The sequence below is a fragment of the Xenopus laevis genome, chromosome 2L, assembly GCF_017654675.1.
Source record: "Xenopus laevis strain J_2021 chromosome 2L, Xenopus_laevis_v10.1, whole genome shotgun sequence".
Classification (NCBI taxonomy): Eukaryota; Metazoa; Chordata; class Amphibia; order Anura; family Pipidae; genus Xenopus; species Xenopus laevis.
The window spans coordinates 107,400,918-107,644,186 of record NC_054373.1 but is presented as its reverse complement, the minus strand read 5'-3'; the positions used below and the strand labels follow the sequence as shown (position 1 = coordinate 107,644,186).

The window sequence follows — 243,269 nt, the reverse complement described above, 5'->3', positions numbered from 1 at the left end:
GGAAGGGAATGGGCCGGTGCCGTAGCTGCCTCTCTGTGAGTTGTTAAAATCGCAGAATAAGAAATCCCATTGATGGTAGCGCCGTGGAACTGGTAGGATCAGAGTTGCCCATAAAGAGAGCCTGGCTGGCAGTGCTGCTGCTGTTGGTTTGTGTAGTAGCTGCTGTCCGTGGCAGTCGACACCGGCAATGTCGGGGATTCCTGCCACTTATGTAGACTGTGGTAACTGCTGGAGGGCATGTGGTTGGAATGCACATCTGCTGCCAAGCTGTCAAAGTCGCACGAGTGCCACGAGTGGTGGGAGCGCCGGCTCTGCAGGGACTCTGATTCCAGGGTCTGCACAAGGATGTTCCGGGCACACAGGATAGGCACAGGCTGTAGGAGCAGGGGAGGATAATGGGCTCCCTGTAGAAGGAGCCGCACACCAGGCACTTCAGCTCTTCATCAAGGCGGCCCGCTTTTCCAGCACCGTCCAACATTTTCCTGCTGTCAGTAGACTATGGGAGATAGCCAGGGAGGAGAAATCCTCATCCACATTATGGATGGTCACCATGTCGCCTTTTCTGAAGAGGAGCGGAAGTAGAGTTTCGGTAAGTTATTTCTTAATAAAGGCTTTGCTATTTTGAATTTTAATTTGTCTTGGTGGGTTTTTTTTCCGTTGTATTCTAATGAATTTTTAAAAAAAATTTTTTGAAGTTACTCTTCCTTTAAAAAATAAATCCCATGCTAACTCACTGCATTAAGAAAGATCAAGATCAGTGCAATTTTAGTCATGATGCAAATGTGGAACTTTGCCATGTGCACCAAAAAGCTTCCCCAGTAACTGTAAAGGCCCCCATACGCAGGCCGATAAAAGCTGCCGACATACCGAGTCAGGAGCTTATTGGCCTGTGTGTGGGGCCATCCGATGGGCTTCCCCATTCGATCTCGATCGGGCAAGTTAAAAAATCCCGGCGGAATGCGGCCGCATGTATGTGGTCCCGAGATCTGACCGCCCATATCGGATACATTACTTCAATGTGGGCACATCGGGGAGAGATCCGCTTGTTTGGCGACATTGCCAAACAAGTGGATCTCTACGTCTATGGCCAACTTAAAGGACCTTTTACACAGTTAGGGACTGGAGCGCTCTAACCACCCGCCGTATCGTTAAGGTTAAATATTGGGACGTTCTTCTACTTCGCGGTCTGCTAATACATTTAATCCAGTTTTGCTCACCGCTGTTTGAAATTGGCTCGGGTGCATATGCCCCGAGCCCTCCGCTTTAAATGTCCCAATAAAGTAAATTAGTGGGTCACTCACCGCTCCTGTTCGGTGGTCCGGGTGCTGCGCCCCGAACCCTCAGCATGGGGGAGACATCAAGGTACAAATCAACACTTTGGCACGCACTCCACAGGACTCCAGGTAACGGTAAAAAGGATTTTTCTTTATTACACAAACAAATATCCACCTAACGCGTTTCGTATGTTACCACACGTAATCATAGGCATTAATGACAATTACAATCACATGGTTTAAAAAGCATTGGAAGCTTACGTCACTTGGGACGTACTTCCTCCTTAAAAACTTCTTTAACTCTTTCAAAGCTATTAGTTGTGTTCTAAAGTTTTAATTTTCATTTATAAAAAAGGTTCTTACAAGTTATTTCCTATTCAGTCTATAATATTTATATTTTTCTCAACTTCACCAACATTCTGTCATGTCTTTTAATATATCTCTTACAAATATTCTCTTTAAAAAATTTTTTTTCTTTAAAAATAAGTTTGTTTCAATCAATTTATTTACTTTGTTTCAATTGCTGATCTTTCACTTCGCTACCTTGTGTAGCTTTAGAATTATAACTTACAGACCTGTTTGGTGATTTCGAAACTCTTATTAGGGCGGAGGGTTATTAATTTCACTTCATTTTGTTTCTTTTTTATTATTTTTTAGAAATTATATATATTTACGTATGGCAGCTTACATCCCATCTCACGTTTAACCCCTTGGGTTCTCGTGTATCCAATAGAAAGATCCATTTCACTTCTAATTCTAGGAGTTTTTTCTGTTTATTCCCCCCTCTACTTCGATTTCTTACTCTGTCTATTCCCTGAATCCGTAAGTAGGCAACATTTCCTTGGTTACATTGGGAAAAATGTCTAGATACTGTGGTGGCACTGCTTTCTGCCACTATCTGACTTATATGTTCTCGCATTCTATTTTTTAGGGGGCGGGTGGTGCATCCTACATACTGAATGCCACACTTTGTACATGTTAATAGATACACCACATGGCTTGTATTACAGTTAATAAAACAATTGATGTTATATTGTTTTTGCGATATTGTGCTTACAAATATTTTTGACTTATACATTTGTACACATGTGATACATCTTGATGCTCCACAGCAGTACGTACCCTTCACTTCTAGCCAATTTCTACTATTTTCTTTTCTTTTAAATTCACTTGGGGATAGCATTTGTCCCAATGTTGGTGCTTTTCTACTTACAAATTTATACCCTTGTATTAGTACCTCTCTCAGTTTGCTATCATTAAAAAGCATTGGTATATGTTTATTGATAATCTGTTTTATTTGGGTGAACTGCCTACTATATGAGGTAATAAATAGTGGTTTTTCCATTTTATGATGTTTGTTAAAATTTCTCGTTTTTAGCAGGTCCTCTCTAGTTTTTAAAATAGCTGTTTTAAATGCTTTTTCTAGTTCTTGCATTCGATAGCCCCTTTGTAGAAATTGATCTCTTAAGTTACAGGCTTTTCTTAAAAATTCTGCTTCTGTGTTACAGTTTCTCTTAAGCCTACAAAATTGTCCTATTGGTACCCCTCGAAATACATGTCTCGGGTGACATGAGTCTGCATGCAATAACGAATTTCCTGCACATTTTTTGCGATATACTGTAGTTTGTATCTCATGATTTTCATGGGACAATTCTAAGTCCAAAAACTGTATATTTGTGCTATTAAATGTGCCTGTTAATTTTAGGTTTAAATCGTTATCATTTAGTGTTTCCAAATATTTTGAATACGTTTCCCCATCCCCTTTCCATACAAAAATCAAATCATCTATATAGCGTTTATAGATCATAATTGCACCCGTGTCCTTTATGTTACCTTCATATATGTGTTTCTCTTCCCACCAACCCATATAAAGGTTGGCGTATGTGGGTGCGAATTTCGCACCCATTGAGGTCCCACATATTTGGAGGTAATGTGTTTGGTCAAATTTAAAAAAATTGTGTTTTAATAGAAATTCAATTGCTTCTAGGATAAACTCTTTAGTATCCGTGTCATAATTACTGTATCTTTCTAAGTGATATCGAATTGCATGCAGACCTTTTTCGTGGGGTATGCAGGAGTAAAGACTTGTTACATCTGCAGTTGCCCAAATATAATCTGATTTCCATTGAAAGTTTTCAAAGATCTGTAAAACCTGCTTTGTATCCCTCAAGTACGAAGTAAGTCTTTTTACCAAAGGTTGTAAATACAAATCGATTAACTCCGAAAGTTTTTCGTTTAATGAGTTAATCCCTGACACTATAGGTCTCCCTTTGGGCGGAAATATTCCTTTATGGACTTTGGGGAGATGATAGAAGATTGGTAGTATTGGGTTATCTGGTACTAGCAGGGATTTAATATCTTGCCCAAATATTGCTAAATTGTGGCCCTTTTCTACAATCCTTACCAATTCTTTTTTAAAAAGCATTGTAGGATCTCCCTTTAGTACCTGGTAGGATGTGTCATCGCTTAGTTGCCGTTCAGCCTCTTTTACATAGTCCACTGTATTTAATACTACTACTAATCCCCCTTTGTCCGCTTTTTTAATTGTTAAAGTTTCATCTTTTTTTAGAGATTGTAATGCCTTGAGTTCTATATTATTTAAATTTGATGTCTTTATATTTTTAGTGTTATTAACTTCATTTGACAATTTCGTGAGTTCTAGTTCAACTACTTCCTGAAATGTTTCAACTGCACTCCCTCTGAAGTGTACTGGGTAAAATTCAGATTTCTTTTTTAATTTTTCCAAATCTTGTTTGTTTAAACCCTTTCTAATGATTGAATTTCCTTCTGTTTCGTTCGCTAGGGACTCTAGGTGTGATATGGTTACCTCTTCCCTAAAGCTCCACATAACATTTTGTACATTATCATCTATCTCCACTACCAAAGTCTCGGGAGATGCAACTTCTGCTGCTATGTCTTTTTCTTTTTCTTTTCTAAAAAGAATTTTTTCAAAACTAATTTTCTTACGAAACGATTTACGTCAAATAATGTTTCCAATAGATTAAAGTTTGTTGTTGGACTAAAATTTAGACCTTTAGCTAGAAGTTGCATTTCCCCATTTGACAAATTTTTATCAGACAAGTTTAATACATAATCCTCCCAGTTCCCCGTTTTTTGCGCAACTGATAGTTGCGTTGATCTACTTCTCTTGCGTCTCCTCGGTCTCCTCTTTCTTCTGCTCGTTCCCTCTGGGGTTGTCCTTTCTGTAAAAAATTGTCCCTCTCATTCTGTGGTGTCTTTTCTTTCTGTATCCATTTCTTTTGTTGTTGTTGTTGTTGATAATGTTTTTCTTCTTCTTTTCTCCTTTTCTCTTCTTTGTGTCCTTTATCTCGTTTGTCACTGGTAAATATTTCCATCATATGTGTCTCACGTTCTTGCTGTAAGGAAGCAGAAAAAGAAGCAGAACCTCCGGAAGCATTATCATTCTCATTAAGAGAGTTATTTTCAAAGCTTGAAAAGCTGACTTTCTTTGGACTTAGGGGTGGTTTTAGAATGGATTTTGGTGTACTCCTTCTGAATGAGCGTTGGTTAAACTTCGATCTAACTGGTGTTTTTACGTAAACTTTTCCTACTTCATAATCCATTTTGTCTCTACTAAATTTCCTTGATTTTCTATTCACTGTTTCATCCTCCTCTTTTTTCAATTTTAATTTTAATAATTCCTCTAATTTCGCAAACCCTTCCGCTCCTCTAGATTGTTCAATTTTATCTTGTTGTTCGCTTACTTCCTTTTTCACTTCAAATAGCTGTGCTTTCTTATAATCAATGAGCATATCAATTAATTTAAATGAACAATTACTTAAAGTTTCATTCCACTGCAATGTGAAGTTTTCATCTTCTACTGGAAATGTTGGAAACTTTTTTATTCTTAAACCTCTTGGTAGGATTTTTAATTCCATATATTTTTCCAAGGTTGCTATATCCCACCAGAGTCGAGTTTCCTTAATTAACAACTTTTCCAGTGTCTGAAAAGTTCTTTGCAATGGTTGTTGAGAAATAGACATATCGTGGCCCACAAACACATCATGTAGTCTTTTTAGGCGTTCTGTATTACTTGCATATTTGATTGGGGATATATTAATTAAATCCCTGTTCATTTCCTCCATTAACTCTTCGCCTTCTGACTGCATGTTATGTTTGGCTCCCGGTGAGCGCTCCTATATGCTGAATTTACAATATACTTTTACACAGTTAGGGACTGGAGCGCTCTAACCACCCGCCGTATCGTTAAGGTTAAATATTGGGACGTTCTTCTACTTCGCGGTCTGCTAATACATTTAATCCAGTTTTGCTCACCGCTGTTTGAAATTGGCTCGGGTGCATATGCCCCGAGCCCTCCGCTTTAAATGTCCCAATAAAGTAAATTAGTGGGTCACTCACCGCTCCTGTTCGGTGGTCCGGGTGCTGCGCCCCGAACCCTCAGCATGGGGGAGACATCAAGGTACAAATCAACACTTTGGCACGCACTCCACAGGACTCCAGGTAACGGTAAAAAGGATTTTTCTTTATTACACAAACAAATATCCACCTAACGCGTTTCGTATGTTACCACACGTAATCATAGGCATTAATGACAATTACAATCACATGGTTTAAAAAGCATTGGAAGCTTACGTCACTTGGGACGTACTTCCTCCTTAAAAACTTCTTTAACTCTTTCAAAGCTATTAGTTGTGTTCTAAAGTTTTAATTTTCATTTATAAAAAAGGTTCTTACAAGTTATTTCCTATTCAGTCTATAATATTTATATTTTTCTCAACTTCACCAACATTCTGTCATGTCTTTTAATATATCTCTTACAAATATTCTCTTTAAAAATTTTTTTTCTTTAAAAATAAGTTTGTTTCAATCAATTTATTTACTTTGTTTCAATTGCTGATCTTTCACTTCGCTACCTTGTGTAGCTTTAGAATTATAACTTACAGACCTGTTTGGTGATTTCGAAACTCTTATTAGGGCGGAGGGTTATTAATTTCACTTCATTTTGTTTCTTTTTTTATTATTTTTTTAGAAATTATATATATTTACGTATGGCAGCTTACATCCCATCTCACGTTTAACCCCTTGGGTTCTCGTGTATCCAATAGAAAGATCCATTTCACTTCTAATTCTAGGAGTTTTTTCTGTTTATTCCCCCCTCTACTTCGATTTCTTACTCTGTCTATTCCCTGAATCCGTAAGTAGGCAACATTTCCTTGGTTACATTGGGAAAAATGTCTAGATACTGTGGTGGCACTGCTTTCTGCCACTTAAAGGACCAGTAACATCAAAAAAAAATGTAAAAAAATTCGTTAGTATACAACGAAAAATAAACACCAAGACAAATTAAACTTTTAAATTGCAAAGCCTTAAGAAATAACTTATCGAACCTCCACTTTCTGTCCTCTTCAGAAACGGCGAAAGGGCGACCATCCTTCCTGCAGTGATTGATTTCTCCTTTCTGGCTATTCTAGTGACAGCGCTTCACTTTTTCCAAGCAGCAGGTACTGGGAGAGCCGAATCAATGGGGTGTGCATGCCACTTGCTCCCCATAACTGTGCCCATCTGACTGTGCTTGCAGTGCCCGATGCTGAATCCTCCCAGTTGGTTACGATTCAGGATAGAAAGATAGAAAACAGCATCTCGTCTCCTACTCAGTCCATGTCTCCCAGCACTCAGCGCTGTGCTCAAGGTAGAGAGTCGGGACAGCAGCAGCAGCATTTCCAGCAGCAGCCCCCACAGCATCCCATCCAACAGGTCCATGAGTCTGGAGGCTGCACACTGCTGCAGGAGAAGGCAAGGATTCAGGAAAGGTATCCTCCGCTGCGATTGCGGCGGCAGCGGCTACACGGGCAAGTGACTTGAGAAGGGGAAGAGGAGCCGCCGGCACATTCACTCGCTGTATCCTTGATTGCGTCGGCTGGAGGAGGCGGCTACACGGCAAGTGACCTGAGAAGCTGAAGGGGGAGAGGAGCCGCCGGCACATTCACTTGCTTTATCCTTGATTGCGGCGGCTGGAGGATGCGGCTACACGGAACCTACTCTGTGGCTAAATAAACGAGACAACTGCCGATCGCCATTTGCCAAACGACAAAGGGAGGGAAGCGGCTGTAGTAAGCCGCCCTGAAGTAACTCTGCTCTCTGCGGCGGGAGGCAGCAGCTGGCACTGTTGGATGGGACTCTGTGGGGGCTGCCACTGGACATGCTGCTGCTGCTGTCCTGACTCTCTACCTTGGGCACAGCGCTGAGTGCTGGGAGACATGGACTGATTAGGAGACGAGATGCCGTTTTCTATCTTTCTATCCTGAATCGTAACCAACTGGGAGGATTCAGCAGCGGGCACTGCTAGCACAGTCAGATGGGCACAGTTATGGGGAGCAAGTGGCATGTACACCCCATTGATCCGACTTTCCCAATACCTGCTGCTTGGAAAAAGGGAAGCGCTGCAGACTCGCTGTCACTAGAATAGCCAGGGAGGAGAAATCAATCAATGCAGGATGGATGGTCGCCCTTTCGCCGTTTCTGAAGAGGACAGGAAGTGGAGTTTCTGTAAGTTATTTCTTAATAAAGGCTTTGCAATTTAAAAGTTTAATTTGTCATGGTGTTTATTTTTTGTTGTATACTAACGAATTTTTTTATAAAATTTTTTGATGTTACTGGTCCTTTAAGAGACAAATTTCAATCATGGTAAGTCGGGGAAGGGGAGGGGGGCAGGCTCTGACTGGCAATATGTGAATTCTGTCAAAAGCTAGAGGGGCTGCTGTATCATACCATAGATAGTTACTGTTTAGTGGGGGGCTATTTGGGTCTGTACCTGAAATGCCAGAGCCTATTTTGAATCCTAGTATGACCATGGGGGGAGCAGCAACAGGTCTGTGGCCAGGAACCACCAGAAACCCAAAATGCCCCTATTAAAGGGCTTTGTTAAGTTGATCAAAGTAACCCTGGGCACTACTACTAACCCAGCAACAAACGCTTCCTAGAATTGATTCTCAGATACTGACAACAATTTTGTTGACTAGAAATTGTTAGGCACTCCAGCACTTCAAAACTACAAAAGCTGCACCTTTAGCTGCTGTCAGGTCAGGTGGAAAGAGCAGAAACACAACTCTGGTGCAGCACCTTTGTCCTTCACATAGTTAGAAACTATAGCACCCTGTAATGTAACTTCATACTACACATATACTATGGGTGTGGAAGTAGAAGGTAAATCACGAGTGCTGTGAGTTCAGCGTGTTGCTTCCTATTTGCACACAATGGATTCCTCCCACGCTACCAGCCCCGTCCCACACACTCTCCCACGTGTGATTGTCATATCACTAGGCACTACCCATTGTAGGGCCCCTCCTTCTCTTGTAGCAACCGAGCGCCTCCCTTCTACTGAACTCCCGCACCGTTATAAATCCAGCAGCCGAGTTGTCTCCTCTCTCAGCCACTCGTGTCCAAGGAACAACATGTCTTTCGGTGCCATTAACAACCCTGTGAGTATGACGTTCAGCCCTGCATGCAACAGGTGTGTCAGAGAGAGAGAGAGTGGGCCCCTATGAGTTGCAATGAAGTCGCACTAGTACAGTGGCCCATGACAATCAGTCCTATATTGGTTGTCATCATTGTTCTGCCTTCCAGTTGGCTGACCAAAGCTAATTCCTGATAGGTTGCTATGGGTTACTGCCCAGGTACAAATCTCAGGGAGATTGAGTTTCCCAGTGACAAATCGCCTCTTCTTCGGGTGACTAATCTCCCTGAAAATTCTTCCAACCGGCTACAGTGTAAATCGCCGGTGGGATTGCACACGGAGCGCCTCATTTTACGAATTTGCCCTAAGTTTCCTCGCGAGGCAACGAAGTTTACTCATGAGGTGATTTCAAGAAAACAAAGCGCTCCATGTGCCATCCCACCGACGATTTAGACTAAATCTCCCAAACCATAGCATGTATCACTGCCCTAAAGGGCATTATTATCTGACTGTAGCTAAGAGGCTGGGAGAGTAAAGGGGAAGTTGATCTTAAAATTAATTGTCACTGTCGTGGTAACAATTAGTATTTTCAGACCATTAGCAACTGGTACTAATTCTTTTTTTTTTTATTGGCTACTGAATTAGCTACGTTTATGAACTTAAAAATGCTCAGGGGTCTACTACTATGAGGCAGAGATGTCAATCCTGGTGGGATTTTTGGGGGAGGGGCATTTGGGAAATACCACTATTACGCCCCAAACATGCCTGGTTATGCCGATAATCTTGTCCCAGCTCTGATGAAAGTTTCCCGAGTATGAAGTCGTTTGAAGAGGGTGTTAGACTTAAAAATAAATCTAGGATTATGGGGAGAGGAGGGTTGGCTTGTTACTGTATGTGTCCTGGAGATGGGGGGACAAAACAAGTTAACTCCCAAAAAATGAGGAAAAAAGCCGTAAGAGAGTGTTCTGTACATTAGGGTTCCCGTCCTTGCTTTTTTTGAACACAGGAGAAGTAGGTGTGGGGGCATAAGGTCTATTGTCTCAGGAGGAAATTTTCCCTAAATGTTCCCTGTTTCTCTAAATGCTACCTTGTGCCAGGGTTAGCGTAACCAACAAACAAAGTTCTGAGGCTAGTTTCCTTAACGTTATTTTTTTATTGCCCTTATACTGTTTTCATCATCATCATTTATTAATTACATGGCTTACCATGGTTACCACTTGCTTGCTTTCCTTGATATAAAATAAAGACAATATAACATAAAATCACTATACTGAAATGGAGCAAGGTAAGCAAACCCCTAGCACACAAAATTAGAGGGCATTTACAGTTTTATAACTGCTGTGTTCACCTTTTTTTTAGGGATATTGATTCCAGAAGTAACTCAGCAAATTCCAAATGTTTGTGTTTATAAACCTGTTTATTTCCCCAGTCTAACATTAATTAAAATACTGAGAGCATATTTCCTAAAGTAGGAATTCCCTCCTCGTCTAACATTACTAGAGTGATATTGTAATTTGTGGTTTTTGAGTTATTTAGCTTTTTATACAGCAGCCCTCCAGTTTGCAGTTTCATCAATCTGGTTAACAGGGTCTATATTACCCTGCATTACCATCCATTAATTTGAATAAGAGCCTGGAATATGAATGGGAGAGGGCCTGAATAGAAAAATGAGTAATAAAATGTAGCAATGTGTAGCCTTACAAAACATTTGTTTTTTTAGAGGTTGTCGGTGACCCCTGTTTGAAAGCTTGGAAGAGTCTAAAGAAAAGGGCAAATAATTAAAAAAAAAACTATAAATAATAAAGGCCAATTGAAAGGTTGCTTAGAACTGGTCATTCTACAACATATTAAAAGTTACCTTTAATTCCCTGTACAATTGTAGTAGAGAACATTTGCTAGTGAATTTATGCTTAAAAGAAACACAGTATGTGGAATATTAGTATGGAGATGGGGAGCGGAAGAAATAAATTTGCGAATATTCACTTTCACTCTTTAGTGCATATTCCTCATAGAGTGTAGACCTTGCATGTAAGATTGGACAGCTGTTAAAGGACCAGTAACATCAACATTTTTTATTAACAAAATCTTTAGTACATACATCGAAAAAAACCCACCAAGACAAATGAAACTTTAAAATCGCAAAGTCTTATTAAGAGATAACTTACTGAAACTCAGCTTGCGCTCCTCTTCAGAAAGCGATCGGGCGATCCATCGTGCACCGCTCTATTTCTCCTCCCTGCCTTCCTTATAGGAGAGAGCCAGGGAGGAGAAATCAAGCGCCACATGATGGATCGTCGCCTTTTCTGAAGAGGAGCGGAAGCAGAGTTTTGGTAAGTTATTTCTTAATAAAGGCTTTGCAGTTTTAAATTTTAATTTGTCTTGGTGTTTTTTTTCTATGTATACTAACGAATTTTTTAAAAAAAATTTTTTTTTGATGTACTGGTCCTTTAAGCATTCTATATAGGTCTGTGCCTCCAAGTGCAGACCATGAATGATACAGATGTAGCAAATCGTGTTAGCAGTATAAATCCTAAGAAAGCCTTATTTAGCCTTGAATCCATTTGTAATGTTTATCAATATCTTTAAAAGTGCTACTCTGTGCTTCCATGTCTTGTTTACTGATACCATATTTTTTTTCAGCCTGTTCCCTTTACATTGCCGCTATCCCACGGTCTCCATGATGGGTTTTTAGTGGTCATCAGTGGAGCTGTCACTCATTCAGGAGACAGGTGATTTTATTTTTCAGTTTGTTTAGAAAACAAGTTTGCCTTTCTTTTGCTGAGTGATAAGGTAGCTTATGGGGGATTTTGGGGACATTGCTCTGTGTTTCCATATATGTATGGCATTCCACACTTGGGACCAAGGAATTCCAGGTAATGGAGTGATTAATCATATGCCATCATCACCTACATACAAAACACCTATCAAACCCCCTGTTGCTCTGCTAGACTTGGCAATGCCAATTAAACATACACATTTCATATAGGCTTTATTTTTTGTGCTGCCTTGTATGTACCAATTAAAGAGATCATTTTTATTTATATGCACTTTTGAATTTATCTTCATAAGTTAAGTTTGTCATTGCCTTGGCTAAATTGTTCATTTTTGGAACATTTCTGCAATTCTTAAAGCAATAGTGAGTTTTGTAACATGGAGCCAGCATACTCTGGGCTATAGATATAGCTTTAATAATCTTACTTGCTTAATTAATCCCTTTAAAGTAAACCCTAAAAATGAATATGGATAAAAATGCCATATTCTATATACTGAACTTATTGCACCAGCCTAAAGTTTCAGCTTCTCAATAGCAGCAATGATCCAGAACTTGTCACAGGGGGTCACCATCTTTTAAAGTGTCTACGATATTCACATGCTCAGTGAGCTCTGAGCAGCTGTTGAGAAGCTAAGCTTAGGGGTTGTTGCAAATTATCAAGCAGAAAACGAGGTTGGCCTGTAATATAAGCTGATGCTACAGGGCTGAATATTAAATTCTGATGCTAGTTGCACTGGTTTCTGTGCTGCCATGTAGTAATTATCTGTATTAATTACTAATCAGCCTTATATGTGACATTTCTATTCTTTGTATACTGTATATTGTGAGTGGGTTCCTAAGCTCAGTAAGTGACAGCAGCACAGAGCATGTGCAGTGAATTAGTAGAAAATAAGATGGGGAGCTACTGGGGCATCTCTGGAGACACAGATCTTTACTGCTGAAGGACCCTGTACTACATTTATAGCCTACTTCCTTAGTTAAGCTTTAGTTCTCCTTTAATAGAGGTGAGTGGGAGTAATGTTTCAACAGTTAAAGGTAGGTATAAAATGTCACAGTTAAATGATTACATAGATAGAATAAAATTTAGCAATAAAATGACTCAGAGTAATAAAATCAAATGTTTTAGTTGGTGAATAATTTATTAGGATAAATAAAACTACTGCCATGCAATGACACATACTAAAGGGGGTCACGTGAAACTGTCAGGCCTGGAACTAAGGTAGGCAGCAAAGGCAGGAGCCTAGAACACAACTGGGAAAGGTGGGGCACAAGACTGTGAAAAACATATTTTTTCATGAGAGCCACCAGGGTGAGTGGTAGTGGGTAGGTCAATATAGTTTATTTGCTGAGTTGTGGGAAAAAATCATTTTTACTTAGAACCTCCCTGACAGTTGAGCTGCACCATCCACAAGCTTTGCTTGCACTCATAATCTTCTTGCTGCTGGAAGTTTACCCCAGGTTTTCTCCCTAACAAAAGGGCAGAGCTGACACCAGTTTGGGGGTATGAGGTCTAACGGAATATATATTACAGGCGTGCTATTCATATCCACATATTTCCTATCACTTAAATTGTAACAAATTTATTCTGACACAGCTTCCATTCATGTGTCTTGTACTAGCATTCCTGTAAGTATGAAGAGGGAATGGAGGCATAATCCTCATTCCTTTAGTATTTGTACACATGTAATGTTCACCTAAGCCTTCAGTGAGTGGCACTGGTAGTTTCAAGTGTGTACTTTACTTGCTCCTACAGTGCTTTGTGTAGTGATTCCCAGCTGCTTATCTGTCTTTCTATGCTATTCAACCCAGCATTGAGACTCAAGGAGTAGGATCTTTAGTCATTCCTGACCTTTCCTTTAGATTTTCATGCTGTTCAGTGTTCCTCAAGGGGCGTAGGACATTTAACAATGTTTGCTCCTGACTAATGCCTTCAATAATTGCATTTCTTTCACTGCAATCTATTCCTTTATCCATTGTATTCAAAATACTTTGCAGCTGGGCTTACCCAGAATTCTTACATGATGGGATGTTCATTGCTCAGCCACATACATTCCCAACATCGAAAACCTTTAGAAGTCAAGACCATTAAAGCTGATTTAGGCCCATGATATATATATATATATATATATATATATATATATATATATATATATATACACACACACACACACACTGGATTTTACATTATTCTGACTTGATTTATTAGATTGCATTATATTATATGCATGGCTGTGCTGTCTGTTACAGGTTTAATATAAACTTTCAATGTGGTCATTCTTCGAATGATGACATTGCCTTTCATTTCAACCCCCGTTTTATTGATGGCGGAATTGTTGTGTGCAACACCAAAGAGCGTCAGAGCTGGGGGAAAGAGGAAAACAAGCGGGAAATGCCTTTTCACAGACATCAGCCTTTTGAGATCCGGATCCTAGTTACTAACCACAGTTATAATGTACGTATTTATTGGATTAATGATTGTAATTGTCCTGTTATTGGGATGCACTCAATCAGCCATTCACTGGTGGTTAAGCTCTGCAAATCCAAACACCCCTGATAATTTTTGCCTTTGATACAGAGATCTATAACACAACAATGGCGGAAAGGCCACAAATGACCAAATTCTTTCATCATTTTGCCTAGGGTCAAATTTATATTTGGTGTGCCACTAGGCCTCTTGCACCCTCCCTTGCTGCCCTAGGCCCAGGCCTTTGTTGCCTGGCCACAAATCTGGACATGAACTTGCCTGTTATACTTATCTATAGTCCACCCAGGGCCAGATTTACATAGCGGCACCCATAGGCCCACTGCCATTCTTTGCCCCTCCCCTTTATTCAGGCAAATTTTTATCATTGGGACTGGAGCAATAGGTATTGGACCACGGGAAATTAAAAAAAACTATCATATCTCCTGATGTTACAAATTGTAACAACTTCTCCACCGCTTACAGACAGCATTCAGGAACTACATAATCCACAATGCATTGCACTGTGATGTTTCATTCCTTATTGAAATCACATGTGCACGGAATTGTGGGGTTTGGAGGATGCAGGCTGAGGACAGATGGCTGCTGATACAAAGTAACAGTAGTCAGCCAGCTCAGCAAAGTAGTCAGACAGATCAGCAGGGGGCAAGACTTAGGGAACTGTTCCAAACCATTAAAAATCATGAAAAGTCTGCATATTTTTTAATTGATGTATATTGCAAAGTTGCTTAAAATTATGTTTACTTTTCAAAAAGCTTAAGTTATGTTTTAGTGGAGTTTCCCTTTAATATCTATTTATATAGCAGTGACATATTCCACAGTACATGTTTATACATTACAACCAAACCTAAAGTGTTGGATGGGTTAATAGTTGCTATGCATTTTCCTTTAACACTAGTAAAATGACAACATACTGGCTTCTTACTTGCCCTTTGCAATAAGCTTCTTCATTAGCTCTAAAATCAGCATTTTACTTGGATATTTTTTTGGGCATTTTTATAGCATTGTAAATGTAATTTCCCCCCCAGGTTTCTGTGAACAGGAATCATTACTTGGAATACCATCACCGAATCCCAATACAAAGAGTCAATACAATGACCATAGGTGGATGTGTTGCCTTAACATGTGTCAATGCACAAGGGGTATGTAAATATGTGTTTATGTAACTGCTAAATTGTAATTGGGACCTGTTGTCCATTGTAGCACTTGAGAACTTCCGTTATTCTGGTTATCTTAGGAAAAACACAAGCCTTCAGGATTCCCCAGTTGAATCTGTTTTGTAAATTTGCCACATATTCTCCCAGGAAATATAACTTGTATCCTGGATCAAATACAACAGGCATGTCTGTTTATGTTGTTCATGTCCAGCTGTTTAATTTTAAGCTGTGTAGTTTTTTCTTCTAGGGTGACTTCCCCTCTCAACATTTTGCTAGTGCACCAATGTTCAGTGTAATTTGTGGTTGTGGACAGTTTGTTTTATTTTATTTTTTTTAGAAACAGAATATATCAGGTCTGCTTTATGAACAGAGGGCTCAGCGCTGCTGCTAACCTCTCTTTATTCTAGTGCTGCACAAGTGTAGCAAGGCACACTTCATTCAGCACCTGTGTAGCCAATTTGTAGCACCAATTTACTGTGAAGATCCCCATGCACTGACCTATGCAATATACATAGCTGGATGGCACATCTAGTGTGCACAGGAATCCTACCCATAAAGCAGCTGGTACCCTTTCAGCTATTTGATAATGTTATAAATGTTGAAATGTTTGCACCAGGTCTAGTAACCCACAACAACCAGTGGGTAATCTCTTTGAAAACAAATATCTGAATGGTTTCTATGGGTTTCTACCACCTTAATGTGCTCTTAACTAAAACTGGAACTTTTTTTTTTTTAACAGTCCTTTGTTTAACGAAGAAAATAAGATATGAACAAAATAAGCATTTACGGTCATTTAGGTCCAAAAACATACACTTTGCTACTGCTTAACTGTGACCCTGTTATTTAAACACTGTACATTGGTTATATCAGCTTGAGACAGCAGCCAAAGCCTGCCTCTGCCGGGAAGTTCCAGTTCTTTGATAGCATTGTATGTACATGAGACTGTAGTCAGCTGATTCAGAATTCTTCATCTGTTCTTCATTACATGCCAAACAAATGTAAAGCCAGAACTTGTATATTCTTTTGCTGTCCACAGCTGCCTCCTAGCTTATACGTTTTCAGATTTCTATTCATGTCGCAGTCAGTTAAGTGAAACTACAATTCCTTCTGAAACATGCAGTGGCACAACAATTCTGAAGCAGCTACCTACAAATATCAGTGTAGGACTTTAGACGATAGTGTCATAAAGTATGAGTTGAAATATGTTAATTTTATTTAGTAGTTCTGTGAAGTATCCTTACATATTATAACTTGTCCCTCCTGGAACATTAAATATACAAAAGTTATGTTCAATCACTCACTTGTGCATTCCTAATAAATAATTGTACTTTATTTCAGCCCCAGCACCCTGGATATGCTCCTCAACCATTCCCACCTGGAGGTGCATTCAATGTAAGTTTGCCATCTCAACATATCTTAAAGGACAAGGCAACCCATTTTTTCAACTTAGCTCCATATATTACAGGAACTTTTCCCTTTTTCCTGATCACTTGTTCATTTCAGGTATATAGTACTTATTTTGGCTCTGTTGCATCCAGCATAATTGCATTCATACCACCATATTATCTTCCCTTATATTTTCAATATGGCAGCCAAGAGATGTCTGCTCTGAAAATTACTTGGACCGCTCCGCTCGTGCTCCTCTCCCTGGTAGTGCACAGAACAGATGGTCTTAGTGAAAAACTGAAGGCATATGGGAAATTGCTATTGAACTACTCTGCTATATTAAACAAGTAATGTTCGAGCATTTCCTCTTGTGAAGCTGCAGTAAGCTTCTAGAATAATATACATAATTTTATTTGTAAGCCACAATCATTTTAGGAGAGTCCAGCTTATATCCATATGTGTGGGCAACCCTATGAAATATTACTTATATAGCTTTTGTACTTTTCCTTATCAATTGAGCTAAGCACAAGGGAATACAACTGCCATAGGTATTGAGTTTTTCATTTTAAGAGCCGTCTCCTTTATGGGCTTCCCTCATAGTTGATCATGAAAAAGTTGAGCCTGGCACAAGCCTTTCATTTCAGACTGACTGCAGCCTTACAGTTCTTATTATTTACTGACCCGATTTGCTTTATTTGCAGCCACAGTTTCCCTCTGCTCCACATCAGCAACAATCTTATGTAAGTTTTCACTTTATCTTATTTTTTATTCTACATCAAAGGAGATCTCCACCATAAACTGTTTTTGCATAATAAATGAAAATGCAATTCATGTAACATGTATTAAACGTTTTAAGTGGTTATGTTATTTGTGAAAGTAACTGCAACTGAAATAGCGTCTCTATCCATTCCTGTTCTCTATGCCTGACTGAAATAAAGCAGCAGAAATCTGTTATTCTCCAGGTGTGTTAATCAGCTGGCTTCTGCTACATTGTTCTGGAATCAGAGCCAGGAGTTCAGAGAATGAATACAACTTTCTGTTGCAATTACTCTTAACAAAACATTGAACATTTGTAATTGATATATACTGGAAAGTTAACTACAGTTACATTTTGTTAAAAAGAATTATAAACCCTGTTTATTTAAAACAAAATACTGGGATATGATAGGCCAGAGACCCATCCAACCTAGTTATGCCCCTTCATAGTGGAAAAATCTGCAGTCTTTTTTTTAATCAAATCCCCTCCTATTTTGCCTAGCAAATATGGTAAATTTGTATGTACTTATAGAGCTAAACAAATTATACATAGCACTGTACACAGATCACTGAATTAACAATTGCTTAATTCCCTTTCCTATATGGAGAACAAAGTCATTCCTTCACTCATATATAAACAACTTTCATTCACCAGTATGAACAGCTAGGCCTTACTTCTCTATATGCACCACTCAACTACTTCTTCTCCCATATACAGTATAGAACTCTATCAGTTCTTCTCCTGTATGTATACATGAGCCATTCCTTCTCCCACAGAAACAAGTGACCCACGTTTTCTCTCATATGAACAAGTGAGCCATTCCTTCCCCCAAATGAACCAAGTGTAACACACATGCCATTTCAAATTCCATAGAAAAAATAGCTATTCAGTCTCCAGGTAGAGCAGATAAGCCATTTCTTCTCCCATAGGAACAACGAAGATAATCCTTCTCCCATAGAAACAACTGAGCCAATTCTTCTCCCATAGGAATATGAAGATATTCCTTTTCCCATAGAAACACCTAAGCCATTACTTCTCCCATAGGAACAAATGTTCCATTTCTTTTCCTTATAATATTTCTGCAGTTAAACATGCACATTAGCTTTATTTAATTTCTAACTGAATAGAAAAAAAATGTTGGCCCTTTGGGGCCCAAAGGGTTTGATGTTTTTGTAAGTAAAGTGAGAATGCCATATAATTGGCTTTGTCTGAGATTAAATAATGTTTTTTTTTTTATTGTTGTTGTTTAGGCAATGCCATACCAAACTAATATCTATGGAGGTTTGTTTCCATCCAAGACGATTGTCATAAGAGGAACAGTTACTGCAAACCCAAAAAGGTGAACACATTCTTCCATGATTTAGCAAATGGTTCTGCCTTTTCCCTGGAGTGGTAGTTCAAAAAGAAACCAACCTCAATGCATGAAGTCTGTCTGGAGGAAGTGAATTACATAAATCAGGGACGTCAAACTGTAGCCCTCAATTTTAGCAGTGGCATAAGGGAAGTTACATAGTTACATAGTTACATAGTTAAATTGGGTTGAAAAAAGACAAAGTCCATCAAGTTCAACCCCTCCAAATGAAAACCCATCATCCATACACACACCCCTCCCTACTTTTAATTAAAATTCTATATACCCATACCTATACTAACTATAGAGTTTAGTATCACAATAGCCTTGGATATTATGTCTGTCCAAAAAATCATCCAATCCATTCTTAAAGGCATTAACTGAATCAGCCATCACAACATCACCCGGCAGTGCATTCCACAACCTCACTGTCCTGACTGTGAAGAACCCTCTACGTTGCTTCAAATGAAAGTTCTTTTCTTCTAGTCTAAAGGGGTGGCCTCTGGTACGGTGATCCACTTGAGAGTTGCTTGGAGATCCATAATATCTATACCGAAAATACTGTATCTCTGTTTCACAGAATCTCCTATGTTCTCATATCAGTGCCCTATTTCTTGTGGGACACCACATTAAGGGGGTTATTTACTAACCCATGATTTTTCTGGTCTGGGTTTTTGGACAAAAACTCAAATTTTTGGTGAAAAAAACAAAACAAATTTTTCCCCCGAAGCAGCAAAAAGTCAGAATCCGAAAATCCGCCATCTCAAACCTGCCGAGGTCATGTAGAAGTCGATGGCAGATGTCCCTTATACAGTTTGGAGATATTGTTATCTGCACTGGGTTTCATTTTCAATGTGGATTTTTTTCAGGCAATAACCTGAAAAGATTTAGCAATTTGGGCATCAAATCTGAAAAATTCGTACGATTTGGGTTTTAGCTTGATTTTGTTGAGTTTTTTTCGGACCCGACTTTTTCAAGTTAATTTATTGATAAATAAGATTAAAATTGTGGATGGGAGTTAGGTCAAGCTTGGTTTAATAAAAATATGAGATAAATTCCAGTTTTAGTAACTAACCCCCCTAAATGTGCATTATGCCCTACCTTAAAACTGGTCCCATGCTTGACTTTCTGACAAGTACATTACCGCTGTTATTTTGAATGCTTGAGTTCAATTGAATGCTAATTTGTTATGTGATTATAAATATTTTTATTTACCAATACCCACATACTGTATCAGTTCCTTTGTGCGAATATGCAGGCAGCCGTGTACTACATGGAGCTGTAACTCTTATTGTGGTTTTATTGATTTAGCCAGTGTGCTCTAACAGTAATTATTTTAATTGATGTGAGTAGTGATAGCTGTATCTGTGCCTATTACTACTCGTTAGTGAATGTGGGCAGGCAAGGCCAGTGCACTGAACACTACCTAGACCCAGGCCTTTGGAACACGGCAGTTCAGAAGAATAGAAATGACGAAGAGGGGAGGAGTCGTGGTATCTAACAACCTAATGTCATTCCATCTTTCCAGGTTTCATATCAACCTCAAATTCCATGGTGGTACAGCATTACACTTCAACCCGAGGTTTGATGAGCGCACAATTGTACGAAACAGTCACCTGAATGGCAGCTGGGGCAATGAAGAGCGCAATCTACCAAGAGGGATGTGCTTTGCGCCAGGACAGGGCTTTGTGGTAAATTATTATATTAAGAAATCATGTTTTTAAAATGCTTTGTAATTGCAAAAATCAGGGGAAATTTTTTTAATTAAAAGAAAAAACAAAATACATTATCAACAGAAGTCCTATTTATTAGGATTATTTTATAATTTTAGCAAAGATGTTTATAGGTGTATACTGTCCCTTTAAAACTGGAATTGGATCTAATGTTTGTTCTGAAGCTTTTTAGAAGTCTTTGTTGGCTAAAAGCAGATGCAGCACTGATATATATCCTATATCCTCCTTTAATTCTGCCTGGACCGTCAAATACATGACATAATATGATGTGTATATATTACATATCATTACATAACATCACCCTGCTTCTGTTCCTTTTTTACAGATTGAAATTAGATGTGAGCAACACGCATTCAAGGTGAATGTGAATGGAGCCCAAACATGTGAATTTCATCACCGCGTGCATCAGTTTCAGCAGATAGACACCTTGCAGATTGACGGAGATGTTGTCCTACAACATGTGCAGGTCTAGGAGTGGATGAACCATAGAAAAATTTAAATATATGACTTTCTTTTCATATGATCTTGCTTTGAAACAATTTAGTTAATTTTTATATAGGGTCTGGTATTGGAGCAAAACCTACTTGACCTGTAGATTTTTATGGGGAATGTAGTAACGAACACAAAGTTTTCACCAGGTCTACTAACCCATAGCATCTAATTAGGGTATTGCTTTCAAACAGTAAATACTACCTTCTGATTGGTTGCTATGGCTTACCAGAACACTTAAAATGTGCTACTTTTATTGCATCATTTAATTTCAGGAGGTATTGATTATTGCGTGAACTGAATATCACTTTATTTCATAAACAGTATGAATGCGAGCCACCATATTGCTTCCAGTAAAGTGGTCGTTCACCTTGATATTAACTTCTAGTATGAAGTGGACAGCAATATTCTGAGACACTTTTTTTTTTATTAAGCTTTTTTTTAGTTTAGAATTTCAGCAGCTATCTAAGAGCCACTTTATCTCATCTACCAAGCAGTGGTTTCAATGAGATACTTAAATAAGGATTGAGAAGGCTCTGAATAGAAAGAGTAAGTAATAAAAAGTAACATGGCAATAGTCTTTTTTGATGCCTGGGATCAGATCAGTGACTTCTATTTAAAAACAGCAAAAAGAAGGTAGAAAAAGGTAAATGAAGACCAATTGAAAAGTTGCCCAGAATAGGTCATTCTTTGAAAAGGTAAATAACCGTATTAACTGCAGTCATCCTGTCACCGCTCAGTTGTTACTACTAACAGAACGGGAATATTGAACACCTTATTCTATTCGCAAACATTTCAAGAGATGTCAGTTTTATACAATATCCTATATCTAAATATATACTATGTTGTGGAAGCCAGTCAGCTTTGGTTTTCAAAATGGGCATGAAGCACACTTTAATAAATCATTTGCATATATGTAACTTGGCTCACAATAAATCTGCATTTTCAAAAGAATGGTTTCCTCTTAAATGTTAACACTTTTAACTTATTTTATTTTAAGTCCTTTTATATTGTGTGCTGTATTAGAATCTTAAAAACCTAATGTGATTTCCTTACTGTGCCTGTACTGTTCCTTACTGTAAAGATAAGTGTTCTTTTTATTTCTCCTACACACCAGATGTGAGATAACTGCACATACATTTACAAATGAATAGTCGGCTATTGCAGTATTTCCTGTGCTGCAAATTGTTATGCTTTTACTACAGGATACGTTATCCAGAAAGCTCTGAATTACGGAAAGCTATCTCCTATAGACTCCATTTTATCCAAATAATCCAAATATTTTTTATTCTAATAATAAAACAGTACCTTGTACTTGACCCCAACTAAGATATAATTAATCCTTATTGGAAACAAAACCAGCCTATTGTTTTAATTTAATATTTACATGATTTTCTAGTAGTCTTAAGGTATGAAGATCTAAATTATGGAAAGATCCCTTATCCGGAAAACCCGAGGTCACGTGCATTCTGGGTAACAGGTCCCATACCATTCTTGTATGAGAAACATTGGCCTATGCCAGGTTTATTCCTTGCTCAGAACCTAGTAATTTATATACCGATATTTTATCATATGGTCTCAAGCACACGGGCAGATTTGGGGAGATTGTTGCCCGCAGAAGAGGCGATTAGTTGCCAGGCGACTAAATCTCCCCGAATCTGCCCGTGTGCTAGCTCCCTTAATAGAGAGCCTCTTGAGCAATATGCAACCTATCTAAAGGTACTTATTCGTTTTAAGCTCTGTGGGTACATGATGTCCAGCTGTCATATTTGTATGAGGTCTACCTGAGGTGCTTATGTATGTTGGCAACCTGCAAATAATGGGCCATGGCAATGATTTAGCAGTCACCTTTAGCAGGTCACACAGAGAAATCAATGTGGCAGGGTTAGTGTGATCTTCCCATAGGCTGAAGAATGGTTACATTTGTACTACAGCCTATAGACGGATTACCATGCCCCCAGTCCAGTATGACTAACAGATTGAGCTCTCTGTTGAACGAATATCTACTGGTGTATCACAGTCTAAAGGTGGCCATACGCAGACGAGGTGACTGATGTAGGCAAAATACTTGGATACGGTCGTTTTTAGCGGCCAAAAATGTGCAAGGGCATACTGCTGAATCATCAGATGAAGGTTAAATTCTATCGTTTCTACCTCTTGATCTAACAAATCAGTTTTTAATATTGTAGTAAAAAAAGTAACATGAATTTGACCACCTTAACGTTTGGACACCCATGGCCTTCACTCATTTTAAACACTAGAGGGAGCTTGTTGTCTGTCTTGATCATAATTTACTTTTAATACTACAGTAACTTACATAGCTTTAATTTAAATGAATGAAGCAACATCATATTTTCATGTTCTGCATTACACCTTTCTCCTCGGATAATGGATAATACAGCTTTTTTAAGGTAGCACCCAGGTAAATGATCTATTTCCGAACTAACTGATGGATGGTGTGCATAAGGCCTTTGGACTATGTGTATATATATATATATATATATATATATATATATATATATATATATATATATATATATATATGAAACATATTGTATGCACATTGCTACAAATGATGTCCAATACTAAATATATATAGTTTTATAGAGATTTAGGATTTGTATATATCAAATCTCCAGATTGCAAGACCAAAAATCCCACCAACATAATGTTACCTCTTAAGAAACCATACAATTTTGGAAAGAAAATATTCTGCCAAATCCAAAATGGCCAATCATCTTTCTATTCCAAACTACCAAGTCACAAATCCTTCCAAAAATTAACAGTTTCGATTATTTGAAAATCACATCAAAGCTTGCATCTTATCTCTCACATACCATAATAGATTTACCAGAGGTCCACCCAACAACTTGATGCCCAGTATGCATAGGATGTATGCATACACAGGGACAGTGGAGACAGTTGGCGCCTTGCAAAAAAAAACATTTTTTTTCAGGCCCTTCAGACAAAAATTGCTAAGGTGAGCAGTAATCAACTGCAAGTACAATGGTCATGTGAGTATTTCTATGCTGCAGTTTGTCTGATCAGACAGGGCCCCTTCAAGAACTGGGGCCCCATGGGCTTTTATTTTTGCCACTGTATTTAGACCTCGAAATATACTCTGTGCATACATATTTCCCACTTCATTTATGTGCAGTGTTCCAGAGGAGCAAATGAAATTATATTTGTAGCTCCACCTGATTCCTTCACAATTTTGTGTGTGCCTGAACCACCTTCTAAACTATTACGTTAGGTGGAGAGCAGTCTGGAAACCCCCGACTGTACTACCTGTACATTATGTATTTGTTTTACTGTCATATTTATATTTTAATTTGAATTCAAATAGTTGCTTCTCATCTAATAAACAAATGTAATTGCAAGAAGGTATCAATCTAAAAAAAAAAAAGAAAGAAAATATACAACACAAAACTAAAAAACAAAGTACTGAAAAGAACATACACATATTTAATACAAATTATATTAATTTTATTAGTATCAGGAAATGTTAATTAACATTAATTATTCTTTTAAATAAACACAAAAAGACCCTTATCCCAGATGTAGGTCAGCAGGGCAGGTAACTAAACTCCCACCTTCTATGGCAAAACATAATCAGTTTTTCCTAATCTCTTTGTACCTTTCTTCCATATTAATATCATTAACATCAAGTAGGGTCACATGAAATCCTGTAGCGTTTAGCAATTTTGCAGAATTCAGATTAACTGAATTTGAACCCTTTCAGTGATCTAGTTAACTTTTTATTTATGATCCATAAACGGTTCCACAGTAGTATAGAACTCTTGGAAACACATTTCATCTGCATTTGCAGTCCCTTACTTCTCATTTTTAGTATATACAATAAAGTTTAGCAGGCACACAAATAAATCATGTTTATCATAGAAAACACAATAAACAATGTAGGTTTTCATGTTTTTTTCAAACTGAGTTCTCTATGAAACAGAACACAAAATTAATCTCATCCTGCTAATAAGTAAGGGACTTGTCTATATTTCTTGCCAAATGTAATTAGCTCAAAGGTTCCATTTGACACTAAAACTGAACGTCATCGTACGATTCGTCAATTTCATCGTCTTCTGGAAGGACATCAATATATTCACCATTTGGCATACCTTCCCATTCTGTCAGAAAGACAAAAATAGGGGTTATTATAGGGTTTTACAGTGTGAGACGTGGCTCTAATTTGATAATCTCTGGCATCTTGATCATAGTGTAGTTAGAATTATTATTCATTTATATGGCACTGATATATTCTGCTGGGCTCCACACAGATTATACACCATTCACATGTAGAGCTGTTTCTCTTGTTGCTTAAAATACAGTTACAGCAGCAGCAGGCAATGTTACCTCTTAGCTGTGCCCTTGTGTACTCACACAACAAATTATGGTGCGTACAAAGAATTCTGTATTTATTTTGACCTGAGCACACAGTTTTTAAAAATGCAGTCACAAGTTTAAAATGTGTGCGCTAAAGACATTTTTAAAAAAGAAACGTAGAGGGAACATTAGCACCTTAAGGCCTTTAAAAGGTTTTTAAAATTGGGAGACTGTAAGTACACAGTGTAAATATGAGTGCAAGTGGGTTTGCTGGTATCACTCAGTGTGTGTCTTGTCACATGTATGTGGTGTTGGAGCAGCAGTTTCATGCAGTATTTACATTTGAAAGATGTCGATGGGTTTTCATCTTGGAATCTGAACTGCATACTCTAAGGTGGGAACTTGCAGCACTGAGAGCAGCGGCAAATGAGGGGGAGGAAAGGAGGCTCACAGAGCAACCACTGGGGGCCAGTATAGAGGGGGAGGAGAAGGGGCAGTGGAGGCTAATGAGGGAGGCAGGTTTGTTAGAGTTACAAGGGGAAGTAGGGGACAGAAGGGTAGGGGGGCTGGTCCACAGCTTGTCCAAAACAACAGATTTGCCATTTTGACTGAAGATGCTGGGGAGGAAAGCTCTGAATGGAGCAGGCTGACACTCAGAGCACCCTGGGAGGCAGTGGATCTAATACGTGTGGTGGGGGGATTGCAAGGAAGGAAAGGCAGGTTTTAGTTATAGGGGATTCAATTATAAGAAAGGTGGATAGGGTAATCTGACCCTTCATGCCAAACAGTCTGCTGCTTGCCTGGCAGGGCCGCCATCAGGGGGGGACAGGGGGGACAAGCGTACCGGGCCCGGGCATGAAGGGGGGCCCGGCAGCGCTGCATTTTTTTGAAGATCCGGGCCCCCCTTACGAGCGCCCGAGCCGTACGTCTTGCCTCTTCAGTGCCGAATGCGGAAGTGCCGAAAAGCCGAAGCCGATGCGACGAAAAGACCCGAAGTCACGGAAAAAGCCGAAGTCACGAAGCGCCGAAAAGACCCGAAGTCACGAAAACAGCCGAAGTCCTGAAGCAGCGCAAAGACCCGAAGTCACGAAAACAGCCGAAGCCGAAGTCCTGAAGCGGTGAAAAGACCCGAAGTCACGAAAGGAGGCGAAGTTGAAGTACTGAAGCCATGAGTTCAATTCTACTGAACACCAGTTTGTGTTTTTTTTTTTTTTAATCCCCTGGCCACCAATGTATTATTTTAATATTCTATAGGCCCCTGCCACCAATCTTTTTTTTAAAACTTTTGTTTTTGGGGCCCCAATTTTTTTTTTAACTCGTAAGGGGCCCCTTGCCACCATTGTTTTTTTTTGGGTTTTTTTTTTTAAAAAAAAATTAATTTTCTTTTTGGTGGCCCCAAATTTTTTTAACTTGTAAGTGGGCCCCTGCCACCAGTTTTTTTTTTTTTTCAAAAAAAAATTATTTTTTTTTTAAATTTTTTTTGGGGCCCCAATTTGTTTTTAACTTGTAAGGGGGCCCCTGCCACCATTTTTTTTTTTTTCAAAAAAAAATTTTTTTCTCCAAATTTTTTTTTTGGGGCCCCAATTTGTTTTTAACTTATAAGGGGGCCCCTGCCGCCAATGTTTTTTTTTTTTTTCAAAAAAAAATTTTTTTTTCAAATTTTTTTTTGGGGCCCCAATTTGTTTTTAACTTATAAGGGGGCCCCTGCCGCCAATGTTTTTTTTTTTTTTTCAAAAAAAAATTAATTTTTTTTCAAATTTTTTTTTGGGGCCCCAATTTGTTTTTAACTTAGAAGGGGGCCCCTGCCACCAATGTTTGTTTATTTTTTAGTTTTTTTTACATTTTTTTTTGTTGGGGCCCCAAGTTTTTTTTAACAGGGGGCCCCTGCCACCAATGTTTTTTAAAAAAAAAAAAAAATTTTTTTTTTTTTGGGGCCCCAATTTTTTTTATAAGGGGGCCCTGACCATCAATAGCTTTTTACAACTTGTGTGGGGGGGGGGGTTACTTTTTTAGCGCTGATGTCTGTGTGGACTTTTAACTGCGATGTGGGCGGGATATGGGGCGGAGCTTGGTCGTCAGTGTGGGCGGGGCCCAGGGGGCCCCAAAAATTTTGTTGTACGGGGCCCCGTGATTTCTAATGGCGGCCCTGTTGCCTGGTGCTAGGGTTCGGCATGTGGTGGAACAAGTGGACAGATTATTGGGAGGGGGGAGATATTACCTGTGCCATCAGCAACACTAAGAAGACAGCGGGAGTGTAGGGAGATTAATGCGTGGCTGAAAGATTGGTGTAGGGAGGAGGGTTTTGGATTTTTGGAGAACTGGGCTGATTTCTCAGTCAGCTACAGACTCTTTGCTAGGGATGGGCTGCACCTCAATGATGATGGTGCAGCTGTTTTGGGAGATAAGTTGACTAAAGTGTTGGAGGAAATTTTAAACTAGGTGTGGGGAGGGTAAAAAGATTCATTGGAAGCCACATTAGATGAGATAGTGGGCAAAGGAAGGGAAAATGGGGGAGGAGATTTGGCTGGGGATACTGTTAAGGATAGGGAGGACCACATGTCATATGTTCAATATGGTACCAGTATTAAATGCATGTTTGCAAATGCAAGGAGTCTGACTGGTAAAATGTGAGAGCTGGAGGTGCTGGTGCTGGAGGGAAAATATGATATGACTGGTGTGGCCGAAACATGGCTGAATGAGTAGCATGACTGGGCAGTTAATATGATCGGTTATACTTTGTTTCGGAGGGACAGAGGCAATAGAAAAGGAGGAGGGGTATGTCTGTTTGTTAGGTAGGATTTAAAAGCTTATATAAAGGAGGAGGTTATGTTACAAAATGAGGGGGCACAAGTCTTATGGGTGGAGTTCTTCACCAATTGTAAAGAGTCCAGCAAATTAATTGTAGGTGCATGCTATAGACCCCCTAATGTAAGTGACGAGGAGGAGGCTAAGCTCTTGATGCAAATAAAAAGGATGCTAGTTTGGGTAAAGTAATGATAATGGGGGATTTTAATTACCCAGATATTGACTGGAGCAACAGTACTGCCAGATCAGTTAATAGGAACAAGTTTATAAACTTGTTGCATGACAATTTTTTGGCACAGGTTGTTGAGGAGCCAAACAGAAAAAATGCTATTCTGGATCTAGTGATCTCAAATGACCCAGAACCCAAAAGTCATTGAACCCCTGGACAATAATGACCAACTGGTGCAAAAAACAAATATACACTGGGGCAATAAAAACCATGAATTAAAGCTAATTTTAGTGCCTTGAGGGCTGCCCTTCAGAGCATTGATTGGGGCATTATGTTTTCATCTAAAAACACAGAACAGAAATGGTTGTCTTTTAAAATGATATTAAATCATTACTGTTCTCAATTTATTTCCTTAAGGGGTAAATGTAGAAGCTCTAAGAATCACCCTATGTGGCTTAATATAGAAGTAAAAAGTTCATAGAAAAGAAGAGAAAGGCATTTAAAAAAAGTCATTAAAAGTCTGTTGGGGCAGAAGCTGCATTTAATGAATATAAACACTATAATAAATGTTGTAAATCAGCAATCCGGAAGGCAAAGAAAGGAAATGAAGAGTGCATTGTGGCTAAGGCAAAGACTAACCCCAAAAAGTTTATATTAGTATCTTAATAGTAAAAAGATACAGTTTGAGAGTGTTGCTCCTTTAAATAATGGTGCCAGTATGGTTCTAACAGATACAGAAAGGGCAAATGTGCTAAATCAGTTCTTTTTTTATTCAGTGTATACAATAGAGGAGTCTGAGTTCCCAGACTCACTTCATAGCTGCACTGATGGCTCAGCTCAATCTAGTCAGTGGCTGACTCAGGATATGATCCATAAAGCTTTAATAAAAATTAATGTAAACAAGGCTCCAGGGCCTGATGGCATACACCCCTGGGTTCTAAGAGAGCTTAGATCAGTTTTAGACCTGCCCCTATTTCTGATTTTCTCAGATTCACTTTCATCTGGTATGGTGCCTATGGATTGGAGAAAAACTGATGTCATTCCAATATTTAAAAAGGGAATATGAACTCAGCCTGGCAATTATAGGCCAGTAAGTTTGACATCTGTGGTGGGCAAATTATTTGAAGGCTTGTTAAGGGATCACATTCAATATTTTGTCCTAGTGAATGGCATTATGAACAGCAATCAGCATGGCTTTATGATGTCATGTCAATCAAATCTGATTGCTTTTTATGATGAGGTTAGTAAGATGCTGGACAGTGGGGGGGCAGACCCATTTGGATTTTGCCAAAGCATTTGATACTGTGCCCCACAAACGGCTGCTTTCTAAACTAAGGTCTTTTGGGCTTAATAAAGTTGTTTGCACGTGGATAGGAAACTGGCTACAGGATTGGGTACAGAGGATGGTGGTTAATGGTACATTCTCTACTTGGAGTAAGGTTCTTAGTGGGGTCCCTCGGCTTGGTATCGGGTCCACTTTTTTTTAACTTGTTCATTAATGACTTAGGGGAGGGTATTGTAAGTAATGTATCAGTGTTTGAGATTCAATGTTGATAAATGTAAAGTCATGCACCTGGGATGTAAAAATATCCAAGCCACTTATACCCTTAATGGGACTGCACTAGTCAAATCCATTATGGAAAAAGACTTTGGAGTCCTTGTAGATGATAAACTTGGCTGTAGCAAGCAATGCCAGTCAGCAGCATCAAGGGCAAATAAGGTCTTGAGCTGTATTAAAAGGGGAATTGATTCACGGCAGGAAGGGGCCATTCTTCTGTTGTACAGAGCACTGGTAAGGCCCCATCTAGGACATGCAGTACAGTTTTGGTCTCCATCACTCAAACAGGATATTATTGTATTAGAGAAGGTCCAGAGAAGGGCAACTAAGCTGGTGAAAGGTATGGAAAATCTTAGCTATGAGGAAAGACTGGCCAAATTGGGAATGTTCACGCTGGAGAAGAGACGCTTAAAGAGTTGCTATGATAAATATGTATAAATATATAAGGGAATCAATTAATAATTTTTACAGTGAGAGCTGTGAAGATGTGGAATTCTCTCCCCGAATCAGTCGTACAGACTGATGCATTAGATAGCCTAAAGAAGGGGCTGGGTGGCTTTTTAGCAAGTGTTATGCAATAATATTTCATCCTATACGCTTTCTTCCAGTGAGAGGTCCGTTCTAAATAAGGGACTAGGTTATGTGCCATTTTATGAGAACGATGTTGTAAACTGGGAAATTGAATTTTTAAAATTTATTAGGAAACTGAAATTAAAAATGCATTTTATGTACTTACCTGAATTTGAAGGCACACATAAATTAAACGAGCTTAAAAAAACCTAGCAAATTTATACCTACTGTTGATAATAACATTGTATTAACTAGTATATGGGATAAACCACATAAGAAACAATGTACATATAACAGACATAATTTGACATCAAAAGAAAAACAAGCCCTTATAACCCTACAGAATAATAAAGAAATTATTATTAAATCTGCGGACAAAGGTGGTGCAATCGTTGTCATGGACAAACATAAAAATGTAGAAGAGGCCTACAGACAACTTAATGTTAGTGATCATTATGAGAGGATAACAAAGGATCCAGTGTTTAGGATAAAAAAAGAAGCAGATGCATTAACACAGGAAGCATATGAGAATAAGATAATTACCAAACAGGAATGGGAGTTTTTACGTATTGAACACCCTCGTACCCCTGTCCTGTATCTACTACATAAAACATTACAGACACCAGCTGGGCGCCCTATAATATCTGCTATTGGGTCTGTACTCGAACCTCTCTACAAATTCGTAAATAATTACCTCCAGCCTATTGTTTCTAAAATCCCAACTTGTCTTATATATGTATATATCCCTGATAACGGCCCTAACAATGGCCGAAACCTTGGACACTAACATGTGTATCTAAATAAAATTTGATTTTCACAAAGGGAAGTGCTGGTCCTGGGATGATTCATTCCTAAACTGAACTATATATATATATATATATATATATATATATATATATATATATATATATATATATATATATATATATATATATATATATATATACCAATAGTTTCCAAACCAGCACTCCCTTTTGTGTAAAAAGTATAATCTTTTATTGTTGCATCAATACCCAACGTTTCGGTCCCTATTGGGACCTTTCTCAAGGATGAGAAATACTGTTTATTGTGAGTCTGGTCGGGAGACCTTTATTTCAGATAATGCTCTTATGCCGGGAGGCTTTAGCATTTGATATTATGACCAGAGGTAAATAGTTTATCAATCTTATGATCATAATTTTGTAACTAAAAAACCCGTCTTTATAAATACATGCATTTGCATAGATTACTTATATAACAGGGGACCAGGGAATGTGCATTGATCAATTTATCTTCTTTTTCTCTATGTCTGTAGTTAATTTGGTCAGACCAGTAGCACTTCCATTGTATTTTAGTACATTTTTATTAAGCCATGGAGTGCTCCCACAACCTTTACTTTTTGCTTATTGTGAGTCTGGCCTTAACACATGCTGTTGGTATTGTCAGTTACTTGCGCTTGCGAATCAGTAGAAAAGAACTCGATTCCTGTGGGAGCATATTTGGAGATACAAATCTTCACTTCTAAAGGGCTATTTTAGATTTGGGCTGGTGCAAAAGCCCAAAATATATGGTGCAATATCATTAGATTTATTTTTTGTTATGTCATAATAACATTGCAGACATATAAAAACATTTTTTATAAGTCATTCCAATGGTGTCCCAAGAATATATAGGAGAATGAATAGGTGTACCTGACAAATCTCAACAGCAGTCTTTGTTAAGACCCATTATAGAGGATAGTTTACAGGTTGTGTTTTCTGTGTGTGTATATATATATATATATATATATATATATATATATATATATATATATATATATATATATATATATATATATATATATATATATATATATAGATATATATATTATTCATAGATTTATTATTATTTTTTTTATAAAGGGGTGTATTCTGGGAACTATGACTCCCACTTGTACACATTATACATTCAATCATTTCCCTTTATATCGAGAACTTACAGTGTGCTGGGTTACAGGAATTGTATTCTTAGAAAAATCTATACAAAACCTCAACTTCTCCTTCTTACGCTGTTGGTGCACTACACAGTACTCTGGTACTGTGCACTGTGAACCTGTGTGAATGTGTAAGACCCCCACGTCTGCCTAGTCAGTATGAATAAAGAGCGTGTGTTGCAAACTTGCAATTTGTAGAATGTGGTTTTACTCTGAAGAGTGGGATGGTGGTGATTGCACCATCTCCAACTTCTGCTATCCATTTTACACATACATTTTTTGTGGCTTAATCAATATAGTATTCCACTGGTTTGTTCCAGGTCTTCTACTCTGATTCTGCAATCACACGCAACCTATACTGAATTTTTTACAGCGGACTTTACCACCCTGCATCCCAGTATAACTCTGCTGTGTAAGATCCTATCCCCAATGTAGATATTGTTTATATCAGTAATGCAGAATGTTTTTTTGCATTACAGGGCAATCAATTTTGCAGGTACAGGTATGGGATCCCTTATCTGGAAACACGTTATCCAGAAAGTTCCGAATTATGGAAAGGCTGTCTCCCATAGACTCCATTTTTAATCAAACAATCCAAAGCTTTAAAAATAATTTCCTTAATAAAACAGTAGCTTGTATTTGATGCCAACTAAGATATAAGTAATCCTTATTGGAAGCAAAACCAGACTATTGGGTTTGTTTAACGTTTACATGATTGTCTAGTAGACTTAAGGTATGAAGATCCAAATAACGGAAAGATCCTTTATCCAGAAAACCACATGTCCCGAGCATTCTGGATAACAGATCCCATACCTGTACTATTACTCACATGAGAGTGTTCACGTTACTTACCAAAAAGTATGTGAAACGAATGATAATATTATTTAGTACCCTCATTACTAACAATATAAATGTTTGACACCACCTCATCAAAGAGATAAAAGCAATAATTAAAAAGAGTATACAACTAAATAACCAAATCAAAAGAAACCCAATCTCAAAGGTGTGGGGGGTGGCCTACGCAGAACAGTTTTCTGTGTTACCAGTACCAGTGTTCAACATATAGTGAGCTGTACAACTTATTGGGTAGAGCTGGGCATGAGCCAATGTCTTTGTACATAGGGGTACTAATTATAAAATTCATGGTAGAGGGAGGTCCATAGAGCATAACGTCTAGATCTAGGATCTTAACACTGCCACATCAATCAGAATCTACTGTCTAGTTTTCCATTTCCCTTTACATTTGGTTTCACCCCCCCCCCTTTTCCCTCCCTCTCTGTCCCACTCTTACCTATTTCCCTAGATATGCTTTGCCTTCTTCCTGTGCATGGTAAAAAAATTATTAAAACAAGTAAAACAATAAGTTAATAATGCATTGCCCTCAAAAAATAAACTGCTTGAGTGCATTGACACATACCATTTATTAACATTAATAATACTTAGGGGCAGATTTTTCAAGGGTCAAAGTATAATCTAGGGAATTTTCGAAGTAAAAAAATGTGAAATTCAAAGTAATTTTTTGGATACTTCGACCATCAAATAGGATACTACGACTTCGAATTCGATTTGAAGTAAAATAGCTTGAAACTTTGAATATTCGAATATTCAATAATTGAAGTACTGTCTCTTTAAGAAAAAATTTACTTTAATAGTTCGCCAAATTAAAACTGCCGAATTGCTATGTTAGCCTATGGGGACCTTCTAATGCATTTTTAGTAAAGTAAAATCATTCGATCGCTGAAAAAATCGTTTGATCGCTGAAATCGTTTGAATCATTTGATTTGAACAATTTAATCGTTCGATGGAATGATTTTACTTCGACCGCAAAACGGTCAAATTCGGTAAAAAACACTTAGACTTCGATATTCGAAGTCGAAGTATAGTCATTCGATGGTCGAATTTAAAAGTATATTTCACTTTGAAATTCGACCTTTGATAAATCTGCCCCTTAATCTAGCGTTATGATAAATTAACTTGTGTGTTAATAAATATAAACAATATGTGTTTATAATTAGTGATGGGCGAATTTATTCGCCAGGCGCGAATTCGCGGCGAATTTGCGCGATTCACGTCCAGCGAATAAATTCGCAAAACGCCCGTGAAAATTCGCCGAAAAAATTCGCCAAAAACGGGCACCAGCGTCGAAAAAACGGGCGCCGGCGTCAAAAACGAGACGCCGGCGCCGTTTCGCGAATTTTTCGCCGTTTCGCGCATTTTTCGCCGTTTTGCGAATTTCGCGAATTTTTCGGCGAAGCGAAACGGCGCAAATTCGCCCATCACTATTTATAATCATTTATGCCATTATCATGTTGTAATCCTATGCTGACCTCATGACACTATAATGTCAAAAGCCATTATGAAAGTAAGCGGATGCAGCCTTAATTCTACATTCTAATGCTGTATTGACATTTTATGAAAGGGAACAGGTAAAGACAAAACAATGCTAGTTTAGTGTACTCATTGGTGCATGCCTCTCTTGCCAATTCTGGCATTGTTCCCTATGAACAGGTCATTACAAGGTAATACATATGACCCCCCCCCATATTTGCAAAGGAAAGACATTTAAAGTTACCTGGAACAAAATTAACGTATTCTTTTCCAGTCTGTTCCTGTTCATATTCTATAGATATTTGGAAAATATTCTCAGGCTCAAATTCAAATTCTGTAATCAACAAAAAGCCAGTAAATAGGAAGAATTATACTGAAAGAAGCTATGCCAATAGTACATGCAAACCTGATTCACAGTCTGTTATGTGACTACAACATACGGAACAGCTTTGAGTAAAATGAGGACTAAAAACCCTACCCATACTCCCCACCCACCCCAGGTAGAAGCATCCTTGATAGGGATTGAAACGCTGAAATGCACAGTGATTGAGAATAAACATACATTTTTTTTCATGATACGGAGTGCCAATCCTTCTACCTTCTACCTTCTACCAATGTACACTTAATTTTTGATCCTGCACCCAATTTATCCAAGTTGGAGTGCCGACACACAGCTGATTCTACATATTTATACCATAGCACAGAGGTCCTCCAGTCAGAATTAATCATAAAGAGATATGACAGAAAATGCGGTATTCTCCATTCAGCTGCTTTGTCTTATTTATGAACTAATTACATATATGAACTGTTTTACACTATTCAGCAGCCTGTTATTTAAATGACACAAGCAGTTTTATGGTTAGGTTCTGTCACATTTCTAGGGGCACATGTCAGAAAACATGTCTGAAATAATGTTAAATGCTCAGGGTTAATGTGCCATTAAATGCGGTGGGACTCTGAGGGTCACTGTGCCATTTTTCCATACCTACACAGTCAAGTTCATGCTGATGTATTTATACAAAAGGATTCTGCCTCACTTATTGTCTCAGAAGCATTTTGTGCAGGCCTAAAAAGAGTAGTGTTTTAAAGAGCCTAGATGATTCTATTCTGATGAAGTTTATTGAAAATGCTTAAGTAGGAGACCAATGCAAAACGTATGCACGGCTGTGTAATTGACCCAAAGATGGTAAAGATAGTAGACCACATATATTAGTGATCTTAAGAGTGGCGTAACAGAATAGTACCGGACCACATATCCCTCAGGGCCCCCTACAGCTCTGGAGTCTAATCCATTTATTTTATGCCACTACTTTCACTCATATATACTTTAGCTCTTCATTTCACTTAGCGCTGCCATAAGTAATCATGGGACCTTCCCTGGGAAGTGGGACTTGCCAACAAGTAAAACAGGGCCCCAATATAGGGGTAAAAAAGCCCTTTACATGTAGGGTCATACTCCTGGGCACTGTCCAATTATGCCAAAACACCATCTACGTTCGACCCAAAGCTACTCCCCATAAGTCCTGCCACCATGAATTTATCTTCACCCCCTCCCATGGGGCCCCTAAATGCTGTACCTCCTGTACCATCATGATGGCAGCCCCGAAAAGACTGACATAGGACATTTCTTCTCTTGTTTAGAATACAGAACAAAAAAACACAGCTTTGCAGAAAATCTGCAGGTCTTGCTTCCCTGAAGCAGTAATATGTGACTAAAATGTATAGATCATGATTGACTTGCTGCATTTATTTTTCAGTTAATATCACCTGCATTTTCATACTGTAACTGTTTATTCTTTTTCTGTGCTACTGCATATACTGGAAACGTGTTCTGCTGCAGGTCTTGTCCATGTGAATGCAGCCCTAAGAACAGAATGAAGGTTACAAATACCCAACCAAATCTTTTAATCTATAAAGGAAAACCATTTTTACCTGATGCCAGTGCTGTTTATAGGAAGTAAAGATAGCAGACATAGAAAGGCTGGTATTTTTTCCAGCAAAAGTAAATAAAATGTGTGTGTGTGTAACCTATAAGCAATTCTTTGTGTGTACATTTTAGTTGTTGTTAATCTTCTATAGTATAACTAATTGTCAGGATCAGCCCGGGACTTGAACTCTGATAGTGCTGTTCTGCTTATTTGCAGCACTTACCTGATGAGCCACTGGGGGCTCTCAGGGCTGATTCTGAACTATTGAGTGTATTGTTTTCTGTTATCTGCCATTCACAGTCCGTTTTCCACCCACCTCGTTTACCCTCATGTGTTTCCCATTTCCTAATCACCTTCCCTTTATAAACCCCGCCCTGAGCTTTGCTCAGTGCTGAGTCATTGATTGTATCCTGTTTGTTCCTGACCTGCTATTTTGAATCTGAATCTGAATCTGAATCTGAATCTGAATCTGAATCTGAATCTGAATCTGAATCTGAATCTGAATCTGAATCTGAATCTGAATCTGAATCTGAATCTGAACCTGAATCTGAACCTGAACCTGAATCTGAACCTGAACCTTGAAAACCTTGTTTGTCTTGTTCCTGAAAACCTTGTTACCTTGTTTCCTGAGTGAGTACTTTTGTTCCTGTGTTCCCCTTTTTTCCCTCACCATGTGGATTCCTCGATCAGCCATTCTGCTTGTTCCTGCCTTTTGTGTTTCTGTGTTCCGTCTGCAATAAACCTGCTATAACTTCATCACCATCATGTTTTTGCCTACTATTACCTATGGCTACACCCCTGGGCGTCCACCATATCCACTCCCCTTGGAGTGGCTATCCTCGGTCACAACAGTTCCTAGTTGTGAACGTTACAGAATGACTCAGCCCAACTACAGGAAGCCTTTGGGAAAGCCCTCCATGCCTTCTGACTCTGTTGTTAAACTGCAACTCCCTTGGGATGGAGAGGGTAAGGCAGAAGACGCCATCCATTTCACTGATGATGTCTGGCAGGATTTTGTCTCCGATGATGAGTGGGAGGATTCAGCCTTCGATGAGGACTGGGAGGATCTAGACTCGGATGAAGATGAACTACAAACCGCTATCTGGCCTGTGTCAGATCGGCCACTTCCAGTTTTTGGGCCCTTGTCTCCTCCACAACCTTCTGCTCCTGTGGCAGCTGCCAAACCCAGGTCACCCTCTTTTTCTCTCAGACCTGAACCCCAGTTTATTAGTTTTTCTACAGTTTCCCAGCACCCTCTCCAGTCTCCAGCTCGTGTGCCGGCTCTTCAGTCACCTGCTCCTGTGCCGGCTCGCCAGCCTCCAGCTTTGGTGCCGGCTCTCCAGTCTCCAGCTTTGGTGCCGGCTCTCCAGTCTCCAGCTTTGGTGCCGGCTCTCCAGTCTCCAGCTTTGGTGCCGGCTCTCCAGTCTCCAGCTTTGGTGCCGGCTCTCCAGTCTCCAGCTTTGGTGCCGGCTCTCCAGTCTCCAGCTTTGGTGCCGGCTCTCCAGTCTCCAGCTTTGGTGCCGGCTCTCCAGTCTCCAGCTTTGGTGCCGGCTCTCCAGTCTCCAGCTTTGGTGCCGGCTCTCCAGTCAGTCCTCTCTCCTGTGCCGGCTTCCCAGCCAGTCCTCGCTCCTGTGCCGGCTTCCCAGCCAGTTCCTCGCTCCTGTGCCGGCTTCCCAGCCAGTCCTTGCTCCTGTGCCGGCTTCCCAGCCAGTCCTTGCTCCTGTGCCGGCTTCCCAGCCAGTCCTTGCTCCTGTGCCGGCTTCCAGCCAGTCCTTGCTCCTGTGCCGGCTTCCCAGCCAGTCCTTGCTCCTGTGCCGGCTTCCCAGCCAGTCCTTGCTCCTGTGCCGGCTTCCCAGCCAGTCCTTGCTCCTGTGCCGGCTTCCCAGCAGTCCTTGCTCCTGTGCGGCTTCCCAGCCAGTCCTTGCTCCTGTGCCGGCTTCCCAGCCAGTCCTTGCTCCTGTGCCGGCTTCCCAGCCAGTCCTTGCTCCTGTGCCGGCTTCCCAGCCAGTCCTTGCTCCTGTGCCGGCTTCCCAGCCAGTCCTTGCTCCTGTGCCGGCTTCCCAGCCAGTCCTGCTTGCGCTCCTGTGCCCTGTGCGGCTTCCCAGCCAGTCCTTGCTCCTGTGCCGGCTTCCCAGCCAGTCCTTGCTCCTGTGCCGGCTTCCCAGCCAGTCCTTGCTCCTGTGCCGGCTTCCCAGCCAGTCCTTGCTCCTGTGCCGGCTCCCCGAAAGCTGCCTGTGCCGGCTCCCCGAAAGCTGCCTGTGCCGGCTCCCCGAAAGCTGCCTGTGCCGGCTCCCCGAAAGCTGCCTGGGCCGGCTCCCCGAAAGCTGCCTGCAGCCCAGCCGGTTCCAGCCTCCGTGCCTGCAGCCCAGCCGGTTCCAGCCTCCGTGCCTGCAGCCCAGCCGGTTCCAGCCTCCGTGCCTGCAGCCCAGACGGTTCCAGCCTCCGTGCCTGCAGCCCAGACGGTTCCAGCCTCCGTGCCTGCAGCCCAGACGGTTCCAGCCTCCGTGCCTGCAGCCCAGACGGTTCCAGTCTCCGTGCCTGCAGCCCAGACGGTTCCAGTCTCCGTGCCTGCAGCCCAGACGGTTCCAGTCTCCGTGCCTGCAGCCCAGACGGTTCCAGTCTCCGTGCCAGCAGCCCAGCCAGACTCCGTTCCCGTGTCAGCTCGCAGAAGACTGCTTCTTCCCGAGCCAGTTTCTGTACGGTTTGCCCTGGCCTCCGGGCCTGAGGACCTGTTTGCCCTGGCCTCCGGGCCTGAGGACCTGTTTGCCCTGGCCTCCGGGCCTGAGGACCTGTTTGCCCTGGCCTCCGGGCCTGAGGACCTGTTTGCCCTGGCCTCCGGGCCTGAGGACCTGTTTGCCCTGGCCTCCGGGCCTGAGGACCTGTTTGCCCTGGCCTCCGGGCCTGAGGACCTGTTTGCCCTGGCCTCCGGGCCTGAGGACCTGTTTGCCCTGGCCTCCGGGCCTGAGGACCTGTTTGCCCTGGCCTCCGGGCCTGAGGACCTGTTTGCCCTGGCCTCCGGGCCTGAGGACCTGTTTGCCCTGGCCTCCGGGCCTGAGGACCTGTTTGCCCTGGCCTCCGGGCCTGAGGACCTGTTTGCCCTGGCCTCCGGGCCTGAGGACCTGTTTGCCCTGGCCTCCGGGCCTGAGGACCTGTTTGCCCTGGCCTCCGGGCCTGAGGACCTGCCTGCCCTGGCCTCCGGGCCTGAGGACCTGCCTGCCCTGGATAGTGCCACTTTCCCTGCTACTGGACCTGGTAGGGCGGTTAATCCTGTCTCTATCAGGTCTATTGCTGTAGGTGTTGGTATTGCTGTCCTGGCTTGCCTCTTCCTATTTCTAACGGGTGCCTGTGCTCCTGGTCCGCCACCTGTGATGGGTGCCTGTGCTCCTGGTCCGCCACCTGTGATGGGTGCCTGTGCTCCTGGTCCGCCACCTGTGATGGGTGCCTGTGCTCCTGGTCCGCCACCTGTGATGGGTGCCTGTGCTCCTGGTCCGCCACCTGTGATGGGTGCCTGTGCTCCTGGTCCGCCACCTGTGATGGGTGCCTGTGCTCCTGGTCCGCCACCTGTGATGGGTGCCTGTGCTCTTGGTCCGCCACCCGTGATGGGTGCCCGTGCTCCTGGTCCGCCACCTGTGATGGGTGCCCGTGCTCTTGGTCCGCCACCTGTGATGGGTGCCCGTGCTCCTGATCCGCCACCCGTGATGGGTGTCCGAACTCCTGATCCGCCACCCGTGATGGGTGCCTGTATTCCTGATCCGCCACCCGTGATGGGTGTCCAAACTCCTGGTCTGCCACCCGTGATGGGTGTCCAAGCTCCTGGTCCGCCACCTGTAATGGGTGCCTGTATTGATTTTGTCTGTCTTCATGTCCTGGTTTCCGACTCTGGCTGTGATATCTTGGCTCCTAATTCTGCCAATGTTCCTGTTCTGGCTCCTGACCCCAGCAATTTCTTTGTTTTGTTTTCCAATCCTCAAGAAGCTCCTGTTCTCGTTTCTGGCGAGGCTTCGGCCCATTTCCCCAGGGTTTGGACTAAAATGGATGGGGGACCATTTGATCCTGGGATCGCCCGGAGGTCGATCCTCAAGGGGGGGGTAATGTCAGGATCAGCCCGGGACTTGAACTCTGATAGTGCTGTTCTGCTTATTTGCAGCACTTACCTGATGAGCCACTGGGGGCTCTCAGGGCTGATTCTGAACTATTGAGTGTATTGTTTTCTGTTATCTGCCATTCACAGTCCGTTTTCCACCCACCTCGTTTACCCTCATGTGTTTCCCATTTCCTAATCACCTTCCCTTTATAAACCCCGCCCTGAGCTTTGCTCAGTGCTGAGTCATTGATTGTATCCTGTTTGTTCCTGACCTGCTATTTTGAATCTGAATCTGAATCTGAATCTGAATCTGAATCTGAATCTGAATCTGAATCTGAATCTGAATCTGAATCTGAATCTGAACCTGAATCTGAACCTGAACCTGAATCTGAACCTGAACCTTGAAAACCTTGTTTGTCTTGTTCCTGAAAACCTTGTTACCTTGTTTCCTGAGTGAGTACTTTTGTTCCTGTGTTCCCCTTTTTTCCCTCACCATGTGGATTCCTCGATCAGCCATTCTGCTTGTTCCTGCCTTTTGTGTTTCTGTGTTCCGTCTGCAATAAACCTGCTATAACTTCATCACCATCATGTTTTTGCCTACTATTACCTATGGCTACACCCCTGGGCGTCCACCATATCCACTCCCCTTGGAGTGGCTATCCTCGGTCACAACAGTTCCTAGTTGTGAACGTTACACTAATGATATGGCACCCAAAACAAAAGGTTCTTCAGGCAGGTCCACAGAGTTTACATAGAGAAAAGTAAAAGATGATGCTGTCCTAAGCACTTGTTTTTTTAATGGGTGTTTTGTAGAACAAGAGATTCCTAACCAGACAGCATCTGCAGCCATCAAGTATTGGTGCAACACCACAGAACAGAGGTTTTCCAGATAGAAGCTTCCTTGCACTAACTGCCCAACCGTTTGTCAGAGGTCTTCACTCTGTTTGCATACTGCCAGAAATAATAAAGTTGAATGGACGTATATGTTGCAGTAAATATATTACATTGCACAAGTACAGGGAACCTTAATAAAGAAAATAGAGTTGTTAAAATGCCCTACACTTGAGCTCACTGTATAGTTTATGTTTCATATGTTAGAAAATGTATTGGGTAACCCGGTTACCCAAAAAAAAAAATTAAGGACTTTTGCAGGCTATCACTCTGAAAAAAGGAAAAGACACCAGTGTTTTTTGGGACTTAGAAACTTTTTCTACTAAAAATATGATGTAAGTAACAGAAGATTGAAGATCTATGCACGCCAGTGCACTTTGCTTGGTCTGAGCTTGCGAAGTCTGGCTAAAGCGGTAACGTTCAGTAAAATTCGCATCTTAGTGAATTTGCGGAGTAATGTTCATTCGCAGAGTGAAAATTCGCCTGGTGATAGAGTGTGAATGACCTCTAGCTTCTGTCATTTTTACTAGTGCCTGAAAGCGGTAACCCTGGCGAATCGGCACCAGCGTTAGTCACTTTGCCCTTTAATAAATCTGCCCCCTAAGTTGGAGTAATGTCACCCCCCTTCATTTCTCCCCAGCAGCCCATAAGCAGAACAATGGGAAGGTAACCAGATAACAGCTCCCTGACACCTGTATTGCTAAAAATGCTCCCATGTCCCTACCACTAGAAGTAGATATGAGAACAGCACTCAATAGTAAAAATCCAAGGCTAACCCAAGTTGCGACTTTCCAGGAGGAGAAACTATAGCTTAAATAAAAGCAGTTCCATCATGGAGTGCTGGCTCTTTCTGAAAGCACATGACCAGGCAAAATGGCTGCCTACACACCACTATTACAACTAAAACAAATGTATAGATTTAAGAATAACATTTGAAATGGTAGAGTGAATTATTTGCAGTGTACACAGTGTAATTTAGTAATAAAAACGACACCATAAAAATCATGATAGAATCCCTGTAAATAAATAACTAAAATCTGGTAAATTCATACAGAAGTCAATACAAGTTTTCAAGATCAATTTAAAATTTGACAAACTAATTGAAAACTAAAAGATATGTGATTTTTACTGATTTTTAAAGTTGTTCTAACAAGATGTAGATTTTGGCGTTCAAGTTTTTTTTAGTAAAAACATGCATATTTAAGATTTTTGAGTTCACATTTGAAAAATCATTCAAAATAAATAAAATCTGAATTTCTTAGTAACTGGGTCTTGTTGATAACACAGGCATGGAATCTGTTATCCAGAATGCTCGAGACCTTGGGTTTTCCGCATAAAGGATCTTCCTATAATTTGGATCTTCATACCTTAAGTTCACTAGAAAATCATTTAAACATTAAATAAACCCAATAGGCTTGTTTTGCCTCCTAGAAGTTTTCTATAGATCTGAGAGCCATTTAGGACAATGTGCTTTATTTAGGATTACATGTATCTTTTGTAATAAAAGTGATTTCACACTGTTCACCAAGAGAACATAAAACCCACAATGAGTCAGACTCCAGTGACTTAACCACTGAGTTCCTTCCTTAGCACTGAGACTCTTCCATGAAATTTAAACGTGATGTAAATTTTCTCACGGACAGCTTAAAATTTTGTAATTAGTTAATGTTAATTAATTAATTAGTTAGTTAATTAGTTAATGTTATCTAAGGTGTCTCAAACTACAATGAAAACCATCTAAAATATACCTTCATAGGAGGTTTTGTATAAAATGCAGATTAAACTCTTTATTATTTATCATCTTTGGAAAGGTTTTACTCACCTTCTAAGTTTGAATTTGTCTTAAAGGAACAGAAACATCAAAAAATGAAAGTGTAAATATAATGCAGTGTTGCCCTGCACTGGTAAAACTGCTGTGTTTGCTTCAGAAACACGACTATTGTTTATATAAATAAGCTGCTGTGTAGCAATGGGGGGCAGCCATTCAAATGAGAAAAGGCTTAAATTACACAGCAGATAAGCTCTGAAGAACACAATGTTATCTGTTATCTACTATTTAACCTGTGCCTTATAGCCTTTTTTCAATTTCCGCCATTGCTACACAGCAGCTTGTTTGTATGAACTATAGTAATGTTTCTGAAGCAAACACACCAGTTTTACCAGTGCAGGGCAACACTATGTGATCTTTTCATTACTTTAAAACACTTTCCTTTAATGACCTATTAAATACACATTATATATATCAGATTATCTATTCTGTTTAAGTAAACCCACAGGTCCCCCCATGTTTCAGGGCATATAAATATGTCAGAACATGTCAGAGCAGAAGGACAGCAGCTGGCACCCATGGCCAAGAGCAACCAAAGGAGGAAAGGGTGCAAAAGAAGTGCATGCCATGTTGCAAAACTAGAGTGCATGTTGTACACTGCAATCATGTAAAAAATTGCTTAGCCCATTCATCCATCAGGTTTTTAAACAGGTTTGTGCAACTTAGCAGCATTAATACTTTTAGTTGTACTAAAGTTAGCAACAGTGGGAAACATAACCATAGACCACTACCATTGGACTCTGGAGAGAGGAAACCATCTTGAAATCAAATGAATAAGTTTGTATTTGGTAGATGCTACAGAACACTTCTTTAGGAATGTGTAACAAACATAAAGTCCAGTGGAGAAGGAATATTGTTCTGGGTCTGTTTGTTGGGTTGTGGCCCTTGTTCTGGAAAAGCAAAACGTTACATTACAGTGAACTATGATTTTATTGACAATAAAGTGTACTGCTTTGTAGCAGAGGTCTGGGGAAGAACCTTTTGTTTCAGCACAATAATGCCCCCATTCACAAAGCAAGGTGTGTACAGAATGGGGTTGCTATTATGTATGGTAAAGAATATGCACAAAGCCCTGATGTCAGCCCAGGTGAACATGTGTGGATGAAGTGAGACACCAACTGTAAGCCAGGCCCAACATGTGTGCCCAACCTCACTAATTCCCTTGTATGTTGTAGCTGAATGGAAACAAATCCCACCAGCAATGTTCCAAAATATAGCAGAAAACACACTTTAAACATAATAGAAAATAGTTTAACTTTTTGGTGTTACTGGCCTTTTAATACCCTTAGTTTTAGAATGGGATGCTGGATAGGAAGGTGCCTGGGTACTATGTGCAACATAATGTAATTTCTAGGGACCCCACAGCAATGATTAGCTGCAAAGCAACCGAGCACAAAAAAACACTTGGAGAAAAGCAGTTTTTGTAGAGTTTGAGGGGAAAAAAGAAACAACATTTACCAAGGAAGGAAATCTAACCTGGCTGGCTGTTTTAATCATGTATTTTTGTTCTAGGTGGGTGGCAGAAGGGTACACCACAGAGCTTTCTACATACATGAAGCACTAGGAAAGGCATTCTAAGGTTGATGGGGTACCAGAGTCAAATTGTGTCAGAATATCAGACCAGTCTGTCAGTAGATAAATACCCTTTTCTAACTCACTAATTAAAGTTTATCTTGGCTATAGAAATATTTTGGAATGTTGAACCACATTATTAATATGAACTGGTTTTATTACGTCCACAGTTTGTTTATTAGGATAGATAAGGACTGTTTGTTGAATGCTTTTTATATTTTGTTTATTAAACAATTTTGTTTTATTTAGTAAAAGAGGTAGGTTATGTTTAATGGAAGCTTGTTTTTTTACCAAGTCTTTCAAAAGTTACCGTCCTGTTAGAGACTACCAGATTACTAGAGGGTTGTATATTTTTGGATGCATTGAAATGCTGGCCAATGCAGTTCTGAACTGGATGGACATGTCGCTGTCATAAAATACTTACTCAAGTCAAGATTAGCTTCTCTTATCATTGATGATGGAATATAAATGCTGTTTCTGAAAAGAAATGAGATTATTAAAGTGATACTAGTAACAAATCATTATTATACCCTCATTCAGTCTGATGCAGCCTAATATACAGGTTATTTTTTTCTATGAATAGTGAAAAACTGTACTTTTTTTGCACCTCCCAGGAACATTTGTGATGCGTTGTGTTGCACCTCAACTCTTTTTACATCTGAATATGAGAATATAGCTCACAGTTAAAAAAAGTGTTAGGGTTGGGGATCCCTGCTATTGACCTCCCCCTCTTGTCTAATATTACAACTACATTCCAGCTAGTAGATCGCAGACAGAGTAGTTGAGATCTATCTGCTAAAATGTACTTTTGTATACCAGTGACTACAATTAGAATCATCAAATGTTGGAAGTTAGCTTAAACTTATTTGTGCTTTTTGAGCCTACATTTTTATTTGCACCCAGGCCTGGATTTGTGGAGAGGCCAGCAAGGCCCACAACGGGGGCGATGAACAACAGCGGGCCTAGAGGTGCCTGCTATGTAAGTCCGGCTCTGTTTGCATCTTCAGACTTCTCTTCAAGCATGCAGAGCAGAGCTAGAACTTGAGGAACACATTTTCAGGTAATTTCTTTTGCATTGCCATCTACACAACCAGGTAACATTTTAGCCACACAGCCATGCTCACATAATCCAGATCATTTATCTATTTTTAGGATTTTGCATGATTGTGAACCCATGAAAAATCTAATCTTTTGCAGGCAACTAATATCCTGTAAATGTTTTCCCACCAACGATAAAGTGGTAAAAAATATGCAGCACTTTGTTTTTTTGAAGTTGCCCAAGGTGATTTATCACGGGCAGCTGATCTCCTGGTGTGTCATCTCGCTTATTTTTTATGTTTCATTCTGTCTTACTCTGTTATGTTTCTCTTAGGCATATTACAAACCAGGCTTATTTTAAGGATAAATATATCCTGTCTACAAATAGAGTTTACCCTCATTAATTTTTCAAAAAGGACAACATGCAAACAGCAGGACAGAAGAGAGAATAGTCTTTCTCTGTTGAATAATATTTGCTTTGAGAAAAAAGGGTACATTTATAGAGTAAACTGCCATATTGCTTGCCGAGCCATTCACTAACAACAATAAAGACAGCATCATCTGTAGAATAAGCAGATAAGCAAAAACAGTTGGATTTCAGAAGAAAGGGGAAAAAAGTATATTGTGGCCTCTCTATAAAGCACCAAAAAGGGTTTGAGTCCACTGTGATATTGTGAACTGAAGTTCCCAAAAGAACATTAAAGAACAAAAGACAACATTCAGAGAAAGGCAACTAAAATAATTAGGAGAGTTGAACAATGGCACTTCAATTTAAATATGCTTATGCAGGGAACTCAAGGGGTTAACTCTCCTTCGGTAGCTGTAACTTAGGGTTGTGTTCCCATACCCCATGGGGTGGTGTTGTTCTTGTTCTTGTTGGAAGAAAGGGAGTACATGACTCTTTCACTTTGGACTGCATCAGGTCCCTCTTAGGAGTGGTGAGATAGACTGTATACCTCCCAACATTTTGAAAAAAGAAAGAGAGACAACAAGATTTGCTGTGCATAGAGTGGAAAAAAATGGGACCACGCCCATTTTATGGACACATCCCCTAATTACCATGTCACTTTTACAAAATTTGGCAGGTTATGGAAAGTTTGAACACATTTCTGTGGGTTTTAGGGCAATGTTTTATGTGTTATTACAGTTTTGCAAATGAAGGTGAATTGCCCTTTAAGCTGCAAGTCACAGTTTCCCCAAGAAACCTGCTTATCTAAAATAGTTACAATTATTTCTTTGCTTATCTTAAATTGTTACAAATGTATCTAAGTGCACCTGCCATGTGGGCTCTCTGCCAAAAGCCAATTACGTTTTAGAAACTTTGTATCATTTTCTGGCTGTTCAGTGCTGCTCCTTATATACAGCTCATCGTTCAGCCATTGGTTCAAAGCATCATGCTAGTCTGAGAAGAAACTTTCATCTGGCTAAAAACTGTTAGTACAAAATACTATTCAATGTGGAATACTTCTCAGCTGGGGGAATCAGCAACCGTCTCAGTAATAATAAATATAAAAGCCGGTACAAAAAGTTAACCCTGCCTTGAAACTCCAGCTTAATAGGTAAGGCTTTTAGGACCAAAAATTGTACTGTCTTTAGTGCTTCCTATGTCACCATCATATAGATTCAAGTGTGAAATATTAACGTTTATTTCAAGATAACATATGGCTTCATGTGTGTTGTTCTACCACAACATTCAGTTATTTCCTTTAATGCAAATTGTGGAAGAGGGTTAACAATTCGTCTTGGGGAGCCATGCAGTGGTATTTATAGTGGTGACAGGATGTTGCACAAAGTAAATGATTACGTGTCACGTGTCAACTAAATGGTTGGTGCTCAGTGCAGGGATATCACTCATCGCTCATATGTTAAAAAAGTTAAATCATATTAAGACAAACCCTTAAATCCATATGCCTCCTCGCCTGTGGATAACACAGCATCCCCAGCACATGATTAAACACCTTAGGGGCACCTAACAATAGTTTTTAAATGCTAACAAACCCCCTGAACAAATACCAGGCTTATGTTTCACAGGTAGAGCAGGACACACACAGGGAGCATAGAGAAGGAAGAGTATGGCACACACAAGCAGAGTATGGCACACCCAAGGATCATAGAGCAGGCAGTGTATGACACACCTAGGGTAGCATAGGGAGGGCAGAGTATGGCACACACAGGGAGCATGGCACAACCAAGAAGCATAGGGCAGGCAGAGTATGACACACACAAATGGAGCATGGGGCAGGCAGAGTATGACACGCAGAGTATGGCACACCCATGGAGCATAGGGCAGGCAGAGTATGGCACAACCATGGAGCATAGGGCAGGCAGAGTATGGCACACACAGGGATCATAGGGCAGGCAGAGTATGGCACACAGAGGCAGCATATGGCAGGCAGAGTTTGGGACACATGGGAGCATAGGGCAGGCAGAGTATCACACACACAGGAAGCATAGGCCAGGCAGAGTTTGGCACATATGGGGAGCATGGGGCAGGCAGAGTATGGCACACACAGGGAGCATAGGGCAGGCAGAATAGAGCAGGAGACAGGGAAACCACTGGACCACTGTAACATGTACTACATACAGTGAAACAATGCTGGTGCCCCTTCAGTAGTTTGTATGACTGTGATCAGGTGAACAATGTGAGCACTTTCAGTCTGAGTCACACAATACCCCTATTAAATAGAAGCATCACATTTATTAGAAAACAAGAAAGTTATGTTTGTACTGTGAACTAGTGAACGTGAGTAATCTGCACCACTTCCATCAAACCCTAGATATAAAAGACATAAAAGCACAGCTGAGATTGTTGATTACAACTCACATTTGTAAACTTTATAGCCTTAAATTTGCATTATAGGTATGAGAGTTATAATCCTGCATAAGGCCATTCTGGAATTTCAGGTTCATTGAATATTACACAGGTCACAAAAAGAGCAAAGTAAAGTTCAAATTAAAAGGAAGCTCTTCTGCAATATGTTGCAGAAATATGTATTTGTGTGTGTGTGTGGGGGGGGGGTTTGGCATCTGCAGTCTAGAGAAAAGAAGGATGCTTTCCCACACGTTATTCCATTGATGCTTCCAGTATCTGAAATAAAATGAATCAACTTACTCCTTAGGCACTTCACTTGATTCTTCTTGTCTTTGATTTCTAGAGTTCTGTCTAAAGGACTTCTGAATGCGCAAGCTTAGACCTTAAAAAACAATAAAAACCTTTATGAGCTTTTAAATAATAACTGACCTCTTAAAGAAAGACATTACACGACTAGGAACCTAATCTTGTATTAATCGATTAGTAATCCCATTTCCCCCCCCCCCTAATTTTTGAATTATTTGTCATCTTCGTTTGCTTCTTTTAAGCTTGTAAATGGTCAGACAGCCAAAAAACAATTGCTCTGTGAGGCTACAATTTATTGTTACTGTTACTATTTTATTGCCTATCTTTCTATTCAGGTGCACTATTCATACTCATTCATGATACTATTCATAATTTAGTCTCTTATTTACATCACTGCTTGGCTGCTAGTGTAGATTGGACCCTACAAACCTGATGGATGAAGGAATTGCAAACTGGAGGATAGCTGAGCAAAAGACTAAATTATTTGAAAACCACAAAAACGTAAAATGCAATGCAAACCAGTTACAAATTGTCTTAGAATATCACTGACAACATCATACTAAAATTGAATTTGAAGTTGAAGATACCCTTCAGTAGAAAAGCATCAACAGATTAGCCGGAGTGCTCATTGGCCACGTCTGCAGCAATTTTTTTGGGCCATGCCCATTATTTCGACCTTTCTGGGGGTTTTCTTTTTTTCATTAAATCCTTTTATTGGTTTTCTGATGCTTATTCAGTATAATTCAATACAAATATTATGTACAATTTTTTGTATAGTATACAACATTCGAGTAAAAATGTATGCAATAAGTTTGAACAGTAATAATATGATTTGTATTACTGAATATTTGTACATCTCTGTAAATAAAAAGAAAAACAATAAACTTTTAGATTTTAACTTAACCAATTGACAGACTCTCTTTTGTTTCTGTTTCTTATTCGATAAAATGCTACATTATTTAGAGGGGGTTTTCTTTTTACATATTGGGAAGTATAATTCGGTCCTCCAGACTGTATGTGATTAGTCCTCTGAGGTGCAGAGGGGCCTTTAATTACTAATCTCCATGTGTGCCATCAGCCTTAGAAATGCCAGTAATTAGCAGTCATTTAAAACCATGTAAATATATGAAATAAACCTATAATAAAGAGGGAAATTACATGGTATCACTGTAAAATAGGGTTACCAGATCACTTGAAATATCAGGGACACATCTAGATGGGCTACAATTGCAATTTAATTCAAATGCAATCAATGCTGCCCTGCAACATGCATTTATTAGATGTGTCCCTGGAATTTCAAATGATCTGCTTATCTTACTTTAAAAGGCAAACCCAGTACTGGGTTAACTATTGAGGCGAATGGTAGTTGATGTGAAAGTAAGTGATAAAAATACTGAGAGAAAGGAGTGGCAGACAACTTCTTCTGCTGATTTTTCTCTGTTGTTATTAATAGTGACAGAAAGCAAATTTTCTAAAGAGATACATGGCATAGAGCAAGACTTCTGTTTGCTATAAATATCTTGCCCAAAAAAGAACAACAGAAATGCTTAAAAACTGTTAAAACAGTAATATAGTATAGTATGGAGGGGTGTATGCATGGATGCTGGGTTTTCATTTGGAAGGGTTGAACTTGATGGATTTTCTTTTTTCAACCTGATTTAACTATGTAACTATATAGTTCTTTACACTGTTTCACAGTAAAGTATACTGTATGTTAATGTGAAATAGGAAAAATCGAAATACTGTACCAATTACAATGGTAAAGATTGTGCTAAGAAACGTTTATATGATGTTGGTGCATTACACAAACCCAAATATCTGCATAAATAAATAAATGTAGTTGCACAGCAGTTAAGCCTTGGCATATTCATTGTGTCTTTTACATCTTTTAGTGTGTGAAGTATAAATTTCACTTCAATCAAAGGTGTTGATTTTTTTTCCACAAAGGAACAAATGTGTGTGTGTTATGTAAGTGTAAAACTAATATCTATACAGAACGTGGTATAAGCAGTGGCAGATGCTATAATTCAAATGACATACATAACTCATCAGTTGATATGGGTTACATGTGAGGAAACGTTGCACCTTTTATTATATGCCCTCTTTAAGGAATGTTTTTTAAATGAAGCATCTTGTTGATTATTATTTACTCTGAAATCCTTTAATATATGGTATAATAGCCCTGCCTTTGTATTTCATAACAAAATGCAGATATCACCTACAATATACAAGTGCTAGAGAATCCTCATGTGTGCACAGAATATTCTATACCATATATATATATATATATATATATATATATATATATATATATATATATATATATATATATATACACAGTATATACATTTATATATATATATATATATATCTATCTATATCTATATCTATATATATATATATATATATATATATATATATATATACACACACACATATACATATATATATATACACAGTATATACATTTTATATATATATATATATATATCTATCTATATCTATATCTATATCTATATCTATATATATATATATATACACACACACATATACAGCATATCTGAAAACTATATTTTATAGCCCTTCTGTGTATGTGTCCTCAGAAGCAAGTTAATACAGTACTTTAAAACAGGTAGGCAAAAACAAGGCAGGGAAAATCAGGAAAAAGAACATGAAAATATAAAGATATATGTAACTTACGTTTTGAGAACTGTGTCCTGCACAGACAAATCATGATTAGGCTGATGATCGCAGTAAAAAATATAATTCCTGCAAATATCAGAAGCCAGAAGTACTGTCTGTACCATGGTGTGTCCATGGATGAATACTCCTATCAATGGTTAAAAAACAATTATACCTGGAACAACTGACTGACATTATTTTGCCATATTTTTATCCATATAGTTAAGGCCCTTATCTGTACTAGCAACACCCCTTTCATTACAGGCCACTCTTTTTTTGCCCAAGGGAACAGAAACTTTTTGTAAAATCTGGATTTAGTGGCCTTCGTGTGGGTATCTCAGTTAAAAATCAGAATTTATTAGATTAAATATAATCAATCTGATGAGCCTGAACTTAATAAAACTGCCAACATTACCTGGAAGTGAATTTTACTTCAAGACAGTATGCCACTAATCTTCTGTGGGTGGCCACTAGCAACCAGCATGTGCACTCAGGGCCACCATTAGGAGGACCCAGGGGGTACTGTTGTACTGGGCCCAGGCCTTAATGGCAGTGGCGTAACTACCGGGGGAGCAGGGGGTGCAATTGGGCCAGGGCTCGCACCCCCGCAGGGCCCCCCGGCAGTCATGCACCCACTGCAGCGGCTGCAGCGCCTCACGGAAGAGGGTGGGGGCGGGGCCCGGTTGCACGGCCCACACCAGGGCCCGCCCCCACTTAGTTCCGTCTCTGCTTAATGGGGCCTGGTGGTGTTGTACTTTTCAAAATAGCCGGGCCCCCCTTGACAGCGCAAACATTGTGCCACCTCTCCTGATGAGCCAAAGTCCAGATTAACCATGAGCCATGAGTTCAGAACTACTGAACACCAATTTGTGTTTTTTCTTCTTCTTTTTTTAACCCCCTAGACACCAATGTATTATTTTAATACTCTATGGCACCCTGCCACTGCCACCAATGTTTTTTTAAAAAAATATTCTCTGGGGCCTCAATGTTTTTTTTTAACTTCTAAGGGGGGACCTGGCACCAATGTTTTTTTTAAACTTATAGGGGGGCCTTGGTCACCAATTGTTTTTTTTAACTTGTACCGGGTGCCCTGACCACCAGTTTTTTTTAAAAAAAACTTTTATGGGGGGCCCTGGCACCACAGTTTTTTTTAACTTATAAGGGGGCCCTGACCATCAGTGGCTTTTTATAACTTGTGTGTGTGGGGGGGGTTACCGTTTTTAGCACTGATGTCTGTGTGGTCTTTTAACTGTGGTGTGGAGAGGGCAGAATCTGTGGTGGGGCCCCCGAAAATGTTGTTCTACGGGCCCCGTGATTTCTAATTGCAGCCCTGTGTGCACTCATGCTCTTGTTTTAGCACATTATAAAAGTTGGAGCAAAAACAAAATGCTCATATTATGTGTCAACCCTTTCACTGGACCAGAAGTTTGTGTTTTACCAATATGTGGGTTTAATCAGAGTATTCCCACACTCCAAAAACATACAGGCAGGTTATTTGGCAGGAAATTTACCCTAGTGTGTGTGTGTGTGTGTGTGTGTGTGTGTAGTATGAATGCGATATGAAAATTATATTGTAAATTCCACTGGTATAGGGAATGATGTGATATGAACAGTGTCTGCAAACTGCTTTTTAACATGTCAACTGTATACAGCGAATGATAATAATCCCTGGGAGGTGATGAAGATCCTTGCCATTGCATTGTTATCTTACCTCCTTCAATTTTTCATCAGCAAACGAAGCTTTGGCAAAACACACAGCAATTACAAGGTATTAACAATAACTACAAAGGTAGTGATATGCCACCCAGTGTTTTACAGATATAGTTAAAGATCAGTACCTTTAACACCCATGGAATAGTTATCATTATTAAGCTTTATTACTAGAGCGTTGACATATTATGTTAAACCTTGCTGAGAATATATAGTTATGTCAGTATTTCTGCCGTAATGGAATTCTCTATCCAACTCACAAAATGCACACACTAGAGGCAACTGAATTAAAAGCCAATTTAGATTAAAAGTGGCAGGATTGTAGGAGTGTTGTAGAAAACTTGAACACCATGCAGAAACACACACAAAGACAAAAAGACTAAAGCTCCCCATAGACGCGACGATTCTTCTTGCCGAACGACCGATTTTATGGAAGTCCGACCAATCCTTTGAAATTATCATGCGGTTAGTGGGATGCGAACGATCGTACATCTTACGATTTTTCGGCCGACATCTGTCAGGAAATTGATCGGCCAGGTCAAAAAATCTTTATTGGTTTATGTTTGCAGGGACAAGCAGGCAGCTCCCCTTTGTTTTCCTGGCAAATTGTTTTTTTAGTTGATGGTCAATTCGTACGATAGTACGATAGTTCCGAGAAGATTGTGGTCTCACGATGAGGATCGGATCTTTTAAAAATCTCAACATCGATGGGCAGCTTTAGAAAAAGAATCTGGATAATGCCCTTATCAGAACTGGACCCAGCCCCCCAGCTGTAAGGGTGTTTATACTTAACTGATAAATTCTCTAAAGAGGCAAAAATATGCTATTCAGCTATACATCTTTGGTGCATCCATGCGTACTTTATATAAACATTTTAATTTTACCAGAAGGTTTGCACCTCTGTGATCGCCCAGACACCAGCAGAAGAAACACAACTTACCTTGTCTTTCCAGTAACTAACCCTTCAACTCGTTCCCAATAAACACGCATCTGTTCTCGTGTGAAAGATAAAATGTCAGTGGGAGCGATTAATGCTAGCCCTCTTTTGAAACTTCCTGTCGCGGTCAGAATTCTGTATTGTGTCTTGGATAACAAAAAAAAAAAAAGAACAAAACAATCGCTCTCCAACCAACCAAGCAAAAATATACACACTGTTTTAGTCAGCAAGTGATAATAATGGATATTTGCTGTTTGCTTTTTTAAAAAACAGTTTTTTAAAATTATTCTTAACCTGTGTAAACTATGTTTGCATTGCCTTGTTTATAATGCAGTTTTATAACGCCTTAAACAGGAAGTATCACTATCTGTAATTTTTCCTCTTTATAGTGATGTCAAATGTGGTTTTCATATTAATTACTTTGTAGGGGGTACCTCCAACTGTTAACCCCTTACAGGAACAATGGCGAGTCAGGATGTCATGAATAAAAATGTTGTCATTTATTTTAAACACACTGGCCTATCCCAGAGATTGGGGAGGGTTAACTCTTACCCAGGGCCGGAACTAGGGGTAGGCAGAAGAGGCAGCTGCCTAGGGCGCAACGATTAGGGGGCGCTGGGCAGCTACCTCTTCTGCCTACCCCCAGACTGGACTCACCTGGAACTTCGCGTATGCAATGCGCCCCAAACGTTACTGCGCATCAGCGCCGTCACTGTGCATGCGCATCAGTGCCGTCACTGCGCATGCGCACCAGCGTTGGTGACGGGGAAGGGAGGGGGCGAGCTGGCAGCTGGGCTGCCTTGGACGCCTGGCTTGCCTGGCCCGCCTCTGCTCTTACCATTCCGGACTTCTCCTCTGCTTGATAATCCGGTGCACCTTAGCACCCCTTTACCATTCCGCCAAGCCTTCCTGTCTCAGTAATCTGGTGCTTGACCAGCACCCCTTTCCGACCAGGATACACCAATAGTCCTTCTTCTTGCCTTAAGCCTCCTTAACCCTATCCTGTGTCTTCCCTACACTCTGGGTCCCTAACGCATGGGATGTCCACGGAAAACTAATTCCACTACACTTCTAGGTGGGGCAAGAAACTACCCATTCTAACTTCCCTACCTCAGACACCTAGTGCCTGCTAACTACAAACTTATATCCTATCTTTTACCTTTCTTTCCTTCTTGCTGTAGATCTTCTTCAAAGCAGAGCTTCCGTCTCCGACAGCATCCTCCCATTAAAGACATTAATCCTAGGGTGTGGCTCCTTTTTATACCTTCTAGCTCCCTCTACTGGTGGGGGAATGAATTACACATTTTTACCATGGAGCACCACCTAGTGACCAGTTAACCACATAACACTCTCAACAATTGTAACACATACATTCACACAGTATTCAAACACTTTTAAACACAAATCAGCTACACCAACTGGTTCACCCTCTTACAACTTCATAATATTCAACTAAACAGACTAGCCGTGTGCCTTTCAAACACACCATAAAAATGCCCAGCAAGGTTGACTTTTTATTTACCCTTAGAATCTCCCTTGTGAAATTCTTCTTTTGACTTCCTTTGCTACATGGGCGGTTCATGCTCTGAACTACTCACTGGGCCCATGCTCCATCACGACCTATTGTACTTCTCCAGTATACAAAACAAGTATTATATGCTACAAGGAAGCGCAAAAGTAAAAATATAGTGCAGTATCCAAGTTGTTGATGGTGATAGAGTTGAAAGTAAACTATTTCATAAGCCAACTGATAAGAATGGCTTCCTTCACGCCTCTAGTGGATATGATTTGAATTGCATTAGGAATATCCCTAAGGGACAGTTCCTTAGAGCAAAAAGGATCTGCTCCAAGCATATACATTATATTAATGAATGTAAGGTTTTAGAACAGAGATTTAAAGAAAAGTGTTACAATCCACGATGGGTGGAAAAAGAAAAGATATCAATAGGGAAAGAGATGAGCTTTTAACAATTAAGCCATGTTTGAAAAGCCCATCTGGTCAGTTCAGGTTCTACACTAGATATAATGATGCCTCTAATAAAGTTAAAAACAGTGAAAAACATTGGCATATATTACAAGCGGACCCCTTATTGGGTCTGATGGTGGCAAGTTACATTCAAAAAGGCTAAAACCTTAAGGACTCTGCATGCACCTTCCAAAGTATGGAATAGGGCTAGTAAGTTGGATAGACACCTTGGCCTTAAGGGTACATATAAATGTTCAAATAAAAAATGTGTCACATGTAAACATGTATTACCTCAACAGTATAATATCAATGGTTTACCTCAGGCAAAACCTTTTATTAATTGCCAGCCCACAAATGTACAAATGTAGTATACTTCTCATTTGTCCATTAGATCAGTTGGCACAAGAGTCGCTGAACATGTAGGTAATTAAAGGAACAGTTCAGTTTAAAAATAAAAACTGGGTAAATAGATAGGCTGTGCAAAATAAAAAAAATTCCAATAAGTTAGTAAGCCAAAAATGAAATGTATAAAGACTGGAGTGACTGGATGTATAACATAATAGCCAGAATACTACTTCCTGCTTTTCAGCTCTCTAACTCTGAGTCAGTCAACGACTTGAAGGGGGGCCACATGGGACATATCTGTTCAGTGAGTTTGCAATTGATCCTCAGCTTTCAGCTCAGATTCAAAAACAAACAGTTAGGACCCACATGCCCCTCCCCTCAAGTCACTGATTGGTTATTGCCTGGTAACCAATCAGTGGAAACCAAGAGAGCTGCAAAGCAGGAAGAAGTGTTCTGGCTATTATGTTACACATCCAGTCACTCCAGTCTTTATACATTACATTTTTGGCTAACTATATTGGAAACATTTTTTATTTTGCACAGCCTATATATTTATCTAGTTTTTATTTTTATACTGAACAATTCCTTTACGAGGAGAGGATTAACAATAGTGCCACTAGGTACTTTAGGGAACATCACAGTAGTGATCGCTCTGGATTGTCTGGAGCAAATTTCCAATAGTTTGAAAAGGGGGAGGGGAATATTTTCTTAAAATCAGACAAGAAACCTATTAGATTTTTAGATTAAACAGTCTGGCACCCAATGGGTTAAATACTGATTTGGAGGCTTTTAACTGTAACTTATCTTTTTATTGCAATATATATATATATATATATATATATATATATATATATATATATATATATATATAATATCAAAACAGGGGGGTTGTGGAGCACTCTAAAGGCTTTAAAGTATATATATAAGTATAATAAATGCTATTGCATATGTACCCAAAACAGGGGTTATTTTGTTACAAAGTTATGATCATAAAATTGATAAGCCACCATACCACGTCAAGGTAAACCCCGAATGGCGGTCCCTAACTTGTTTTATATTTATGTGCATTTTAGCATTACCTGTAATCAATGTCCATTGAACGCTGTTTTTTTCACTGAAGGCTAAATCCTCCCCAGCCAGCAATCAGGCTTTTAAAGGAGAGATATTCCCAAAACAAACACCCAATTTTAAAAGCATAGGATCACCACTAGTTTAAAGGGGGGTATGGGGTGCTACAACCACTGAAGCTATGCCACAGCTCCTGGCTAAATATACAATATCAAAACAGGGGGGTTATGGGAGCACTCTAAAGGCTTTAAAGTATATATATAAGTATAATAAATGCTATTGCATATGTACCCAAAACAGGGGTTATTTTGTTACAAAGTTATGATCATAAAATTGATAAGCCACCATACCACGTCAAGGTAAACCCCGAATGGCGGTCCCTAACTTGTTTTATATTTTATGTGCATTTTAGCATTACCTGTAATCAATGTCCGTTGAACGCTGTTTTTTCACTGAAGGCTAAATCCTCCCCAGCCAGCAATCATATATATATACACAAAAGCCACAAATATCTTGTAATTATATCCTTATAAATGGTGACTAGTGATGTCATCAGTTAGAAACTGAGAGTAGTGATGTCATTTCTGTCACATGACTCACTGAAACTTGTGTATTATGATAAAAGTACCCCCTGTTGCAAAATATGAGGATATTAGAAGTTAATGGACCTCGGAGTTCCATGACCTGTATAATACCCTTATAATTTACAAGAGGGGGTACTTTATTCACTATATATTTGTTCCTGAGGAAGTGTAGTGTGAACTACACGAAACACATTGAACTACAACTTACTGTCATGTCTCAATGTGCTGATTTATTGGACACTTGTAAGTAGATTGTACTACTTTATTTTACATTTTTAATAAACATACTACACTATACCAGTTCTTATCCTGTTTTTATGGCAATTGGGGTGATCAAGATATGAAGGGGAGATCCTGACTTTGGATGTTTATAAGCCTGATCTGATTTTGGCGAGTAGGCTGACTCACTGCGTGATCAGTGTATGGAGATTTACTATTATTTTTTCCTACTGAGTTTTAAGCACATTTTTCACTTTATACTTCATATATTGGTTCAACACTCACTGTGTGTGGTGATTCAATTTATACACTTGGAAACTGCACTATATTTTCAATTTTGTGCTTCCTTGTAGCATATACTGCTTATTTCGTATATTGGAGCCCAAACAGAGGGGCGTGAGAAACAGAAGCTGCAGTCTTTTTCCATTTCACATTTACTAATTGGATATTGAAGACCACGTTAAGCACTAGACTTACATTGACTTTTGGTATATCCTACTTCTCCCGTGACAACGCCACTGAAAATCATTTATTGTGTCATTCTAAAGCACTTTTTCAACCTCAACCATGATGATGAATGAAATCTGTTCCTTGCAACTAGAAAGGCTCCTCAAGGCCTATTTATTAAAGAGGTGGTTCACCTTTAAGTTATCTTTTAGTATGTTACAAAATGGCCAGTTCTGAGCTACTTTTCAATTGGTCAGCATTATTTATTTTTAATTGTTTTTAAATTATTTGCCTTCTTCTTCTGACACTATTTCTAGCTTTCAAATGTGGGCCACTGACCCCATCTAAAAAACAAATGCTCTGTAAGGCTACAAATGTATAGTTATTGCTACTTTTTATTACTCATCTTTCTATCCAGGCCTCTCCTATTCATATTCCAGTCTCTTATTCAAATCAATGCATTGTTGCTAGCGTGATTTAGACCCTAGCAACCAGATTGCTGAAATTGCAAACTGGAATGCTGCTGAATAAAAAGCTAAATAACTCAAAAACCACAAGGTGAACAACCACTTGAATTTTAGTGGTATTAGAGCTCTTTGAAACTAAAATTAAACTCTTTTTATCTAAAATCACCAATGCCTTGTTATTTCTTAAAAGATCCTAATACAAAAAGCACAAACATAAATAGCAGGCAAAAAAACTCGGAAAACCCAAATTTTTTGTGAATGAACAAAAAATGTATATGACAATGAACATTTTGATCTCTGAAAACCTTTAAAAACACAAACCAATGACTGATCTAGAAAAGAAAGGGAACTTGCATTGACTTTTACATGAATTGACTTCTACATGACCTCAACAGTTTTAACTTGCCGTACTTTTGTTCTCATAGATTTTATGGTTGTTACACTTGATAGATTATGAAAAAATCGTGGATTAAGTAACAAAATGAAAAATCTGTCCATCTGCGCTAAAAAGTGTGATTCAGAGGAAACAAATGTTCTATGAATGTTCCTAAATCAGCCCCTTAGATATTAAATATGAATCATAATAATTATATTATTCATAATAAGATAATACACAAGAGCCACAAATAAACTGTAAATGATTTCCTTATCGCTTAGTGATGTCAACATTTATAATCAGTGCTTAGTGACTCACTTGGGTAGTATAATAAATAAAGCACCCCCTGAGGATACTAGAAGTCATTGAGGAGTTCCATAACCATATAAAAGCATGAGGCCAAACTGCAAATCAAATAAAATGGACTAAACAATAGACATTTTGTTTAATGGTATTTTATTTTTGACCTATTTCTGGAGTGAAAACTGCTAAATGTTTCTGTAACATTACATTTTAGAGATGGTTTTGACAAAGGTATATTCTCTGATATTACACCTAGTAGTACAAGTATGGGATCCATTATCTGGAAACCCATTATTAGTGAAAAAACTAAAATTTTTAAAGAAAACAAAACTCGACCTTTAATAAATAGACCCCTTAATGTTTCAATGATTTTTTTAGCAGACATAAAGTAACAGTAACACCATCCAACAGTGTATCAAAGAAATTAACATTTAGGGGCAGATTTATCAAGGTCAAATTTTGAAGTTATGTGAATTTTTTTTTCTCTAATAAAATCATAAATGGAATGGGAGGTTGTTTATGAAAAAACTTGAACGTCTAATATTTTATCGAATATGAACAACCAGAAAATTCGAATTTAATTCGAATCAAGTTTTCCTCTGAAAAAAACTTGAATAGGAACTTGAATAAGAAGGCAATTAACACCTTCAAATGATTCAACAGACCTCTAGCATTCACTTGTACATGAACTCGGCAGCTTTACCTGCCGAACTGTTTCCAGGGTTGAGGTGTGATAAATCTCACTTTCAAATTTGAGTTGGTGGTTTAAAATTCAAATTTGTGAGTTTTGAACAAAAAAAATTCAAAAATGTAAATTCTAATTTACCTTTTGAACCTTAATAAATCTGCCCCATGCTGTAGTGCTACCCTGCACTTGTAAAAGTTGTGTGGTTCAGAAAAACTACTACAATTTATATAATGAAAGCTGCTGTGTATTCTTGGGGGCAGCCATTCAAGATGGAAAAATTAGAAAATGCAAATAACAGATAAAACACCATTGTATTCTACATGGCTTTTCTGTTATCTGCTGTGTAACCTGTGCCTTTTCTACTTTTTTCCTGCTTGAATGGCTGCCCCAAAGGATAGCAGCTTGTTTATATAAACTATTGTAGTCTTCCTGAAACAAACACACAGATTTTACCAGTGCAAGGTAACAGTATATTTTATATTAATCACTTTAAAACACCTTCATTTTTAGTGTTACTGTTACTGTATAGAGATCAATATTATGGAAAGATCCCGTATTCGGAAAACCCCAGGTCCCGAGCATTCTAGATAACAGGAACCCATACCTGTATTTCTTTACATATTGCTCCTATGGCTACAATCCCTGATGCACTTAATATTTTACAGGAAGTACTTTAGTGACTCCTGGTGGTTCATAGATTACAAAAAAATTATTTCTTACAAAACAGTAGAGTAACTATACAGTCTATTTAACATATAAATGATTCAATAGGATATACATCCACAAGTGCAATGAGCAAAATGCAATTTAGAACACAATCACCATGTTTTTTCCCCACAATGCAGCAGTTTTTTCCAAAAGGACAACATCCTTGATATACAACGCAAAGCAAACGCACTTGCACGGAAATCAGGCTGCCATCATTTCTGGTGTTTGTTACATATGTGCTTTGTCAGAGTTGCTGGTAGCGACACAATTCCCCTGCATCAATAGGCACAGAAGCACTCGATTTGGAACGGAAGGCAGGAATGACTACACATTAACTAAACATTAAGGGGCCGATTCACTAACTTCGAGTGAAGGATTCGAAGGTATAAAACTTCGAATTTCGAAGGTTTTTTTGGGCTACTTCGACTACGACTTCGAATCGAAGGATTCGAACTAAAAATCGTTCGACTATTCGACCATTCGATATTCGAAGTACTGTCTCTTTAAAAAAAACTTCGACCCCCTAGTTAGCCTATGGGGAAGGTCCCCATAGGCTTGGCTAACTTTTTTTGATCGAAGGATATTCCTTCGATCGTTGGACTAAAATCCTTCGAATCGTTCGATTCGAAGGATTTTGACGTTCGATCGAAGGAATTATCCTTCGATCGTTCGATCGAACTATCTGCACTAAATCTGCACTAAGTCCTTCGACTTCGATATTCGAAGTCGAAGGATTTTAATTCCTAGTCGAATATCGAGGGTTAATTAACCCTCGATATTCGACCCTTAGTGCATCGGCCCCTAACTTACAGGAGAAGGAAAGGCTTCGTGCACTTGGGGGTGCCAAATGTTAGGCACCCCAAGTGATTGTTTTGACTTACCTGAAACCCCGGACCGGTGCTCCTTTCAACAGAAAACTGCACTGGCCCGGGGTTATACCAGTGAGCACCACGGATTGATCCTCTTCCGTCTTCCTCTTTCCTTTGTGCGGCTGCGCATGCGCAGAAGAACGAACAGCTGAACTTAAACTAAAAATTCGGAAAAATTTGAAGAAAAAAGAAGCCGGAAGAAGATCGCTCCGTGGTGCTCGCTGGAATAACCCCGGGCTGGTGCAGTTTTCTGCTGATAAGCTGGGGGGAAACACTGCATTGTGGATAAAAAACACAGTGATTGTGTCCAAAAACACACTTTGCACTCTGTACATGCTGGGGTGTAGATGATCTTTTGTTTTATAGCAGTCTGCTGCAGTATTTCACTGCATTTTGCACCATCCATTCTTCCATCTATTTTAACATGGTTACATACCTCCCAACTGTCCAGTTTGTTTGCACTGAACATCTAGAAAAAGATACAAAGTTGCAAAAACTTAAATGACTTTTGACAGAGAGCCCAGAATAGCGGTAGGTGCACTTAGATTATTTTGTAACAATTTAGGATAAGCAAAGAAACAACTGTAATATGTAAGATAAGCAGGTCTCTTGGGGAAACTGTGACTTGCAGCATAAAGGGCAATTTAACTTCATTACCAAAACTGTTATAACACATAAAAACCACAGACGTGTTCAAACTTTCATAACCTGCCAAATTTTGTAAAATGACCATGGTAATTAGGGGGGTGTTGCCACAAAAATGGGCATGGTCAAAAAAATGTTGCCGTGCTCCGTGCGGCAAATCTTTATGTCCCTCTTTCTATTTCCAAAATGTTGGGAGGTATGTGGTTATTTAATAGGAAAATAACTGGACGGCAGAGGAAAAATGTTGCCAGCCAAACCGGCCTAGGGAGATCACTACCTTTATACATTTTTTAGCTTTGTTAACATTGTTGTGGATTTCTACCCATTTGAAATCTAAATTAACACTCCTGATTCCAACTTGCACAGTTAGGGGCCGATTCACAAAGGGTCGAATATCGAGGGTTAATTAACCCTCGATATTCGACTGGGAATTAAAATCCTTTGACTTCGAATATCGAAGTCGAAGGATTTTAGCGCAAATAGTGAGATCGAACGATCGAAGGATTATTCCTCCGATCGAATGATAAAATCCTTCAAATCGAACGATTCGAAGAATTTTAATCCAACGATCGAAGGAATATCCTTCGATCAAAAAAAGTTAGCCAAGCCTATGGCGACCTTCCTCATAGGCTAACATTGAGTTCGGTAGCTTTTAGATAGATGGCAAACTAGGGGGTCGAAGTTTTTTCTTAAAGAGACAGTACTTAGACTATCGAATGGTCGAATGGTCGAACGATTTTTAGTTCGAATAGTTCGATTCAAAGTCGTAGTTTTGTATCTGTGGTGCTGTAGATATAACATTAGAATTCCCAAGTACAGTCATCCAGTAAATAAAAAACATGGTACAGCTAAGGCTGCAACCTAGCTGGTATTTGACCGACCAATACGGAAAGAATTTTAGGACATCATTTGTAATGAGGGCTGAGGACCGAGGAGGGAGGGCTGAGGAATGAGCCACGAGGGGGGCGATTGTAACAGCAAATGTGGGCAGCACGGAGGTGTGACTGCAGTCTCTTCTGATAAGTAAGTATAATATGAGACGAGTCTGCATACTTCTTCGTTAGGAGAGTGCATGCAGGAGCGTGTTTTCTTCCGATGATGTCCTAAAATGCTTTCCGTAGACCTAGCTGAAAAATATTATGTATTAAAAATATAGGTGAATATGTTTATATAATTTAAAATGGTGTATTGTGCAAGTTACTAGTATTATTTCATTTAAGGCTGAATAGTGCTTTGAAGTTTGAACAGTGACCTATGTCCACAACTCACTCTTCTCTCCTACCCTCTACTTTGTCTCTAACTGTAACTCTCTTGCTTTCTTTTCTTTTATGCTGTAAATTTATGTCTATATGTTGGTGCTCTAAAAATACATGTTAATAATAAAAATACATGTTAATAATAATGTTGCTTTTGTGATAATTAATTATTAAAATGAAACATGCTTGTTGAGTCAGGTATATAACAGGCACCTGCATATACGTACTATGTGTGCCTCTCATTATACTATTCCTCCTGATCTCTGTTTTGCCTTTATTGGTTCCATCACATATAAAAGCTGTCTACATCATTATGTCAAGTAACACCCTCTCTTCTAACTCAAAATTCTACTTCCAAGTACTGTATCTGTACCCCATCATTCAGACATAGCATTTTTTTTCAGATGAAAAGTTCTCTGGATTAAAATTCACGTTTGTGCTCTTTTAGCCAGGTTAAATTGAGCAAAATTGATGACTGCTTGATCTGGCCATGCAAGTGCTGCATCTGTTCGACCCTTGAAACAGATCACGTGGGGGCCACAGCAGACTCATTGGGCTTGATATCTAAATGATTGCAATCAGAAATCAATTGGGAGGGGGGGGGGGGTGAATATACAATTAGAACTCAAGTTAAAATTGCAAAGTAATATTTCACTGGTTTTCTTTCTAGACAACCAACTGGTAGATTAATCACTTATCTGGTACACAAAAGCACACAGTAACTACAGGATTTAAGTGGCTATGTACCAAAATGTCAAAACTAGAGGGGTAGGTGCATCTACAGTAACTGTTTTATGTTAATAGGAAAAATTGAGCAAAGTAGAACCACTTAAAAATTTGCAATTTGCAATAGTTATAGTTCTTATAGAATATATTTTTTAGATTTCATGATATGCACACTAGTAATGCACTGTATGACCAAGCTATTTTTCCAGGGCGTCCCCAGCTGAAACAAATCTGAATCTGTATCCTAGTTATCACATATGTTCTTTACTTACCAAGTAACTTTAGATCTGAAGTTGATAGGGTTTTTTTTTGGTTGATTGCTTAATTGTCTTGCAAATTTGCATAAGCAAATTAGGGTTGTAAGATTCAGCTAAATTTGTGCTGGGCTGCATAACGTGCTGCTGTACTTCTCATCTAAATGGATTTTCAAACCTACCTGATTGATATCTGGCCACTTTTCGGCAGCCCATACACTGGCCAATTAGTTGCCTGTTTTTATTAGCCAGCGTATGAACACCTTGACACTGACAGAAGGGACAGCATTCGATAAATAGGGTCATAGGCAGCAGAACATAGTTTAGATGGGTGAGAAAGAATGATGAGGCAATGTCAAGCAAAGCACCGCAGATGGTTGACCACATCCACGTAAGATGCCACTTCTATCTTTCAAAACCACCTTAAAGTCTTACTTTATGAATTTGTATTAGTTAATTTATGCGTACATACACTCTTCCTTCAGCTACAAAATCCTATCAATTAATATTTCTTAGTTTGCACAGAAAGTGGCAGCCAGCAATCTGATGCATTACATTGCAAGTGTAATTACAGTACATTATACAGTGAGGACAGGGTACTGATTTCCCAAAGTTTTGTCACAGTTTAGTGAGGCGAGACTGTGAGGTCCTAACTACAGAGCATATAGACTCACGGCACCACATTATACACTGAGGTGAACAGATTATTAACACCAGAAGAGCATTACACAATAAGGAGTAGTGGTAGCTGCCACACCAACAACAATACAGTGGGTCCTGCTACCTGAAACATATAAAACAAAGAATACAGTATCCTAACATTCCAAGGTACTGTAACCCCTTCTTGGCGACCCCCCTGGTGCCAAGGTTGTACATTCTTACCATATACCAATGCAGGCCCTGAGTCCCCTTTGCTAAGTGAAAGGGTACTGGAAATTTCCTCTCATGGCAGTGCATCCACCTAATGGGATCCGGGAATACACCTGTGGGTTTACCCATTAGGAAATATTTATAGTTACATATACATATATGCAATCACATAAAATAAATTACCCACTACCCTGGGGAACCTGTTGCAGTCTCATCCTGGCACCTCCCTGCCAGGCAAAGTCCCACACTACTCCTTTAGCAGATAAAGAGTCTCAGTTCCTTTTCCCCAAAGAGCAGTATTGTCCCCGGATAGTGCTACCTGCCCAAATACCTCTCTGGCTGGACAGAGGTAATTTGCTCCCACCTGGCAGGCACAGCAACAAAGCCTGTTCACAAACAGGTGTCACTCTGGATCCTCTCTCTCTACCCTCCCACAGGCAAACTCACCCGGGGGCTCAAACAAAGCTGGAAGAGGCATCCACGTGATGAAATCCTCAGAGGCTCCAAGCTCTTCTAGCCGAGCACATAACTTGCTTGATCGTTAGGACATTGCTCCCAACACTGGAATTAACCCTACCTCAAACATTTCTATTTCACTCCTATTTCACCGCTGACATGTTTCGCCATCTGGCTTCTTCCAGTCAGACGCGAAACATGTCAGCGGTGAAATATGAGTGTGGAAGCAGCAGCCGGAGACCCGAGACATGCCAGACGGATGCGCTACATTGTTCTTAAAGCGATTTTAAAGAAGAAATGTTTGTGAGTGTAATTTTTACTATTTATTAAAACTGTTTAAATGCTTCCACACATGTTGCTTCATTTTACAAGAAGATTATAAGCGAACCAGGACACCTACCTTCTTGTAAGTATGATCACCTGCTAAACTCACTAGGAAATCGGATTGTGGGCTCTTGTGGACCTACAACTAGACACCACGGGTGCAATTTCTACTTTTCAATACCCTTTGTATATAGGGGATTGTATTCCACAGAATGCATATGTATAAAGCTAGCATGCATCACAAAAAAATGTGGGTGTGAACTTAGCACTTAGAACTACTTTTAGAGTATATGTGGACATTTTACTCATAAGTACTACACTATATTATTTGTCTGTTTTTTTCCCCCTCAATGGTTTTTACCTTTGAGGTATACAGCAATCTGATCTTGAAAAGTGTCTTTTAAGGGTGGAGGAGAGCCTTCTTTGACTGCTGAACTGGGAAACACCATTCGTTTTAGAGGATTAATTATCTGTATAAAAAGTACCACCAAGCCAGTGTTTGTTTTTTTAAAGAGGAATTCTGGCCCAGGCAGGATAGTAAATTGATGATTCTGCCGCCCCCCAGCATTGTGCCCTAGGCACGTGCCTACTCTGCCTACTAGCGTTGTGTGGGTATGGATTTGCCTGACCTGCACCTGCCCGCCATCTGCCCTCCATCCAGGTCCGGACTGAGAATTAAAACAGGCCCTGGCATTTCAAGTACACAGAGGCCCAATCAGCCCACATAGAGGCCCAAACAGCCCCCACCAGCCCACTAAATACTGACTTTCTATGGAACCTTATAGCAGCCCCTCTGGCATTTGCCAGAACCCACAGATTGCCAGTCCGGGCCTGCCTCCATCCATCCGCACCCGCCTGAGCCCGACTACCTTTTATAGACCTGCGCCAACCTGCCTATGATGTCACAAAAGGGGCTGGGTGAGCAGGTGCAGCATCTATAAAAGAAGAACCCAGAAGTCGGAAACTGGCATTTGACGGTGGAGGGCGGGGAGAGCAGGAGAAGAGCTCAACCCGCACCTGCCCAACACCCTCGAAGAAGAGTTTGAGGTTGGCCCGAACCCACGGGTCACGCACATCACTACTGCCTACCCCTAGTTCTGGCCCTGGCAGTGCCCAACAAACTGGCATCTCACTCCCTATTAGTTTGTTTCCTTCACCTTCAATATAAACAGTACTGTGTAGTAGGAACCAAAGAACATTATATAAAGTATGAGAGGTTAAATGTAGCTGTTCCTAGCGCCTAAAAGTACATTACACTATAGTACTACAGAAAGAAAAAGAAAGTTCTGACACCCAAGAAAAAACACCCTCACCTATGATATTACAGTACCAAAACTGCAGGTCGTGGCACATAAAATATTTACCGTACCTCAAAACTGTCCCTTTTTCGGAGGGACAGTCCCTCTTTTGACAGCTCAACCCACAGTCCCTCATTTGTACTGGAAAGTCCCTATTTTCTCTGCACTGAACAGCCAGAAAAAGAAACAAAGTTTCTAACTTAATTGGCTTTTAGCAGAGAGCACAGAACAGCTAACAGGTACAAACAAGATACTTTGTAACATGTTTGAGACACAATAAACAGTTTAGATAAGGAGAATTATTTACTTCCAAAATGTTGGGAGGTATGTAATTTACTATGGACACTAACACGACACGTTATGGTTGCTGCTGGCAGTGGTAGTACATGAGGACGTTTATGGACTAGTTAAAACATTATTTGACTAAATCTAGCACGTATGACTCTATGTATAATTAGAATTGCACAGCATATAAAAATACTTCCACCCAAAGTACTATTGGTGTATGCCTTAAACCAACATGGCCACCAGCTAGCATTGCCCTCTCAGCGTTTGACGTCCTGTACCGTCACCACGTGACTTGTCGCGCTGTCAGGATGACGCTGTGCTGGATGATGCTGAGGCCGCGTTCCGTATATTCCTGTCTCGGACACTGAGTGAGACCGGCCCTGGGTTGGGATGGCGGAGTCAGGGAATGTCGTTCGACCGGACGGTGAGTTTAACTTCAATAAGTACATTGGGTTGAAAGGAGACAAGGGCAGCGGCCCCCCCTGACAGTCATAACGGGATGATGAACAGAGTTATAAGCGCAGAGCCCCAGGAGCTGCTCACAGAATGGAATGTCAATTGGAAGGCTGTTGATCGAATGTACCGGGAGATTTGGCTGCATGTGACCCATCAGCTTTCCGGTGCAGACGTATTTAAAGGCTCGGGTTGAATATCCAGGCACAATAAGGATTTGCCAAGGCTGCGTCAATACTGGGACACAACACAAACCGTGGGGCTTTTTGCACAGATAGTTGTCTGTGTGTGTCTCTCTCTCTGTCTGTGTTTTGGGTGACAAACTGCGATCTCTTGCGACTCACATTGAGCGACAGAATAGCCATTAAAGGGAAACTTGCGAAAATGAAAATTTCAACTAAAAAAGTGTGTACCTTTTCTGAAATAATCAAGTTTATCTCCACTATCCCTCTCTCAGCATCTGTCTCTCTTCATTTTGTCTCCATGCAGCAGTTGGGTGTCAGATATTCATTGACAGATCCAATATATCTTTTTGGGGGGGGGCCCTTTCATAGCCGATGTATTAGAGCTAATTCAAATAACCAACTAAAGCACAAACCAGTTCTAACTAAATAACTGACTTTGGCCCTAGATGTAGGGAAACATGATTTCTGGTGATTTTAAAAGAGTGCACTCTTAAGAAATCTTCTAGGCAAAATAAGCCTGTATTAGACTTAACTGTCAATCAAAATCAGACTCCCAACTCCTACATGAAGACAGAATGAAGAGAGGGATATTGAAGAGTATCTTGATTATTTCATAAATGGGTCGGAATTTTTAATTGATTATATTTAGAAAATGTCTGGGCTAAAGTGTCACTAAACTTGTGACACAGTGGTTAGCATTGATGCCTTGCACTACCGAGGGTCCTCTATTCAATTCCTACCTGGGTATAATATCAGCAAGAAGTTTGTGCCTGTGTGGGTTTCCTCCTGCTATTCCAGTTTTCTTCCACACTCCAAAAACATACCCACTGGTTCATTGGCTCTTCATTATCTAGTGTGCGTGAGTGTGGTAGGCTGTCTCTTTTTAAAAATGTGAAATAAAGTTCTGGTTTTCATTTTCAGCTGAGGTGTTCCATCGGTGTTCTTATGCCGTAGTGAATGCTTACTGTGGCCTTGGTCTGAGTGTATTCATTCAGTGATTGTCATGGAGTTGTGTATATGTGTGCTGTTGTATGTATGTTGTGACCAGAAGTCTTTCATCTGGTAGTGATTGTGGCTTGCACTCACAGAGAGTATGCTCTTATCTTTGTGTATCCATGTAGTCTGGCTGTTTGTTTTAAAGAGGTGGTTAACTTTTTTTTTTTTTGCTCAGAAATGGTTTTTATTCAGAAAAAAAAAAACCCAGTAACAGAATAACAGACAGGGGTTAAAAACATTATACAGTGTAACATGCAAGTTACATCCCAAGATATATTAGCCTAGGGCCAATGTTTACCTTGTCCACCCTGCACATGATAGACTTAAGTTAACTTTTAGTATGTTATAGAATGGCCTATTCTAAGCAACTTTTAAATTGGTTTTCATTATTTATTTTATATTGTTTTTTAATTATTTTTCTTCTGACTCTTTCCAGCTTTCAAATGGGGGTCACTGACCCCTTCTAAAAACAAATGCTCTGTAAGGCTACACATGCATTGTTAATGCTACTTTTATTACTCTTCTTTCTATTCATTTCCTCTCCTATTCATATTTCAGTCTGTTATTCAAATCGGTGAATAGTTGCTAGGGTAATTTGGACCCTAGCAACAGTTTGCTGAAACAGCAAACTGGACAGCTGCTGAATAAAAAGCTAAATAACTCAAAAAACCACAAATAATAAAAAATGAAAACCAATTGCAAATTGTCTCAGAATATCACTCTCTGATACATACTATAAGTTATATCAAAGGTGAACAACCCCTTTAAGGCTTACACTCTTCTAATTTCTGTGTGTGCATGAGTAACTGGATGCTCTGGTACGGCTCTCCATTCACAATTATTTTTATGTATGTTCCAGTGTGTTTATCCTGTTGACAAGACTTAGATTTTCTGTGATATTTGCATGGGTGCCAATTAGGAAACACTGGATCCTAGATTTGATTTGGGATTCCGTCAAATTGGAGCCTTTTTTTAGCATTATTCAGATTCCTTTACAACTATGTGAGTTTAGGTCACATTATTAAGGGGATCAATTTTTTTTTCTTTGCCCCTTCTGTTTCCTAACTTGCGTATGTGTGTATGTATTTTAGTGTTCTAGTGTATGCATTCTGCATCATGTGGTGTAATTGCTAAGTAAACTTGCATAGTGCATACAGTTCCTTTAATTTGTATAATTATCACTACCTTGTCACTGTAGTGAAAGGCTTATTCCTTTGAAGTCACATGACATTATTTCCTTCCTGTCATAAGACAGCAGTGCATTCACACTTTGGCCTAAGTGCCAAATATATTAATAAAAAAGCAAAACAGGGAAAAACATTGTGCTTTTTTGACTTGGTTATTGTAAACTACAACAACACAAAGAAAATGTCAATTGCCATTCCGTATTACACCATAGTTACAGGGCCAGTCAACCCCAAAATAAAAAAAAGCATAATTCTAAGCAACTTTCCAATATACATTTAAAAAGTTTCAGCGCTTTTAAAGTTATTCTTCAAAACAGCATTTGCTTAACTCCTGTTGTTACTTTTTAATAATGTTGCAAAATTCTTAGTTCCCCAGCAAAGACAAGTCTGTTAATCAACTGGCTTGTCTTACATTGTATCAGCAGTCTGTGCCATCAGGGCAGACAGTACTTTTACAAATAGCTTAAAAACCGTAGAAAAATTGTAATGAATGTATTACAGGCAGTCCCCATGTTACGAGATAGGGTCTATAGGTTTGTTCTTAAGTTGAATTTGTATGTAAGTTGGAACGGGTATATTTACTTATTAAATGCAACTTAGAAAGATGTTTGACTTAACATAGTATTTTTACCTTTCTCTGCATATTTATCTTTACATTTCTGTTCTCTGCAGTAGACAACACATGCCAGAGGGGGTTGGGTGGTTGTTTTATTAAAGGGGTTATTCACCGTTGAGATCACTGAGATATTCTGAGACAATTTGCAATTGGTTCTATAACATACTAAAAGTTACCTTAAAGGTGAACCACCCCTTTAAAGCTAAATGGTAATAAAGGCCAAGCAAACCACAGTACTATACTGTTTATAAGTGTGAGTAGTATGTAAGTCGGATGTTTGTAATCTGGGGACTCCCTGTACTGCAGAGTTGCTTAGAATTATGATTTCTTTTATTAGGCAAAACATTATTTTTTGGACTGACATTCTCTTTAATCAACCTCAGTCTACTGAGATTAAGATACCTAAGCTACCATAGAGAAACGTTTCAAAACTGTAATTGCTCTTTATTTCTTGAGCAAAGTTCAGTTCTGGATTGAAGAAGATGCAGTGCTTTATTCTCAGCTGCATCTCAAGTACCTGCCATTTGACATCATCTGTGGTAAAATAAGTCCCTTATTAGAGAGGACAAGTGACGAGAAACACTTTTGAAGTGTTCTCTGTTTGTTTAGGATAGCAACTGCCATATTGGCTTGGTGTGACATCACTTCCTGCCTGAGTCTCTCCCTGCTCTCTCATAGCTCTGGGCTCAGATTACTGGAGGAAGGAGGGAGAGCGGAGCAAACTGAGCATCCTCAAGGCCGTGCCCTGGATGTTTAAGCTGAAAACAGGAAGTCTAATACAGAAGTCCATGTGTACACAGTGTAAGGAAAGAAATGTGATGTTTCTTTTGACAGAGGATTCATTTGAGGGTTTACTTGTATATTTATATAGATCTTAATAATAAAGCTTACTTAATTTTAGCCTTCCTTCTCCTTTAAGTACAGTATGTATGTGTGTGTGTGTGTGTGTGTGTATATGTATATATATGTATATGTATATATATATATATATATATATATATATATATATATATATATATATATATATATATATATATATATATATATATATATATATATATAGGCGGTTGCTTCAATTATACACCAGTTAAGAGAAAATGTCAGATTTCATCTTGTAGTTGCTTATCCAAAAGACAACTGAGTAAGAGTACACACATCATTGCCTGAATTCTCCAGTGGGAGAAGAAATATAAATTTTTTGACTATTTCTGACCAGGGACTTCAAGTGGCTCAGGACACCCCTCTCTGGAAATATGTTTAACTCCCTCTTTTACTTGCAATATATAATTTGAATGGCCACTAGCAGAAATTGATCTACCAATATCTAATATTCTAATCTCATATTCATTTATAACAAACAAGGGTTACAGAACAAACATAGGATCTGGGGTCTTTGTTCATAATTAGTGTTTATGGATTTTATTGTGTAGTCAGATTTCATTCATCAAAAACGACAGCTATCATGCTAGATGGAAAAGCAGTTAGGAAAAATATAGAAGGTGGAAAATCTCGGTAGGACCAGGTTCTTACTACTTATAAAGTACTTAGCAAAACACAAACTTGGCTGCACATATCTCTTTGAATTTGATTTAGTAATCCTCATTTGATAAGTGGTTCTTTTTGTTTTGTAGATTTCACCCTCAGTACCAGTTATTCCTACCCTATTTGGGAAGGAGATCATTCTGAAAATCATACATTAAAGGAGACCTGTCAACCAAAAAAATATTTTAAATCCTATTTTATCACATTAGTCAAGAAAAATGAACTTTAATTACACTATATATAAATTATTTGAATCTTGTTTCCTTTAGTCTGGAAATTGATAATTATAGCCAACAGGCAGGAGCCATTTTGTGGGCACAATTATTAAGGCCAGCCTAGTATCATCTCAGAATCTTGTTTGTGCACCAGAATGGGGGACCTGTTGTCCATCCCCATGCACTGGCTACACAATTAAGAGAACGGGGGAATGTGGGGCGAGCAGTGACATCTAATAAGTGATGAATGGAAAGTGAAAGCAATTGTCTGCCCCACCTCTATGTTTAAGGCATAGAGGAGGGGCAGGACTAGGGGAGATTGTGGATGCACACCTAAGGCCAATTTCAAAAAGTTTAAAGCCCTGTCTAAATGATTCAAGTAAATATGCAAGTGCATGTAATTTTGAAACAGGGTTTTTTTGTTACAAAGTTATGATCATAATATTGATAAGCCACCATACCACGTCAAGGTAAAACCCCACATGGTGGTCCCTAACTTATTTATCTTTAGTCATAGTAAAAAAGGAGGGGCAGACAATATTTGATTGACAGCTGAGATTTAAATTATCTTAATTAGATTTCATGTTTAATTTGAAAATGACTTTTATTATAGAGATTTTTGTGTCTGGGTGACAGGTCCATTTTAAGGTGAAAGATTGGTGCATATTTTCTATTTTTTTCCTTTCTATTCTTTCTAAATGATAAGAGACTGCTTTGTACAGATAGGAGATATTGGTCATTGATATCTGTACGCCTATGAAGGAGTGGTAAAGCAATTAAGAGACTATGTGCTGCATGTGTATACCCTCAGTGGTCAGGTCTACAGTGCGCTTTCAGGAACAGTAACATCGAAAATTAAATTGTTTTAAAGAAATAAAAATATAATGTAGTGTTGCCCTGCACTGGTAAAACTGCTGCATTTGCTTAAGAAACACTACTATTGTTTATATAAATAAGCTGCTCTGTAGCAATGGGGGCAGCCATTCAAAGGAGAAAAGGCTCACGTTACACAGCAGATAGCAGATAAGCTCTGTAGAACATATTCGTGTTCTCTGTTATCCAATATTTAACCTGTGCCATATCGCCTTTTTTTTTCAAAAAGCTTGTTTATATGAACTATAGTAGTGTTTCTGAAGCAAACCAACCAGTTTTACCAGTGCAAGGCAACAGTACATGATATTTTCATTACTTAAAAACACTTTCATTTTTTTGTGCTACAGTTCCTTTAAATGCTCCCTAGGCCAGTTCTACAATAAAATTAGCTGTGGAACAGTCTATGGACTTTTAAAGTTCAGAAATCTTGGACACTATAGCGGTTGGGGATGCATGGATTGTTGTCACTCACCTCCTGTATCTTTGTTGTACCTATTTGCATTAGATCATTTGTATTAGACCACTTATCTGTACTTCATTTGTTTCATTTGTATTCTGTACTCGATTGTATTTCTAAAGTTAGATCTAGTTTTAAAATTAGCTACAAAAATATTCCAAATTATAACATAGTCCAAAGTCAAATACCCATACCCATCTCAGAACAGTGAGATGATGGCTGAAACAAGGCATCCCCCTCTGCAGGAGAACAAAGCTGAACTCGTAACAAGTTTATTGGACCTATGTTTTAACACCACTTCAAGCATAAAGATGTTTTTTAATAGACAAGATTGTGGCCATGGGTTCACCAGTGTCTCATATTGTACCTAACCTTTATATGGAAAAGTGGAAAAAAGAGCCATGAATTCTTTTAAGGAAACTGCATCAAGTCGTTGGCTTAGATATTTAGAGGAGACCTGGGTCAAAAGTAAAGTCCATGAGATTCCATCCTTCACTGAACGCGCAAACTCTGTGGACAAAAACAACACATTCACAAGGGAAGATGTGAAAGACCACAAACTGGCATTTTTTTCTGTATGGCGTGTGCACTAACCATACATGGAAATCCATTTGTTTAGGTCACTAAACAAAAAGATCTTTGTGCAATTTGGCCAATTGCGTTGATCTGATATGACCCCCAGCCAACTATTGGATCACAATAGTGTGGCCTATACAAGCCCCAATGGAATTAAATCTACTTGATAAATATCTTCTTTCCTATACTCTTCTGAGTTGGCAGCCTAATATCAGGCTGTGTTGTCTTGCATTACTTAGAGGGGTGGTTCCCCTTTAAGTTAATTTTTAGTATGTGAATTATAAGCAACTTTTCAGTTGGTCATTATTTATATTTTGATAGTGTTTTAATTACTTGTCTTTTCTTTTGAATCTTTCCAGCTTTCAATGGGGGTCAGTGATCCCATCTAAAAACATGCTCTGTAAATCTACAAATGTATTGTTATTGCTACTTGTTATTACTCATCTTTCTATTCAGGCCCCCTCCTATTCACATTCTAGTCTCTTATTTAAATCAGTGTATGATTGCTAGGGTAATTTAGACCAAAATTGGAGAGCTGCTGAATAAAAAGCTAAATAACCACAAATAATTAAAAAATGAAAAGCAAATTGCAAATTGTCTCAGAAATTCTTCTCTGTTATTGAGTCTTGTGGTTTTTTTTCACGCAGCTGCCCTCCAGCAACGTGTTCTAGAGCTAGAAAGGGACAAAGCTGAATTTCTTCGGACAAAGCAATTACTTGAGCAGGAATTTAACCAGAAGAGGGCAAAATTCAAAGAGTTGTATATGGCAAAGGAAGGTAAGATTTTAATTTTTAATGTTTTCTGCACTGGTAATGTGACTTATTAATACTGGTTGCTTGATCATTTGTATTATGGGCTTACTTGTAGTTTATTGCACACACTCTTTTTAAACATATACTAATATCACACAATGTACATTTTTTATGTTTTTATTGTATACTTCTATTAGTTTACATACAGTTTCATAAGAGTCTTTTTGAAGAGAAGTATAATTGTTTGGTTTGCTAAGCCAATTTCTTTTTTTTTTCAATAAGGGCTCAGAATCCCGCAGTTATATGAACAGTAGGTTTCGAAAAGTGTCTAAGGCTATTCTGATATGAATTTTAGTTATAAATATATATAGAATTTCACCCAAGTGTGGCAGAACTTAGCTTTGTGAGATAAACACAAGATTGACTAATTTGGAATAAAAATCGTCACTATTTTAGAAATGTAAATCTCGATTACAGCTTAATAGCCAAATAAAGAAACCCACCTAAGGCAAAATGTTATTAATGTTGGATAAAAAATATCTGTTTCGCTTCATCATAACCTCAATAACTCTCTTTAAAGGAGAATGAAAGGTACAGAGGCTTTTTATTGCCAATAAATTAGCTACAATAGTGCAAGATAGAATGCTACATTTATTCTGTATAATGTTTTACCATACCTGAGTAAATAGCTCTAGAAGCTCTCTGTTTGTTTAGGATAGCAGCTTCAGTATTAGCTTGGTGTGACATCACTTCCTGCCTGAGTCTCTATCTGCTCACTTATAGTTCTGGGCTCAGATTACAGCAGAGAAGGAGCAAACTGAGCATGCTCCTGCCTGGGGCAAGGAAGTTTAAAGGGGTTGTTCACCTTCCAAACACTTTTTTCAGTTCAGTTGTTTTCAGATTGTTCCTCAAAAATAAAGACTTTTTTCAATTACTTCCCATTATTTATTTTTTACTGTTTTTCCAAAATCCAAGTTTAAAGTTGAATGTTCGTGTCTCTGGTGTTTGAGCCTCAGTAATTCAGGCGCAGACTCTAAACTGTTACAATTTTGCAACATTTAGTTAATACATTTCTCAGCAGCATCTCTGGAATATTAGTTACTATTGTATCAATTTTAACAGTTGCCTGTAATGAAACCCAGAGATTCTGCTCAGCAGGGAAAAAGATAAGAAATGTATCAACTAAATGTATCCATTTAGAACAATTTACAGGGTAGGTGAAAATGACACTTTACACTTCAATATTAGAAAAACTGTAACACATAGATAATGGAAAGTCATTGGAAAAAGTCGTTATTTCTGATGATCTATCTGAAAACAACTAGTTGTGTGAAGGTGAACCACCTCTTTAACCCTTTCCCTGCCAGCCGTTTTGTCCTAGATGCGAACATCTACTGCCAAGCAGTTTTTAGATATTTTGCACTCTTTCACTTTAAGGGCCTTTCCTGGGGTGGTCTTTTAGTTAACCCAGGAAAACAATATATTGTTTTTTTCAGGACAACCTGAACTTTCACAATATGCAAGAATTTTGGTGTAATTCTACTTCTCTAAAAAAATATTGGATTCTAAGTGTCAAATAAAATGAAAAAAATCATGTTGCACGAAGAACAATCACATATATCAGAAACATCATTCATTTTACGTACGAGAACACAGCTGATTTAGAAAGGTCTATGTCTCCTGAACGCGACAATACCAAATATATATAGTTTTATGGAGATTTCTCACTTGTATAGCTCAAAATCTACAAGCAGTACACAACCAAATTTCCAAAGCAACACTCCCCAAACGGCATACTTTTGATTTCAAGGCCAAACATTCCACTAACAGTAGGTTTACCCAAGAAAACTACCCATTACTAGAAAGAACAGATTCTGGTGAATCAAAAATGGGTAGAAATATCTTTGTACTCCAAACCACCAAGTTGCAATTGTTTCCTAAAGTTATAGTGTTTTATAGAAATTGGTGAATTTTTTGAAAAATGACCTCAAAGCTTCCACTCTACAGCAACATATCTCCCACACATCATTAGGTATCAATGTAAAACACCCCAAATATAAAATCCTGGGTCCACTGAACAGTTTGATGCCCAATATGAATAGATGTACCCAAGCACGTGGCATAGGAGGCCCCAAAAGGAACACCCCCCGTTTGTTCTGTAATTTCAGATACTGCAAAATCAACACATTTTGGGGGGGGCAAAAGTAGAAAACAGTAAGTTCACCCCAGAAAACCATATATTTTCGGAAAGTACACATTCCAATGAATCCAAATTGGGTATGCATGTCTTTCTACGCCAAAGTACCAAGCCGCAAATCATTCCTAAATTTGGTGATTTAGGTGACATTTCCAAAAATCACCTCAAAATATCTACCCTGCAGCATCGTATTACACACATACTTTTAGGTATCAAGACAAATCACCCCAAATATGAAAGCCTAGGGTCCTCTGAACAGTTTGATGCCCAATATGTATAGGTGTACCCAAGCATGTGGCATATAGGGGCCCTAAAATGAAGACCCCCATATAGTCTGTCATTTCAGGTACTGCAAAATCAACACATTTACATCGATTTGGGGGGGGCAAAAGTAGAAAACAGTAAGTTCACCCCAGAAAACCATATATTTTCGGAAAGTACACATTCCAACGAATCCAAATTGGGTATGCATGTCTTTCTACGCCAAAGTACCAAGCCGCAAACCATTCCTAAATTTGGTGCTTTAGGTGACATTTCCAAAAATCACCTCAAAATATCTACCCTGCAGCATCGTATTACCCACATACTTTTAGGTATCAAGACAAATCACCCCAAATATGAAAGCCTAGGGTCCTCTGAACAGTTTGATGCCCAATATGTATAGGTGTACCCAAGCAGGTGGCATACAGGGGCCCCAAAAGGAAGACCCCCATATAGTCTGTCATTTCAGGTACTGCAAAATCAACACATTTACATCGATTTGGGGGGGGCAAAAGTAGAAAACAGTAAGTTCACCCCAGAAAACCATATATTTTCGGAAAGTACACATTCCAACGAATCCAAATTGGGTATGCATGTCTTTCTACGCCAAAGTACCAAGCCGCAAATCATTCCTAAATTTGGTGATTTAGGTGACATTTCCAAAAATCACCTCAAAATATCTACCCTGCAGCATCGTATTACACACATACTTTTAGGTATCAAGACAAATCACCCCAAATATGAAAGCCTAGGGTCCTCTGAACAGTTTGATGCCCAATATGTATAGGTGTACCCAAGCATGTGGCATATAGGGGCCCTAAAATGAAGACCCCCATATAGTCTGTCATTTCAGGTACTGCAAAATCAACACATTTACATCGATTTGGGGGGGGCAAAAGTAGAAAACAGTAAGTTCACCCCAGAAAACCATATATTTTCGGAAAGTACACATTCCAACGAATCCAAATTGGGTATGCATGTCTTTCTACGCCAAAGTACCAAGCCGCAAATCATTCCTAAATTTGGTGATTTAGGTGACATCTCCAAAAATCACCTCAAAATATCTACTCTGCAGCATCGTATTACCCACATACTTTTAGGTATCAAGAGAAATCATCCCAAATATGAAAGCCTAGGGTCCTCTGAACAGTTTGATGCCCAATATGTATAGGTGTACCCAAGCACGTGGCATATAGGGGCCCTAAAATGAAGACCCCCCCTTGTATGTTCTGTCATTTCAGGTACTGCAAAATCAACACATTTACATCGTTTTGGGGGGGGCAAAGGTAGAAATAAGTAAGTTCACCCCAGAAAACCATATATTTTCGGAAAGTACACATTCCCACGAATCTAAATTGGGTATGCATGTCTTTCTACTACAAAGTACCAAGCCGCAAACCATTCCTAAATTTGGTGATTTTGGGGACATTTCCAAAAATGACTTCAAAATTTCGACCCTGCAGCATCGTATTACCCACATTCTTTTAGGTATCAAGACAAATCACCCCAAATATGAAAGCCTGGGGTCCTCTGAACAGTTTGATGCCCAATATGTATAGGTGTACCCAAGCACGTGGCGTATAGGGGCCCCAAAACGAAGACCCCCATATGGTCTGTCATTTCAGGTACTGCAAAATCAACACATTTACATTGTTTTGAGGGGGGCAAATGTAGAAAAAAGTAAGTTCACCCCAGAAAACCATATATTTTCGGAAAGTACACATTCCCACGGATCTAAATTGGGTATGCATGTCTTTGTACTCCAAAGTACCAAGCCGCAAACCATTCCTAAATTTGGTGATTTTGGGGACATTTCCAAAAATGACTTCAAAATTTCGACCCTGCAGCATCGTATTACCCACATACTTTTAGGTATCAAGACAAATCACCCCAAATATGAAAGCCTGGGGTCCTCTGAACAGTTTGATGCCCAATATGTATAGGTGTACCCAAGCACGTGGCGTATAGGGGCCCCAAAACGAAGAACCCCATATGGTCTGTCATTTCAGGTACTGCAAAATCAACACATTTACATTGTTTTGAGGGGGGCAAATGTAGAAAAAAGTAAGTTCACCCCAGAAAACCATATATTTTCGGAAAGTACACATTCCCACGGATCTAAATTGGGTATGCATGTCTTTGTACTCCAAAGTACCAAGCCGCAAACCATTCCTAAATTTGGTGATTTTGGGGACATTTCCAAAAATGACTTCAAAATTTCGACCCTGCAGCATTGTATTACCCACATACTTTTAGGTATCAAGACAAATCACCCCAAATATGAAAGCCTGGGGTCCTCTGAACAGTTTGATGCCCAATATGTATAGGTGTACCCAAGCACGTGGCGTATAGGGGCCCCAAAACAAAGACCCCCATATGGTCTGTCATTTCAGGTACTGCAAAATCAACACATTTACATTGTTTTGGGGGGGGCAAAGGTAGAAAAAAGTGCGTTCACCCCATAAAACCATATATTTTTGGAAAGTACACATTCCTGCGAATCCAAATTGGGTATGCATGTCTTTGTACTCCAAAGTACCAAGTCGCAAGCCTTTCCTAAATTTGGCGATAAAAGCAACTGTTTTTACATTTCTGAAAATCGCCTAAAAATATTGCAATTGGCCGCATTTATCTCACCCAATTTCTTACATACAATTGTAAAACACCATAAATATTGATGCCAAGGGTCTACTGAACAGTTTGATGCCCAATATGCATATATATACCAAGGCAGCTGGCATGTGCGGACCCCAAATAAAAATAGTGAATATGAGTTTTCTCCGCTGCCGATTCGCCTTCTGTGAACATAGACCCTTGACTTCATATTATTTGCCTCAAGACCCTCCTAACAGCAATGACCCCCCAAAACCATACATTTTTGGAAAGTACACATTCTGCCGATTCCAACAAAGATAACGACGTCTTTCTACACGAAACTACCAAACTGCAAAGCTTTTCTAAACATATAGGTTTTTACAACATTTCTGAAAATCGCCTAAAAATGTTGCAGTTTGCCGCATTTATCGGACACAATGTTTTACGTACAAAGAAAAATCTCTCTAAATATGGACGTCAGAGGTCTAATAAATAGTTTGATGCCCAATATGTATAGATTTACCAAAGTATGTGTTGTGTATGGACCCCAAATGAAAAACGTGCCTATGAATTTTCACGCTAGCCAACTAAGCTGCAGAAAAGAGAACCCTAACTGTACGTTATGTGCCGTAAGACCCCCAAACTGTAAAAAGACCCCCAGAAACCCATATATTTTTGGAAAGCACATATTTTGGCGGATCAAACTAAGTAAAATCTATCTTTCTATACCAAAGCACCAAACAATAACAATAACAATAATGCAGGGCTAAAATTGCAATAAAACCACAAAAATAGCGTAAATCAATGAAATAACAAAATAATTGTTCTGACAGCGTAATTAGTGGCCGAAATCGATTATCCAATAGTCACGCTGCCAAAATAACACGTTTTTAGGCAAAAAAACAAAAGATAACAGTATAATGAATTCGTAAAAAAAAAAAAAACACCTGTTTGTGTATACATATTTGTGCACTAATAAGTTATCTGAGTGTGCAAATACATGTAAATAAGTGTAAATAAGTGTAAATAACTGTACAAAAGGGACCAAGTGTGCTAAAATTAAAAAAAAAAAATTTAAAAAAATTCCAATCTTTACTAAAATGCATAAATGTACTGTAAGTATGTGTAGGTGCAGGTAAGTGTGAAAAAAAAACGTGCACTTACCGTTTTTGGAGCAGGAGAATCGCTGTCTTCTTTGGAGGAGTCCTGGCAGCGTGTCTGCAGAGTTGCTGCGCAGCAGGAAGTGCGTGGGCGGCTCTGCAGGCAGGAAGAAGGTGAGTGTAGTAGCAGACGCTCCATGCGATGCGTCTGCTACTTTGAAGTCGGATCTGCGACAATCGAGTCGCAGATCCGACTTGACAGCCCCCCAGCCTCGTTGCCTAGGGGGCTGTCTTCTCTCCCCACTCTCTGCGGAGGCGGCAAAAGCCGCCGAAGCAGAGAGAGCGCTCAGCTGCCAAAGAACGTACAATGTACGTTCTTGGCAGCCTGAGCATTTGCCTGCCAGCACGTACGCCGTACGTGCTTGGCAGGCAAAGGGTTAAGCTGAAAACAGGAAGTCTGATACAGAAGCCCATGTGTACACATTAGAAGGAAAGAAATGCTGTGTTTCTTTTGACAGAGTACTCAGAGCAGCATTACTTTAAAGGGGAACTAACTACTGACAAATTATTGTACCCCATAGCAATGAAGATTCAAATCCCCAAAAGATGTTTTAGAGACGGAAAAAATAACCTTGAAAACTCAAATTTTTCTGTGGAAAACATAACTCGAACCTTAATAAATCTAGCCCCCAGTATCTTATGCAATTTATGTAGGTAATCTACAGCTGAATACACATTAGCTCAATGAAATGATGAAGGTCACTTAGAATTGGGCCTTGTGAGATCTATGCTATACTTTTAAATGTTTTATCTCCTTTATCTAAAATGGTTTTTTTCCCTGGAAAGTGACCTGACAGGTTTTTGCAGATGATTATGTACGGCTGCAAGGGTTGTAATGTTCTTGCATATTTAATAGCTTTGTGTGACTATTTTTTAATGCATTCTGTGGTTTACTAATTAAAATGGTGTGTGTTTTTTAATTGCGTATGAAGTATTGGTTTGATTACTATACTGTTTGCTGTTGCAGGTCTTCTGACAACACAATATTGTATATCTAGTTATTTCACTTGTTAGTATTAGTAATAATTTAGGGCTTTCCTATTCGGTAGTCATGTTCACTACTTATCATTAGTGTGTGTCAATTAGGCCCAGTTAGGTAAAAGGTTTAATCCCTGATATAATTAAAACAAAGAAGTATAAGGTTTAATATATGAATGCATGTCTTGCATAAATTCATTGAATAACAACCTATAAATAGCAATGCAATAAATAATGCTCTTTATTTAATTACTTCTCATTATAGTATAGTATACCCAGGTGCAGAATCAGCAAGGTATAGTCCTGCAGTGGGTCGGGTACCCGCAAAAACCTGCGGTATCCTGTGGGTTGCGGGTAAAAGTTCCGGGTATGGGTAAAGACGCGGTTCTGCAGGTCACGGGTCGGACCGCGGGTCTTCTCAATAGCGATATTTACTCCTTTTTTCTGGCCGTGTCTACTTCCGATGATGTCACTTCCGGTTTACAATGACAGCACTTCCTGTTTCACTCCCCCTTTTCTGATCATGTCTACTTCCGATGACGTCACTTCCAGTTTACAATGACAGCACTTCCTGATTCTTGATGGTCAGCATGTCCGGGTTGCACATAAGGTACTTGTGGGTAGGGTCGGGTAGCGGTTCCAAGCAGGTAAGAATCGGTTCCAAGCAGGTTGCCGATTGCAGGTACGGGTCGGGTACAGGTCCCAAAAAATGGACCAGCGCAGGACTCTACAGCAAGGTATAGCAACAATAGTGCAGTTTCTTGTCCATGAAAGCCTGAGCCGGGATTACAAGGTGCTTGTACTTGCACTTGAGTTTACTTTAATAAGTTGCCTTTAAATTCACAGACCTTTTTGCACAGGTAGGTTCATTTGTGACTGATCAAAGCAATGTTCTGTGCTTGGTTGGCCAATCAGGTTGATGGCAAAAAAACAGACTGACCAATTACCTGATTCGTGTATGTGGTTATCATCTGACCAAAATTGTAGTTGCACCTGTTTCACCACACTTTTTTTAATTTGTGATCTGAAATCTTGGATAAGTCCATATTGGCCATACATGTGTAGTGCTAGTTCCAACCATTCCATGTATCCGTGCAACGAATAGATACATTGAAACTGACACATTAAATGGCCAGCTCAAAATGTAAAAATGTGTTTAATAGTCCTGTGCCTTGCTATGAACCCTCAGCATAGCCCCTGGAAACTTCTGACACACCCAGTGCCTAAGAACTACAGCCCCCTTAATTCATTTATACTCACATAATCTCTTAAATTGGGGATCATGCTGTTTTGTTCTCTCCCAACCCCTTAATTTCTATGAGCAATCAAGGGGCATTACAAGAGATGCCATGTGCCGTGCATGAATTTAAAGGGATAAGCTCATGCAGACATCTGGACTGAAATCCATTTTTCAAAAGAGCAAACTGATTTTTTTTTTTATATTTAATTTTGAAATCTTACATGGGGCTAGACATATTGTCAGTTTCCCAGGTTCCCCTCAGTCATGTGACTTGTTCTAATAAACTTTAATCACTCTTTACTGCTGCGCTGCAAGTTGGAGTGATATCACCCCCTCCCTTCCCCTCCAGCAGTCCATCAGCAGAACAATGGGAAGGTAACCCGATAATAGCTCCCTGATAGATCTGAGAACAGCAATCAGTAGTAAAAATCCATGTTTCACCGGGATTCCTTCAGTTACAGTGAGTAGGAGAAACAATGGCCTGTCTGAAAGCAGTTCCATCCTAAAGTGCTGATTCTTTCTGAAAGCACATGGCCAGGCAAAATGACTTGAGATGGCTGCCTACACACCTATATTACAATTAAAAAAACTACACTTGTTGGGTTAGGAATGAAATTTTACATGGTAGATTGAATTGTTTGCAGTGTAAACAGTGTAATTTAGAAATAAAAACTGCAAATTATTCCTCAGTGATCCACCAATTGATTTAGTTAGTCAGACTCTTCCACAGACAAATGGAGTAGCCATCTCCACCTCGGTAACATAAAATAACAAGAAAATCTGGAGAGTCTTGGCAAGTATGTAGTTTTATAATCGCACTACATGTTTCGGACCCAACTGGTCCTTCCTCTGGTATATAACATGCACCAGAGGAAGGACCAGTTGGGTCCGAAACATGTAGTGCGATAATAAAACTACATACTTGCAAAGACTCTCCAGATTTTCTTATTTTAATTTAGAAATAAAAACTATATCCTAAAAATCATGCAACTGGGAAATATAATTATAAGTAAATCCAACATGTCATGTTTCTTCTGGAGTTAGCTGCAGGAAATGTTCAAATAACACACATAAAAATGCTTCTTGTGCATGCATCTAGTGCCATTCCATAGTTACAGGAGCAGAAACACTGCCTGTCTATCACGTCTTCAGTAGCAAGTCATATTCCTTATATCTAACATCAAAATTCCACATACCACATAGCAAGGTAAAATCATGTTGGTATTCCTAATATGACACAGCCCTATTAAATACTTCTGTTTTGTAGGGAAATGCATTATTCATCATATAGCATTATTTCACATGGTTGTCCCACCTAAGTTTCTTTTAAAAGTGTTAAGCTTTTATTTTTATTTCCCAATACTTTCCTCCAGAGGATCTGAAACGTCAGCAAGCTGTCATACAAGTAGCACAAGAAGAGATTGTCCAATTGAACGTACAGCTAACACAATCACAAGCAGAAATGGAGAACATTAAGGCCGTAGCTACTGTATCTGAGAACACCAAGCAGGAAGCCATAGATGAAGTGAAAAAACAGTGGCAGGAAGAAGTCGCTTCACTTCAAGCTATCATGAAAGGTACCGCATGAGTTAGTTTATGGCAAAAATGGCTATAAGTAAAATGATCTGTTTGGTTAGCTGTCAGTATTGCATACTTAATATTTCTGTGCGCTGTCTCCATAAAGATCTGGCTCTATGTATAATAGATCTTTTTTTTTATTTAAAGGTTTTCTTTATTAACATTTTCAATTTTACAAAAAAGATTAGCAGAATAAAAGGGTAGGCAGATAGTTTAGGGAGAATGTTGTGATAGGCTCGCCCATTTTACAAGTGTTAACTATTGCTCTTGCCTACTGCAGTCAAACTGTTAAATGATCATTAGGCAGATTAGTCAGCTTTAAAGTGCTGCATTGTTTGTCCGTGGGTCTGCATGCCAACTGTTCCAGATTTTCCCAAACTTGGCAGGGCATCCTCGTTCACCGATGGGGGGTCCAGGGCTTTCAGTGTCTAATAGATCATGTTTGGGCAACTCTCCAGCTGGAAAGTTTCCTTATTAACCAGTAGCTTTAACATACTAAAAACATTCTAACTTGTAATTTTACTACACATTTCCATCTAATTGTGTACTCTAGCTTAATGACTAAATAATTTAAGGCTAGTAAATGTGCTTATTCCCTAAGGCAGTACATTAAATGTTATATTCGAAGTAGTTTTTACATTTAAAATTAGCTAAGGACGTTTTTGTAACACAGATGGGCACTTTGTGCTATCTGTCATATTTATCCCACCTAAAACATCATGTAAGTGGGGCATAAAGCTGTCAGATAAGTTTATGGGAAGCTTTTGTGAAGTGCTAAAACTTTGATAGACATGCAATAGAAATAGCCTATACATATATTGAGGTGTGAACAATATATAATGTAAAAAAGCAAATAAAAATCAGTTATACTGTTTTTTTCTGGTTACTTAGCCTTTTTAGCATTTTATCATATATGTCACTCACTGGGGAGAGCACTTGAGAAAGGAGGCTGTGCCTCCGAAACGTTGTGGAGATCTCAAATAAATTCCCACCTTTTAGCACGAATGCTATTGTGTGTGCCATCCGTTTTTTCTTATAATCTTATGTCACTCACTGAACTGCTATCCATGCCCATTAGTCAAGAGAAAGGACATTTAACATAACATAATGAAATTATTGTACAGCATTATACAGTTTTTGAATAATTAACTTCCATTATTCATTGTCATTTGCCATGTGCCATTTGTGGTGGATCTGGAGAGCCAAGGACCTCTAAATAAATGTAATGACCCCATCCTATTTAAAGGATACAAAGACTTACTTGCATTCGAGGGTTCGCTGCTATAAATATTTTAAACTGCTTTCCAGGCATAATCTAAGAGGAAGATTTAACAATTTTAGACGTCATTAGAAAAAAATGAACGTTATAAATAAACCCATGAAAAAATTGTGGCTTTTTTTTTTACGCAACTGCAGTTTTTAATTCATTAGCTTTTAGTTGTCGAGTTTTTATATTTGAATTAACTTTTAGTTTGTAGAGAGTGATATTCTGAGACAATCTGCAATTCGTTTTCATTCTTTATGATTCGTGGTTTTCGAGTTATTTAGCTTTTTACTCCGCTGCTCTCCAGTTTGCAATTTCAGCAATCTAGTTGCTAGGGTAATTTGAATTGATTTGAATAAGAAAGAATACGAATCAGCAGAAGATGGTGCCCTGGAGCTCTGCTGTGCTGCATTTTAGGGTCAGATTGTTTTTAAGGCTTTTTGATTTGTTTACTAATGCACAGTGAGGGGAGGGAGAGGAGGGGCAATGCCAGGCAGTTAAGGGGTTTTTTTTTGGTACGGGGGTTTAGTTCTCCTTAGGTTTTTAGTAGTTAGTATGATAGCAAATGTGCATTCACTGCAAAAGTCGCAGTAACTGTGTTTCAGTCTGATCTCTTCCCCCACTGCTATGGTCTCCATAATTTGGGAACCACTGCTCTAAACGAAAACACTGGTAAACAAACATAATGTATTTTCACAATGCACATCACTACATAAACAGAATGATCACACCTTGCTAATGTTACCTTTCTTCACAATGTATTTCCACTCAGACACTGTGCATGAATATGAACTTCAGTTCCATCACAGGCTAGAACAGGAGCGAGCTCAGTGGGGTCAGTACCGAGAGTCTGTGGAGAGAGAGATTGCTGAGCTAAGGAGGAGGCTTTCAGAAGGTCAGCAAGAAGAAAATCTGGAGAATGATATGAAAAAGGTATGCAGAGGATTTCTCATAAAAGCTTGGGCACCTCTAATGGAAACACTGTCGCTCTGTTGGAGGTGCAGACTAATAGGGCCCACACTCCGGTTGAAACAAACAATAGTATCTTGTGAAGGAAACCTCCAGCTGAGTGTTTGGACACTTACTCATTATGCACAGGCATGTGCCCTATCCTGGTTGCCTGCACTGGGTGCTCCCTCCTATGCAGGCAACAATGAGCTTGTGAAGACAGTTTTCCTTACAAAATACAATTCTTTCACCTCAGCTGAAGTGTGGTCTCTGTTAGCTCACACCTTAAGTGGAGGAAACAATTTTTGAATTTTGAGTGCCCTTTCACTGAAAACTGCACATAAAGGATTATTCAGATACAGCCATAATTATATGTTTATTCCTGAAAATAATTTTCAGGAATAAACATTGTTTTTAACAAATTTATGTAAAGCTGGGCAGGTTAATTCAACCAGTTTGACTCATGTTGTAATGATTTGAAATAGAGCATTTTTCTTTAAAATGAATAGGGCTTGTGTTGATCATACTTTTTGTCTATTGGTTTAACCAAGAAAAATCTATGGATTTTGTTATTTCTTGAGCTAAACAGGGCAAACGGGGACATTGAAGATGCTCCATACGTGGTCCTTGCGAGGTAGATAATTAGATTACGAGTACACATATTCTTCCCTTCACCTTTTGTTGTTTTTCATTAGCAGGAGTCCATTATGTAAAGATGAGGTTATCTGTGTACTGGTCGTGTAATTATGTACCTTGCAAGGACCAAACACGAAGTAGCTTCAGTTTCCAAGGTTTCCCAGTTCAAGAAATGGCTAAAACCATAGATTTTTTTTTTGTGATTAAAACAATCGACAAAAAAGTATGCTCAGTACAAGTACTAGGAATTCAACTGATGCTAAACAAGGAGGTATACTGTCCCTTTAATTATTAATATGGCTGATGATTACATTAGAGCAGGCATGTTAAGTTTTCTATGTGCTACTTTGTAGATGTAGATGATGAAAGGTTAATTAAGTTTAGAAAAAAACATATAAACAAGGAGACATATTGTGCAAAAAAAAAAAAGACCGTGCAAGGACATTATACTCTTTTAAATATAGAAGGAAATTGTCCCCTACTCAGGCCTGCAACCCTAACTCACCCTCAATGGGTTTGCTTACCAGCCAACCCTGGGGCCTCCAAAACATTAAGTGGTGTCTCTCCAGAGGCGGATAAACCAGGTTAAGGGCAAAAGTTGCTTGATTGATGGGGGTGGGTGTGAAGGATAAGAGCCGCAGTTTACCTGGATAGCCAGGCAGGCACCGAAGGACCAACTACATTGGTTGGTTAATCAGGGACTTCCTACCCGAAACCCAACTGTGTGTGTGTGTGTTAGATATGTCCTTTGGTGTGGCTTTTAGGCCTCCCGTTGAGCTATGCAAATGCATTCAAAGTGACTACTTGCATAAAAATTTAATCTGACAGCTTGCAGTCCCAAAGACGAATAGTATTCAAACCTGAATATAACATGCCATTATTATGTTGTTTTTAAATGTATTAGCACTATAATTTCATAGACAGATGGCAAAAGAAAAACTGAGAAGAACTTTAGAGGCTCTATCCAAATTTTGAAGAACAACATTAGCAGGCTGCTATTTTATGGGTGTATACTTCTTGTCACCCTGCTATTAAAGCTTTCTGTTATTTATAGCATCCAGGCTGGGATAGAACCTGCTTAATCACAGTAATATTATATAAGTGGGCTAGCCAGACTGAAACACTTTGTGTAAATTGTTTGACATTAATAAAGGCTTAGCACTCATTTAAATGTCAGTCATTAACTTCTGAAATGGTGTATAATGGGCGGTGTGGAAAATGCTTGTAGCCTCAGCATTAGCTAAAAAGTGAAACAAAACCTTCTAAAAATGATCGTAATTATTCTATAATGGTTTCAGCCATATGCTAATACAATTACAAAGATGCAAAAGGATTGTTAACATCAATAAAAATTCACCTTTAAAAAAAATGCATTTGCAATAAACTACAAAGTAAAAATTAGCCTTAATATATATGTATACAATAATCTGAATATGTTTCATTTTATATTTTAGCATTATGTGGATGATTTCAAGTGGTAATAGATGAATTGTTATTTCTTCCTTTTACAGATATGTAGGAAGCATTTTTATCATTTGAGATGCAATTTTAGTTAGCAGAAATGGCAATGCCAAACAATTCCTATCTGGGGATTTGCTGCCTACAGAAATAAATTTGTGGTGGTGCATGACCTCTGCCTAATGTGATTATGAGACAGAAGTATACAGGTTCTTAATCTTGACGCTGGGACCATATAGAGCCCTCCAATTCATTTAATCACCCTAATCGGCTTAATCCCTCCTCTTTTTAGGACGTTGCATTTCTTCATAATCTTGCCCTCGAACATGTGTTTTGTCAAATAACTGGCCAAGCAATTCCTTTGACAGCAGTAAGCCACAACATGCAGAGACATTTCCATCCTCTTGCTTGTATTACCTGTTACAAACAATGAAAAACCAAGTTTGGACCAAAGCAGCAGGCTGCTATTTTGGTTTCCCCTGCTTCTTGGGTAGGAAAATCTGCAAATGATGCCCTTAATTACTGTGCTGCCAGATACATTTTCAGAAGGATCAGCTAAAAATGACTGCTTGTCTGCTGAGCAATACCAGCCTCAAAATTCTTCAGTATTTGAAATAATACTTGATTTTGCACAATTATGGACTCAAAATATGTTTAATACAAAGCTCCAGTTTGTTTAAAGGAGTATGTGCCCAAAAATTTACTTTTGGTATGTTGTAGACGGTGATATTCTGAGACAATTTGCAGTTGTGCTTCATTTTTAATTTGGGGTTTTTGAATTATTTCACTTTTTGATCAGTAGCTTTCAAGTTTGCAATTTCAGCAGCTATTTTGTTGCTTGGGTCCAAATGACTTGACTAAAATATCAATAGGAGAGGCATGAATAAAAAGTTAAAGGACAACTTTACCCCCAAAATGAATATTTAAGCAACAGATAGTTAATATCAAATTAAGTGGCATATTAAAGAATCTTACCAAACTGGTATACATACTTATGTAAATATTGGCCTTTTAGATCTCTTGCCTTGAACCACCATTTTGTGATGGTCTGTGTGCTGACTCAGAGATCACCTGACCAGAAATACTATAACTGTAACAGGAAGAAGTGTGGAAGCAAAAGACACAACTCTGTCTGTTAATTGGCTCATGTGACCTAACAAGTATACAGTGGTGTGAAAAACTATTTGCCCCCTTCCTGATTTCTTATTCTTTTGCATGTTTGTCACACTTAATGTTTCTGCTTATCAAAAACCATTAACTATTAGTCAAAGATAACATAATTGAACACAAAATGCAGTTTTTAAATGAAGGTTTACGTTATTAAGGGAGAAAAAAAACTCCAAATCTACATGGGCCTGTGTGAAAAAGTGATTGCCCCCCTTGTTAAAAAATAACTTAACTGTGGTTTATCACACCTGAGTTCAATTTCAAAGGTTATAAAGCCATTTCTAAAGCTTTGGGACTCCAGCGAACCACAGTGAGAGCCATTATCCACAAATGGCAAAAACATGGAACAGTGGTGAACCTTCCCAGGAGTGGCCGGCCGATCAAAATTACCCCAAGAGCGCAGAGACAACTCATCCGAGAGGCCACAAAAGACCCCAGGACAACATCTAAAGAACTGCAGGCCTCACTTGCCTCAATTAAGGTCAGTGTTCACGACTCCACCATAAGAAAGAGACTGGGCAAAAACAGATTTCCAAGGTGCAAACCACTTTTAAGCAAAAAGAACATTAAGGCTCGTCTCAATTTTGCTAAAAAACATCTCAATGATTGCCAAGACTTTTGGGAAAATACCTTGTGGACCGACGAGACAAAAGTTGAACTTTTTGGAAGGTGCGCATCCCGTTACATCTGGCATAAAAGTAACACAGCATTTCAGAAAAAGAACATCATACCAACAGTAAAATATGGTGGTGGTAGTGTGATGGTCTGGGGTTGTTTTGCTGCTTCAGGACCTGGAAGACTTGCTGTGATAGATGGAACCATGAATTCTACTGTCTACCAAAAAATCCTGAAGGAGAATGTCCGGCCATCTGTTCGTCAACTCAAGCTGAAGCGATCTTGGGTGCTGCAGCAGGACAATGACCCAAAACACACCAGCAAATCCACCTCTGAATGGCTGAAGAAAAACAAAATGAAGACTTTGGAGTGGCCTAGTCAAAGTCCTGACCTGAATCCTATTGAGATGTTGTGGCATGACCTTAAAAAGGGAGTTCCTGCTAGAAAACCCTCAAATAAAGCTGAATTACAACAATTCTGCAAAGATGAGTGGGCCAAAATTCCTCCAGAGTGCTGTAAAAGACTCGTTGCAAGTTATCGCAAACGCTTGATTGCAGTTATTGCTGCTAAGGGTGGCCCAACCAGTTATTAGGTTCAGGGGGCAATTACTTTTTCACACAGGTTTGGATTTCTTTTCTCCCTAAATAATAAAAACCCTAATTTAAAAACTGCATTTTGTGTTTACTTGTGTTATCTTTGACTATCTTTGACTAATAGTTAAATGTGTTTGATGATCAGAAACATTTTGTGTGACAAAGATGCAAAAGAATAAGAAATCCGGAAGGGGGCAAATAGTTTTTCATACCACTGTAGATTGTTTGGATTGTTTGCGTGCACCATGAATCCTACAATCACTGGGGGCGGCCTTTATTTTTTTTAAATGGCAAATTTTTTTTATTTATGATTACCCAATGGCACATACTATTAGAAAAGTATATTATTATAAAAATGGTTTATTTACATGAAACAGGGTTTTACATATGAGCTGTTTTATGCAATATCTTTTTATAGAGACCTACATTGTTCGGGAGGTATAGTTATCCTTTAAGTAATAAAAATGATTAATTATAATACAATTGTAGAACAGAACAATAGTTTTTTGGCTGCTGGGTTAGTGACCCCCATTTGAAAGCTGGAAACAATCAGAATAAAAACTCAAATAATACAAATGCCAAAGATAGAATACCAATTGAAAAGTTGCCAAGAATTGGTTATTCTATAACATACTAATTGGTTATTCTATAACATACTAACTTAATGTGAATGACATTAATGGGATAATTAGGATTGGGGAAGTGGGCTATAGATGAAGGAAGAGAAAAGGGGTCAAGAGTGTACATGGGCTGTGGGTTAAGGTCCCCATAGACGCAACGATTCTTCTCGAACGACCAATTTTAGAGAAGTCCGACAAATCCTTCGAAATTATCGTGCGGTTAGCGGGATTCGAATGATCGTACATCTTGCGATTTTTCGGCCGACATCTGTCAGGAAATTGATCGGCCAGGTCAAAAAATCTATGTCGGTCCCAGTGCAATCTATCTATGTCTGCAGGGTCAAGCAGGCAGCTCCCTTGGTCTTTTTAGTTGATGGTAAATTCGTACGATCGTTCCGAGAAAATCGTGGTCTCACGATAAGGATCTGATCTCAACATCTATGGCCAGCTTTAATGTGCATGAAGGAACAAAAGCATGTAGCAATGAAGCAGTGGTGAAGTCAAAGGGCAGAGCGGTGACTCAGAGAATGTGTTGCATGCTAATTATGTGTGAAACATTGCAAAATCATTTGTGATAAAAAGACAGATTAGATAAGTGGAGTACACGAGACACTAGTACATGCTACATTTGTTTCCACTACAGGCCCAAGAAGATGCAGAAAAGCTTCGCTCTGTAGTGATGCCCATGGAAAAAGAGATTGGCACTTTAAAAGAAAAGTTGATAGAAGCTGAAGAAAAGATAAAGGACCTAGAGGCATCAAAGGTTGCATAACCTATGTAAAAAATCTACTTCTATTCCTGTTCATTTTTATGTTTCACTAAATCTTTGACATACTTTTTTTCACACTGACTTTACATCTTTGGTTGCTTATATTAGTTTTTATTTTTTTCTGTTACAAGGTTTCAGCTAAAATAAATCTATTACTTGTGTTTTGCCTAAATTTCTAGATCTGCATGCTCTCCTTTGCAGCTAGAGAATCATACATTAGACATGTTTGGGGCATGATAAATTCTACATTGGCAGCCAGCATACATCTCTATGCAACCTGAATGGTACAAAGTACTGAGTGGTAGTCTTCCCCAAGAATATTCTCAAAGTTCCCCCTTGCTTTTCACAGCTGTAGGTCCCTTGTTCTCAAATTTATATCTGAAAAGAACATGCTAGCAGTCCTATTCTGATATTGCCTAGCTGCTTCGTTTTTACTTTGTCAATTCATGATTTCTCAATTATGAAACCTGCTTGTGCAGAGGTTGTATGTCTAATGAATTTGCTACATTTTATATTAGTACTTGTAAATGATGCCCATATAAAATTACTTTACAATAAAATAGGCCCTTCTGCATAACTTCCATTATGTACCATATGTGTTGCAGGCTGTTTTTATGTTTTTTTTTTTTTACACTTGTTATATTTTTATTTGTCAGATGAAAGAGGTGAACCATTATCTTGAGGCAGAAAAGTCCTGCAGAACTGACTTGGAAATGTATGTAGCCGTCCTAAATACACAAAAATCTGTGCTCCAAGAGGATGCAGAAAAGCTGAGGAAAGAATTACATGAAGGTATTTGTACCTTGAATTTACTGCTGATTTTGTACAGAGATTTTCTAGGTTTAATCGTAACCACACACAGAAAAAAAAAAGCTTTTGTAAACCAGCCAACCGAGCAGTGCTGGTGTTGCTTCACACAGGTGCTGTATACAGAATTAAGTGCTTTTAGGGCTCTTACTCACTGGCGTTCTGACCTGCGCTCCCCTGCGTTTCGTTTTTTGGCGTTCAGCCGCAGGGTAGTGCAGGAATAGACGCATGTCATTATTTCAAATGGGGCTGTACTCACTCAGGCGCGTGTAGGCGCCGAACGCAGGTTGAGACACAACATGCTGCATTTTTCCTGCGTTCGGCGCCTACACGCGCCTGAGTGAGTACAGCCCCATTTGAAATAATGACATGCGTCTATTCCTGCGCTCCCCTGCGGCTGAATGCCAAAAAACGGAACGCAGGGGAGCGCAGGTCAGAACGCCAGTGAGTAAGAGCCCTTACATCTTGCAACAAGTCCTTTTTGTTTAAAACAAAATATATGTGGATACCATTAAATACATCTTCAGGGAATTCATTAAGAATGAATAGAAAAACATTAAGGGCAAATCCAAAAGAGGTGGCTAAAATCTGCATCAGGTGCTGCATACCTTGTGCAATTTGAGCAGCAGGGAAAAGCTTTTAGCACTTCTGTATGAAACTTTAGCAGGACTCTGGTTAGCCTTCTTTTTTAATGAGAGTGCAACTTAAGTTGGTTTCCTTTCTTTATGAATAAGCTTACGCTAAAGTCGTGAGGCTGTTTTCATTTTTAGGTTAGTTAGTTAGGTTAGTTACTGCCAAAGCAATAGCACTCTACTATCTAGAGATGCAGTAACAAAGACAGGGCTGATCGGCCACTGCACTCTGCCTGCAGGTTAAATAACATTGAATCAGATAGTACTTGTTATGCTTCAGATAGTCCAAATTGTTTAATCTGGTTTCACATTTTCTTTCCTGCTTTTTAACATGCATTTAATATTTTTAATAGTTTCACACACGCAGCACCCCTTTATTTGACTGCATAGGGCATCTACACATTGGGCTGTACAGAGTAGATTTTGTTTCTACTAAGCAGTTTAACATTTTGTAGGGAAATTTATTTCAACTATGCAGGGGATAACAATACCCAAATTTGTGAGAACGTTGGCTTACATTTGCTTGCCATAAAAGTTATTTGGAATTGAATGTATTCCCTCCTAATAGACGCCTGTATCTGCATATGTTAACATATCTTTATGTTGCTGTTTTTTTGGGTTTCTTTGATTAGTTTGTCATCTTCTGGAACAGGAGAGACAGCAGCACAACCAGCTAAAACACACCTGGCAAAAGGCAAATGACCAGTTTTTAGAATCCCAGCGTTTAATGATGCAGGACATGAAGCGCATGGAGGCTGTTCTCACTACAGAGCAGCTTCGGCAAGTAGAAGAAAGCAAAAAGAAAAACCAGGTGTGAATTGCCCACGTTTTGTGTAATCGCTATAAAAAAGTATTATTTTGAACAGGTATTAGACCAGCAAAAAAGCATGTATATGTTTGTGTAACCTGCCAGAGTGTGTTCATTACACTAGCTTTCACTGTTTTAAAATCTTTCTACGTCATATGAAAAAGTTTGGGATCCCCTCTCAGCCTGCATAATAATTTACTCCACTTTCAACAAAACAAGATGTTAATTTCCCAGGAACATCTGCGTACTGGGGTGTTTTCTGAACAAAGATTTTTAGCAAAGCAGTATTCAGTTGTATGAAATCAAATGTGAAAAACTGGCTGAGCAAAAATTTGGGTAGCCTTGTAATTTTGCTAATTTGAATGCATGTAACTGCTCAATACTGATTACTGGCAACACCAGATTGGTTGGATTAGCTCTCGAACTTCATAGGCAGGTGTGTCCAAACATGAGAAAAGGTAATTAAGGTGGCCAATTGCAAGTTGTGCTTCTGTTTCACTCTCCTCTGAAGAGCGACGGCATGGGATTCTCAAAGCAACTCTTATAAATTAAAAGGAAGTTGCTACTTTGAAATCTCAGCCAATGAGACGCAAAACTCAAAGAATTAAGAGAGGTTCCCAAACTTTTTCATATGACTGTAAGAGCTAAACTAGAGCATATTCGGTCTAAAAATGCACCTGCTTCTTTCCTGCATCCTCCCATCTAATCACCTTTGTTATATTCCTCATCATTTAATATAACCTTTCTACCTTTCCTGCTCTCCTTTTATTCCTCCCCTCCCCTTGTACTTTTTATTATTTCTAATCACGATGGAAAGTCACGGCTTTCTACATTTGGTGACCAGTAGTTTTCATATTTTGCATAGAAGAATGTATTTTACAGTAGACTGAATCCAAGTAGAATCCAAGAATTTCCATGAATTTAAAGCCACCCAGTACTTTTGAATAAGCAGCAGATCTTCAGTAGAAGTAATGTGGCCCTGTCAGATCATACAAGTAATGTGGCCTTACACATTTTAAACTGGAGTTTCTGGGCTTAAAGGACCAGTAACATCAAATTTTTTTTTTCAAAAATTCGTTAGTACATAACGAAAAAATAACACCAACACAAATTAAAATTTAAAATAGCAAAGCCTTTATTAAGAAATAACTTACAGAAACTCCACTTCCTGTCCTCTTCAGAAACGGCGAAAAGGCAACCATCCTTCCTGCAGCGCTCGATTTGTCCTCCCTGGCTAGCTCCAATATTCTACTGACAGCGTGTGAAGTGAGGTGAAGAGAGTTGAAGCTGCGGATCAAGACCCTGCGGGACCGACACATGAAGACCTTTCTGCTGTACGAGTGCAAGAAAACCAACTGGTGCAGGCAGCCAAAGATGCAGACAGTTTCCTGGGAGCAAGCGGTTTTCCCTCCACAGGCAGCGGAGCGCTGAGGTGTCACCCGGCTGACTGAGAAGAGAACCTGGCAGAGCGACTTCAGGAAAAACTCGGGTTCCGGTTGAGAGAAGCAGTCCTGATTCTGGATCTCTGTCCCCATGCCCTCCCGGTTGCACACAGTTGATCCCAGTATGAGACGACAGTAGCTCCACTGCGGCCGAGGAACCAGCTGGTCCGACGTGTGGCAGTTACTCGGGCGGTTACCATGACTACGAAGGCTCCGGCAGCAGCAGATTCCACTTATCCACCCGCTCCGACCTGCCGCCCGGCCCTTACTCCGCCTCCATCGCCTCCTCACAAGGCCCGGGCAAAGGCTCCGCCACGGTCAGCCGCAACCTCAACCGCTTCTCGGCCTTCGTGAAGAGCGGCGGGGAGGCTTTCGTACTGGGGGAGGCGGCGGGGTTCGTGTGTAACGGGGACAAGCTGTGTCCGGTGCAGGGGCCGGGCGGGCCTGAGTGGCAGGAGAATCCCTACCCGTTCCACTGTAACATAGACGAGCCCACGAAGCAGACCAAGTTCAAGGGCATAAAGTTACATCTCGCACCGACTCCTCCCCAGTCACACGGGGCTGCAGGTTCACCGCCGCTACAAACAGTTCGACTGGCTCTACGCGCGTCTCCTCTACAAGTTTCCCATCGTTTCGGTGCCGTGCATCCCGGAGAAACAGGCCACGGGGAGGTTCGAGGAGGATTTTATCTCCAAGCGCAGGAAGGGGCTGGTGTGGTGGATGGAACACATGTGCAGTCACCCGGTGCTGGCGCGATGCGAAGCCTTCCAGACTGGCCGTAAGTCTCCCCCTGTCCTTTCCCTCGCACTGAGCTGTGGAGATACTGGGATCAACTGTGTGCAACCGGGAGGGCATGGGGACAGAGATCCGGAATCAGGACTGCTTCTCTCAACCGGAACCGGAGTTTTTCCTGAAGTCGCTCTGCCAGGTTCTCTTCTCAGTCAGCCGGGTGACACCTCAGCGCTCCGCTGCCTGTGGAGGGAGAACCGCTTGCTCCCAGGAAACTGTCTGCATCTTTGGCTGCCTGCACCAGTTGGTTTTCTTGCACTCGTACAGCAGAAAGGTCTTCATGTGTCGGTCCCGCAGGGTCTTGATCCGCAGCTTCAACTCTCTTCACCTCACTTCACACGCTGTCAGTAGAATATTGGAGCTAGCCAGGGAGGACAAATCGAGCGCTGCAGGAAGGATGGTCGCCTTTTCGCCGTTTCTGAAGAGGACAGGAAGTGGAGTTTCTGTAAGTTATTTCTTAATAAAGGCTTTGCTATTTTAAATTTTAATTTGTGTTGGTGTTATTTTTTCGTTATGTACTAACGAATCTTTGAAAAACAAAATTTGATGTTACTGGTCCTTTAAAGGATAAAGTGAATATCAGGATATACTGTAGTAATTGGGGTCATCCCACAGGATACAGCATAGATAAGGAATCAGGAGAAGGCAAGATCAGTTAGCTCTATGGTCAGGAATTGGATCATACTTTGTTACATCAGGTTCTAAGGCCAGATTAGACAGGTTTCACCATTGTATGATCCTATTTTTGCGCTACACTAAAGAGACTTTTAGATTACTGTAATTAACAGTTTACAGATGTTCTAACCAGACCATTCTGGTTTTAATCCCTTCCCTTTGAACTTATTAACTCAGTTTTGTTCCTAGGTAGAGGAGCAAAGAACTAGAAAAAGAAAAGAGAAAGAGACCGTGCAAAAAGAAGAAGAATGCAGAAAAGTTATCCTGGAGGAATCACTTCCAAATCTAAAGCAAGAGGTTATTTATTTAAAATTAAACCTAAGTGAAAACCTTTGAACCTTTTGAAGTAGTTTTTCTATTATATGCTATAGTGAAAGTCTGGGGCCAGTTGTCCTGCTATTTTGAATGTTCTAAGATTTAAGTGTTCTCTAAGTTCCATTTTTTTCCTAATTATTCATTTTATATAGGATACACTTTGATTTTAAACTACTTTGTTCCCATATCTGTTTTTTTATATATTTTTTTTAACTCTATAATGTTTAACTGTGTAGATGAATTGACATAGCAAATTCAGACTGCTTAAATTGTTTATTTTCAGGAACTACTAAACAGTTTACATAGCTCAATACATTCATTAGATACAGACATTATGTTACATGAAGGGGATTCTTTTAATAAACAAGATGACTTGTTTAAAGATGGACTTCGAAGAGCTCAGTCCAGTGACAGCTTGGGAGCTTCTGGACCAATGCAAACAAAAACACTGGGCTACAACAACAAAGCAAAATCTGCTGGAAACCTTGACGAGTCCGATTTTGGACCATTAGTTGGGGCGGATTCTGTTTCTGAAAATTTTGACACCTCTTCCCTTGGTTCTTTGCACATGCCAAGTGGATTTATGTTAACCAAAGATCAGGAAAAAGCTATCAAAGCAATGACACCTGAACAAGAAGAAACAGCTTCTCTGCTCTCAAGTGTCACACAGACCCTGGAATGCACGCATGTTCCTCCATCTGGTTATCGACTTGTTAGTGAAACAGAATGGAACCTACTTCAGAAAGAGGTAAGCTTCTAGATAAAATATGATGGTTTAAGTACTGGACAGCAATGAACCAAGTAAATAATTGATAAGAGCAACAAAGTAAAATCATCAACTGTTTTGTTCAGAATATTGAACAGATTGTAACAGATTTTTAGTCTTCTTTTGTTGTCACCTTATAGTTCAGATAACTTGATGAGACAACCTGATGATTACTATAGGTGCTCACATGTTTGTTATAAGTATATTGGTAGCATATATTGATTCACATTATTATATTGCTTTTCTAAACTGCCTCTGTTGCAGCACTTATGATTTCTCCAAAATCCTTTTGGAAAACACTTTCACTTGCAACCCTTACACAACTTTGAATGGTAACCCAAAAATCCTTTCAGGGAACCCTAACCTCTAACCCTTTCACGGAAACACTTTTCTGTTAACTGGATTGCTCTGCTGATAATAAATTGCATATTGTAAGCTAAAAACACATTTGTGTAAAAAAAAATAGCTCTTTTTTTATTTACTAATATATATATATATATATATATATATATATATATATATATATATATATATATATATATATATATATATATATATATATATATATATATATATATATATATATATATATATATATAAAATAAATATATAAAATAAATATTATTTCTGTCCTTCAGCAAACAGATGGTCCAAGGAAGTGTTGTGTTCTTATCTCAGAATCCTCTGTTGTTACTTTTAGGTCCAAACAGCTGGGAATAAGCTGGGAAGGCGCTGTGATATGTGCTCAAACTATGAGAAGCAACTGCAGGGGATCCAGACACAGGAGGCAGAGATAAGAGACCAAGTAAGGACAGAAATATACACATAGGCTTCTTAGTTAAATATTTTATGTGTTTTGCATAGCATTTTGATCTAATATTTCTTTCTGGTGGCAGACGTAATGTAGAAAAATATGTTGTTTGCAATCTTCTTAATAGGAGCTTCGGGATAAACTTCAAGAGAAGCAGGATTTACTTGGGGGTGCCAATATGTTTGGCATCATCCTCCTTCCTGGCAGTGCTCCTTTTGGAAAAAATATGCCCCCCTGGGAAAAAATAGTGTGCTGCACCACTATTTTAGAAACGTTTTTCTTTTGATAAATGCATATTAAATCTATTGCAATTGCCTCTTTTGACTAGAGGTGCTGTGTTTGTTTTCCTATTGTTAAGGTTAAAAAACTACAATCTATGCTCCGTCAAATAAATGATCAGCTGGAAAAAACCCTAAAAGAGAAGAAGGATCTAGAGGATTATATGAAGCAAAATACAGAGGAGACAAGTACTCAGGTGTGTTCAGCTTTTTACTGTCCTGACACCAGGGAAAGGTAGGCATGTGCATGACATTGTATATCACCCAAAAATCTCCGGACTCTTTTTCTTTCTACATCTCTTTATAGAGGTATATTGATGTTCAGCATTCAAGAAGCCTAATACTTATATTTACCTCCATCTTAAGTATTGGAAGGGGAGAAGAAGAGCCTGAACTTATAATTATAAGGGATCTGGATTAAATTAAGAAGTGGCCACAAAGGCTGCAAGAAAACATCAGCTTTAGTAAACAATAATTTTTTTATGACTAAAAGCTGGCTTTTCTTCACACATCCTTTAATTTTCTCAATTATGGTTTTATCCCTTTAAGGCAGTGGTTCCAAACAATGGGTCTGTCTACCCCAAGGGGCATAAAGGGCAGTTGGAGTAAGATTTGGTGTGAACACTTCTTTAATGTTCTCGTTTTATTTTTTGAACTGTGGCTGAGCTGCAGATATAGAAATATTTATATGTTTGTAACATTTTTATCTGAGGGAGGCATGGCCAAATGTACGGCCTCAAATGGGGTTTAAACAAGGTAAATCTGAAAACCACTGCTTAATGTCACCCAGTTACACAAATCACAGCTACTCCCTCTGTACTTAAGATATTCAGTTTGTTGCCATTTATCATTTTTGAGCATTATTTTATTTAGGCACATTCATGCACAGAGCTTTGTCGTTGTTACAATTATGTCTTCTGAAATGTGTATAATTTTCTTCTCCTGTTTGGAACTAGATATCAACACTTACTCTCCGAACTAACCAGTCTGAGACTCTGTTAGCTGACTTACAACAGGCCTTCATGCAAGCAAAGAGAAATATTCAAGACCAAATGGTAATCTATCAGAATATAAGTGATTGTTTTCAGATAAGGCTTCATTGGATGTTGGATCCATTCAAGTGAAGAAAACAAAACACAGAGTGTGTGTTTTCTGCAATTCACCTGGAGATACTTTGTAAAATCACATGCTCATGAGCTATGACCATTTACACTGCTCTGCTATATATGTTTTTGTGTCCTTTTGTGACAATGTATTTTGAAGGGCTCAGGCTTCTAAAGTTCCAACCTTACGGTAATTTCATTCTAAGTTAGTTGTTTATATGTGCTTATGCATTAAGAGCAGGTCTGCCAGATCATCTTTCTACTGAGCACTTATAAAATGCACTCAGTTCATGGCCGTAATTGTATTTGCTGCTTTATTACGGTGCATATAAACAAACTGTTATCTGGAAAAATATTTTCTTGAAAGCAAGTTACAAGGAAAGATCTGATTTATTGAACATTTAAAGTTTCTTATTTCAGTATGATGAAGCTTATATTAAATATTCATTTTCGCCATAGTTCCCATTTAAGTTAGATAACATGCATTTGTTCTTTAAGGCTGTGCTAATGCATTCTCGTGAGCAAGTCTCTGAGGAGCTGTTGAGACTACAGAGAGACAATGAGAGCCTACAAGGAAAGCACAGCTTGCACGTTTCCCTGCAACAATCAGAGCATTTCAGCCTACCTGATACCAATGAGGTAATATACACTGAGGTGTATAGCCTTCTTATTTATTTAAATAAGAATCAGTATCAGTGCCCATTTCTTTGCCTTACCCCCAGTGTTCTACCTTGCACGATTTAATTAATTCCATGGGTTGTAGGAGCTCCAGAATCTTGTGTTGAAATATCGTGAGGATATTATTAGTGTCCGGACTGCAGCAGACCACCTTGAAGAGAAACTGAAGGCAGAAATCCTTTTCCTGAAAGAACAAATTCAGGCCGAGCAGTGTCAGAAGGAAAACATTGAAGATACTCTACAAATTGAAATAGAGAATTGCAAAGAAGAGATAGGTAAGCCTTGAATTGATTTTATATTCTCTTTTTTTTTTCCTCTTAAATACACCGTAATGTATTTGGGTGTAACTTGGTTACAAAGGGCATTTCTTATCTACAGGTATGTATTTCCATTCATAAATATGTATAACCATTCTCACTAAAATACAATATTCACCTTCTTTGTTATCTGAGTTTTTACTCTTATCCTTTTCTTTCTTTTTCTCCTGTCACTGATCAATATACAGACATCTTAGAAGGTAGGAGAAGTTGTGTGTTAGTCCAGATACCTAGCTGTATTGTGTGTTTTACATTCCTCCCTTTTCTTAGTACAATTTCTCCTATCTTTGAACCATGATGTTAGTTTTTCATCCTTCTCTGTCTGCGTTTATATGAAAAAGCTGATCCTATCTCGGCGAAACAATGAATTATTTCAGAGGATAAGCAGGGTCCTATTTTGTATGCTTTATGCATGGTTCTATTTACAAAGCATTTCCTGCCCTTACATTGTAGCTTCTATATGAAATGTTTCTAAACCTTGGTGCATGTATGATGCTGGACTCCAACATACTGCAACATACAATGAAGGTTGACGTATGCTGGGAATTGAGAAACACTGGGCTAACACAAGGAGAATGTCTAATCACCTGTCTCTGAGCTGAAGCATAACTAATTGGCCATAGACGCACATACAATATTGTACGAAACTTTGTTTAGTGCGATCTTCAGTGCGTGTATATGGGAGATTAGCTGACTGATATTTGCAGTAGACTTGGATATTGTTCGGCTCATCGATTGTGCAGGTCTAAAAAGGCGCCCCATCATCTTCCACTGTTACTGCTGAATCGTCTGATCACTGACCCCATCTAAAAACAAATTTTTTTAAATGTACTGTTATTGCTGAGTTTTATTAGTCATCTTTCTATTCAGGCCTCTCCTATATATATTCCAATCTCTTATTCAAATCATGTATGGTTGCTAAGGTAATTTGGATTTGCTGTAACTGCAAACTGGAGAGCTGCTGAATAAAAAGCTAAATAACTCAAAAACCACTAATAATAAAAAAAGAAAACCAACTGCAAATTGTTTCAGAATATCACTCTCTACATCATATTAAAAGCTAATTTAAAGATGAACAACCTTTAAGACAATTATCGGAAACATAAAATCAAGTCTGTATTATTGAGAAGAATCATAATACAATGTTTGAGATGTTGTGGCAGGACCTGAATGAAACACGAAAACCTTCCAAATGACAGCAGTTCTGCTGCTAAATCGGCCTAAAATTACTCAACAGTCACCTAAAACACTGATTCTAAATTACAGGTGTTTGGTTGCAATTGCTGCAACCAGTGCATTTTTACATGGGTGATATGGCTGTTGGCTACATTTGTTAAATGTAGTTATAATTTAAAAACAGTTTTTTGTGTTTAAGCGGGTTCCGTTTGTCTCATATTATATGTTCTTTAAAGACCGGAAAATATTCAGTGTGGCAATTATTGGGGAAATCAAAAAGGGGGCAAATTCTATTTCTCATCACTGTAAATGTGTGATTCTTTTAGTGTGTAGTACTGTGTCTTGTGCTTCTTCATCTTTTACCAAACCATTCAGTAATTATTTTGACGGAGTGGCTCACATTCTAACACTGAGCAAATTTGCAGCAGTGCAGTAACCCACATTTATCCGTTAGCAATTGGCTTTGATCAGTCTGTTGCAGATAGCTTGCTGAAACGAAATTCTCTGGGTGCTTTGGATTACTGCGCTAAAGCAAATGTGCCTAGGATTTATAAATGAGTATTAGGTTTTTCAGTCTGTCAAATTCTACCCCATTTATCTCTTTCAGAAGCAAATTTGAATCCGAGAACTTCAATCTTAGAATTTAAACTGCAGAAAAGTGCACCTAAAACAACAATCACAACCTATTTATTTGTGTGGAGTTATATATAACAAAGATATCATGGAGCTGTAGTCCAATCTGCTTTTTTTGCTGGTTGAATTCACAGTGGTCCATAAATCTGCAGTGTAAATGTAAGTTTAAAATGATTCCACCAATAGCCTAATTTTAACTTTTGTCTTTATTTACAGCTTCTACATCAAGCTTAAAACTTGAATTGGACAGAGTAAAAGCAGAGAGGGAGCAGGTAAGACTCATTCATGTCTCAATATTAGGGTTGATTGAGGCAGGAGCAGGATTGAGATAAGATAATTGTTATATAATATGGCTGTCTGTAATGTGTGTTGCTAATATGAATGCGAATTATGCCATATTTATAAACTCATTGTACCTATTTTCCTGATTCAGAAAGTAAACAGTGAGAACAGAATACATAGAATATTCCTTCTGAGTACTTTTCCTGATTCTAAATATTAGTGGGAGAAACCAGGTAAACACACAAATGTTGCCCCGACAGCAATAGTAACTCTTTTATTCTATGAGTCTTAGACTTTTGTGTGTGTGTCTCTTCCTCTGTTATGGAAAGTAGATTGTAAATGAAAACATTTCCCATATACAACATAATGAAGCAGACTACAATGGGGTTTTATAAATATGCAGACTCGTTCACATCTTTTAGCCATTAGATATTTTGTTACAGCTAAATATGTATCTGGGAGGTATAAACACAGGGTTTATATTAAAGCATAAGGCATATATTTCACCCATCAAAACATACACTAAACAAGGGCAGTAGCTGAATGAGGCAGTTATGCTCTAGTTTATGGCCACATGGTTAGATGTAATGCACTTTTCCCAAAAACAAATGATCTGTTTTACTTATGCAGTTAGAGACCAGCCTACAGGAAAAGACTCAGGAGCTGCAGAACCTACAGACTTTAAAAGACTCTTTGGGAGATCAGTTGAAAAAGGAGACTGGAAGCAAGGTAATGATCATAGTGGTGTGACCCAAACAAAAATGGTATCTTCAGTTAAAGGGAAAGTACCACAAAATATATGTACACGTCAATTCAAATATAAAATTTAGAAAGTTGTGTTAAAAAAACACAACACTTTTATTCAGACGGTTTGGTCTATCTGTTACATGAAGTTCTAAAACTGTTCATACAGATGTGTATATACGTATAATAATAATTCTCGTTGGAGGAGATGTGAGTTTGAAAAAGGCTTTGTAAAAAGTGGTCGGTGCTTTTTTCCCACAGAATTTTACAGACATCCTTTGCCGCATGAGATTCTTTCATTGACTTGAATGGGTTATGTTTTTATGCTCTATGTTTTGGCCAATGCCTGGTGTACACTAAATAACCTCAATAAATAAATATGGCTCCTTTTTTTGGCTAGTGTATATATAAAATATATATCTGCAGTTGCAAGGATGGTGATATTTACAATTTTGAAAAAATATTTTACACCAACTTTTACAGTACGTCTATATAAATGTGGCTTTAAGTACAATAGTGAAATAAGTTTTTGATTGTGAATTGTGCATGTGTTTGTTAGTTAGTGGTCAGGCTGGAGTTTAGAGGCACAGACACAAAAATAAATCAAAATTAATAATGGGGGACTGAATCCATCCCCTTTATATTGCTGCATACTTATTCAGGAGCCATTATTTCCATATACACATACAACAAGAGGAATATCTAACACATGTCAATTCCAAATGCTATTTTCCCTTAGGCAAGCCTTGAGCAGTTGGTGTTTGAAGAGAAAAACAAGGCCCAGCGACTACAGACGGAGCTAGATGTTAGTGAGCAAGTGCAGAGGGACTTTGTAAAGTTGTCACAAACGCTACAGGTATGGGATTTCATTGCTGAACAGAGTGTATGTTAGTGTCAGAATGTCCAAATTCTACATGAAGAGATGCATAGTATGCGAAACAGTCTATTTCCACAAGCCATCAGGTATCTCAAATCCCAAGGACTGAACTGAATATATTCATAAGGAACTGAAATGTCCACTTTGCCCAGCATGACCGTGTACTAGAGTTGTTGTATCGCACCGGGGGGTTCTGGAGGAACGTCATTTCGTTTCTACTATGTACTTTATTTACTGTATATGGCTGAAATGACAATAAAATCCACTTGACTTGACATAGGAACCCAAGCTCTCATAGTTATCTCATGGTTACATAGCAATAGGGACATAGAGGATCTATTTGCATACCTTATGCCTAAAGAAGGTTTTTTATTATTATTTTATGACTGGCTATCCCACTTCACCTTCTGTGTTTGGTTTCTCTGTGATGCAGCAGTGATGGTAACTGGATTGGTATTGGCTTGCTTTTAAAGAGGTGTGACAGTAAATGCTTGCTGTTAATTGGCATATGTGGGTTATTCAATCTAGTATGAACTATTATTATTACATTACTCCCTTAGAGATTTTGCCACTTACATAGTGCCTCAGGGAAACCTACTGCTTTGAACAGTATGAGAAATATTTATATACCAGTATGAGGATCATGTTTCCTTCCTGGCATTTACAACAGCAAGTACAGTTATTACTAGCGATGCACAGAATCCATCACTTATTGATTTGGCTTGCTATAACACAGACATTTTGCTTTTTAAAGTGCCAGCATTTGGTTTTCTTTCACAGTTACTGGGTGTCGTGAAAAGTCACAAGACCAATATTTATGCACAAATGAACTAATATGCTTACTTAAACAGTGGGTACATGATAACCTTTCCTTTACATGTATTTTGTGATATTCTAGTATGCCTTTTTTCCAATTATCTGATCAATTAATAACTTTCTTATAACCAGATTTTAATTGCAGTATACAGTCAAGCTAATTTCTAAACTAGAATGTTACACAGAGTGTTGCATCATCCTCTGTATGTGGCACTGCCTACATTTAACAGCATTGAATACAGGAGGGAGGGCTGGACTGGCAATCGGAAGATTCCCGCAAAAGCCAGAGGTGCTGCTGTAGGATTTCATAGCCACTATTAGTGATGTTCGGGTTGAGAAAACCCTGACCCAGGCCTGCCTTCCCCCCTCCATTTATAGACCTGCGCCTTCCTACTGATGATGTCGCAAAAGGGGCAGAGTGGGGCAGGTGCAAGTCTATAAAACGGGAAGTCGGAAGTCTAAGGTCGACCTGCAAGAGGAGCAGAGAGGTCAGCCCGAACCTGTCCGACCTGTGGGTAAACCCACGGGTATCAGGCACATCACTAGGCACTATTTATTGGGCTGATGGGGGGATGCTGTTAAGGCCTCTGTGTAATTGAAATGCCAGCAACAAAGTGATAGTGGGAGCACTTACCGGTACACAGCCAAGCTTCTGCGTGCTGCAAAGTCCAGACCGCTATCCCAAACTGCAATCCAGGGCAAAATCAATGAAGAGCAACGGAGCACCGCAGAGCCAGAATAATATGTTAAAAAATTCAAAATTTATTCTAAATCCATTAAAAATGAAAGCAGCATCTCTCCTGTGGGGCTTCCCGCTTAACGCGTTTCGTGACTCACCGTCACTTCGTCAGAAGTTTCTGATGAAGTGGCAGCGAATCACGAAACGCGTTAAGTGGGCAGCCCCACAGGAGAGATGCTGCTTTCATTTTTAATGGATTTATAATTGAAATGCCAGGGCCTATTATAAATCCCAGTCTGGGCCTGCAGATGGGGCAGGACATGTGAGACATATGGCATGCTTATAGCTTGAAAATTGCAGGGATTTTAAACTGCTAGAGCCCTCTCTGCCTACTTATGGCAGATGTTAAGTACAAAGCTCCCTTGTGGTTTTTGGAAATGCGGTCCGTGCCTGCTCAAGGACTTAGATGCACTTCTTTGTTTTAACAGGCTGCAATTTTGCAAATAGAGCCAAGTTCTTGATCCATCAGCTGTAGTTATCCACAATAGGAACAGAGTTCTGTTAGTAACACAGTGCAGCACAGTAACTACGGTTGATCTTCTGTTTTCAGCTGGTATGACGCAATTCTAAATGGGAAGAGAAGTGCAGTTGCATGATTCTCATTGGGGCTTTCCCTGCACACCGATAAAGGTTATGGTGTGTATGCTAGCTAGTGTGGGGCAATTGTTGGCAGCCAGGCAATTATAGATTTAAGGGAACAGTTCAGTATAAATATAAAAACTAAGTAAGTAGATCAGCTCTGATTCAAAAGCAAACAGTTATGACCCATGCGCCCCCCCCCCCTCAAGTCACTGATTGGTTACTGCCTGGTAACCAATCAATGGAAACCATTGAAGCTGCAAAGCAGAATTTAGTGTTCTTAGACATCCAATCACTCCAGCCTTTATACATTATATTAGAATTCTTTTTATTTTGCCCAGCCTATTTACTTAATTTTTATTTTTACACTGAACAATTCCTTTAAGCATTACAGGCAGCATGAACCATACACACACTGCCTGTCTCCATGGGATTAATGAGCTCCCACTTTTTATTGCTGGCTGCAGGTAGGAATTGCTAAGCTATCATTATTATTATCCTTTATTATATAGCACCAATTTATTTATCCAGCTTGCTGCCAACATGCCACTGCATGTCTCAGGCTTGCTAGACACATATTTTCCCTGCTATGTACTTTCTGCTAGACGTTCCAATTGAATTCAGCCTTTGTGCTCACACTGCTAAAACAAAAGTACAATTCACCTTCCGTTAATGAAACCGTTAAGGGACAGAGGCTTTGTTTCAGATTCTTTGCTGTTCATTGAAGGTAAAATATAATCCTTTCATATTTTGTGGTTTCCTCTCAGGTACAGCTGGAGCGAATTAGACAGACTGAATCCCTGGAGGCAATTCGTGCTATCCTGAATGACACAAAACTGACTGACATAAATCAGCTGCCGGAGACATGACCCCTCTTCTTCACCCGAGGACCCGAGGCTCTAACAGAGTTTTTTTTTTTTTTTTTTAAATAAAAAAATAACTCGTCTTTCTAGTAACATTAATTATTATTTAACTCTTTTCTCAAGGCAGAGGATAATGCAAATGTGAATGAAATGGTGACTGGCAACAGCCTGAAAAGCAAATCAGGAGAGATACAGAGAGAGCAAAGGATGAACTTCTGTTGTTCGGAACACTAATGAAACTCATCACTGTGTCTGGATAAATGGAGATGTTTCTGTCATACTAAACCTGTGTATCTGGTCTTTATTTCTGTTTTCAGATTGAAACTTACTAAATATAATCATCCCTACAAATGACAGCAGATCTAGGGCCTTTCTGTGACTGATAAGATTTTTAGATAATCGTCAGCCTTCCTTATTTTTTCAATCATTTCATTGGGTATCACTTGGTTATTTCCCTTGGGGGAACGGAGCCCATATTGTCCATAGTTGAGGTGAATCTGCTGGGCAGTTACGCTCAAGAATTTGTTGACAAAATCTGCTCTGTTTGGCTTAACCATCTCTTAATCATGGCGTAGTCAAATACTCCTTTAATTGCACTGTAAAATAACCTTTTCTTTTTACTAACACATCCTAACCTGCTTGCTTTAATATACTGCTGGTCAACTGTCAACTTGTGTGTATGGATAACAGCTACGTCGGTCTCCATCAGAAATGGGGTTTATTATCTTGTAAAGCAAAGGGACTTCTCTGTGTTGAAAAACTTATATTTATAACCAGATATTACTCTGTAAAGCAATATTGTTGTGTTTAAAATCAGCTGGCCACCGATGGGCATTGTATAAGTGTATTCACTTGTTTATGAACAATTTGGACTCCTGCAATCATATATCAACCCTCCTGCGAATATTCCATTCTGTTTAGCTTAATTTCACAGGGCAAGTAGCAACTGACCACGTGTTTATCGGTGCCGGATATGAAACTGCAGCAGTGTTTCTGCACAATTCCATTTACTTGTAGTAGTCTATTTGCAGAGAGTGCACCGACCCCTATTTCTGTAGTTCCCAGACTCCCATTTCACCCTCCTGTAAAACAGATCCCCTTGATTTTACATGTTTAAGCCTCATAGAATTTTTGTAAGCATGATACTTTAGAAAGGGATGAATCATATGGAAAATTGGAGAATACTTGGTATTAATGTGCTTGTTAGTGTCTGCTTCAAGAAATACAGATTGGATTTGTTATCCAGAATGCTTGGGACCTGGAGTTTTCCATATAACGGATCTCCCTGTTATAAGGATCTTTATACCTTAAGTCTACTAGAAAATAATGTAAACATTAAATAACCCCAATAGGTTGGTTTGGCTTCCATTAAGGATTAATTATATCTTAGTTTGGATCAAGTACAAGGTACTGTTTTGTTATTACTGAGAAAAAGGAAATCATTTTTAAAGGGGAACAATCACAAAAATAAAAATGTAAGCTTCATTAGACTGAAATAAGAAGCTTTATAAATATAATCAATTTAAAAAGTATGTATGGTTTCTGAAATAATCACGTTTATCTTCACTATCCCCCTATTGGCATCTGTTTCTCTTCATTCTGTCTTCTTGAATGAGCTCTAATACATCTGCTAGGAAAGGAAGCCCCCTATAAGATATATTGGATCTAACTGTCAATGACTATCTGACACCCAACTGCTGCATGAAGAAAAAATGGAGAGAAACAGATGCTGAGAGAGGGATAGTGAAGATAAACTTGATTATTTCAAAAACAATGCAAAATCTTTAATTGATTGTATTTACAAAGTTTCTTATTTCCATATGCTGAAGCATATATTACATTTTAATTTTTGCTATAGTTCCCCTTAACAAAATTTGATTATTTCGATAAAATGGGGTCTAAAGGAGGTGGCCTTTCCGTAATTGTAATTTGAAGCTTACTGGATAACTGGTTTCTGGATACCGCAATGAACAGGTCCTTGTCCAAAAGGACTTCTGAAACTGCCTCCTAGATTTTCACATGCTGCTTGTTGCTATAAATGGTCCTGTGAGCTACCAACTTGGTCTGGAGAGGCCAACTTGACATTTAGGGGTATATTTATTAAAGAGTGAAGTTAGAGATCGCCACAATCCTCTAGAGTGAAATTCCACAACTCTCCATTCATTTCTATGGGATTCTTAAAAGAGTATTTGTCAATGGTAAAAGTGAAAGTTCATCCTTTTTGATAAATACGCCTTTCAAAATCCCATAGAAATGAATGGAGTGGCGGAATTTCACTCTAGAGGACTGTGGTGATCTCTGCCTTCACTCATTGATAAATATACCCCCTTAGAATGGGATTACATATGTATAGCTTCACAGATTGAGACTTTTTTTTTATTTTTTTATATATATATATATATATATATATATATATATATATATATATATATATATATATATATATATATATATATATATATATATATATACCTACTATTAAACGTCGATTATAAACTGTCTGTAACACAAAATATACAAGAAATAGATTTAATATAGATTGTGAAAGGTACATTTGCATGTACAGCTAAAACAATATCTAGTGCAAGGACCCAGACCAATGAAAGTGCACGTTTGCCTCCTTGCTACATGCTAAATGTTGCCCCTATTTCTTTCTAGGACTTCAATACTGTATTATCCTTTATGTAGCACATTACCTATGTATAAAACATTCATCAGATTAATATACAGAATAAAAAAAAATCAAGTTTCATTAAGTGTTCCTTTTAAGTGCTGGAGGGAAATGGAATAAACAGTAGCTTTATGCGTGTCCAACCCCTCTCACACAGAGTGAAATGGTATTATTTTATACTGTGTTTAAAAAGTGTTTTTCAGCATGTTTGCTAACCTATTTCATTGACTTCTACCAATAAATGACAACTACTATATTAAGACCTTCAATTTTTCAATAACATTATGTGGTATGCTCTTTCCTGTTAGTCAGTAGTCTTTCCTGGATACCAGAACATTTTCACTCAAACATTTTAACAACCAGAACTTAAACAAACTGAAAGGGTAAACCATATTCCAGCCACCGAAGCCATTGATGTTCTGTGTGAATGTGAGTATTGGGTTCGGTTAGTCAGAATTCTAATATAATCCTTTTGTAAACTGTACTGAAGATGTGTCTGTAAAGAAAGTGTTGATTAAAAAGCTGCTGCTGAGTCTATTTTCATTTGTTCTGTCTTCCGTGAAATGAGTTTGTGAGTGACTCGGTCCAGTTATGGTTCCTCATAACACTGAGGATTAATAAAGGGGAATGTTTGTATTCACAGAACACTGTGGTGCATTTTGAGTTTCATAAGAAGAGACCTTTAGATCTTGTCATTCATATACTGATTCCCCAGAAACCAAGCAAACACTGTCATCACACCACATTACACATTTGATTGGCCCAATTAGGTGTTTATCATTTGTACAGTTTTACTACATATATTTAGTAAGATTAACAACCCCAATTCCAACTGTTCAGTAGATGAAATGTAGAATGTTATTTCCCTGGAGAAAGTAAGGGCAAGTACACATGCTTATCTTGCCTACAAAGGGTGTAGGCATCTTAAAGGAACAGTTCAGTGTAAAAATAGAAACTGGGTAGATAGATACACTGTGCAAAATAAAACATGTTTCTAATATAGTTGGTAACCAAAAAATGTAATGTATAAATGCTGGAGTGACTGGATGTGTAACATAATAGCCAGAACACTACTTACTGCTTTTTAGCTCTCTAATTCCGAGTTAGTCATCAACCTTAAGGGGGGCCACATGGGACATAACTGTTCAATAAGTTTGCCATTGAGCCTTAGAATTCAGCTCAGTTTCAAAAGCAACAGTTATGGCCCATGTGGCCCCCCCCTTAAAGGGGTTGTTCACCTTCATATAACATTCAAAATTGTAACAGTTCATGTAAAAATAAGCTTTGCCATATAAATGTTTAACAAAAAATGTGCAGTTGATGAGATATTCACCTCAGTTGTATCCCTTTGCAGATGGGGCCCTTTAATCATGGGCCCCCTATTGTGGGGTCGCCGACCCCCAAAAACGCTACAGTGACTGTTGTACTGTTGTGACTTATTTAACATCATACACAGTCCTGGTAGAAGCAGGAAGTGCATACGTGCAGTAGTTTCTGAAGCTTAACTCTGATTGGCTGATTCTCCTGTCAGTCTGCTTCTCATCCCTAGTCAGTGTGGTTAATTTGCATACACACTGCTCTGTAGGACAGGGCTGGGCCAGCGTGTGAGGAGAGGAGAATTATTCTGGTGGGACTTGGTGTGGCAGTATGTATGCACAGAGAAGTTTCTTATGTGAAGGGGCTGACTTGAAGGAGGTGAATGTTTAGCTCTGTGTGTGTGTTGGGAGGACAATGTGTTATATTCACAGGGGGGAAGAGGAGGGTGCGGGGGGCACAGGCTTGTGTGGGGTTGACGGAGGGAGGAGGGAGCTGCTTTGTGAAGGGACAAGTGATCTGTGACTGATCCACACAGAGGGAGGAGGGGTAAATGGAGTGTCTGTGTGAGGGAAAGTAAAGTCAGTGCTGGGTGGAAGGTCTGTCACTTGTGGCGACATGTGAGGAGGGAGAACTCTGACTTTTGTGTGTGTGGAGGGTGGCTGTGTTATAATGGGGTTTGTGAGGAGGAGAAAATGTAATTTTTGTACTTGGGGAGTTCTGGTGAATAGTCTCATGTGGAGGGAGAGCTCAGTCACTTTCAGGCAGGGCTCAGCTGTCATTTTTCAGTGTTTGGGGGTAAGTTATAAGTGGACAGGCTCCATTTTCTAGAGGGGAATAAGTCTTGAGAGTCTTGAGTAAATGTTCTGCACAATAAGCTGTACCAATAAATGAGAAATACAAGCACATCACCTTAGCAGAGTGTTCTTATTTTGTCTGTATTCTATACTCAAATGATTCTGCACTTTAACTTTCCAGACACAACTCTGCCTGTGTCACATACATTACATTTTAGCAGTATTTGCTGAAGTAAGAGGATTTATTTTATTAATTACTCTATAATCATTATACCAGACAGCCCTGGGATTTATTATTAACCTTCAACTCCTGTGTACCTGTATCAATAAAGGAAAAAAAAAAAAAAAAATATATATATATATATATATATATATATATATTTGTTTGATTAGAGATTTGGAAAGGACTTTGCAGTGGTATTTTTCACTTTTCACATACAGTAAGGGATTTCTGATAATTGTACAAATATGAGGATATAAAGTAATAATATTAAAAGGCAATAGCAGAAGAACTGCCTGTTAGACAATCGTGAATTTTGCGTGTTTGTCAGATTATTTTAATAGACAGATAATGATCTGTGTGCATCAATGATTGTCCAAGGGGAACTACCTTTGCTTGTACCAGAGAATACCACTTATATGCACACAATGCTGCTAGTACTTAAACTGACATGTTTTCTGTAAGAAATCAGTCACCATAGCCTGTGATATTTTTTTCTCCTTTTAATAAAATTGCTATTTAATCTGATTTATACACAAACGACACATGATACCAGCTACAGGGATTTTTTATGGTTTTGAAAAGTAGGGTAATATTACATATTGGGCAAAAGCAGAATTCCCAGAGTACTGGCACACATGGAGATTTGTTGTGGTACAAGCTACTGTTTTATTACTACAGGTATGGGACCTGTTAGCCAGAATGTTCGGGACATGTGGCTTTCTGGATAACGGATCTTTCCGTAATTAGGATCATCATACCTTAAGTCTACTAGAGAATCATTTCAACATTAAATAAACCCAATAGGCTGGTTCTGCTTCTAATAAGGATTAATTATATCTTAGTAGGGATAAAGTACAAGCTACTGTTTTATTATTACAGAGAAAAAGGGAACCATTTTTAAAAATTGCTGTGATTCATTTGGATTGCTGCAGAATGTATTTTAGGCACGTGGAAGCATTTTTGGCAGGATAGATTTACCACAGGCAACAAATCTCTGTGTTTGGGCTATACTATAATATATACCAAACCAAAAGTATGACTAATTAGAGAACATTCACTCCTAGGGCTCATACACAGGGGTATTATTTTATGCATTTGATGTGCAGGTTTGAGTGTTTCATCAAGATGCCACATGCTGCATTTTCTTTCCCATACTGTCACAGACGCATGTAAGCTCTGAATGCAGGTGGAATGCAACATTCTGTGTTTGGCACTTACATGGGCCTGTGTCAGTACGGGGGCCACGTAAAAGAGTTGTGTGTGTTTCTATCTGTGCTGCACTGGAGTGCAGGTTTACTGCGCTTAAAGAAGAGCCACAAGTTGCTTTTAAAAATGCATATAAATGGCCAAAATGCATTTTTGCAGTTGAAATCACAAAAAATGCCCATAAGTAAGAGCCCTAAGGGACGTTTTTGGGGAGTGTAAGTTAAATCACCCCAAATATATCAAATTACCTTCCAGAGATTGTGATATATGGGCAAATGTTAGCAGCATCATTTGAGTGAGTGGGATTACATATATGATTGGGATTATGCATATGAGTGAGTGGGATTACATGTATGAGTGGGATTATGCATATGAGTAAATGGGAGTACATGTATGATTGGGATTATGCATATGAGTGAGTGGGATTACAGGTATGAGTGGGATTATGCATATGAGTGAGTGGGGTTACATGTAAGCGTTATAAACAAAACTTCTGAGCAAGGTCATCAGATGTGGCTGGATATACATACATAAATAAATGATGATGTAGCTGATAGAAAATGTCCGCCTGGTTGAAGCAGATCTTGCATTCAGGAAAATACTACAGTGCAGACTAACGGAGGGGAAAATACAGAGACAATGATGCATTTTGTGTGGGGAATATGTGCCCAATTTAATGACATGGTAAAGGTTTATAGGGTTTACATGTCCATTAATGTACATGATTATTTGCATAGTAAAAATTTGTTAGATTTGGGATATGCTGGGTCTTTTTACCTAAGTGAGACATTCAAGTAATGCACACAAGATAGCAGCCAATGCAAGGGAGAAATTAACCAATGGCCTTTGAATTTATGTGACTGCTTACAAGTGCACAAGCAACCAATGAATTACAAGGGGAGGGCAGTATCAATGGCCAATAGGAACCAAGTAAGGGCAAAGCCTGAGAGTGGTGATGTAATCATATAGGAAGTGCAGGTTTAAAACAGGCCACTCCCATCCTTCAGAAAACTGATCAGAGAGACAGGAGGACAGATTTAAATGGTATATAAACTAGCTTTTACAATGACCTTTTTACTTTTTTTTTTATGGAAATTGGGGTTTCTAACACAATGAGAGCATTTTTAGTGGTTTCATAAGATTTGGACATTGAAGGTGAACATCCTCTTTAAGTCACTGATTGTCTGGTAACCAATCAGTGGAAACCATGACCAAGTTCTGTTCTGTTAGACATTCAGTCACTCCAGCCTTTTTAACTTACAGTTTTGGCTAACTATTGAAAACATTTTTTATTTTGCACAGCCTATTTACCCAGTTTTTATTTTTACCCTGAACAATTCCTTTAAAAGGCCAGAAACACCATAATGTATAAATGCCCTTCAAGGACCATGAAAGGTAGAATAATGGGGAATGTCATATCGTTAGGCTCCCCTCCAAAAGTGGGGCAGGTATCCATGCCTGGTGCCTTGAGAGAAGGCAAATTCAGTAGATAGGTGGAAATTGATTTGGACCTGTGCTAAAGGTGCTCAATATAGAGATGTTGCCCATTTGATAAATTGTTTTAACCCTTTAACCGCCAAGCACGTACGGCGTACGTGCTGGCGATTCAGGGCTCAGGCTGCTACCTTGTACGTTCTCCTACAGCTGAGTCCTTCTCTCTGCATCGGCGGCTTTTGCCACCTCTGCAGGGTTGACAGCCCTCTGGGCAACCAGGCTGGGGGGCTGTTAAGTCGGATCTGCAAAATGATTGTTGCAGATCCGACTTCAAAGTGGCAAATGCACTGCAAATGGCGCTGCAGCTTCTCACTCACCTCTTCCTTCCTGCACAGCCACCCACACACTTCCTGCTGCGCAGTGACTCTGCAGACACGCTGTCCAGGGACCCTCCATCGATTCCAGCGATTCCCCTGCTACAAAAACGGTAAGCGCACATTTTTTTTACTCACTTACCTGCACTTACACATACTTACAGTACATTTATACACTTACACACACATTTTAGTAAAGATTGGTATTTTTTATTTTAGCACTCTTGGTCCCTTTTATACACGTATTTACACTTATTTACATGAATTTACACGCAACTTTTAGAAGTGCACAAATATGTATACACAAAAACTCACAAACAGGTGTTTGTTTGTTTTTTACTTATTCATTGTACCGTTTGTTTTGCCTAAAAACATGTTATTTTAACAGCGTGACTATTGGATAATCGATTTCGGCCACTAATTACGCTGTCGGATCAATTATTTTGTTATTTCATTGATTTATGCTATTTTTGTGGTTTTATTGCAATTTTATCCCTGCATTATTGTTCCTTATGTATCTTTAGTAGAGTTTTGCTGTTTGGTGCTGTGGTATAGAAAATATATTTTACTTGGTTTGATTCACCATTGATATTCCAAAAAAATATAGTTTTCTGGGGGTCTTTTTACAGTTGGGGCTCTCTTTTCTGCAGCTTAGTTGGCTAGCGTGAAAATTCATATGCATGTTTTTCATTTGGGGTCTGTACACACCACATACTTTGGTAAATCTATGCATATTGGGCATCAAGCTATTCATTAGACCTCTGGCGTCCATATTTAGGGTGATTTTTCTTTGTACGTACAACATTGTGTGCGATAAATCCGGCAAACTGCAACGATTTTAGGCGATTTTCAGAAATGTTGTAAAAACCTCTAGGTTTAGAAAAGCTTCGCAGCTTGGTAGTTTGGTGCAGAAAGACGGCTTTATCTTTGTTGGATTCGTCAGAATGTGTACTTTCCAAAAATATATGGTTTTGGGGGTTTTTTTGCTGTAAAGAGGGTCTTGAGGCACATAATATGAAGTCAAGGGTCTATGTTCACAGAAGGCGAATCGGCAGCGGAGAAAAATCATATGCACTATTTTCATTTGGGGTCCGCACATGCCAGCTGCCTTGGTATATCAATGCATATTGGGCATCAAACTGTTCAGTAGACCCTTGGCATCAGTATTTATGGTGTTTTACAATTGTATGTAAGAAATTGGGAGAGATAAATGCGGCCAATTGCAATATTTTTAGGCAATTATATTATATTATATTTACCCATTTTTGATTCACCAGAATCTGTTCTTTCTAATAATGGGTAGTTTTCTAGGGTAAACCTACTGTTAGCGGAATGTTTCCACTTGCATATTTTGAAAGTTCAGGTTGTCCTGATAAAAACAATATATTGTTTTCCAGGGTAAACTAAAAGACCACCCCAGGAAAGGCCCTTAAAGTGAAAGAGTGCAAAATATCTACAAACTGCTTGGCAGGAGATGTTCGCATCTAGGACAAAACGGCTGGCAAGGAAAGGGTTAAAGGACAAGGAAAGGCAAAAAAATAAAATCCCACTTTTACTTTCTTTAATGAAAAAGAGACTGATCTCCAATATACTTTAATTAAAAAATGTGTACCATTTTTATAAGAAACCTGACTGTATGCAGTGAAATTCTCCCTTCATTTACTACTGTGGATAGGAATTGTCAGACGGTCCCTAACTGCTGAGCAGGGAAACAATCATACTTATGAACAGCAGGGGGAGCCCCCGCCTTACTTAACAGCCATGCAGAATTCAAGCAGCTTTGTTTATGATGATCCCTAAGCTGCCCAGACCATACTGAGCATGTGCAGGGTCAGGCAAAGATGTTTAACAAAGTTACAAGATGACAGCCCCCCGTGGCCAACTTTGAAAGAATAAATCATTTGTTTGATTAGGCTTTGTGGTGCAGTAAGTTCATGCTTATGTTTAGTATACAAAATACAGCATTTCTAGCCTTATTCTATTTTAGACTTTCCTTGTCCTTTAATAGGCCTTACATGTTGAATTTTCCAAAGGTAACGCCATTCTAGTCTTAAGGTGGCCATACACGGAGATATTCGCTCGTTTGGCAATGTCTCTCTCCGATATGCCCACCTAAGGCCCAACGGTCGGATCCTAACGATGGCTAACGGGCGGTCGGATTGCGGGACCGCATCAATGAAAAAATGCGGCCGCGATCCGACAGTATTTATAGTATCGTTCGATCGATATCTGATATCGATCGGGGAAGCCCGTCGGATGGCCCCATACACGGGCCAATAAGCTTCCGACTTGGTCTGTCGGCAGCTTTTATCGGCCCGTGTATGGCCACCTTTAGACATTCACTGCATCTAGAGAGGCTATGACCTGGCTTTAAGTGTTTTTTTTGGCTGTACAAATGTTTCTATTGGTAGACCTATCCACCACTGTGGAGAGCTCAATACCTGAGGGAAACCCACCTTTATTATGGTGTCTGGTGTTGTACTGGAGGACTCACGCCTGCCACGGGGTCATATCCATATGCAAAAGAGAATTACCATCAGCAGAGTGTGTAAAGTGTAGTGGTTCAAATCAGTGATATATAAATGCCCATATGTCGTTGTTTCACCACTGTAAATGAACTGCAGATCTATCAAAATATGAGTTTAGTTCTTAATAAATAAAAACTCACCCATGTTCTATTCATCCCTATGGGATTTTTAAAACCATATTTATCAAATGGTGAGTTCTAACTTTCATCCAATGATAAATGCAATTGTAAAACTCCCATAGCAATGAATTGAATGTGGGTGAGGTTTTAGTTATCAAGATCTAAACTCAAATCTGCCCCTTATTTGTTCAACATCAATAATATACAATAGGACCCACTCTATATAGCATACTCGGCACATTTTTATATGCAGTATCTTGTCAGCACTAGGTGATCTATGCAGATCTCAGAAACCTAGAAAATAAACATGTTTATTGTCTAGTGTACCAAGATCTGCATTAAAGGATAAGTAAACATTTAAAATAAGTGAATGTAAAATTGATGAGGGGGCTATACTAAGCACTTTACATTCTAAGCATTGTACATTCATTAATTATTTTGTTTTTCTTCCAACATATTAAAGGGATCCTGTCATCGGAAAACATGTTTTTTTCAAAATGCGTCAGTTAATAGTGCTACTCCAGCAGAATTCTGCACTGAAATTTATTTCTCAAAAGAGCAAACAGATTTTTTTATATTCAATTTTGAAATCTGACATGGGGCTAGCCATTTTGTCAATTTCCCAGCTGCCCCTGGTCATGTGACTTGTGCCTGCACTTTAGGAAAGAAATGCTTTCTGGCAGGCTGCTGTTTTTCCTTCTCAATGTAACTGAATGTGTCTCAGTGAGACATGGGTTTTTACTATTGAGTGCTGTTCTTAGATCTACCAGGCAGCTGTTATCTAGCTGTTATCTGGTTACCTTCCCATTGTTCTGCTGTTAGGCTGCTGGGGGGGGGAGGGATGGGCGTGATATCACTCCAACTTGCAGTACAGCAGTAAAGAGTGACTGAAGTTTATCAGAGCACAAGTCACATGACTTGGGGCAGCTGGGAAATTGACAATATGTCTAGCCCCATGTCAGATTTCAAAATTGAATATAAAAAAATCTGTTTGCTCTTTTGAGAAATGGATTTCAGTGCAGAATTCTGCAAAAGTATCAAAAGTATAAGCGCAGTCGACTCATACGAGGTGAGATGAGAGCTCTATCTCTCAGTCTAGTAGTTCCACTCTGGTCACGTGGTACAAACAATTCAACGAGGTTAAAGGCGCAATCACTGGCTCAATGGTAGGTATAGAGATTACCAATACAGGTAAAATAAAATCCAGATTTATTAGTTCATTTAAATACCGTACATTAGAAATTACCTGGTGTTTTTAAAGTGTGTATAAATATGTTGTCAGCAGGGGGCGCTTTTGGCTTCTGATGAAGTGACCGTTATAGTCACGAAACGCGTATAGCCATGCACTCCCCTGCTCTATTTCATCCATTTTTGAGTTTTCTAATTTTATTTTAAATTAACTAATTAGGGATGCACCGAATCCACTATTTATTTCCACCCGAATCCTTCTCTAAAGATTCGGCCGAATACCGAACCCGAATTTGCATATGTAAATTAGGGGTGAGAAAAGGAAAACATTTTTTACTTCCTTATTTTGTGATAAAAAGTAACACGATTTCCCTTCCCGTCCCTAATTTGCATATGCAGATTGGGATTCGGTTCGGCCGGGCAGAAGGATTCGGCCGAATCCAAATCCTGCGGAAAAAGGCCAAATCCTGGCCGTATCCCGGATTCGGTGCATCCCTAGAACTAATAAATCTGGATTTTATTTTACCTGTATTGGTAATCTCTATCCCTACCATTGAGCCAGTGATTGCGCCTTTAACCTCATTGAATTGTTTGCACCAAGTAGTCAAAGGCTGCTCTGATGTTCTTCTGTTGCCTTATTTTGTATCTTTTTGGGAATACATTTATTTTGCACCACTACAATTTTACACAGTATGTTCTTTTGTATATTGGTAGACCTGTTTAGCATGAAGCCTGTTTAACCCTTTAAGTGCCAGCAGAATATCACATATCATTTGCACGAAATGCTCCCTTTAGTTTACCTAGGAAAACTATACATTGGTTTTTTTTTTCAGGAGAACCTGAGCTTTCTAAATCTGCCTGCGTTTTCATGTATTTCCACCTCTGCAAAAAGATTTATAGTGCTAAATGCGAAAAAAATTTAAAAAATTCCTATTTTTCACAATATATGAATTTATACAAAAAAAAAAAATACTTCATTTTACGCATGAAAATCCAACTGATTTAAAAAGCCTCATGTCTCTCGAACATGCAAAAACTCCCTGCAGTATATTACTGAATTTTGAAAGCATGAAGGCAGAAAACAGCATACTTTATATTCAAAAATCCTTAAACAGTAGGTTTACCCCAGAAAACCATATATTTTTGTAAAGCACACATTCTACCAAATCTAAAATGGGTATTCATGCCATTCTGCTCCAAACTACTGAGTCACAAGCCGTACCCATATTTGTCGGTTTTAGTAAAATATCTGAAAATTGCCTGAAAGCTTCAACTTTCCAGCATCATTTCGCCTATGTATCATTACATACCAAGAAAAGCACCCTAAATATGATCGCCAGATATGTGTATTATGTGCCACAAGACCCCCTAACAGTATGGAGACCCTAGAAAACCATATACTTTCTGAAAGTACACATTTTGACATATCCAATTTGAAGTTTCTACTGCAAGCTGCCAAACTGTAAAAGCTATGCTGAACATAGTGGGTTTTTTTTTTTTGTTTGTTTGTTTTCAAATTTCTGAAATTCGTCCCAAAGCTTGCATTTTAGCCCATTATATGCCGCACATTTGTAACGTATCAGCATAAAACTTCCCAAATATGAATGCCGGGGATCTACTGAACACTTTGATGTTTTTACATGGGCAAAACGAAATAACACAGAACAGTGTGAAATGCAAATAAATTACTAAAACCACAAAAATCAATGCTTTTTTTTTTCCCCCAGACTAGTGTAATCGGCCGGCACAGTTTGAATATTTTAGCTTGGCCAGATAGGTTTTACAGACAGAAACAAGTGAACAACACATGTGCAGAGCTGAAAATGCAATAAAATGGCTAATCATTCAATGAACGTGGCACCAAAAAGGGTCCCAAGCAGAAGATCACCGACTTCCATCATCATCTGGCGAAGGGGGGAGGCAGCGATGGGCAGTCCTACAGCAGGACACGTAGGAAACACGTGTCTACTGCTGCCTTGGGGCTCCTGGGTGATTGCACCCCAGGGGCCACAAGATCCACCGCTTTGCTCATTGTCTAGGAGCGGGGGATCGAGAGGCTCTAGAAGCCGATCCTCCGCACGCAAACTCGGAAGTGCAGAAGATCGTAGAATCTATGTTCTGTGGCACTTCGGTACTTTTATCCACACTTAAAGGGGTTAATAAAACATATAAGTACTACAATGTATAATTGTAAAGTCATATGTATGTCAAGTCATATTATGCTTCCACTGATTAGCTGTGGCTATATTGCTTTGATGTATAATAGGTGGCACATGTGCAATATAATAGAAGAGGCAGGGAAGCCATGTTTCGTTTGCGAATAGTACTGTCCATCATAACTGCTGCCAGAGTGTCTGCAAAAATGACATCACTTCTTGTTATGCTCTGTCTCCCTGTTAACCTGTTCTTTGTGGCTAATTAAGGTACTGCTATAAAGGGTGCTTGGGGCTTAAGGGCAGGACTCCGCGGACGATTCCGCCGTGACCTAACAATCTAAGGGCTCTTACAGACAAGCGTTTTTACCTGCGCTCCCCTGCGTTCCGTTTTTCTGCGTTCAGCCGCAGGGGAGCGCAGGAATAGACGCATTACATTTTTTCCAATGGGTCTGTACTCACACAGGCGCGTGTAGGTGCTGAACGCAGGAAAAATGCAGCATGTTGCGTCTCAACCTGCGTTTGGCGCCTACACACGCCTGTGTGATTACAGCCCCATTGGAAAAAATGTAATGCTTCTATTCCTGCGCTCCCCTGCGGCTGAACGCAGAAAAAAGGAATGCAGGGGAGCGCAGAAAAAAGGAATGCAGGGGAGCGCAGGTAAAAACGCTCGTCAGTAAGAGCCCTAATAGCATCTGCATCAGACAGTCGTGTCGCATCAATGCTGCGACACGATCCGACAATAGCATTACTTACCTTATTTCCATCGCATATAAAGTGAAGCCTGCGTTTTTGCGCATGTCGGAATAGTCCAAGGAGCCCTTAGACACTTGACAAAGGACTTGGGCTATTCTCCCAACTTGTCTACCTTACAAGCCTGAGTGCTTTTTTTTTTGGGACACGTTTGGTATGTACTAAATTTTACATTTTAATGACTTTGCAGTTATAGATTGTTGTGATTATATGCTTTATTAAACCATTTATTTGTCTGTACTAATGATGTGGTGTGTAACTTTTGTAGCTTGGAGTATTTTTTGGCTGTATTTGGGTAAGATCCTTGACTGCTGCACCCTTTGCTACATTTGTGTAAAAGGAGTACCCTCCATTAATTGACATTCGCTGCTACTTTTGGAAATTTATCTGCGAAACTTGCAGTTTTCTGGGGTTAACTTACTCTGGGACTTTGCTTAAAAAACAACCAAAAAAAACCCTCACCCTTAGACTTTTATAAAACTGTGCCACCCATCATCAAATGTTATAATGGAAGAGAAAGAATGCTTCCATGACTTTAATAAGTGAAAATGTTTTAAATAAAGCATCTCACAGACACGGCAGTGCCATGGATATACTGCACAAGAAAAGCTGCACAAATCAAACTTGAAATTCAAAATCATTCGGTATAAAACTGCTAAAATGCATACAACTTGCAAAATGTAGAATACCTTTAAATATATTACAAAATCACCCACATCAGCAGTGTACTCTAGAGCACTTCAAAGTAAAAATGGATATTGATACTATAAAAAATGCTTTTAGGCTCCTCAAGTTTACAAAAGTTCTTCTCTTCTTTATCAGTTCTTACTTTCCCCCAAAAACCAAAATACTCTTGACAAGAATAGAATGGTTCTGTTCCACCGGTGTGTAGTCCTTCTTCAGAACAATCGCACATTAAAAGTTCACGTGGTTTCGGATATTATTTATCTGCTTCACCATCTCTTGGATATGTTCTCCACTAGAGAAAAAGAAAATATATAAAGAGACAAGTACTGGATACGAGTACTTCCAAAATTGTTTAAGACAAAGAATTAAGTTTGCTCCATTTGATGCACTATGGCCTCCTCTCTACCTTTTACAGCTCCCTTGGAAACAAGCCTAAGGGGCTGTAGAATGGACCATGTGACCCAACTGTTCCAGGATCAATCAGCAGACATGTGACACCCTGCTGTTTGGATATTGGATTCAGCCAGATACCGAACTGCAGATTTTGGATATGCAAATTAAGGGTGGAAAGGGGAAAGCATTTTTTACTTCCTTGTTTTGGGACAAAAAGTCACTCTATTTCCCTCCCGCCAATAATTTGCATATGCAAATTAGGATTTTCTTTGGCCGGGCAGAAGGATTCGGCTGAATCGAATCCTGCTGAAAAAGGCTGAATCCCGAACCATATCCTGGATTCTGTGCATCCCTACAAATAATTCACCTTTTAAAATTTTATTCCTGAACAAGTGTATTTTTTTTTAGTTGTTATATTGGTGTGTAGGCAGCCATCTCAGGTCATTTTGCCTGGTCATGTGCTTTCGGAAAGTGGTCATGTGCTTTAGGATGGAACTGCTTTCTGGCAGGCTGTTTCTCCTACTCAGTGTAACTGATTTGTTGCAGTGTGACCTGGATTCTTAGATCTACCAGGCAGCTGTTATCTTGTGTTAGGCAACTGCTATCTGGTTACCTTCCCATTGTTCTCTTGTTAGGCTGCTGGGGGGAAAGGGAGGGGGGTGATATCACTCCAACTTGCAGTACAGCAGTAAATAGTGACTGAAGCTTATCAGAGCACAAGTCACATGACTGGGGCAGCTGGGAAACGGACAATATGTCTAGCCCCATGTCAGATTTCAAAATTAAATATAAAAAAAAATCTGTTTGCTCTTTCGAGAAACGGATTTCAGTGCAGAAATCTGCTGGAGAAGCACTATTAACTGATGCATTTTGAAGAAAAAAAATATATATATATTTCCCCATGACAGTATCCCTATAAAGGCAGCAGTTAGAATTGTTACAATAGTTGGTAATACTCCAGTTTCCCACTTTGCACATGCACTACTTCTGCTACTTTGCTCACAAAAAGTTATTTTATTGTTTAAACATTTTGAAAGTGCTAATCCTTTGGTCAAATGACATGAAGACTTTGATTGTACAACCCAAATAGCAGAAAGATAAAGTTAAAATACAGCCCTGGACAGTGGCCGTCAGTAACAAGATTTTACTGTGCAACAACTGGCTTTATAATCCCTTATTACCCCTTTAAGTAATGCAGCAACACAAGGGATACTAAAAAGAATGAGAATGTCAGTCAGATACTTACTGTTCCTTTAACACAGCCTTGATGTTTTTCTTTTGGTAATCACTGAGAGTAAGACTGGATTTCCGAGGGCTCTTTCCCTTTTCCATCTGTTTCTCCTGATAAGACATCTTTCTATTCACCTGATGTATGCAATAACAAAATAGGAGTAGTTATTTCTGGGAATACTACAGCTTTAGACTATGGGAACATGTGGAAGAATTCTTTGCATCTCTCATTCATTACACACAACGTCGAATTCAGCCTAGAAATGCTCAGGTCAAAAGACAACCCTTTAAGTGCCAGCAGAATTTGCATTATGGTTGCACGAAATGGCAGGCGTTTTTTAAACATTTTGTGCTCTCTCACTTTAGGGGCATTTTCTGAGGGGAAACCTTTACTTTATCTAGGAAAACTATACAGTACACTGTTTTTTGGGAGAACCTGAGCTTTTTAAATCTGAGTTTTCCTGTATTTCCTCCTCTACAAAGATTTATAGTGCTAAATATCAAGAAAAAATCATATTTTTCATAATATATTAATATTTACTACAAAAATATTTCATTTTACACATCCAAATGGTTTGGAAAGCCTCATGTCTCTCGAACGTGCCAATACCATATATGTATAGTTTTAGGGAGATTTAGGACTTCACAGCAAAAACTCCCGGCAGTATATTACTGAATTTTGAAAGCTCTGAGGCAGAAAACGGCATACTTTAGATTCCAAGGCCAAAAAATCCTAAAACAGTAGGTTTACCCCAGAAAACCATATATTTTTTGAGAAGTACACATTCTGCCGATTCCAAAATGGGTAACTATGTCTCTATACTTCCAAACATCAAAGCTTGTCTGAACGTAGCGGTTTTTATAAAAATGTATCAAAACTTTGAAAAATCACTTCAAAGGTTTTATTTTGCTGCTCCGCATATCCCACACTGTATTAGGTACCAAGAAAATGCACCCTAAATATGATTGCCAGGAGTCCACTGAACAGTTTGATCCTCATTGTTCATAGGTTTACCAAAGTATCTGGCATTTAGAGGCCCCAAAATGAAGTTAGCGCATACAAATAGTTCCGTGGGTAACTTCAGCTAATGAAAAATCAATACACTGTCTGCATTTTTTGTGGGGTAAAACAGAGAAATATATGTTTACCCCCCAAAACCATATATTTTTGGAGAGTACACATTCTACTGAATCTAAAATGGGTACCCCATGCCTTTCTGCTCCAAACTACTAAGTCGCAAGGCTTTCCCAAAATTGTCGGTTTTGGTGAAATATCTGAAAATTGCCTCAAAGCTTCAACTTCCCAGCACCATATCACCCATGTATCATTACGCACCAAGAAAAAGCACCCTAAATACGATTGCCAGGGTTCCTCCAAAGTATCTGGCATTTAGAGGCACCAAAATGAAGTTAGCGCATACAAATAGTCCTGTGGGTAACTTCAGCAACTGAAAAATCAACACATTGACTGCATTTTTTGTGGGGTAAAAACACAGAAATACATGTTTACACCCCAAACCCATACATTTTTGGAAAGTACACATTCTACCGAATCTAAAATGGGTACCCATGGCTTTCTGCTCCATACAACTGAGTGAAAATACCTGAAAATTGCCTCAAAGCTTCAACTTAACAGCATTGTATCGTCCATTTATCATTACCAGCATAAAGTATCCTAAATATGAATTCCAAGGGTCTACTAAACAGTTTGATGCCCAATATGCATAGATTTACCAAACTATGTGGCAGAGACCCCCAAATCCAAATAGTGCATATGAATTCTCACGTATGACACTCTGGCTACTACAATATAAACACACGGTATGTGTATTATGCGCCAAAAAACCCCATAACAGTATGAAAAACCTAGAAAACCATATATTTCCCAAAATACACATGCTGACGAATCTAAAGCAGGTAATTGCATCTTTCTACTGCAAACTATGAAACTGCAAAACTATGCTAAACATAAAGCTTTTTTATATTTTTTTAAATTTCACAATAGTCACAATACTTGCATTTTACCGTATTACATACCCTACATCATAACCAGCAAAAAGCATCCTAAATATGAACGCCAGGGGTCTACTAAACAGGTTGATGACCAATATGCATAGATTTACCAAACTATATTAAGACCCCAAAATGGATATATAGCAGAAACCATGCAATAACAACAAAACCTATAGATGTGTTCAGCGCACATGCTGGCTGTGCATCTCAATCACAAGTGTGTGAGCAATAAAACAAAAGTAAACAGACTGCAAAGATATATGTGCTTATATTGTTTCCATCATTTCTACCTGGTTAATGGAATTCCCCAGTTGCTGAAGCTGTTGGTTTGTTGCTTGCAGTTCTTTTTTCATGTCCCTTTCACTTTCCGATAAAACAGGGAGCTGAGTGTGGAAGCTACGCAGTATTCTTTTCAACCTGTTTCAGACAGAAAGCAACCCCCTTTGTTTAGGAATGCTTCTCTTTATCCATAACTTTTTCAAATATTACAATAAATCAATTTTGCAGTTTAGGAATCAAAACAGAGAATCTCCATGATGCAACTAAAAAGTAGCTAAAAGTAGCTGCTCTATTCCCACTTGCATTTCCAGTTTGCAGCAGAACACAAAAAAGCTGGAAAAATACTTTAATCTTATTCCACACAAAAATCCTAACAACATTAGTGCTTGGTACTTTTAAGAAGTTGTAAAAAAGAAGTTCACCAGTGATGCCTGCTGCACACATTCAACCAGCATTACTATACCACTGAACATGAACAAAAGAAAATCCGATAACTGCCAGAGGCGGAGAGACAGAGAATTGTAAGAAACTATGGACAATCTCAAGTCTAGAAGGACCAGTAACATCAAAAAATTAAATAGTTTTAAAGTAATAAAAATATAATGCAGTGTTGCCCTGCACTAGTGAAACTGGTGTATTTGCTTCAGAAAACACGACTATTGTTTATATAAATAATCTGCTGTGTAGCAATGGGGGCAGCCATTCAAAGGAGAAAAGGCTCAGGTTACACAGCAGATAGCAGATAAGCTCTGTAGAACATAATGTTATCTCTTATCCACTATTTAATCTATGCCATATAGCCTTTTTTCAATTTCCGCCATTGCTACTCAGCAGCTTGTTTATATGAACTATAGTAGTATTTATGAAGCAAACAGATCAGTTTTACCAGTGCAGAGCAACGGTACATGATATTTTTATTACTTTAAAACACTTATCTTTTGGTGTTAGGGCAGAGACGCATGCAAAGATTCGGGGAGATTTAGTCGCCCGGCAACAAATCGCCTCTTCTTTGGGCGACTAATCTCCCTGAAAAGCTTTCTTGCTGGCTAGAATCTAAATCGCCGGTGGGATAGCACTCGGATCGCTTAATTTTCCGAAGTCGCCTGAAGTTTCCTCTTGATTCAGTGGGCAGCAAGCTTTACAAAGCAGAAACTTCCCTTGCAAGGAATGCTCCAGGAGAACCCTCAACTCACTAATAATGAGACACCTTCAGCTTTGATTAATTTTGTACTGGTTTGAGTGAACAACAACCACAGCAGTCATGGAAAGTTAAGCTCAGCAAGTTTACAAGCATTTAAAAAGTATGTTTAGTGAAAGATATACTCAGTCATTCTATTGATGCGAGACTTAACATACAAACTGAGAACTTCACATACAGTATTTTCTTACATACCTGTTTATGAGATCTTCTTGTTTCTCTTTTGCCTCTTCAAACTTTTCTGCCAGGCGTTCAGCTGTCTCTGTCAGGCTTTTTCTTGAGTTATGCAAGAAAATAAACCATTAATACAGATGAAATTAAAGCTTACCTTGAAAAATGCTTTTGTACAAACTGTAAAAAAAAAAAAAAAAAATACAGGCATGGGACCTGTTATCCAGAATGTTCGGGACTTGGGGTTTTCCAGATAACTGATCTTTCCGTAATTCGGCTCTTTATACCTTAAATCTACTAAGAAATCCTGTAAACATTAATATAACCCAATAGGATGGTTATGCTTCCAGTAAGGATTAATTACATCTTAGTTGGGATCAAATACAAGGTACGGTTTTATAATTACAAAGAAAAAGGAAATCATTTATAAAAATGTGGGTTATCTGGATAAAATGGAGTCAATGGGAAATGGCCCTTCCGTAAGGAGCTTTCTGGATAATTGGTTTCCCCTACATACTTGAACTTCACTGGATTGAAATTTATCATGCAGAAGGCAAGCTGTAGATGCAAACCAGGCAAAAAAACAAACCCCTGAATAGGTAATTAGCAATTCATTTAGATGTGTGCTGATGTCAGGCAGTATGTATCCACATAAATGCTGACAGCAAACCCTTTTAAGTTTAGATTATATTATTCATAATAAACTGGTGCATAGATGTTTGCTCAATGAGGTGCTGACAACAAACTCCTTTTTATGTCTAAAATATATTATTATTTTTAACAACGTTTAATAGAGAGGTGCATAAATGTCTACACAACCTCACAAACTTCAGACTACACATAAAGGAATGGGATGACAACCCTCATTTTTGCATTGCTCAATGAGGTATACTTCAAACAATTTGACAACTTTAAGATCATTGTCATACACTTGTACGTGTTTCAGCATAGGGTGCATGAATTATTATAAGCATTACTATTTAATGGGATTATTGATGGGTTATTTAAAAAAAAAAAAAAAAAAAAAAAAAAAAGCTACATACCTTTCTTCTCTGCAATATCGTAGATCTTCTAGCTGCTTCTCTTTCTGAGCAATCAAGAGCTTCACTCTTATTAGAAAAAAAAAAATTAGAAAATAAATTAGTTTTTTCTCTCTCTAAGTTTGGTATAAAAAAAGTTAATGAGAAAAAAGAAAAGAAATTGTCATTATTAGTATAGAAGGAAAAAACAAGAAACCCAATACAAGATATATTACCGTCTCTGAATTTCCTCGTTGGCAAGGTCCTGTTTGAGAAGGTATTCTTCACGGAAAACCTGAGTAGCTCTACTTAGAAGCTGGAGACACTCCTCAGGTGGAGGAGAGGAATCTTTGCTTGAGGAGCTGCAAGATGGCAACATTTTGAGTGGTGTAAGTAAATGGTGTAGATGAAATTGCTGGGGATAGTAGCTGGAAAAAGAGCTTAATTAACTGAACAAACTAAGGATCCAAGAAGCCCAAAAGTTCATGTATGCCATGAAGCTCAAATATAGTAGAAATACTGGAAAGATGTATGTAGTCCATTTGTATGAATATGAACGTGAGGCATGAGCCAGCACCATGTGGCCCAGGCAAAGCCTTAACAGTCTGAAGTATCCTTATTTAAAAAAAAAATAATAAAATGCTGGTCTAGGTGCAGCTTCCTATACCACAACTGCTGCACATATCATGCAGCAGCGAGGTAACCGTGAAGGAGGATCATCTCAGTCTGCTCCAATCTGGCCTTCAAAACTGGGAGGTGGAATTGTTAAGATGCAGAACTTGAACATTGGGAAGTTCAGCCTTCTTGCTTAGGTGTTTGAGAAGTTCAAAAATGGAGGCTGCCTGGAAATACAACTGTTGGGGTCACATCTAATTTTTTCCTACTACTCACCAGCCAGGAATCTCAGTTCAGTGTAGTATACACAATTGTATTGTATACACAGTTTTGATATAGCAGCAATTTTCACCCCTTACCATGTATGATACACAAATTTTATGCGGAACAGACAGGCTGAAATTGTCAATAATGCACCCAAGCAACCCAAACTAGGCTCTTCAGGAACCCATTATTCATTTAAATCCTGAAGCGCTGCATTTGATATCATGGTTATGAACGGTCTGTTTTGGGGCAAACGTCAAAATATGGAAACCTACTGGTCTTGATGTAGTGTTAAAATGGACTCTCTCAAATCTTTAACAGAAGTACTAATCAAGTAGGCGATTAGGCTACATCACAGCTCATTCTACATGTCTGTCTGTCTGTCTGTCTGTCTGTCTGTCTGTCTGTCTGTCTGTCTGTCTGTCTGTCTGTCTGTCTGTCTGTCTGTCTGTCTGTCTGTCTGTCTGTCTGTCTGTCTGTCTGTCTGTCTGTCTGTCTGTCTGTCTGTCTGTCTGTCTGTCTGTCTGTCTGTCTGTCTGTCTGTCTGTCTGTCTGTCTGTCTGTCTGTCTGTCTGTCTGTCTGTCTGTCTATCTATCTATCTATCTATCTATCTATCTATATCTATATCTATATATATCTATATATATATATATCTATATATATCTAAAACTATATCTATATACACACACACAAATATATTTAAAATGATACCACTTGCTTTGCAAAAAAGGTACCTTGCTAACTCATAAATGAGCAATGTTTCACTTACTTCAACAACAATGGGTTTGCAGAGTTGCGTCTTAAAATGCCTCTGATGTGCTCTTCAAATGGCCCTTTCACATCTGCTAGGACATGTGGAAGGATCTCTGTGGAACTTTTGTCACTTTGAGAGCAGAGAAGAGGTGGAGAGGGAGGTCGAATGGTAGTTCTAAATAGGATAAAATATGAAAAGATTAATACAATATGAAATAAATAAATCTTGAACTATCCTTATATATGGAAATAAACTTTGGTATTAGCTGTTATAACGAAAACAAAGAAACACAAATGTAAATTGCAAGATTCTCACGTCTTCAAATGATTTTTGTGGACTCTATAGACAAAAAGAATTTGTGCATATTTTAGAACAAGTCTGCAATGTGCCCACAGCATGATGGATGGGTCCAAGTTAGTATAGAATTATGCAAAGTATTAGGTGTATTTTGTTATTTTATTAGGTGTATTTTATGTAATTTTAATCTGGTGTGATGGTGTGAACAGCTTTCATGCGCATACATACAAAGTGTGTTGAACAATATGCTCTGGTATCACAACTATAGTGCATACAAATTAAAGATGAAATATTTTCATTTAACGTCAAAAACAGGAAATTTTTCTTACTTACCGTAATTTCTGTTTCCTGGTCACCTTCCATGGCAGCATTCACAGAAAGGGTTAATCATCCCGAGGGGCCAACAGCCAGGATCCTCCCCTAAGCAGACTAGAACAATCAGCCCACCCTCTACTCACTGTCTTAGTTTATACAGTTTGTAATCTGGGTGGGAATTCCCTGGTGAATGCTGCCATGGAAGGTGACCAGGAAACAGAAATTACGGTACCTAAGTAAGAAATAATTTCCTGTTTTCCTTGTCATCCATGGCCAGCATTCACCGAACGGGAACCACCAAAGCTAAAAGGGAGGGACTCTCGCTTCCTGGGAACCAAGGACATCAAGTCTATAGAGTTTTATAAATGTATTGACGGACGACCATCTTGCAGCCCTGCAGATAGCTTCTGGCGATGCTTTGGCTTCCATCACCCAGGAACTCGCCAACGCCCTGGTAGAATGGGCATTAAGCCCCTGGGGAACCTTCCTGCCTCCTAGGTTACATGTTTTTGCAATTGCAGCCACAATCCAGGAACTCACTGTCTTCTTAGACAAAGGGTGGCTTTGTCAACATGTTCAAAGACAAAGGAGAGCATTTACAAATGTTAGGCCTTAGTCTCATAAGGGCACAAAAAAAAACATTGGACCAATGGATCTAGAGCCCATGAAAATATTAGCAATGAAATAGCTGAAACCTTCACCCTAAGAGTACTCATCTGAAGACCCTTCTCATAGCCTGAGAAAAGAAAGTTTATCAACATGGAGGCTGAGTACAGGGGTCCTGACCTCCTGTTATTTTAGATTGTACACATTTTTTCCCAGATTCTTTAGTATTGGGACGATGTAGAAATCTTCCTCGATTTAAGCAGGAAATCTACTATTTCTTCCTTAAAATTCAAACTTTTCAGCCTCCTCCTTTCAACCTCCAGGCCATCAAGGAAAGGTTGTCCTCCGTCTGGAATTGAAACATCCCTTGAGACAGCCAACCTGGGAACTTTGAAATGCTTTTGAGTTCCCCCAATGTTAACCTGTAAAGAAGTGGAAACCATGGTCTTCTTGGCCAAAATGGAACCACCACTATTGCGTCTGCCGTTCTTTCTTTTTTAGAACTTTCCATATGAGGGGAATTGGTGGAAACACAGATTAAATATCTCGACCAATCTTGTCTTAGACCGTCTGTTGCTACAGCTTCTTTGCATGGGTGTCTGGAGAAAAATTCTCAAACTTCCTGTTTTCCACAGATGCCATGGCATCTATCTCTGGAACTCCCCATGTATCTACTATATTTTGAAATAAATCTTTATGTAGACTCCATTCTCCTGGGTCTACTACGCTCAGACTCAAGAAATCTGCATTTTTGTTTTCTACACCTGGTAGATGAACTGCCGAAAGGTTTTTTATAGCCAACGCTATGCACACTGAAAGATGGGTTCGGTTTCCTCTTGCAATCTCAAACTTCTTGTGCCTACTTGCTTTTGCAGGTAAGCCACTGCTGTGGTGTTGTCGGAAAATATTTTTACATTCTTTCCTTTCAATGATCTATGAGAGTTAAAAGGGTTTTCCTTATTGCTCTCAATTCTAGGATATTTGCAGGCACATGTTTCTTTTCCCAGGAACCTTGAACCTTGAACTTCTCCTAGATGGGCGCCCCAGCCTATACCTGATGCGTTTGTCGTCACGACTGTCCATTCTGGTACCTCTACTTGAGTACCTCTTCCTAAACTGTCCTGAACGCACCACCACCAGCTTAACTTGTTCTTTTGATCTTGAGGCAGAACCAATTTTTTTTTCTTCCTTAACAGAAAATTTTGCAATGGCTTTGAATGCCACCTCTCCCATCTGACCACTTGAATCGTTGAGGACATCAGACCTAGGATCCTTAAACAGTGACGGACCGTCAGCACTTCCAGACTTCTGAACTCCTCTACCGCCTGAACAATCTTTCATTGCTTCTCGATAGGGAGACTCACTAAATTCATTTGTTTGAAATTTTGCACCCAGAAAAGTAAGGAACCTTGTTGGACGCAGATTGCTTTTCTCTTAGTTTATTATCCAACCATGGGATTGTAAGAATTCTAGAACCCTTATTGTGTGAGAGTTTGCCTCTTATGTTTTTGCCGTTACTAACATGTCGTCTAGATAGTGGAACACCGATATCCCCCTCTTTTCTTAATTCAGCTAAAAATGTGACCAGAATCTTTGTGAACACCCTCAAGGATTGTGACAGACCAAAGGGAAGATTATTGAAGCTAAAGATTCCATCTTGAACTTCCTCTTCTCCAGGAAGTTGTTTAGACTCTGCATATCTAATACTGGCCTCAACGTCCCTTGAAGCCTTTTTAACTAGGAATAGTATTGAGTAGAACCCCCTCCCCTCTTTCGTGAAGAGGAACCGTTTCAATTGCTTCTGATATGACCAACTGATCCATATACTCCTGGACCAGGCTTTCGATCTCTTCTGATCTTCTGAAAACAAACTAAAAAATGGTCCGCTCTTGGAACTTTTGCAAACTCTAAACAAAAACCTCTTTTCACTGTGTCACAGACCCAGAGATCAACATTTCTGGCCCAGATTTGAGTAAATATGGACAGCCTGCCCCCTACCCTCAAATGAGCCTAGACATCCTCATTTCTGCTGCGCTGCTGAGGTGGAAGAAGAGAAACCACTAGACCTCTTTTAATTGCCTCTTGGGTTTTGACGTCTCGCTTTCCACAATGATTGCCTATTGTATTCTCTTCAGGGTCCATATTGTCTGTAAGTCCTGAAGGATATCCTTTTCCTTTGTAAATGGTGTATCATATCTTCCTCTCTTTATTCTTCTCTTCTGAGGAAGGAAGACACTTTTTCCTCCAGAGACCTTTTTAATGATCGTATCCAATCTTTCTCCGAAAAGCATCCCTCCTTCAAACAGAAGCTGACACAAATTTGTCTTAGAAGTTGCACCTGCTGCCCACAGTTTAAGCCAAAGGGCTTGTCTTGCTGCCCACAGTGCCATTGACTTAGCTGTGAAATGCACCAGATCGATCGATGCCTCGGACATGATATCAGACAACATCTCTAATAACTTTGGTCTCTTCACATTAGAGGAAATTGCCTCCTCAACTTCAGACAGCCACACTTTCAAAGCCCTGGACACTGACGTGAGCGCTACTGCCGGGTCTGCAGGCTGCGCCAAAAGATTTAAGATTGAATTCAGTCTTCTTTTTCATGGGCTCTCTGAATACTGCTGCATCGTCAACCAGCAATGTGGTCTTTTTTGCTAGTCTAATGACTGCTGCATACACTTTAGGTAGCGAATCCCAACACTGAGTCATCTTCCTCAAAAGGATATTTCTTTAAGAATATTCCTGCAGTTTGGGGTCTTTTTTGTGTTTTCTTCCATTCTGCTGCAATTATTTCCTTTATTGAAGCATGTACTGGAAAACACATTGATCTCTTTCTCAAAGATGGAAACAGCTTATCAGCTAATGACATTTTAGAAGGTTCCACAGGGAAAGTGTCTGCCTTACTGCTTTTATCAGTGGCTCTATCACTTCTAGGTCGGAATTGGAATCTTCTTTAATTTCCCCTTTATCAGATACTAACAGAGACTGACCATCCGAAGTTTCTGACAACCCTCCTTGAGACTTCCGCCAAAGAATCTGTTTGTCTAGAATAGGCATGTTTTGGCCTCTTTTTTTGAAGTCGATGCTTCCTGGAAACACTGCACAACTGCCTGCTTAATGACTGCTGCCAAAGACTCAGCAAAGGCTTGATTCCCCCGAGAAGATGACGCTCCCAAGTCTTCTAGTACTGGTACAACTGTATTGGTTTTTTCAGGCTTCTTATCCTTAAGCCATGACCATCCATCAGCTTGACAGGATAAAAAAAAAAAAAAAAAAAAAAAAAAGAGTGAGTCGAGGGTGGGCTGATGGTTTTATTCTGCTTGGGGGAGGATCCTGTCTGTCGGCCAGTTGGGAGGATTAACCCATTCGGTGAATGCTGGCCATGGGTGACGAGGAAAAACACACACTAACACAAGATTATGTTTTGCCATTAAGCCATTTTTTTTTTAACACTGCACCTGTTTGGAGAAATGTACACAAAGCTCTCAATTCTGCCTTATATCTGTTCTTCAGACAAAAACAGTGTTTCTTTGTACTTTTCTATGAAGGTAAACCACAATATAAAATACACACAAACAAGTTCTTTTGTTTTATTTGCAAAAAAATTTAATTAATACCATATCTACATCAAAATGAATTTAAACAGTTTCATTCTCATTATGTTTCATATACTTACAGCAATGGCCTCACAATGCACTCAAAGTCACATGTAATGCAGATCATAGAAGTGCCAAGGAAAAGATCAGAGATTATCCAAAAACCTTGAATAGGAGAGGGAAGCCTACAGTAACAAACAGAATATAGAGAAAATAAGAACCTGGATATTAAACACAAATTATTTTTAACCACACTACAAGCCGAGTGTGCTTAACAAGAATTGTTTACATTTTTTAGATCATTGAAAATGTTCTTGCCTTGTGTAAGGCTTTCAAAGGGCAACTTAAGTCCTAAATCATTATATGCCTATAGGTTAAATCTGTATCATAGGACTGCTGCTTGAAACCATATTATCTAAAAACACTGCAATACATCCATTTACTGCCTCCTACTATATCCATATGCTCTCTTGTTTTTCAAATACAAAAAGTTAAAATCAAAAGTGTGCACTAGGCAGTTGCACACAATTACAGTTTGACACTAACAAAGAGCCTCCAAGACATAAGAACTACACAAGTGGGGGTGTCAGAACTTTCCTTTGTTGTTTCACAGTGTTTTTACTGGTAAAGCAGCCCTATGATACCTATTCAGTCTACATAAAATGTACGAACAACCCAATAATAAATGCCTGTGATCAGCTAAACCGAAGTACTATTTCAAAGCAATTCACAAAGCAGTGTTTTATAAGCAGAATCAATGCCAAGTGGCTCATCTACTAGACTGCCACCAATAGAAATAAAGGCAATGAGCAAAGCATAAATACAAAAGTACTACATCATCTCAACTGTAATGATTAGATAAGTATCTCCCAGAAATAGAAGGCACCTTATTTTATTAAGTTTAAATATAATTAAAAGTTACACAACATGCTCTATTAGCACAAGAACAATATTTCCTGAATATGTTTCCTTATAAAGAAAGACAAACAACAATCACCTGCACCGTAGAGGCTTGGTACATAGGATGTGTTCCACAAGGCACTTTTGCTCAGCTGCAAGTTCTTGTAAACTATCTTTATCTTCTTCACCTTTAACACACATACATCACAAAAAACTTCAGCAAAAGAAAGCTTGAGCTGTAGAATGCTATATTCCAGGCATTTGAATCATGAGAAAAGCATACCTGAGCTGAGAAACTTTTCTAACTTGTTAAACCATGTCAGTCCCACACTGTGAACACCAGCCACATGAGTGCAGTGGTATCGGGATGGGCAGATAGGATCTAAAATAAAAAAAAAATACAAAATAAGATATTGGTATGTTGAGAAAGCTATCTGCATTATCTGCACCAATCAGTTGCAACAACCTTTGACAGTCCACTAAGAAAACGTATTTCAAAATCTAAAGGAACATTCTAGTAAAGTATTTTTGGCTGAAATAACAGACGAAAGTTCCATTTTGCTTTGCAGCTTATTTGTGTGTGGTTTGAAATCAAATCATTCATGAAGTCTGCAGTTCAACTCCATGAGTTGTTTCATTTAAAATTCACTGTAGTAATTTACAGAAATATTTATGGACCGAACTGCAGTCACCCACTGGAAACATTTGGCACATTAGGAAAGCAAAATATGACAAATGAAAAAAAACGTAGGATTATTTGCTTTAATTTACCTTATCCTGAGTAAGCTGGAAGAGTCACGAAGAGTAAAAAAATAGTAGAATTTACAAAGTCTAATCTTTAGCAGGTCATTTCTATTTACCTCTGTGAAGTTTAATAGGACATGCAAAATCAAGCTCCAGAGATTCTTCTTCTTCTGTCGCAAATTTCAAAGCAAGCTCCAGTTCAACACATTCAAAAACATACAGTGAGGGAATCAAGTCACAGCTGGAATTCCAAGACTTGTTTGACTGGATAAAATACAAATCATAATGCTCCGTTGTACACAATATTATTACACTGACAATTCAAAAAGAAAAGCATTGCAAAGGCATAGATGACCGAAGGTCAATAATGGCTGTTGCTTTACTTACTGTCTGCTCATCATCTTCCTCGCCTTCCAGCACCACACAGTGATATAGTAATCCTGATTCAGTGGCAATAACTATTATGTTTGGAACACATGGTAAGCAGAGCAGAGCGCAGGCATCATAGCCATAATTATCTTCTGCAGCAGGGTACATTGGAAGTGGCCCTAGAAGTTTACCCACAGTGATGTTGCTAAAACAAAACAAAAAAAAAAAAACAAGCCATTTAAAATTCAATGAATAATTTTTAATGTGCTTTGTGGTGGATTTTTTGCTTAATTTTTTCCCAAATAAATTAATTTCCTTAAGATACAGTGTTATTGTATTGTATTATCCATTTTAGCATTTTAATTTGTAACATCTTACCTTTTCTGCAGATCAATGTACATTAGGTAGGTTTCTCCGGTTTCATACAAGATATAAAGAGGATAAGCCACTGTATCTTCCTTGCTATGTTGTCCAAAACCTTTAGGAAGGACTGCCAGTGGGCCAAAATCACAAGCGACTGCAGTCTCACCAAGGGAGGCTTTATAGGATCGTCTGGAATCACACGATAAAACAAAACATTTTACACTTCCATAGATCACAAGCTGCCGTTGAGCTTCAAGTCCTAGAACACCCCCCCCCCAACAATATATCTGCATCTCTACAGGCAGCTGCAAGGGTCAAAACAAGGTGGTCAGTGGACCAAGCATGAGAATACCTGCTGACCCCTTCTATTTTCAGATTCTTCAGGATATCTAGAATAACTTCCAGAAATAGAAAAAAAATTACAGCAGTGCCAATGGACTAAAAGGTGCTTAAAGGAAAACTATACCCCCCCCCCCAAACAATGTAGGTCTCTATAAAAAGATATTGTATAAAACAGCTCATATGTAAAACCCTGCTTCATGTAAACAAACCATTTTCATAATAATATACTTTTCTAGTAGTATTTGCCATTGGGTAATCATAAATAGAAAACACCCCCTGTGATCATACGATTCACTGTGCACAAACATACCAAACAAACTAATACTTCTTAGATCACATGAGCCAATAGAGTTCTGTCTTTTGCTTCAACACTTCTTCATGTTACAGTTAGGGGATTATCTACTAAACCCCAAATGCAAAAATCCCCAAAAAAATTTGATTTTTTTTTTTGTTTTATAAAATCTGACTTTTAGTTGAGTTGCATATAAGTCAATGGGAGAAGTCCCAATGATTTTTTGGGAGGCGTTTGTAGCAGAAAATATGGAGATAAATTCGGACTTTGATAAATAACCACCCTAGAGTTGTAGTATTTCTGGTCAGGTGATCTGAGGCAGCACACATGCCATCACGAAATGGGGGTTCAAGGCATGAGATGTAAAAATGCAATATTTACTTAAGTATATATTCCAGATAGGTAAGATTCTTTAATATGCCACTTAATATGATATAAACTATCTGTTGCTTAACTATACATTTTGAGGGTATAGTTTTCTGCTTCAGGAACTACAAGGTTCCTAAGAAAGGTCCTTCTGCACTGTCCATTGTGTCATTACATCAACTTCGAACGGTCCAACAATATCCTGAAGGATTCAATAGCCATTCTACTGCAACCACACAGCACTTGAATCACCTCCCAAATCAGAATCTAGAGGATACCGATGGCCAAATTCATGACTGCTGTCAATCTGCAAATTGCTTTACTGTAGACGGCTTAAGAAGTAGGTTAGTAATGCTCATGTGCTATTTGGCACCCACTTTTGTAATGTGTACATGCGATTTGCAACCTTGGACTGCTTTATTTCTCTTTTCTTTTCTGGATAATTTTATTCTTAATAAAAATTTTAAGTTACAAAAAAAAAAAAAGAAGTAGGTTAGAAATGTTGTACATTATGTTTTGGGCTTCTATACCAGCCCAGGAAAACCATAGCCCTTTAGCAGTTAAGAGATACGTCTCTGAAGATGCCCCAGTATTTCCCCATCTTCTTTTCTGCTGATTCACTGCACATGCTCTGTGCAGAATATAAATAGAATATAAATGTCACAATATAAGGCTGATTAGTAATTAATACATGTCAGCACAGAAACCAGTGCAATTAGCATCATAATTGAATAATAAGCCTTGTAGCATCAGATTATATTACAGGCCAACTTCATTTTCTGCTTGATAAGTTGTGACAACCCCTAAGCTTAGCTTCTCAACAGCTGCTCAGAGCCCACTGAGCATGTGACAGACATTTTCCAAGATAGTGACCCCCTGTGACAAGTTTGAAGTCCTGGATCATTGCTGCTATTGAAAAGCTGAAACTTTAGGCAGAAGCAATAAGTTCAGTATGTAAAATATGGCATTTTTAGCCCTATTAATTTTTAGGGTTTAGTTCTACTTTAAATTGCGGCCCTGCACATAGGATAGCCAATTAGTACAAAACCAAAAACAGTGTTATTATGCATACCCATTATGGGGCAGTGTGGTTTCCTCTTCAGCACTGGAGAGGGAGATAACTTTAACAGGTGTAAAAAGATCCTGAAGATTATATAATCTAAAAAAAAAATAAAAATGTTAATATTTGCAAATATACAATACAAAAAGAGATATAAATGGTTACCTGATTTAGAAAATGCTGGATACATTACATTAAAATGACTGGATATCCAGATTGCACTTTTTGCATGTTTATTACAGTCTTGATTTTTTTTTTTAAGCCAAGGAATGGTTATACCCTTAATCTTGCACAATCTATACACTTTTACTAAACATAAGCACATTAAATAGGACTTCTGTTGTAAATGTATACTGCCTATTAATAAACCCCAGGCAGGTGCAGTTTTCAGTGAACAACAGCACCAGCCCAAGGTCTCAGGTAAGCAATAATATCTGGGTGGGGTGCCTACCAGTGATTATATCTTTTTTTCTGCTCTAAGAAAAAGAAATAATAAAAAACGGTTTGTAAAAACGAATTAGTGTGAATTTACTACAATATGAATGCTTTTTTTTGTGAAAGCATAGTATTCCTAAAACCAAAAAAACAACATTTTATATGGTATAATAATAATAATAATAATAATAATAATAATAATAATAATAATAATAAACCTTAATATGTTGTCCGATGTCAGCAAAATTAAATGAGGTTCCTGTGTCTCACTTGGGTACCAGATAGCCTGCTTCAGTAATAAAGAGGTAGAGCTAGTGAAAATTCTTTCAGCAATGGGGATAGTCCTATTGGGGGGGAAAATAAATAAGTGAACAAGTGTGCAGTCTGATATGAAGATCATTAGACTTAAGTGTTGATTGAAACTTTTATGTAACTTAGTATAAATTTGCCCTGGTGCAAAAACCTCTATCATCCAGACATCTGCTATTGTTCAGAACTCAGCACAAAGACAGATACAGTGGTGTGAAAAACTATTTGCCCCCTTCCTGATTTCTTATTCTTTTGCATGTTTGTCACACAAAATGTTTCTGATCATCAAACACATTTAACTATTAGTCAAAGATAACACAAGTAAACACAAAATGCAGTTTTTAAATGAGGGTTTTTATTATTTAGGGAGAAAAGAAATCCAAACCTGTGTGAAAAAGTAATTGCCCCCTGAACCTAATAACTGGTTGGGCCACCCTTAGCAGCAATAACTGCAATCAAGCGTTTGCGATAACTTGCAACGAGTCTTTTACAGCGCTCTGGAGGAATTTTGGCCCACTCATCTTTGCAGAATTGTTGTAATTCAGCTTTATTTGAGGGTTTTCTAGCATGAACCGCCTTTTTAAGGTCATGCCACAACATCTCAATAGGAATCAGGTCAGGACTTTGACTAGGCCACTCCAAAGTCTTCATTTTGTTTTTCTTCAGCCATTCAGAGGTGGATTTGCTGGTGTGTTTTGGGTCATTGTCCTGCTGCAGCACCCAAGATCGCTTCAGCTTGAGTTGACGAACAGATGGCCGGACATTCTCCTTCAGGATTTTTTGGTAGACAGTAGAATTCATGGTTCCATCTATCACAGCAAGTCTTCCAGGTCCTGAAGCAGCAAAACAACCCCAGACCATCACACTACCACCACCATATTTTACTGTTGGTATGATGTTCTTTTTCTGAAATGCTGTGTTACTTTTACGCCAGATGTAACGGGACGCGCACCTTCCAAAAAGTTCAACTTTTGTCTCGTCAGTCCACAAGGTATTTTCCCAAAAGTCTTGGCAATCATGGAGATGTTTTTTAGCAAAATTGAGATGAGCCTTAATGTTCTTTTTGCTTAAAAGTGGTTTGCGCCTTGGAAATCTGCCATGCAGGCCGTTTTTGCCCAGTCTCTTTCTTATGGTGGAGTCGTGAACACTGACCTTAATTGAGGCAAGTGAGGCCTGCAGTTCTTTAGATGTTGTCCTGGGGTCTTTTGTGGCCTCTCGGATGAGTTGTCTCTGCGCTCTTGGGGTAATTTTGGTCGGCCGGCCACTCCTGGGAAGGTTCACCACTGTTCCATGTTTTTGCCATTTGTGGATAATGGCTCTCACTGTGGTTCGCTGGAGTCCCAAAGCTTTAGAAATGGCTTTATAACCTTTGAAATTGAACTCAGGTGTGATAAACCACAGTTGAGTTATTTTTTAACAAGGGGGGCAATCACTTTTTCACACAGGCCCATGTAGATTTGGAGTTTTTTTTTCTCCCTTAATAACGTAAACCTTCATTTAAAAACTGCATTTTGTGTTCAATTATGTTATTTAACTAATAGTTAACGGTTTTTGATGAGCAGAAACATTTAAGTGTGACAAACATGCAAAAGAATAAGAAATCAGGAAGTGGGCAAATAGTTTTTCACACCACTGTATGTAGTTCTTGATTTAGTTGGTTGGACAGCTACTAAAATAGGCACCAAATACTGTGCAATAATCTAGAAAGTACATCAATTAAATTACTTCACTAACTATGCAATAATTTAAAAAAATAAAATAAGACCATTAAAAAAAGTGATGTGTTGACATCAAAAACAATTCTTGCTGCAGCTGGTCAGGAAAGCTTGCTCTACAAGAAAAAACTTGCACTACAAGTGTGTTGTAACATTGGAGAAGTGTAATTTAACAACGTTTAGCTATTTTTTATCCAAATATATACCAGCTCTGCACAATAACCCCAAATATAGTACTGTACACACAGTTGCCTGCTCACTATGCCTGGGTGTTAGTGTAACACTTAAAGGAGTCACAGGGCATAATGCAAGTAGTACCAACAGGACAGGGAAATTCATGTCTGGTGAATACCAAATCTGAAAGGTACAAATGGGGGGCCTAATACACACAGCAGGGGGACAAAGGACAACAGGAATCAAATACAGGTATTTTCATCAAAGAATTAAACCCTACATGTATTCTACAGAAAAATGATCAGCAGTCACAGGACTTAAATTCAAAAATAATTTCTTTCATAAAAGGTAAGGACTAAAGTTTCGGCCTACCCCAAGGCCTTTCTCATTGTACCAAATTAACTGTGAACGTGCCTTAAATCTATGCACTGGCGGGAAAAACAGCGGAAGTAATGTGATATATCAATTATTAAACAGGTAACTTACAATTAAGATATCACTATAACTTATGTTCTTCATACCATCCATGTAATTTAAGTGCCCACGCCGATTGATACAATATAAAACTTTAAACTATTCAACTATGGTTATACACAAAATAGCAATCATTACAAACAGAAACAAATTAAAAAGAAGACACAAATTAAATGTCTTTTTCAATGTTGCCATTGTATCAATCTTTGAGTAAAGTTATAGGGTCTGTCTTAGGGAGGTGTACATTTCAATCATTAAATATATTACTTGTTGTACTATACTTTATTGTTACTAAGTCTTCTACTTTCACTACCGTCAACAACCTGTCTCATGCAATGGCAACCACATATACATACAGACATAATGGAGTTCTGCAACATTAAAATGTATTTAAGTATAGATTAGGACATTTACCTGCAGTTCACTGTCTTTTCACCGCCTTCAAACTCAGATTTCTTTCCCCAGCGTTTAGGAATCTCCAGCACCATCACTCCTTTACTTCCAACAAGAGCAACATGGTGTTGAGTGGGACTTAGCAACACCTCATTAACGTCGAAAAGTGGAGGATTTGTGCAAAGCAGTTTCTATTAAAAAAAAAAAAAGAAAGAAATGAAAAAGAAGCAACTTCTCCAAGGCCAGTATACTTTTTTAGGAAAAAATGCAACGCTGTGCAATCATTTTTTTTAGCTTTTACGGCAGTCCCATGGCAGACTCATGCATGCATAGCATAATAAACGCATGGAAATTTACTCTACTCCACATGCTCAAGTCTAAGTTTACCCTAGGGACAGGTGAAAAATTGCTTCAAGTGTAGGGTGTCTAACGTATTGGCACCCAATGTTCCCTTGTAATCTGTATGCTCATGCACACACATTTTAAGAGGAGCGCACACAACAAATTGTGGACTCTCCTGAACACTATCATGCACGGTCAATCTGCAATAAACTAACAGCAGTCCATGACCTCTTTATAGCTAAATCCCTTCACCTTCTTGCAATCACTGAAACATGGCTCTCCCCCTCAGACACTGCTTCACCTGCTGCCCTCTGCTATGGAGGCTTCTCACTTAGTCACACTCCTAGACCGGATGGCCATCATGGCGGTGGGGTGGGATTTCTTCTCTCCCTCAAATGTAGGTTTCAAAATCTAACTACACCGACTTCTCTCTCCTTCACTTCTTTTGAAGTCCACAGCGTGTTGCTGTCATATATCGCCCCCCTGGTCCCTACTCCACCTTCTTGGATCACTTTGCTGCCTGGCTTCCATACTTTCTCTCCAGTGAGACACCTGCTCTCATTTTAGGGGACTTCAGCATCCCCATTGACAACTCTGCTTCTGCTGCCACCTCTAAACTTCTCTAACAGCTTCTTTTGATCTCTCTCAGTGGACCGACTCACCTACCCACATCGAGGGTCGTGTTCTCAACCTTATATTCTGCCACTCATGCTGCCCATCCAACTTAATTAACTCTCCCTACCCTCTGTCTGACCATCATCTACTCTCCTTTCAGATACTGCTTTCATCTGCACCTTCACAACCATCTCTCTCTACCCACACGTACAGAAACCTTAATGCCTTTAAACCACAACAATTATCAACAGTATCAGCACAATCCATATCTCATATTAATACTCCCTCCTGTCCCAATATGGCAGCTTCTCTCTACAACGAAGCCCTTTTAACAGCACCTGACTCCCTTGCACCTTCTACCACCCGTCACAGCCGGCCAGCTAAACCCCAACCCTGGCACACTAGTGTAACACGGAACCTCAGAAGATGTAGTAGATCAGCTGAGCGACGGAGAAAGTCACGAACTGATCCTGACTTCATCCACTTCAAATTCATGCTCTCCTGCTATAACCGAGCTCTATCATTAGCCAAAGAACAATACTTCTCTTATCTAATATCTATTATGTCCTCCAAACCACAGCAGCTGTTTGCCACATTTAACTCACTCCTATGCCCCCCTCCACCTATTAATGTTACCGCCCAAGACCTTGCTCATTTCTTTAATGAAAAAAATCGCTCTCATTAGGCTGAGCATACCGTCCGACAACAATCTCAGACCAACGTGCAGTCCACTCACATCTATTTGCACTCCTTCACCCCTGCAACTCTAGATGAAGTTAGCAAACTTCTAGCCTGCTCAAAACCCACCACCTGCTCCCTTGACCCCATACCCTCTCGCCTTCTCCACCCAATCTCTGATACACTCTCTCCTGCACTTACCCACCTATTTAATCTTTCACTCTCTACTGGTACCTTTCCATCATTATACAAACAAGCACAAATCACTCCTATCCTCAAAAAACCTTCCCTTGATCCCAGCTCTCCTACTATCGACCGGTCTCCCTTCTTCCATTCGCATCCAAATTACTAGAAAGGCTTGTTTACAAACGCCTGATCCAGCATCTCACTCACAACTCCCTCCTCGACCCCTTGCAATCTGGCTTCCGCCCATCACACTCGACTGAAACTGCACTCACCAAAGTAACCAATGATCTTCTATTGGCTAAGTCTAAAGGTCACTATTCCATTCTCATCCTTCTAGATCTCTCTGCAGCCTTTGACACAGTTGACCACACACTCCTCTTTGACATTCTACACTCAGCTGGCATTTGGGACACTGCTCTTTCATGGTTTACATCTTATCTGTCTGACCGTTCCTTTAAAGTTTCCTTCTCTAACTCTACTTCTACTACTTTCCCACTCTCTGTTGGAGTTCCTCAAGGCTCTGTTCTTGGCCCCCTGCTGTTCTCGCTCTATACAACTTCACTAGGAAAACTCATTGTCATTTGGACTTCAGTATCACCTTTATGCTGATAACACCCAACTCTACTTGTCTACTCCTGATCTTTCTAATTCTGTCCTTTCCCAAGTCACAGACTGTCTATCTGCTGTCTCCTCCTGGATGTCACAGCGCCACCTGAAACTGAACCTTTCTAAAACAGAACTCATATTTCCTCCAAGATCTTCCCCTGTCCCTCAGATATCACTCATTGTAAACAACACCACCTTTCATTCCACCACACAGGCACGCTGCCTAGGAGTTATCCTAGACTCGCATCTGTCTTTTTCACCACACATTCAAACACTTGCAAAATCTTGCCGTATTCAACTGCGCAACATTGCTCGAATACGGCCCTATCTCAGTTCAGAATCAACTAAAACACTGATTCAGTCTCTCATCATCTCCCGCCTTGATTACTGCAATTTACTCCTCACAGGTATTCCAACAAGTCACCTTTCACAACTCCAATCTGTTCTAAACGCGGCCGCTAGACTCATTCATCTAGCTCGCCGCTCAACATCAGCTGCTCCCATATGCATGTCCCTTCACTGGCTCCCAATCTCTTCTAGAATCAAATTCAAATTACTTACACTCACATTCAAGGCCCTTAATAATGAAACCCCTCCCTATATTTCATCTCTAATCTCCAAATACACTCCTTCACGAAACCTACGCTCTGCTTCTGATCTTCGCCTCACTTCTCCTCTGGTCACTTCTGCCCATTCTCGTCTACAAGACTTCTCTCGGGCTTCTGCTTTTCTCTGGAACTCTCTGCCACAAGCTGTCAGACTTTCTCCTTCTTTCCAAACTTTCAAGCGCTCCTTAAAGACCCATCTGTTTAAACAGACTTATTTGATGTACCTTAATTAATCATAGCTGTATCAAAAATGACAAAATGTTTATATAATCCTAATGTCTCAATTGTACCCTAACCTTTTAGTTCGTAAACTCTAATCTCTAGGTCCTTCTAACCCTATTGTACTCGGTAATCCTTGTTTGTTATCCACCATTTATTCCCTGTTTGCTATAACTGCAGTAAAGCACTGCGTATCTTGACAGCGCTATATAAATAAATGATGATGATGAACACTAGTTTAAAATTTGCACACCAAAGGGCCTTTTTAAAATGGTTGTTGACCTTTGAATTAACTTTTATTATGATGTAGAGAGTGATATTCTGAGACAATTAGCAATTGGTTTTCATTTTTTATTATTTGTGGTTTGAGTGATCTAGCTTTTATTCAGCAGCTCTCCGGTTTGCAATTTCAGCAAGCTGGTTGCTAGCAGATAGCGAGTGTCTAGCGTTGCCCACCCCCTGGGTTTTGCCCTAAATGACAACAAACCATCAGAAAGAGGATACTTGTAGGAGGGTCCAAACCCTCCTTCTGATAACTGAGGCCCAACTACTACAACAACGTGTAGCTGCTGTAACTACAACTCACAAACATAGCCAAGCAGAAGTGGTGATGGCAGTAGTAGTTGAGCAATAAGTAAAAGGAGGCAGCAGGACAGACATCAATCAGTATACAGCTGTCATGGCTGTGTGTGTGTGTGTATATATATATATATATATATATATATATATATATATATATATATATATATATATATATATATATATATATAGGAATGATAGCACAGCCGTGTTACTACCTGCTCTCCGCTGCTGCTGCCTGTGCTCTCCACACTTAGGCTCCTCAGTGTGACAGTATGAAAGGCGCACTCCTCCGCGTCCCACACCAACAGATCCCCATCCAGGACGCACAGCAAGTTCCTCAATTGCTTATCTTTACTTGCTCGCCGTTCTCCCTGCTCCCTAAGTTCTTCGACATCCCTCAGCCGTTCTTTTAAACTGGAGAAGAGCGCATGTTCACTGAGCGCGCTCTGCCAGTGTTCCCCCGCCGCCATCTTTTACTTCCACATCAAAACCCCCGCACTGCCTAATGCTACGGACGTTGCGGAACGTGACCAATCAGCAGGGCCTGCCGGCTTCACACACGCCCATGTCTATCAGCAGCACGTGATATGCGCTCTACAGTAACCGCCCATAGGTGTTTCCAGGCGGCCCTGTCCCCGGTCTGTAGTGTAGATCTAAATCTTAGAAGACTTCAGAGAGTTGCATGGATTCTAGTTGAATATGAGAGTGCTGTGTGTTACTGTATTAGTGGAATGTTTTTGTCACATTTTCAGATGTTTTCTCATCAGGGCCGCCCTAACCTGTCACAGCCATAACTGGACTGAGAAGAAAAATATACTTTGGGGTGTTTTGAGGTTCTTAATTTGCCTTTGCATCAATTTGGGGTCCCCCCCATACAGAACCATTTTTGGGATTTGCTCAGCATCAGCCTACAATTGACATTGGCAAATAGCTTTTATAAATAAAAAAGAATTCGAGAAGATGATTAGCAAAGGTCAGTTACTCTTTAATGTAGCCTGAGAAAATGCAGCTTTGGCGCTTTAACGAACCCTGTGTATCAGATCTGTCACTTGTTAATGTAGCCTGAGGAAAATGCAACCAACGCCTTTGTGTTCCACAGTCGGGTACCAAACAGGCCTGGAACTAGGGACCGGAAACTATTTGCCACATGATCCAAAGAGCAGACAGGCCTTGGGCATGGGGGAGTGATTTTGCCCAATCGAAAGTAGAAGTCTTTGAATGCAGCGGGAAGAACATGGCACCAATGACCCGGCAAGGTGGGGGTGAAGGTAGCCTGCTTTCAATGGAAGGAGAGGCAAGCTGTCTGACCTTAGGTCTGTTGCTGGGATTGCCAAGCCGTCCATCCCAAAAGCCTCCCTTAGTTGGGTATCCAGGCAGAGAATTAACTCTGTTAAATGGAAGATGGCTTGCAGGCACTTCCTGCCAATGTAAAGGTACTAGGGATGCACCGAATCCAGGATTGGGTTCGGGATTCGGCCGAATCCTTCTGCCCTGCCGAATCCTAATTTGCATATGCAAATGAGGGACAGGGAGGGAAATCTCATGACTTTTTGTCACAAAATAAGGAAGTAAAAAATGTTTCCTCCTTCCCATCCCTAATTTGCATATGCAAATTAGGATTCGCTTCGGTATTTGGCCAAATCTTTCTTGAAGGATTCGGGGGTTCGGCAGAATCCAAAATAGTGGATTCGATGCATCCCTAAAAGGTATGCAGGAACATTTGATTGTTGTGGTCGTCAGGAACCTCCCCGGGCAGGAATAGACTCTTTTTGGCTTTTTTTCACCCTTAGTACACAACGCTTTCCTCATTAAGAAATGTACCAAAGTCAAGTGCGGAAGGATCCAAGACAAGCCCAAAAAGGGCAGTGGCTTTAGCCAGACCATTGCAGAGCCTAAACCTGCCCGGTGAAGTTCCGGACATCAAAAAAGCAGTGTCGGCAGGCTAAGGTAGGGGTGAAGGTAGCCTGTCTGTGATGGAAGGAGGGGCAAGCTGTTTGCCCCTAGGTCAGTTGATGGGATTGCCAAGGTGGGGGGAAAGGAGACTCTGATGGAAGGAGGGGCCTTGGTGAAAAACAACATGGCGGTTGGCAGCTTCCTTTGTTGAAGGGCTATCTCGATAAACTTTTTTGGCTGCCCTTTTTCTTACAGGGGTTGCCTGTAAGAACCCCCACAGCCCTTTTTGAGGTGTGCCTTGCATCTGTTCACAGTTGACCTTGGTAAATATATATTGGACATAAAACTATTCAGAGGATCCCAGGCTTTCATATTTTCTGGTGATTTATCTTGATACTTAATAATATGTGGGAAATAAGATGCTGCAGGGTGGAAGTTTTGAGGTGTTCTTTGGCAATGTCACCAAAATTGTCAAATTTAGGAAAGGTTTTCTTTGGAGAATGTTCTTTTCTCAACCTTTGCCCACCCCAAAATAATGTAAATGTGTTGAATTTGCAGTGTCTGGAATTACAGAAATGATACCTCGAATGGCATGTCTACATTTTGGGGCCCCTATATGCCAAATACTTATAAACCAAAACATATTGGTTATCAAACGGTTCAGTGGACTACTGGCATTCATATTTAGGGTGTTTTACATTAGTATCTAATTATGTGTGGGAGGTATGATGCAGTAGATTGGAAGCTTTGAGGTGTTTGTTTCAAAAAATTCACCAATTTATATAAAAAATTAGGAAAGAATTGCAACTTGGTATTTTGGAGTACATAGATATATTTACCCATTTTTGATTCTCTGGAATCTGTTCTTTCTAATAATGGGTCGTTTTCTATGGTAAACCTACTGTTAGAGGAATGTTTGGCCTTGGATTCAGAACTATGCCATTTTGTGGAGCGGTGTTTTGGAAATTTGCTAGTGTACTGCTTAGAGATTTTGATCTATACAAGTGAGAAATCTCCATAAAATTATACATATTTGGTATTGGCACATTCAGGAGACATAGAACGTTCCAAATAGGCTGTGTTCTCATACATAAAATAAATTATGTTTCTGATTTATGTGATTATACTATGTGATTTTCATTTTATTAGACACTTGGAAGCCTATACAGAAGAAAATGATATATTGTTTTCCTGGGTAAACTAAAATACCCCCCAGGAAAGGCCCTTAAAGTGAAAGAGTACAAAATGTTCAAAATGGTCTGGCAATAAAAGTACCAAATCAGCTAAATCTGCTGACAGTGAAAGGGTTTGTTTATCTTTAAGTTAACTTTTAGTATGTTATAAAATGACCAATTATAAGCAACCTTTCAATTGGTCTTCATTATTTATTTTGTATCATTTTTAAATTATTTGCCTTCTTCTTTTAAATCTTTCCAGCTTTCAAATGGGGATCACTGACCCCATCTAAAAATAAATGCTCTGTAAGGCTACACATTTATAGTTAGTGCTACTTTTTTTTTACTCATCTTTCTATTCAGGTACTCTCCTATTCATATTCCAGTCTCTCATTTAAATCAATGCATGGTTGCTAGGGGAAGTTAGTCCTTAGAAACCAGACTGCTGAGCTTGCAGACTGGAGAGCTGCTGAATACAAAGTTATAAAGCAGATAAGCTGATGAATCAATCTAAAGGACCAAGATCAGCATCTTTAATCTATTTATCAAGGGTCGAATTTTCAATTGAAAAAACTTCGAAAAGACCAACCAAAATTAAGTTGAAGAATAGGTCCATTTTCGATCGAATCATACAATTTGAAGGAATAGCGCATTTTATCGAATTAGATTCGAAGTTTTTCCCCAAAAAGAACTTTGATTTTTCAAAGTCCACCAATTGACTCCAGATAGGTTCTAGGAGGTCCCCCATAGGCTAAACCAGCAATTTGGCAGGTTTTAGATGGGAATGGTCGAAGTTGAATTTTTAAAGAGAAAGTACATGATACATTTTGATATTCAAATTTTCTATTTTTTTTTTTTTTTGCAAATTCTAATTGAATTTGGACTATTTCCTAGTCGAAGTACACAAAAAATAGCTCAAAATTTTTTCATTTGAAAATTCACCTCGACCTTTGATAAATCTGCCCCTAAGTGTCACCATCACCATTCTGAAAGCATTTATCACAGCTTACATGTGATTTCCAAAACACAATGATTAGCTTTTACACTGGAATTCTAGGAGTAAACGCTGCAGTCTAAATGAGACAAAAATACTCTTATGCCAAATAAAATATAATTCTAAGCATCTCTGCTATATACATTCATTGCATTTCTGTTATTTGTGAACGTAATTGTTATTGAAAACTGTATCTGTCTTTATTCCAAGGTGGTTCTGACTTTTGAAACAATGTAACAGAAAATGTCTGTCTTTACAAGAGAACAGCTGAAGTTTGCAACATTGTTTCAAAAGTCAGAGTCAGGAGTAGAATAAAGGATAAACAAACACTGCTGACAAGAGCAATCACATTTAAAATATAATTAAAAACCACTGAAAAGTTGTAATAAATGTATATTTGGCAGTTGCTTTATTAGGCAACATTTTATTTTTGGGTTTGCATTCCCTTTCTAGATTCACTATGAATAAACATAAAGCAGAGTGATTTTTCTGCATAGAGAGAAGATTTTCAGGATATATGAATGGAATAATCCTTCCTGCTTGCTCCGCTGAGACTTATACAAAACAACATCCATACCTGACAGTAAATTAGCAGAAGGTACATTATTACACAGGTAAGATGAGTGTTTGGCTAAGCATTGGCTTTTAAAAGGATTTTACAATGGGTGATTCACAGTGACTCCAATGCAAATGTATTTTCTGACTTTTTGTTGTCCCTGCTGGAGGAGAATAAGCAAGCACAACAAAATGTACTGTGTGCTAAGATCTTGCACCATAGGCACTTTTATAATGCACTGAGTTTCACTGGGCTTCATTTACTATTTCTAAGTACTGAATGTTACAGGGCAACCCTTTTCAAATAAAAAAATAACAAAAGTGGTATAAAGTTGATACCTTTATTGGCTAATTAATATAATCATAGCAAGCTTTCAGAAAATTTTAGTTCCTTTTTCAAGCTACTTTACCTTACTTTACTAAATGAAAATGTTTTACATAGCCTATGCCTAATTTCAGTCATCTATAATTGTGCTCTGCCAATGTGCTGTTCTATCTTGATGGATGTCCTATATGATACTCCAGTGCAATGGAGCCTGCATTTAAAGGAGAAGGAAACCCCCTGGGCGCAAAAACCCTCCCCTGTCTTGCTTCCCCTCCCTCCTCCCCCCCGGCCTACCTGTCCCGTTGGGCAAATGCCCCTAACTTGTTACTTAACCCTCTGCGCAGGTCCAGTCCATGTAGTTCACAGACGCCATGTTCTCCCAAGCGATCTTCTTCCTGCTTGGCGTCTGTGAACTCCGTGGACTGGAAGAACAGGGTTCCCATTGCCCAAACTATTTTGTAGCAATGGAATCACACTTAAAAAAGAACAGTAACACCAAAAAACTCAAGTGTTTTAAATAATGAAAATATCATACTGTTGCCATGCACTGGTAAAACTGATCTGTTTGCTTCAGAAACACTACTATAGCTCTTATAAACAAGCTGCTGTGTAGCAATGGCGGAAATTGTAAAAAAAGGCTATATGGCAAAGGTTAAATAGTGGATAACAGATAACACCATTATGTTCTACAGAGCTTATCTGCTGTGTAACCTGAGTCTTTTCTCCTTTTAATGGCTGCCCCCATTGCTACACAGCAGTTTATTTATATAAACAATAGTAGTGTTTCTGAAGCAAACACAGCAGTTTTACCAGTTGCAGTGGGGCGGAGTCGGCCTCGGTGTGGGTGGAGTCTGGTGCAGAGTGGGCAGAGTCAGGGCAGGTAGTGGGCAGAGTCAGGCTGGGTGTGGGTGGAGTCTGGGGCAGAGTCAGGGCAGGGAGTGGGTGGAGGTGGGAGGATGGGGGTCGGAGTGCAAGATTTTTTTTGCAGGGGGCCACGGCAACTCTACTTACACCAATGAGGCATATTTGTATTACTTTAAAACACTTTTTTTGTTCCTTTAAGCTTTGCCTTTCCTTAATTGAAAGGTGAGTAAGTGTACCGTGTCCAGATGTGTCAACTAACCCCATATCATAAGGGTGATAATAATCCAGTGCTGTTTTTTTTAAACCCCTTTTCTTCTGTACACTAGATGGTAACATGAAACAAGGTCTAAAATGCCCAGAGTGGCTCATTATTTTATCACCCTAATTGAATGGGTAGTAGGTGGACAGTCATTGTATTCCCTGTCTGCTTAGCGCCTGCCTTTTGTCACACATGCAAGTTGTACCCAAATATACACAATTTAATAACCAGCACAAATCTTACTGGCCGCTATATCCAGTGGAAATATTTTGCTAGTTTGCGTTACGCTGGAATTGTGGGCAAACATGTTGCACTGTAGGTAAAAAACTGTTGGTGCGTCTGAAAGTGGAGAGCTCAGCTCTATAGTAGTGAAAACTAGTCTCCAGCCACAAAAGCATCTTACACTATACCAATCTCTTGATAAACAACTATTTGTAAGCGGTCGATACTTTAATAACAAAGAAAAAAAGTTTACAAGCAGCACAGCAGCCGCCTCCAGAAATAAACTACAATATCCACGATGCACCGCGTTCCCCTCAAGCGCGCCTCATCACGTGGTAAGGAAGTATTTAAAAGCTTCAACTGAGCGGCGCTTCTTAATGTTATTAGTGATCTGTTTATCGTGATGGAGGCAGAAAGAAGGCATCGTGCCTTGTATAAGGGAACTACTCCTCCTTGGAAGGAGACCTATAGAAAGGTGACTGAGCTAATTGTTTGTTTCCTATATTTGGACACATGGTTAGGTGCTTAGTAAAAGGTGTTGGTTTGTTCCATGGGTTCTGCTGAGAAATGACCTCGTTTTGGCATTTGTACTAATTGATAAACTAAAAAGTGCACATTAACTTTGTTAAAAATCCAAGTACCAGCCTGTGCAACTCTTCCATGATGATTTTGCCTAAGGACCGTCTCTTTATCGCTTTATTCCTCTGGTTACTTTTTTACATGGTTTACTGATGCAGGGATCATCATTTTTATTGTACCTGTTTTAATAAAGAACTTGACCTTCTCCCGTGTTACCCTGCTATAAACGCGTTAGTTATGGATGTGCCAAATCCTGAATTCTCCAAGATTTGTCCAAATGCCATAGTGAAGCTGAGACCTAATTTGCATAACAAATAAATTTCAGTTGCATCTATGAAAAAAAAAATGCCCTTTAATTATCCAGAGCTTTGAAGTCAGGTGATTGTATGGGTTCAGATTCAGTTTGGCTTAAGTCTTGACATAAAGTGGAATCTAGAATGTAGATTTGATGCATCGTCTCTGCCATCTTTGAATTTTGTGGTGTCCTACAGAGATGCATACATTTTGTTTAAAAACCTAAACATTGGTTATTTTCTTGTGTCTCTTAGCGGTGTGTTGAACGACTGAAGAGTAACAGATCCAAGCTCCTGGATAAGTTTCGTCAGGTGGGCGAAAGGATCCATGGCGGGGTTGGTGGCTCATTCCTTGTGCAGGAGGTGATGGAGGAAGAATGGAAGGTGATGCAGTTTGAAAATGGGGGCTTTCCCTCCATGTGGAAGAAAGATGCATTCTCTCAGGTAATCTGATGCATTAAGGCTAGATTTGGCAACTGCTGAATTGCTGTGAATGCAGCCACTCCCTTTATGGATGATGTGTTAAGTCCAGTTATGGGGTACAGGTCAAGTATCTTAGACACTACAATGTGCATGGTTTGTAAATCAGAAATTGGAAATGTGATATTACAAAATTCCAAATAAAGTGACTGGGGCTCATTTATCAACACTGGGCATATTTGCCCATGGGCAGTAACCTATACCCAGGCCCTGACTGGCAATCTGTGGGTTCTGGCAAATGCCAGAGGGGCTTCTGTATGGTTCCATAAAAAGTTACCATATAGTGGGCTGGTAGGAGGCTGTTTGGGCTGGAAGGGGGCTGTTTGGGCCTCTGTGTACATGGAATGGCAGGGCCTATTCTGACTCCCAGTCCAGGCCTGCCTATACCTATAGCTTTTTAAAGCCAGCTGCAAGTAGAACAATGAAAGCAACTATTTGATTGGTTGCCATGGGTTACTGACCATGGGCAAATTTGCCAAGTGTTGATAAATGACCCCCACTGACATTCTTGTTGTGCTTTTTAGCACTAAGGCAAGGCTAGTTTTCTGCCCAGGCAAGAATACAACAGCAGTCAAATAAACTTTATCCACCCTTGACCATTTGCCTATGGCAGAGCTGACTCTGACTAGAGTAATGCTGCTGGAACTGTGAAGCAAACCTGTTATGGTCAGCTTGTCACTACTAAGTCTGCTAACGATGGCAATGGATGACTGTCCTCTGCATGATTGGTCTATTCATGAATATCTATTTTGTAAGGTTTCTTTGAACGTCATAGATCAGGCAGGACTTTGTTCAGATGACTACTCTTAAGGTGGCAATGTCGCCAAACGGGTGGATATCTCCCGGATATGTCCACCTTGAGGTGGGTAATATCGGGCTGATCCGATTGTGGGCTCTAGGGCCCAACAATCAGATCCTAACGATGACTAACAGGCGGTTGGATCGCGGGACCGCATCAACGAATAGATGCGGCCGCGATCCAACGGGTTTTTTAGTCCCGTCCGATCGACATCTGGCCGACTTCCGGCCAGCTATTGATCGGGAAAGCCCGTCGGAGGGCCCCATACACTGGCTAATAAGCTGCCGACTCGGTCTGTCAGCAGTTTTTATCGGCCCGTGTATGGCCACCATTAGATGAAGGACTGGGGGGTGGGGGAGGATTCACAAAAAAAATCAGACATAATAAAATAGAACTTCAGACATCATGTGCCGGGAAAACCCTTGTGTGTTCTGTGCTCTGTGACACTTATCATTGGCTAGCTTTGTATTCTGTGCAGATCTGAGGTCACTTGATAGCCTCATAACTTACAAAAGGGATATATATATTTTTTATATATATATAATACACAGCTGAGCTAAGCAGCGTTTATATAGATATTATTTACATAGTTTTTGTCTATATTGTTCAATGATTTGCGGCTCTGTTATACCCCCTTATTGAACTTACATTACATTCACTTAATTACTGTTGTGACCTGGGTGCAAGTCGCCCCAAATCCTTCACAATGGATATCAACTTCTCGCCCTTCTAGTTAAATGCAGCTTAGCTATATTAGGCCGAGGCAATTTACTAGTGGCACCCTACCCTTTCTTGGAACCTCTTTGTTTCACCAAACTAATCAGTGTGATTAGAAAAAGCAGAACACTCTGTGGATAATCAGCTTGATCTGGGTGTCAGAGCCCCGAATCTGTAGCAAGGGGAGAGAAGACTTCATTGTTAACCATAAACTTGACAAGCTCAACCATCCATGGAGCAGGAATTTTAAAATCAAAATGTTTTTCATCTCACAATAAAATAAAAAATAAAACCTGACCTTGTTTACTACAGAGTAAGTAATCATGGGCTGCCTATGATTATGTACTCTGTAATAAATGCATCAGTGTTTTTGTTGTGAGATGAAATAAACCTCAATCTTGTAAATTCCTGCTCTGTTGATGAAAGTAAAGTTAAAGGACAAAAGCAAAGTCTAAATTAGGATAAGGCTAGAAATGCTGTATTTTGTATACTAAAAATCAGCATGAACTTACTGCACCACAAAGCCTAATCAAACAAATGATTTATTCTTTCAAAGTTGGCCACCGGGGGCTGTCATCTTGTAACTTTGTTAAACAGCTTTGCCTGACCCTGCACATGCTCAGTGTGGTCTGGGCTGCTTAGGGATCATCATAAACAAAGCTGCTGGAGTTCTGCAAGGCGGGGGCTCCCCATGCTGATCATAAGTGATTGTTTCCCTGCTCAGCAGTTAGGGACCGTCTGACAATTCCTATCCACAGTAGTAAATGAAGGGAGAATTTCACTGCATACAGTCGGGTTTCTTATAAAAACACTACACATTTTTTAATGAAAGTATATTGGAGATAGGTTTCTTTTTCATTAAAGAAAATTAAAATGGGATTTTATTTTTTTGCCTTTCCTTGTCCTTTAAGCACCCTTTTTAAAACTGATTAAACTCCTAATACTAAGTGAACTTAATATTTTGTTTTATGCTTTAAACATTATGCAGGATCCTGATGAGTTGGCAACTCTTGAAGAAATAAAGCAAGAGCTTCTTTTGGAAGGTAATTTTAGCTTTTTCCTTTCACCAAACACAATTTCCTCCAGCTGCATCATTCATTGGGTGTAGTGGTGGTTTTTTTCATTGTCCTTCATCCCTGGAAGTCATATTTTAGGACCTACTTTAATTTGCAGTCTCTAGTGTGAGTGTGAAAGTTGATGGACCACTGTTGGAAATTTCGGAGAATGCTATTTCTGTATGCAGATGTAAATTGTAGAAAACACAAAAAAATGGTTCTCTTTCAGAAAAAGCAATGGTTGAGGAGTTTGAGAACATCCTACAGTTTGAGGAACAGTGTTTCGACTCTGTTGTTGAGCTCAGCACAGGAGATCAGATAGTGTGCCCTGTTTGTAATCGGTATGTACACTCCACTCCACTCCACTACTACAGGAGCCTATTGGCTAATGCAGGTATTCGTTATCCGGAAACTCGTTATCCAGAATTACGGAAAGGCCATCTCCCTTAGACTACATTTTAATCAAATAATTAAGATTTTTTTTTTTTAAAAAAAACGTGTTTCTGTAATAATAGTGCAGTACTTTGTACTTGATCCAAACCAAGTTATAATTCTTCCATATTGGAGGCAAAACAATCCTACTGGGTTTAATTAATGTTTAGATGATTTTAAATGCACTTGACTGTTTTGTGTTTTTACACTTTGTAAGAATGTTAAATGTGCATTTACAGGAATTACCTAACTGTAACAAGCTGCTTCATAGTTTGCCAGTGCGGTGTGTACATTAACACACAGGTAAGTAGGTCACTATACTTATACATATTATTCTATATCTCAAAGGAACAGCAACACGAAAAATGTGTGTTTTTAAAGTAATGAAACTATCATGTGCTGTTGCCCTGCACTGATAAAACTGGTGTTTGCTACAGAAAACACTACTATAGTTCATATAAACAAGCTGCTGTGTAGCAATGGCAGAAACTGGCACAGGTTAAATAGTGGATAATAGACATCATTATGTTCTACAGAGCTTATCTATCTGCTGTGTAACCTGAGCCTTTTCTCATTTGAATGGCTGTCCCCATTACTACACAGCAGATTATTTATATAAACAATAGTAGTGTTTCTGTAGCAAACACACCAGTTTTACCAGTGCAGGGCAACACTGCATTATATTTGTATTACTTTAAAAAACTTTAATTGTTTTGTTCCTTTAAGCTTTGTAGTGTAAACCATGACTTCTGTAAACCCACAAATATTGTAAGCTATGTAAAGAAGTAGTGTAGTTTTGTTCTGTAGGTGAATGCTAAAATCTATACTCCCCGTACTCCAGATTATACAGTTCCTATGTAAATGGCATAGCACTTGTAATGCACAAATGCCCCATTTTGCTTTATTCATGGAAGTGTATTGTAGGTCAGAGCTCCCCAGCTAGAGGCATTGATGCCTTCTATGGGATTTGGTCGCCCCATCGATCTCTTGGTATGACATAACTGATTTAACTATAATCCTAACCAAATCATGTAGTATACTGCATAATCTGTCCCCTGCTCCGGAGAAGGTAGACTGCACTGCTGTAGAAAAGACAGTTCTCTTCTCCATATGTCTGAACTAGCAAAATACACACACTGTGACTACAACCCAATAAAGTGTCATCATGGTACTTTGGAATTAAAAAATAAATAAATAAAAAAAAAAACAAATTAAAAAAAAAAGCTGTTAAGACTGACCTTATAGCAATGTCTGCTTAATCCAGAGCTGACTTTCATTTCCATGTACTATGCCACTTCCATGCCATTTCTGTAGTTCAGCTTCATGTATACTTGATGTATTGTTTCAGTCCCAGGGGATGAGCATAGAAAAACTGCATTCTCTACTGGAGTCCAACCTAACTGCACATGCGTACCATTGCAACAAGCTTCCTGTATTTTCTGTTGCCACTGAGCTAGGAGGAGCAGCCAGTCTCTTTATGAGCTGCCAAGTAAGTATCATTCATGTGAGTATTAGTAATGTTATGTGGTGAGGAAGGCCCTGCACTCATTTGAACACACTATATATGCATCTAAAGGGGATGTAAAGGCAAAAAATAAAATCCCTATTCTTACTTTCTTTAATGAAAAAGACCTATCTCCAATATGCTTTAATTGAAAAATGTTATAAGAAACCTGACTTTATGCAGTGAAATTCATTTACTTGCTCTGACTGCTAAGGATTGGAAACTTCAGACGGTCCCTAACTGCTCTGCAGGGAAAGGATCATAATTTCAAACAGCAGGGGGAGGGACTTCCCAGAACTCGAGCAGCTTTCTTTGTTTTCCTGTAGAACAGCCATCGACCATGTAGAGCAGTCAGAGCAAATTAATGAAGGCAGATTTTCACTGCATACAGTTGGATTTCTTATAAAAACTGTACAGATTTTTTAATTGAAGTATATTGGGATAGGTTTCTTTTTCAGTTAATAAAGTAAAAATGGTATTTTATTTTTGTCTTTACATCCTCTGTTTCCAGCTACAAAGACAAAGATCATGGAGCCAGATTTAAACAGATAACCTGGGATTTTATTTAGAGGATATTTTTGTTGCAGCCACTGGTTTTGGAGAGTTGGAGAAAGTTTGTATTAATTACAAAAAGTATAAAATCCACATTAGATTACATGACAACACAGGACCCAGTGCAGTCTGTATATGCTGATTATTAATCAGTCTTGCTGTATCTGCTTCTATGGCTATTTGACTTGTGCTGTTTGATCATTTAGGATGATCCCTAAGCAGCAGCCTAGACCACACTGAGCATGTGCATGGTCTTTGTCTTGCAAAGATGTATAACAAAGTTACAAGATGGTTACCCCTGTGGCCAACTTTGAAAGCATAAATCATTTCTTTAATTAGGCTTCTGGTGCAGTAAGTTTGATTAATATACAAAATACAGAATTTCTTGCATTATTCTATTTTAGACTTGTTTCCCTTTAATTTTTTTTTCTGAGTTTAAAACTTTCTATCTTGAACCATCAAACAGAATATAAAACAAAGTGTTTTTGCTTTTTAGGAGTGTGATGCAATGGTTGTCATCCTATAATCTGGAAGTGAGGACCTCTCCATGCTTAACTTGATTTGCACTGAGTTCATGTTTATTTATTTTTCCATAGATAAGATCTAAATGTTAAATAAAGGAAATATTGTTTGTAAATGTCTTACTTTTGCTACTTTTTTCAGCGTTCCGGTGTCTTTGCCTTTTCCCCTTTATTAAAAAAAAACATTCTGTGGAAATGAACCTGACTTTCTCCTCTCCACACAGTCCACACCTCTGCCTCCATATCAAAATTAAAGTTTATAATGCATCTCTGCAATTACTTTCATTGCCTCCACAGGAGAAAATGCATTACCAGGACAAATGAACTGTGATGTTGGTGATACAGATCTTTTGATCTGACAAGTGTAGAGTAAAATTTCAAGTTAGAAGCTATGCATATACCCTAGGGTGTTCTAATTCCAAGTGAGCTCTAGATGTGCTAACCACTCCTTTGCATCACACTTACATGCTGTGTATAGTAAAGATTCTCTTGCTAGCCAAATCTGAATTAAAGGGCATGTCAACCCCCCGAATAAAAGAAAACATAATTCTAAGCAACTTTGCAGTATACATTCATTGCAAATTGTGTATGGTTTTTAAGTTATTTGTATTGCTATTGAAAATTGTGTTTGTCCCTTTCTATTCTCTGCCCTGATGTTTAAGACTGTTGATACAATTTAAGACAATGCAGACCTGTCTTTGCTGGGGAACTAAGACTGTTGCAATTTACAGTCTCCTTCCCTCCCAGATCACTGATAGTCCTGACATTCCCAGTATACGTAGTGGGCTCTTGCATTTATCTCATAGGAGGTGCTTAAATTGGTAGTATTTGTTTTTTTTAACCAATGATAATGCTGCATGTAGTGACTTCTATGCCTTGGTTGCTGGGGATCACTTGACAGGCAGGACTTTGACAAAACTGCCATAGATGAAACCTGTACCTAGCTTTTAAAGTGCTGTTTAGTAGAAAGACAAGAGATGTGCTTTCAGACATAATTCTACTGACAGAATTTGTGATGAGATGTAAAGGTGGGGTTACAGTAGTCTCAATCAGTTGCAGTGTCACAGGAATTTCTGCTGTCACATGCACAAATTACAAAGGGATAATAAAGTTTGCAAACGGCATAACAATGATGTGACATTGTGTTACCCGCACATTGGCAAATGCAACTCAAGCCTCTTCTACGCACAATAGTGCACAGAGATCTTCATGTTGTAGAAAACAGCTGCCAGCAAGGTAAGGGGGTGTCAATGACCCCCTCTTTCAAGAGCTGCTCATGTTGCAGCTGCATTAGCAGTTAGCAAGTTTTAGCACTGAGTACCTTTGAGACCTTGGGGTATATTTATCAAAGCATGAATTAGAGATCGCCACAGTCCTCTAGAGTGAAATTCCCCCACTCTCCATTCATTTCTATGGGATTTTTAAAAGAGTATTTATCAATGGGTGAAAGTTCATCCTTTGATAAATACTCCTTTCAAAATCCCATAGACATGAATGGAGAGTGGTGGAATTTCACTCTAGAGGACTTTGGTGATCTCTAATTTCACTCTTTGATAAATATACCCCTTGTGTTTTTGCTAATGAATGTATATTCAAATGGGACTTTGAAAAAGTTCTGTCAAGGTGAAAAGCCCCTTTCTCTGCAACCACAGTAAGATTGCTTGTCTATATTTGTAAGAGTACACCCAGAATGCTAAGTTGGCTTTAAAGATCTGTAACTTTGGCAATAAACATCTTTTAGTGGGAGAACATTTGTTCAGCTTATCAAGAATAGCAAAGCATTTGTTGTTTCTTTTAAAATCAGTTGGTTACTACAGGTATGGCGTTACTTTAAATGTTCTACAGAAAAGAAATCTAGATTGTGTCGACCCACTGTTTAATTCCGATACTCTAGCTAAATAAATATGTAAGGGTATTTGCACCCAAATTCTAATGCTGTAGCATTTGTCTGTATGTAGATCTGGCATAAAGTGACAAACTGCACAGATTTTATTCCCAAGCAGATATACTAGGGATGCACTGAATCCTTCATGAAAGATTCTGCCAAATATCAATCCAGATCCTAATTTTCTTATGCAAATTATGGGCAAGAAGGGAAAAAGTATTAGAATTTTTTTTCTTCCTTGTTTTTGTGACGTTACATGATTTCTCTTCCTGCATCTAATTTGCATATTCAAATTAGGATTTGGTTCAGCCAGTCACAAGGATTCAGGCATATCCTGCTAAAAAAGCATCCCTAAGATATACTGCCACATTTGTTGGCGGAAAAGCATATGCTCCATATATAAATATATATCTATAAATTGATGAAGGATCAGCACACTGTAGTTTGTGAACTTATGCTCTTTATTGATACAGCATCTAATCCAATGTTTCGGTCCCACCTGGGGACTTTCTCAAGAATATTGTGCATTTACTGTGTAACAACTTAAGTACCCAGCCCCACAAGTGAATTTTGGCACCAACATGATGTCATCAGCCCATATACAGTTTGTTAGTGCAAAAAAGTACTTTCCTCCATTGAAGCAACAAATGGTTTTCCTTTTTGCACCACTTGCTGTTAGTGTTGTGCTCTGTTTCAAAGAAAAAAATAAACTTTGTTTTCAAAAAGAAACAATAAAACAATGTTACTTACAGTCGTGTATTATTCACATCACATTCAGATAGATATGGCGTACTTATTTCCTACAAAGTTCCCTGTTATCCAGAATGTTCAGGGACCTGTGGTTTTTCAAATATGGGATCTTTCCATACAGCGCCGATTCAGACCTAAGCGCCGCCTGAGGCGGCTCCTGCAATGCCGCCCCCCCTCGCTGACTTACTTGTCGGGAGGGGAGGCAGGAACACTAATGCGGAGAGCGCAATTGCGCTCTCTCGCATTAGTAAAGCCGAATTTCCGGTTTAAAAACCGGAAATTCGGCTCTTAAAGGTGCAGGAGCGGCTTTTTGCCGCCCCTGGAAACCGCTTCGGCGTTGCCGCCTGAGGCGAGCGTCTCAGCTCGCCTCATTGGCGGCGCGCCCCTGTTTCCATAATATGTATCACCATACCAAAATCAAACATTAAAGGTATACTGTCATGGGAAAACATGTTTTTTGCAAAAAGTTAACACTTCTGCACTGAAATCAAAAGACCAACTGATTTTTTATATTTAATTTAGAAATCTGACATTGAATAAGATATATTGTCAGTTTCCCAGTAGCCCTCAGTCACGTGACTTGTGCACCGATAAACTGCAGTCAGTATTTACTGCAAGTTGGAGTGATATCACCCTCTCCCTTTCCCCTCAAGCAGCCTAACAGAACAATGGGGAAGTAACCAGGTAACGGCTCCCTGGTGGATCTAAAAACAGCACTCTGAAGTAAAAACCCATGTCCCACTGTGACTCATTCAGTTACATTGAGTAAGAGAAACAATAGCTTGTCAGAAAGCAGTTCCAGAGTGCAGCACTGGCTCTTTCTGAAAGCACATGACCAAGAAAAATGACCTGAGATGGCTGCCTACACACCAATATTACAACTAAAAAAAAATATACTTGTTTCAGGAAAGAAATGTTTTATGGAGTGAATTATTTGCATTGTAAACAGTGTAATTTAGAAATAAAAAGTACGCCATAAAATCATTACAGAATCCCTTCAAATAAACCCAAAATAATTGTTTTACGTACATAAAGGATGAATTAAATCTACTGTAAAGTTAGGATCAATTAAAAAGTACGGTTTTATTCTTAGAAAGAAAATTGATCTATCGGAAATGGCCTTCCCATAATTTGGAGCTTTCTGGATACCTGTATAGTGGATTAATGCTCTCCCCCCCCCAACCATTTTTGTTCCTGCTACAAATGTTTCACAAATGTGGGTTAAATACTTAAAACTATTTGTGCACCATTTATTAAACATCAATATAGTTGTCTATATTCTAAAGTTAGGGAATTCAGTAAATATATCAAAAACAAAATGTGCAAATATGGCGCATTAAACCTCTATTTCAAAGGTCTGGTTTTCTTGTACATTCTAATTTTGCTATGTACCTCTTTTGTTGCATTATACACATGGGTTGTTCCAAGGAATCCACAGATTGAGCAGGTTTAAATTAGTGTCCAGCATACAGACTTAACTATTCTTTTCAGAGGGGAGAGGGGCATTGCTCTATTGTATGCCTAGATGTATTGAAGTCTGTTCCACGTGTACAGTGGAATAGTAGATACAGAAGTAGAACTCATTAAAATGCAAAGTTGTTACAATGTCTCAACCACCATTTTGTAATCCACACGCTCACCAGGGGCCAGGAGTCCTCAGGGGCAACAAATGTGAATATAAATAATTCAATAAATCGTTCAGCAATGTTTTATCACATGGTTAAATACCAAGATGGTGCAAACAGCAGCTATATAGGAAGGAAAACAAAACTTGAACTATTTTAAGAAATTGGAGCTGTTTCTGAAAGATGTTTATTAAAAAATAACAGAAGCCTTATTTAAACAAAACAAAAAAAAAAAAGTTGTCTACACATTAGTGGGTTTAAGCAAGTCTTGTTACATAAATAAACTAGACACCATATTTGTTATGGATGATTTGTCTTCTACGACTTTGACATTTGTTATGGAGTTACATTTTGCATATCTGATTGCACGTAATGTAAAAAACAAAAAAAACTCTTGCCTTTTCACAATTTTAAATCTGTCAAATTTAACAACAGACCCCACAGATTTAAAATGGCAGTTAAGCGAGATGACATGCAACAAGAGTCTGCTCCGGACCCAGCATCAGAAGAAAAGGTGATGGATTCTCAGCATTTCACAAAGTCTTTAAGATTTTCTAGAAACTTGATGTATTCATGGTGTTCTAAAGCAGTACTGAGTTCCACTAGCTCATCAGCAAAAGTATTATCCACCCCACGGTCAGCCAAAAAATCCATCAAGTGATCATAAAGGGCCTACAAAGAGTCAAACAATAGTAGTTAATGTATAGATGTATCATAGAGTCTTCATCTAAAATATAAAGTAGGATAAGTAGGGAAACTGATCCAAATCTGACCAGTCCAGTCAGACCTGGACTGGGATTTAAAGTAGGTCCTGACATTTCAAGAACATCCAAACAGCCCCCCACCAGCCCAATAAATAGTGACTGTCTATTAAATCTTATAGGAGCCCATCTGGCGATTGCCAATCCCGTCCGGAGTCTAGTTACCCAAAGCAATTGATCAACGTTGTTCACCTTTAAAAAGGCTGTACACCTTGGAGTTAACTTTTATTATGATGTAGAGGGCGATATTATGAGACAATTTGCAATTGGTTTTCATTATTTATGCTTTTTGAGTTATTTAGCTTTTTATTCAGCAGCTCTTCAGTTTGCAATTTCAGTAATCTGGATCAGGGGTCCAAATTACCCTAGCAACCATGCATTGATTTGAATAAGGGACTAGAATATGAATAGGAGAGGTCTGAAAAGAAAGATGAGTAATACAAAGTAGCAATGACAATACATTTGTAGCCTTATAAAGCATTTGTTTTTGTAGATGGGGTCAGTGACCCCCATTTGAAAGCTGGAAAGAGTCAGCAGATAAAGGCAAATAATTCAAAATATATAAAAAAAATATATAATGAAGACCAATTGAAAAGTTGCTTAGAATTGAACATTCTAGAACTTACTAAAAGTTAACTTTTAGGTGAACCATCCCTTTAAATTAGGTTTTAGTATAATGTAGAGAGTGCTATTCTGAGACAATTTTCAATCGTTTTTTTACGTTGTATTATTTGTGTTTGAGTTATTTAGCTTTTTATTCAGCAGCTGTCCAGTTTGCTGTTTCAGCAATCCAGTTGCTAGGGTCCACACCCTATCAACTATGTATTGATTTGAAGAAGAGACTGGAATATGAATAGGAGAGGTCTGAATAGAAAAAAAAAAAAAAAAAAAAAAAAGAGTACTAAAAAGTAAATAATCAATTTGTAGCCTTACAGAGCATTTGTTTTTTAGATGGGGGTCAGTGACCCCATCTAAAAACTGGAAAGAGAAGGTAAATAATTTAAAAAGTAAAAAATAAAGACCAATTGAAAGGTTGCTTAGAATTAGCCATTTCTGTAACATAGTAAAAGTTAACAAAGGTGAACCACCCCTTTTAAGGGGCCAAAACATTTCTGTAAGTCCCATTACAGCCTTTTCATATCTGCAAAACTGAGTTATACATTATGTTTAGCATATAAAAATGTTGGTAGCACATCCAAAATGTTGCTATATCAAAAATGTAAAATTCTGGTTTAAAAAAAAAAGATACCAACCCAGTCAAGTGAATCAGTGTTGAGAGTATAGCTGTTCTCCTTCCATTCTGTCTGTCCTGTGGGCTGAAAGCTAACCTCCCGAATAGTGAAAATATCACTTTCTTCCTCTTCTTCCCCATGTGCAATCTTTATTTTTGACAAGAAAAAAAATGTATTTAACCACACATTTGTTTTGTAAAATAAGATAGCTAATCTACCAACATCATAATGCAGTACATATTTCAATTAAAAATACAGCCCATGAACAGTTATGATTAAATGTATTAAAATCAATGTTTCAGACTCTGTAGGGATTGCAGGATTGTCAGTCAGATTCCAGGATCTAACTCACACTCATACTAGTAAGCATGCCGACATGAACACGCCCACCCTCCTGTTAAAGTTTACACACATTTATTAAAAGGTTACGGTTGTGTACCTCATCTTCTGGATAATGACAGTCAAGAACCAGGGTCTGGTTGGTATCCATTTTTGTAACTTCTATCACAAAATTTGGAGTAGACATAAGCTCAGGCTGTAAAATTAAAAAACAAAAATGTATCCAGTTTAATAGTGCCAGTCTAAATGTCAAGTTATGGCTCTGACCCTAACTGCTTCAAGGGTTGCGAAGCGGTGGGAGACGAAATGAACATGTGGTGGGAATGCCCACAAATCTCCGACCTTTGGAAAGAAATTTTTGCTCTCTTAAGCGCCCTACTAGAGAAAAACGTTAGACCAGATCCCTGGCTAGCGCTTCTCACCTTCACATCGGACTCCCTCACCAAGAAGGAATACAAATTATGCTCACAAATCTGCCTAGCAACCAGATGCACTATAGCACAGAAATGGAAGGAAGGCATTCCTATACTACAGGAGGATCTGGTGGGTGTCCTCGATGGAAAAACTTACCGCAATGATACACCATAAAATGGACAACTATAACACAATTTGGACCCCTTGGTTATCCTGATGTGAAACCCAAATCCCCCCTAACTTTGCAAGATCTGCAACATGAAGTAAACAACATACGGGACTACTTTATTGCTATTACCACAGACTGATAGTTAGGATAGCTAGGCTAGTTATAAATACTGTACCTTGTGAAGAGTGCACTTTCAAAATGGCCAGAGTCCTAAATCCCTCTCCTTCCCCCCCTCTACCTTCTTCTTTCCTTTCTCTTTTATTTTATTTAATTTCATATATAACAGTCTGTAATACAATAGGTTGTTACATCACAGGAAAACAAGAAGATTGTAATTTGCAGCCTTAACATGCGATATGTAACGAACAAATAATAGCATCTGACTGTCAAACTGTTAAATAAAAAGTTAAAAAAAAAAAAAATAGCACCAACCCTCCGATATGAATATCCTCTGGGTCTATGCCCCTTATCAACTTTTGTAGAAGGTTTTCAAACAGGAAAAAGCAGGGGACACACTTGAATAGCATTATCTATATTTTTCCCTGCAACAGATTTTTTTATTTATATATATTTTGATTATATTTTAAAGGGGACATGAAGGTATATTTACTAATTTTCGAGGTCAAGAAAAAAAAAAAACTGTGACAAAACATGTGCGACTTCTTGAATGCTAGCTTATTTAATAAACAACTATGACAATATCCAGCACTTGTTTTTTTTCTCAAAAAAAAAGTTGCACAACTACGAGAATCCTGGAGACCTTTCATGGTTTTATTCTTTAACAAATCCCAACTATTCAAGGTTCCAAAGAATATTCTGGAGTATATTTGTGTTCTCATTTCTTTCTCAAATTGTGGAAAAAACTAAAACTCTACTTTTGACAATTTGGTCTCCTAGAGATACTTATATTAAACAGATCATATTATATATTCATGTTCATTACGGACATGCTCTAAAGTGCAGTTAACAGCAATACAATTAGTTGCTTACCTTAAAGTAAAATATATATATATATATATATATATATATATATATATATATATATATATATATATATATATATATATATATATATATATATATATATATATATATGTATATGATTTGGCTAAACACCAAATAAAAACAAACTTTGCTCATTCAAATATGAGCAAAGTGTTCGAAAAATAAAAAAAATACTTAAATTAAAATGTGTCTTCTTTGCCGCTTTAAAATTGTGATCATGTAATAGAAGGCACTAAATTTGCCCTTAGGCGGTAATACAGATCAACCAATCAGCAAATAGCATTTACTAGTCACCTGTTTAAATGCAAGAATCTTATTGGTTGTCACGGGTTACTGCTCCTGGGCAAACTTAGTGCCTTATATTACATATGGGGGTTGTTTTAAAGTTTCAGATTAGTTTCACTAATCACAAAGAATCTGGAATTGATCTGAAACCTGCAAATAGTTACGTAGGCAAGTCATAGGTAGGTAAGATGCAGCTGAGCCACCGATTTGGTGCCCCCCTTCCTGTGTTACATATTTATGTTTGCATCATATTTCATTGGTCATTTAATTGTGCCATTCATAATATACATTTTATAACTTTACCTCATTCTCCTCAGCTTTCTGACCTTCTTGTGCCTCCTCATTAAAACTTGGTGGAATGCTATTGTTTGTGTTGAAAGTGACTGTAACCCTAATAATGCAAATGAGAAGATGCTATGTTGCAAAATTGTATATAATTATAATACTTTTACAAAGGATTTCATCACTCTGCAATGTAACATCAGTATTTCATACCCAGTTGTAAACATTATATTGATTTATTTGACCATTAGATTTTTAAGTATGCTTGTAATAAATAAGCTACACTAAATATATTTTCAGCCTCTCAGAAAGGGACCCAAGTGAAAATATGTCTTAAAGGAATATATCCTCTTAGAAAGTAATGCTTGCTTCATACACACATTTTATCCAGGTTATCGGATTTTCACACCATCATCTGTATAAATAAGAGCAACTTGGTCATCCAAGATGTTGCCAACCTGCACCAATATCCCTGCTGTGGCCAGTTTATAGTAAAATGGCTTGCTTTAAACCATTCATTTTCTGCATAAATGACATTTCACTAGAAACAATAATTGCAGGTAAAGTTGCTGTAACGTGTTAGCCAGTAAAAATGTTACAGGGCAACAACCCTTTTGAAATAAAAAAAAATAACAAAAGTAGTATAAAGGCGATACCTTTATTGGCTAACTAATATAATCATAGCAAGCTTTCAGAACGTTTTAGTTCCTTTTTCAAGCGGATTACAACGAAGCTGTGGTGTTCTCTGGTATATATTCAGCTCATAGGTCAAATGACCAACAAAAAGGAAGATCAATCTATGTGTAAGGTGTCAAAGTCATTTACGAGGGGATCTGCAAGAGACAAGCAAATATGGTACAAGATAATGTGGGTCAAAGAGGCAGAGTATAAATTAGGGATGCACCGAATCCACTTTTTTGGATTCGGCTGAACCCCTGAATCCTTTGTGAAAGATTTGGCTGAATACCGAACCCTAATTTGCATATGCAAATTAGGGGTGGGAAGGGGAACATTTTTTTACTTCCTTGTTCTGTGACAAAAAGTCACGTTATTTCCTTCCCTGACCCTAATTTACATATGCAAATTAGGATTCGGTTCGGCCTAGCAGAAGGATTCGGCCGAATCCTGCTTAAAACGGTCGAATCCCGAACTGAATGCTGGATTCGGTGCATCCCTAGTATAAATTAGGGCTGAATTATTGGAGTGTAGAATCAATGGAATTCAGATTGATATTCATTTTTTTTGGTCATTTGACCTATGAGCTGAATATTATATATATATATATATATATATATATATATATATATATATATATATATATATATATATATATATATATATATATATATATATATATATATATATATATATATATATATATATATATATATATATATATATACCAGAGAACACCACAGCTTCATTGTAATCCGCTTGAAAAAGGAACTTAAATGTTCTGAAAGCTTATGATTATATTGGTTAGCCAATAAAGTTATCACTTTTATACCTCTTTTGTTATTTTTTTTATTTCAAAAGGGTTGCCTTGTAACTAGAAACTATATAAATCACCGTATGTGCAGGTCTACAACTCTTAGAAAGCATGTTGTAAACAGCATGCCTCAAAGTGAAGTTAGTTATTAAGTAGTACAGCTATTTGATCAGTTATCCAGAAAAACATTATCCCGAAAGCTCTGAATTGTGCCAAGGTCATCTCCCATAGACTCCATTTAAAACAATAACTGAAAATGTTACTGTAACTATAACAAAACATTTTGTACTTACTCCCAACTAAGATATACTTAATCATCATCATCATCAGTGTCAAAACAATCCCATTTGGTTTATTCATGTTTAAATGATTTTTAGCAAACTTGTGGTATGGTGATCCAAATTAAGGAAAGAACCCTTATCTGGTCTCAAGCATTCTGGATAACAGGTCCCATACCTTTATTACCCATTGTTGAAGAAAACAGCAAGGATAACTAATCACAAGCAGCAAATGATCTGGGCCAATTAAGAGGACAATATCATTTTACAGGAAGTGATAAAGTCATTACCATAAATCATCTAGGATATAGGCAATAATGATTGGTACACTTACTTTTCACCTGATATTTCTCTGACCAGTTTAGCCTCTGTGCCATTGACCTGCAGTTCCCACCCACCAGACATTTTGGGAAGGTTCTTATGTTTCTGGATTTTTTTCTCTTCTTTGATTTCATCTTTCAGAAATTCAGCAAAAGCCTTGTCACCTACAGTTATTATGAGACAAAGCAACACATTAAATGGTGAAATATCTTAAAGAGAATCGATAACAATGTCTGCATGAAATAACACTCTCTAAAGAAAAGAGGTACATTGTAATCAGAGAAGTCAGCATTTTCAGTATGTGGTATTTGAATGTATAGGAGACAGGCGAGGGCACCCTTGTCCCAAAGAGCTCATAGTTTAGTAGTGTGATGTCGCTAAGTCCTACCTTACTACTAACAAGTAATGTATGAAGCATTCAGGAGAAGACTTACCCTCAGTGTGAAGTCCCCCGCAGCCACAGGACACGGCTGGGAAGCCACGTTGAGGATGAAGGAAAGTCTGCCTGAGCGCCGGGTTCCCTTGAACCAACCATAATGAGCGTGAGAAGGAGCGTCCGGCGGACAAGGAGCTCAGCAGCTGCTGGGGCCGAACTGCCGCTACTCGTGTGGCGGAGAAGAGAGCTCGGGACAGTGTGGAGAACATGGTCCTGCAGATACCCACGTGTGTGACAAGAGGACACCGTGACACCCCTGACCTTTCACCTGCCGAAAAGGAGGCTGAGCGCAGGAAGTGGCGTCACGGTCTCCTTGGACACACGCAGAGGTCGCTGCTTAGACTCATTCATTGTTGTGCCTCAGGAATGCATTGGAAAGAGAATCCTTAGTAACGTTGCATCACAATGCGTGAATGGAGGGAACAGAATCAGTTGGTTTACTGCTCCATAGAACGGATGTTTTGTGTGCAAATAAATCGTAATGAACCAGAATCTGATAAATAAACGCTTTTGTTTGAACTGCTGAAGGCTCAGACCTTGACCCTTGAGCGCCAACACAATTTCCCATATCACTGTGGGGTCATTTATCAACACTGGGCAGATTTGCCCATGGGCAGTAACCCATGACAACCAATCAGATCGCTGCATTCATTGTTCTGCTTGCAGCTGACTTCAAAAAGCTAATCACTGATTGGTTGCTATAGGTAACTGCCCATGGGCAAATTTGCCCAGTGTTGATAAATGAGCCCCAAAGGGGCATTTCCTGCAGGGGGGGTTGAGTTGTTTCATTTTTTCAGGTAAACCCGAGCTAAATCTGCCGGAATCTTAGTGTATTTCCACTTCTGGACTAACATTTAGAGCTGTCAGTAATGTAACTAGAGGGGGGCGGGCCCTGGCGCAGGACGTGCAGCCGGGCCCCCACCCCCCCTCAGTACGCTCAGAAACACTGAAGAAGTCAGTGGCGCGCGAGCTGCCAGGGGGCCCTGACCCAATCGCACCCCCTGCTCTCCCGGTAGTTACACCACTGAGAGCTGTTGATACACCTCCCAACTGTCCTGTTTTTAGAGGGACAGTCCCTCTCTTGACAGCTCAACCTGCAGTCCCTCATTTGTACTGGAAAGTACCATTTTTCTCTGCACTGAACAGCCAGAAAAAGAAACAATGTTTCTGACTTAATTGGCTTTTAGCAGAGAACCCAGAACAGCCACCAGGTGCACTTGGAAACTTTTGTAACAATTTCAGATAAGCAAATAAGTAATTCTAACAATACAAGATAATAGGTCCCTTAGGGAAACTGTGACTCACAGCTTAAAGGGCAATTCACCTTCAAAAGCAAAACTGTAATAACTGAAAAATAACCACAGAAATGTGTTCAAACTCTCATAACCTGCCAAATTTTGTAAAATAAACATGGTTACTGTGACTACAAAAATAGGCGTGGTCAACCGCGGCGTCCTCTTTGTCCCTCTTTTTATTTCCAAAATGTTGGGAGGTATGGTCATTCCAAACAAAAATTTTAAAATTGCAATTGCACAAAAATTCAAGTGATTTGGAAGGCCACAAGTCTGTAGAAAGTGCCAACACCAGATATGTGTAGTTTTATGGAGATCAAAAACTTCCAGCAATTAATTTTCAAAGCACTACAGCAGACTTTATATTTTACAGTAAACAGTAGGCTTACCCCCAAATCATATGGTTTTCAAAAGTACCCATTCTACCGAATCCAAAATGGGTAACCTTGTCTTTCTACTCCTAATTAGGAAACATCAAAGCTATTCTGAATTTAGCCATTTTTATAAAAATGTACGAAAATTCTGACAAATTACCTCAAAAGGTTCACTTTGCAAGTTCATATCTCCCACAAAGCATAAGGAACCAAGAAAAAACATCCTAAATATGAATAAACGAGTTCCACTGAACAGTTTTATGGCCATTTTGCATAGGCTTACCAAAGTATCTGGCGCTTAGAGACCCCAAAATGAAGTTAATGCATACATATCATAGCATATATTTCAACTTCCAAAATAAATATTGCTGAATTTATGTGGGAAAAAAGTGGCAAATTAGTAAGGCAACCTCGAAAACCATATGTTTTCGAAAGCACACATGCTGACAAATCCAAAATGTGTTAATACCTCTGTTTATATGCAAGTGCCTAGTGTAATCAGCAGTCAGAATCACGATGCATTTAAAAAAAAAAAATCTATAAAATTGTGTAAATGTGTATGTGTTTGTATACTTGGCAAGTTGCATGTTATGTGCGTGTGAGTGCTGTGAAAGTGTAAAAAGCCTCCCGATCCCCCAAAAATGTATATGAGTGTGTGTAAATGTGCATTAGTGTAAAATGTGTGTGTTTTTGAGTGTATGGTGGCACTTACTTTTTGAAAAAGGCAGGTAGGTAGGCTGGAGTTACAGGAGGACTGCTGAGCACAAAGATCTGCCCCATCAGGGAGGGGGTCCATTGGAGGGATGATCCTGCAGGTAAAGGTGCTGCAGCAGACGTGTAGTTGACACATCTGCTGCTCTCTAGGGCAACTGGGCAATCGTGCCCAAGAGCCCACTCTTTCCCAGCTTCTGCTCATTGCCTAGGGGCAGGTGAACGAACAGGGAGCAGAGGCATGGATTTACAAGTTCCCAAACTAGGAAGTGCTGCAGAATGTAGATTCTGTGTTCTGTCGTAGTTAAAGGGTTAAATTAACCTGATTTATTTGACTAATCTTGTGTCTGTGAGTGTAAGGGTGATGCCCGTTCTGTGAATGCCCCTGGTTTTTACTATTGACTTACTGCATAGATGAATTTCAGCAACGGTATGCAGAGTAGAAATCCGTTCTGTTAAATATTGGTACAGCAATATGTAACTTATCAAAGTAAAATGTATTTTGGTGGCATTACATCAAAGTTTCACCTTTTTTTTTAAATCAAGCATTGACATTGAACACAGATGACCATAAGGGGGTGCTCAAAAGAGCTTACAATCTCAATATGTCATAAATATAGTGAATAATGTACCCCCTATTGTAAAATATAAGGATATTATAAGCCACCAAGGAGTTCATTCATCCTCGTGTATTAATACAGATCATGGAACTTCAAAGTGATTCCAGTATCCCTATTTATATAATCCACAGATTTAGTAAGCCAAGTGACAAAAAATTACATTTACACCACTGAACACTATTTATATGGATACAATCTACAGCATATTTATGACATTTGTGTTTTAGATAGATCTGGAGCACATTATTGTCACAAACGATTCTGCCCGGAGCTCCGGGCGGAGCATCCTTCCTCGCCGGTGTTGCTCCCAAAATGGCGGCGCCCATGGCTGCCACGCGGGTAGCGTCAACGGCGCAACAATGCCAGTGCGCCTGTCGCCACGTGATGACGCCGGCGCATTGCCTCTGACGCGGGATGCTGCGCCAGCGCCGAATTGGCGCCAAAATTCTAAATAAAAGTGCGCCCAGTACTCTCCATCACTGCCCAATTATAGGATCTGTTTATTAGCGTTCCTGGGTGCTTTATTGTAGTTATTCTGGACTTTGAACCCTGCCTGGACTTTGATTCTGACCCTTTCTGCCTGCCATTGAACCTTGCCTGGACTTTGACCTTGTATTCGCCTTAACCCTTGCCTGTACCTTGAATCTGAACTCTGACCCTAAAGGCTTCCTCCTTGGTCCTGACTTCCCCGCTGGGAGCCGATAGGCCCCCTTAACAATTATATAGTGAATAAAGTACCCCCTTTTGTAAAATATAAGGATATTATAAGTTACCGAGGAGTTTCAGGACCATATAAAAACACGAGGCCGAAGGCCGAGTGTTTTTATACAGGTCATGGAACTCCAAGGTAACTGCTAATATCCTCATATTTTGCAACTGGGGGTACTTTATTTATTATAATACACAAATTTTGGTGAGTCATGTGACAGAAATGACATCAGAACTCACCGTTTATAACTGATGACATCAGAACTCACCGTTTATAAGGATATAATTTACAAGATATTCATGGCTTTTGTGTATTATATAAATATATATTTTTATTCTGTGTGGTAATTACTAGGCCTGTTCTGCACACTATGTGCATGATAAAGTAGCTCTCCAATACTTTCTAGGTAGTACATCAGCACTATGCCTTATTTTGTGGGGGTTCCACCAACTCTACATACATAGACACATATTATGGTTGTTGGCTCCACATAACTTGACAACACAACTAAATAACTCAGAACTTTAGTTTTGATTCAAGGCACTTAGGTCACAATTATTTGCATATGTTCTGTAAAGAACAGGGGGTGATTTAATAACAACACCAGGCTGCAAATTTCCCATAATCCCCATATTTTATTACCTCTAATGAAACATTTCTCCCCATAATTCCAGCTGCTACATCAAAATCAATGCAACTGAGCTAGAATTTTGACAAGAATCAGAGTTAATCACCCAATGCAAATATATGAAAGTGCAAGGAGCAACTTTTGATGGAAGCATCTTCACTTAATGGGATTTTTCGTGTAGCTGACTGCAGTCAATTTAACAGCCCCACAACTGCACTCGTGGTCATAGATGACCCCTAAATCTGGATACGTTCCCTAGTATAAGTTTTAAGTGTTCAATCAGGATGGGAGGGTAGTTGAGACAGAGGATCTGTGACAAAAGGAGGGCCCTAGCCAGGGGCTCTCTGACAAAGGGAGAGCTCAAGAGACACAAAGATCTCATTTGTGGGATGCAAGCAGGGCAGGGATTGTAATGGAAAATCAGAGGGTCAGATTGTAGCATGGCCAGGGATGCAAGTTTGCTAGGCTTTTTTTTCCTTTGGGAGCCTCACACTACTTAATTGGCAGGCCCCACTGGCCACATAGCAAATGTGCTAATAGTCTAGAGTTGGAGCTGAAAAATAAATGATAAATATCCACCAAAACCAAATATTATGAATTTGACACATCAAAAAAAAGATAAATACACTTTAAGGTTGTTTTTTTATTTCAAAATCCAGGGCTAAATACAGAAAAATCCTTGAATTTATCCAAATAAACAACAGTTTTGCCCCACCAGAAAAAAAAGAAAAGCAATCAATTATCCATAGCATTTTGTGTTGGTATTTATACACAACCATGTTGTCTTGTGTTGGATCCACTGCAAAAAATTAGCTTGGATGCCCTGCCATGCATGAACACAACTGTATTAGTTCACTTCTCCAGGCTCCTATTTTTTTTCTTAGAGGATTGGTTTCTATGTCCATGTGTACAAAACAAAAGACTGTGAAACTACGAAGCTTGCTTCTTTGCATCTGCAGATGTAGCCCAAAGACACCTTTCCATTTAAAAGATGCTTTGTATGTATAATAATTTTGTCTGTCAAAAACAGAAAACAAAACCCCAACCATTTTAACCATATTGTAGATACTGTATATCATTCCTTGACTTGTTTAACAGAAAAATGCTTTTATGCTGTACAATACAGTACTTAGTACAGTCTTGCATGGGTCAGGTTGGGTAGACTTGCAACCCAAATTGGGCCCATTATAAAACTTTACTTTGACTCAAGACCTGCTACCCTACCATATTCTCAGAGGGTTAACTTTAATCCCAACCCAATAACCACATAACTAGAAGTGACTTCAACCAATATCTTAAATCAGAGCCTTTCGGGGGCCCGCGGACCTTCTGCCCAGTCAGGGAATAAGTGATTTCTACACTTGAAACTTGACTGCCTTGCAGGTAGCATTTACTCATCAACTGTTTGAAAACAAACTATTTATTGGTTGATAAGGGGTACTAGATCTGGGCAAATGTTGCACATAAATTACACAGCTTTAATTTAATCAGTAACACTTCTCAGATGAGTGCTTGAAAAACATGATTGAATATACCTTGAAACTGAACTTCCTAATAGTTTGGGAAACATAATAATGAGGTTTATGCATGTAGTAATAGCTTTTTGCCTCTTCACAAGGTCTGTTGGTGAAAGGGTATGGGGGGAGTCACTGCTTTAAGTATAGATGACAATTTTAAACTTGACAAAAATGATTCGATACAAACGATCATGAAAAAACCCACATAATTACCTTGATCTGTTGTGGGCTGGTTTTCCAGTAGAGCCTCTGGCTGCTCACACCACAGCTAGTAATTTGGGTAATTGAGGAAACGTTTAGTAAGCCCACAAGTTAGGCATCTCACAACAGTTTTCCGTTGCCCACGAAGTTCTGAGGATACAAGGCATTGTGTAAGCAAGTTAAAGTGTTGAAGAAACCGTAAACCTATAGTGGGTTAAATGGTCTCCATTACAAAAAAAAAGATTACAGTAAATATGCAAAATTATTTTTAAATATTGAGAATCTGAACCCAAATTCAACATAACAAGTCCAGTCTGGAACACTTCTAGTAAGCATCAGTTCCACCGGTTTCTCTTAAAGGGGTGGTTCGTCTTAAAGTTAACTTTTAGTATGTTAAAGAATGCCTAATCCTAAACAACTTTTCAATTGGCCTTCATTATTTATTTTATATAGTTTTTTTTAATTAATTGCCTTCCTCTGCTGACTCTCTCCAGCTTTCAAATGGGGGTCACTGACCCCATGTAAAAACAAATGCTCTGTTAGGCTACAAATGTAATGTTATTGCTACTTTCTGTTCCTCATCTTTCTATTCAGGCCCTCTCCTATTCATATTCCAATCTCTTGTTTAAATGCATGCATGGTTGCTAAGATTATTAGAATCCTAGCAACCAGAAAGCTGAAACTGGAGAGATGCTGAATAAAAAGCTAAATAACTCAAAACCGCAAATAATAAAACATGAAAACCAATTGCAAATTGTCTCAGAATATCACTCTCTACATCATACTAAAAGTTAATTCAAAGGTGAACAACCCCTTTAACCGCAGCATGTAGGACAGTTTGTTGACACAGTGCATTTTTTCTGTAATTGAGATTGTTGATTATCACACTGATTGTGGGATTACAGATTCAATTGTTTCCAATTTGATTAGTTTAAAAACAAATACATTTAGGGGTATATTTATCAAAGAGTGAAGTTAATAGTGAAGTTCCGCCACTAGAGTGAAATTCCGCCACTCTCCATTCATTTCTATGGGATTTTTTATAGGTGTATTTATCAAAGGGTGAACTTTCACTTTCACCCATTGATAAATACGCCTTTCAAAATCCCAAAGAAATGAATGGAGAGCTGCGGAATTTCACTCTAGTGGCGGAACTTCACTCTTTGATAAATTTACCCCTTAAAGTGGTGGTTCACCTTGGACTGGCAATGCCCATTAGTGGGATCAATAGATTAAGAATCTCCTTTTAAGCACACTGTAAATTACTTCATAATGTTATATAGTGAATAATTAAATAATTGTTGGAGTAGAGTAAATTAATTGAGGTTTTTTTATTCATCATACAAAAAATATATAAAACAAATTGTACAAAAATTCATGTATTAAGTTAATTTCCGATCATCAAATTAATTTTTTCAAATTCATTTATATACATTCATTTTGATTATTTGTAGCAGCAATCTTGTGCATAAATGTTTGCTTGTATTTAAATTATCATTTGGGAGTTATACAGGCTCTGGTTATTTTGTTTCAGCATTCCTTAATAAAGCAGGTATTGTTTCAGTTCTCCAAGCGTTCTTATAGAAGTCTCATACTAACTGCTGTTGGGCTACAAAGAGAAAACAATGTATCTGTGAAACCGTTTATTTCTGCTTAATTGTTGCCGAAAAGATAAAGTGTAACATCAGACAGGGTGAATGTGTTGCAACATCAAGCTGGTCTTGCAAAGTGTGGAACGTTCCTCAGTGTCGGACTGGCCCACCGGGATACCAGGAAAAGTCCAGGGTGGGCCCAGGTGTCAGTGGGCCCTCACGCTTTGTATTTGGCCTTAAATATTTGGCCTATTTCATGTCCATTCCCTATTTCTATGAGAACAAAGAGGCTAAATAGATGGAAAAAAAAGAGTATGAATGTAAAGAAAAGAGACTAGGAGAATAGAGCATGAGGAAGGAGAGGAAGAAAAATAGTACTAAGAGTGGGCCCCAGGTCTAAGATTAATAGGTGGGTCCCTGGTCAAGGGTTTTTGGGTGGGCCCCTGGTGTCCCAGTCCAAAACTGACGTTCCTTATTGGTAAGTGTTGATGTTCCGAAATGCTGCAGCACGTACGGCTCTGATGTGTGCAAGTTAAATATATTATTATTCGCCACACATTCACTCTTGCTTTTTCATTGCCACATTGAATGCATATTAAGCAGAGTGTTCTTTCCTCCACATGTTCGACGCGCGTTTCACCTTGAGGAATGCTGAAACAAAATAACCAGAGCCTGTATACCTCCCAAATGATAATTTTAATACAAACAAACATTTATGCACAAGATTGCTGCTACAAATAAGCAAAATGAATGTATATAAATAAATTTGAAAAAATAAATTTGATGATCGGAAATTAACTTAATACATGAATTTTGATAAATTGATTTTGTACAATTTTTTTTATATATTTTTTGTATGATGAATAAAAAACCTCAATTAATTTAATTTACTCCAACAATTAATTAATTATTTATTATCAAGTCAAGTCAAGTGGATTTTATTGTCATTTCAGCCATATACGGTAAATAAAGTACATAGTAGAAACGAAATGACGTACCTCCAGAACCCCCTGGTGCTATACAACAACTCTAGTACACGGTCATGCTGGGCAAAGTGGACATTTCAAAAGTGGACATTTCAGTTCCTTATATATATTCAGTTCAGTCCTTGGGAGTTGACATACCTGATGGCTTGTGGAAATAGACGGATTTGCATTCTGGAAGTCAGCACTCGAATACTGCGGTATCTTTTACAGGATGGCAAGAGGGTAAAGAGATCATGTGCAGGGTGGGTGCTATCCCTGACAATGCTGGTAGCCTTCTGGAGACAGCGGGTGTGGTAAATATCCATAATGGCAGGAAGTGAGACCCCAATGATCTTTTCTGCTGTCCTCACCACCTGCTGCCGGATCTTGTGATCTGATACAGAGCAGTTTCCATACCAGGTAGTGATGCAGCTGCATAAAATGCTTTCACTACACCCTCTGTAGAAGATAGTGAGAATGGGTGGTGGAAGGTGGGCTTTTTCCAGCTTTCGCAGAAAGTTCCACCGGAGATCCGTCAATGTATAGTGGAGAAGGATCCCCACGTGTTCTCCTGAAGTCAACAACTATTTCCTTTGTTTTGTTTGGATTCATAGACAGATTATTGACTTTGCACCAGTCTGTAATTATGAAGTAATTTACAGAGTGTGAAAAAGGAGATTCTTAATCTATTGATCCTATGAATGTGGGAGAGGTCCAGTGACCCATTTGAAGATATTAATAGCCTTCCTAACATTCAGAGAAAAAACTTGATTCGAGTTTAGTCAAAATTTGAATTGGATTTGATTCGAGTTTTTGGTTCGGTAATATTCATTCAAGTATTAGACATTTGAATTTCTTCTTAAATTACCTCCCAATCAAATTTAGAGTATATTCAAATTTAATAGAGTAAAAAACAAATTCACATGAATTCTAAATTTGACCTTATATAAATGGGCCTCCCCATATCCCTAATGTGTTAACACCCCAAGGGTGCAAATTTGTTATTGTCGATGACCTAGTCACTACTGATCATGCCAAACACAGATATAGGATCTTAGGGGCAGATTTATCAAGGGTCGAAATTCAAAGTGGAAAATACTTTGAAATTCGACCATCGAATAGAATCCTCGAAATCGAATTCGAAGTCGGAGGATTTTATTCATTGTGCGATCATATTCCGATCGTAGTAAGATTGGACTATTTTATCGCACGAAAATTGCTCTAGAAGGTCCCCATAGGCTAACATGGCACTTCAGCAGGTTTAAGTTGGCGAAGTATTGAAGTCGCAGTTTTTTTAAAGAGACATTATTTTGATTATCGAATGGTCGAATAGTCAAACGATTTTTACTTTGAATCGAAGTCGAAGTAAATTCGAAGTCATAGTATTATATTTGATGGTCGAAGTATTCAAAAAATTTTCGGATTTCAAATTTTTTAACTTTGAAAATACCCTCAAATTCACTTCGACCCTTGATAAATCTGCCCCTTAGTGTTCTGCCATCAGGGGGAGCACAGGGGATTCAAGTGTACCAACCAGACCTGAAGGGGGGATCAGCTGTGCTTCACTTTTCATAATAGCCTGGCCCCCTTGACAGTGCCAAAGCCATGCCCCCACTACTGAAGTCCTGAAGACATGTTTGAGGATGCAACTTGCCCAACATTTACCATGGCTCAATCTTGGGATTGAATTTTGCCATTAATTACACCAAGCGGTTGGTACAATGTTTTACAAGGACTGTTAGAATTCTATAGGATCGAATCACTACATTCTTGTGGGAAAATATGATAAACGGTGCCCTTTTTTGGACATTGTATTGCACATAGACCAATATAATCAGAATCAGAAAAATAATACAAAAAAATTAGCTTGCTGTCTCAACACCAATCGTTTGCTAATCATTCTGTCATTATGGCAGTAAAATCTAGCCAGCTCTACATTATCTGGGTTTTGAGCCAAAACACAATGTGCAGCCTTGGAAAAAAAGAACAAAGAAATACATTAACAAAAAAAGGCAAAATATACCATCTATAATAATTATGACTTACCTTCCAGGTAGCTGTAAACCCACATATAAAATTGACCATAATGAAAACATCTTTCCAATATACGTTAATATTTTCTCATTTTCTGCAATTGACATTAACATTGTTTGTATTGGTTATTCAAAGCAGTATATATCAGTGCAGCGTTAGACACCCTTCCAGTCAAGACTCCTTTCCTCGCAAAGCTATGAAGATTTCTAAGATTTTTCTTCTTCGCAATTCTAGATTTAAAAAATGTAGTTTTTTCTTTGTTAATGTAATTGCTCTAAAAAAAAAAAAAAAAGCATCTATATGACCTTTCTGTGGTCTCGACTACTTATTCAGCCAAAACTCTAATTAAAAGAATGCTTTGCAGGTTTTGTGAATAATAGACATTTAAAGTAGGATGGAGTCTTGGGTGGGAGGAAAGTTGATTTCTGATAAATTGTTTCTATAGTCAAACTTAGAAGAAAACAGGACAGACAGAAAAGGGTTTACAATTACTACTTCTTTTTTCAAATATATAGTTCAGTTGATTGGAATTATTGGATTTACGTGTTACATTATCTGAAATCAGTTACTTACCTGGTATAGAATTTGTTGTCTCTGAAAAGCTTCTTTGTCTTTCATTTGAGTTGTCATTTTTCTGTGGATTCCAAAGTTAAAAAGTATTTTCAATCCTATAACTTTTTTCTTTCACAATGGCCATGAAGTGGCAAATTAATTATTGTGTTATTTGGTTTGATAATAAGCACATATACAAAGGCTTAAAGGTTTTTCGCCTTCAGTTCAGTTGGTTTCCAATAGTTCACCAGAAATAAATTCTTTTTCCAATTACTTTCTATTTTCTATGTGTTACCGTTTTTCTAATATTGAAGCATAAAATCTAATTTTGCCTTTCTAAAGCAGCTCTGGGAGGGCGGTGGTTGCAGACTCTGTTCTAAATTGATACATTTAGTTGATACATTTCTTATCTTTGTCCCTACAGAATCCCTGAGTTTAATAAAAGGCAACTGATACAGTTGTTGCTAATACTCCAGAGATGCTGCTGAGTAATGTATCAACTAAATGTTGCAAAATTGTAACAGGGCAGAATCTGCACAGAATTACTGAGCTGTCAGATTGAAACGCCAGAGACACCAACCATAAACTTTAAACTTAGATTTGGAAAAACGGTAAAAAAAATGGGAAGCAACTCAACTGAAAAAGGTTTTGAAAGGAGAAAAACTCCCTTTAAGGCGGTGGTTCACCTTTAAGTTAAATTTTAGTATATTACAGAATGTCCAATTCTACGCATCTTTTCAATTGGCCTTTACTATTTTTTTTATTTTTTTCCCTTCTGACTCAGTCCAGCTTTCAAAGGGGGGTCACTGACCCCATCTAAAAACAAATGCACTGTAAGGCTACAAATGTATTGTTACTGGTACTTTCTATTGCTCATCTTTCTATTCAGACCCTCTCCTATACATATTCCAGTCGCTTATTTAAATCAATGCATGGTTGCTAGCAGGCCCGGACTGGCAATCTGTGGGTTCTGGCAAATGCCAGAGGGGCTGCTATAAGGTCCCATAGAAAGTCAGCATTTAGTGGGCTGGTGGGGGCTGTTTGGGCCTCTGAGTGGGCTGAGTGGGCTGATTGGGCCTCTGTGTACCTGAAATGCCGGGGCCTATTTTAGTTCTCAGTCCGGACCTGGTCGCTAGGGTACTATGGACCCTAGCGAGCAGACTGCTGAAACGGCAAACTGGACAGCTGCTTAATAAAAAGCTACATAACTAAACAACTACTACTAATAAATAATTAAAACTAATTGCAAACTGTCTTAGAATATCACTATATATGATACTGAAAGTTAACTCAAAATGTGAACTACCCCTTTAATGAAAATCACACAATATAACTCAGCTTGGGAAAAAAAATCCTTAAAGCAGTGGTTCAGCTTTAAGCTATCTTTCAGTATGTTATACAACGGCCAATTCTAAGCAACTTTTCAATTCGTCTTCAGTATTTATTTTCTATCATTTCATCGTATTTGTCTATCGTATTATTTGCCTTTTTCTTCTGACTTTTCCGACCCTATCTAAAAACCAAATGCTCTGTAAGGCTGCACGTTTATTGTTATTGCTAGTTTTTAGTACTCATCTTTCTATTCAGGCCTCTCCTATTCCAGTCTCTTATTAAAATTTATAGTTGCTATTGTAATTTGGACCCAAATTCTTTGCATATACTAGCGACAGCCTAACTCCAGACAATACACGTCAGCCTTTCTTTCTATATAATGTAAAGGTTCACTCTTCAAACCACATGCAAAATGAGGGACAGATCAAATCCAGCAAGAGCAATAGTGTTATCCTGACACATGTGTCAGTGTTCATAGATATATCTGCTGCAGGATGTTTCCATGATACAAATAAACAAGTCACGATTGCCACTTCATTGCTCCAGCCAAAGAACAAAAGTGTTATATTTGATTGGACAACTTCTTCTTTAGATAAAGTTGGAAGTGACAAAGCAAACAAAATTCAGTAGTATCACTCGCAACCAGACTGCATTCAGTGTTGTTTCTGAAAAACTGACAGGAACCTTTCAGCAAGTCCTTCTTTGCGCACAGTAGCGCACGCGCGTCCTTCTTTGCGCACAGTAGCGCACGCGCGTCCTTCTTTACGCACGGTTGCGCACGCGCGTCCTTCTTTGCGCACGGTTGCGCACGCGCGTCCTTCTTTGCGCACGGTTGCGCACGCGCGTCCTTCTTTACGCACGGTTGCGCACGCGCGTCCTTCTTTACGCACGGTTGCGCACGCGCGTTCTCCTTTGCGCATGGTTGCGCACGAGTGTCCTCCGTTGTCCATGGTTGCGCTGGCGGGACGGAAGCGGGGTACAAGGTATAAACCCTGCAAAACCATCAGCCAGAGTTAGACTACTTCACTAAAAAAATGTCTTCTATACAAAACAACCCGATGTACAATACACTAATGGAAACCTTGCTTTGTTTTTGATAGAAATATGTATTGTAGCACTTGTATGCACCGAAAAGTAACATGCTGAGGGGTTCCCTTCCTATTTTATGTCTTGTTTGTATATGTTCTATTATGAAAAAGTAATACAAATTTAACACTTGAAGCATTAACTAAATGTATATCCTACAGCAGTAAAGTTTGGACACTCTTAGATTTATACAATGCATAAAAAGGCCAGACTAGATCACAAGAACAACAACCAAAAAAAAGTTAAAATAATGCTTACCATGGCACTTACATGGTTAACTTTGTGAGTAGGAGGGTAAACTAAAATGCAGACATTTTAACATGGAAGGTCATGAAATTCAATGTTATGTTCCTAGGGAAGTAAGAAGCACCAGGTGCAACTTGGTAAAGGCTTAGTATGTGATTTGAGAGCTAATCATCCTATATATGAAGCAATTTCATTGGCATATTGCAGTGGGCTTGAATTGTGCCATTAATTACACCAAGCGGTTGGTACAATGTTTTATTCAGCCAAAACTCTAATTAAAAGAATGCTTTGCAGGTTTTGTGAATAATAGACATTTAAAGTAGGATGGAGTCTTGGGTGGGAGGAAAGTTGATTTCTGATAAATTGTTTCTATAGTCAAACTTAGAAGAAAACAGGACAGACAGAAAAGGGTTTACAATTACTACTTTTTTTTTCAAATATATAGTTCAGTTGATTGGATTTATTGGATTTACGTGTTACATTATCTGAAATCAGTTACTTACCTGGTATAGAATTTGTTGTCTCTGAAAAGCTTCTTTGTCTTTTATTTGAGTTGTCATTTTTCTGTGGATTCCAAAGTTAAAAAGTATTTTCAATCCTATAACTTTTTTCTTTCACAATGGCCATGAAGTGGCAAATTAATTATTGTGTTATTTGGTTTGATAATAAGCACATATACAAAGGCTTAAAGGTTTTTCACCTTCAGTTCAGTTGGTTTCCAATAGTTCACCAGAAATAAATTCTTTTTCCAATTACTTTCTATTTTCTATGTGTTACCGTTTTTCTAATATTGAAGCATAAAATCTAATTTTGCCTTTCTAAAGCAGCTCTGGGAGGGCGGTGGTTGCAGACTCTGTTCTAAATTGATACATTTAGTTGATACATTTCTTATCTTTGTCCCTACAGAATCCCTGAGTTTAATAAAAGGCAACTGATACAGTTGTTGCTAATACTCCAGAGATGCTGCTGAGTAATGTATCAACTAAATGTTGCAAAATTGTAACAGGGCAGAATCTGCACAGAATTACTGAGCTGTCAGATTGAAACGCCAGAGACACCAACCATAAACTTTAAACTTAGATTTGGAAAAACGGTAAAAAAAAATGGGAAGCAACTCAACTGAAAAAGGTTTTGAAAGGAGAAAAACTCCCTTTAAGGTGGTGGTTCACCTTTTAGTTAAATTTTAGTATGTTACAGAATGTCCAATTCTACGCATCTTTTCAATTGGCCTTTACTATTTTTTTTATTTTTTTCCCCTTCTGACTCAGTCCAGCTTTCAAAGGGGGGTCACTGACCCCATCTAAAAACAAATGCACTGTAAGGCTACAAATGTATTGTTACTGGTACTTTCTATTGCTCATCTTTCTATTCAGACCCTCTCCTATACATATTCCAGTCGCTTATTTAAATCAATGCATGGACTCGCTAGGGTACTATGGACCCTAGCGAGCAGACTGCTGAAACGGCAAACTGGACAGCTGCTTAATAAAAAGCTACATAACTAAACAACTACTACTAATAAATAACTTAAAACTAATTGCAAACTGTCTTAGAATATCACTATATATGATACTGAAAGTTAACTCAAAATGTGAACTACCCCTTTAATGAAAATCACACAATATAACTCAGCTTGGGAAAAAAAAATCCTTAAAGCAGTGGTTCAGCTTTAAGCTATCTTTCAGTATGTTATACAACGGCCAATTCTAAGCAAATTTTCAATTCGTCTTCAGTATTTATTTTCTATCATTTCATCGTATTTGTCTATCGTATTATTTGCCTTTTTCTTCGGACTTTTCCGACCCTATCTAAAAACCAAATGCTCTGTAAGGCTGCACGTTTATTGTTATTGCTAGTTTTTAGTACTCATCTTTCTATTCAGGCCTCTCCTATTCCAGTCTCTTATTAAAATTTATAGTTGCTATGGTAATTTGGACCCAAATTCTTTGCATATACTAGCTAGCGACAGCCTAACTCCAGACAATACACGTCAGCCTTTCTTTCTATATAATGTAAAGGTTCACTCTTCAAACCACATGCAAAATGAGGGACAGATCAGTGTTCACAGATATATCTGCTGCAGGATGTTTCCATGATACAAATAAACAAGTCACGATTGCCACTTCATTGCTCCAGCCAAAGAACAAAAGTGTTATATTTGATTGGACAACTTCTTCTTTAGATAAAGTTGGAAGTGACAAAGCAAACAAAATTCAGTAGTATCACTCGCAACCAGACTGCATTCAGTGTTGTTTCTGAAAAACTAACTGGAACCTTTCAGCAAGTCCTTCTTTGCGCACGGATGCGCACGCGCGTCCTTCTTTGCGCACGGATGCGCACGCGCGTCCTTCTTTGCGCACAGTAGCGCACGCGCGTCCTTCTTTGCGCACAGTAGCGCACGCGCGTCCTTCTTTGCGCACGGTTGCGCACGCGGGTCCCTCTTTACGCACGGTTGCGCACGCGCGTCCTTCTTTGCGCACGCGCGTCCTTCTTTACGCACGCGCGTCCTTCTTTACGCACGGTTGCGCACGCGCGTCCTTCTTTACGCACGCGCATCCCCTTTACGCACGCGCGTCCTTCTTTACGCACGGTTGCGCACGCGCGTCCTTCTTTACGCACGGTTGCGCACGCGCGTCCTCTTTACGCACGGTTGCGCACGCGCGTCCTTCTTTACGCATGGTTGCGCACGCGCGTCCTCTTTACGCACGGTTGCGCACGCGCGTCCTTCTTTACGCACGGTTGCGCACGCGCGTTCTCCTTTGCGCATGGTTGCGCACGAGTGTCCTCCGTTGTCCATGGTTGCGCTGGCGGGACGGAAGCGGGGTACAAAGTATAAACCCTGCAAAACCATCAGCCAGAGTTAGACTACTTCACTAAAAAAATGTCTTCTATACAATAACCTGATGTACAATACACCAATGGAAACCTTGCTTTGTTTTTGATAGAAATGTGTATTTTAGCACTTGTATGCACCGAAAAGTAACATGCTGAGGGGTTCCCTTCCTATTTTATGTCTTGTTTGTTTATGTTCTATTATGAAAAAGTAATACAAATTTAACACTTGAAGCATTAACTAAATGTATATCCTACAGCAGTAAAGTTTGGACACTCTTAGATTTATACAATGCATAAAAAGGCCAGACTAGATCACAAGAACAACAACCAAAAAAAATTAAAATAATGCTTACCATGGCACTTACATGGTTAACTTTGTGAGTAGGAGGGTAAACTAAAATGCAGACATTTTAACATGGAAGGTCATGAAATTCAATGTTATGTTCCTAGGGAAGTAAGAAGCACCAGGTGCAACTTGGTAAAGGCTTAGTATGTGATTTGAGAGCTAATCATCCTATATATGAAGCAATTTCATTGGCATATTGCAATGGGCTTGAATTGTGCCATTAATTACACCAAGCGGTTGGTACAATGTTTTACAAGGACTGTTAGGGCTCTTACACACGGCCGTTCCGACCTGCGCTCCCCTGCGTTCCGTTTTTTGGCGTTCAGCCGCAGGGGAGCGCAGGAATAGACTTAAGTAATGATTTGAAATGGGGCTGTACTCACTCAGGCGCGTGTAGGCGCCGAACGCAGGAAAAATGCAGCATGTTGCGTCTGAACCTGCGTTCGGCGCCTACACGCGCCTGAGTGAGTACAGCCCCATTTCAAATCATTACTTGCGTCTATTCCTGCGCTCCCCTGCGGCTGAACGCCAAAAAACGGAACGCAGGGGAGCGCAGGTCGGAACGGCCGTGTGTAAGAGCCCTTAGAATTCTATAGGATCAAATCACTACATTATTGGGGGGAAATATGATAAACTCTGCCCTTTTTGGACTTTGTATGGCACATAGACCAATATGATCAGAATCAGAAAAATAATACAAAAAAATAGTTAAAAAAATTAACTTACTGTCTCAACACCAATCGTTTGCTAATCATTCTGTCATTATGGCAGTAAAATCTAGCCAGCTCTACGTTATCTGGGTTTTGAGCCAAAACACAATGTGCAGCCTTGGAAAAAAAGAACAAAGAAATACATTAACAAAAAAAAGGCAAAATATACCATCTATAATAATTATGACTTACCTTCCAGGTAGCTGTAAACCCACATATAAAATTGACCATAATGAAAACATCTTTCCAATATATACGTTAATATTTTCTCATTTTCTGCAATTGACATTAACATTGTTTGTATTGGTTATTCAAAGCAGTATATATCAGTGCTTTGATATTTTCTGCATTGCTGGTTCTGACTACTTGGGCCACTAAAACAAAGTAGCAGCGTTAGACACCCTTCCAGTCAAGACTCCTTTCCTCGCAAAGCTATGAAGATTTCTAAGATTTTTCTTCTTCGCAATTCTAGATTTAAAAAATGTAGTTTTTATTTGTTAATGTAATTGCTCTAAAAAAAAAAGCATCTATATGACCTTTCTGTGGTCTGGACTACTTATTCAGCCAAAACTCTACTTTAAAAGAATGCTTTGCAGGTTTTGTGAATAATAGACATTTAAAGTAGGATGGAGTCTTGGGTGGGAGGAAAGTTGATTTCTGATAAATTGTTTCTATAGTCAAACTTAGAAGAAAACAGGATAGACAGAAAAGGGTTTACAATTACTATTTCTTTTTTCAAATATATAGTTCAGTTGATTGGATTTATTGGATTTACATGTTACATTATCTGAAATCAGTTACTTACCTGGTATAGAATTTGTTGTCTCTGAAAAGCTTCTTTGTCTTTCATTTGAGTTGTCATTTTTCTGTGGATTCCAAAGTTAAAAAGTATTTTCAATCCTATAACTTTTTTCTTTCACAATGGCCATGAAGTGGCATATTAATTATTGTGTTATTTTGTTTGATAATAAGCACATATACAAAGGCTTAAAGGTTTTTCACCTTCAGTTCAGTTGGTTTACGATAGTTCACCAGAAATAAATTCTTTTTCCAATTACTTTCTATTTTCTATGTGTTACCGTTTTTCTAATATTGAAGCATAAAATCTAATTTTGCCTTTCTAAAGCAGCTCTGGGAGGGGGGTGGTTGCAGACTCTGTTCTAAATTGATACATTTAGTTGATACATTTCTTATATTTGTCCCTACAGAATCCCTGAGTTTAATAAAAGGCAACTGATACAGTTGTTGCTAATACTCCAGAGATGCTGCTGAGTAATGTATCAACTAAATGTTGCAAAATTGTAACAGGGCAGAATCTGCACAGAATTACTGAGCTGTCAGATTGAAACGCCAGAGACACCAACCATAAACTTTAAACTTAGATTTTGGAAAAACGGTAAAAAAAAATGGGAAGCAACTCAACTGAAAAAGGGTTTGAAAGGAGAACAACTCCTTTAAAGGCAGTGGTTCACCTTTAAGTTAAATTTTAGTATGTTACAGAATGGCAATTCTAAGCATCTTTTCAATTTGCCTTTACTATTTTTTTTCCTTCTAACTCAGTCCAGCTTTCAAATGGGGGTCGCTGACCCCATCTAAAAACAAATGCACTTTTAAGCTACAAATGTATTGTTACTGGTACTTTCTATTAATCATTTTTCTATTCAGACCCTCTCCTATACATATTCCAGTCGCTTATTTAAATCAATGCATGGTTGCTAGGGTACTATGGACCCTAGCGAGCAGACTGCTGAAACGGCAAACTGGAGAGCTGCTTAATAAAAAGCTACATAACTAAACAACTACTACTAATAAATAAATAATTAAAACTAATTGCAAACTTTCTTAGAATATCACTATATATGATACTGAAAGTTAACTCAAAATGTGAACTACCCCTTTAATGAAAATCACACAATATAACTCAACTTGGGGAAAAAAATCCTTAAAGCAGTGGTTCAGCTTTAAGCTATCTTTCAGTTTGTTATACAACGGCCAGTTCTAAGCAACTTTTCAATTCGTCTTCATTATTTATTTTCTATCATTTCATCGTATTTGTCTATCGTATTATTTGCCTTTTTCTTCTGACTCTTTCAGCTTTCAAATGGGGGGGGTCACCGACCCTATCTAAGAAACAAATGCTCTGTAAGGCTACACGTTTATTGTTATTGCTAGTTTTTAGTACTCATCTTTCTATTCAGGCCTCTCCTATTTATATTCCAGTCTCTTATTAAAATGTATAGTTGCTAGCGTAATTTGGACCCAAATTCTTTGCATATACTAGCGACATTCTAACTCCAGACAATACACGTCAGCCATTCTTTCTATATAATGTAATGAGTTCACTCTTCAAACCAGATGCAAAATGAGGGACAGATCAAATCCAGCCAGAGCCAGTGTTATCCTGACACATTTCTCAGTGTTCACAGGTATATCTGCTGCAGGATGTTTCCATGATACATATAAACAAGTCATGATTGCCATTTAATTGCTCCAGCCAAAGAACAAAAGTGTTATATTCTTCTGCTTTAGATAAAGTTGGAAGTGACAAAGTAAGCAGAATTGTAATGAGTATTTCAGCTTGTGATTTGTAAATACAATATTCAGTACTATCACTTGCAACCAGACTGCATTCAGTGTTGTTTCTGAAAAACGAACAGGAACCTTTCAGGAACCGTAAAAGAGGCTCTTCCCTAGAGCGCAACCAGGCACGTACCTCATAAGCATCCTACTCCTAGTCCACCACTGAAAAAGGAGGCGCACGTGCATCCTTCTGTTGCGCACGGATGGTCACGAGCATCCTTGTTTACGCACGCGTGTCTTACTTTGCACACGGCTGCCTCCGGCGCTGGTCCCTAGCTGTGGAGGTACTGTAGTGCCAATATTTGCTGTTAGAATTTGAAAAAGATAGACGCCAATACCATGTCTGCTGCAAATGGGGGGTTCCCAATCTTTATTCCATGGTGCTCATGACACTTCACAGTGATCAAATGTTTCGGGACCGCATGGCCCTTCCTCAGTGACCATGCGGTCCCAAAACGTTTGATCAGAAGGTATTGGCGTCTATCTTTTTCAGATTGTATATTACCTTATCCCCTAATTGGACTTTCATTTGCAAATATTTGCTGTTAAGCACCATTGTCTTTTATACCAAAGTGCACTATTTCACAGACATAAGTTAAATACGTGTTATCTACAAGGGGTAAATCTTCACTGTGATCTGGTTAAAAGAACATTGAGTTTCAGAATTTAGTGCACTGTATAACCAGTGTCGGACTGGCCCACAGGGATACCAGGAAAACTCCCGGTGGGCCAAGGTGTCAGCGGGCCCTCATGCTGCTAAACTTTTGGCCTATTTCATGACCATTACCTATTTTTATGAGAACAAAGAGGCTAAATAGATGGAATAATTGATTATAGTATGTAAAAAAAACAGACTAGGAGAATAAAGGTTGATTGAGGTGAGGAAGAATAATAGTACTGAGAGTGGCCCCTGGTCTAAGGTTTTTAGGTGGGCCCCTGGTGTCCTAGTCCGACACTGTGTATAATTATCCCATGAGTGACTGACCTCCGCTGATCCAGCACTTAAAGCAAAGCTATGCTTAGTGCTGTGTACACTAGCCGCTTTTAAACCCACCAAGACACAACCAAGTAGAAAAAAAACTTCCGGTTTAATGCTGAAGGAAAGCAAATTCCTGTCACTGACAGCTCGTGCTTCCATTATGGGCATACGGAACTTCCGCTGGTGCAGCAGCCATTTTGTCTTTCTGCGAGGAGTCCGTCGGACGTTCCGAGTCTTGCAGTTCCTCGTGTCGTGTTTACATCCAACCACTGAACGGGGATACAGAAGGCAGAGGGACTGAGAAGCCTCCACCCGGAGTGCAACGGGTGCGCCGGGGGGAGGGCGCGCGTGAGCCGAGGAAGGTGCTTGTCAGTAATTTTGTCAAAGTCCCTATCAGCGATGTCTAGCGAAGAGAGTTACCTGGCGATACTGCGATACCTGACCAATGAGCGGGAGCCTTATGCCCCAGGCACTGAGGGGAATGCTAAGCGGAAGATCCGCAAGGCAGCGGCTTGCTATGTGGTGAGGGAGGGCACTTTGTATTACCAGCGCAAGCTCAGGGACAAGGAAGGCTTCACCGAGCTGGAAGTCGTGTTGCAACCTGAGCGCAGGAAGGGGCTCATAGAGGCGGCGCACATCAATACCGGAGGGGAGCACTTAACCCGGCATCAAACATGGCACGTCCTGTCACAGAGCTACTGGTGGAGAGGTGAGAACAGTTCCGCGGTGCTGTATTGCTTGCTTACTCTTTCCCTATTCCCACCTTTCTACTCGACTGTCGGACCACAATTCCCATGATAACCCGGCGTGTAGGTTTGTTGCTGCCTGTGTGCAGACCTCGTGTTACTCAAACACTGCAGCTTGTGTTACTGAGAATTGGCAAGTCTGCATTATTGATCAGCAGCCACTCTGCTTACATCTCCTTAATATGTTTAAAAGAGTAATTACGTTTTAGCATGAGGTACTTTGTGATATTGAGACAAATTTCTATTGATGATCCGTTTTTTGTAGTTTTTGAATTATTTTGCTTTTTGTTAATTGGTTTTATGCTTTGTAAATTCAGCAGCTATCTGGTTGCTAGGGTCCAATTTACCATAGCAACCAGGCAGTTGTTTAAGTTGATTAAGCCTTACTATGCAATAGATCTTTGGCTATGTGGGTTCATAGAGTAATTGGCCCCATGTCCTTTGGAATGATTTAAAGTGATGCAGCCTGAAGGTCACTAATGTGGGATGTTCATTTGTATTTCTAGATACACCTGACAGCACAACTTGAAGGTCAATAAGAGTGAATGCTTATTTGCTATTTTTCGAACAGTGGCTAATACAGCAGTTTTTCTTAGCTCAGTGAATTAGTTGTGAACCAACCTTGTCCCTAACCAAAGATTAGACCTCCAAGGGGGTGCTTGAACGAGAAAAAGAAAATGGTCAAACAAGCACTGCCTTGGGGCAAATGTCGGATGTTTTTGGTCTGACCCCCCTTATGCTATAAGCAGATGTCAGGGAATGCTGCCTTTATGTTGTTTTTGTTTTCAGTCAGTCTTTGCCATCAAATTGCATGCTATGGCCTATAAGCCACTACTGGGTTTTCATGTAAATTTCACATCATGTAATTTTGACAGGAAGGCAGCAAAAGGAGTTGTTGGGTATTATGGGATAATGTTTGCACGTTTGTTTTGCTATTTTTAAAAAACTCTTGTATGTGATAGGATGTATCACAGACCTGTTACAATAGATCGTGCCACCCAATGTTACTATTTTTTTTTATTTTTTTTTTATCCCTGCTACCTTATTTATGCCAGTTAACTTCATATTCTTGGACTTATGCGATGGACAAACACTTACACAAAATAGTTTTTGCATTCTTTCTATTCATAGCTTGTAAGCGGTTTGAGATTTTATGTTTTCTTCTACCTCTTCAGGTATTTTAAAACATATGAAAGATTACATCAAAGACTGCAGCAAATGCCAAGAACGGACGGACCGATCTCGATCTACTAATGATGCCTCTGAAATGTTAGAAGAACTCGGGTTAGATGCCCGATCTGACACTAATGAGACAGATGACGAGAGTAGCAATCCAGCATCCAATACAAGTCACACTCCAAAAACTTCAAGAAAGAAACCAACTGCAAAACACGAACTTGTGTTTGTATGTAGTTTAATTCAATTATTTCTTTCTAATTGGTTTGTAGGCTTGGGACTAAGTCTGCTAAAAATAATTACACCAATAGCATTAATGTGAATTTGTGCAGGTTAGTTAGGGAAAAGTACAAGGTACGCTTTTATTATTATTATTATTATTATTATTATTATTATTGTTGTTATTATTATTGTTGTTATAAAGGAGGGAATTATGCATTTCTGGATAAGGGATCCCATGCCTGTAGTCTAAATAAAAAAACAAGGTGCTAATTGCTTACAGAAGATGTGGAAAGGATGGTGCCTACTTTTATTTGAAGAAATCTTTATAATAATTATCCCTGCCTTGCACCTTTTCTATAAGCAGTTTGTTGCCCTTTGTTTTTTTTTTTCCTCCTTTCAGTAATACAGCATTTGTACAACCCAAAAATAAATGAATTAGTCATGGGGGGGTCAGACCATAACCCATGGCAGATACTGTGTGGGTCGCTTGCCCATAGCTACAAAAATTGCAGCAAGTGAAAGTATATAATGATGGACCTGGTACAATAGTTACTTTAGTATGCTTTTTTTTATTGTTTTAGGTTGATAGTAAAGGCATTGTTAAGCAGACATCTTCTAAACATGGACAGACAATCTTGAACCAGTTAAATCAGCAACGACTAAATAATCAGTTTTGTGATGTAACGCTTCTTATTGAAGGACAAGAATTTAAAGCCCACAAAGCTGTCTTGGCAGCCAGCAGTGAGTACTTTACGGAGCTCTTCATTGAAAAAGGAGCTGTTACGAGTCATGAAGCTGTTGTTGATCTTTCAGGTAAGAAGTACAGAACATACAGCTCATAAATAATCTCATGTATTTATGTTTTTTTTTGTAATTGGCAAGTCAACCCCCCAAAAAAAATTTGCCAAAAATAATTCTAAGCAACTTTCCAATATACATTTATTACATTTATTAATAATTTTCCTTGCTTTTAAAGTTATTTATAAAAAATAATTGCTATTGAAAGCAGGATTTGCTTAAAGGAACAATAATGTCAAAAAATAAGTGTTTAAAAGTAATGAAAATATAATGCAATGTTGCCCCGCACTGGTAAACTCGTGTGTTTGCTTGAGAAACACTACTATTGTTTATATAAATAAGCTGCTGTGTAGCAATGGGGCAGCTTTTCAAAGGAGAAAAGGCTCAGGTTACACAGCAGATAGCAGAAAAGCTCTGTCTGTCTAATGGTGTTATCTTTTATCCATTAGTTAACCTGTGCCATATAGTCGTTTTTCAATTTCTGCCATTGCTCCACAGCAGATTGTTTATATGAACTATAGTAGTGTTTCTGAAGCAAACAGATCAGTTTTACCAGTGCAGGGCAACAGTACATGGTATTTTCATTACTTTAAAACACTTACATTTTTTGTGTTTCTGTTCCTTTAAGTCCTGGTTTTTACTTTTTAAACAATGTTGCAAAGAGTTTCCCAGCAAATACAAGTCTGTTTATCAGCTGCCTTGTCTTATATTCTATCAACAGGCTGAGCCATCAGAGCAGAGAATTGAAAGGGACAGACAAACACTGCTTTCATTAACAATACATATACAAATAACTTAAAGGTCACCTGTTGGGTAAAGATGTTATGTCAAACCAAAGGTGCGTGCTAATAGAGCCCGCATTCTGGTTGGGGATAACAGTTGTTTTTTTATAAGAATGCTCCCCCGCCAGTGCTAGGCTACCCGCACCGGGAGGGAGCTCCTGGTCACTTGCGTACACATAATGAAAAGCTGTCCCGAAATGCTGAAATCCAGCTGTTTAACCGTTCTTCTCTTTCAGCATCATTTGAAATCCTGGCAGGGAAGGAGGGACTAAACACTGATGTTACAAATTGTAACAACTTCTCCACAGCTTACAGACAGCATGCAGGAACTACATAACCCACAGTGCATTGCACTATCATGTTCCTTTCCTTATTGAAATAATGTGTGCAGGGAATTGTGGCGTTTAGAGGATGCATGCTGAGGACAGCTGGCTGCTTATACAAAGTAATGGTAGTCGGACAGCTCAGCAAAGTAGTCAGACAGATCAACAGGAGAGCAGGGGGCTAGGCTTAGGGAATTGTTGCAAACCATTCAAAATCATGAAAAATCTGCATATTTTGTAAATATATATATGTGTATATTAAAAAGTTGCTTGAAATTGTTTACTTTTCAAAAAGCTCAAGTTTTGTTTTTGCGGAGTTCCCCTTTAATGATAAATCTGTTAGTTCTTCAATCCTACATTTTTCTGGATGCAAATGCTCTTAAGGGCATACTTTTTAACATTGGAAACAAACATCACCAGTGATGTTGCCCATGCAGTCAATCAGCAATTCAATTTCTACAAAGTTAGAAAACTAAAGCAAAGATCTGATTGCTTGCTATGGGCAACATCACTGGTGACGTTTGTGTCCAGAGTTAATAAATACACCCCTTGTTGTGTGAGTTGCTGACAGTTTCTACTGACTGATTCCATCATGAGCCAGCAGTTTGATTAGCTTGCAGTAGGAAGCACAAGAATACACCATTTTGTTATGTCAAAAATAGCATCCACAATGTTTTGTGTACACACATTCATGATCATTCCCCTTTTAAATGTTGATGACACTTGACAAATGTTGTGATTGATTGCACTATTCTATGGCGCAAGGCGAACAAAATTTTTTTTAATGTGATTAGATGAGTATTTTGTAATACAGTATTTGACTGTTGCCTGAAAGTCAGTCAGTACAGTTTTGCTCAGACTTGCAAGTCACATTACCATTGCAGTGGGTGCTTGCTTCCCTTTGATATCAGTGTGGAAGAGCTGCAGGTCAGCTGATATCCAAGGTTAACACTGACTAATATGACTGTGCTTATTTTAAGGCAACAGTTGCATACAACATACTCACTATGTTTTTCGCTGATGACTGTGATAAGCAGCCCATAGTAGGTAGTGGGCGTTTTGATCAAGTAGTAACAATCAGAGCGGCTCTTATAACATTGCCAAAAAGCCAAAAAAAATTAATAAAAATGGTTGTATACACAGTTTAACTTAATGCTATGAAATTTTTTCTATGATACTTTATGATATTTAAAATGCTAGAGCCATTCTTTTACTTTAAGATGTATACTCATTCAGTTCGAAATGTGCATTTAAAGGGACAGTATATCCCGTTCAATACATTTGAGTTCAATGAAAAGGGCTTGTGCTAAACATGCTTTGGGCCTATCATTTTAATCATAAAATGTCTAATGTTGTTATTTTTTCATCTTAACAAAGAAAACTGGGAAATTGGAACTAATTCATGTTTGGTTATTGCAAAGTAGATAATTAGATTACCAGTATACAGCCTTCCTTCCTTCAACCTCTGTTGTAACTGTTTTGTTAGCAGGAGTCCGTGATGAATTTTCTGTACACTGATTATCTATCTTCCTCATGTGGACCAAGTAGGTAGTAGCTTTAATTTCTCTGTTTTGCCTTTTTTGCTCAAGAAATAACACAAATATAGCTTTTCATGACTAAAATAATAGGCAAAAGTATGTTCAACACAAGTTATGTTCATTGAACTCATGTTGAACAAGGCAGTTCCTTTAAGGGGAATTTAATGTATCTGCGCTTCTTGATGTGTCTTTTTTGTTACATAAAATGTCAGCAAGAAATACAAAAATAAGAGGTTTATTCTAGGGTGGGGCTACAGGAATGGTGTAAGCCATCCTTGGTTATGAACCGCTGTCCCTGAAATATGTTACAGGGTTCTGCAAATCCAGTTTCCTACCACTGCTCGAGTTTGCATACACATCAGAACTTGTTTTTGACTTCTGCAGCATGGCTGAAATTTCTATGCTGGCTCGGCATCTCTTTATGAATGAAGTGCTAGAAATATGTGAATCTGTCCATAGACAAATGGAGACGAATCAAATCAACTTGTGCCAAAAAGTCGATGTCGTGTCGGAAAGCAGTTGTTTGGATGGCCGTGTTGTGGAGCTACAAACAGTAGGGATTAATGCACCACCATTATTGGCTGAGGTAATAACCAGCCAAAAAACATCTCTTGTAAATAATAAGAATGTGGCATGTGAGCCTGTAGCAACAGAGACTGTTACAAATTCAACTGATGGTGTATTATCTCAGTTGTCTGAGGAACCCACGGTGCATCTTGTCACTAGCCCTGAAGTTCCCATCAGCTCATTGACTGGAATGACAGCGATATACCTTTCAGACATGTCCTCAGAACTTCAGACTGCTGTCATCATTCCTGCAGTAAAAGATATATCAAATGTTCACGAACATCAGCAAATATTAAGCGATACTCAAGAGGACAGTACTCCTGCTGAGCACTCGGAATCTCCACAGTCTACTGGCAATGGCAATATGGATGCATCTGATAAAGTACAGCCAGTGACACTTGCTACCAGTGAAAATAAGCTTCCTGCAGATGACCCACAGCCAAAAGATGTCTGTTTGAAAGAATTTGCTTATTCAAGCACAAATGGAGATCCACAAATTAGTGTGTCTGTTGCTGAAGAACCTTCCATTTCCGTCATTGATCTAGAGACAACTTGTGCTGAAGATGTGGTTATTGGGAATACAGACCCAGAACAAGAATTTAAGAGCGAAGTCCCTAAAAGAAAACGCGGTAGACCTCGTAAGTCACCGGAAGACGTAGAAAAGAGCAGTAAGGAAACTAAAGAGACACTGCCATCTGATGACAAGTGCAAATACAAAGGCAAATTGCGAGATTGCTTAGTTGGAACAGGTGGATATATTAAGCTGCACAAAGGTCAAGGGAAGCCACTCAAGAAAAGAAAGACAAATCCTAAATCTGCAGTTCAGCAGGTAAGGCTTGTGTAATCTGTTCTGTTAAGTTTTCACACAATACACAAATGGAAAGGCTTCCAGCCAAAAAGTATTCAATTAATGATACAGTTCCGAAGTGAACCATACTGATGCTTTTTTATGTTACCAGTGGCTGAGGATGGTGTGAGACGGAAGTACTGTTGTAAAGAGCTTGTAAAGCTGGCCATACGCATACCAAAAAATATTATTTATAATTATTGGCATGTGTATAATGGCCCACCAGTATTATCTACTATGGATATTGGTTAGTTGAGGAATCAGGTTTGAAAATGTCACCTGCTGATGTAACAATTCATGGTACATAGACCGGTTAGAAAACGAAGAGGGGAGCCATAGCTTCTCTTCACTTCTTGCTGAACAATTAGAAGGTGGTAATATGATGTCGCCCGTGGGCAGATGGTGTGGAGTGCATATTCATTTGGTCTGTTTTTGACTTTTGCTTTTCATCCCACCTTAGTTCTGCTTTTGAAAGCTTACTTCACAGGCTAAATAACCATGCAGGAAATGTGTGCTGGTAAATGCACTGGGCATCTGCTCTGTAGTTACCAACAATGAAATAAGCTAGCTAGGAAATATGCATGCAAACCATCATTACTATATTTTGTGTTTAAAGGAACAGTTCAGTGTAAAAATAAAAACTGGCTAAGTAGATGGGCTCTGCAAAATAAAAAATGTTTCTAATATAGTTAGTTAGCCAAAAATTAAATCTATAAAGGCTGGAGTGAACAGATGTCTAACATAATAGCCAGAATCCAACTTCCTGCTTTTCAGTTCTCTAACTCTGAGCTAGTCAGCGACTTGAAGGGAGGCCACATGGGACATAACTGTTCAGTGAGTTTGCAATTGATCCTCAGCATTCAGCTCAGATTCAAAAGCAACAGATATAACCCATGTGGCTCCCTCTCAAGTCACTGATAAAGTAAGTTGTCTTTTATTGTAATACTAAGGGGCTAAGACTAAACTTTGGTGGAAGTGTGTTGGATGTGTTGCATTCTTCTGACATTTTTTCCCCTATTCTTTCATGTAAACTCAAGGCTGCAATGAAACTGCTTCAAAGAGGGAAGAAAAAGAGATTAGTGGCCCCAAAAAAACAAACTGCAGAAGCACAATTCAAGTGTAATGATTGCGGAATGATGTTTCAACGCCGATATGCACTGCTTATGCATAGTGTGAAACATGAAAAGTCAAAAGAATTCAAATGTCCGGTAGGTTATATGCAAACGAGCTCTGACGTTTTTTGTCATGATGAAAAATTATCAATGTTACTATTTTCATTTTTTTTGTTTTTGTTGTCTGATGTAGCATTCCCTGAGAGGCTTTGGCTGTTATTTAACTAGCCATGGATTACCCTGATAATTGTGGTTGTACAAGTGATAGTCCCTTTCCAGGTTTTTAGATAATTTCAGATTAGTGTCAATAATCTTTTTAACATGTTAGCACCAATAATTACTCCTCCTCCCCTCAACTCCTTTAGCCGCCAAAAATTAAAATTGTCACTGAGGAAAATAATGTAAGTTCATTTGAAATCTAGGCAATTATCCACTACGGTACACCCAAGGGCAAATTTATTATGGGTCGAATTGAAAATTCAAATTTGAATTCTCACATTTTTTTTATGGTCAAAACTCTCAAATTTCGAATTATCCAAACTCAATTCGAGTTTTAATTTGAATTTCGAGATTTTCTCATACTCTGGCCTTTTAAGAACTCAAATTCAACTATTTGCCACCTAAAACCTGCCGAGTTCATGTATAAGTCAATGGGAGAGAAAAAACTAGAATTGAGTTTAGTGAAATTCGATTCGAGTTTTCGAGTCAGTAAAGTTAGTATGAGTTTTAGATTAAAAAAAAAAAAAACTTACATGAATTCGAAATTCGACCTTTAATAAATGTGCCTCTCCGTGTGTATGGAATAATAACAAATACAGACGTAGGCACAACTGAATTTGGATTCAAATCAAGTAAAATCTGGATGCTTATCCGTGTTACTTTTTTTTATCCCTTCCCCATTGTTTCTCACCAACTTAATTTGGGACAATTCTTAAAATGTATCTTATTGAGATAGATCTAAAGAAATTGCTGTTGACATGCTGTAACCCAAAGTAGAGTCCTGCGCGGAACCAATTTGTTAAACCCGACTCGCAACCCGGACCAGCAACCTGCATACTTACCCACTTGGACACACGACCCAACTTGCAAGTACCTTATCCGCAACCCGATCTGCCACCTGCTGACCATCAAGAAACAGGAAGTGCTGTCTTTGCAAACCGGAAGTGACATCATTAGAAATAGGCCTGATCAGAAAAAAAGTAGTAAAACTCGCTATTGAGAAGACCCGCGACCCGAACCGCCGACCCGCATCTATATCCGCTCCCGAAACTTCTACCTGGAAGTTCTCGGCATATAAACTCTTCCTGTAATCCAATCACAATCTTCAATTTCAATTCATTGAAGAAATGTCTTCAGTGATTACTCAGCAAGTCCAGTTGTTTTTAGATTTACCTATACTAGATATACCATGACATGGATGAATGAAAATCTTCATAGTCATATTGCTAAGAGAATTGTTTCTCATAACTTTGCATTTTTCTCAGGTAACCTATATTGCCAACATAATGCCTAACTTTGCTAATTCTAAACTTTGTTGGTTAGCCAGAGGTATTTTTTCTTTACTGCTAATAAACCTCCCATTTGCAGCATATAAGAGCACCACACTGCCTACATTTATATAGTATATAGACCAAATCACCCCTTCAAAGGAACAGTAACACCAAAAAATTTGTGTTTTAAAGGAATGAAAACACAATATACTGTTGCACTGCACTGGTAAAACGGATGTGTTTGCTTCAGAAACACAACTATAGTTTATATAAACGAGCTGCTGCGTAGCCATTGGGCAGCCATTCAAGCACAGGATACACAGTAGATAACAGATAAATTATGAATAATCCCATTGTATGCTACAAAGTTAATCTGTTATCTGCTGTATATGCTGTGCCTTTTCTCCTTTTTCAGTTTGAATGGCTGCCTCCATGGCTAAACAACAGCCTGTTTATATGAACTGTAGTAGTGTTTCTGAAGAAAATACACCAGTTTTACCAGTGCAGTGCAACACTACATTGTATTGTCACTCTTTTAAAACACTTTATTTTTTTGATGTTACTGTTCCTTTAACTAGGGCTGCATCCTGAAGTACAAATATAATTTGATTAGATTTGTTAAATTCTTAGGGGCGTATTTACTAAGCTCGAGTAAAGGATTCGACGTAAAAAAACTTTTAATTTCAAAGGTTTTTTTTGGGTACTTCAACCATGGAATATGCTACTACGACCTTCTACTATGACTTTGATTAGAATGATTCGAACTAAAAATCGTTCGACTATTCGATAGTCGAAGTAGTGTCTCTTTAAAGAAAACTTTGACTACATACTTCGCCACTTTAAACCTACCGAGCTACAATGTTAGCCTATAGGGACCTTCCCCATCAGTTTTCTAAGGTTTTTTTGATCGAAGGAAAATCCTTCGATCGAACGATTAAAATCCTTCGAATCGTTCGATGATTTTTCCCTAGATTGTTCGATCATAGGATTTGCGGTAAATCCTACAAATTCGATTTTCGAATTCGTAGGATTTTACCTCGAGGGTCGAATTCGAGGGTTTATTAACCCTTGATATTCGACCCTTAGTAAATGTGCCCCTTAGTCTTGCAAAAAGCAAATGCTAATACAACATTGTATTCTTAAATAGGATGGTAGTATAAGGAAAGATATTTTATTCAGTATCATAAAATCTATGATAGATAAACCTGTTTCTTACAGAGAAAAAAGGTTCTTATCGTAAATGTTTGTTTTTTGCCCCACAGCTATGTACAAAAGAGTTCCAGTACAGCGCATCATTACGTGCTCATCTAATCAGACACTCCAAAACAGGCAAAGCAGAAGTCAACGTTGTTGAAACAGAAACGGATACAGTAAAGGGTGGGACAAAAAGGCAATTTATTTGTGGTATTTGTGGAAGAACACTGCCTAAGCTATATTCTCTGAGGATACACATGTTGAAGCATACAGGTGTGAAGCCACATGCATGTGAGGTAATCACAATGACAATGTTGTGTAGCGTTCTCTATTCTTGAGATGATTTACTGTTAACAGGAACTGTGGAATTTGCATGGAAAATGATGTGATCCGATTTGCAAACTAGCCCTGAAATCTTTTTTGGAATGTGGGGTTCTCTCTGCAGTTGTCCCATGTTATAAAATGCACTTCTTCGCATTAATGGTTGGTTATTTGTACTTGGCTAAAAAAGAATCTGCTTTTAAATACTTTCACATTTTCTCCATTCCTTAGATCTGTGGGAAAGCCTTTACTCATAGACATGGTTTAAAAATGCACCAAGCCTTGCATGAAGCTCATAAACAGTTCAAATGTCATATGTGTGACAAGTCTTTTGTGACCAACCGCAGTCTTCAGGAACATGTGAGCACTCACACAGGTAATGAACCGCTTTTGTGCATCACCTATTTATAAAACACGTATTAATTTAACGTCCTGTATTGCTAATTAACAATCACTTCAAATACAACCTTCAGACTAAACTGATTTCTTTTCAGCAATGTCATATAAATAACTACATAAATTCAAAATCCGCTTTCAGAATACTGTTTGCTGTTACCATGGACACATAAAAAAATAACATACTGTACATACAGTAAAGTAATACTTTTTAGTTTCAGTGCAAATGATAGAAGAGTTTCGGATTTGTTATCTAGAAACCCGTTGTCCAGAAAGTTTAGAATTACAGGACAGCCATCTCCCATAGACTCCATTTCAAACAAATAATTCACATTTAAAAAATTATTTGCTTTTTTATTTGTTATATTGAAACAGTTCCTTGTACTTGACCCCAACTAAGATTTAATTAATCCTTATCGTGGGCAAAGCAATCCTATTGGGTTTATTTAATGTTTACTTGTTTTTTTTAGCATATTTAAGTTATGGAGATCCAAATTATGGAAAGACTCATACCTGTACAAGTAAGAAAGAAAATAATGTTTTAAAGTGTAAGTTGTTATTTATGACAAGGAGAGCATTGGTGAAGAGTTTTGATACCTATGCGAGGTACTGTAGGTATGTGCATATAAAAGCCAAGGACAAGAAGGTAATACTAAATAAATCTATAGTTATAGTATATACCTGTATTTCTTAAGCTATTATTTAGTTAAAGGACAGTAGACAGGAATCACCATACTGCATAAAATAAAGTATTTTGCATCGGAGGCATGTATGCATCTCTATGTTGTATTGAATTATTTCACTATGCAGCTTGTATTTATAGCTGTAGTTTTTATTTAAGGAAGTATTTTCCATTCATGGCATGTCTAGTACTGCTTGATTTGTCACCAAAGACGCTGGGAAAGAAATAATTTTATTTAAAATACATAACTGATCTTGGCAGACTCTGATACACTTGCCAGTGTCAGACTACTTTTGGCTAATATTTTATTTAAGTGTTTAAGTATATGCCACTCGTTTGCTCTCTACTATGAGAAAATCGATATGTTCCTTACATGTGTGCATTACACAGTGTCAACCTTGATTTTAAGAATGCTAAGGGAAACCTTTTGCTCTGTATTGTCATTTTACAATTAACTTCTAAAGATAATGTTAATTTTAATGATAGATCTGTATGACTTCTCAAGAAAACAAATATTTTTTTCTTCCAAAGGAGAATCCAAGTATCTTTGCTCTGTATGTGGAAAGGCTTTCCACAGGGCATCTGGACTAAGTAAGCATCTAAAGAAACACAAACCAAAAGTTGAGACTCGTGGATATCATTGTACACAGTAAGTTTACACATTTTTGTAGATTTTCTTTTTTAAATTCCTTCCTTCACATTATTTTATTGAAAGTTAGTTATTGAACGATCTGTGTATAGTATATAGTCTGGATAACTTACTTTGCAATGTAAAGCAGAAACATTTTCTTATTTCATTTTGAAGCACAATTATGTTGAGCAGCATTCAGAATATGTTTAATAAGTCATTAAAAAAGAAAAAACAAACGGTAGTACTGTATGCACATAAGTTGTTACCGATACGGTGGTAACATTTTATGAAAAATTGTCATCCCAAGATATTGATGATTGTTATAGTTGTACAGTGTGCACTTTTTTAGCTGATGAAGTAGTGACTACCAGTTCAGTACCTGAGAAGGATATAGACATATTTATTCTGGCAGATAAACTATAGATTTAAAGAATAGAACATAGGCTGTATGGCCATAAGTATTGATACATCTATACCTGCTTTACACATTTCAACTATTGGAATGTTTTTGTTAGGTATTGCTCTAATTTAGTACAGTAACTATAGAAGGGACAGACTATCCAGAAGTGTGGCTTGGGAGAACAGGGGGCCTGTGGGGGAAAGGGGTCACTTGTAATTGTATAAATTAAGAAGGGGGTCCCTGGCAAGAAAAATGTGTAGGTAAGCACAAGCCCCCATTAGTGACATTGGGAACTGATATTAAATGATCAGACTTAGATTGTAGTTGGCATTCCAATTCCATCTCACATTTGGTTTGAGGTCAGGTGCATACAGCCATGTATTCATGAATGAGAAGAGAAACAACTACACCCAAATGCTGTGTTTGCATAAACTTGTAATTTAATGGGTTAAAAAGAGGGTCTACTAGTTGAGATTATGGTATAGTATGATAAAAAAAATAGGTTTACAGATGTGTTTTTTTTATTTTAGAAGTATTATGTCAGTTGTCAATGCTTAGTATTCCCTTCTCACTCCCCCAAACTAAATTGCTTTTAATTAGTTGACCTCTTGTTTCAGTATATATGTGTAATAGTTTATTTCCCAGTGTATTGTAAAGCTGAAGCACACTGGGATTTATCAAAATAAAACGTATTTTATTGCATCGATGTTTCAGTCCACACAGGGACCTTTACCTAGCATTATGTAGCGCCACATTCTCAAACTAGAAAAAAAGCCTTTGGTTTCATCTTTAAGGTGTTCTATTCTTAATCTGTGAATCACTCATTTTCCCTACACCCAGAAATGCTTCCTCTTCTGTTTTGTCTCGCATGCATAGCTCTCATGTTGAATTCTTGTAGATGTGAGAAAAGTTTCTTTGAATTACGGGATCTCCAGCAACATATGAACAAGCACCTTGGCGTAAAACCATTTGAGTGTGAGTTTTGTGGAAAAAGCTATAGCTGGAAAAAAGACTGGTATTCCCATGTGAAATCTCATTCTGTCACAGAACCCTACAGGTAAGCGAATGACCCTTTAATCATAGATAAGGAGTGAAGGGATATAGCTTACATTTTGGGAAAGCACAGTCCAATACTCTTGCAATGTGGTGGCTTTCAGACCATACTGGAATTGGGACAAATAGAAATCTGGAAATAGAATAAATTTGATTGTAACTTCATTTGGGCAGGACCCTCTTTACTTCTTGTATCAGTTATTGGTTGCTTTGTATGAAAATTTGTATGTTCAATGTATGCACCCTTAATTGTACAGCGCTTTATAAATATGTGATGATGATGATAATAACTATAATTATGGAATTACCAGGACTATACAAGCCAGCAATTGGCTAGCTGGTGCCCATTGTTGTCACTGGGAAAACATACCAAGCAGCTTCTAATTTTGCTTGCGTGGCTTGTAAATTTTTAGGCGCCAATGAGCAAAGCTTATATCCAGCACAATTCTTATTGGGCTTATTTTGAATTCAGAAGAAGCAGAGAGAATCTTCACCAAAACAAATGGAAACAATTGGTTGATCAGCAAAACATTATAATTGAAGACTCGACTTGTGAGCAAAAGGGGGACTACCACAAAACACATTACAATATTCTATGCGGTATGGCAAATTCGGTAATTTTTCGGAACTGGATCTATTAATGTAAACAATAATGCATTAAAGGAAAACTTTAAGCCCCAAAATAAATATTTAAGCAACAGTTTATATCATATTAAAGACAATGAGACAATTTGCAATTGGTTTTCATTTTTTATTATTGAAGGTTTGTGAGTTATTTAACTTTTTATTCAGCAGCTCTTCAATTTGCATCGTAACCAATCTGGTAACTAGGGTCCAAATTACCCTAGCAACCATGCATTGATTTGAATAAGAGACTGAATATGAATAGGAGAGGGTCTGAATAGAAGGATCAGTAATAAAAAGTAGCCTTACTGAGCATTTGGTTTTTTTTAGAAGGGAGTCAGCGACGCCCATTAGAAAGCTGCAAAGGGTCAGAAGAAGGCAAATAACTACAAAAAATAAATAATGAAAACCAATTGAAAAGTTGCTTAGAATTGGCTGTTCTATTACATAATAAAAGTTACCTTAAAGGTGAACCATCCCTTTAAACAATCTTACTGAACTGGTATATATATTTAAGTAAATATTGACCTTTTTACATCTCTAGCCTTGAACCACCATTTCGTGATGGTTTTTGTGCTGCCTCAGAGATCACCTGACCAGAAATACTACAACTCTAACTGTAACAGGAAGAAGTGTGGAGCAAAAGACAGAACTCTGTCTGTTAATTGGCTCATGTGACCTAACATGTATGGTTTGGTTTGTTTGTGTGCACCATGAATTGTACGATTCCAGGGGGCGACCCTTATTTTTTAAAATTGCAATTTTCTATTTATGATTACCCAACGGCACATACTTCTTAAAAAGTATATTATATGAAAAGTGTTAATAAAACAGAAAATTGTGAATAAAACTGCTTGTTTAAACCCTGCTTCATGTAAATAATCTTTTTATAGAGACTCACATTATTTGGGGGGGGGGTATAGTTTTCCTTTAACATATCATCATTGTATGTGGCAGCCCCCCCACTACCTTTCCGTAGTATTTTATGCAGAGTTTTTATTGGCTTGAAACTTTTAAGGCTACCAGCAAATAAGGAAATGTTTCTTCTTGCAGTACAAAAGTTATCAGCTGTTGAAATGTGCGCGTTGGAGGGGTTATACTGTCATTTAATATTTTTTTTACCCCAAATTATTGGTGAGTTATGAAACTTATGAAACTTTTCTTCCTGTTTTAGGTGCAGTGTATGTGGCAAAGAGTTCTATGAGAAAGCCCTTTACAGACGACATGTAAACAAGGCAACCCATGGCAAGAAAGGAAGGACAAAGTTAAATTTTGAAAAAGCATGTGAGCACTGTGGCAAAATATTCACTCAGTTTAGAGAATACAGGAGACATGTAAACAATCATGAAGGTATGATATGCAGCAATAAAATACTCTTTATGTAGGGAGATTCGAACATCATATGAAAATGCACCTTTTTAGAAGTATGAATTCTGAACAGTCTTTTCTATACATATAAAATATTTACTAATAAACCCCTTTTTTATCTGCTGCCTAAACAATTCTCAGCCCATGCTGTTAGGCCATGTAATTCTTTTTGGAAATATGCATTTTCAGCTGAAAGCCACCAGCACGAGTGCTGATGGACAGTTTCCATTAAAGAAGATTTATTGTGTGAAATACACACACTGTGTGAAAGTGACAATGCATTATACTTTTTTTTTTTTTTTTTAAATATAGAAGGAAAGTTTCTCAAAAATAAATAATATTTCGGGCTGATTTATCAAAAATGTTTTGCAAATACCCTTTTTGTTCCACCCATCTGTTCCACTTACTGCTACCTCATTTGACAGGTGGTACAGGTGATTTTTTTATGAATGCTTTGTTCAGAAAAAATAAATTATTCAGAAATAAGCGATCGCTATGAGTAAATGCACTCAGCCTCCACAAATGGTCTCTGGTCTGTAAAGATGGAATTATTCTAGAAGACCATGCTGTTAATTTAATTAATGAAATAAGTTCAACGGTTAAAAAGAGCTCCAAACACAAATGACAGTAACTTACTTCAGGGTACAATAAGTATGTATAGAAACTAGTGATTGTTGTTGTGATTCCCCAATGTATAGAACATGTATTGCCAGTCTTATTATTGCAGTTAAATGATTGTTAAAACATTTTCCAATTTTTTTCCCTCTCAGGGGTAAAACCATTTGAATGCATTACTTGTGGTGTAGCTTGGGCTGATGCCCGTTCCCTTAAACGCCATGTAAGGACACACACCGGAGAAAGACCCTATGTGTGCCCAGTGTGCAATGAAGGCTACATTGATGCTCGTACATTACGAAAGCATATGACTAAAACCCATAAGGACTATGTACCTGGTAAAATAATGCTGGAGAAGGACAGTCTTCAATTCCATAATCAAGGAACTCAAGTTGAGCATGCAGTAAGCATATTGTCCACTGAGCTGGATGAGCCACAAGCAGAAATTGTTACTGAAGAGATTGAAACAGCAGTGGTTGCTGAAGAAGCAATGGTACAGGCACTAAACGACACAGCTGTTTCATCACTTTCGGACCAAAGCATCATGCAAGTAGTGAATTATGTTCTTGCCCAGCAACAGGGACAAAAAATGACTGATGTGTCTGAGGAGTTAGAGACTGTAGAAGTAGAGGTTGGGCAAATATCAGAAGTAGTATGACCACAAACATCCTGCTTTAGAATATCTGAACTTCAGCACTTACCCAGGACTTTGTTCTGTGATGCACCAGCACTAATGCCTTTCTATACCTGCTCATTGACATCAACACCATAAATAGTTCTAGAAGTTGGCTTTATAAATGCTGTTGTGTTACTAAACCATCAAAAGTGGTTGTTCTTCTATGGTCTTCGTCTGTGAAAATCTTCACTGCTTCTGGATTGTCTACTTTTGCTAGAAAGTGGAAATATACCAACACTTCTTTTCAGTGTCATTTTAGATATGTTTAAATGGTGTTTAAAAATATATCTTGCCCAACATGTTCAAATTCCCACTCACTTTGAGCCACTTCATGCAAGCAATTTGATCGCATTCATGCTCATGTTATAAAGCATTAAGAACGAATATGCCGCAAACAAGAATGGACTAATAATTGAGAAAATGAAGAATTTCATCGGATGCACATTACATTGTATATATTTTTATATTTCTCTCACTTGTGCATTCATGGACTGATATGCCATACATGTCTCAGTTTTGTGGATACTGGACAAATAAGTTAAAGGACATGTAAACTGTACATTCTCCTGCCATGTATGTTGGTTGCATCTCCCCCACTGAATGGCATCATTGTGCTGCATATATCCCCTCTGTTTGCCAGCACCATCACATTTTCCTGCAACCAAAAAAAGCAGCTTTTTCCCTCTGACACATCAGTGCCATTTACTTCTACAAACCACACATGTGCTCTATAAAGTTCATGCAATGCAGGCTTACACAGGCAGAATTTTGTTTGATTAAGCGGAGCTCAGGAGAAAAATAAACCAGTAATGTTATCTCTTCATTGGCTGCTAGACTGGAAGATATGTTTAGTAATCTGAGTTGAAAAGAACTGAGCATGCTCAGTAGCTATGGGTTTGGAGGAATTTTTAGAAGAAAGATGGTTCATTTCAACAAAATGCTTGACAAAGGGGCGTGACCCCGAAACGTTGCAGTCTGCGCAATAAACAAGCAGGTGACACTGCAATTTGAACACCTGTGTGCCGATACCATGTGGGCAGCCATTCAGGCTGGAAAAACGCACAGGTTACAAAGCATATACAGGATAAACCCTGTCCAATATAAGTGTGTTATCTGCTATGTAACTTGTGGCTTTTCCCCCATCTTGAATGGCTGCCCTCATGGCTACACAGCAGCTTATTTATGTAAACTATAGTAGTCTTTCTAAAGCAAACACGCAGCTTTTACCAGTGCAGAGCAACAGTACATTAAGTTTTCATTTGTGTGTGTCTACTTGCAACTCATGCTAGCAGGGGCCCATGGATATTAATCTGTGCATTTTACAGTGTATGTAGGCACATGGAGAATATTAACATCTCAAATTTTCAATGATATAATTTATTCAGGTTCCTTTTCCTGACTTTTTGATTATCTGCTACTCAATGCAGGATTTTGTTGCTAAGAAATAATGAAGGCCAGTGACACATGAGATATTTGATAAACACCTGCTACCTGCTGTAGACTTAAATGGCAACCTCTTGTCGCCAGCAGCCAGCCTGACACTTTTCCCCACTGGGCTGCAATCATCTAGTTGGTATGATCCTAATTTTAGATGCTGGATAAACAGATATGAACCTATTATGTAAAAAAAATACTTTATGGTGCAAAACACTATTCTCAAAACACTATTCACAAAACCTACTTGCACCCATTCATGCCACTGTGCCTTGTAGGGGAATCCCCATTGTGCCCATCCAGCCTGGCCTTAAATAAATAATGCACACATGGATATTAATATACCTTGCTTGTACATGGCTGTAATTCCAAGGTTTCCTTAATGGGTTGTATAAATAACCACGACTGAATTGCTTTGTGTGAATCACACACTAAAGACATTGTTAATAACACATGCAGTAATTGATGCCATTGCAGCACAAATACAGGGGGAAAACAGACCATCACAATTTACTGAAAAGTTAAATTGTGGCTTTATGCGTAGTGTAAACTAAAGTGTACATATTGTATATGGAATCCTTTCCTTTTTTTTAATTAACTATTAGTTGTGGCAAAGAAAAGTTCAAACAACGTTATCCTGGATTTTGAAGACAGGATTAGAAAAAAGAATAATCAATAAAGATGAATTTGAATACATGACAGTTAAATCTCCAGTTATTCCAACTTTTTACACTATCCCTAAGATTCATAAAAATTCCTTAAGCCCACCAGGACGCCCCATAGTTTCAGGGATAGGCAGTCTGACAGAACCTTCCTGCAAATATGTTGATGAGATTTTAAAACCATTTGTCAGCTGCCTTCCATCATTTATACAGGATACCACAGACGCAATCAGGCGTCTGGATGGCATCAGCCTGGACCCTAATCATCATTTAGCATGTTTAGATGTTGAATCATTATACACCAGCATACCACACGAATTTGGTTTAAAAGCACTTCAAGATACCCTAACACAGCGTGGACACCAGTTTACTGCACATAATGATTTTGTTGTTGAACTGCTTGAATTTGTATTAAAACAATTACTTCACCTTCAATAGTAAATACTTCCACCAGCTAAGGGGGACCGCAATGGGAAGTACATGCGCTCCTTCGTATGCTAACATCTTTTTAGGCTGGTGGGAGAATAATCTGGTGTTCAGTGAGGATCTGTTGGAATATACACAGCATATCCCTCTTTGGCTTCGCTACATAGACGACATAGTATTAATATGGACGAGTACCAGTCATAAATTTTATGAATTTGTAGCGAAGCTTAACATCAATCACATCAATCTAAAAGTAACTGCTCAAATTGACGCCAATACTGTTAATTTTTTGGATATCCGAATATTTCGTGATAACGTTCACAACAATAATTTAGTGATCTCGGTATATAGAAAAGAGACAGCCACTAACAGTTTGCTCCATGCAAACAGCCAACACCCAAAAAATACAATTTCAGGAATACCTGTTGGACAGTACTTAAGGATAAGACGGTTATGCAGCACAATAGAGGAATATAAAATAGAGGCCAAAAAACTATGCACGGTTTAAAGAACGTGGGTATAGCCATAATGCCCTAAAAAAAGCATATAAAAGAGCTCTTGAATCAGACCGCAACTTACTCCTAACAAGTCAAAGGAAGACTACCCAGTCAAAAAATAGCAGTTCAGGATGTATTAGACTTATTGGAGATTATAGTAAAGAGCACAGAGAAATAAGACACATAGTGAGCAAACATTGGCATATTCTCCAACAAGATACCACACTGAACCAAGCAATTGGAGATCAACCACTCATAACCTTTAGACAAAGTAGAAATCTTCGTGACAGTCTTACTCATAGTCACTATGTGCCCCCAGCATCGAGTACTTGGCTATCCAACAGAATCAAAGGCTGTCATAAATGCGGCAAGTGTGTAGCATGTCCATTCATAAAAAGAACATCCTCATTTATCAGAAAAACGGACAACTGTGAGCATCATATTAATGATTTCATTAATTGCAATACAGAAGATGTCATATACATGACTAGACATTAAGCCCGTTAAATTAACGGGCGCTAGAACATATGTAGAAAATTCGCCAGAGACGGTCCGTGGGGCACATGCGCAGTAGTTCGTCAGAGGCAGTCCGTGGGGCACATGAAAATAAAAAATAAATGTGGCGCATAAAGTGACAATGGAAAATGCCATGACATGGAATTTCACAAAGAGGGACTTAGGCTTTAGCAAATATAACATTGTTTTTAGTATTGTTTTGTGTTAATCTTGCTTACTCCAATTTCACTTTACTCCATCTTGTTGAATTCTCCCTGACTGAATATCCAGCTCTCGCGCTGTACCACCTGATGGAGCCTTCTCCCACCTGTGGCCCTCCAGCTGCAGAGGGCCCTGGCCTTTGGCTAATACTGGGAGTGGAAGGGACACAGGTAGGACACCCTGAATGATGTATGTGCAATTGACCAGGAACTATTTGGGCTGCAGCAGCTGAGGTATAAAATTGAGATGCATGAACTCTTGTGCCAACACCCCAAATATGAGGGGCCCTGCATGACGTGCACAGAATAGTGGGCCACAATGAGAGGAGGGATATGTACTCATGTATAACTATGTATCTATGGGATTTGCACAGGACCTGCAGGGAGCTCAGCGCCGAGCACACAGAACATAAAGGGAGACAGCAAGAACTGTATAATGAGCTCAGCGAGTGGATGTGCCACTAATACAGAATGAAGGTGGAAGAATGTCGTTCCCAGGTTAGTGAGTAACTTACACACACTCCCGGGTCCCTTGCAAGTTACCCCGTGTTCCACTGAGCTTTCCCTTGGGGCTTGTGCCCGAGCGCTGCAAAGACCGCTCTGAAACAAAGGCACCAGGATGCGCGCTCACCACTCTCGGTATATTGACACCTGAGCTCGTGTACTTACCTTCCAGCCCGTGCACTGCCGACAGTGCCAGGATCACGCACACAGCCAGGAGCATTTCGAAGCTTCCAACGGACCGAACTAACGCCAGTGAAAATGCAGGGGGGCTATCCACTCACTCATCTAATTAGAAAGTGTATCCAGATTCAGGTCCTTTCGGGAATACTTCCTGTCATGCGCAAGGCATTCTGGGTATAGTAGTTCCCGTTTGGTGTGTCAGAGGATTATTGACAGGACTTTACACAACCATTTTTGTGTTGATCTGCCCACAAATAAAGCGCTCAGGAAAACTTCAATTTCTGGCATGAAGTATTAAGCGCCTGGCAGTAAGTCTTGTTTATGGTCTCATTGCTGAGCGGTCACACATCCATGCTGGGATACGCTGAGCACTGGATTGGCCTAGAACCGACTTGCTCGCTTCCTATTGGCTGCGCGGCGCTAGAACATATGTTGCTAGGAGACGGTCCGTGCTGCACATGCGCAGTAGCGCATTTCCACGGACACAGGGACTGGGACTGGGCACAGAGACACTTGGACTTTATTATATAGGATGCGTTGCGAGTGTGGCATGGACTATATAGGTAAAACGATCAGACAACTGAAACGGAGAGTTATGGAACATGTTGGGGATGTTAGAAACAAAAGGAACACATCAGTAGCCAACCATATAAATGAAGTACACGCAGGCGATACTAAGGTCATGCATTTCATGGGTATTGAAAAAATTAATCATACCACACGAGTGAGTGATCTTGACAAAAAACTGCTATGTAAGGAAGCAGAATGGATTTATTCGATGAAAAGCAGAGCCCCGTTGGGACTAAATGAAGGATTTACTTTCTTACCCTTCCTCTGATATACGTTACCCTGAACCTTTGATTCCATTGTATAATATTATCTATATTGGTAGCTTAATAAAATAACAGGTAAATCTGATTATTTACTATTGTGTTTACTTTTTGTTTAATGATTACTTCTTTAAATATACGTAACTGAGCCTTTCTATATATTTTCAGGTAATCTAGGCAGCCAATCGAATATAGATACTTAACATGAAAGAAGCCAGTGACATAGACAGCCCAAGTACTGGCAAAGTCACATTGGTACATGCCCATCTAGCATGACAAGCTTTAACTGTTGGGGATAGATTATCACTTTCCGCCCAGTTCATCCGTGTACTGGCAAAACACGGTTGACGCATGCGCATTTTGCTTGAGGCGCATCTATGGGCAGACGCGGATGACCACTTCCGGTTAGCGGCACGCATTCAGGTAGTCGCGACCGGAAGTGATGTCAATAGGATGCGCAACTGTAGAAAAATTACCGGAAAGGTATTTAAACCGATCACAGACACGAGTCCAGCACCTATGCCCCTGAAGAAGCCGTTTTCACGGCGAAACGCGTCGGGCAGCATAGGTGGACGGTGGGGGAGAAGCTCCCATCCGTTCCCAACGTAGGTAGGCAGAATTGTCCTCTGGGGAATGGAAAAAAATTGAGGGGAGGGTGAAATGGCTGTTACTAGGCTGCCTTAAACTTTAACCGATCGCCTTAATTTGTGGCGTTTTTCACTCCACCGTGTACCACCTGATGCAGCTTTTAATTGTTGTCTTTTAAGGCTAATGTCCTGCACTGTCTATACTGATTTGAGGCAGTGGGTCTACACATTTGTAGTGGTGTTGTGATGTTGAGGGCATGGCCCTATACTTTTTGGTTTTTTGGTTTTAATGATATATATTAAAGGCTACGTTTTAAAGGAAAACTATACCCCCAAAATGAATACTTAAGCAACAGATAGTTTATATCAAATTGAATGACATATTAAAGAATCTTACCAAACTGGAATATATATTTACATAAATATTGCCCTTTTACATCTCTTGCCTTGAACCACCATTTCGTGACTCTATCTGTGCTGCCTCAGAGATCACCTGACCAGAAATACTACAACACTAACTGTAACAGGAAGAAGTGAGGAAGCAAAAGGCAGAACTCTGTCTGTTAATTGGCTCATGTGACCTTACATGTGGTTTGTATGTGTACACAGTGAATCGTACGATCTCAGGGGGCGGCCCTTATTTTTTAAAATGGCAATTTTCTATTTATGATTACCCAATGGCACATACTACTAAAAAAGTATATTATTATGATAATGGTTTATTTACATGAAGCAGGGTTTTACACATGAGCTGTTTTACTCAGTATCTTTTAATAGAGACCTACATTGTTTGGGGGGTATAGTTTTCCTTTAAGTTGTTCATTATTTTGTAGTTATTTCACTATTACACCTGAACTGGTTTGCCAGGTAGCTTGAGGTTTTGTGCCCCACAATAAAGGGTACAATCACCTCAAGCCTCTCATTTCTTGTTAGTTTGTAATACATATTTCAAACCTGCGGGTGTATATAGTTTCTTTTGACTGACCTGGCTCACTCTTTTTGAGGCAAAGAAAAGTCACAACCACCTGATACATGGGTGTATATTTAAATACTGCATATTCTTCTAACAGCACCTTGTGTTAGCGCCACTTTCCCTTATAAAACATACCTGTATGAATAGTGTGGACTGACTTGATGATGAAGTGGAAGCTTTGTTTTTGCAGTAAAAGAAATAATATGAATGTATTTAAACTCATGCCATGCAAAGGATCACACTCTAGCTAATTTAGGGTCATACCAGCAACTATAGATTGCATTAAATGTATTTGTGCCAAAGGATATATCCCTGTTTCATTAGTAGTTTCTATACTAAATAGATGCATTTGGAATCCACCTGATCTAAAGTAGTTTTATATTTGCTTACAATTGCAGTGAATACTACAAACAGCAATACTACTATAACAACCTTTCTGGAGCACTGACACACAAGGAGATATAGGGAATTTTACTTGCCCCATACAAGCAGCACTGCATTTCTTGCAACTCCATTCATTGGCTCCAATACGATTTGCTTCAATATTGCTGCACTTACTTTCTCAAAAAATGGTTGTGATGCAATGTATATGTAATATCTTTCCCATAAAGCAAGGGCTTCAGTTTTTCCAGAAAGGAATTTTAAACAGTCATGAGCACCAGAAAGTAAATTCTGCTAGCTCAGCATTAAAAGTGATAACATTTTTCAAACTAAAGTATAACATGTTTTTCAACATGACCCATTGATAACTTTGAATATACTTTCATATTTTAAAAGTTAAATAGTTTTTTTAGTGCCAGTATCACATTAAAATAGCCTTTTGATCTTAAGGGTAAGGGCACACGCTAAGATTCGGGGAGATTTAGTCGCCCGGAAACAAATCGGCTCTTCTGGCGACTAATCCCTCCCGAAAAGCCTTCCTGCCATCTAGAGGGATGGCTCTCGGAGCGATTTGTTTTCCTCGTGAGGCGTCTTCGGAAAATGAAGCAATCCGAGTGCCATCCAGTCGGCGATTTAGTTTCAAGGCGACAGGAAGGCTTTTCCGGGAGATTAGTCCCAGAAGAAGAGGTGATTTGTTGCCGGACGACAACCTCCCCATATCGTAGCGTGTGCCCTTACCCTAAAGTGTTTATAAGGCACTTGTCTATACTGTATACAGGTATGGGATCTCTTATCTGCAAACCAAATCTATATAAAATATAATACACACACATAACTATACTAACTGCAGATGTTTTAGATTTGTGCCTACACAATGAAAACAACAGCACATTTAAAGGGGTTGTTCACCTTCCAGGTACTTTTTTTTCAGTTTAGTTGGTATTAGATAGTACACCGCATTTGCTTTCTATATTTGTCCTTTTTTGAATATTTATTTTTCACCGCCCATGTCACCCTAATAATGCATGAGTTCATTAAAGGGGACCCGTCACCCAAAAAAATTATTCAAAATCTTATTTTATCACATTAGTCAAGCAAAATTAACTTTAATTACACTATATAAATTATTTGAATCTTGTTTCCTTCAGTCTGGCATTTCAAAATTATAGCAAGCAGGCAGCAGCCATTTTGTGGACACTGTTATTAAGACAAGCCTTGCATCATCTCAGAATCTTGTTTGTGCACCAGAATAGGGGACCCGATGTCCATCCCCATGTCCTGGCTACACAATTAAATGGTAAAGAGAACAGGGGAATGTGAGGAGAGCAGTGACATCTAGGAAGTGCTGAATGGAAAGTGAAAGTAATTGTCTGCCCCGCCTCTATGCCTCTGGCATAGAGGAGTGGCAGACAATATTTGATTGACAGCTGAGATTTTTAAATGAGCTTACAGCAGCTATGAATGCTTTAATAAAAAATAGAAATTGAATTTCATGTTTAGTTTGAAAAGGACTTTTATTATACAGATTTTTGTGTCTGGGTGACAGGTCCACTTTAAAGACTGCTGTTATGACTATTACAATAGTTGCTAACATTTCACAGAGCTAATGAGAAATGAATTCATTTAGCAAATTTTAACAGTTCAGGCATAACAAAAGGTGCTGAACTGAAACAGCAAGAGAGAGGAACATTAAATACAATGGAATGTCAATTTTACATCCCCTCATTTTACATAAGGGGATTATTATGCATAATACATTTCCCTGAATTTTACTCCATTTTTTTCTGGTCTCCAGAAAAACGTAAAATGGGTTCTACTGTAGTCAAAAATAAAAAGTAGGAAGCAACTGAAAAGAAGTCTTTATTTCTGCTATACTGTCTGAAAAAACTTGAACTGAAAGAAAGAGTTTTGTAAGATGACCAGTTCCTTTAATAACATCACTTTCCATGTACAAGTAAGCTACCCACAAGATTCGGTGTAGCACAGTTTCACTGATGCATCTCTTCTAAAGCAGATAAATGAACACGTATGTAACTGTGTTTTGCACCTGGAACAACTGCTCTAAATGCAAAAAGGTCATCTCCTTTAAAAAAGAGCAACCACCTTCCCAAACACATCAAATGCTTCCCCGTTAGCTGTGTCCTTCAAAATGCAAATCGGTCTATTCTTCTTCCTACTACAACCAATCCACATGAGGCAGTGTGTCTGATATGAAATGGTTGCATACATGCAATGTGGCTATGGTCTGCTCTATTGGACACTGAATTTGCAGTAGTATCCTTACTAAGGGAACACTAACTTGTACAGTTACAGAATTGTGTTTTTCTATGTTCCTGTTACTTCCATTTCTTAAACATTTAATAACCATCACAAAAAATATGGATTCTCTCTCAACCACTTTTTTTTTTTTTTTTTGCTACAAAACTATTTTGCCTACAAACATATTAGGGACCTAATATTGGTTTGTTTAAGTTTGGAGCAAATCCCAGCAGTTTTTGAAGAATATGAATAACAAAATCCTAATTGGTCAGCCACAGATTTTCTCTAGACAATGTGTTGGGTTTTTTTGTGTGCAGAAATGTAATAATTAAAAAGAGGGTTTGGATTTGGTTAAACATTTTGTGGAAGAATTGGTATTCAGCTGAATGCAAAAATCATGGATCTCGTGTATTCCTTACATAGATAAATTCATCAAAATCAGATTTTTAGTAAGGATTAACAGCAGGCAAAACCCACACCACTACCAATAAAAGTGTCAAATGTTCTAAAACAAGGTAATTTTTTAACATTTATTTGTGTGCCATACGACCATTAAAAAAAAATAAAATTTTTAAATGTATCCATCCATTAAAAAAAACAAAACATTCATAGAATTACCCACCAAAAACTGGTTTACCGTCTTCCCTCATACCCCCCCAACCCCCACACACACAACAAAAAAAGATTTCATTCATCAGTTTTGTGATCCAGCCGAGTTTTCATATCCCGCTCCCACAGTTTTTGACTGTCTGAAAATCCATGCTTTCCTTTGTTGAATGAGTTTGGCCCTGCAGATGTAGGTGTATCCCTAGTGTGGTGATTAAAAAACAACACTGTTTAATATAGCATCTGGCAGTACTAGTATAATAACACATGGTCTCCACACTACAGCTCTGCCTCCCATATAGTATAAAGGGCTATATAAAGGGAGAATATTTTGGACAATTATTAATTACATATATTAATTACAATTAATAGCAAATATAATACAACTTTCTAAAATACACATTTACAAATGTTGACAGTGTGCTTTCATACATATAAATAATTTTTCTTACCTTCCAATATTTTTCATTCGCATTTTTGCCTCTGGGGGCATTTCTTCAGGCTCACTCTGTAATATGAAAAAATAGGTTTGATAAACAACATATTGTTTAGCTTTACTACATCAATTAACTCAAAACTATATGGCAAAGCATCTTTAAGATGAAAAACAGCACCTGATTTCTCAGCAGGTATATATCACTGAACCATGAACATGCAGTGAAGGCAAAGCCTATAGAACAGGTAGCAGATTTCCAAACAATATACAGGTATGGGATCTGTTATTCGAAAACCAATTATCCAGAAAGCTCTGAATTATGGGAAGGCCATCTCCCATAGACACCATTTTAAGCAAATAATTCTAGTTTTTACAAAATTAAACCTGCATGTCAAATCTGCTTTCTGTATGACTTATGTCATACAGGGAGATTGGTAGCTGCTACAACATAGGTTTTATTGTGTAATGAAGAATTGGACACTTCGGGAAAAAAGTTATTGCTACAGCAGCACAGTAACAGCAGATACTTCTACTCATTTAACATGAACCTGGGTGTCTCTGGTATTACATATGCAAACATGCACAATATTTCCTTTCTAATATTTAATTTTAAAGTTGAATTTTTTTACCTTCTCGCATCTCCCTAGAGCAGATTTGGCTGCGGGATGGGGGTTCACTGACTCTGCAAACTAAACTATTTTAATTTGATACATTAGTCAATACATTTCTTATATTTGGTCATGCATGCTAGAATCAGTGTTTGGAAGGTGAACAACCCCATTTTCTAGCCAGTTCTGTGATTCCCTTAAAGGAACTGTTCAGTGTAAGAATAAAAACTGGGTAAATACATAGCTCATGCAAAATAAAATAAAAATTCTAATATAGTTAGTTAGCCAAAAATGTAATGTATAAAGGCTGGAGTGACTGGATGTGTAACATAATAGCCAGAACACTACTTCCTGCTTTTCAGCTCTCTAACTCGGAGTTAGTCAGTTACTTGAATAGGGGGCAAATGGGACATAACTTCATTTTTGAACTATATAACTATATTGAAAATAATTTTTATTTCGCACAACCTATCTATTTACCCAGTTTTTATTTTTATACTGATCAATTCCTTTAAGTGAGTAACCAGTCTCAAAACAGGACATAATGATGATGTTTCTGGAGAATTTCTCCCACTGGGATGGTAACCCAACTACATCTTCCTGTGGAGGTTGGTGACCTACCTATCCTTATCTAGCAATTAATGCTACAATCCATCGTTTTAGGAATCTAGCCCTGGAGACGGCTCACCTAACCTGACCTGTGCTTAAAAGGGCATATGCACCCAAACTCTGGGCACACTGTACTGCTGTCTAATGGGGATTCACTATACACTATAAGAGCCTGACCATCATGCGAGACATTCTCAAACAGGATCTTACAACCTAGCATGGCTACTATAAGCTGTCTTCCATCCCAGGAAAAGACATCCTGGCTGGCATATTCCGGACTCTTTCTATTACACTAGCATGAATACACATTTTAGAATATCAAAGCATGCATGAAAAGCTTTTATGTTGTGCAACTACTATAACAATATATACATTTTACTCAAGGCAAAATGCTGCGGTCAGGGCCGTATTTATACATAGGCACCCAAGGGCTTGTGCCTAGAGTAGCAGCCCTCGGGTGCCTATACAGTCATATGAGAAAGTTTTGGCAATCCCACTCAGCCTGCATAATAATTTACTCCACTTTCAACAAAAAAAGATAACAGTGGCGTGTCTTTCATTTTTCATGAACATTTGAGTACTGGAGTGTTTTCTGAACAAAGATGTTTAGTGAAGCAGTATTCAGTTTTATGAAATTAAATCAAATGTGAAAAACTGGTTGTGCAACCTTGTAATTTTGCTCATTTGAATGCATGTAACTGCTCAATACTGATTACTGGCAACACCAAATTGGATGGATTAGCAAATTAAGCCTTGAATTTCATAGGCAGGTGTGTCCAATCATGAGAAAAGGTATTTAAAGGACCAGTAACAGATTTTTTTTTAAAAAAAAATTCGTTAGTACACATCAAAAAAAAAACACCAACACAAATTATACTTTAAAATTCATTCAATTTCACAAAGCCTGTATTAAGAAATAACTTACACAAACTGCACTTCCTGTCCTGTACAGAAACGGCGAAAGGGCGACCATCGATCCTGCTGGGCTCTATTTCTTCTCCTGGCTACTCTGCTGACAGCGTGTGAAGGAGCAACTATTCACTGGCAGGCATCGCCTCTCCTCGGCTGCTCCCCCCAGCCAGATCCCCTGACCAGCTGCTCCCCCCAGCCAGATCCCTTGACCGGAATGATGGATGATCGGCCCGCTTCACACTTCACAGCCGCACAGCCTTGAGAAATTGTACCTTTATTGCTGTGTATGAACGGTGCGCAGGGGGAAGAGGAGACTGGGTTAACACATTCCGATTACAGAGAAAGCTGCTCAGTCCATTGCCCTCGCATTTTAATCCTGACCCCTTGTGCCGCGGGCTTTTGGTGATCTGAAGTTTAGGAAATACATCGCTACTTCCCTCCCGTCTGTAAACATGCTGGCTTCCCAGCCAGCATGAGAGAGAGGCTGTGTGGCTGTGAAGCGGGCCGATCATCCATCATTCCAGTCAGGGGATCTGGCTGGGGGGAGCAGCAAGGAGGAGGGAAGCCGATGCACAGTGAAGGAGAGGAGAGCCGAGGAGAGGCGATGCCTGCCAGTGAATAGTTGCTCCTTCACACGCTGTCAGCAGAGTAGCCAGGAGAAGAAATAGAGCCCAGCAGGATTGATGGTCGCTGTTCCTGTACAGGACAGGAAGTGCAGTTTGTGTAAGTTATTTCTCAATAAAGGCTTTGTGATTTTAAAGTATAATTTGTGTTGGTGTTTTTTTTTTTGATGTGTACTAACAAATTTTTTTTTAATTTTTTTTATGTTACTGGTCCTTTAAGGTGGCCAATTGCAAGTTGTGCTTCTGTTTGACTCTCCTCTTTAGAGTGATAGCATGGGATCCTCAAAGCAACTCTCAAAAGATCTGAAAACAAAGTATCATGGTTTAGGGGAAGGCTGCAAAAAGCTACTTTAGAGGTTTAAACTAATCAGGAAATGGAAGGCCACAGGCACAGGCACAGTTGCTGTAAAACCCAGGTCTGGCAGACCAAGAAAAATATAGGAGCGGCATATGTGGAGGCTTGTGAAAATGGTTACAGACAACCCAAAGATCACCTCTAAAGATCTGCAAAAACATCTTGCTGCAGATGGTGTATCTGTGCATTGTTCTACAATTCAGCTCAATTTGCACAAAACATCTGTATGGCAAGGTGATGAGAAAGAAGCCCTTTCTGCACTCATGCCACAAACAAGAGTTGCTTGTTGTATGCAAAAGCTCATTTAGACAAGCCATAGTCATTTGGGAACAAAGTGCTTTGTACTGATGAGACAAAAATTAGTTATTTGGTCATAACAAAAAGAGCTTTGCATGGCGGAAGAACACCACATTCTAAGAAAAACACCTGCTACCTACTGTCAAATTTGGTGGAGATTCCATAATACTTTGGGGCTGTGTGACTAGTTCAGGGACTGGGGCCCTTGTTAAAGTCAAGGGTTGGATGATTTCAACCCAATATCAACAAATTCTTCAGGATAATGTTCAAGCATCAGTCACAAAGTTGAAGTTACACAGGGGTTGGATATTCCAACAAGACAATGACCCTAAACACACTTCGAAATCTACAAAGGCATTTATGCAGAGGGAGAAGTACAATATTCTGAAATGGCTGTCACAGTCCCCCGACTCGAATATCATGGAAAATCTAATTTAACTGAACTAGAGATTTTCTATGGACGAATGGTCTAAAATACCGCCATCCATAAGTCACTCATAAAAAGGCTATTGGAAGCGTCTAGAGGCTGTTATACTTGCAAAAGGAGGCTCAACAATGTATTGATGTAATATATCGGTTGGGGTGCCCAAATTTATGCACCTGTCTAATTTTGTTATGATGCATATTGTATATTTTCTGTTAATCCAATAAACTTTATGTCACTGCTGAAATACTACTGTTTCCATAAGGAATGTTATATATTAAAAGGAAGTAGCTACTTTGAAAGCTCAGCTAATGATAAACAAAACTCCAAAGAGGGGTTCCCAAACTTTTTCATATGACTGTATAAAAATAAAAATAAAAAATTAAAGAAAAATAAATTATCTTCCCAGCTGCTGTCAGACCTTCCTGCTGAGATAATGCCTAAGGTGGCGCCAGACATAAATACAGTCAAATCAGTAATGGTGCCACACTTACACCGAGTTGCCTTTTGAAGCGTCGGGTGCACAGCTGTGTGGCTCTCTGCCAAGGAATACATCCACAGTAAAGCAATAAATCCAGCAGCACTCCGATATGTGATTCAATTGTTTATTCGTGCCACTAGCAAAGCGACGTTTCAGGCTATTCCAGCCCTTTATCAAGCCTTGATAAAGGGCTGGAATAGTCCAAAATGTCGCTTTGCTAGTGGCACGGAATAAACAATTGAATTACATATCGGAGTGCTGCTGGATTTATTGCTTTACTGCCAGACCTAAATACAGCATTGGCTAAGGCAATTTCACATGATTTATATTACATTTACAATTGTAATGAGATAGTAAAAAACAATGACTTACATCGTCATCATCATTAAATACGGATGCCACTGCACTCTTTTTTTTAACAATGGCTGGTGCTGCCTCTTTAGGTTTCTAAAATAAAAGCAAACAAATGGAAGTATATAGCCATACACTGAACAATTTCTGCTTTGTAAAGGGTTTAATGGACTGTACACTGCATCTGGGTAGAAGAAACTATTCATGCAGTGTAACTATTATGAGAAAACACATTGGTCATTTAAGATATCAGAGTTAAAAACACAGCAGCTTCTTCACATATTACAGGTATAAATGGTAGTAAGTATGATTTACTGAGCACTTACCTAAAAAGAGAGACAAAAACAACAGCAAACAAAACCATTGTACGGTTATATGTTCAGTTTAATATAAACGACATCTATTATGTAAGAGAACAGTGTAAAACATGCAGAAGAGGAAATCATTTGGGAATCTAGTGAGTTTTTTTCAGACAATACAGAGTAACTTTCAACACTTTCAAGCTTTAAATGCAAATGACACTATTGTGCAGAGGTGAACCTAACAGTAACAATGAAGATGTAGAAGTAGAAATACAGCTATAGAAAACGTGTATACATACACTGGCTCCAAGTTTGATTGATATGGGTTGTGATTTCTTCAGACTCTGACTTCCTATCGCAAACCCAATTTTCGGAACCTTAGATGGACAAGGCTCATTCTTTGAGTCCTCAGCTGCCCTTTTCTTAGTGCTGCGGCTTGAGTTCTCTCCTCCATTGCTGGAAGAAACAGTCTTAGTGTTCACTGCTTTTTCTGCATCTTCTTCTGGTCCTGGTGAAGTTGAAACAACTTACCAAGATGAGCATTTTTTTACTCAGCTAAATAATGGGAACAGCAACCACAAAAAAAAAAAAAATATATCAAGAGGGCCCTTATTATATGCCTATGCAAAACCCTACCTTGACATTCAAAAGAAAGCCCACATTTATATAACAAAACTATTTTATATATGGTTTAGAAACTAAAATTGCTAATGTTAACAAAAAATGAAATAGACCAACACCTGGGTCTACATCTCCCAGCATTTTCTACAGATCACACATAAGTGGACTCATTGTGGCTGACTGTAACAGATACAAAAGGCAACCCGAACGCGATCTGACTGGGCAATAGCTCGGGTACTAATGTGAGCACAAAGCAAGCGATTACTGGTGTAAAGATGTTGGTTACAGGCTGCTGCACAGTTCCGCCATCATACACACTGGCATATGATTGTATTCCCACGATCCCAATCCCATCTACAGAATAATAGAAATAAGGGTAGGAAAATAAAAAACAATACACAAACACGGTCACATTTAGATGCAATAAAGGCAGCAATACGCGATTATTGAAAAACACAAACATATCACACACACTCCGCATCACCTCCTTCTATTCGCCCCTTCTTATCCGCCATCTTCCCCGACGCTACTGCACAAACGTGACGTAACCACTTCCCTTCAGTCCTTAGCATCCCAAACACCATAGAGTAACGGGTGCTCGGGGTAGAGCGGTGCAACGATAGTATCTCTACGGCACTGAGCTCTTTGGTTGTGTTGCTTACACCCAAACAATGTATGGAAAACTTCGACTGTTGTGCGTCAATAGGAGGTGTCTTGACACTGTAATACGTTACATTGAATGAATCTTTAATCCTGGGGCGGCACATTGTCATTTAATGAAAGGTTATGACAACACAGTAGAATCCAGACCTAAAGGGGTGTTTCACCTTTAATTTAAGTTTTAATATTTTATAGAATTTCCCATTCTAAGCAACTTTTCAATTGGTCTTCTTTATTTTTTTTTATAGTTTTTTTTTTTAGCTATTTTAACTTTTTCTTTTGATTCGTCTCAAAATCTTTCAAATTGAGGTCACTGACCCCATCTAAAAACAAATGCTCTGTAAAGCTATACATTTATTGTTATTGCTACTTTGTATTGCTCATCTTTCTATTCAGTCCCTCTCATATTCATATTCCAGTCTCTTATTCAAATCAGTGCATCGTTGCTAGGCAAATTTTGGACCCAAGCAACCTGCCTGCTGAAACTGCAAAATGGAGAGCTGCTGAATAAAAAGCTAAATAACTGAAAAAAACACTAATAATAAAAAAGAAAACCAATTGCAAATTGTCTCCGAATATCACTATCATACTGAATGCTAATTTGAAGGTGAACAAACCCTGTATCAAAAGTTTGAGAAACCTCACTCAAATATTTCCCAATCAGAAGAATATCAGAGCAGCTTCTTTCTCCTGACAACTTCCTTGACTACTTGATGGTCAGGTGACGCTGTTGTAACAAAATTCATTCATGTTAACAGTACATGTATCCTATATATTTAAATGCGGGTTATTTATTGCCTCAAATGTCAGATTTGCGTCGTTTACATGAACACAAATCAGTGATTAGGAATTTTTTGGATGCCATTTGTGACCATTTTAAATAGTCATAGTAACTTAAAGGAACAGTAACACCAAAAAATGAAAGTACTTTAAAGTAATGAAAATATCATGTAATGTTGCCCTGCACTGGTAAAACTGATGTGGTTGCTTCAGAAACACTATTATAGTTCATATAAACAAGCTGCTGTGGAGCAATGGCGGAAATTCAAAAACGGCTATATGGCACAGGTTAACTAATGGATAACAGATAACACCATTAGACAGACAGAGCTTATTTGCTATCTGCTGTGTAACCTGAGCCTTTTCTCCTTTGAATGGCTGCCCCCATTGCTACACAGCAGCTTATTTATATAAACAATAGTAGTGTTTCTTAAGAAAACACAGCAGTTTTACCAGTGCAGGGCAATACTGCATTATATTTTCATTACTTTAAAACAATTTTATTTTTTGACGTTACTGTTCCTTTAATAGACTTACATTTTTCTAAAACAGACTTACATTTTCTATGTCAATACATTTTTATCGAGTTTTCCATAAATATAGTAGAATTTGTTATGCAGATTGAGTAAATTAATAATAACAAAAGAGAAGAACATACAATGCTGTATAACATGCCAAAGGTACAAACAAAATAGTTCGAAGAAAAGAGACCAGTCATCCATAAATTTGTGCTTTAAATGAGGTTCAGTTGTCGTTGCCCATAACAGTTCTTCTCATAACAGTTCTGCGATAAAATATCTTTCATGGAGGTGAGAGTTTCTAAAATCCAATATCAGAGTAATGAAGGAAATGAAGGATTAAGTTGGGTAACACTTTAATATTGGGTATACATTGATTTGTCCTAGAGAAAGAAGGTGAACCAATATTTAAAAGTACGTAAATTGGAGAGAAATTAAAGCATATTTTCATCTTAGAACTAATGAAGTCTTTTAGCCAAACCAATTAAAATGAGGACAACTCCAAAAATAATGGAACAGGCAGGTCTACATTCTCGTGTTTACATTTTGGGCAAAATGAGACATGACCCAATTCCTTACCCTTGTAAAAAAGTTTCCCATTTCCCATATCCCAGATGGATCAGTTTGAAACTCCAGTCCTCTGAGGTAAAAAGCTTGTTAAATTTTATAATGGAAGAGGCCAGTTGGGAAGGGGTTGTGACGTCACATATGACAAGGCCACAAATGTTCACCAATTGGTTTCAGTGATTTTATTACGCTACAATACAATTACAATAGGACAACCAAATGGAACACTCTCTCCATGCTGGGAAAATTCCTGATGTGAGTAAATCCACGGGTAGCTGGCTGGTAATTCTCCTCAACTGGAGTAATGTTCCACATTCCACATAGGACAACCAGAATATCCAACATGGACCAAGTACCAACCACCCAAAGTTCAGTTAGTAATCCAAAGTAATCTCTCCGTCCCCGGGTAGCCAATACTTACAATATCAGACATAGCACCGCAGCCACTATGTCCAACAACAACTCTGTAACAACTGCCTCGCCCAGGTCCTCTGTGTCCAGTTTGAAAATCCCTCTGCCTACCCCTAGTTCTGGCCCTGAGCAGGAGTCCTGCCTTCCATTGTTCAAGCAGGCTGGTGTATGTGATCTGTAGCACATACTACAAGGTAACCACCAGCCTGCCCCCCTTAACCCATTGTCTCCTGGAGTGATTTATATACAGATATAGTCTGTTAATTGCTTGAGACCATAGTTTAGGTCTCCACAGGGGTGATTTCACAATGCAAATAGTTTGTCCATTTTAAAGCTGAATCTTTAAGAGTCTGTGTTATTTTAAAAGGGGGACACCAAAGTTTCCAAGTTATATAATCTATATTTAAGATCCCCAAAATATCTTCCATTTTAGCTAGCTCCTCAGCTAACCAATGTTTCTGAATGGCAAAGAGCAGGGGCGATCCTGGCCTGAAATTCCCCGGAAATTCGCTCTTAAAGTACCAGGAGCAGCATTTTTGCTGCCCCTGGTACCTAGTGGAGCGCTGAGGCGACAGCCTCAACTCGCCTTATTGGCGAAGCACCCCTGGCAAAGAGGTTTTTGTTAGCAACTGAAAGGAAAGCGCTTTTTAAAATAATATAGAGAAAGTGATCTCCAAGTTGCCTTTTTAAAACTGCGAAAGCAAGAAGTTTACCATTAGAATGATCTACAAAATCTTTAATCATAAGGGGATGGCGTTTTTTAGAGGGGGGAAAAAGGAGTAGTATCCGGGTTGGGAGCTTTCCCAAAGGAGATGAATTGCATGAAAGGAGTCTGCATATAATTAAAACCATGACTGGAAATAGCAATTTCCAAGTAAAAATTGAGTCCCTAAATAGAGGGTTTAGTTTACATTCAAAAGGGACATCCTCCCATTTCAAATAGGGGATATTTAAAATGTGGTAGGTGGATGTGGGAAAAAGTTCAAGAGCACTTGTCTGCTTTAAAAGTCCACTAGATAAGGTATCTAGTTATTGCAGCTAAGTTAAAGATTCTAAAATTTAAGGCCACCTAAAGTGTATGGGCCACGCAATTTGGATAGGGCAATTTTAGGTTTCTTACCACTCCATATAAAACTATTCAGTGCTGAATCTAGGATACTGGAAGAACACCACCAGGAACAGGCAGGCTGGGCCACCACAAGCAGAGAATCGTGAGACAGGCCGGAATCAGGACAGGAGATTGTTTGTCAGTGGACAGGCAAAGGTCGGATTGGAGAGGTCAGAGTAGTCACAAGCAGGCAGGATCAGGATTGGAGAGGTCAGATAAATCAGACAGGCAAAGGTCAGGATTGGAAAGGATCAGAATAGTCAAAAAGGCAAGCAAGGGTCAAAACCAGTAATAACAAAAAGAATCAGGCACCTAGGAACTTTACAAATAGAACCTAACAACGGGCACCATTTTCTATGAAAGGCCCCTTTAAATAGTTTGAGTTTCGAGATGACGTCATCACACCGGCGCATAAGCCAAGAAGCGCGCTGGCGTGCGCGACATAAGGATACCGGACACAGAACTGGAAGGACGCATGCGGCGGGCGTCGCCGCATGTCAGAGAGCTCACCACTAGACCACCAGGGTAAGCGATAGTTATCACAGGGACCTATACAGGGATCGGACTAGGTTAGTGTGTAGACGTAAATTGAAAATAGAAAAGAGAAAGTACCCCGTATATTTACTAATTGCTGGTTATTAGAGACCCATAAATTAAATTCACTTGATAAATCAATTCATTAACCTCCAACCAATCAAATCACCAATATAATTAATTGTATGTAATAGCCTTATAACTGAATTTCTTTTAAATAAAGTAATAAATTATTTGCATTAATTGTGTTCTGTGATTGTAGCTTTCTTCAACTTAAATAATAAAGTGCTTAGTGCTTAGTAATTAATTAATGCCTAATTCGTTATTAATTACTAAGCACAAAGCACTTTATCATTTAAGTTGAAGAAAGCAACAATCACAGAACAAAATTAATGCAAATAATTTATTACTTTATTTAAAAGAAATTCAGTTATAAGGCTATTACATACAATTAATTATATTGGTGATTTGATTGGTTGGAGGTTAATGGTTTAATTTGAATCAGCAAGTTCGTTAGAGGATAGATTAATTGTAATAAAACCTGGTGGTCTAGTGGGGCGACAGGGACGCCCACCGCGCCGCCATCGGCAGGGACACCCGCCGTGTGGTCCTCTTCCTGCGCCATCTTGCCTTCCTTAGGGCACGCGCGGCGCACCTGCGTGTTGTTTATTGGCGCAAACATGCTGGCGTGTTTGCGCCAGCACATTTTGGCGCGAATGTGCACTTTTTTGGCGCAAATTCTTTCCCCTATAAAAGGCCCATTCTGACTGCAGACAGATGCCCATGATAGAACTTGGTTTCTAGTGGTTTCCTGAGCCTTGTGCATCTGATCTGTATCCTGTTTGTTTGATTACCCGTGTTTGACCCAGCCTGTTGTTGACTACTCTGCATTCTGTACCCAGACCCTTGCCTGCCTACGACAACTCTTCCAGCTTAACCACTTGATTGACAACCCGGTTTGACCCTTGCCTGCCTGACGATTCTGATATCCGCCTGCCTTGACCCAGCCTGTCTGACCATCCTTCTGCCTAATCCTTTTGTACCGTGACCTTCGGCCCAAAAGACTTTGCTAACAGCCGTGCCCCTTTGCCAGCCAGAACATCTCGTCTTGTACCCCTCGTTAAGTCCAGGTGGCACCCAAGTAAGCTGAGGGCTCCTCCCGAAGCCCAACGGTGGTCACACTTAGGGATGTAGCGAACCGCCGATAATGTGTTCGCGAACGCCGTTCGCGAACACCGGCAAAAAAATGCGAACAGTTCGCGAACTTCGAACATCCGAAAATCGTTCGATTCGAACGATCGAAGGATTTTAATCGTTCGATCGAACGATTTTCGTTCGATTTTAGCGATCGAATGGTCGAATGGTCGAACGATTTTGACGCGAACGCCTATTGGCGAACGTCGCGCGACGTTCGCGAACTTGCGGCGGACGCGAACAGCCGATGTTCGCGCGAACAAGTTCGCCGCCGAACAGTCCGCGACATCCCTAGTCACACTACTGGTGAAGCCGAGACCAGGGTGCTTGGCACTTGTTCTGGTATTGGGTGCTGGTCGTACCATTAATTTTGGGAATATCAACATCTTGAATAGAGCTATCTTTCCTTTTAAATTAAGAGGGGTATTATTCCATTTAGGGCAAAGAGATAATATTTTATTTATGGCTGGCGTAATGTTTAATGAATAAAGGTTCCTTAGATCTTTGGTAAAAATAAGCCCCACTAGATGAATAAGGCACTAGATGAAGTATTGATGTTCATAATCTTAGTTTTATGAATGTTAATTTTGTAACCTGAAAAAGTATCAAACTTATGCAGTTATCATTCTGAACAACTAAAAATAAATCTGCAAATGCTAAGGTTTTAAGATGGAATGTATTGATTTTAACACTGGAATTCCTCCAGATTATCTAGTGCTCTAATCAAGGGCTCTAATGAAAGATTAAAGAGGAGCGGAGCTAGAGGACACCCCTGTCCCTTTAAAGATTTTGAATGGGGGGGGGGATTTAACGCCAGTAATTAATTATTGAGCTGATGGAGAAGAGTATAAGGATTTGACAAAGCTGTTAAAGGGGCCAACTATACCAAAATGGTCTAGACAACTAAAAAGATGTTACCATACTAGGTTATCAAAAGCTTGATAAAATCCTGGATTCGGTGCATCCCTAGTTACTGTACAAGGAGTTTTATGTCTGATGGCAATAGCAATGGTACTCATTAAGGCTCTAATATTTTTAATACCAGAGAGCCCTTTTATAAACCCATTTTGTGCCATTGAGATAATTGAGGGTAAGATCAAAGGCAGTCTTTCAGCTAGTATTTTTGAAAGTATTTTAATGTCCTGATTTAACAGTGAGATGGGTCTATATGAGGACATGAAAGTGGGATTTTTGCCTTCTTTGGGTATTATAATCAAACAAGAGAGATGTATTGAGATGGGCTCTTGTTCTGTCTGTAGAGTGATTAAACTAACACACACAAGTAAAACAAACATAAGAGATTTATTGATAATTAGCTGAGGGACCCCTCCATAAAATGGCTCAGCAGCAATTCCAACATAACCAGGCACTCTAAAGTCCAGGCAGAAGTCAAAGAGCCTCCCCCAAATTAAGCTTTATATATGTTTCCCCCACATACAGATGCAGCCACTTTTATGGTACATTTAACGCGCGGTTACATTATAGAGTTGACAGCAGGTGAGATATCTTGAGTTCTCCCCTCGCATTTATCGCAGTCAACTACATGCAGTTACAGCTTTGGCCACTAGGTATTTCGATAGCTACCGGCTTGCTGTATGTAATTCACAGTGAAGCAAGATCGTGGCACGATCTCAATAGCTGGAGAAAGGGGAGCTCTTCATATGTTAAGAAAAATCATTTAAACAGAAGTGTGCACACGGAATAATATGTGTACATGGCTAGGAAAGAAGATTTGCAGAGTTTAAGTGTTGAGGAATGGAAAAAAAATTTTTAATCAACCGATGCAAAGAAATTAAAAAATATATATAAATAAATAATTTAAAGTAAGTCCCAATGCCTCCTCCATCCACCCCTGAACTTCATTTTCCCATTGCTATGCCTTGATTATTTTTTTTTTTTAATGTTTTTATTTATTTATTTTTCACAATGTATGTGCAGTACATCACAGATAAAGTAAAGTTTTGAACATCCCCTTATCAGTAGTATTGTGGTGGCGCATTTGGTTAGGTGTTTGCTTTTGATGCCAAAAGTACTGGGTTCAATAGCCATCTTTACCTAAAGTCTCACAATTTTCTGTAATTAATATTTAAAATTATAATGTACATTTTACAACATATTAAGCCCAATCATGTTATATTAAAGAAAATACGAGATGAAAAGACACAGTGCCACCATCAATTTTCCAGAGTGGCTCAAGCAATTTCATGACATTTAGCCCCACCAAAAAAGTCCATTCCTTGATAATCGATAAGTTGATGGTGCCACTATATCTTTTCATCCCTAAACTGCTTAAAGGACCAGTAACATCAAAAAGTTTTTAAAAAACATTTGTTACAATACAACAACAAAAAAAACACCAAGACAAATTAAAATTTCAAATTGCAAAGCCTTCATTAAGAAATAACTTACCAAAACTTCACTTCCTGTCCTCTTCAGAAATGGCGATATGGCGACCATCCATAGTGCGGTAGAGAGAAGCCGCTGGGATTGTACCGATTCCCCCTTTTGGTTCCACTCAAATCACCAGGGCTCCCCTCCTCTGGTTTATCACCACTCCTCCTTTCACCTCCGTCGCTCTGGCTTCAGCTCCCGGTCACTGCCACCGACAACTGACGCGTGCATGTGAAGCACCCAGGGGCCGAGGAGGGAGAGACTATGGGAGCTAGCCAGGGAGGACAAATCCAGCACCGCACTATGGATGGTCGCCATATCGCCGTTTCTGAAGAGGACAGGAAGTGGAGGTTCGGTAAGTTATTTCTTAACAAAGGCTTTGCAATTTGAAATTTTAATTTGTCTTGGTGGTTTTTTTCGTTGTATTCTAACAAATTTTTTTTAATTTTTTTTGATGTTACTGGTCCTTTAATGTGTCATAAAATTAAAATTTCACTTGTCAAAACCAATTAGAGAAATTAATAAAATTTGAGGCAGAAAAAGGAATTGAACTCATGACCTTTGGTTTTAAAAGCAATCACCTAAACCATTAGGCCACCAGCAAGGTGACTGGTTTGTAGCACTCAAAACTATCTCTCATCTGTGATGTACTAAACAGCTGCAGCATCAACCAAATAGCCAATACATATGAAGGGGAAATTACCGCAATACCTGGAAAAGCATAATCCACATGTAAATGAATCAACAAGGAGAAACTTAATGTGCTGCTAATACCTGGCCAACTACAGTGTGTATGTGGAAATGCTGGCGCTGACATTTTAAAAATTACTGGTGCCACCTTTGGTGTTTTATTCCTCAATAGGGACAGGTGACTCTGCCCTTTTTTACAGAAAATTTGCAAAACAGTGGGTGCAGCTCATTGAAGTCAATGGGCATTCTTGCACGTGACTTTTCCCAAACTGCATGACTTTATTTACTGTATCTATTAACATTTTTTCATGGCAAAATATTTCACCCATCATTTTTCCTCAAGTACTGTAACAGCGGAGCGTAGGTTGACTCAAAAACATGAAAGCAGTTCTTTTCAGGCTGACATCCACTCTGCTGTGTGTTTCTATACACATGCACAAGCTGTGCAAATGAAAAGAGCTGGGGCAGGGAGGTCCGCTGCTTCTCTTAGCCTGCAAACTGCAAAAAATATGCAGCCAGGAAGCATGAGTGCCCTAGAGGACCACACCGAGAGATTAGTGACAGCCGTGCATACTGATCATGAAACCCTTGAATCTTTTATGTCTTTTCAAAGACTTAAAAAATAAGGTCCAGAAGAGCCAAAATTCACCTCCAAGGAGTCCAGGAGACTAAAGCTGGCCACAGACGCCAAGATCCGATCGTACGAATCAACGTATGATCGGACTTCCCCATCTCCCGACCTGCCACTAACCATTCCAAACAAATAAAGTATAAAAACAGATAAGCCGATGTTCTGCCCCTGACAGCAATCGTACAAAAGTTATGCCCGACCAAAGCTGGTGACAGGCTCCCTCTGAAAATCGTACGACCGGCAATACATGCAGAGATATTATTGGCAGCCAACAGAAATCTTTTAACCTGTCCGATTGACCAAACGACTGATCTCCGCCGGACGAAAAAATGTCGACATGTACGAAAACCGTACGAATCCTCGATTCGCACGACCAGTGCGTCTATGGCCAGCTTAAGACAGACAGAACAATTTGCACTCAATCTTTACGAAACTCACAAAAGTACCACTGGGGCCTGCCATCTTAAGCTTCCCATAGACGCAAAGATTTTTCTTGCCAAACTACCGATTTAAGCGAAGTCCGACCAATCCTATGAAATTATCGTACATCTTACAATTTTTCGGCCGACATCTGTCAGGAAATTGATCGGCCAGGTTAAAAAAAATTTATCGGCCCCAGTGCAATCTATCTATGTTTGCAGGGCCAAGCTGGCAGCTCCCCTTTGTTTTCCTGGCAACTTTTTAGTTGATGGATAATTCGTACGATCGTTTTGAGATAATCGAGGTCTCACGATGACGATCGGATCTTTTAAAAGTCTTTACATCTATGGCCATCTTAACCTGTAAAGATATCAGATATGTAAAGTCAGCTGACATATTTGCAGGCCTCCGCTACACTGAAAAAAGCAGTGGGCTAATGACAGATATCACCCAGCAGGCCTTGAATGGCAATCTAGGAGTCCTGACAAATGCCAGAGGGGCTGCTGTAATTTCCCATAGACAGTTATTATTTAGTGGGCTGTTTGGGCCTCTGTGTACTTGAGATGACAGGAACTCCATTGCTGAGACTCCTTACATACTTGTCTGAAAATGTAACTTGAGATCACTTGAGCTCTAAACCATCCCCCACTCCTCTCACAGGTAATCCAGACAATCAGAAAGCCAGCAGCTACTATGTTTCCCCCTTAACATATGTTAATTACACTTTACACTTCCTAGCAGCACACTGAGACACAGTGGAGAGGGGATGGGCAGGTTCCATCAACAGCCCCATTCCTGCTTCTCTGCTGCTCTGCTTTGTGGCAATGGTAACACTGGGAGGGCTCTTACACACAAGCCTTTTTTGCTGCACTCCCCTGCATTGCACTTTCTTCCATTCAGCCGTAGGGGAGTAAACGCATTCAATTATTGTCAAGGGGGCTGTACTCACACAGACGCATGTAAGTGCCAAACACAAGTGGAAATGTCCCACCTGCGTTTGGCACTTACATGTGTCTGTATGTGGGGTAATCTGAATGTTCAGCCCTATGCCAAACCATCAGATTACGACGAGGGCAATGGGCTCTGACGGGTCGGGGGGGAAATCAAACCTTCCCGATCAATATCGGAGCCAGATATCAATCGGTAAGACCCGTCGGAAGACCCCATACATGGGCAGATAAAGCTGCCAATATCAGTCGTTTAGACCAATTCAACAGCTTATCGACAGCTTGTGTGTAAGAGCCCTCGCTGTGTTACCATTGCCACAAAGCAGAGCAGCAGAGAAGCAGGAATTGGGCTGTTGATGGAACCTGCCCATCCGCTCTCCACTGTGTTTCAGTGTCCTGCTAGGAAGTGTAAAGTGTAATTAACATATGTTAAGGTGGAAACATAGTAGCTGCTGGCTTTCTGACACAGTGGAGTGTATTAAACATTTCATGATACAGTAGTTGAGGAAAAATGGTGGGTGAAATATTTTGCCATTGAAAAATATTCATAGATTGTAATATACAGTAAATAAAGTCATGCATTTTGGGAAAAGTCACGTGCAAGAATGCCCATTGACTTCAATGAGCTGCACCCACTGTTTTGCAAATTTTCTGTAAAAAAGGGCAGAGTCACCTGTCCCTATTGAGGAATAAAACACCAAAGGTGGCACCAGTAATTTTTAAAATGTCAGCACCAGCATTTCCACATACACACTGTAGTTGGCCAGGTATTAGCAGCACATTAAGTTTCTCCTTGTTGATTTATTTATGTGTGGCTTACGCTTTTCCAGGTATTGTGGTAATTTCCCCTTCATATGTATTGGATATTTAGTTGATGCTGCAGCTGTTTAGTACATCACAGATGAGGGATAGTTTTGAGTGCTGCAACCCAATCAACTTGCTGGTGGCCTAATGGTTTAGGTGATTGCTTTTTAAAACCAGAGGTCATGAATTCAATTCCTTTTTCTGCCTTCAATTTTATTAATTTCTCTAATTGGTTTTGACAAGTGAAATTTTCATTTTATGACACATTAAGAAGTTTAGGGATGAAAAGATATAGTGGCACCATCAACTTATCAATTATCAAGGAATGGACTTTTTTGGTGGGGCTAAATGTCATGAAATTGTTTGAGCAACTCTGGAAAATTGATGGTGGCACTGTGTCTTTTCATCCTGTATTTTCTTTAATATAACATGATGGGCTTAATATGTTATAAAATGTACATTATAATTTTAAATATTAATTACAGAAAATTGTGAGACTTAAGGTAAAGATGGGTATTGAACCCAGTACCTTTGGCATCAAAAGCAAACACCTAACCAAAATTCACCACCACAATACTACTGATTAATAACTGTTCAGAAGTTTACTTTATCTGTGATGTACTGCACATACATTGTGAAAAAATAAATAAATAAATAAATTTTAAAAAAAATAATCAAGGCATAGCAATGGGAAAATGAAGTTCAGGGGTGGATGGAGGAGGTATAGGGATTTACTTTAAATTATTTATTTATATATTTTTTTAAAATTTCTGTGCATCCATTCCTCAACACTTAAACTCTGCAAATCTTCTTTCCTAGCCATGTACACATATTACTCCATGTGCACACTTCTGTTTAAATGATTTTTCTTAACATATGAAGAGCTCCCCTTTCTCCAGCTATTGAGATCATGCCACGATCTTTCTTCACTGTGAATTACACACAGACGTTGGCTTACCACCTGGTGTACATTAAATGAATTGTGCCTAATTTATTTTTCACTCAAATGATTTCCAAACGTCGGGACAGCGTGTTTCCCTGCATTTAACGCGACCAGAGCGTTTATCTTGATGAGTAACAGCGTGCCAGACATACAATCCATTCTGGCTGCATCTGTAGTATATAAGAAGTATATACATTTAAGCAGCTAGCATACTATATATGGTAAAAATACATCATTACTACATATATGTTATCATACATCTTATCAGTTAGCACATTATATATGGTGAAAATCAAGCACTAAACAGTGTCACATTCCTTGAATTGCTAAAAGCTCTAAACACCATTTTTAAGGTGTTGCTCTATTCTCTGCTCTGTGAATCACTCATTTTCCTTACAAGAGAGAACTGGCTGGTAGTATACTTTTTTTATTTAATAATATATCATTGAACAAGTTGGTAAGGAATGGGCAAATCTTTGCTTTTAAGATCTTATAGAAAGTTGGGGGAAGACCATCTGGACCAGTACCTTTTTTCTTTTTCAGGATGTTAATCTCGGAAGAATTTTCCTCTATAGAAACTGGTATATTTAAGTCCTCCAACTGCTCTGCAGAAAGCTGGGATGTCTTTAATATTTTTTAAAAAGCTATATTTTCAATGGGGTTCAACCCCGATGAAGAGTATAGCGACTAATAATAATCCTTAAAAAT

At 38.8% G+C, this 243,269-nt stretch overlaps 8 protein-coding genes across 17 annotated transcripts; 4 read left to right on the top strand and 4 right to left on the bottom strand.

The window, feature by feature from the left end:
• The first annotated feature begins 8,650 nt into the window (after positions 1-8,650).
• Positions 8,651-21,788, top strand: lgals9c.L (lectin, galactoside-binding, soluble, 9C L homeolog). Its single transcript, NM_001088929.1, is given in 9 exon segments — positions 8,651-8,734; positions 11,350-11,438; positions 13,730-13,934; positions 14,993-15,106; positions 16,460-16,513; positions 17,209-17,247; positions 18,515-18,603; positions 20,144-20,306; positions 20,674-21,788. Coding segments are annotated over 9 exon segments (927 nt in total). The 5' UTR covers positions 8,651-8,707; the 3' UTR covers positions 20,821-21,788.
• Positions 21,789-68,721: 46,933 nt separating this feature from the next.
• Positions 68,722-110,839, top strand: rabep1.L (rabaptin, RAB GTPase binding effector protein 1 L homeolog). 2 transcript variants are annotated; one of them, XM_018247009.2, is made up of 19 exons: positions 68,722-68,922; positions 76,246-76,374; positions 86,155-86,358; positions 88,396-88,556; positions 94,304-94,423; positions 95,086-95,221; positions 96,501-96,679; positions 99,772-99,879; positions 100,181-100,645; positions 101,364-101,468; positions 101,833-101,949; positions 102,709-102,807; positions 103,354-103,494; positions 103,619-103,808; positions 104,039-104,050; positions 105,876-105,931; positions 106,572-106,670; positions 107,425-107,541; positions 110,464-110,839. In XM_018247009.2, the coding sequence occupies exons 1-19, from the start codon at positions 68,889-68,891 to the stop codon at positions 110,563-110,565; spliced, it is 2,574 nt and encodes an 857-aa protein (XP_018102498.1). In that variant the 5' UTR covers positions 68,722-68,888; the 3' UTR covers positions 110,566-110,839. The 2 variants fall into 2 exon arrangements, with proteins under 2 accessions (XP_018102498.1, XP_018102499.1); XM_018247010.2 differs by lacking the exon at positions 104,039-104,050.
• Positions 110,840-125,824: 14,985 nt separating this feature from the next.
• nup88.L (nucleoporin 88kDa L homeolog) lies at positions 125,825-151,065 on the bottom strand. The gene is given in 17 exon segments (NM_001090934.1): positions 125,825-126,298; positions 127,646-127,764; positions 129,933-130,059; positions 131,315-131,395; positions 132,334-132,399; positions 132,546-132,671; positions 133,959-134,117; positions 138,838-138,942; positions 139,755-139,845; positions 139,941-140,039; positions 140,518-140,665; positions 140,789-140,975; positions 141,149-141,322; positions 143,206-143,292; positions 143,847-143,972; positions 146,715-146,884; positions 150,745-151,065. Coding segments are annotated over 17 exon segments (2,184 nt in total). The 5' UTR covers positions 151,000-151,065; the 3' UTR covers positions 125,825-126,234.
• Positions 151,066-157,213: 6,148 nt separating this feature from the next.
• On the top strand, positions 157,214-163,860 carry rpain.L (RPA interacting protein L homeolog; the record flags this gene model as incomplete). Its single annotated transcript, NM_001095437.2, is given in 7 exon segments — positions 157,214-157,291; positions 157,944-158,132; positions 160,673-160,727; positions 160,969-161,080; positions 161,411-161,474; positions 162,520-162,660; positions 163,724-163,860. Coding segments are annotated over 7 exon segments (663 nt in total). The 3' UTR covers positions 163,754-163,860.
• A 4,319-nt stretch (positions 163,861-168,179) lies between these two features.
• On the bottom strand, positions 168,180-175,328 carry c1qbp.L (complement component 1, q subcomponent binding protein L homeolog). The gene is made up of 6 exons (XM_018247011.2): positions 175,018-175,328; positions 174,597-174,747; positions 172,517-172,604; positions 170,441-170,536; positions 170,023-170,148; positions 168,180-168,680 (listed from the first exon to the last, which is right to left on the bottom strand). The coding sequence occupies exons 1-6, from the start codon at positions 175,226-175,228 to the stop codon at positions 168,534-168,536; spliced, it is 819 nt and encodes a 272-aa protein (XP_018102500.1). The 5' UTR covers positions 175,229-175,328; the 3' UTR covers positions 168,180-168,533.
• A 4,286-nt stretch (positions 175,329-179,614) lies between these two features.
• LOC108707523 lies at positions 179,615-196,103 on the bottom strand. Of its 3 annotated transcripts, XR_005965475.1 has the most exons (7): positions 195,483-196,103; positions 193,575-193,635; positions 192,786-192,886; positions 189,382-189,442; positions 186,236-186,296; positions 181,084-181,221; positions 179,615-180,370 (listed from the first exon to the last, which is right to left on the bottom strand). XR_005965475.1 is itself a non-coding variant. In XM_041582297.1 (6 exons), the coding sequence occupies exons 1-6, from the start codon at positions 195,533-195,535 to the stop codon at positions 184,079-184,081; spliced, it is 525 nt and encodes a 174-aa protein (XP_041438231.1). In that variant the 5' UTR covers positions 195,536-196,103; the 3' UTR covers positions 184,053-184,078. The 3 variants fall into 3 exon arrangements, 2 of the variants coding, with proteins under 2 accessions (XP_041438231.1, XP_041438232.1); XM_041582297.1 differs by lacking the exons at positions 179,615-180,370; positions 181,084-181,221 and adding an exon at positions 184,053-184,266; XM_041582298.1 differs by lacking the exons at positions 179,615-180,370; positions 181,084-181,221 and adding an exon at positions 185,060-185,756.
• Positions 196,104-196,466: 363 nt separating this feature from the next.
• zbtb11.L (zinc finger and BTB domain containing 11 L homeolog) lies at positions 196,467-216,019 on the top strand. 7 transcript variants are annotated; one of them, XR_005965474.1, is made up of 12 exons: positions 196,467-197,037; positions 198,250-198,479; positions 199,054-199,285; positions 202,225-203,309; positions 204,365-204,535; positions 207,192-207,419; positions 207,676-207,820; positions 209,054-209,171; positions 210,452-210,610; positions 211,079-211,206; positions 212,405-212,580; positions 213,369-213,506. XR_005965474.1 is itself a non-coding variant. In XM_041582292.1 (12 exons), the coding sequence occupies exons 1-12, from the start codon at positions 196,728-196,730 to the stop codon at positions 213,869-213,871; spliced, it is 3,294 nt and encodes a 1,097-aa protein (XP_041438226.1). In that variant the 5' UTR covers positions 196,468-196,727; the 3' UTR covers positions 213,872-216,019. The 7 variants fall into 7 exon arrangements, 6 of the variants coding, with proteins under 6 accessions (XP_041438226.1, XP_041438225.1, XP_041438229.1 ...); XM_041582292.1 differs by lacking the exon at positions 211,079-211,206 and adding an exon at positions 201,865-201,919 and having other exon boundaries at positions 196,468-197,037; positions 199,172-199,285; positions 213,369-216,019; XM_041582291.1 differs by lacking the exon at positions 211,079-211,206 and adding an exon at positions 201,862-201,919 and having other exon boundaries at positions 196,468-197,037; positions 199,172-199,285; positions 213,369-216,019.
• Positions 216,020-222,574: 6,555 nt separating this feature from the next.
• Positions 222,575-230,647, bottom strand: pcnp.L (PEST proteolytic signal containing nuclear protein L homeolog). Its single transcript, NM_001087201.1, is given in 5 exon segments — positions 222,575-224,146; positions 224,397-224,452; positions 229,062-229,136; positions 229,642-229,850; positions 230,448-230,647. Coding segments are annotated over 5 exon segments (549 nt in total). The 5' UTR covers positions 230,536-230,647; the 3' UTR covers positions 222,575-224,025.
• Between the last annotated feature and the right edge of the window lie 12,622 nt (positions 230,648-243,269).

What these genes read in the sequence shown, in the direction of transcription:
- rabep1.L (XM_018247009.2), top strand. Translation starts at nt 68,889, where the DNA reads ATGGCGGAGTCAGGGAATGTCGTTCGACCGGACG. An exon ending in TTCCAAATCTAAAGCAAGAG is followed by an intron (nt 99,880 to 100,180) that starts GTTATTTATTTA and finishes GTTTATTTTCAG; the next exon opens with GAACTACTAAACAGTTTACA. An exon ending in TAAAAGCAGAGAGGGAGCAG is followed by an intron (nt 105,932 to 106,571) that starts GTAAGACTCATT and finishes TTACTTATGCAG; the next exon opens with TTAGAGACCAGCCTACAGGA.
- c1qbp.L (XM_018247011.2), bottom strand. Translation starts at nt 175,228, where the DNA reads ATGTTCTCCACACTGTCCCGAGCTCTCTTCTCCGCCACACGAGTAGCG. An exon ending in CGGGGGACTTCACACTGAGG is followed by an intron (nt 174,748 to 175,017) that starts GTAAGTCTTCTC and finishes TAATAACTGTAG; the next exon opens with GTGACAAGGCTTTTGCTGAA. An exon ending in ACACTGATTCACTTGACTGG is followed by an intron (nt 168,681 to 170,022) that starts GTTGGTATCTTT and finishes GACTCTTTGTAG; the next exon opens with GCCCTTTATGATCACTTGAT.
- LOC108707523 (XM_041582297.1), bottom strand. Translation starts at nt 195,535, where the DNA reads ATGCACGTGCGCCTCCTTTTTCAGTGGTGGACTAGGAGTAGGATGCTT. An exon ending in AGGAGTAGGATGCTTATGAG is followed by an intron (nt 193,636 to 195,482) that starts GTACGTGCCTGG and finishes TGGAATCCACAG; the next exon opens with AAAAATGACAACTCAAATGA. An exon ending in GACAACAAATTCTATACCAG is followed by an intron (nt 184,267 to 186,235) that starts GTAAGTAACTGA and finishes TCATAATTACAG; the next exon opens with ACTGGTGCAAAGTCAATAAT.
- zbtb11.L (XM_018247013.2), top strand. Translation starts at nt 196,728, where the DNA reads ATGTCTAGCGAAGAGAGTTACCTGGCGATACTGCGATACCTGACCAAT. An exon ending in AGCTGTTGTTGATCTTTCAG is followed by an intron (nt 199,286 to 202,224) that starts GTAAGAAGTACA and finishes AATATGTTACAG; the next exon opens with GGTTCTGCAAATCCAGTTTC. An exon ending in CAAAAGAATTCAAATGTCCG is followed by an intron (nt 204,536 to 207,191) that starts GTAGGTTATATG and finishes TTTGCCCCACAG; the next exon opens with CTATGTACAAAAGAGTTCCA.